Raw genomic sequence first — 238,798 nt, forward strand, 5'->3', positions numbered from 1 at the left:
ACATACTCTTATTTACCTTACATTTTTTTGTTTTCTAAAATTGCTTGTCTTAATGAACGCAGTGTGTATCATTAAGTCTTAAGGAGGGTTGATCTCACACAGCACGCGTTCTCTTGTACGGTATTTGAAGGTGCATAAAGGAAGGACAAAAAAAAAAATCCCCTTTCCATCAACAAACCTTAAAAAAAAAAAAAGATATTTTCATACAGTTCCCGAGCGTTAAGGCCACTGAACGCACGGACACTGACCGGCATTACTCCACACCTTGCTTAGAAGTGACCTGGACTTCTGGAGTCTCAGCGTCCCTTAATCGACCATGGCAGCTGGCTCAGCGAGCATAATGGATATCTTGCCACTTGGACACAATGGACATAAGAACCAATTTGACCTCTTGCATTATTCTGCTGTAGACCTATCAAGGAGCCATGTACAATGACGTCATAACGCGGTTCACACCCTCACGGCCTGCCTCCCAGGACGCAATCATTGAGGCAATAATGGCATCCGTGCAGTAAACCTCATCTTCCCGTGATTCAAAACGCCCGGGATAACAAGTTTTATCTCGTAAGCACGTAGGTATCTATAGACATTATGTACAAATTGAATATTATATATTTTATTTATTCATTATAATTCGTCACTGTCTCCCGCGTTGGCGAGGTATTACAAGGAAACAGACCAAAGAATGGCCCAACCCACCCATATACACATGTATATAAATACACGTCCACACACGCACATATACATACCTATACATTCCTATGAGTCCACGGGGAAAATGAAACACGAAGTTCCCAAATGCACTTTCGTGTAATAATCACATCATGGGGAGACACAAGAGAGAAATATAACAGTCAGTTGATATACATCGAAGAGACGAAGTTAGGACGCCATTTGGTAAACAATCGCATGTTTACCAAATGGTGTCCTAGCTTCGTCTCTTCGATGTATATCAACTGACTTATATTTCTCTCTTGTGTCTCCCCTGATGATGTGATTATTACACGAAAGTGCACTTGGGAACTTTTCGTGTTTCATTTTCCCCTTGGACTCGTAGGAATATCTTGATCACGCGCAAAATTGTGATCCTTTCCAATACCTACACATTTCAACGTATACATAAATATACATACACAATATATATATATATATATATATATATATATATATATATATATATATATATATATATATATATATACGCGAGGAATACGTGGGAAAGAATACTTCCCACGTATTCCTCGCGTGTCGTAGAAAGCGACTAGAGGGGACGGGAGCGGGGGGCCAGAAATCCTCCCCTCCTTGTATTAACTTTCTAAAATGGGAAACAGAACGCTACCTCGCAAACGCGGGAGACAGCGACAAAGTATAATAAAAAAAAAAAAAATATAATTCATACTTGCTACTTTTATTCATTTCCGTTGCCTCCCCGCCACAGATGAAATGAAACCCCCTCTCCCGCACGCGCGCGAGGAAGCACTAGGAAAAGGCCACATTCGTTCACACTCAGTCTCTAGCTGCCAAATGTAATGCACCGAAACCACAGATCCCTTTCCACATCCAGGCCCCACAAAACTTTCCATGGTTTACCCCAGACGCTTCACATGCCCTGGTTCAATCCACTGACAGCACGTCCACCCCAATATACCACATCGTTCCAATTCACTCTATTCCTTACATGTGTTTCACACTCCTGTATGTTCAGGCCCCGATCACTCAAAATCTTTTTCACTCCATCCTTCCACCTCCAATTTGGTCTCCCACTTCTTCTCGCTCCCTTCACCTCTAACACAAATATCCTCCGTCAATCTTTCCCATGCTTTAATGCATTGGCATTTTGACATAGCTGTGGCAGCTTACTTTGAGCCATATATACATTGAAAATCCTGACTAACCAGTGAACAACACTCATCCTTCTCTGAAGAATTAAACTCACTCCCATCCACTTTAGCTGCCTTGCCGCACTTCATACTCGGCAAGGCTTTCATTGCCATTTTTCTTTTCACCAAACCAATTGTCATGACTCTTATTTTGTCTACATCCATCCCAAACATCTCATCCTATTCTCCAACACATTTAGCAGTCCTTCAAAGTTCCCATTCCATCCTCTCTTCACCTCTTCTTTGGCGGCTGTTACTGCTTCTTCATCTTTTTAAACTCATTATTTTTCTCTTGCTCTCCCCACGCTATTCACCTTCCATAACATTTTCCTATTCTCCCAGCAGGTTTGCCAAGTTTCACTGTCCCCTTCCTTCAACTGCCCTCTTATTCAGTCCTTGCGTCTCCCTCTTGACCTCCTGCCACTTCCTTTTATACATCTCTCAGTCAATTGCACTCCCCTGCAATTATCGCCCATACACCTTTCTTTTATCTTCTTGCAGGAATTCAACTTCGTCATTCCACCACTCATTATCCTTTTTCACACACCTCCCTCCGCTCACCGTACACTTCTCCCAAACTTGCAAGCAGTGGTTTTCTATATACCTTCCATTCCCCAGTTCTGTTTACTCTCACCTTGTGCCACCATTTCCCACATCTCTCCTGGTATATTCTCACACAAGCCTCTCTTCTAAGATCACTCACTCTCCCCATCTATATCATTTTCTTTCCCTAATGGCTCCACCTTGAAGTGATTAGACATCCCACAAGCTTTCTCTCATGCATATTTACATCCAATTATTACTTTTGCACTTCAGTCAATTGGTATATAATCCAGTAATGGCTGCTCACCTTTAACCATACTCACCCATGTATACTTATCTTTTTCAGCACAATCCCAAAAGATTTTCATTTTTCTTCGCCCTCTTAGGTATGTCTTTGCTCCTCAGTTACACTCTTATCTCCTACACATTTGCCTAAAAGCTTAGCGAACTGATCGACTTTAAGTGGGTTGGTGCTTTGAATGACAGTAGGGGATAGGGAAGGTTTGGGGGGCTGAAATCCATCACGAACATCTCAATGTAGTTGAAAGTAGGACTGTTCTAGAAGCAAGTTGCCCTATCTATTTCCCAAAGTCATACAACTAGTCAAACTTCTGTATGCTGTCTGCACTCTCAATGTCAACATTTTTTCACTTATCCATCTCTATACTAAAAAAATATTTTTTCCATCAATTTTCCTCAACTTCATGCTATGGCCTCTGGCTTTTCTATATTTGCACTTTGGAAAAAATAATTTTTGACATAATCACACTGGATTAAAAATGTAAAGGTTGTGATCAAGCCACACAACTATTTTCTACTCCATGGCTGACAAATCTATGGCCTCTAACCTCTCTTTTTCGTGTGTGTGTGTGTGTGTGTGTGTGTGCAAAACTGAACCTTGCAATCTGACTTCCTTTGAAGTCATTATTCTCATGGATGTACCTTTAATTTGGCCTGTCCTATTTCATGGATATCTAGAGTAAGAAGTATACATACAACATACTTTAATTGTATTTGTATACATATACATAGTGAAAATCCTTTAGTAGTTCATGCAAACCAAAAGACCTAAAAGACTTTAAACAACATGAAAGATAATCTCAGTTACTTGAACTAGTTAACCAACACTACAGATTTATATCACGATGTGGAAGGCTGGCACAAGACGGGTCGTCTCGCGGTGCATCAGGTATGGTCATCATCACAACTTTCCTCACCCGCTTCATCCTCCCCGCCACTCTGGAAGGGCACACCACTTCACGACATGGATAATGACTAAAATCTCATCCCTATTGAGCATATCGTAATATTTTCCCACAAGATACCTGAACATATATATCCCTGGTGTCTGGACATCATAATTTCTTCTTACATACTGATCACGTTACTGAAAATTTGTGAGGAAGTAGCAGATGCCAACTCCTGAGAAGCCATCATCTCATCGCCAGCTGGTTGACATTCCACACCACATGTCCCCTCATCTCCTCCTCATCTCTATGGCACAGAGTGCAGTAATTTACTTAATGGTGATAACCTGCAGACTTCATAATCAATATCCTTCAGCAGGTATGGGTCTTGCATTCATGCTGGCACATCAAAACTGTACTACACTGACTACGCTTGGAAAAGCTTATGAAGTTCCTGTTTCTATATGAAAAAAACAAAAAACACCGGGAATATTTTTTCTTCCTTGAAGCTCAGAGCGTATGAACCACCACCGTTTGGGCAGAAACACTTCGTTAACCACAAGGTTTCCGAGTGATCTGACTCTCATATATGAAGAAAGCAGAACGATGTCTACTGGACTCATGATATGGTGTTCAACTCACACTGACAAAGCCACCAGCGCCCTCTGCAAGTGATGGTGTACCTCAGTCATTGTCTGTGACAAACAGCTAACTCAGTCTTGCTAGGGGTACAGCAGCACACAGGTGAGACGAGGCGGTGGTGGTGGCGGTCATCATCACTCTTTGTCCCACGAGAAAACGAGAGGCAGAGAGAGAAGCGGTTGACACGTCATAGGGTTGTCCATCCAGAAGGTCCACTTCCTCTTCAGCAGGTCAAACAGTCCTACACCGGCCAGATCATAATAAGTCATGAACCTCATTTATCTTTATATCAATAACTGTAAAAAATATAATTATATATGTAGGCATATATCGTTTTACATCTAATCTTAAACATGAATGCACCACACTCATATATATATATATATGGAGTGAGAAAGTATCATTGAATTCTAGGGAGAATAAAAAGATGTTTTGGAAGGAGGTACATAAAGTGCGTAAGACAAGGGAACAAATGGGAACATCAGTGAAGGGGGCTAATGGGGAGGTGATAACAAGTAGTGGTGATGTGAGAAGGAGATGGAGTGAGTATTTTGAAGGTTTGTTGAATGTGTTTGATAAGAGAGTGGCAGATATAGGGTGTTTTGGTCGAGGTGGTGTGCAAAGTGACAGGAATAGGGAGAATGATTTGGTAAACAGAGAAGAGGTAGTAAAAGCTTTGCAGAAGATGAAAGCCGGCAAGGCAGCGGGTTTGGATGGTATTGCAGTGGAATTTATCAAAAAAAAAAGGGGGTGACTGTATTGTTGACTAGTTCGTAAGGTTATTTACTGTATGTATGACTCATGATGAGGTGCCTGAGGATTGACCGAATGCTTGCATAGTGCCATTGTACAAAGGCAAAGGGGATAAGAGTGAGTGCTCAAATTACAAAGGTACAAGTTTCTCGAGAATTCCAGGGAAATTATATGGGAGGTTATTGATTGAGAGGGTGAAGGCATGTACAGAGCATCAGATTGGGGAAAAGCAGTGTGGTTTCAGAAGTGGTAGAGGATGTGTGGATCAGGTGTTTGAGGAATGTATGTGAGAAATACTTAGAAAAGCAAATGGATTTATAAGTAGCATTTATAGATCTGGAGAAGGAATATGATACGAGTTGATAGAGATGCTCTGAGGAAGGTATTAAGAATATATGGTGTGGGAGGTAAGTTGTTACAAGCAGTGAAAAGTTTTTATCGAGGATGTAAGGCATGTGTACGTGTAGGAAGAGAGGAAAGTGATTAGTTCTCAGTGAATGTTGGTTTGCGGCAGGGATGTGTGATGTCTCCATGGTTGTTTAATTTGTTTATGGATTGGGTTGTTAGGGAGGTGAATGCAAGAGTTTTGGAGACAGGGGCAAGTATGCAGTCTGTTGTGGACGAGAGAGTTTGGAAAGTGAGTCAGTTGTTGTTCGCTTACGATACAGCGCTGGTGGCTGATTCGGGTGAGAAACTACACAAGCTGGTGACTGAGTTTGGTAAAGTGTGTGAAAGAAGAAAGCTGAGAGTAAATGTGAATAAGAGCAAGGTTATTAGGTACAGTAGGGTTAATGGACAAGTCAATTGGGAGGTAAGTTTGAATGGAGAAAAACTGGAGGAAGTTAAGTGTTTTAGATAATCTGGAAGTGAATTTGGAAGTGGATGGAACCATGGTAGCGGAAGTAAATCATAGGGTGGGGGAGAGGGTGAAAGTTCTGGCAACGTTGAAGAATGTGTGGAAGTCGAGAACGTTATCTTTTAAAGCAAAGATGGGTATGTTTGAAGGAATAGTGGTTCCAACAATGATATATGGTTGCACGGCATGGGTTACAGATACAGATGTGTGGAGGAGGGTGGATGTGCTGGAAATGATATGTCTGAGGACAATAACTGGTGTGAGGTGGTTTGATCGAGTAAGTAATGAGAGAGTAATAGAGATGTGTGGTAATAAAGAGAGTGTGGTAGAGGGAGCAGAAGAGGGTGTTTTGAAATGGTTTGGTCACATGGAGAGAATGAGTGAGGAAAGATTGACAAAATGTGTGTCAGAGGTGGAGGGAATGAGGAGATGTGGGAGACAAAATTGGAGGTAAGAGGATGGAGTGAAGAAGATTTTGAGTGATCGAGGCCTGAACATGCAGGAGGGTGAAAGGCGTGCAAGGAATAGAGTGAACTGGAACGATATTGTAAACCGGGGTTGACTTGCTCTCAATGGATTGAGCCAAGGCATGCGAAACGTCTGGGGTAAACAAATGTGGCCTTTGTTATCTTTTCCTAGCGCTACCTCGCGCACATGCGGGGGGAGGGGGTTGTCATTTCATGTGTGGCGGGGTGGCGACGAGAATGAATGAAGGCAGCAAGTATGAATTATGCACATGTGTACAAATGCATATGTCTGGGTGTGTATATATATGTCTACATTGTGATGTATAGGTATGTATATGTGCTGTGTGTGGACGTGTATGTATATACATGTGTATGTGGGTGGGTTGGGCCATTCTTTCATCTGTTTCCTTTCGCTACCTCGCTGGCTCGGGAGACAGCGAAAAAGTATGATAAATATAAATAATAAATAAATGAATATATATATATATATATATATATATATATATATATATATATATATATATATATATATATATATATATATATATATATATATATCCCTGGGGATAGGGGAGAAAGAATACTTCCCACGCATTCTTCACGTGTCGTAGAAGGCGACTAAAGGGGATGGGAGCGGGGGGCCAGATAACCTAATAACCTTGCTCTTATTCACATTTACTCTCAACTTTCTTCTTTCACACACATTACCAAACTCAGTCACCAGCTTCTGCAGTTTCTCACATGAATCTGCCACCAGCGCTGTATCATCAGAGAACAACAACTGACTCACTTTCCAAGCTCTCTCATCCACAACAGACTGCATACTGGCCCCTCTTTCCAAAACTCGAGCATTCACCTCCCTAACAACCCCATCCATAAACAAATTAAACAACCATGGAGACATCACACACCCCTGCCGCAAACCTACATTAACTGAGAACCAATCACTTTCTTCTCTTCCTACACGTACACATGCCTTACATCCTCGATAAAAACTTTTCACCGCTTCTACCAACTTGCCTCCCACACCATATATTCTTAATACCTTCCACAGAGCATCTCTATCAACTCTATCATATGCCTTCTCCAGATCCATAAATGCTACATACAAATTCATTTGCTTTTCTAAGTATTTTTCACATACATTCTTCAAAGCAAACACCTGATCCACACATCCTCTACCAGTTCTGAAACCACACTGCTCTTCCCCAATCTGATGCTCTGTACATGCCTTCACCCTCTCAATCAATACTCTCCCATACAATTTACCAGGAATACTCAACAAACCTATACCTCTGTAATATGAGCACTCACTCTTATCCCCTTTGCCTTTGTACAATGGCACTATGCAAGCATTCCACCTATTCTCAGGCACCTCACCATGAATCATACATACATTAAATAACCTTACCAACCAATCAACAATGCAGTCACTCCCTTAATAAATTCCATTGCAATACCATCCAAACCTGCTGCCTTGCCGGCTTTAATCTTCCACAAAGCTTTTATTACCTCTTTTCTGTTTACCAAATCATTTTCATTAACCCTCTCACTTTGCACACCACCTCGACCAAAACACCCCATATCTGCCACTCTATCATCAAACAAATTCAACAAACCTGCAAAAGAGGGGCAAGTATGAAGTCTGTTGTGGATGAGAGAGCTTGGGAAGTGAGTCAGTTGTTGTTCGCTGATGATACAGCGCTGGTGGCTGATTCTTGTGAGAAACTGCAGAAGCTGGTGACTGAGTTTGGTAAAGTGTGTGAAAGAAAAAAGTTAAGAGTAAATGTGAATAAGAGCAAGGTTATTAGGTACAGTAGGGTTGAGGATCAAGTCAATTGGGAGGTAAGTTTGAATGGAGAAAAACTGGAGGCAGTAAAGTGTTTTAGATATCTGGGAGTGGATCTGGCAGTGGATGGAACCATGGAAGCGGTAGTGGATCATAGGGTGGGGGAGGGGGCGAAAATCCTGGGAGCCTTGACGAATGTGTGGAAGTCGAGAACATTATCTCGGAAAGCAAAAATGGGTATGTTTGAAGGAATAGTGGTTCCAACAATGTTGTATGGTTGCGAGGCGTGGGCTATGGATAGAGTTGTGCGCAGGAGGGTGGATGTGCTGGAAATGAGATGTTTGAGGACAATGTGTGGTGTGAGGTGGGTTGATCGAGTAAGTAACGTAAGGGTAAGAGAGATGTGAGGAAATAAAAAGAGCGTGGTTGAGAGAGCAGAAGAGGGTGTTTTGAAATGGTTTGGGCACATGGTCACATCGTCCAAATGCCTCTCTCTTCTCTTTCACTAATAATCTTACTTCTTCATCCCACCACTCACTACCCCTTCAAATGTGCCCACCTCCCATGCTTCTCATGCCACAAGCATCTTTTGTGCAAGCCATCACTGCTTCCCTAAATATATCCCATTCCTCCCCCACTCCCCTTACCTCCTTTGTTCTCACCTTTTTCCATTCTGTGCTCAGACTCCTTCCCAAGCTTACTTCCTCTCACCACTCTCTTCATCCCAACGTTCTCTCTTCTTTTCTGAAAACCTCTACAAATCTTCACCTTCGCCGCCACAAGATAATGATCAGACATGCCTCCAGTTGCACCTCTCAGCACATTAACATCCAAAAGTCTCTCTTTCGCGCGCCTATCAATTAACACACAATCCAATAACGCTCGCTGGCCATCTCTCCTACTTACATACGTTTACTTATGTATATCTCTCCTTTTAAACCAGGTATTCCCAATCACCAGTCCTTTTTCTGCACATAAATCTACAAGCTCTTCACCATTTCCATTTACAACACTGAACACCCCATGTATACCAATTATTCCCTCAACTGCCACATTACTCACCTTTGCGTTCAACTCACCCATCACTATAACCTGGTCTCGCGCATCAAAACCACTAACACACTCAACTCAGCTGCTCCCAAAACACTTGCCTCTCATGATCTTTCTTCTCATGCCAAGGTGCATATGCACCAATAATCACCCATCTCTCTCCATCAACTTTCAGTTTTACCCATATCAATTTAGAGTTTACTTTTTTATACTATCACATACTCCCACCACTCCTGTTTCAGGAGTAGTGCTAGTCCTTCCTTTGCTCTTGTCCTCTCACTAACCCCTGACTTTACTCCCAAGACATTCCCAAACCACTCTTCCCTATATCCTTGATTCATTTCACTCAGAGCCAAAACATCCAAGTTCCTTTCCTCAAACATCCTACATATCTCTCCTTTTTTCTCATCTTGGTTATATCCACACACATTTAGACATCCCAATCTAAGCCTTCGACTAGGATGAGCACTCCCTGCGTGACTCCTTCTTCTGTTTTCCCTTTTAGAAGTTAAAATACAAGGAGGGGAGGGTTTGCAGCCCCCCCGCTCCCGTCCCCTTTAGTCACCTTCTATGACACGTGAGGAATGCTTGGGAAGTATTCTTTCTCCCCTATCCCCAAGGATATATATATTCCTCACGTGTCATTGAAGGCGACTAAAGGGGACGGGAGTGGGGGGCTAGAAACCCTCTCCTCCTTGTATTTTAACTTTCTAAAAGGGGAAACAGAAGAAGGAGTCATGCGGGGAGTGCTCATCCTCCTCGAAGGCTCAGATTGGGGTGTCTAAACGTGTGTGGACGTAACCAAGATGAGAAAAAAGGAGAGATAGGTAGTATGTTTGAGGAAAGGAACCTGGATGTTTTGGCTCCGAGTGAAACGAAGCTCAAGGGTAAAGGGGAAGAGTGGTTTGGGAATGTCTTGGGAGTAAAGTCAGGGGTTAGTGAGAGGACAAGAGCAAGGGAAGGAGTAGCACTACTACAGAAACAGGAGTGGTGGGAGTATGTGACAGAGTGTAAGAAAGTAAATTCTAGATTGATATGGGTAAAACTGAAAGTTGATGGAGAGAGATGGGCGATTATTGGTGCATATGCACCTAGGCATGAGAAGAAAGATCATGAGAGGCAAGTGTTTTGGGAGCAGCTGAATGAAAGTGTTGGTGGTTTTGATGCATGAGACCGGGTTATAGGGATGGGTGATTTGAATGCAAAGGTGAGTATGTGGCAGTTGAGGGAATAATTGGTATACATGGGGTGTTCAGTGTTGTAAATGGAAATGGTGAAGAGCTTGTAGATTTATGTGCTGAAAAAGGCCTGGTGATTGGGAATACCTGGTTTAAAAAGAGAGATATACATAAGTATACGTATGTAAGTAGGAGAGATGGCCAGAGAACGTTATTGGATTACGTGTTATTGATAGGCGCGCGAAAGAGAGACTTTTGGATGTTAATGTGCTGAGAGGTGCAACTTTAAGGATGTCTGATCATTATCTTGTGGAGGCGAAGGTGAAGATTTGTAGAGGTTTTCAGAAAAGAAGAGAGAATGTTGGGGTGAAGAGAGTGGCGAGAGTAAGTGAGCTTGGGAAGGAGACTTGTGCAAGGAAGTACCAGGAGAGACTGAGTACAGCATGGAAAAAGGTGAGAACAAAGGAGGTAAGGGGAGTGGAGGAGGAATGGGATGTATTTAGGGAAGCAGTGATGGCTTGCGCAAAAGATGCTTGTGGCATGAGAAGCATGGGAGGTGGGCAGATTAGAAAGGGTAGTGAGTGGTGTGATGAAGAAACAAGATTATTAGTGAAAGAGAAGAGAGAGGCATTTGGATGATTTTTGCCGGGAAATAATGCAAATGAGTGGGAGATGTATAAAAGAAAGAGGCAGGAGGTCAAGAGAAAGGTGCAAGAGGTGAAAAAGAGGGCAAATGAGAGTTGGGGTGAGAGAGTATCATTAGATTTTAGGGAGAATAAAAAGATGTTTTGGAAGGAGTTAAATAAAGTGCATAAGACAAGGGAACAAATGGGAACTTCAGTGAAGGGGGCTAATAGGGAGGTGATAACAAGTAGGGGTGATGTGAGAAGGAGGTGGAGTGAGTATTTTGAAGTTTCGTTGAATGTGTTTGATGACAGAGTGGCAGATATAGGGTGTTTTGGTCGAGGTGGTGTGCAAAGTGAGAGGGTTAGGGAAAATGATTTGGTAAACAGAGAAGAGGTAGTAAAAGCTTTGCGGAAGATGAAAGCCGGTGAGGCAGCAGGTTTGGATGGTGTTGCAGTGGAATTATAAAAAAAAGGGGGTGACTGTGTTGTTGACTGGTTGGTAAGGTTATTCAATGTATGTATGATTCATGGTGAGGTGCCCGAGGATTGGCGGAATGCTTGCATAGTGCCATTGTACAAAGGAAAAGGGGACAAAGGCGAGTGCTCAAATTACAGAGGTATAAGTTTGTTGAGTATACCAGGTTCGACGTGCTGTCAATTGATTGAATCAGGGCATGTGAAGCGTCTGGGGTAAACCATGGAAAGTTCTGTGGGGCCTGGAGGTGGAAAGGGAGCTGTGGTTTCGGGCATTATTACATGACAGCTAGAGACTGAGTGTGAACGAATGGGGCCTTTGTTGTCTTTTCCTAGCGCTACCTCACACACATGAGGGGGGAGGGGGATGTTATTCCATGTGTGGCGAGGTGGCGATGGGAGTAAATAAAGGCAGACAGTATGAATTATGTACATGTGTATATATGTATATGTCTGTGTGTGTATATATATGTGTACACTGAGATGTATAGGTATGTATATTTGCGTGTGTGGACGTGTATGTATATACATGTGTATGCGGGTGGGTTGGGCTATTTCTTTTGTCTGTTTCCTTGCGCTACCCTGCAAACGCGGGAGACAGCGACAAAGCAAAATAAATATATAAATAAAGTTTGTTGAGTATTCCTGGTAAATTATATGGGAGGGTATTGATTGAGAGGGTGAAGGCATGTACAGAGCATCAGACTGGGGAAAAGCAGTGTGGTTCCAGAAGTGGTAGAGGATGTGTGGATCAGGTGTTTGCTTTGAAGAATGTATGTGAGAAATACTTAGAAAAGCAAATGGATTTGTATGTAGCATTTATGGATCTGGAGAAGGCATATGATAGAGTTGATAGAGATGCTTTGTGGAAGGTATTAAGAATATATGGTGTGGGAGGCAAGTTGTTAGAAGCAGTGAAAAGTTTTTATCGAGGATGTAAGGCATGTGTATGTGTAGGAAGAGAGGAAAGTGATTGGTTCTCAGTGAATGTAGGTTTGCGGCATGGGTGTGTGATGTCTCCATGGTTGTTTAATTTGTTTATGGATGGAGTTGTTAGGGAGGTGAATGCAAGAGTTTTGGAAAGGGGGCAAGTATGCAGTCTGTTGTGGATAAGAGAGCTTGGGAAGCGAGTCAGTTGTTCGCTGATGATGCAGTGCTGGTGGATGATTCAAATGAGAAACTGCAGTTGGTGACTGAATTTGGTAAAGTGTGTGAAAGAAGAAAGTTGAGAGTAAATGTGAAAAAGAGCAAGGTTATTAGGTTCAGTATGGTTGACGGACAAGTTAACTGGGAGGTAAGTTTGAATGAAGAAAAACCGGAGAATGTGAAATGTTTTAGATATCTGAAAGTGGATTTAGCAGCAGATGGAACCATGGAAGTGGAAGTGTCACAGCATAGGGGAGGGGGCAAACGTTCTGGGAGTATTGAAAAATGTGTGGAAGGCGAGAACCTTATCTCACAGGGCAAAAATGAGTATGTTTGAAGGAATCATGGCTCCATCAATGTTATATGGTTACGAGGCATGGACTATAGATAGGGTTGTGTGGAGGAGGGTGGATGTGTTGGAAATGAAATGTTTGAGCACAATATGTGGTGTGAGGTGGTTTGATCAAGTAAGTAATAAAAGGATTAAGAGAGATGTGTGGTAATAAAAAGTGTGGTTGAGAGAGCAGAAGGGGGTGTGTTGAAATGGTTTTGACACATGGAGAGAATGAGTGAGGAAAGATTGACAAAGAGGATGTATGTGTCAGAGGTGGCGGGAAGGAGGAGAAGCAGGAGACTTCAAATTGGAGGTGGAAGGATGGAGTGAAAAAGATTTTGAGTGATTGGTTAAAAGCTTTTCACTGCTTTTAGCAACTTATCTCCCACACCATGTACTCTTAAAACCTTCCACAAAGCATCTATATCCACCCTATCATATGCCTTCTCCAGGTAATTATTCCCAATAATTCCTACATACATCCTTAGCACCTTCTTTTCTTTTGAATAAAGGAACAATAATAGTTTTTGATACTCAGGCACAACCTTCTGTTTTCATGCTAAATTACATATCAGATGTATCCACTATCACACTTTCTCCTCCATACTTCAGCATTTCAGCAGTAATCCCATCCACTCCAGGTGTCTTTCCTACATTCAGCCTCATAATTGCCCTTCTTACCTCCCTTTTTGCTATAGGCCCCTGCATTTGCATTCTTTTCCTTCCGTTCTCCATACCCACGTATGTAACAACAGCTGCTTTCCCTTCTCCTGCATTCGTCAACTCTTCAAAATTCTCTTTCCATATACCTCTCAACTCCTCCTTTTGATTAAGCAACTCCCTTTCCTTAATTTTGCATTAAGATTTCCACTCTTACTTTCACCTTCCTTTTTCACCTCCTTCCAGTATAATTTTTTATCCCAAAACTTTTCACTCATCTTGCAAAATCTTCATCTACTCATTCTTTGCTTTCCTCTATCAGCTTCTTAACATTCTGCTTACACATCATATATTCTTCCCTTTTCCTTTGCTGAACTTCCACTTGTCATTCCTATCAAACAATCTACAATATACCTTTTTGTTCTCCTCCACAGCATTTCTAATTTCTTCTATTTACCATGCATTGCCCCTTTTATTCCAATATCTCATGACCTTGTATTCAGCTACTAATTCTACAACCTTTAACATTTTTCCCTAAACATCTTCAACACCTCATTCACACATGGAGTGCCTTCCTACAATCATTGCACTCCCATTTAAGCTTTTAGTTACCTTCCTTTCAGACTCCTTTCAGCATTTTTCCCAATTCATCTTATTGCTTGCTAACACCCTTACCTCTCCATTCTTTTTTAAACCATACCTCCACTTGTCCCTAATCTTCATCCCCACAAGAACTGAGAAATGGTTAGAGACTCCAAGAAATCCTCTCATGACTCTAGCAAATAGAACAACCTTTCTCAATCCTTTATCCACTACCAAAGAGTCAATCAAAGCCTTTTACTCTTCTCTTCCATCATTTCTCATCAATGTATATCTGTAGATCATCCTGTGTTGAAAAAAAGTGTTTGCAAGGAATAAACCCTTCTCAGCACAAATATCCACGAGATAACTTCCATTCTCATTTACTCCAGGCACTCCCCATTTACCAACTATCTTGCCAATTCCATCACATCCCACTTTCACATTCATATCACAATACAATCACGTTTCTCTCATTCTCAAAACCAGTTATACAGTCATCCAAATCTCTCCACAAAAGCTTCATGTCACCCTTACCTTGTAAAGTCTTCATGTTCACAAGAACATATACAAATACCCATGCATACTTCAAAATCCTAATCTTTCCTTTCACCCACACTATTCTTGATCCATTCCATTCATGCTCTGAAACACCCTCCCCCCATGCTCTTGGTGATAACAGAATTGCACATGATTCTTTCCCTCTTCCCTGATAGTTTTCACTCATTCCTGTCCATACCACACCTTCCACAACTTGCATTCATCATTTCCATTTCCACTCTATACATCCAGCCCGAGGATATGGATTTCTACAATCCCAGTACATCTAAGCTACAACTTTTGAAACCTCTCCACAAGCTCCCTCCTTTTACTGTTCCCAGTCATTCCAATCACATTCAGTGCCATCATCCTAAATCAGTTACAAAATTGTCAAAAAAGTCACAGCACACCTCAGGTGTAGCACACCTCAGGAGTCTGTCTAAATATGAAAGGATTTCCCTGATGGAGTTGGGCAATGCCCCCTCCTTTAGTTCCATTCCTTAGGGTTGTATTGACGGGTTACCACGAGAATGCAGGTTGAGACTTGGATACTCTGGTAAAATTAGATATTTCCTTGAGGTACTGAAACTTGACAACTTGCCGCAATTCTAAACTTTTTCACATTAGCACCACCTCCTACCTCACAATAATGGATAATGGCTAGGAACCTAAGCTAACAAAGGACATTTCTTCTCCCACAACTTTTCTTTGCTGCAGATAAGATCGTTTCAACAATGGATGCGTCAAGAGAGTCCCACCTGCCCTAGAGCTGTGACAGTAAACAGTCGTGATAAACCCTTCCACAAGAATATTCTAGGACCCATGTTGGAGAAGGAGTGAGCAATGCTGCAAGCACTACCCACCCAGTGTGGTGGTAACGAAGTGAGACTTGGTCAGGAAGAAGGGATGTTCCGGATGATGGGTGTCGGACAGGAGGTCAAGCAGGTGCTGACGCTTAGTGGGTGGGGTGCACTGCACTGCCCGTGCCTCACGCAGCAGAGAGCTCCACTTCAATTCATTCTCCACCACTGGCGCCTGCAGGTGTTGGTACCTAGGGAGGTGATATACAGGCTAGATGAAGGGGTGCATGTGGCAGACAGTACTTGGGGGATGGTGATAGTTTAGGTGAAGGAGTACCTGCTGCTGTTGGGGTGGTATGGATACATAAAGGAGTTTTTTTCATACTATTCGCCATTTCCCACATTAGTGAGGTAGCTTTAAGAACAGAAGACTGAACCTCTGAGGGAATATCCTCACTCAGCCCCCATCTCTGTTCCTTCTTTTGGAAAATCAAAAAAAGAGGGTAGGATTTCCAGCCCCCACTCCCTCCCCTTTTAGTTGCCTTCTACAACATGCAGGGAATATGTGGACGGTATTCTTTCTTCCCTATCCCCAGGGATAACATAGAGGAGGTACATGAGGTTTATAGATGGAAGGAGGTACCTGCAGGAATTATTATATAGGTGGGTGTAGGTGCATATGGCAGAGGCAATAAGAAGTTATCTGTTTCGGACAAGACACTACTTACAGAACACAGGCAATCTGAAGGTAAGTGCAGGAGAAATGATATTCATGTCAAGTGGACATGCCTCTTGCTATCCAAGAACAAGATGTGGGCATGTGTGAATAGTGTGAGGCATCAGGGAGTCTGGCTTATGGGAAAGTAGACAACCCCAGTCTGTCACATCAGCATGAGATTCACTGCATGTTCTGTCAGAGATGTTTACCATTTCTTTATACATCTTTCTAACACTCACTTTATCAATGACAGGTTCCCCACATGAAGAGTTAATCACGTGAAAACTATCACCAACACAGGCACACACAACATGGACTGTTAAGCCAAAGAATACACAAGTTTCAGGGTGTCAGTTTCCACCTCACATTCATTCCTATATAAGACAAGAAGCAAGAAAGTCAGCAACAGGCTTGAATGGTGCTCCCAGAAATTGTAAGACTTGTGGGGAGCAGAAATAAACTAAATGTTTATGTAATCAGGCGTTGACCCAAATATTGTAAAGCAATATAAGAAGATTAAGAAAGAGGCACAAAGACATACTAAGCAAGGCAAAGGAGAGTATGGAGTGAGTACTATTGCACAAAACAGTGACAGAGATCCTAAAAAAGTTTACAGATATATCAATAATAAGAAGCTAATAGGCATAGCAACAACTATGAGCAAGTCTTTTCATTTCTGTTTCAACACTAAAGCAGCAACATGAATTTTGAGACAGTGATAAGCAGCATACCCATAATACCAGAATTTATCATCACAGAGGACTACAAACACAGACAGATAGGTTGACATCTTATGAAAAAAGTCTAGGTCCTGATCGTTTCAATCCATTAGTACTTAGAAACATCAAAACAAAACTGCTAATCTATTAGCCTACATTTTCAATAATCTTTTCAGGTTGGAATAGTACAGCAGGACTGGAAACTGGCAGATGTTGCTCCTATATACAAAAGACAAGCTGTGAAATGCGTAGAAGTTACCATCCGATTAACCTCATTTCAATTATATGTTAACTTCTGGCGTCAATTATTACAGATGAAATCATTGCTTATCTCAAACAAAAAACATTGTCTGATCAACAATAAACAGTATGGTTTTTGAAAGTAATATTATGCCTTACATATCTCCTCAAATCTTATAAATCATCAGATATCTGAACTTCCAAAAAGCATTTGACAAAGTCCCCCACATTGACCTGATGCATAAAGTCTGGGCCTTGGGGATTATTCATTGCACTGGACACTGGACAGAAGCCTGGTTATGTGACAGGAGGCAAAAAGTGGTAATGAATGGTGAATCATGAATGCAGCCAACTATTACTAGTGGGGTTTCTCCAGGTGTCTATCCTGGGGCCTACACTTTTCATCACTTATATCAATGATATTGATGTAAGGCTGAATAATCTAAGTGTCCAAATTTGCGGATGACAGAAGTATTCGCATTGCCATATTATTTGAAGGTGATAATCTTAAGATATGAATGGCTGAATGGTAGAAAATGGCAAATGCCATTTAGTTTCAATAAATTTCAGCTGTTACAATTAGAAACCTAAAGAAATTTGATTTTGCACTTGTGTGAGGGAGCTACAGGTCACTGTCTCCAACAACTTCAAATTCTCCCAACTTTGTAAAAAAGTTCCATAAAAGCAAACAGGATGTCAGGAGTTATCAACAAACGTTTCATGCAAAAGTGTGAATGTGATATTGCTACTATATGTAAGCCTAGTTAGATCCCACCTCAAAAATGCACTTAAGGATATTCATAAATTGGTAGCGGTGCAGTGAAGAGCAACTGAATTAATTACTCCCTTATATAACAAACCATATGAGGAGAGACTGTGAGAGTTGAAAGTGTTCTCTAAGCAAGAGGTGACTCTGAGGAAAGTTAACAGAATACTTTAAATACTTCCAAGATTCAACAACGTTGATATTGAAAATTTCGACGCGGTCACACTAGTACTATCAATGAGAGGAAGTGGACTATATCTTAGAGGTCACATAGTCAATGTGGATTGCACATTACATTTCTATACTAACAAAATTACTGACATGAAGAATAAGCTCCCAGGACATGTTGCTCAGAGCAACAATGTCAATATCTTGAAAATTAGCCTTGAACATCACATGTCACTCTCCAGTATTGAACAATTCTTTTAATCAATCATCATTAAATGGTGGTATATTATGCGACCTTCTCAACCACTGTTCCCACCCTAACCATGGTGTGGTAACTTAACAGCGATTAACCTGCAATGCATACTTTAAAAGAACAAGAAAGAATTATTGTATCCTTCCACGTCAGAAAAAATATAGACATGGTAAGTCGCAAGGTTGGAGCTCAAGGTTTATCCTTACTTTTGTTTTCATAACGTGAAGGTATGCATGTCTCTGGTGATGGGATGTGTGACATATTCATGTTCACTGTACTTTCCAACTTTCCTATACAAAATTTCTTCATACATGTTAAGCCTGCAAGGTATTTTTTTACCTGTTTCTCTGTCAGTTGAAGTGAAGGCTGGGGAAAGAGCCTCCGCTTTGCCATCCCTTTCTTCTCCTGCATCTTTTTTTCAGTAATGTTAAAGCCTAACCACCTAGCCTGGACCTTGGGTCTGTGAGAACTGTGTATCAATGTAACTCTTTCGAGCATTCTACATCTTTGTCTCTATACGTATGTTTCTCTCTCACAGCCTCTGTTTCTCTACCTCTTCTCTTTTTCACCATGTAAGTCTTCAAATATCACATTCATTCTGTAGTTCAGGTGACATTCCAAATTTATCATCACTGTCCTTTTCATGGCTCAGCAATGGTTGCTTCCTCCTCTGCCTCACTTCATAAAATGAGAATTCAAGAATCTTAGCAATGAAAACCACTCATCCTGTATATGGTGTGAACATGTAGTTACTGTGTAACAGGTGGCCTCTACATACCGGTTTGTGTGAAGCAGATGGTTTCCAGTGTTGACTGGGAGGACAGAAAGCTGGCTGGCCCTCTCGCCATGTCCCGCAGCTCCAACCTCCAGGTTCTGGAAGCTGATGTCCCCATTAGGATTAAGGAAGGCAGCGTTGATAGCCATGCCATCTGCAACCCCAACACCCTCATCCCTCAGGATGTTGTGCACGTCCTCTAGGCTCTCAGCTGCCAGCAACGCACGACACAACAAGCAACAAACTGTAAAGTCATAGTAGTTTAGCTTTATGGTGTTTCTTTTTCTTTTACCTCCTGGTCTATACAGCTGAAGGGATTGGTGGTCATACATCTGTTTTATCCCTGGGGATAGGGGAGAAAGAATACTTCCCACGTATTCCCTGCGTGTCGTAGAAGGCGACTAAAAGGGGAGAGAGCGGGTGGCTGGAAATCCTCCCCTCTCTTTTTTTTTAATTTTCCAAAAGAAGGAACAGAGAAGGGGGCCAAGTGAGGATATTCCCTCAAAGGCCCAGTCCAGTTCTTAACGCTACCTCGCTGACGCGGGAAATGGCGAATAGAATGAAAGAAAGAAAGAAACATCTGTTTTGTGATGTAAATACTATATTTCATAAAAGATTTGAGAATTCTTTTTTTTATTACTGTGTTCATACAATATACATTACCTGCTGTGGACCAGATGAGTAAATCAACGGTAACCAAAACACTTCTAATACAGAGACTTAAGCAACAAATGTCTACACTTCCTTTCACGCTGATATTCAGCCCATGTGGATATTTTCAGTTTCTATAATCGATCGAGTAAGTAACGTAAGGGTAAGAGAGATGTGTGGAAATAAAAAGAGCATGGTTGAGAGAGCAGAAGAGGGTGTTTTGAAATGGTTTGGGCACATGGAGAGAATGAGTGAGGAAAGATTGACCAAGAGGATATATGTGTCGGAGGTGGAGGGAACGAGGAGAAGAGGGAGACCAAATTGGAGGTGGAAAGATGGGGTGAAAAAGATTTTGTGTGATCAGGGCCTGAACATGCAGGAGGGTGAAAGGAGGGCAAGGAATAGAGTGAATTGGAGCGATGTGGTATACCGGGGTTGACGTGCTGTCGGTGGGTTGGATCGGGGCGTGTGAGGCGTCTGGGGTAAACCATGGAAAGCTGTGTAGGTACGTATATTTGCCTGTGTGGACGTATGTATATACATGTGTATGGGGGTGGGTTGGGCCATTTCTTTCGTCTGTTTCCTTGCGCTACCTCGCAAACGCGGGAGACAGCGACAAAGAAAAAAAAAAAATAATCAGAAACTTTGTTTTAAGCATGAAAAAATATCAAAGGCATGCCCAAACTTATTTTGCAATGTGTTAAGAATCATAAAGTTTCTGTTGGCTACATATAGTTATTCTGACCATTATCCACTTAAAAGGATAAACTAAATTACTTGTTGACACTCTGGCCTCAGGGCTCTGGCCAGGATATTATCAAAACTTAGTTACTGTGGGTCATGGTTGTCACAAGTAATGGCCATTACATTTTGCACTTGTAGTATGAAGGTTCATAACTCTTGTTTCTATTTATCAACAGTAATATAGTCAGGTTGTGACAAGCACTAGTGTACTAGTAAGACATTCAAGGTAGTGGCTGGATATAAGATGGCTGGGGAAAATACTGTTAAGTACACAGAACCTACAATCTTAAGTAGTTAAAACTAGGCTTCACACCATTGCTGATTAAGTAGGCTTCACACCACTGCTGACTAAGTTTCATGTTAAATTCCTTTATCTTGAACCATATCTTGAAGGAAGACAATAGATTTTATGGACAATCTTTTGATACTAAACCTAATTCTGTATAATCAGTATTACATCCTGCAAATGTCTATATCTGTAAAGTCAAATTCTGTACTATGTAGCTTAACTCTGAATAATCTTAACTGTAACTCTTATTTTATATACAGTACAATTCTTCCTATGGACTCTAATGGTGTTTTTACTCATTATTACCTGATTTCACATAGTCTATGTACAATTCTAGTTCTTCCTAGGGATTCTTAGGTTTATTTGTTTCTGATCAGTGTTTACAGTCATAGTGCCCAGTGGTGAGTGTCTTATACGTCAAAATTTTATTGTCTTACGAACGATGGAAAAATAATTTTTCTTCTTTTGTTGTCTTAAACAGTCCATATCATGATACAATACATTGCTACTCTGACACATTGTATTTCTATCTATCAATCAACAAATAAATGAGAATTAACATTAAGGTAACAGTCATATGGTTTACAACTTCTTAAAACTTATTTATGCTGTCTGTATCAACCATGTCCTCCATCATTCTATTCCATTCACCCATCACTCTTATACAAAAATTTCTTCACATGTTTCTTAAGTTTCTTGCATAATTTCAAATCATGTCCTCTTCTACCCCAAGAACTCACGAGGAATTATTCACTGTTTATGTCACGTCACTGATATTCATAATCATAATGGTTGTGATCAAGTTACCCCTCACTTTTCTCTCTTCCAAGGTAAGCAAATTTAAAGCATCTAGCTTCTCCCTATAACTCAGCACTCTTAAGTCTGGTATCACCTTTGCTGCCTTCCTCTGAACCTTCTCTATAAACTCTTTGTGCTTATTTCAGAATCATGACCAAAGTTGAGATGTATATTCTGTTTTTGGCCTTATGAAGAATGTGAGCAGCTTGCTTAAATACTAGGTGTAATTACCTGTTTTCAATGTTTGGGGAGGGGGTTTTACACTCATGGAGCCCTACCTCTTGAATAATTCATTATCATTCAACTTCTTATACTAATGTATGGTGTCTGCATTGTCCGTGTCCTTGGTTACAGTTCCATTCAACCACTACTCATTCACTATAAAAGTACTTCTTTCCATATATCTTTAACAAATTTCCATCTTAATTCCATCTCATGCCCACTGGCTGCTCTACCCTACATCTCTCAAACAACTGTTCAGTGTCCAAATCATTTGTATATTGTAAAACTTAAAGTTTCTCTCTTCTAAGGCATGCACATTTAAGTCTTCGGTATTCCCTATAACTCAGCTCCCACAATGCTGATACCATCTTCATCTTCCTTTGGACATTATTAACTCTCTGTGCTACTTTATGTATAGTGACCAAACTTTGGAACCTTATTTTAGTTCTGGCCATACAAGAAAGCTATTCTGATTTTAGCTAGCATACAACTTGTCTCCATAACTATTCTCCTAATATGGGACTCTGGCTAAAGGTCAGGAACAATGTCAGCTCCCAAGTCCTTCTCACACACAGAATCCTGAAGCTTATTCCCTGCTTGATAAAAATCATGCAGAAACCTTCTTTCATTCAGTCCCATACTCAATACTTTAATTTTACTCAGACTCAATTTCATTAATTATATATCAGACCAAATTTGGAGTCCAAGTCCCCTTGAAAGGTGATGAAATTATTCATACTTTTTACTTCCCTAATAATCTTTGCATTACCTGTAAACAGATTCAAGGAGGGATGCATCCATCAAGGCAAGTCATTTTCATAGATCAAGAAAGGAATTGGTTCCGAAACAGATCCTTCTGGTACTCTTCTGGTCATCCTGACCCATTTGGATTGGACTGGAGTGGATTATAAAATTTAGGCTTATAAGCCCAGCACTGGAGCATCTAAGGCTGTTCAGCACTCTTAATTCAGTTTAGAATATTCTGTCTTAGAAATTCATTTTAACTCAAAAGATCCATTTCAGTGATGGCAGACCAAGAAGGGAAGAATGAAAAGGAGAGAAAATAGCCTACATGAGTTGGTGTGAGAGCTCAAGCTTGACCTTTGCAGCATGTTTTAACCTACTAGGGAAAAGAAAATCCCCGCTGCTATAGCTTAAGCCATCACTTCTCCACATGAACCTCACCACCACTTTAAGGTTCATGTAGATCAGGGGACTGACCCATTTGGAGAAGGTTCCTCTAACGTGCAATCTCTGTTCCCTTTCACTGGAATAATCCTCCTGTCAAATTGAGAAGTCTAAAACTCCCTTTATTCCTGCCTGGCTTTCAAGTATCTTAATCAGCCTACCATACAGTATGGCGCCAAATGCTTTCTGGCATTCCAGATGTAAACAGTCCACCTAGCCTCCCCTTTTGTCTAGTACTGAGCTCAATCCTAAGTAGAACTCTAAGAGGATTGTTACTCATGACCTTTTTTCCCTAAAGCTATGTTGTCTCACCCTTAAATAATTGTTCCTCTGAAGACACTCGTCCATTTGCTTTCAAATAATCTTTTCAGAACCTTTCACAACACTCTTGTTTGCAAGACCTGTCTATAGTTATGAGATTGCTTCTACTCTCCTTTCTTATAGATAAACATGAAATACATCACTTTATATTCCTGTAGCACTTTGCCCCTCTCTAGTGACATCTTGAACAATGTGTGTGTGTATGTGTGTGTGTGTTTTGTACTCCTAATTTTACACTTATGGGGCCCCATCTCTTGAAAATTTTCTAGTCATACAACCTCTTTAATTTGTGTATGCTGTCTGCATTAATCATGTCCTACGTTATCTCATTCCATTCATCCATCAGTCTTATACTATAAAAGTATTCCTTTCAATCTTATTTTACAAGTTTCTTGCCTTACTTCACAATATGTCCTTCGAATGCTCTATCCTTACATCTCTCGAAGAATTACAAACTGTGTATGTCATCTATATGGTTGTGATCAGGTCACTCCTCAATCTTCTCTTCCAAAGTGTGCCAATATAAAGCTTACACCTGCAGTCCTTTGAATCTTCTCTATTTGCTATTTATGCTTCTCGAGTGCAGTGTGTGTGCGTGTGTATTTCATAATGGTGTTACGGGAAGGTTTATACTTGCACTGTCTTTTCTCCTAACCTTGAACATAAACTACTTTAATATTGTGTACACACCCCATATTACAACAGGTACCCATTCATCGACCAACCCAAAGGGGGAGGATGAACATTTGGGTTGGCTGCATGACAGACTACCTTCAGCAGGATTCAAACCTGGGCCCCTGTGCATGTGTCCAAAATTGGCAAGGTCTTGCCTCATACCTTAAATGGTAAGAGACTGGTAAGGGTGGCATACAATAGCATTATAGAAATATTAATGGAAGCATTTACAGCAGAGCAGCTGTAGGGGTGGTAGTAACTATTGTCATTCTGGTCAAAATAACAGTAAGAGTAGTGGCACTAGTAGCAATACTAGAAGCAGAAGCTGCAGTAACTACAGAAACAGCAGCAGCAGCAATAATAACAGTCATGGTAGTAGGGAATTGTCGTAACTGTCTGTCTAGTTGTAATAACAGCAGCATCAGTGATCACAGTGATACAAATAGAGGTAGGAAGTCATTGTCGCAGTTACTGCAGTCATGCCAGCTGCATCAACACTACTACTTCTAGTGGTAGTAGTACCAAAACTAGAACAGCAAAAAGATAGCAGGATTGCCACTAGACATAGACCTGCTAGACCTCAGCAACACTTGGAAGCAATGTACTTGTCTTGCCCGAGAAGACCCTGAGTGGTGTGATGGCGTTGACGGAGAAGACGAGGCCATGTCTATTGTAGCCCATGCAGAAGCCCGGCAAGTAACCTGCATAGCAGAGGGCCGTGAAGTGCTCTTCCTTGGTTTGCCAGCGACCCTGTGGAGTTTCTTCCATGATGTGGGCTGAGACCAGGTAGATATTGCTAGTGAGCTCCTTCAAGGCATCCTCTGTGTGCCCCAGAAGTATCTGTGGCAGACACATGATAATTAGCATTCTCATGTCACATATGAAAGGAACAACAGGATCAAAGTCTTTAACAAATCAGAGTAATTTCTGCAAATATGTTGTTGTTTTGGATTTGACATTGTTATTATATGCAAGTTATCTACACCAACATTAACTCTCAAGTGAAAAAGAAAACATTTCTCTCATATATAACTATTCAATATTTTCCTTCTTGTTTCTAAAGATAAAAAAGATTCAAACAATACTAAACTGTGATTTTATGTCATAAGCCTCAATCATATACAAAGCTGTTCTCGAGTCTCAACCTTAAGAGAAATATGAATAAAAGGGCTAAAAGGATAGAAATATAGATAAAGAGAAACTAGGGTTAGATTTTTTAAGAGAGTGGAAAAGCTGCCTTTATTTAAGGGTCACGGTGTAGCTGTTAGACAAGCCATGAGAGGGTTGAGGGTAGAGTTCCAAGGGTTGGCAATGTGGGGAAAGAATATAATATCACAAAGGCTCATCCCCAAGTTGACAACTGCCACACAACAATCAAGTGGTGGAGTGGTGTGCAGTGTGTTAAGTCAAACTAATGGTGGGGATTTTTTTTTTTTTTTGTTTTGTCGCTGTCTCCAGCGTTTGTGAGGTAGCGCAAGGAAACAGACGAAAGAAATGGCCCAACCCACCCCCATACACATGTATATACATACGTCCACACACGCAAATATACATACCTACACAGCTTTCCATGGTTTACCCCAGACGCTTCACATGCCCTGATTCAATCCACTGACAGCATGTCAACCCCGGTATACCACATTGATCCAATTCACTCTATTCCTTGCCCTCCTTTCACCCTCCTGCATGTTCAGGCCCCGATCACACAAAATCTTTTTCACTCCATCTTTCCACCTCCAATTTGGTCTCCCACTTCTCCTCGTTCCCTCCACCTCCGACACATATATCCTCTTGGTCAATCTTTCCTCACTCATTCTCTCCATGTGCCCAAACCATTTCAAAACACCCTCTTCTGCTCTCTCAACCGCGCTCTTTTTATTTCCACACATCTCTCTTACCCTTACATTACTTACTCGATCAAACCACCTCACACCACACATTGTCCTCAAACATCTCATTTCCAGCACATCCATCCTCCTGCGCACAACTCTATCCATAGCCCACGCCTCGCAACCATACAACATTGTTGGAACCACTATTCTTCAAACATACCCATTTTTGCTTTCCGAGATAATGTTCTCGACTTCCACACATTCTTCAAGGCTCCCAGGATTTTCGCCCCCTCCCCCACCCTATGATCCACTTCCGCTTCCATGGTTCCATCCGCTGCCAGATCCACTCCCAGATATCTAAAACACTTTACTTCCTCCAGTTTTTCTCCATTCAAACTTACCTCCCAATTGACTTGACCCTCAACCCTACTGTACCTAATAACCTTGCTCTTATTCACATTTACTCTTAACTTTCTTCTTTCACACACTTTACCAAACTCAGTCACCAGCTTCTGCAGTTTCTCACATGAATCAGCCACCAGCGCTGTATCATCAGTGAACAACAACTGACTCACTTCCCAAGCTCTCTCATCCCCAACAGACTTCATACTTGCCCCTCTTTCCAAAACTCTTGCATTCACCTCCCTAACAACCCCATCCATAAACAAGTTAAACAACCATGGAGACATCACACACCCCTGCCGCAAACCTACATTCACTGAGAACCAATCACTTTCCTCTCTTCCTACACGTACACATGCCTTACATCCTCGATAAAAACTTTTCACTGCTTCTAACAACTTGCCTCCCACACCATATATTCTTAATACCTTCCTCAGAGCATCTCTATCAACTCTATCATATGCCTTCTCCAGATCCATAAATGCTACATACAAATCCATGTGCTTTTCTAAGTATTTCTCACATACATTCTTCAAAGCAAACACCTGATCCACACATCCTCTACCACTTCTGAAACCACACTGCTCTTCCCCAATCTGATGCTCTGTACATGCCTTCACCCTCTCAATCAATACCCTCCCATATAATTTACCAGGAATACTCAACAAACTTATACCTCTGTAATTTGAGCACTCACTCTTATCCCCTTTGCCTTTGTACAATGGCACTATGCACGCATTCCGCCAATCCTCAGGCACCTCACTATGAGTCATACATACATTAAATAACCTTACCAACCAGTCAATAATACAGTGGAAAGGTTTTGAAAACAGAAACTATATTATATCTAAAAGAGGAAAAGAGAACCAATACTGCAGTGTAAGGCAAGTGGGTGAAGTTATGAGGCCACATTAAGAGTTGATAAGTTGGATAGTCTAGGACTTGACTCTGTCTAGCAAGTATGCAGAGTTGATCAGAGCCATCCCAGATGTGATAGAAGTAATGAAGATGAATAAATCCTTTGTATTAAAAAAAAGCATCTGAACAGAACTCCCTGTATCTCACAGGCATATTCGGCTATACGGGTAATGTAGGGTTCCAAGACAGATTTGATGTTACAATGTTACCAAGCAAGTTTACTTTGTTGACTGGTGGAATCACAAAGCTATCAATGGAGACAGAAAAATTACGAGGGGTTTTAGAGAGAGGGAATATGAGGAAACTGTGTTGTAGAGGCATTAAATTTTATTAGGCTGTGACTGCCTTGCTTGGGAATCCTGTCCAAAATTTGAATCTGGTGAGGTAGTTGTGACAATGTGCAGGTTGAGCAAGAGGAGATAGTGTGGATCCTCCCTGTCAAGTCTGGTACAAAGTAGCTCAATGGTTGCAAAGGAGGAGATCTTCATGTGCTATTCTTTAGAATAAAATAAAGCTCATTTGGATAATCACCAACAATTGCCAAAACTATAAAAAAGAAACCTACATTGTATGTGTCATTATGCTACATTTGATGTCAAAGCCAATTCAGACTTAGAATGAAATTTAGTTGTCTTAAGAATCTTCTATTTCTAGCAATGTAGGTCCTATGGATGGCGGCTGGAGTCGCTGGATACAATTCTGAAAGGGACCACCTGAGGATCATCCCTGCCAAGTCCAATTCAAACTGGCCCATAGAATTTTAAATGAGACAAATGTTTCATGTCTACAAACAGACTATTTTCATAGTGAGAGCAGCTATACTATATGGTGAGTGGCTTAACCCTTCACAGTTTTTAAAAGGAACCACAGAGGCAATCCCTGTTCACTCTGGTTCAACTTGACTGAGTAGTTTTAGATGAGATGACTGAAATATGGAACTTTAACAGATGGGATGATGACAGACAATGGAGAAAAACTGACAGGGAAAGCTCCCATGGCCTTTGGTGAAGCGAGCTAAAAAGGATATCACCGTTAGACCTTGACTTGTAATAGCCTTACTGATGATCAGATAGACAACTCAAGATTCAAGATTTAAAAGGAAATGTGAACTGAAATTCACTCTTGAGTGACAGATGTAAAAGTTTCAGCAGGATAATAGATGGAAGAATTAAAACTATTACCCTTCTTTTGGATAGGCAGTGCCAGTACCTATTTTTCAGATTAAGGAAATTAATTTTAAAAGCAAAAGGGTAAAAGATGAACAAACACAGGTGTAAGGATTAATAAGAGGCAAGAGAGGGGTGTGGGAGTGTTAGGGGTTGTCCAAAGTGGAGTTGGAAGAGAAAAGAAAACCAGATCAAGCTGGTATGGCATTAGGAGTGACAGCTATAGTATCGCCAAAATGGGAAAGCAAAGGAGAGGATGTACAACAAAATTGTTAGAGATTGTTTTGGCCAAAAATGAGGAAGGCCTACCAGTGGAAGAAGAGGGGAGCTTATCACGCTTCCTTTGGGTAAAGGAACACTTTGCCTTACGGGAGACACATATGCAGGTTTTGGGCAAAGATGAAATTTGAATGAGAGTTGGAGGAAGGAAAATGCCAGATACATTGCCTGAATGGCCTCATATACGAATGGATGAACCATAGATTGGAGGAAGAGACAGCTTAGATGAAGGCGAGGATCCATGCCTCCACTCCTGCAAGAAGAGCAACTGCCATATGTTTAGGAGAGAAATAAGGCATCATCTGCAGAGAGACAGTCATCTTCCTAAGGAAAATCATAAAAATCTAGAGACCTGAAGGTGATACTGAAGTGCCGATATGATGTTTAGAGGGGCCAGCCAGAGGAGGAGGTGCAGCTTGTAAGGTGACATTTATGAATGTGTGGTCAGAGGAGTCAATCTCTGGGTGAGACTATGAGGCCATAACATGAAGGACTGGAAATGATATACAGATCCAGGAGTATTGGAATAGTTGTCATTACTGCCCACAATATGGGTAAAAAGAGTGATAATTTGCTCCACATTGATAAGAATGAAAAAGTGAGGGAATCAATCCCAACGATATATGTAAGGAAGTACCTTTATTCTTCCCACCCCCAGCATTCTGTAATAAATGATGTAATGTACAGCACCTGTCTCAACCCACTGCAATACATGGTATAATGTACAGCACCTGTCCCAACCTGCAGTTTTCAGTACATGGTACTGTCTACAACTGCCATAACCCACTGTAGTCCATGATACAGCCAACAGTGGTGTCCCACCTAAATGAACAAAAATTACAAAGTAACAGTCAAAACCCAATGTATCCACAGTACAATCTAATTGTTTTGACAAGGCAGTCCACAAAAGCTGTCCTGTTCCACTGTAGCACATGGTATAGTCCACTACAACTGTCCTGACCCACTGTAGTACATGATATAGTCCACTATAACTATCCTGACCCATAGTGATACATGATATAGTCCACTACAATTATCCTGACCCACAGTGGTATGTGATACAGTCTACTATAACTGTCCTGTCCCACTGAATTGAATCATTCATGTCCAGAAAGTGAAGCACCATACCAGACATCATCATTACCCCTATTTAATGAACTTTCATGTCATATATATATCACGAGTCATGAGAGACCTTTGGTTACATAGTGTAGTTCCATGTATGTAATTAAACCATCAAAATACGAAATATCAAACCATGTATAATCAAGGCCAAGCTATGCTCAAGAGCAAGAGTCACTTACCTCGCCTTCCATGTTGACAATAACAGAGGAGCAGCCGAAGAAGGATGTCACCTTCCCAGGGTCATCATTGCTGCTGTCATCGGTTTTGGCCTGAAAAATGAACCTTTCATACGTGGAGGCGATGTGCAGCACCATCAGCTGCAAGAGACATCCACTGTATTAGGATCGTCCTAGGATTGGTGAGAATAAGGAAAGACCTTGAACAAGGGATGTACTGTATGAAGAGGCATACTATACTAAGGTACATACTGTATATGCCGTTCTGGGGACAATGTACTGGATACATAACATACGGAGGAAAAAATCTCTCCAAGGACAAGTTTACTGGGAGTATAATATTATCAGGAGGCAATAATGCATGATGTATGTCAGTCCTTGAACAAAGCAAAACAGCGCCAGCTTTGGACCACAAGATCATGTGGTCCACAGGCACGAGAGGAAGGATGGTATAAACCACAATAAGGCATAAATCGAGGACATAATTTTTACAGTGACAGACTTGCTGGAGATAGCACTTCCGTGACTTGGGAAGGACCACCATATAACAGGAAGAGCAACGATAATACTTTTCTACTTTTCCCTGTCTCTTCTTCTTTCCCTTTCATTAACCTCCTTATATTTCAAATAAGGTCCAGTTTGATGAAGACTTGTCCATGGCTGGATCCTTCAACATGAAGAAGAATGGTGTACTCATAGGAGAGTACACTAAGCTGAAGGCTACACCCACAGGACATGGGTATTCCTACTGCATATACTACACAGAACTCAGGGTATGACCACTTATGATGACATGTAACACTTAAGCGTACACTGAAGGGGTATCTCTGGACATGACATAGTGGAAGGGTATCTCTGGGCACAATATAGTGGATGGGTGTCCCTAGAGAAGACATGGTGGATAGGGAGCTCTAGAGATGACACAGGAGAAGAGTATCCCTAGATATGACAGTGTAGGGGTACCCCTAGAGTGACACAGTGGAGAGGCATATCTAGAGATGATACAGTGGAAGGCTACCCCTAGAGATGACACAGTGGAGGGGTATCTCTTAGATACAACATATTGGTGGGGCAACTGCATAGATGATACAGTGGAAGGTACTCCTAGAGATGAAATAGTAGAGGGATGCCCCAAGATATGTTACAGTGGAGGGATACCCACCCCTAGAGATGACACAATGGAGGGGTACACCTAAAGATGACACAATGGAGGATATCCCTAGTGATGACACAGGTGAGGGGTACAGACGACAAGATCAAAGTGTACATCCAGACCTAACACAATGAAGGGGTACACTTGACCATGACGGAGTGGAGAGACACACACACACACACACACACACACACACACACACACATAGCTTTAAGGGGAACATCTGGGGATGATGTACCACATGAGACGACAGCAGAGGGGTATATCCGGAGACGAAACGATCGATGGGTATCTGTACATATGACCCAGTGGAGGGTTACACCTGGAAACAACACAGTTGAGGTTACCCCTTCAGATGAAACATGAGCGGTACAAAGAGAAGATGAAGGAATGGAGGGGTACACCCTGAGATAATACAGTGTAGGGGTATCCCTTGAGTGAAACAGTGGAGAGGCATATCTAGAGACGATACAATGGAAGGCTACCCCTAGAGATGACACAGTGGAGGGGTATCTCTAGATACAACACAATGATGGGGCAACTGCATAGATGATACAGTGGAAGGTACCCCTTGAGATGAAATAGTAGAGGGATGCCTCTAGATATGTTACAGTGGAGGGATACCCACCTCTAGAGATGACAATGGAGGGGTATACCTAAAGATGACACAATGGAGGGTATCCCTAGTGATGACACAGCTGAGGGGTACAAACGACAAGATCAAAGTGTAAATCCAGACCTAACACAATGAAGGGGTACACTTGACCATGACGGAGTGTAGACACACACACACACACACACACAACTGTAAGGGGAACATCTGGGGATGACGTACCACAAGAGACGAAAGCAGAGGGGTACATCTAGAGACGAAACGATCGATGGGTATCTGTAGATATGACCCAGCGGAGGGTTACACCTGGAAACAACACAGTTGAGGGTTACCCCTTCAGATGAAGAACAAGGGGTACAAAGAGAAGATGAAGGAATGGAGGGGTACACCCTGAGATGATACAGTGGAGGGGTACATCCTGGGATGAAACAGAGGAAAGGTACACCCTGGGATGATGCAGTGAAAAGGTACACCCTAGAATGATACAGTGAAAAGGTACACACAGGGATGATAGAAAGGAGGGATATACCAAGGAAAAACATACTTGAAGGGTACTCTTGGAGACAGCACATTGGAGAGGTATACCTGGACACAACATATAGGAGGGGCAAACCCTTGGGATCTACCCCACACTACAAAAGGAAGAGCAGATCATCATAAGAGAGACTCACGTGGTAGAAGGGGACAAGGGCTCCATCAGCAATCCCCTGCAACTCGCGCACATAGTGTGGGAAGTTCTCCTGCAAAGTAAACACAAATGAGGTTGGATGCACTTCCTCCCGACATACAAGCAATATTTGGAATTAGATAATAATAATGTTTTTTTTTTTTTAATAATTGATCGCCATTTCCTCACATTAGCGAGGTAGTACCAGGCACAGATGAAGAAAGGCCACATCCGTTCGCACTTTCCCATGGTTTATCAAGGGTGTTTTTCTTCTTCTGGATCAGTCCACTGACAGCATGTTGACCCCAGTATACCATATAGTTCCAATTCACTCCTTCCCATGCACATCCTTCACCCTCCTACATGTTTAAGCCCTGATCACTCAAAATCTTTTAAATTCCATCCTTCATCTCCAATTTGGCCTCCCGTTCTCATTGATCCTCGACTTCTGACACAAAATATCCTCCTGTCAATTTTTTCTCACTCATTCTCTCCATATATCCAAACCATTTCAGCACACCATCTTCTGCTCTTTCCACCACACTCTTAAATACCATTACTGTGACTTACATGATACTCATCAGGCGGGATTTTTTTCCATGTATTTTCAATATTTTACGAACTTCAAAAAAACCCCCAGCATATTCGGTAATGTTCAATTTCTAAGCAATCTGGAATTTTGAGGATGTATTACTAATAATTATTATCATCACTTGTCATCAATATTCAAAAAATAGAAAAATAATAATAAAGAATTCTATCACCGCATTCCCAGCACTTCGTATGAGGCAACTTAAGGGAGCGAGAGCAGGGGGTTGAAATTCCCCTCTTGCATTTTACTTTCTAAAAGAGGGAACAGAAAAAGAAGCCAAGCAGGGAGTAACCTTGAAGATTCAGGCTGGGGTGTCCAAATGTGTAACAAAGATGAGAAGACTGAATAGATAGGCAGTATCTTTGAGACAAGAAGCCTGGAAGATCTGGCTCTGAGTGAAACAAAAATTAAAGGTAAAGAAGAAGTATGGTTTGGAAAAGTCTAAGAAGTAAAGTCAGGGGCTGTTGAGAGGACAAGAGCTAAGGAAGGAGTAGTACAAACATACAATTTCTCCTTATCATACATAACACTTGACAAAACTCACACACCTTATTCTTCAAAACTAGATTTCCTGAGGTGAGCACACTGCGCAAGTTCTACCTTTTGGTAAGATGTTAGGAACAATAGATAGATGTGAAAGGTAGGAACATTTTAGCAGGAGCATCAGGAAGAAACATTATGCAGGAGCAATAGGTAGAAGTAGTCAGTAGGAACATAGGTAGGAGCCTCTGCAAACACAGTACTAGAGCTGCCTTTTGCCAGTGACCTGGAAAAAGCAGGGCACTAAAGGCTAAGAAGAGGCACTAGAGTTCATTAATTATGGAGACTATATAGCCATGGCCACCCCTTTGGGGAAATTCCAGTTAGGAACAAGTGTCAGAGATACAGACAGATATACAGAAGGATAGACAGACAGATAAATATACAGAAGAATAGACAGACAGATAGATGTACAACACAAAACTACAGGAGATCAAGAGGAAGGTGCAGGGATTGAAAAAGACGGCAAATGAGAGTTGGGGTGAATGTCAGCAAACTTTAGGGAGAACAAAAATTTATTTTGGAAGGAGTTAAATAATGCTCAAAAGAAAACAGAGCAAATAGGAACATTGCTGAAGAGTGCAAAAGGGATAGTGTTAACAGGCAGTGATGAATTGAAGAGAAGGTGGAGTGAGAAGTTTGAAGGACTCTTAAACGTGTTTGATGATGGAATGGCAGATTTAGGGTGTTTTGGTCTAGTGGTGTTCGATGTTAGAGAGTCATGGAGAGTGGTTTGACTGAGTAAGTAATGAAATGGAAAGAAAGATGCATGGTAATAAAAAGTGTGGCTGAGAGTAGAAAAGGGCATGCTGAAATGGTTTGGACATATGGAAAGAATTAGTGAGGAAAGGCTAACGAAGAGGTTATATGTGTCAGATGTGGAAGGAACATAGGGAATGGGGAGACAAAATTGAAGATGAAAATGAAAGGATGGAGTGAAAAAGATTTTGAGTAATCGGGACCTGAACAAGCAGGAGGGTGAAAGGCGTGCACAGGATAGAGTGAACTGGAACCATGTCGTATACTGAGATTGACATGCTGTCAATGTACTGAACCAGGGCATGTGAAGCATCTGGGGTAAGGCATGGAAAGGTCTGTGGGGGCTGGTTGTAGATAGAGAACTTCGGTTTTGGTGCGCAAAATGACAATAAAGTCTGAAAAAAATCACTAATAATACATCCTCAAATTTCAGATTGTTTAAAACCTGTATGTTACTAAATATTGTTTTTCTGAATTGTTTAGAATATTTAGAAAAAAAAAAAATCTTACCCATTAAATGTTTGTGAGGAATGGAATCGTGGAAGGTATGAAGCACCTTTGAGGTACGTGGTGTCTGGGGTGGTGAAACAATGCATTCCAAGATCACAGACGATAACTGGGCGATCCTGAAGGTGTATCAAGAACAATCCCTGGGATGTCTTAAATTCATGGACAATAACTGGGGTGCCAATGGATGATACCAGGAGTGTCTGGGGTGGTTTAAGGAGATACCTTAGTGTCCTGGGTCATCAAGGATGTTACATGGAGGGTGGTTGATTATGAACGCAAGGTGACTGGATGGTCAGGAACGATATCTGACTATTTTAAATCTAGCGGGGTAACGATATCTGGGGTGTTCTGATACCTACAGTCATGTAGTCACACAAACGACGATAACTGGGTAGATCTAAGAAGGTACACACCTGGAGCGTGGCCAACGTGGTATCGTACGAGATCTTTCCTTCTCCCGTGCTGTACTTGGTCAGGAGGCCTGTGTGACGGTTTTTGATGGAGGCCAGGAAGTCTGTGATACGGCTGCGGAAGGTCCGGCCCTGCGAATCATACTGAAGCCAATGAAAACTTTTCATTGCGTCATTTTACAGACTGGTTGACTCATTCATTCTCTCCTAGCCAAGCCTAGCTGGTCGACTCGTTCATTCACTCCTCGCCAAGCCTAGCTGGTCGACTCGTTCATTCACTCCTCGCCAAGCCTAGCTGGTCGACTCGTTCATTCACTCCTCGCCAAGCCTAGCTGGTCGACTCGTTCATTCACTCCTCGCCAAGCCTAGCTGGTCGACTCGTTCATTCACTCCTCGCCAAGCCTTGCAATATTTCCCCAACAAAAATAATGGAATTGTAAATGATATTATGAATCTCGTTCTGGTACCAGGCAGATATTACAAACAGTTTAGGTGTACCCATGTGCTACAGACAGAGTCATACAGTCGTGCTTTGTATGGGCACTGATATAGTAACCCTTCACGGATGATTTAGATACCTGGGAGTCAATGAGGCAGCGAATGGGACTAAGGAAGCTGAAGTGAGACACGGGTCTAAGGTCCGTGGAATAATGTGAAGTGTGTGGAAAGAGAGGTTATAGTCGACCGCAATGTAGCACTTTATGATCACGACGAAGAGACACTTGGGCACGATGAAATGACCCTTGAGCACGAAAAAGACCCTTCATCACGAAAGTTCGACCTTTAGGTGTGATGGTTTGACCTTTGACTTGATCCTTAGAGATCAGGTAAAAAGGGTCATGCCTAACAAGCCGACCATCATCCTCACGAGTTTAAAATGCTTAAGATATTCCAAGAATAGAAAAAAAATCACTGGTATGTCCCTTTAAATACGAAACAAACACGTTTAAGAACAGAAACTTACCAAAGAATTATATTTTTGACCGTTATTTCAGCTTCCTTAAAGGGGGGAGGGGGGGACCAATCTCAATTTTCTTTGTCAGCAGAGTGTCATATCTTGAACTCACCACATCATGACCCACTTCGTAGTAAGTTCCGCTGGTGTAGAGGATCGGGAGGGCATTGCGACGTTGTATCGAAGCGTCAGTCATGGCTGTGTCTGAATTCCACTGCGGGAAAATGGGAAGTTTAAGTTTCTCCTAGATGTAACAGTATGTCTGTATGACAGGTTACAGATATTCGTATTGCACATTTACACACATTATATAGACCTATACCAATCATATGCTATAACCTCTTGACCATGGATGTTGGACGAGGGGAGGCCGAAATGTGTGAACGATTATCTTAAATATGTTTGTGCCAAAATTCATCAAGATGGCTTAAAGGGTCAAACATTTACCAAGTGTGCAGGAAGCACATTAATGCGTGTGTGTGTGTGTGTGTATATATATATATATATATATATATATATATATATATATATATATATATATATATATATATATATATATATATATATTAGTCATGCTCGCCGTCATCCATTCCTGACACCAACCCGCCCCATAGGAAACCACATATGTACACGAAAGAAAAGAAAAAATTGATAATATATGTATTCTCCTCTCATCCATACCCTATCGCCACCCTCTGCGTCAACGAGGTAGAGCCAGGAAACAGACGAATAAAGCTACAACAGCTCACATCCATACACGAGCTGTCATGTGCAATGCACCGAAACCACAACTCTTGAAGCCACATTCAGGCCCCACAGACCTTTCTGTGATTTACCCCAGACGTTTCGCATGCCCTGGTGCAATCCACTGACAGCACGTCGACCCCAGTGCAACATATTGCTCCAATTAACTCTATTCCGTGCACGCCTTTCACCCCCCTGCACGTTGAAGCCCTGATCGATTAAAATCTTTTTCACTATCTCCAATTTCGTCTTCCTGTTCATTTTGTTCCCTCCACCTCTAACCCAATTATCTTCTCTGTCAATGTTTCCGCACTCATTCTGTCCGTATGTCCCAACCATTTCAACACAACCTCTTCTGCTTTCTCTACCACACTCTTTCTTTTACCACACATATCTCTTACCCTTTCATTACTTGCTAGGTCAAACCACCTCACACCACATTTTGTCCTCAAACATTTCATTTTTAACATCTACTCTCCTCCGCTCATGCCTCGCAATCATATAATATTGTCGGGACTACTGTTCTTTCAAACATACCCAATTTTGCTCTCCGAGATAACGTTCTCCCTTTCCACACATTCTTCATCACTTCCAGAACCTTCGCCCCCTCCCCCACCCTATGACTCATTTTCGCTTCCATGATTCCATTCGCTGCCAAGTCCACTCCCAGATAGTAAAAACACTTCAACTCCTCCAATTTTTCTCCATTTAAACTTACATCCCGACTAACATATCCCTCAATCCTGCTGAACCTAATAACTTTGCTTTTATTCACATTCACTCTCAACTTTCTCCTTTCACAGCACACACTCTTCCAAACTCAGTCACCAACTGCAATTTCTCGCTTGAGTCAGTCACCAGTGCTGCATCGTCAACAAACAATAACTGACTCACAGACTGCATATTCGCCCTTCTCTCTCTAAGACTTACATTTACCTCCCTCACCATCCCATCCATAAACACATTAAACAACCATGGTGACATCACACACCCTTGTGCAGACCAACCTTCACTGGAAACCATCCACTCTTCTCTCTTCCTACTCGCACACACGCCTTACTTGATAAAAACTTCTCAACGCTTCTGGCAGCTTACCTTCCAAACCATATATCATTAAGACCTTCCACAAAACGTATCTATCAACGCTACCATATGCTTTCTCCAGAACCATAAATGCCGCATACAAATTCATCTGTTCTTAATATTTTTCCACTCATTCTTTAAAGCAAACACCTGATCCACACATCCTCTACCACTTCTGAAACCACACTGCTCCTTCCCAGTCTGATGCTCTGTACATGCCTTCACCATCTCAATCAATACCCTTACCAGGTATACTCAATAAACTTATAAGTCTTTGGTTTGACACTCACGTTTATCCCCTCTACCTTTATACAATGGAACTATACATGCATTCCACCAATCCTCAGGCACCTCATGATCCATACACACGTACGCTGAACATCCTTACCAACCAATCAACAACAAAGTCACCCCCTTTCCAAGTAAATTCAACTGCAATACCATCCACTTCAGCCGTATTTCATCCTTCGCAAGGCTTTCACCACCTCTTCTCTCTTAACCAAAACACTCTCTCGAACTCTCACTTCGCATTTCACCTTGACTAAAACATCCTAAATCTATCACTCTATCATCAAATACATTCAACAATCCTTCAAAATACTCACTCCATCTCTTATTCACTTTATCTCTATCTGTTATCACTTCCCCTTTTGCTCTCTTCACCGATGTTCTCTTGCCTCCCCGAACATTATTTATCACCTTCCAAAACATCTCTATTTTCCCTAAAATTTAATGACCCTCTCATCCCAACCTTCGTTTTCCCTCTTTTTCAACCACTGCACTTTCCTCTTGACCTCCTACAGTTCTCTTTTACATATCTCCAAATCATTCACACTCCTTCCTTGTAAGTACCACTTCAATGCCTCCCTTTCGTCTTTCACTTGCAACTTTACTTCATCCCTCCACTCACTACCATTTGTAATCTGCCCACCTCCCACTTTTCGCATGCCACATGCATCTTTTGTACATACTATCACTGCTTCCATAAATCCCTCCAATTCCTCACCCACTCCCCTTGCTTCATTTGCTCTCACCGTTTGCCATTCTACACTCTCTCTCTCACAGTATTTCTTCACACATGTCTCCTTTCTAAGCTCACTTATTCGCACTACTCTTCTCTCCCAAACAGTGTTTCCTATTTTGAAAACCCCCACAAATCTTCATCTTCGCCTCTAAAAGAGTGATCAGATATCCCACGAGCTGCCCCTCTCAGCACATTTACATCCAAAAATCTCTGTTACACGCCTTAATAATGGCCGTTGACCATCTCTCCTCCTCACATCCGTATACTTGTATATCTGTCTTTTTAAATCAGGTATTCCCAATTACTAATATTTTTTCAGCACAGCTCCAAAAGCACTACCCCATTCCCATTAATAACACTGAATAAATCATAAAGATGGATGTCTCCTCAGACCAATTATCTCCTCTTTTAATTCATCTGATTATAAATTGTGTAAATAACAAAACACCTTATCAATGTTCAAAGAAAAATCTATCCATCACATGATATTGATAGCTTAGATTTTGTAAATAAATTCAAGAACATTAATTTGCCTGATCATAAACTCATTAGTTTTGATGTGAATTCCCTTTTCACTAAAACCCCCATTGATGAAACCATCACATACCTAAGGAGGAAATTTTCTGATCTCAGTCTTGCTTTGCCCTTGCCCGTAAAAACTTTCATTGACTTAATACAGCTTTGTGTTATCAACAATGTTTTTCAAGATAATGAAGGTAATCTTATAGAAAGCGATATGGTCTTGCAATGGGAAATCCACTTAATCCTATCATCAGTAACTTATTCATGGAATACTTCGAGATTGAAATTCTAACTTCAATCAATAATCACCCAAAAGTCTGGTCTAGATACGTGGATGATGTGTGGTCCTTATGGCCATCCTCCCAAGATTGTGATGTTTTCTTTAATGAATCAAATACCATTTACCTCACTATCACTTGCAAGGTGGAATGGGAAAAAGAAGGCAAACTGCCGTTTCTTGATGTGTTAACTACAGAATCTGACCATTAGTCCTAAAAGATCTACAGGAAACCTACCAACTCAGATATATATAAATTCTTTTCAGTACATGATTCTCCTGTAAATGTCTGTGGTTATTATGTCCTTGTTCTTAAGAGCACTATGGATATGTGATCCCATAAGCCTGGTTGACGAATGTAGTCATATAAGACGTTATCTTTAGGCAGTTCTGTTATCCTAAGTAGTTTGTGAACAAGGCTTACTGGAAAGCTGAGAAGACATTTGTCAACAAAAATGCAAAAAATTATGATTGATCTAAATGTTTAGCATTGCCCTATTCTCCCAACTTACCTAATGTAAGACAGGTACTAAAAACAGTGCTATTGATGTTGTCTTCCAGTACAACACACTATCAGTAAGACCTTAACTGAAAGTAGGCCAAATCATCCAACAATTGAGAGCGTTTATGTCGTCAAGCCTAAGGCATGTAAAGATGTATACATTGGCCAAACCGGAAAAACTGAAACAGATGTTACTGGCATCGTCACTCACAGTACAGAGGGATGACTACAAAAATACGATCGCTAAACACTGTCATGAAAACGATTACCTTGTAGACCTTCGAAATACAGTTATTATATATCCTTCTGCTGATTATGCCACACGCAACGTCATTAATCCGACTGCTAATAAGAACTTTAATTTGTCCCCAAGCAACTTTAAAGCCCATCATGTTAACAAAAATCATCATGAAAGAATCAACAAGATGAAAAAACAAGAAAAGATTGGTCCAAGACAGATCTAGTTACCCAAAACAACTCCCCTTAACCACAAGGCATCCCCCACTCTTCCTTAAACGGTCAACGTCGGCTAGCGTTGTGTTGTTTGATGGTAGGCGCCAGAAAGTACTTCTGTTGTGATGTTGGAATTTAAATAACTATTAATTATTGGCACCTGATGAGCTGGACTGTCTCCACAAACATTTTGCCACATGTTTGATCAACATTATCTATCTATATATATATTATATATTGGAAAGGATCACATTTTTGCGCGTGATGAGTCCACGGAGAAAATGAAACACGATAAGTTCCCAAGTGCACTTTCTTGTAATAATCACATCATCAGGAGATATACGAGAAAGAAATGTCAGTTGATACACGACGAAGAGACGTAGCGAGGGCGCCATTTGGTAAACAAGTGATTGTCCAAGACAGACGAGGGTATCATAAACATATTATGTGGACAAGAAGGGGAATTGTTTACAAATTTTATCAACAATAAAGCAATCCAATTTGTATAGACTTTCTCAAATATCAAGGTTATAATTCTTTGTATTTGATAATAGAAGATTCAATGATATTTCTCGTGGTACTGGAGTTAGCTAATAACTGAGATGGCATTATTCCAGTCAGTACAATGATCGTAGTTTTTAATGTGATTAAACAAGGCATTTGATTCTTGTCCTGTTCTTATACTATATTTATGTTGCTAACAGAAAGATTTCTACCAGTCTGCCCAGCATAAAACTTATTACAAAATCTACATGGTACTTTATAGATGCACCCAGAATTTTCTAGCGAGTTCCTGATTAAGATATTCTTTATAGTATTATTGGTGCTGAAGGCAACATTTACACTAAAGGATTTTAGAAATTTTGTTTCAAAGAATTCCATATAAAAATTACTTAGTACAGGATATCTTCCCATCTAATGCAATTTGGTTCAGGTAAGTAGATGATGTTCTTTGTGTTTGGCCAACAAATGAAAATTTACAAACATTTCTCCCCTTACTTAATTCAATACCTTCCATCAAATTTACTGTAGAAAATGAAAATAATAATGTTACCATTCTTAGACTGCATGATCCAGAGGCAAGGCAACAAGGTTAAGTTTAGCATATACAAAAAAATACCAATGTATGCTAATATATCCATTATTACTCATTTCAACATGACAGAGTTAAATTATCATTTCAATCTGTTTCTTAGGGCACTACGTATTTGCAGTCGAGAGTTTATTGATGATGAGTTTGAGAAGGTATATTCTTTTGGATCCATGTTACAGTACCCTAGATCTTTCATTGATAAATCATTTTAAAGGGTTAAACCCAAACCTCCCATTGACACCAAGAATCTTTTAGTCCTCCCTTTTAATAATGATTTTACTTCCCATGTTGCTTAAATCCTTTAATGTAAATGTTGCCTTTAGCAACAATAATACTATAAAGAATATCTTAATCAGGAACACACCAGAAAATTCTCCTGAATGCATCTATAAAGCGCCATGTAGAAATTGTGATAAGTTCTATGCTGGGCAGACTGGCAAGGGTCTTTCTGTTAGACTTAAACAGCATAAATATAGTATAAGAACAGGACAAGAATCAAATGTCTTGTTTAATCACGTTAAAAACTACGATCATTGTACTGACTGGAGTAATGCCATCTTAGTTATTAACTATTAACTAACCCCAATACCAAGAGAAATATCATTGGATCTTTTATTATTAAATACACAAAGAATTATAACCTTAATATTAGTAAAAGTCTATACAAATTGGATAGCTTTATTGTTGATGAAATTTGTAAAGAATTCCCCTTCTTGTCCACATAAAAAGTTTATGATATGCTCGTTGTCTATCTTGGACACGCACTTATTTACCAAATGGCGTCCTAGCTACGTCTCTTAGTTGTATATCAACTGACTTATATTTCTTTCTTTTATCTCCCTTGATGATGTGATTATTACACGAAAGTGCATTTGGGAACTTATCGTGCTTTATTTTCCCGTGGACTCAAAGGAATAAATAATATATATATATATATATATATATATATATATATATATATATATATATATATATATATATATACATATGATTTGGTAAACAGAGAAGAGGTAGTAAAAGCTTTGCGGAAGATGAAAGCCGGCAAGGCAGCAGGTTTGGATGGTATTGCAGTGGAATTTATTAAAAAAGGGGGTGACTGTATTATTGACTGGTTGGTAAGGTTATCTAATGTATGTATGACTCATGGTGAGGTGCCTGAGGATTGGCGGAATGCGTGCATAGTGCCATTGTACAAAGGCAAAGGGGATAAGGGTGGGTGCTCAAATTACAGAGGTATAAGTTTGTTGAGTATTCCTGGTAAATTATATGGGAGGGTATTGATTGAGAGGGTGAAGGCATGTACAGAGCATCAGATTGGGGAAGAGCAGTGTGGTTTCAGAAGTGGTAGAGGATGTGTGGATCAGGTGTTTGCTTTGAAGAATGTATGTGAGAAATACTTAGAAAAGCAAATGGATTTGTATGTAGCATTCATGGATCTGGAGAAGGCATATGATAGAGTTGATAGAGATGCTCTGTGGAAGGTATTAAGAATATATGGTGTGGGAGGCAAGTTGTTAGAAGCAGTGAAAAGTTTTTATCGAGGATGTAAGGCATGTGTACGTGTAGGAAGAGAGGAAAGTGATTGGTTCTCATTGAATGTAGGTTTGCGGCAGGGGTGTGTGATGTCTCCATGGTTGTTTAATTTGTTTATGGATGGGGTTGTTAGGGAGGTGAATGCAAGAGTTTTGGAAAGAGGGGCAAGTATGAAGTCTGTTGAGGATAAGAGAGCTTGGGAAGTGAGTCAGTTGTTGTTCGCTGATGATACAGCGCTGGTGGCTGATTCATGCGAGAAACTGCAGAAGCTGGTGACTAAGTTTGGTAAAGTGTGTGAAAGAAGAAAGTTAAGAGTAAATGTGAATAAGAGCAAGGTTATTAGGTACAGTAGGGTTGAGGGTCAAGTCAATTGGGAGGTAAGTTTGAATGGAGAAAAACTGGAGGAAGTAAAGTGTTTTAGATATCTGGGAGTGGATCTGGCAGCGGATGGAACCATGGAAGCGGAAGTGGATCATAGGGTGGGGGAGGGGGCGAAAATCCTGGGAGCCTTGAAGAATGTGTGGAAGTCGAGAACATTATCTCGGAAAGCAAAAATGGCTATGTTTGAAGGAATAGTGGTTCCAACAATGTTGTATGGTTGCGAGGCGTGGGCTATGGATAGAGTTGTGCGCAGGAGGATGGATGTGCTGGAAATGAGATGTTTGAGGACAATGTGTAGGTATGTATATTTGCGTGTGTGGACGTATGTATATAAATGTGTATGGGGGGGGGGGGTTGGGCCATTTCTTTCGTCTGTTTCCTTGCGCTACCTCGCAAACGCGGGAGACAGCGACAAAGTAAAAAAAAAAAAAAAAAAAAAAAAAAAATATATATATATATATCTTAAATTACCGGAAATCTAACAAAAAGTAAACAGAGCACCAAGGTTCCTGTCACAACACAGGACATTAGTATTAATTTTATGCCTCTGAGGTCATCTGAAGCTTAGAATGCCATAGTTGTTATGGAAAGCGATATCTAACCTGGAGGAGGCGTACCGTTGCCAGTTTAAGAGTAAGACGTGTTCCTGCTGCAGAAAGCTGGTGCTGGCCTGAATTTTTCAGAACAATTATTGTGATCATCTGACCTTGAGTGCAAGGGAAGGTTAGATCAGTGATAAGATTATTCTTACTCAGATCACGAGGAGCTGGGGGGAAATGTTACTTCAGTAACCTGTTATTCGTAAGGGATAGCCAACAAGTGGTCAAAGCAGAAATTTGAAACACACATACCGGGGAGCATATGACAGGACATAGTTGTGATGGATTTCGCCAACACTGGATGAATCATGGCGAAGTAATGGTCTTTCACAACAGGTCTCCCTCTCTGTGTGTGGATACGTGATAAACAAAATGATATTCTAAGACATGGCAAATACCGAATGCACCAACTTTTCGTCGATAAACAGCTATTCGTTTTCGTTAACTATCTGATGGGGAGAAAAGAGTGGTGAGAGTGAGCTTGGAGAGGAGACTTGTATGAGGATGTACCAGGGAAGGTTGTTTGTAGAACGGCAAAAGGTGAGATCAAATGACGTGAGGGGAGTGGGTGAGGAATGGAATGTACTTAGGAAAGCAGTGATGGCATGTGCAAAAGATGCATGTGGCATTAGAAAGGTGGGAGGTAAGGTAGTATGTAGTGGGAAGAAAAAGTAAAGATGCTAGTGAAAGAGAAAAGAGAGGCGTTTGGACGGTACTTACAAGGAGGGAGTGCAAATGACTGGGAGATATATAAAAGGCAGCGGCCAAGGGTCAAGAAGATGCAAGGGTTGAAAAAGAGGGCAAATAATAGTTGGGCTAGATAATAACTTTAGGGAGAATAAGAAATGTTTTGGAAACAGGTAAATAACGTGCGAAAGACAAAGAGAACAAATGGAAACATTGGTCAAGGGGGCAAGAGGGGAAGTGATAACAGGTAATGATGAAGTGAGAAAAAGATGGAGTGAGTATTTTGAAGGTATGTTGAATGTGTTTGATGATAAAGTGGCAGATGTAGGGTATTTTGGTCGGGGTGGTGTGCGAAATGAGAGGGTCAGAAAGAATGGTTTAGTTAAGAGTGAAGAGGTGGCGAAAGCCTTGTGGAGGATGAAATCCGGCAAGGCGGCGTGTTTGGATGGATTGAAGTCAAATTTACTAAGAAAGGGGGTGACTGTTGTTGACTGGTTGGTAAGGATATTCAATATATGTATGGACCATGGAGAAGTGCCTGAGGATTGGCGGAATGCATGTATAGTGCCAGTGTACAAAGGCAAAGGGGATAAAGGTGAGTGTTCAAACTAAAGAGGCATTAGTTTGTCGAGTATTCCTGGAAAATTGTATGAGAGGGTATTGACTGAGAGGGTGAAAGCATGTAAAGAGCATCAGATTGGGGAACAGCTGTGTGGTTTCAAAAGCGGTAGAGGATGTGTGGATCAGGTGTTTACTTTGAAGAATGTGTATGAGAAATACTTGAAAAATAGATGGATTTGCATGTAGCATTTATGGATCTGGGGAACCCATACGATAGGGTTGATAGAGATGCTTTTGTGGAAGGTCTTAAGAATGTATGGAGTGGGAGGTAAGCTGTCTGAAGCAGTGATAAGTCTTTATCAAGGATGTTAGGCATGTATAAGAGTTGGAAGAGAGGAGAGAGATTGGTTCCCAGTGAAGGTCGGTCTGTGGCAGGTGTGTGTGATGTCCTTGTGGTTGGTAAATTTGTTTATGGATGGGGTGGTTAGGGAGGTAAAAGCAAGAGTTTTGGAGAGAGGGGCGAGTATTCAATCAGCTGGGGATGAGAGGGCCTGGGATGTCGGTTGTTGTTCACCGATGATGCAGCACTGGTAGCTAATTGGAGAGGGAAAGTGCAGAAGTTGATGACTGAGTTTGGAAGTGTGTGAAAGGAGAAAGTTGAGAGTAAATGTGAATAAGAGCAAGGTTATTAGGTTAGCAGGGTTGAGGGATAAGTTTGTCGAGATGCAGGTCTGAAAGGAAAAAAATTGTTGGAAACGAAGTGTTTTAGATATCTGGGAGTGGACTTGGCAGCGAATGGACCCATGGAAGCGGAAGCGAGTGACATGGTGGGAGCAGAGGCAAAGGTTCTGGGAGCGATGAAGAATGTGTGGAAAGAGAGAACTTTATATTGGAGAGCAAAAATGGATATGTTAGAAGGAATTGTGCTTTCAACAATATTATATGGTTGCGAGGCATGGGCTATAGATAGGGTTGTACGGAGGAGGGTGGATTTGTTGGAAATGAATTTCTGAGGACATTGTGTGGTGTGGGGTGGTTTGATCGAGTAAGTAAAGAAAGGGTAAGAGAGATGCGTGGTAATAAAGAGAGTGTGGTTGAGAGTGTAGAAGAGGGTGTGTTGAAACGGCTTGGACGTATGGAGACAATGAGTGAGGAAAGATTGACAAAAGGATGTATGTGTTAGAGGCGAAGGAAACAAAGAGAAGTGGGAGACCAAATTAGAGGTGGAAGGATGGAGTTAAAAATTTTAGCAATCAGGGCCTGAACATACAGGAAAATGAGAGGAGTGCAAGGAATAGAGTAAACTGGAACGATGTGGTATACCGGGATCGACGTGCTGCCAATGGATTGAACCAGGGAATGTGAAGTGTCTGGGGTAAACCATGGAAAGGTCTGCGGGGCTTTTGTTTGCATATGACAGCTAGAGACTGAGTGTGAACGAATGTGGCTTTCTTTTTTTTTTTTTTTGTCTTTCTGGACGCTACCTCGCTGAAGCAGGGGGAAGCGATGCTGTTTCCTGAGAGGCGAGGTAGCGCCAGGAATGGATAAAGGCAAGCAAGTATGAATATGTGCATGTGTATAAATGTATATGTCTGTGCATGTTATATGTGCGTGTATGGGCTTTTATGTATATGTGTATATGAGTGGTTGGGCCATTCTTCGTGTTTCCTGACGCTACCTCGTTAACACGGGAAACGGTGATCAAGTAAATCATATATATATGTATGTAGCATTTATGGATCTGGAGAAGGCATATGATAGAGTTGATAGATATGCTCTGTGGAAGGTACTAAGAATATATGGTGTGGGAGGCAAGTTGTTAGAAGCAGTGAAAAGTTTTTATCGAGGATGTAAGGCATGTGTACGTGTAGGAAGAGAGGAAAGTGATTGGTTCTCAGTGAATGTAGGTTTGCGGCAGGGGTGTGTGATGTCTCCATGGTTGTTTAACTTGTTTATGGATGGGGTTGTTAGGGAGGTGAATGCAAGAGTTTTGGAAAGAGGGGGAAGTATGCAGTCTGTTGGGGATGAGAGAGCTTGGGAAGTGAGTCAGTTGTTGTTCGCTGATGATAAAGCGTTGGTGGCTGATTCATGTGAGAAACTGCAGAAGCTGGTGACTGAGTTTGGTAAAGTGTGTGAAAGAAGAAAGTTAAGAGTAAATGTGAATAAGAGTAAGGTTATTAGGTACAGTAGGGTTGAGGGTCAAGTCAATTGGGAGGTAAGTTTGAATGGAGAAAAACTGGAGGAAGTAAAGTGTTTTAGATATCTGGGAGTGGATCTGGCAGCGGATGGAACCATGGAAGCGGAAGTAAATCATAGGGTGGGGGAGGGGGCGAAAATCCTGGGAGCCTTGAAGAGTGTGTGGAAGTCGAGAACATTATCTCTGAAAGCAAAAATGGCTATGTTTGAAGGAATAGTGGTTCCAACAATATTGTATGGTTGCGAGGCGTGGGCTATGGATAGAGTTGTGCGCAGGAGGATGGATGTGCTGGAAATGAGATGTTTGAGGACAATATGTGGTGTGAGGTGGTTTGATCGAGTAAGTAATGTAAGGGTAAGAGAGATGTGTGGAAATAAAAAGAGCGTGGTTGAGAGAGCAGAAGAGGGTGTTTTGAAATGGTTTGGGCACATGGAGAGAATGAGTGAGGAAAGATTGACCAAGAGGATATACGTGTCGGAGGTGGAGGGAACGAGGAGAAGTGGGAGACCAAATTGGAGGTGGAAAGATGGAGTGAAAAAGATTGAGTGATCGGGGCCTGAACATGCAGGAGGGTGAAAGGCGGGCAAGAATAGAGTGAATTGGATCGATGTGGTATACCGGGGTCGACGTGCTGTCAATGGATTGAATCAGGGCATGTGAAGCGTCTGGGGTAAACCGTGGAAAGTTGTGTGGGGTCTGGATGTGGAAAGGGAGCTGTGGTTTCGGGCATTATTGCATGACAGCTGGAGACTGAGTGTGAGCGAATGGGGCCTTTGTTGTCTTTTTCTGGCCCTGCCTCGCGCACATGAGGGGGGAGGGGGATGTTATTCCGTGTGTAGCGGGGTGGCGATGGAGGTGAGTAGGGGCAGACAGTGTGAATTGTGTGCATGTGTGTCTATGTGAGTGTCTGTGTGTGTATATATGTGTGTACGTTGGGATGTGTGGGTGTGTATGTTTGCGTGTGTGTACGTGTGTGTGTGTGCATGTGTGTGGGGGTGGGTTGGGCCATTTCTTTCGTCTGTTTCCTTGCGCTACCTCGCAGGCGCGGGAGACAGCGACAAAGCAAAATAATATATATATATATATATATATATATATATATATATATATATATATATATATATATATATATATATATTCTTGCCTTCATACTATTCGCCATTTCCCGCGTTAGCGAGGTAGCGTTAAGAAAAGAGGACTGGACCTTTGAGGGAATATTCTCACCTGGCCCCCTTCTTTGTTCCTTCTTTTGGAAAGTTTAAAAAAAAAAAAAAAGAGGGAAGGATTTCCAGCCCCCCGTTCCCTTCCCTTTTAGTCGCCTTCTACGACACGCAGGGAATACGTGGGAAGTATTCTTTCTCCCCTATCCCTAGGGATACTATATATATATATATATATATATATATATATATATATATATATATATATATATATATATATATATATATTCACATTTACTCTTAACTTTCTTCTTCCACACACTTTACCAAACTCAGTCACCAGCTTCTGCAGTTTCTCACATGAATCAGCCACCAGCGCTGTATCATCAGCGAACAACAACTGACTCACTTCCCAAGCTCTCTCATCCCCAACAGACTTCATACTTGCCCCTCTTTCCAGGACTCTTGCATTTACCTCCCTAACAACCCCATCCATAAACAAATTAAACAACCATGGAGACATCACACACCCCTGCCGCAAACCTACATTCACTGAGAACCAATCACTTTCCTCTCTTCCTACACGTACACATGCCTTACATCCTCGATAAAAACTTTTCACTGCTTCTAACAACTTGCCTCCCACACCATATATTCTTAATACCTTCCACAGAGCATCTCTATCAACTCTATCATATGCCTTCTCCAGATCCATAAATGCTACATACAAATCCATTTGCTTTTCTAAGTATTTCTCACATACATTCTTCAAAGCAAACACCTGATCCACACATCCTCTACCACTTCTGAAACCGCACTGCTCTTCCCCAATCTGATGCTCTGTACATGCCTTCACCCTCTCAATCAATACCCTCCCATATAGTTTACCAGGAATACTCAACAAACTTATACCTCTGTAATTTGAGCACTCACTCTTATCCCCTTTGCCTTTGTACAATGGCACTATGCACGCATTCCGCCAATCCTCAGGCACCTCACCATGAGTCATACATACATTAAATAACCTTACCAACCAGTCAACAATACAGTCACCCCCTTTTTTAATAAATTCCACTGCAATACCATCCAAACCTGCTGCCTTGCCGGCTTTCATCTTCCGCAAAGCTTTTACTACCTCTTCTCTGTTTACCAAATCATTTTCCCTAACCCTCTCACTTTGCACACCACCTCGACCAAAACACCCTATATCTGCCACTCTGTCATCAGACACATTCAACAAACCTTCAAAATACTCATTCCATCTCCTTCTCCCATCACCACTACTTGTTATCACCTCCCCATTTACGCCCTTCACTGAAGTTCCCATTTGCTCCCTTGTCTTACGCACCCTATTTACCTCCTTCCAGAACATCTTTTTATTCTCCCTAAAATTTACTGATAGTCTCTCACCCCAACTCTCATTTGCCCTTTTTTTCACCTCTTGCACCTTTCTCTTGACCTCCTGTCTCTTTCTTTTATACTTCTCCCACTCAATTGCATTTTTTCCCTGCAAAAATCGTCCAAATGCCTCTCTCTTCTCTTTCACTAATACTCTTACTTCTTCATCCCACCACTCACTACCCTTTCTAAACAGCCCACCTCCCACTCTTCTCATGCCACAAGCATCTTTTGCGCAATCCATCACTGATTCCCTAAATACATCCCATTCCTCCCCCACTCCCCTTACTTCCATTGTTGAGGGTCAAGTCAATTGGGAGGTGAGTTTGAATGGAGAAAAACTGGAGGAAGTGAAGTGTTTTAGATATCTGGGAGTGGATCTGTCAGCGGATGGAACCATGGAAGCGGAAGTGGATCATAGGGTGGGGGAGGGGGCGAAAATTTTGGGAGCCTTGAAAAATGTGTGGAAGTCGAGAACATTATCTCGGAAAGCAAAAATGGGTATGTTTGAAGGAATAGTGGTTCCAACAATGTTGTATGGTTGCGAGGCGTGGGCTATGGATAGAGTTGTGCGCAGGAGGATGGATGTGCTGGAAATGAGATGTTTGAGGACAATGTGTGGTGTGAGGTGGTTTGATCGAGTAAGTAACGTAAGGGTAAGAGAGATGTGTGGAAATAAAAAGAGCGTGGTTGAGAGAGCAGAAGAGGGTGTTTTGAAATGGTTTGGGCACATGGAGAGAATGAGTGAGGAAAGATTGACCAAGAGGATATATGTGTCGGAGGTGGAGGGAACGAGGAGAAGAGGGAGACCAAATTGGAGGTGGAAAGATGGAGTGAAAAAGATTTTGTGTGATCGGGGCCTGAACATGCAGGAGGGTGAAAGGAGGGCAAGGAATAGAGTGAATTGGAGCGATGTGGTATACAGGGGTTGACGTGCTGTCGGTGGATTGAATCAGGGCATGTGAAGCGTCTGGGGTAAACCATGGAAAGCTGTGTAGGTATGTATATTTGCGTGTGTGGACGTGTGTATGTACGTGTGTATGGGGGTTGGGCCATTTCTTTCGTCTGTTTCCTCGCGCTACCTCGCAAACGCGGGAGACAGCGACAAAGTATAAAAAAAAAAAAAAAAAAAAAAAAAAAAAAAAATATATATATATATATATATATATATATATATATATATATATATATATATATATATATATATTGTGTGTGTGTGATTTGAATAAAATATCTTAATCGGTATCTTAAGATTTTCTTCTGTCAGGCGGGCTACTCCATATCCTCCTCTTACATGGAGACTAGAGGAACTATAGGCTAACTCTTCCCTAGAGCCCGTGTCAGCTCTTGGTAGCCTGTCTATCATCAGCGGTATTCACATCTTGTTAAACTACCGCTCCCTTACCAGATGGAGTCATGTGCATGGACATCTTTCACGCAGATGGCGCCAACAACTCCCTCCCTTAACACACCCCTCTTTTAGTACAAAAGGCCAACCTAACTAAACAATTTCGAAAAGAAATGGATGAAAACAAACAAATTTCTCAATATAGCGCTCCTAGCAATACTCATCGACCTAAATCACACTGGGAAGCAAGATAACGCACCAGAGCGGCAGAATATGAAGTCACACATTATCACGAAGTTCTTTATTAGATCCTATCAATACGAGATACGCTCAATACCATCGGCCTTGGACAGTCAGTACAGTTGTACTCTAACACCTTCCACATAACAAAGAACTACGCCTCGTCAAGGCTATAACCTAACCTACTCTTCCATACCAGCGTTCCTCGCCTCGAAATCATGCATGCTAAAGTTACAGTGGATACAAAACGATTCGTCACAAATTAGAAAAACCCCAACACTAAAAACACCGAAAACCAGCACAAACGACTGATAAAGAAACAATCGGCACAGAGGTATGGGAGACAACGCAAAGTATGGCCGGGACTTGAAGGCAACGTTGACATACGGCACAGACACATCGGGAGACCTGGCCACTTCCCACAGAGCCTCAAGCCACAAAGAGAGACCCCAGTCATCCACTGATATACGCAGTGAACAAAGCCTATATTAGCTACTCTCTTCCCCTACCCAAAACAAAAAATTAATAAAGCATAGAAAAATGAAATAAACACAAGACATTCACATGTTCACCTAATGGCGTCCTAGCTAAGTCTTTTCGTTGTACATCACAGGGATAAGAGATGTGCAGGCGAGATCTAACCAGTTCTGTGGAGGCATACAATCTTTCCAAGTTGTTGAAAGACTGAGCGGATGTTAGGGCTAAGCTGGAGGATCACGCTAATGAGGGAGTGTTGGGTAGCACTAGTGAATTACACTAGGGTTGTGAGGCAGATCATTATGTGGGTGTAGTGTTGGAACAGGACGTGAGAGGGTGACAAAGTGGTACTGTGGATGGAGGCAATTAGGGTAAAAGTGTGTGATCTGGCCACACTGAACTAAATTGCGATTTAAATAAAGTCATCTAGCTTTCTGTTAAATAGTGAACATCCTGGATGTGAACATTTCGTGAACTTTTGGAAATCTTATCAAATGTTTTGAATGATTTCATCGAGTTTTGAAAGAAAATTGACCCGTCTATTGCTTTGTTAAGGCCTGTCTACACGAGCGGGCCTGATCGGCGGGTTTGCCCGTTAACGAGCAAATTCTGGCGGGCCTGCCCGTGAATGTTGTCCACACGACCGAAGTGATGAACAGCCGGGCCTGCCCGACGATGTTGCCAGTAGCGGGTGGAGTGCGGTACGAGAACCATGGTGCCTAGCGTTGTCAAGAAAAAGATTTTATGCTCTATGATAATAGCTTTGTGTCTCGAGAAGAAAAAGAAGAAAAGGATATGGTGTAAAGACGTATCCTCACCATTCCCAGTGTTTTGGCTTGTGTCCAAGTTTGACAATGAAGGTCTTGGATTATCACTGTCATAGAGGAAAATCAGGTCATAGAAGCACCACAATTTAGGTACATAGATATCCTCACTCCCAGCTCCTGACTTCTGTGAATGCTTTACTTTCTTGCATTCACGCCGAAATTGGTTACGCAGCGTGTCTATTTTCTTTTTTATGTCATCCGTCGTAACGGAAGAACCATGCTCTCTCATCTCCGCAGCAATAGCCTTCACTGCTGTTATGCGTTTGTCTCTGTTCTTATAGCATTTCAGCTTCACATTCCATAAACATGGATTCTTACGATAAAGGTCAATCAAAGTACTAGTAAGTGCTTTAGACCAAAAAATTGTTGGTGGCTCACTAGAGTTATCCTGGGCTGCCATCGTTAAATGTTCACTGTGCTACTATGCCGTGGGAGTGGGATGTAGGCCCGCTGTGGGTTCACGATATTATCTTGCGTCTGGCAGGGTAGAAACTCCAGCTACCGGGCACCAGTTCAGTGATTTCGCTTGGCTGGCTTTCGGGCAATTTGATCGTTTGCCCGTCAAATATGCCCGTTAACGGGCAAGCCCGCCGATCAGGCCCGCTCGTGTAGACAGGCCTTTAGAGAGAGATTCTTCATTGACTATTTCTTAAGAAAATAACCAAGTAGATTTTTTGTTTCACTGACTTAAGTAAATATTCGTGTTTTAGATGTTCTCCAAGTGAGGTTAGGCGAGCTCTGTGTACTCTACTAAGGATGTTAGTTTTGCATGAGGGCAGTTTCGCCACATTACATATCCTTGACTAATGTAATTTTAGCAAGTTAAGGGACGATCCTTAAACCAAACATTACAAGGTATATTTGAACATTTCATCCACAGTAATGCTCTACCTCGGATACTTGAAAAGTATCATAACTTTACTTATTGTAAATAGCTCATTTGTTATATAACCTGAACCGTCATCCAAACATTATTGTTTAACGGCTGTACACTTCACTTACTGTGCAAATCATCAAAGCATTCATTCAGTGTTGCTCAATGCAAACTAAATTTTTTCACTTTGTAACCTATAATGTATTTCACTGAAGCCCAATCCCGAGATCTTTCATGCAATCTGTATCCTTTTGCGCCAACACCAACTGAATGGTTAGTTCCCAATAAACTCTCCTGTCTTGCGGCAAAAATCGAAATCAGTACCTGTAAACTAACACAGATTTTCTACATATCTGTCTCTGTCCATCATCGTTAGTACTTACAGAGCCCTTGGGTGTGCTGTCCGTGTTGTGAGGAGACGAAAGCACTTCTTTACATCTGTCCACCGAGATACTGACCCACGCTTCATTTGGCGGTGTTACCAACTTACCACTCCAAAAAAATGACAATTGTCTTCTAAAAGGAAGTACCATAACATACTAAGATTCTCTAATATTATGTAAATGACATCTATATAACTGTTAGTACTAAGGTAAACATTTATCTTAAAAAGTTATTGTTGTAGAATGATTTGAATAAATGCTTCATCATTACTCGGTTCCTCGGCATCGCCTGGGTGCAGAGGTGCCATGTCCTCATTTTCCTGTAGGTTTCCGGGTACACATATCACCTATGGCACTGCCCATCCTTCACTCCCTTTACAATTGATATTGAGAGCTGCTGCTGATGACAGGGTACCTCCTGATGAAGGCTATCGCTGATGACGGCACCTCCTGATGAGGGCTGCCGCTAATGACAGCTTGCTATGTATGGAAACTAGCTGCTTAGTTTTCTGCATGTTAAGCTGGGAAAGCACCCACCCTCCCACCACTGGCAGAGTGAGGTAGAGCCAAAAGGCTGCACTCAAAGTTTGAAAGAAGTGAACTAAGTGTTGCCATCTTTAATTGTCCTTAGTTCAGACCAGAAAACTGTTGCAGTGTAACTCATGCTTTAATAGGATCCTTTAGAATGCAATAAAACCCTCCACTGATTATGCAGCTTGTCCAGTCCTTATTCTTTCACTAGTATAAGAAAACGAAGTACCAGTTTTGATATAGACTCGATGTTCCTCAGAGAGGAAAGAGCTTCTATGGGTTCAGTGATTGGCAGCATAGATGGGACACTTTTCATCATATGTATATCTTTTTCATTTGTGTTCACAATTCCACCAAGAACGCTCGTCAGTCAAGGCAGGCGAAATATCTTCTCATCTCCTAGACTCGGACCTCGAGGTTCCTTAAGAAGCATAGCCTCCTCACATCTACCACCAACATCAAGTTCACAGACTTTCCTGTATGTAGCAGCATTATTAGGGTCAATGAGAATTAGTGCTTTTGGGAGTAATATCACTGCTCGTAATTACTGCAAGTTCGTCATCCGTGAGGTAAAGCGTTCTTCATTCAAAGGAAGTGCGATAACCTCTTCTCGTCATCCAGCGATAGACCTTTCTGATCTTTAGCTAAGGGCATCTCTAACCATTTCAGTAGCTCTACCATTCCTTTACTTTTCCGTTCTGCCAGTACTATAGCAGTCTCGGACGCAGACTAAGTAACTCAGGTTCCCGTTTCTTCTCTAACTACACAGTGGATGACTAAACATTCCCTCACCCCCTGATGCTCCTCTTACTAATCTTATGCCTCTCCGCGTAATATCTTTCGGATTGTTTGAAAAGCGCTTCTCTCTCTGGACATAAGCGAGGTTTACTGTTCTGATTGCATCCACCCTCTTGTAATGAAAGAGTGTGCCTCTGAACTTGTACCTGTGCTTGCTCTTCTGTTCCATTTGTGTTTTAAAAACCAAAACTGTTCCTTCTTTTTAACAAGCATCGAAACATCGCATCCCTAAGAAGGGTGACCGTTCTGACCCTCTAACTATCATCCTATTGTTTTGACATCTACCATTTCCAAAGTATTTGGATCCCTCCTCAACTCCCATATCCTGAGACACCTCGAAACTCTCAGTCTTCTCTCTGATCACCAGTATGGCTTCTGTAAGGCGAGATCCACTGGTGATATTCTTCTTATCTTAATGATGTTTGCTCATCGTCTCTGAAAGATTTTGGGGAGTCTTGTGTAGCTGCCCTTGACATATCCAAAGGTCTTGACAGGGTGCATCATTGGGATCTCATTACTAAGCTCCCCTCTTTCAGCATCCCTTCCACACTTTGCTCCTTCACATCTAGCTTCCTCTCTGGCCGATCTATCTCTATGGATGTTGATGGATCAGTCTCCTATGTTTTCCGTGACTTAGAGATAAACAGTCCGGAAGCGTATCCCAAAAATTCCTTGGAATGTGGAGATAATGTGCCAGAAACACACTATTAACCGACCTACTTGCACACACGAAAAAAAGAAAAACATCAACCGTTCATTTCCTTCCTCAAATCTCTTCCGTTCCTCCGTTTCCCTGTCCACTCAGCGTCATCTGCAGCAACCCAGACCAGCCATACATATGTTGGCGAGGTAACGCGTTCGTCTCTTGTTTCGTCCGCATCCCAGAGACCATGTAGAGGTTTCTGTATATCCCATGACAAGCGGATAATCTTAAGGTGAATATGACCATAGCAACTACTGGGACCCGGCTGGTGGCGTCACACAGGTGATCTTGACCAGGACTGGGACCTGGCTGGTGGCGTCACACAGGTGATCTTGACCAGGACTGGGACCTGGCTGGTGGCGTCACACAGGTCACCTTGACCAGGACTGGGACCTGGCTGGTGGCGTCACACAGGTCACCTTGGCCAGGACTGGGACCTGGCTGGTGGCGTCACACAGGTGATCTTGACCAGGACTGGGACCTGGCCGGTGGCGTCACACAGGTCACCTTGACCAGAACTGGGACCTGGCCGGTGGCGTCACACAGGTCACCTTGACCAGGACTGGGACCTGGCTGGTGGCGTCACACAGGTTACCTTGGCCAGGACTGGGACCTGGCTGGTGGCGTCACACAGGTCACCTTGGCCAGGACTGGGACCTGGCTGGTGGCGTCACACAGGTCACCTTGACCAGGACTGGGACCCGGCTGGTGGCGTCACATGAGTGACGGACAGTGTTATCTTCCTGACGCATCACTGCAGCAAACGTGTTATCGAAGCGACTCCTGAGAACTCTGCAGCTGGTGTTGTTACCAGCTACGCAAGATAACAGGCCACGCCCTCACCCTGACACCTGGCCCTTCACCTTGACACCTGGCCTTCACCTTGACACCTGGTCCTCACCCTGACACCTAGCCTTCACCCTGACACCTGGCCTCACCTTGACACCTGGCCTTCACCTTGACACCTGGTCCTCACCCTGACACCTGGTCCTCACCCTGACACCTGGCCTTCACCCTCATACCTGGCCCTCACACTGACACCTGGCCTTCACCTTGACACCTGGTCCTCACCCTGACACCTAGCCTTCACCCTGACACCTGGCCCTCACCCTCATACCTGGCCCTCACCCTGACACCTGGCCTTCACCCTGACACCAGGCCCTCACCTTCATACCTGGCCCTCAACTTGACACCTGGCCTTCACCCTGACACCTGGGCTTCACCCTCATACCTTCACGTTCGCGAGCTAACCTCGCTTGTTCAGTCTGCTCCTTCTGTACTTGCACTCACCCTGACACCTGGCCTTTACCCTGACCTTCATCCTCATACCTGGCCCTCACCCTGACCCCTTACCCTCACCGTCATACCTGGCCCTCACCCTCATACCTGGCCCCTCACCCTGACCCCTGGCCCTCATCCTTTTGTCCTATGGTTGTTAAAGAGTTGTCATGAGAGATAACGTTGGGGTTGCCACACCACATCTAACCTGCTCCTGTGTTGTCTTGTACGATGAATCACGCCATGACGGCTACGAGTACCTAGATGGTTGATATATACATCATAATGTAGCCGTGTGTGTTTGTGTTTATGTAGGTTTAGTACATGCCACGCAGTAGGACCGGGTTCAAATCCTTGCCACCTATTGGTAAATCATCTTTACATACATACATACATACATACATACATACATTACATACATACATTATATATATATATATATATATATATATATATATATATATATATATATATATATATATATATATATATATATATCTTTGGAATGGGGAGAACAAATGAACCAGGGAAAAACAGAAGAAAATGTGAAGAAAACTGTCTATGGCAAAAGGCTGTTGGATAAAAGAAGGACGGCGTGTGATGTGGTACCGAGGCAGAGCTGAAGAAACTGCGGCAGTAAAGAGAAATCAGAGACGAGGCCCCACTAAAGTACACCTCCTTGCTCTTAATACACTTAGCAGACTACCACACACACACACACACACACACACACACACACACACACACACACACATACTTTTATATACATCAGTCAGGTAATAGAGGAACCAATACTTTTTTCTTTTATTCACAATGAATCACTTATTTAAAATGATTTATTTATATCGTCATATTCCACACGAATTCGTGAACTCTGAGCTGACAAGTAGAATCGACAGTATCAAGAGCCATTACTTATTACTGGCTATTAACATAACATACACTCTGTATCTTAATACCCATGTATACACTATGTTCCTGAATACAATATTTGGTCAAGTCACAAGCTGGTGAATAACCTGTGGAAAGCTGTCCCCAGCAGACGTGGCAGACTCAACGTAAAAGAAATATGTCGCAGGAACAGCAGGTATAAAATACCTCCTCATAAAACGTCGTTTGAAGCAGACAGTTATAGTTGTTCAAGGGCAGCCAAAGTCGAAAACATCAGTTAGACCTGCAGGTGACTCATTCTCACAGGTGATGCCATTCTTCTCTCCAACCCTGAGGTAATTTCCCCTAAATCCTTCGCGTTTACAATATCATTTTCACTTGTAATGTCTGTAAGTCATCATCGTACATTATGTCACCTTCAGGACTCATCATCTCTGAGGTCGTCCTTTTTATTTTCATCACCCAGGGTGACCCTCCCTTCCCGCCAGCCACCTGCGGCAGCCACTGCCTCAGGGCATCGCTACCAGTGTGTTCCTCAGATCTCCACACCCATGGCCTCCTCACCCACAAGTTCCATAGCAACGACTCCTCCTCCTCGTCGCCAGCTCCGGCAGGCTGCTCTGCCCACCACGTACTGCCGGTCCACTGCGCGACTATTGTTATTTCTGCATTAACCTGTCCTCTAACAACCATCCAACCCCCTGAAAACCCCTGCACCAACAACCCCCTTCCCCCCAACCCGCCACGCCACACGCCTACACCACCACCATCGACCCAGCTGAACAAGCAGGTCCCAGATGTCAACACATGACCAGGAGTGTATAATGACAAGCTACGTTACTGTTGTCAACTCCTAATTTCAAGTTTCCATCAAGGGTTTCTGGTGTCAGGCTCTGCGAGACGATAGATGCGTAGTACATGGGTAGCATCAGAAGGCGAACACGCACGTAAACAGAAGCCACTGTCGGGGGGTGATGAACGATAACACAAGCCATGTTGCTGGCGGTTTATCCTCGAGTGATGCATCACCTCTGTAACTTGATCTTTGACTCAGCCACCTTAAGGTTCATCCCAGAGTGTCGCATCCTTGGAGTGGCCTGTTGTACGGAGGTGACAATGATAAAGGCCCAGGAGGGCGACACTTGTCCCTCCTCCCCTGAGGGTCTTCCCATAGAGGGAGACCCAAGCGATGAGCCGTGGGAGCGGACAGGTGTGAGTGATATCGCCGGGTATAAAGCGACCCAGCGAGTCCCTCCCCATAGTTTGTCTTGCAGCCTTGGTGAGTATCAAAACCGCCCAGTTCACGGAAGCTGTTCAGGTTACTAGTCATGGTCGTGGAGATTATACACACGGGAGGTGATGTTCTTGGCCTGCAGTAAGGCAAGGGTGTTGGGCCAATGAGGCTGCGAGTGCATGACTTCACTGCCTTTCCCAAACTTTGATCATAGTAACGCTACAAAAATGTGTTCTTTAACTCGTTAAGAATCAGACGGTCGAGACGTATTTGCCAGTTGTAATGGCGTTCAGGCAAAGTTTGAACACTGGGTCAGACCTAAGAGGGTTGGAAACCCTTTACGTTGTCTCTCTGGAAATTACGATTCCTTATCATGACACTATTGTTGATAATGTGACTTGATTCAGTGACTACTACAGTTGGAGAATTCTTAAAGTAGCCGAAGCACTCTTCTGGAACATCAACATTTACCAAATAAAGTTTAGCTACACGATCCTTCACAGTGGACCATAAAGTGTGAAGGAGCATAACGTTAGGATCAAGACCCCCGGGCAGGGAGGAATCAGGCAAGCTGGCAGGGCGCCACCTGCCCAAACAAGAGACTGGTTCGTCCTTGGCGAGGGCGAAAATGCGGCGCGTCGGCTGGGCAGACCTGCACACAACCGTCGGAAATCATATGACTGTGATCGAACTGTTCAGCATTCATTAGAGTGTGACGGTCAGCCGGTGCCTTCATTGGTATGGCCAACAGACCAGCAGCTCCTCCGGCACGGTCAGCCGGTGGCTACATTGGTATGGCCAACAGACCAGCAGCTCCTCCGACCAGACTTCATCTAAACCTCACCAGATGTGGGCCATACATACCCTGGTGGAATCTCGGTGTGGGTCATACATAACCTGGAAGTCTCGGTGTGGGTCATACATAACCTGGGAGTCTCGGTGTGGGTCATACCCTGGTGGAGTCTCGGTGTGGGTCATACATAACCTGGGAGTCTCGGTGTGGGTCATACATAACCTGGGAGTCTCGGTGTGGGTCATACCCTGGTGGAGTCTCGGTGTGGGTCATACATAACCTGGGAGTCTCGGTGTGGGTCATACATAACCTGGGAGTCTCGGTGTGGGTCATACATAACCTGGGAGTCTCGGTGTGGGCCATACCCTGGTGGAGTCTCGGTGTGGGCCATACCCTGGTGGAGTCTCGGTGTGGGCCATACCCTGGTGGAGTCTCGGTGTGGGCCATACCCTGGTGGAGTCTCGGTGTGGGCCATACCCTGGTGGAGTCTCGGTGTGGGCCATACCCTGGTGGAGTCTCGGTGTGGGCCATACCCTGGTGGAGTCTCGGTGTGGGCCATACCCTGGTGGAGTCTCGGTGTGGGGCCATATCCTAGTGGAGTCTCGGTGTGGGGCCATATCCTGGTGGAGTCTCGGTGTGGGGCCATATCCTGGTGGAGTCTCGGTGTGGGGCCATATCCTGGTGGAGTCTCGGTGTGGGGCCATATCCTGGTGGAGTCTCGGTGTGGGGCCATATCCTGGTGGAGTCTCGGTGTGGGGCCATATCCTGGTGGAGTCTCGGTGTGGGCCATACCCTGGTGGAGTCTCGGTGTGGGGCCATATCCTGGTGGAGTCTCGGTGTGGGGCCATATCCTGGTGGAGTCTCGGTGTGGGGCCATATCCTGGTGGAGTCTCGGTGTGGGCCATACCCTGGTGGAGTCTCGGTGTGGGCCATACCCTGGTGGAGTCTCGGTGTGGGCTATACCCTGGTGGAGTCTCGGTGTGGGCCATACCCTGGTGGAGTCTCGGTGTGGGCCATACCCATCACTGGAAGCGGGAGGGAGGCTGAGTCAGTGTCTAATATCGGATCATCGTCCTCAGTGTCCTGATTGTTAATGTTCATTACTGATATGTTTATACAAATCACTTCCACCTTGACCGTCCAGGGTTACCATTATATTACTACACCTGTCCTCCCTATCACCTTTCCTCTCAGACAACTGTCCTCCCAACAGCTGTCCTCACTAACATCTGTGTTTCATGCCTTTCTGACTCTCACATGTCTCTCCAGCCTGGTGAGCCACAGCAAGATCTATCAAGATGCTGAAACCCCTTATCTTGGCGACTGTGTTCTGCCTAGGCCTGGTGACCGCCGATCCAGGTCAGTAACTGGTGCCTCGACCTGGTGACACCTGCTACTGGTGAGTAGCTTGCGTCTGGACGTTCCTTCAGGTCAGTAAGTGGTGCCTCGACCTGGTAACCACTGCCTTAGGTCAGTAGCTGTGCCAGGACGTGGTGGCCGCTTCTCCAGGTCAGTAGCTTGTACTTGGATGTGGGAACCTGTTCACCGTTGCTCCAGGTTAGTAGTCTTGCCTGAGGTTCACCAGTGTCTCGTGTCCCCCGGGATCATCCACAGTTAAGTTACATCCAGATTATTCCGAAACACTTTACTTGTTCATTCCTGGCAGGTCACACTTAAGAGATAAGTCGTCGTGACGACGTAGTACTTAAACTATTAGACGTTCCCAGACTAGTCTATCGGGGTCGTGGGGCTACGTTATATACTTCCGAATTACTATTCTCCCGTAGACGAAATTCGTACCGCAGACTTGACGGGCAGCAACTGGCCTCCTAACTGCTCTTGTGCTTCCCCTCAGAGCCCAAGGATGATAGCCTGAACCACTACGTGGACCTGGTGCTCGATAACCTGCAGGTCCTCATCATCGAGAGCGGCCTCGACCCGATCCCTCTCCCCAACAACACAGTGTCCTTCAGTGATGTGGTGAGTCAGGCATTCAGTTATGGGGTCATGTCGGTTTTCCAGGTGAGGATGTGTCTGATTTCCAGTGAGGACCGATATTAATCATCCAGTGAAGATTCATGTTAATCATCCAGTGAAGACCCATATTAATCTTCCAGTGAGGACCCATGTTAATCTTCCAGACGACTAATGTTAAATCCTCCAGTGAGGACCCATGTTAACAATGATACTGCTAGGAACTACGCCAAGCTTCCAGCCAGAGGCTCTGCTGCAGTGGACCAGGTTTCCAGCCAGAGGCCCTGCTCCACTGGAACACGTCTCCAGCCAGAGACTCTGCTGGATGAAGTCAGGCTTCCAGCCAAAGGCTCTCCTGCAGTGGGTCACGCTTTCAGCAAAGACTCTTTCGATTCCAGTCTTGGGTCGAGATTGTCTCTTTGTCAGTGTAGCTGATAACGTCAGTCCTCACTCGTCTGTGTACACATGTTCCTCAGGGTGTGGACTGGCCTTGCAGTCCAACTCTCAGCTACGAACACGTACACAGCGCTTTCCTACGATGCATTTTACTTGGGCGATGAAGAAATGCATCGTGTTCTTTGTAAACTAACAAATTAAACTTTTTGATACGTAAACATTTCATGTTAAGAACACAAAGACCATGAACCTATAGTATTATGCATACGTCTTTTCTAGATACTTCATTGCTTTCCAAGACTTCCTCCCAAATGCCATCTCAAAACAAATAACCGTTTTACGTTACTGGTCATTATTCTCGGTAACCTTACTTATCTTCTTCACACTGTCTCCTGCATACCTGTAGCGACGTATTCCCCGGCAGGTGTTGGGAGTGACGTGGCACGGGGAGGCAGCAGTATACGACGGCTGGCTACTTGGCCTCGCCAACATTTACCGCTCCGACGACGCTGACTTCATCCACGCCCCCGATGGTCGTGTGGTCGGATTTGCATCCGGGATGGGCATAGGCAACATGGAGGTAGGCAGTGTCGGGCTCTCTGTCGTTGGGCTGAGGGAAGCGTAGCGTCATGTGTGACCTTGTCCCTGGGAGAGGCAAGTGTGTCTAATCATCCACATGCGCCACGAGTCTATATTTATCCACACATGCACCACGAGAGCACTGGACATTCTGTAATCTTTCAGAGTCAGCCCTGTGGTCTGCTGTCTGCTATTCTGTCCGTGAATCCACATCAAGTCTCTCAATAATGATATGCCTGTTAGTTTACCTCACACTATTTTCTTGCATGTATAAACCTAACCTAATATCTATAGATATGGCGAGTATTGCAATGTCCATCTAGATCACTGTTGTGTGATTCTACGACGAAACACAGATTAAGCGTGCCGTCTATTTCTACCAGCAGACACAGAAGTAAGAGTAAATTGTATTAAGAGACAGCATTCTCGCATCCAAACGATGACGAGCTCAAATGCATATTATTTTTCCTCCCTCAGGGCCACTACAAGTGCTTGGCGAAGTTCATGGATCTGGGGCCCATCGCCGACATCACCTTGAAAATCAAAGGCATCAAGATCTACTTCGAGGCAACGCTTGACCCCTCCACCTGTCGCTTCAAAGCCTCTGTCATGGAGGTCTTGTCCATTGGGTGAGTCTCACAGCGAAAGATCTGTAAACCAGCCGCACAAGACTTCTCATAACCAAGAGTTCACGTCCTCATGAGTCGGCTGTGTGAAGCCTTCGTTTATAAACAACAGCACTCTGCCAAACCGGTCAGCATCATCGTACATCAGTCAGTCAACGTCCTGGTAACTCTGGCATCTACCGCCCTGCGAGAGTCAGCCTCGATTCAAAAGCTTGGAAAAAGCTCTTGATCGGTAAATAGTATAGTGAAAACATTGTGGCACCGCTGTAGCACAAGCAGGACTTGAGTGGCAGAATGAGCCTTCGTCCCGGAGAACAGGGCTAACGTTAGCTCCATAGCATACTATACATCACATACAAACGATATTATCGACGAATTCCCCTACACTTCCAATGTCTTGATATCACAGCTGGTTTCTTTTTTTTTTCCCTCATAATTACCCATTTTAGGTTATATTTCGTCAGATGATGAATCATGTCATGGCAACCCCTGTGTTTGGTCATGCTGACGTGAGCTAGTGTTCCTCGTAGCAGTACCTCGCAGCCTCTGACTCTGCTCTTAATGTTTCAGGCACATCGGCGTCGACATCAGCGGGCTGGGTCTCCTGAACTGGATCGTGGAGCTGGTGTCTGAGATGGTGATCAACACCGTCCGTATCTTCATCAAGAACACAGTGGAGGGCATCGTGCAGGACATGACCAACGAGATCCTGAGTACCATTGATCTGGGTGTGCTTGGCCCCATCCTGGGGTGTGACATGACCAAAGGTTCCGCCACAGAGTCCCGAGGTCACTACCTCCAGGGTCACTAGAGTAACTGCGAGGGTGTGATGCCGGCTCCTCCTCCTCCCTCCTCCTCCTCCTGACTGTCTCTATCAATTTTATGATACCTTAAAATGTTTCTTTACTCATATCAATAAAATATCAGACACACATGTTCTCTATTCCTGCTCTTACTGTTACGACACACACACACAAACACACACACACTCATTTGCACACTAAGGGTGTGTGTGTGTGTGTGTGTGTGTGTGTGTGTGTGTGTGTGTGTGTGTGTGTGTGTTTTTCCATCTGACCCCCAACAGGGTAGGTCACAACAGTCCACGACATCACGTCCAAGGCTGGTACCGTCCTGCTCACGAGTCTCAGGATATTAGTGAAGATGAAAGGCATACAACCTCAATCAAGCGTTGGGAGCGGGAGGCACCATCTGCATGGGATCACACGATTCTGGCAACACCTTCACACTCACGAGCACTGAGGACCCATCATGGCTACAGGGTGTCTGCGTTCGATGATCATTTCTTCTATGGTGACACTGTATAATGTATCGCAGCCACATTACACAGTGTCACTCCACTTCCTTGAGAGGCGAGTGTTCGTTACAATGGTGACGAATCTTAGTGTTGAACCCTCTGAAATGCCAGAGGAAGCCTGGCTCTCGTGGGGGGCCGGGTGGGATAACAAGCCTTAATCCCCCTAACCCTAGTGTCTAGGTCCCTCAACACCGGCGGGTTGCCCTAGAGCATAGGGCCCACACCTCCTGCGTTGTAGGGAGGTTTAATCTCAAACAACAAAACAACTCTGAAATGTTCTTTAGTTGTTGATTGTTGTTTGCTTTACTACTGCTGTGTTGATATGGTTGATTCCCCAGGAATTAGCCAGCAGGAAGTTACATAGGAAGAGAAATCTTACCGAAGGTGACGTAGATAATAATCATTATTCACAAACAAAAGAAATTGTTATATGCACTGCAACTAAATGAAATTGAAATAGAAATTTTTGTTACTCCCTTTAAAAAGCCATACCATTTTTTATAATGCTATGTATAGTACATTTTCTTTGACGCTTAGTACATCTAAATGGTAGACATAACTTGTTTGAGAGACGCAAACACTTTACCAGCTATTTGGTTCTTATTTGCCCAAGTGATTACGAAAGCTGATTGTTAAAGGTGGACAACCAGTGTTATCACTTGAGCTAAGGAATCTTAGGGGCTTATTGTTCCCTTCTAGGAAATGACCATCTGCCGCATCAGTAATAATAATCTTTCAAGTCCTATTGCATTACTTTACATTACATACGTCGTGGGATTCTTTTGTGTGTGTGTGTGTGTGTGTGTGTGTGTGTGTGTGTGTGTGTGTGTGTGTGTGTGTGTGTGAGCAGCCAGAGGTCATGCAAAACAATATAAACGACGATGATTTTTAACAAAGTAACGAAGTGTGGAAATATGTGCATCACGGGCTTCACATACTCTCTCATTCTGGACAAACTCGTCACATTCCTCGGATACACCGGGCCTGCGTCATTACGGGTTAGCGTTACTGACCATGAGTCAGCATGGGCCTACACGGGGTCGGACATGTTACGGGCGGAGAGGAAGGTGGACGTGTTCGTCAACAGATACAAAGGTGTCCAGACGTCGCCAGGTGTCCCCGGGATCTGCAACAGCCCAGATCGGCACAACAACAAGGGTAAACGAGCGTCTTCAGCGACGGAAGGCTACAAGACCGAGACTCTTAAGGCATGGAAATACTCTCTTTATATCAATTCTAAAGTTACTGTATTTGCCTTAAAGTCGTTGCAAATAGTTTGGTCAACATCCCTGTACATTCTGGAGTTGCGATATATCATGTTGACAAATCTCTTTACGCACGCCCGGCCGCAAGATACGTGCCACTGTGTACATTATCTTGTTTACAAGCCGCCAGTGATGTTATCAGCTCTGGTACTGCACCATTTTTTTTTTCCTATCGGAAAGTGGTTGGGAAGGGGTACATAATGATGGAATGCGGGGACGCCTTACACGGTTTTGCTCTTGTGCTGAATATGAGGAAAATAGCCATACAAGGTCTTCTTCCTCCTGTATGTATGTATTAATCACATCTTTCATTATAGAGTGGCGGTTCGTTCGTTGCCTCAAAAGGACTGGCTACAACCCAGCTAATGTTGTTTCTTACACCTACGTTACTACAACCATGCAGTTTGGTTGTGACATTGTTGTAAAACATTGCTGTGGGAACGAAATTCTACAAAGTTCGGAAAATGTTGGTACAACCTTATTAAGTGTTGCTGTTATTGTTGTTGTATTATAACTTATCTTACGATCTTTTTGAAATATTGCAGAATTTTCGAACACTTGTACCGCGATTCCAGCAACTTTCTCGAGAAACTACAACACCTTTATACAACCTTCCTTTAACCTTTCCTGAATATCACGATACCTTCATAAACCATGTGTGAAGAATAAACAATTGTATTTCATTCATCTGATCGTTTTGGTAAAACATATACAAAGGCAAATTAGGTCGATAATCCAGGACCTGAGGAAGTTTCAAACCTAAAAATAAATAATGAAACAGTGGATCACTGAAATACGTAGAAAAACCACACACAACTTCGACTCGTTCCTTACACCGAGTTAATATACAGATTGTGTATGTTGATGTATTCAAATCCGACGTTGTATTGTCTTACACGGACCATATACGCACAGCGAGTGTGTATGGTCTTAGTCTTGAACACCTCAAGACGGTGTTGAAGATTACTCTAGTGGTTGTTATAACGGCAATGATGACCCTGACACTCAGTAGTGCCAGACTTAAAGCCCATATAACCAACTAAGCAACCACCGTGCTGGACTATATATATAGGCAGCAGCATTTACTGATACACAGCACATCGACAGATCAACATCATAAACCAAGCAGAAGTATAAGAACGGGAAGCCAGATATTTGATAAGAAACAAAAGCTTGGATTTGTTGCAAGAAGGCCTGAACCATTATGAGCCCCTAGTCTCTGAGGCCTGGTGTTTATAGAGGGAGTGTCATCCAAGCCAAAGGATCCCTCGTACATCAGCCTCAATTCAGCGTGTTCCGCTCAGTAAGCGTCTTTATAAACTCACGACCAGATTTATCACAACGTACCAGAACCCCTCAACAGGTGACCAGATCTGCCACCAAGAGACGATCCAGGTCCGGTAAGATCATCCTTAGAAAAAAAGAAAAAAGTTACCAGTTGAAAATTATAGATCCAGTTGGAGAATAATAGAAGAGTTAAAAGAGCGAATTAGATTTTTCACAGATATCTATTCTCTAGACTTTCCAGGAGATCCAAAGAGAAGATTCACCCTAGAAGTCATGTTGGCGAGTCGCACACAGTGTGTGGTGTGGTGTGTGTGTCTGTGTCAACCTCTTTGCCGCATCGAGGTGATCCTCGGCAACAACTGCTAAAACAAATTCCTCCCACGTCACAGACGGTGTCCTAACCTACAGTCGTAGACGTGGTCGTGTACACGAGAAGGTCTCGTGTCCCGTCCTCAGCCGCCACACATCAATAAAGGTGCGGACATCGTAAACAAAATATGCGAGGACACAGCATGCAGCCTCACACTATGGAACAGTCAGGTCCACAGAGGGAGCGGTTCGTGAGGCTGCACACACACTCAGACAGACGGGGTATACCAGCATCACAACACACACAATCATGTACACACCAATAATCTCATGTACACGAGACACAATCATGTACACACCAATGATCTCATGTGCACGAGACACAATCATGTACACACCAATGATCTCATGTGCACGAGACACAATCATGTACACACCAATGATCTCATGTGCACGAGACACAATCATGTACACACCAATGATCTCATGTGCACGAGACACAATCATGTACACACCAATGATCTCATGTGTACGAGACACAATCATGTACACACCAATAATCTCATGTGCACGAGACACAATCATGTACACACCAATGATCTCATGTGCACGAGACACAATCATGTACACACCAATGATCTCATGTACACGAGAGACAATCATGTACACACCAATGATCTCATGTGCACGAGACACAATCATGTACACATCAATAATCTCATGTGCGCGTTTGCACACAACTTCCACATTCACTAGAAACAGTTGCGTATATGGATATCTCGCTTACACGGGTAACAAATTATGTACACAGGAACTGTTATGTACACACGAAACACGTGTGGAGGACACAAGGAACGGTGGAGGACACAAGGAACGGTGGAGGACAGAGGGAACGGCGGGGTACACAAGGAACGACGGGGGACACAAGGAACGACGGGGGACACAAGGAACGGCGGGGGTCACAAGGAACGGCGGGGGACACAAGGAACGGCGGGGGTTACAAGGTACGGTGGGGACACAGGGAACAATTACGACCACAAGAAACTGCTACGTACATGGATATCTATGGTGAAGCAAGAAGCAATTTAGTACATAAGGACGCTGCCATGTACACCCGGAATGATCACGTACGCAAGAGGCACTTATGTACGCACGGATTGATCACGTGCGCAAGAGGCACTTATGTACGCACGGATTGATCACCTGCGCAAGAGGCGTTTATGTACGCACGGAATGATCACGTACGCAAGAGGTACTTATGTACGCACGGAGTGATCACGTACGCAAGAGGCGCTTATGTACGCACGGAGTGATCACGTACGCAAGAGGTACTTATGTAAGCACGGAGTGATCACGTACGCAAGAGGTACTTATGTACGCAAGAGGCACTTATGTACGCACGGAGTGATCACGTACGCAAGAGGCACTTATGTACGCACGGAGTAATCACGCACGCAAGAGGTACTTATGTACGCACGGAGTGATCACGTACGCAAGAGGCGCTTATGTACGCACGGAGTGATCACGTACGCAAGAGGTACTTATGTAAGCACGGAGTGATCACGTACGCAAGAGGCGCTTATGTACGCACGGAGTGATCACGTACGCAAGAGGCATTTATGTACACACGATTGATCACCTGCGCAAGAGGCGCTTATATACGCACGGAGTGATCACGTACGGAAGAGGTACTTATGTACGCACGGAGTGATCACGTACGCAAGAGGTACTTATGTACGCACGGAGTGATCACGTACGCAAGGAACGCTGTCACGTACGCCCAGAATGATCAAGTAAGCAAGGTACACTGTCCTTATGGAGAAAGGACAGAGTTCTGGTGAGCATAAAGGATCCGTAGCCGCGCCAAGTGGTGGCGCTGAGGGGAGGTAAGGGGTTGGGCTGTTGACACAGGTGGAGTGGGTAAGCTGAGGGGAAGGGGAAGGTGGAGGAGGGGAAGGAGGGATCAGTAATAGCCGACTTTCCCCGTTATCACCCCAGACGCCGGCTACGGGAGGAAGTCCTCCTCCACCCTCCTCCCAACTGCCGGACGTCCGTCACAGCGCGGGCATCCTGGGTCCAGGTATGTCCTCGACACCGTCCACCTCCCTCTGCTACCAGCGACTACCTCCCCTCCCTCCCCTTCCATATGACCTGCCACACTCTCAGTAACTGCATTCTTGACCTGGGGTCAACCACGGACGTCGTGTGACCCGGAGTGACCCGTAACGGATAAAGATACACATGACAGTCATGCAAACCACACTGCTTCATATGAGCCTCCAGACTCGCCTCGTCCTGTACTCGCATCAGACCTCAAACACAAAACTGATACAAAAATAAGACAAATTTTTACGGTGCACCCTCACCTATGTGAAGTATGTGTGAATCGATAATCACTCAGGAAGACAAGATGTGTTCTAAAAGGAGCGAAGAGACACTAGAATTTACAACATAAAACCTTCAACTAAAATATAACAAGTTCACGTTCACGATGATAGATTTCCAGCATCCTGTCCGCTGGATTTACCTTGGAATCTTCCGTAGATTCTAGGCCGATGTTACGGGCCGCCCGGCAGCCCTCGTGTGGCACAGGTCAAGTGAGGGACGGGACCTGCGCCCGTCAAAGCGGCGGACGCCTCCCTCACCCGCCAGGGACCAGAGCTATGGGCTGAGCTCCTACACATCCAGCGACGCGACGTTCAGACACCTGCTGACTGATTCCATGCCCGGTAAATCCTATACTCTAAAAGGACGAAGACAAACTATTATATAAATGCTGTCCCTGAACAACACCTCGTCTACCTGCATTTCTACCATCAATCAAACTTATAACTCGCCCTACACTCTTGTAAGAACGACAGTTCTGCTGGGTATAAAAGTCGGGGACGTTTTTGAGCAGCGACAAAATGCCATCTGTATATGACCGGATGAGATTATCTATTGTTGATGTCGCCAGTGCCAGGAACAAGGTGGACGCTGAAGAGCTGGCATGAGACGCGTGGATCCTTGGGCCCCTGATATGGGAGCACATGGGACCCGAGACACCCACACTGACGCAGTTTAGTAACGCACTTGCTGTTGAAGGTCGTTATTCAGCACGTCTGTAAAAACAGAGACAACACACTGCTTGGCTATCGACGTTATCAGTATACGATGTTAGGTCGCGTGAGCAGAGTCTTCAACATGAAATGAAGGCGATATATCAGAGAGACGTCTCGAGAGATCTACAGCAAACAGGCTTGCTCGGCTGCCCTGTAATGGAAACATGAGTGACAGTGGCTGCTCTCAACTAAAGTCCATCAAATTCAGTGGATATACGATGACGCTACGTGGTTCCCTGTTATTGGTGGGTCAAGCACGGAGAAAGGGAAAGTGTCCTGACTCGCTGAATCTACTTCAAACACTGAAAACAGGAAGAATCAAGGTTCCAGCTGGGCGATAACCAGCTGCTGCAACAGCGTGCCCAACATCCTTGTGTGTGGGTCTGACTGTTGAATATGTGTATGTATACACGGGGCAACTTTCACATGCGTTCTCAGAGTTGCGATAAACGTATCTGGGAAGACAAACATTTCTTCCTTTCCAGGTCGAGCAAAAATATCTGACCAGGCGATGAAGGTGCTCACGGAGCAGTTCCATAACTCACCCTGACTTAATGAAGAGCAGAAAACACATACAGTGTGTTGACCTGGAGGCCAGGTAATTACAATGTACAGTATGAGGGGCGTCTCCGATGTACTTTTGTAATGAAGACCTTCCGACGTCACATCCGGGCGGGAACATTCCTCTCGTTAGGGACGGAAGGCGGCCCACGCGTCCTGGAGAAAGTGCCGGCGTTGCTCATGTCAGTCATCGAGCTAATAACCCAGCATCTGTAACATGCAGAGTTCGACGTGATCTTCCTCGCCTTCAGCAAGACTTGAGTTCTGCTTTGTGCCGACACGCAGTAACGGCAGGTAGGAGGGTGGTGGAGCCGTTTCTGTGGAAACAATCATGGAGGAAACACATCACGTTTATTTACCCTCCCGAGGGCGGGTGAGGGTATATAATTGGTCCGTGCGGCTCCGCCCACGAGTTAGGCGTCGGCGTGTGTTAGTACGCGTCACTCGTCGAGCGCTGCGGCAGGTGTTCCGAACTTGGGCCAGACACACACCCCGAGGACACGGCGTCGTCTGCCCCGGGAGAACCATACCGTCACCGTCAGACCGATCGTCGTGCCCCGCGTCGCCTGGACGAAGCTCTGTCCAGCCACAGAGAGGATACAAGTGACGACGTGATGACATACTGAAACTATATTCTAAGGAAGACTGTGTCGTTGAGGACGATGGATGCTTTTGCCTTGACCGTTGTTATCCTGGTGTGTCTGCTTCCCACTGTGGCAGGCACCGACAACGTCACAAGCAACGCTGGAAGCACAGCGACCAACTGGCCGGAGGCACTACCCACGACCGCCATTCAGCCCCTTCATGACTCCCCCACCAACAAGATGGCCAGAGCCACAACGGAAAACGCCACCGAGGAGGGCGTCCATCGAGGTGCACCACCCTCCAGCGAGACTGTCAGACGGAGCATCGAGGAAGAGGAGTCGCACTTCTTCGAGGACGAAGAGTTGCACTCCGACGCGGAGAGACAGGCGGGTGGGGTGGCACCCTTCACGCTTAAGCAGATGGCGCTGGACAAGGCTCTGTCCATCCAGGGCCGCTCCACAGCTGACAGAGGTACGGAACATTTGTTTAGGGTCTTACCGACGACCGATTCGTCACCTGGTTGGCGTTAGCGACAGTGATTGCTAACAGCATGAGTAACCAAAGGTAGAATTCTGAGCCAGAGTAATTTCGAACTCGGAAAGTATTAGATAAGAGCTCTTCCCATACCATCACAGGGTCGACGCAGGCCGCTATGATCCTCATTAGCCGCAGGTCACCAGTGGAACTGATGATGGTGGAGATGGGTTACAATCAATGCCTTTTTTAAGTCTTTGTCGATCCAATGAAAATGGTCAGTGTAGATTAAGGTTTATTTATTGTCTTGAAAATTCGATACCGATATAAAATTGACATCAACAGAGCCATACGAACGATGTAGGCAATACATTTCGACTTTGCAGGGTAAATATATATATAAGGCATACATATATACATAACGGTCCAATCAATTATACAAAGATAGTTTTAACAGTCTGGAACCAAAATGTTTTTTGTTGGCTCTTGGATAATTAGTAACATAGTTAATAGGTCCAACCTTGAATCTTTATCCTGATTTTCAGTAAAATTTAAACCACTTCAAAATTCAAGAATGACACATGGGCAGTGAAAGGTAAATTGATAACAGGGATCACAGCAAGATAGACTTTGCAACAGCAGAGTCAGACTTGGGGAAGTACAAGGGTTTCTACCCGTGGAAGGCCTTGGGTATTATAAAAGTCGGCCATATATACGAACAGGTATGGATCATTACTAAATCACGTGATTATTACAATATGTTTGAGTGATTCTTAGTAATATGACGAAATTCTACTTTCTGAATTATCTGTCAGTGGCCGTCGGCAACATTCGACAGTTCAACCCCGTCCGCGGCTCAGATGGTGCCTGTGCAACATTAAAGAATTCACACATTCGATAGTGGGAGTTATAACGTGCTATCGCCGACAATCGCAGTTCCTGACGTGTGAAAGTGCTTTACTTCCTACCGTACGTCTTTTTTTTCTTTTTCTTTTTCTGCGTGTCGTTCTCCTGGCACACATTAGATCAGCCTCCCACAAGTTGACCAGAAATGCTCTCCTGTGCTTATCCAGGCGCTGATGTGTTCGTCTAGGTCGTTGTCGAGAGTTCGATGAAGGCAAACCCTCGTCCTCTTCCTCTTTCTGTGCAAATTCTGATCTTCTTCGTGGGCTCCAGTGGCCTACAGTAGCGTAGCGCCCCACATACGAGATCACCCCTCTAACAGCGCCCCACACCCCAGATCGCTCCTCCAGCAGCGCTGCGCCCCACACCCCAGATCGCTCCTCCAGCAGCGCTGCGCCCCACACCCCAGATCGCACCTAGTGTAGCGCTGCGCCTCACCCCCAAGGTCATCCCTCTCCGGCATGCCAGCGCAGAGGTCCGCGAACCCCGAGGGTGGAGACATCCTCCTGGGTAATTATAAAACACAAAACGACCCGTTTGGTGAACGGGACAGACGGGGATGGAGGGTAGGATGGCATGTGTCGTGGTGGGTGAAGTGACGGTGGCAGTGGGGCTCATGATGAGGCGTGGTGCCGAGGGGGCCTGATGGTGGTGAGGCGTGGTGCCAAGGGGGGCCTGATGGTGGTGAGGCGTGGTGCAGGCAAGACATGGTGGAATGGGGCATGGTTTTAGTGCAGCTTGGTGTTGATGGGCTTTGGTAGTGATGGGGCGTGGTGTTCAGGGGGTTGTGGTGACAGACCGTGGTAGTGATGGGGCTCATTGATGATGGGCCAGGGTGGGGTGTGATGCTGATGGGGCGTAGTGGTGACGAAGAGTACTGGTAATGGTCCTGAGGTTCATGGGTTATAATGATAGGACTACGCAAGAAAGACATAACAGAGACCTTATGGTTCAAGACGAGGTCATCCATGATACTTGGTCTGGATTGTGTAACAGACACAGGGTAGTTAAGCAGAATGCACCTCCCACCCACCTATCCCTCCGGCTCAACTGTTAGCAGGGAAAAAAATGATAAGATCCGACACGTAATATGCTGCAATAAACGGCTACACTGGGGCTGGGTTATGTAAGAGGAAAACTAAGATTTAGTGACATTTATCCAAGCAAGAATATCTCCTGATAATAGATATCACTGAAGTAATTGTCTAGTCTTGATCTGAAGGTACTAATGGTCTTTGCATTTATTATATCTACTGGTAGGTTAATTTAGTGCTCTACCACTCTACAGCTGGAAAAAAAATATGCCCACTTTGCTATTACGTTCCTTCTCTTTATCTTCATTCCGTTATTTCTGGTCACTAAGTCTTTGTCCAGGAAGTTTTCACAGAATTTGATTTCGGAGTCATCTAAATTTTTGAAAATTATCATGTCTCCTCGGGGTTTGTATTTTTAAGATAGAGAGAATGAATGTAGGTCTTCGAGTTTTTACTCACAAGAAGGTGAAGGAATTAGTCTGGTTGCTGCTCTCTGGATTTACTTTGGGTTGGTTCAACTCTGGACAGGTTTACTAACCAGACTGGAATAGTGCATTTCAAATGAGGCTTAACAAAGTCCTTAAAAAGGATGCGTGCCGTACACTTTTCTTGTAGTTTATATTTCTAGTTATGAATCAATGAATCCTAGGACCCTCCTGGCTTTCTAGTAAGCGATTAGATTCTTTTTTCCGTATTTTTCATAACTTGTAATCAATCTGTGGGTTTTTGTTACTTTGAATGGTGGTATACCAAGCATTTCTTTTCTCATATTCTATACCACAAGAGCCAAAGTACATTTCTTTGCACTTGTGAACGCAGAGATCCATTTGCCATGTCTCTGTCCATCTATTTCACAAGTTTTTCTACATCCCTTTCAAACTTCAGGCAAAGTCCCTTTTACTAAGCTGTACTTCCTAATTTCCCTAATTTCTTATACCGGTATTTCTGCTGGTTGTCCCATCACGCAGATGATGAAAAGTATGGGCCTTAGGACCGAACCTTGCATTACCCCACTCGTCACAAACCAGTTTAATGCTCCCCATTAAACATCACTCAATCCCCATTAAACATCACTCAAGCTTCCCTTCTGAGAGCTGGTCTGCTAGCCAAGCACAGACTCGATCTCCTGCGCCGTAACCTATGATTCTGCTTAGCCAGTCTATTACGTGACACTTTGTCGAGAACTTCACGAAACATACATGCATCAGAAGGGAATCTGAACGTACATCTATCATACACATATGACCAAAGAATTCAAGCAAGTTTGTTACACATGACCTTATATTCCCAACACCTTGTTGATGATCGGTCATCAATCCGTCGTACTCTAAGGACTTAACGAATTTCTACAGAGTTGTCTGTTCCAACAATTTTCCTAGAACTGAGGTTGTTTTCCAATACCTTCTTTTTATATATAGGTTTTGTTAAAGCCTCCTACAATTATTGCAGGTCATTCAGTATATTGTATTATCAAAAAAAAGTTTTATAGCTTTTTGTACTTTTCGAAAAGGGGATGGGGGAACTATAGACAAACCCCCCATAAATGATTTTGCATAATTTATGATGTATCAACCCAATGACTACGGTCGCCAGAAATATTATAAATAACCCCACACTCTTCCAAAAGTACAGTAAAACAACCATATTTTTTCCCCCCAAAGCCACACCAAAAACCGATTCTCTAAAACGCTTATCATTATCATTATCATCATTATTATCATTATCATTAAGGATGAAAAGAAAGGACTGTAGTCACGGGTGACGAGGTTCGCCCGCGAGTGCTTTATCTTATTTTCCAGTTACGTCAAGGCCGTCGCCACAGTCGACCCCGCCACATGACACAAATGTTATGGTTTCCTTACACTCATACGCACAAGCAATTTCAATTATCTATCGTACTGCAAATGGTTGATGTCTCGGTGTTTACCACACACATGGACATAGTCCGGACGCTTATCCCGACCAACACACAACCACCGATTGTGCTTCCCTCTATTGGTGATGCAAGGAAGCAGTCTCATCATAACCAAGGAATTATCATCGTCATCAGAATAAGCAATGACCAAAGTTATCTGTAATAACAAACATTTGAAACAAGATCTATTTTCAGGATTTAGCATCAACTGTCGTGAAATGTATGACGTTAATCAGAAATGTTTTGTAATGCTGAAAACATATTACACCATAAGGAGAAACTTGTTACGAAATACATCAGTCGTGTTCGACAAGCAACAGGATTTGATAAACGCCCAAATGTCAAAGAATTAGATTATTTTTAATTATTGTCACTCACGTTAATAATACGTTTCTTATAGAATAAAATGATCGTCCAATGATTGTAATCCCGTTGTGATACACTTAAATCCGGTACTCTTACTTATGAACACTGTCAATGATACATGAGAAATTATATCTAGAAAATCTAATTATTACCTAGAATCTGTGCTAGCATAGAGTTAACTCTCTTATTCTTCCCTTCTCTCCTCAACCCTGCACTTCGTTCCACACAGACTCGGTAACAACCAGTCATCCGTTTCCCAGTCTTGCTCAAAAAATAGAGATAATAATGATAATAGTCACAGCACTACACCATTATTATATATCACAATAGTATTATTACGCATACTTGTATCTCTACCCACTCCTGTTGCTTATCAAATACCTATTAACTAATTCTTACAAATTATTCGTTTCTCATGTCATTAAAGTATTACACTTAATGAATGCAAAGATGAACTGGTGTACAATATTTTGTAATAACATATTCCAAAAGTTTACAACTCCCAGATTATTTACGTCATCACTGATATCAGTGATGGGAAACCCTAGTTAGGGTGGACATTGTTTTGGTTGTTCACGGAAGGTGGAATTACAATTTGTGGTGGGGTAGTGTTCATCTGTTATCGTTTCTTGATTGTTCTTAATACCCAGGTCAACCCCCTCCACACAACTCCCCTTAACCACATAACACCCCCAACTTCTTTGACGGTCAGGCCAGTGAGTAGTCGAGAATGGCAAGGGAGAGAGAATTTTTGTGGTGGTGTTGGTATTTACAACAACAGCAAAAAACTATGAATTATTTGCACCTGATGAGACAAACTGTCTCCGTGAAACATGTAGTGCCCCCTGTTGCTGGCCTCTCCCTTCGTTATAACGAAAATCTTTTTTTAAAATATGAAAATGTCTAAAACTCAGCCTCACATTCCCCTGTGCTTATCTGCTGCCACGTAGCGTTGCTAGTTAATGACTTCTTATATTATTCCTTTGTCCTTGTCCATCCTAGCATGACGGGTCGTTGTTGTGGAGACTAAATGATAATGAGAGACACAAGTTGTGCGAGACCTTGCAGGGGACCCGACGAATGTTCTCCACTCCCCCATCACCCAAACACTAAGCATTCTCAACAAAACACATCCTTGATAACGTTCCATAAAACCCACTTGCGTCTACCATCACTGACGACTTCTGTAAGTACAGTGTCAACTACAATGACACCAACAGTAGTAGGGCTGTTGGTTCGAGAAATTACTCACCTCGACCGACCCGGTGATTCATGCGGCAGTCCGGGAGCCTGCAGTGTTGAGCAAACTGCAGCGCTGGGCCGGACCCGCATGCATTGCTGGTCGGCAGGCGGGTAATAAGACCGGACGCCTGCACGCATGGAGGTCCAATCTAGTCAGTACCGTTGACGGAGCGGCTCTCGCTCCATCTGCTGCCGTGCCTCAGGTTAGCAGATGGGTCACTAGCGGGAACCGATTTCTGTCCGGTTCTGACTACATGAAGGCTGTCCAAGTCAGGATTGGAGCGCTACCGACCCCAGCCAGGGCGTCCAGAGGCCGGCCCGAGATCAACGGCCTCTGTGACACCTGTCGTAAACCTGGGACACTTGGACACATCGCACAGATGTGTCCTCGTACCCATGGGGGTCGAGTCAGAAGGCATGACAACATCAATGCCTATTTGGCCGGACGGCTGAGGCAGAGGGGTTACCAGGTGGTCTGCGAGCCTCGCATTCCTATTGCGGGGTCCTTTCGGAAGCCGGACATCGTGGCTTCCAAAGGTACAGAGGCCTGGGTAATTGATACCCAGGTTTCTGGAGTCCACCTCGCGCTTTCAGCTGCACACCAGCATAAGTGCAGCTACTACGGCACCCCGGAAGTCCTACAGGGCGTACGGGACCTAACCGGTAAAGGCACCGTGCACTTAACATCTGCCACGGTCAACTGGCGAGGTGCATGGTGCCAAGAAAGCGCGAGTGCTCTCATTGGGTTAGGGCTGACACACCGGGACCTGGAGGTGTGCAGTGTCAAAGCCCTAACCTGGACGCATTCCCTCTACCGAATGTGGTCCAAGAGCACAGGGTAATAATCGGGCCTGCCTTGTCCATCTGGTGTCGGCCGCCGGGCAGGTTAAAGGTCATCTCCCCCTTGTTGGCTTAGGGTGTGCGGGACTAGGCTGTTCTCCCGTGGCTCCCGGGCAGGTACCAGTTCCTGAGAACGGGTTGTCGGGCGGGCGGTGGACGCCTTGGCGGGGTTGCCCATTGCTCCCGTCTGACAGGCCGTACTGGAAGGTTGAGCAGTGCTGGGAGGTCATTGTGCTTCGGTTCGGTAAGGTATTTATGGAACCATCATCTTACTGCCACCTCTCTACTTACTTCTACCTATGCTATCAGCGGTCTGATCTGAAATCTTCCTCTTATTGTGTCCATACGACCTTACTTCAATTAAACACTTCTTTCACTATCAACATGTAGTGTAGGTCGCCGCTTACCGACAAACACCCCTGTTGAGTAGATTTAACTCCAAAAGAGAAGCACAGCAATTAGAAAGTAGCTAGACCTTCCTGCACGTCCCAATCACTAATTGGGAATCTATGAAGAGAACCCATAGCGCCCGAAAGAATGACGACCATGCAGTACTGCCAACAGTAGGGCTGGCGACGCTAAGGTAGCGCCCGGAAGAATGACGACCATGCAGTACTGCCAACAGTAGGGCTAGCGACGCTAAGGCAGCGCCCGTAAGAATGACAACTGTGCAGTGCTGCCAACTGTTAAGTCCGTGATGCAGTATCACTGATTTTTAGTGCCATGTAGAGCAAGCTCTACTAAATACACCATACAGCAAACAGTGCATCTTGCTCTGGTATCCCTAAAGCAATGTTACTTGTTATCTTAGTACTTATGTAACAATGGCGACGGAATACTATAGTTTTAATAACAGAGGCACCGCTGACATAGCAATATCAGTTATTTAACTAAGGACAGAGTGTTGCCAGTTGCGGTGAAACAGCGCAGTACTTTAACGGCAGTACATCTGGGGTTAGTGCTAACATCAGAGTTACCCACAATGGAATAATATGAACTGCAGGTTACTATCATGGCACAAGCGAGGCAGCGTTACCAGCTGCATTATAAAGGAGAGAGAGAGAGAAAGAGAGAGAGAGGCAGCAGTGGTGCAAAATGCCTGTGACAAGCTTAACGAATCATTATATCCTGCCCTGTCCATGAGAGAGAGAGAGAGAGAGAGAGAGAGAGAGAGAGAGAGAGAATTAACAGCCATTACGGATTAGAAAACTTCTGGCGAGGACTTTCACAGTCTGAAGTGGTTGTGATGGTCGGGTTCTCGTCAGCAGCCCCGGGATACAGGATAATTTTTGCAGCAAGATCTGCTCAAGTATGTGTGCACTGCTACCCATCTTGTGGATGGTGGCGCGAAAGAGGATACAACGTCCACGAAGGGTCCAGGGACTGGTGGGCCTCAGTGATCAATACGTTATAGGTTATATAACGAGAAAAAATGTTAACCAAGATGGTGCTGCACTGAATATTTCATTCAACAATTTACACGGTAAGTTTACAACAGCTGAACAACAATGATTGAATTACGTATCAATCTATATAACAAATGAACTATTTATAGTAAGCAAAGTTATGATACTTTTTTAAGTATCCGAGGTAGAGCATTTTTGATGGATGAGATGTTTACATATATTTTGTTATGTTTCGTTAGGATCGTCTATCAACTCACTAATTCTCTGTTAAGCTGTGGGAATACCTCTGTTGGCAAACTTTACATCTGGTCTCTTCATTATCAACGGGCGAGCAAAGTCCCATAAATATCTATAGCGCAGCCTAAGTCAGGCGACAGCAACATCAGGGTGTCTATTACATTACGTTGGTAGATGGATTTGTTTATGTTGCTTTCACTTGTGTACGGGTCTAAAAAACTTTGTTCGAGTGGTGCATTGTCCATTCTGCTGATACATTACACTGCGTCGTGTTTCCTGTTTACTGGCGACGTTTTACTTTTATAAACAAATGATTGTATATATATATATATATATATATATATATATATATATATATATATATATATATATATATATATATTCGCCATTTCCCGAGGTAGCGTTAAAAACAGAGGACTGAGCCTTAGAGGGAATATCCTCACTTGGCCCCTTCTCTGCTCCTTTGGGAAAATTAAAAGAATCACCAGGGTTTGGATGAACAATTTGTGTTAAATTGGCTTACGTCTCAGTAATTACATAACCATGAACTGAATCTATAAAGAAAGGATAATATGCATGTAATATCTACACTGAGTTTCTCTTAAAAGCATAAAATCTAAAATATCCCTAGAGAAATGAATATACAAACCTAAAATAAAATGAATAATCGAGGAAGAATAAATCAAATCAATAATAACTAACAATTCTGCCTTATCTAAAATACAAAATGTAACGCATGATAAATTCAACAAAATTTAAGATGTCACGTATCAATGTATTTTAGATAAGGCAGAATTGTTAGTCATTATTGATTTAATTTATTCTTCCTCGATAATTCATTTTATTTCAGGTTTGTATATTCATTTCTCAAGGGATATTTTAGATTTTATGCTTTTAAGAGAAACTCAGTGTAGATATTACATGCATATTACATGTTAATCATTAATGTGTGTGTGTGTGTGTGTGTGTGTGTGTGTGTGTGATATTAGCGATGTGTTGTCAATGGACTGAACCAGGGCATGCGAAACCTCTGGGGTAAACCATGTAAAGGCCTGTGTGGCCTGGTTGTGGATGGGGAGCTGTGGTTTCGGTGCATTACACATGACAGCTAGAGACTGAGTGTGAGCATATGTGGCCTTTCTTCGTCTGTTCCCGGCGCTACCTCGCTAACGAGAGAAGCGGTGACCAAGTATAATATGAAATATACACAATGTAAATTGTGAATTTCTTACAAAAGTTAAGTACGAATGCTAACTACCTGGTTATTTTGTCTGCCACCATAATTTCTTGAGGTACATAAAGAATTTTCTGTAAAATATCGTATTGCCAATATTTTAGAATGATTCGACTGTCATATGGGATGTTATGTGGGTGTTGGCTGATATTTTGTGCCGTGTTTGGCAGGTTTAACGTACTGTGACGAGTTCATCGCCAGTCGTGAGTTCTACATCCACTCGCCAAGCTACCCCGAGAACTACCCCAACAAGTGAGTTGCCCCTCTCACCTACCCAGGTGTGAGCCCTTGTATGTAGGCTGATCGCCTACCAGCTTAGTTCCGTTACCTACTTGTTTAATCTAGACGATTCCCTTCTCCAACCTAGCTAACTCATTCTCTTTCAACTCCCACTTAACTTGCTCAACCTTCTGCTTTAGCGCAGTAGCCTATCGCCAACTTCCATATCTGTATGAATAGTTCATCCTGTACTTAGCATTTGCCAAACACACCTTTACCAATAAAAAAAATCTATAATCTATAATCCGGAAATATGCGAGAGAAAACTTACTTGTGACACGAGTGTGGCGAGGCTGACGCGGGTGGCCTGTCCACAGCACCGTCTGCAGGTACCAGATCTACCGTCGTCATCCAGATTACTGCGGGGTCGTGTTCACTGTCCTCCGCCTCGATCTAGCCACACGTCCAGTACCAGCTCAGGAATCTAGGGAGGTCCTAAAGGACGTAGGAGGCGCGATAGGCGTGGCAGCAAAGCGTGAATGTCCTGGGGACACACTACTCATCAACGGCGTGACTCACTGCGGCAGGTATCGACGCGGCAGGACCGGTGAGTGCTAGGCTGCAGTTTCCTCAAGCCAGTTAAGCTGAGAAATCATTATGATACAGCGAAATTACTATTAAATTATCTTACTGTATTTTGTGCTGAATTATTAATTAATTCTGGTATTCATTATGATACAACGAAATCACTATTGCATTATTTTACTGTATTTTGTCCTGAATTATTCATTGATTCTGGTATTCATAGAACCATCTGTCAAAGCACTAACATTTAATGAAGTACCTTCACGCCCCTTCCTCCCTATGTAGCTACTTTCCTCTTCCCGTCATCGCTCTTGACGGTGGAGTTCCGTAGCAGGGACGGCCACGGAGCGTCGGGGTTCCTGCTGCAGGGGAGGCAGGTGAAGACGTGCCGTCAGCCTAGAACGCTGGGTCTGCCGCTTATCTCCTCCCTCCTCTGTGACAAGTAGGTAACGCTCCCTCTACTTGCAAAATTTCCAAGATTAAAGAGAATCACGTCATGGAAAATTAGTTTTGAAATACCCACGGAGAACACAATCTTATATTTCTTCATTACTATAAGACTATTTCATATCAGTTTACAGTTCCCCGTGTAAGCGAAGTAATGTCAGGAACAGACGAAGAATGGTCTCATTTGGTTACATCCATTCTCAAGCCGTCATGTATAATACAACGAATCCAAAACCCTCAGTCAATAGCTATGGCCCCACAGACCTTTCCTTGGTTTCTTCTGACCGCCTCACTCGCCTTGCTTCACCCAACTGATAACCCGTCCCTCCTGCACATGTTGCTAAAATTCTAAGTATTCCTTGCACGTCTCGCATCCTCCTGAATGTTTAGGTCCTGGATAACTCAAAGCGTCTCACTCTAACTTTCCACACCCTCAGCCTCCACCTACTCTTTGTTCCCTCCACGTCTGGCACGTATCCTACAGATTTGAAATTAACTGTTATTGCATCTGGAAATCACACGAGATGTCAGTAGCGAAAATTGGCGAAATTTGTCTGAGGACATGTTCGCCGCCTCATTGGTGAAAAACAATTATGTCACTATTTTGTTTTTTCTTACTTAGGGGAGAACTATGGGAACCTTCAGAAGTAAGTTGTCTGTCACCAAATGCTATATGGTTATAAAAGAAGATAATCATGAACATTAGAAAATTAATGTTTTGCTGATGAAAGCATTTGAGCAGATAAACAAAACTATACATATCAATAATTTTCCTTTAGTTACAAGACTTTGGAGCCAACTTGACCATAACTGTTCACAAAATTCGAATCATACGAAGCATTAACAACAATCTGACTACAAGTGATATATAGTTGCTGCGGCCATTCTATTCTTCATTAAGGAGTCATATGAGAGACCGAACCGCAGAAATGGTATCGAGAATTCACATGAAACCCGAATAGAATGCAACGGTTACGGTGAAACATTGATACGATACTTTAAATTTTTCTTTGATGTGTGATTCTAGTACATTGCCAGATTTTCCAGTTATTCTTTCACTGCTGTATATCTAAAGTTACTAATAGATTCCATGATTCCTTTTTTACACTAATATTGATTGTTCATTTATACTTTTAACAAGGAAAGGTTTCAGTCTGACAGATAGCAGACGATAGAAGTAAAGAAGTATCCGGTAATTCCATTAGGGAAGTTGCTTCACTCCTACGACACTACCTAAAAGGCTTCGTATGTTGAATAGTGTCTGCCAAATAAGGTGAACAGTCATACCAATGTATGACGAGACTAGGAATAAATACATCAGAACTCTTCATCCGGAGTTTCATAATATAAACAACGCAAGTGTAGCAATACTTTATTTGCCGACTGCATCTGACCCGCCCCAGGGAATTGAGAAAGTAGAGTTGCTAAACAAATCTCTCGAAGTCCTTTGCAAAAGATATGATACTTGATCTGACTACTGGGAGCCTAGCTAGCGACTATGAACTGAAAGGACGCTCGGACCCACAGTTACCCAGTTTGAGGGCTTTCTTATATCAATGAAGTCCTGTGGTAGTGCCATAAGTACATCAATTGGAAATGATTTAACCCTGAAAACTTAGACTGTCAGTCCCTCGTTACTTTACCGTACAGTTAGTGTAAAATGATAGGAAAACTTTTGTCAAATCTTTTTGCCGAGTTATAGCAACGGGGACAGTTTTTCTGCAGTGAGTAACATTTCATAATGATAGGACAGTGTCTGTATTATCATGGCGGCTCATGTCACCATTGCTTCTTACCATCTCTCATGCACTGTTTGTACGTGGGCCACTTGCTGGGATGCAGACGGGTGGAGGGCAAGAGGTTCTTGTTGCAGTCGCCGGGATACCCAGCCAAGTACAGGCACAACCTGGAGTGCAGGTACTCTGTGGTCCGCCAAGACACCAGCGTCTGCGGCGTGCAGCTTACAGTGGAGTCCTTCAGCGTAGAGAACGGCAGCTGCATGTTTGACTACCTGGAGGTGCAGCGTCAGCGGCTCTGTGGCGTCCTTCAGCCAGGCTTCACGCGTAAGGTCCTCCCTTAGTTCTCTCCTAATGTGCGTGTGATCTTGAGACACCATGATCACTCCGCAACCTTGTGTACTCATTATTGTACATAACGATGGTCTGATTATATAGATTTCAAAGTTGACAGTTTGTATTTGAACACAAGACCATTTCTGGTGTGAGTCAAGGCTCGAATTTTTCTTTGTAGTAACAAATGAGATATCTATTGTCACGTATTTTTCAGGTTACTATGAGTTTGAGGGGAATGATCTGAGCATACGATATCGGACGGACGAGTCAACGACGAGTGACGGGTTCTCCATCGTGGGTCAACAGGTGGCGTGTGACGGGCCCCAGCCAAGACAGTCTGCGCTCAGCCAATCCGAGCCAGGGACAGTCGACGACAACCAATCATCTGCTCCGACTCAAACAACTACACAGGCACCTTCTACGTCACCAGAACCTGAGGTAACACTAAGCTCGTCCGAGAACCAATCAGATGTCGATATCAACTACATTCTGTCGCTCATTGGTCGACAGCCTATATCGATAGAAGGTGATCAGGCTACAGCAACTACCGACTTAGAGGAAGACTTCACCGAGTTAGACCCCGGACTCGTCACGGACGACGGCGCCAACGCCGATCAAAATGTTCCCGGTGATCCAGACTTTAACCCGTTCACGGGAACGGGACTACTGCCCACGTTGCCCACAATCCCCGGCAGCGTCCCACCGAATTTCCCGACGACCGTTAACTTCCCGGCGACCAGCAGCTTCCCGACGCCGGATGGCTCCCCGACCACGACCATCTTCCCAGTTCGTGTAAGCTGTGACAACATCACCACGGCTCCAGTCACCAGATTGTCAAGCCCCAACTACCCGTCCAACTACCAAGACAACACGGACTGTACTTACATCGTGGGACGCTTCTCCCTGTCCGTGTGTAAGGTAAGGTCAAGCCTTATTATGTATCACTTGCCGTACACGGTGAGGACGCTATATAGAGTTCCTGTCGAATCTATTTTGTACAAATACATGGTTTTGTACCTGCTGTCTTCTCAAAAGATTTATTCGCCAACAACTCTACCATATATCGATAAACCCTTTAGTTCCCAAAGTATTGGGAAATGCATTGTTCTTCGTGATATTAGGTTCTGAGGTTGTTGACCCCCCCTGACCCCTAACCGTGACCTATGACCTGGCCCCGCAGTTGCAGGTGAACTTCTTGGACGTGGACATCTCGCCCGGCACAAGCAGCGGCACGTGCACGAACGACTACCTCGACGTGGACGGCACCAAGTTCTGCGGCGCCTTCCAGAACCGTGTGGGTGAGTGAGTACACACGTTGACCGCTGGCAGGTACTGGGTCCTCATACCTCCGCATGTTGTGGGTCACCAGGTGCTGCTATCACTAGCTGTGGTCCCCCCCCTCCCCTAAAGGCCACGACACGATCTTAAAATAGCATCTCCTCGGTAACTATCACTGATTCACAGCTCTTATGATGCCTCACGCCTCCTCAAGAAATGGAAATGCTGCCACTCGCTTCTCCAGAGCGTGAACAGCAATATACCCGCCACTAACGATATGTGACATATGTGATTAGCGAGTGTACGGTGTTGTCCTTGGGTTTGGGTTACCTGGCTGTCATACAGACGGACCAGGGTTCGATTTCGGGGTATAGTGGTAAATACACATAGTTTACATCAAATATATTTATGTTACATGGTTATATATATATATATATATATATATATATATATATATATATATATATATATATATATATATATATATATATGCGTGTGCATGTGTGTTTCCCAGATGAATGTCAAAATTCTGTAGTCTTTACCTGTCTTCAGGTTTATAAGTCATGATATAACAGTTCCTAAAAATATCATATTCCCTACGTCCCCAGCAGGGTGTCCACACCTCCCCAGCAGGGTGTCCGTCCGCACGCCCCCAGCAGGGTGTCCGTCCGCACGCCCCCAGCAGGGTGTCCTAAGACCTAATTCAAGCGTCTGTCTTTTCAGTGTCCGTTAACTTCCCGGATCAGGTGGTGACGCTTACCTTCCACTCCGACGGTGACGGCGTCACGGGGCGAGGCTTCCTGGTGAGTGGTAGGGGTCATGTCTAGCGGCTGATGTCATGCGCCCTGTCACCAGTCCATGGCATCATGCCATGTCTTGTGTCGCCAGTGCACTAGCGGTGATATGCGCCGTGAGACCAGACAAGGATATGACATGCTTCGTGACATCAACGTATGAACAGTCATGAGCTGCTGTGACATTAGCCTGTGACCTGTTCTGTGTTACTGGCCCATGGCATGTCATGCGCCGTGTCACCAGTTCATGACACGGACAGAGCGATATCACATATCATCGTTACTGTCAACCGATGTCGTATCTTTTAGACGGCCATGACGACCATGCAATGTTACCAGCTGCTGTCATATCATGATGTATCACGAAACACCGTTATACCATGTTACCAAGTTCTGTCATAGTGTTACCAAAGTGTAGAGTGTTATCACAATCTGTCATACATTGTCAAGAGGTCCTGTCGAGTGTTACCAAGCTTTATCATACAGTGTTAACGAGCGCTGTCATGTAAAGTTACCCACAGCTGTCATACAGTAATGCTAAGCGCTGTCATACAGTATTACCAGGTTGTCATGCACTGTTACCATCTCTGTCATTCAGTATTACCAAGCTGTCATGCACTGTTACCATCTGTCACAGTATAACCAGGTTGTCATGCACTGTTACCATCTCTGTTATACAGTATTACCAGGCTGTCATGCACTGTTACCATCTCTGTCACAGTATTACCAGGCTGTCATGCACTGTTACCATATGTCAGTATTACAAAGCTGTCATGCACTGTTATCATATGTCATACAGTATTACCAGGCTGTCATGCACTGTTACCATCTCTGTCACAGTATTACCAGGCTGTCATGCACTGTTACCATATGTCAGTATTACAAAGCTGTCATGCACTGTTATCATATGTCATACAGCATTACCAGGCTGTCATGCACTGTTACCATCTGTCACAGTATTACCAGGCTGTCATGCACTGTTACCATATGTCACAGTATTAAAAAGCTGTCATGCACTGTTATCATATGTCATACAGTATTACCAGGCTGTCATGCACTGTTACCATCTCTGTCTCAGTATTACCAGGCTGTCATGCACTGTTACCATCTGTCACAGTATTACAAAGCTGTCATGCACTGTTACCATCTGTCACACAGTATTACTAGGTTGTCATGACTGTTACCATCTCTCACACAGTATTACCAGGCTGTCATGCACTGTTACCATGTCACACAGTATTACTAGGCTGTCATGCACTGTTACCATGTCACATAGTATTACCAGGCTGTCATGCACGATTACCATCTGTCACACAGTGTTACCAGGCTGTCATGCACGATTACCATCTGTCACACAGTGTTACCAGGCTGTCATTCATTGTTACCATCTCTGTCCCACAGTATTACCAGGTTGCCATGCACTGTTATCTCTGTCATACAGTATTACTTGGTTGTCATGCACTGTTACCATGTCACACAGTATTACCAGGTTGTCATGCACTGTTACCATCTGCCATACAGTATTACCAGGCTGTCATGCACTATTACCATCTCTGTCATACAGTATTACTCGTCTCATGCACTGTTACCATCTGTCACACAGTATTACCAGGCTGTCATGCACTATTACCATCTCTGTCATACAGTATTACTCGTCTCATGCACTGTTACCATCTGTCACACAGTATTACCAGGTTGTCATGCACTGTTGGCAGCTCCTGTCAACCTATCTTACGTCGGTGTATGATAAACACCTGTATTCACCTGCAGGCGGAGGTAACGCAGGTGACCACAGGCTGTGGAACCATCGGGCCCATCCTGCCACCCATCCCCCCCGGCTGCGACTCCGTCAGGCAGGAGGCTGCCTTCCTGCTCCTCAGCCCTGGCTACCCGGCTCGCTACCCGCCCTCCACCGACTGCACCACAACCATTCTCAAGTACTCCCCCGACGTCACTAGGTAGGTCATCAGGGAGGAGGGTCATAATACGAGGTCAACAGGAGGAGGTCATGTGGCGAGTCGCCAGATGGGTCAGTGAGAGGTCACCAGGAGGCAAAGGGAGGTCGTCAGAGAGAGAAGAGGTCGTCAGAGAGAGAGAGAGGGACGCAGGACAGTAAATCGTAAACACCTTCCCACACAGCACTCCCTCCAGCACAACAGTTGGTGAGGGAACTTGGAGAGAGTTCCCATATGGTATGTAATGTAGATCTCAGAGGAAGTGTGAACGACTACATCGCGTTAGTATGTTGATTACTCGCTTAGTAAACTGGGGACGAGGCTGACATTTCAAAAGAAGTTGTGATTGTCTGTTAAGAGTTTTGATTACGTGTTTCTAGTATCTGAACAGGTTCACTAACTGGTAGTTCTTATCGATGAAGTACTGTTGTTCCTTGATTGAAAGGTACTGACAAAGTCTCACATTGCTAGCCAACTTCTGTTGATAGTTTATTCCGATATCAGAATAGTGTCCTGAAAATTCTATTCTTTTTTTTTCAGAAAATCATGATAGTTTTCCGATTTTTTCCTCGTGAGGCTTCTTTGTCTTTGATCAAGTTTGGTCACCATTTCTGAACAACATATTCTAACCGACGTCTGACTAGGGCATTGGAAAGACTGAAAAACAAACCTTGTTTTTCTTTTGTTTCATTCATACTTCATGCTTTTAAATCTTGCATTTTGTTTCTTTCGTCATATACAGTTAGGTACTGCGTTGCTGGTCTAAAATCGTTACTGTTTACCAATCTTAGGTTTCTTTCTCCTTGTATGCACGATGATGGCTTACCGGGCATTATATACCTGTACAGCAGATTTTCTCCAAATTGCATTACTTTGCATTTGTCTACACTGTTGATCACTTTTCCTCTCTCTCCACTTCTTCTGTCATTTTACATTCCTTTGAATCTCTGACCAAGCTTTACTTATTTTCATGTCAAATCAACTTCAGAAAATCAACAAGCTAGTCCTCCTCCTGACTGTGGATCTTGTGTAGATAATGAACCGTGTGGGTCCCAGGACCAAGTCTTGTGGTACCTCGCTCGTTACTCAGAGCCAGTCTGATGCCTCCCGGTTCCACACCACTTCTGGCGTTACCGGACTCAGTGTTGCGTATGGTTACACCGCGAGATAAAGGTTACCTTCGGCGACGTTGTATTATCGTCAATGGACTAATAGGAGAAGCTTCTCGCCTCAGAGGAGTCCATCATTTCCCAGCTACTGACAGTAGTATAGCGCAGCCTTGAACTTTCAGGAAACGCGTAAAAGCGGCCTGAGGTTATGTGATTAAGACAGCTCGTTGTTTACTATCCACTACCCATGCTATTCGCTCTTATCCAAGCGGGGTTCCACTTCCTATGTCGTTGGCTCTTACGTAAATAACCGTCTTCTGTGGTACTTTGTCGAAAGACTAGGAATTTTGAGTATTTCAGAAGAGTTATTACATAAGCTGGATTTATCATACATGATTTTTGTACGAGATCATTGTTGATCATTAGTTTATTGTCCTTTGTATCCAGATTTTAGCCCTGATTATCGTTTTCAACATCTTATCTAAAATTAGATTAAGACTGATGGGGAGACGGTAGAGGGAGCGAGGGAAGGGTGACCTCGGAAGCAGTGAACAGCTTCTACACCAAAACATAAGAATACAAAAATATCCAAACAGCAACAGAGCATTGGGTCTTAACGATGCTGTTGTGGAAGATATCAGAAACTCATGGATTTATGTAGTAACAGCAGAATGCTATCGAGATGTTAGATACTGCGGTGTGAAAATGTGTAACGAGAGATTAACAGATGATGGTGGTGATTTCATGCATGTATTCATGTCACAGACACCCGGTTCCGTAAATGGAACAGACAGTTTCGTCCCTAGAACAGCCGGTACCATACATAGAACAGCCGGTACCGTACACAGATCAGTCGTCACCGTGACTACAATAACCAGCACCTTAAATAGATCAACAAGCACCGTACTTAGAGCAACCAGTTGTGTTGATGTCATCGTCCACTATATACATGTCTATATAAAGTTTAGGAGAGATTAGTGTCCACAGATGAATCTCTGCTGTGTCTTGAATTTCACTTCACTCTGCTCTAAAGTGTCCTAGTTTATACTCTGCTCTGCTCTATTCTAAAGTGCCCTTGGAGTACACTACTTCACTCAGTTCTTCTTTAAGTGTCCCTGGTTTATAGACAGTACCTTGGCAGTTCATCCTCTACTTATCGGTTCCATATTCTAGTGCCGTGAACCAGATGGGGCCGCGCGTCTCAGTTCCGAGAGAAGAGGAAAGCCAAATTTTCTCAGCTAATAACAACAAGAACTTTTCATTAATGATAGCTTCAGCCTTGCCAAATGATCCCATCTCACCCACCATACAGCCATCTACCATCAACTCCTCTTAGCAATCGCTCAACAATTCTAAACACTAATCCTTCCCTATGAAGTATTTTCCTCAACCATCAGCTTGGCTCACCATATCAAACAACCACACCCTCCTCGAAATATTCAATGCTAATCATTCCAACCCTAGTTAACGACCCTTGCCGAGGGGTAACAACCAGAACACTGGTTCACGAGCGTTTCCCCGCAGCCTGGTGTTAGAACTGGTGGACTTCGAGATGGCGACGACCACCGGCTGCAGCGAAGACTACCTGGAGGTGGCGGGCCAGCGGCTGTGTGGTACCCTCTCCGGCAGCACACGTAGGTCTCCTCCTGTCGTTACTAATGCAATCTAATCTCGGTTTTGTCTCAACTTCTCCTTTCTGTTAATAATCTTCTTCCTACACAAGTTTGAAACGTGCATCTCTTCTATTCTATAGTGAGATTTATATTTTTTTTTCATTGCACTAAATCATCATATAGTGATAAAACAGAAATCATTTACCACGTCTCTCGTTTGCTTCATATAAATCCTAACACTGACCGCATATGAGCAATCAGTCATGCTCAGAGTTTCTGCCGCTACGCTACCCCAGCGTCATGATATTCACATGGAAACAACACGTAAGTAAACAATTTCTGAGGTAATATATACTGGGAAATGGAGGACAGGAGTCAGGAATCGGGACATTGTGATGGAAGGTGCTGCAAAATCCGTAATGAAGGACAAGGAACTCTGTACCTTTGATCTCAAATGCAGATGGAAAAAAGGGAGAGTATGGCCAAGATAAAGATGTCAAAAAGCGAAGGAGCTTTGATATTTGTAGTGACGAGGAGACAAGTACAACCTCGATTCAACGGACGCTGTCCGCCAATCCCGAGCAAGCAAGTAGACCGTATTAAAACCAAAGCTCAGGTGTCAGTCCTGTTGCTGCTGCTCCTCCACTACAGCCCTCTACCAGCGAGAGACCGCTGGATGCATCACCACAACCCTCTCCTAATAACAAGCCTCGAGTGCATCATTGTTCTCAGACTCGGTGTAAGAGTTATTCTGGGTCACCACATCGATCACGGCAATATAAACTCAAACACATATGGTAAGTAAAGATATTCTAAATGACATTATTCACCATGTTCACTAAATGTTCGTGTATTTTTGACCATAAAGTAAGGTAATTATTGTGTACATCATAAAAACGGATTTAGCGGACAATTGGCAATAGCGGACCTCTCCCATATGTCTGTTAAATCTAGGTTGTACTGCACAAGTGAAACTAAAGCCAGCAAGCAATTTTATGAAATAAAGAGAACAAACGACGAATATAGCAAGATTAAAGAAAGAGAAAGACAGTCTGAAGAAAATGTTAAGGATCAGGATACAACCAAGAGCTCTCTCGCAAATAAAGCTAATAATGAGGTAATAAGTAGCTAATAAGAGTAAAGGATTCAGAGGGCAGAGTTGAGGAGGGTGCTATAAAGATACGTGAGCGAATGACAGGTTCAAAAGTGTCTTCACAGTAGAAGACGCTCTGTCCCAAACACCAGGGAGATGGAACGGAAGGACGTTTCTGAAAAGCATCGAAATATCTTGAAATAGAAGACAATAACCTACATCCTGAAGAGTCGTGGCCCATACAGGGGTTGTGGTCTGATTTCTGATGAAGATGTTTGCAGATATGATTAAATCAATTGAAATATTCACGATGGTGCTTAAGAAAGAAATGTAAAGCGCCGACGAAATCGGTCAGCCTGCCGAGGATGGTCTGTCAACTATTGGAAAAGATAATCAGAATGAAGGTGAATGACTACTTGCAAAGGTGAAACTACCGAAGTGAGAGAGAACACCATTTCGGGAAATGGAAATCATGTGTAACAATCCTCTTAGCTTTCCGTGGCAGAATTAACTCTTATTTCAAACAATAGGCAAATCTGGATAAATTGTCTGTATTTGGACTGCAGGAGAGCCTTTGACAATGTGCCACATAGCAAGCTCACAAAAAAGCTAGGCCTTCAAGCGAGAATAATGGGCAGATTTCCTAGTTACATAGAAGAGCATCTTGGTGGATGGAAACAAAGGACGCGCGTCAGAAGAGCCTTGAAATGAGGTCGCCAGTGCAGTGCCACAGGGCTCTGCTCTGGCACCATTGATCACCTTGATCTATGTGAATGAAATGCCAGAGGGATTGGCCACCAACCCTAACATGTTTGCAGATAAGGCCAAAGTCATAAAGAAGGTAAAATCTAGGTGGACTGCACCTCAACCCGAGTAAATGCAGAAGACTGCAGGATAAGACACAGTGAAGGATGATCTCGATATGAACATGATCTTGTAGAAAGTACGCTCCAAGAATCTGTTCCCAGAGTCCAATCTTGGGAGAACAGCAAAAAAAAAAAAAAAAAAAGAACCCTCTTCTGGCAAATATTAGAATGGTATTCATATACATGGGTAAGGCACAGCAAGCTTCTCGCACCCCACATTAGACCAAACGAAGAATTGCTCTTTCAAATCTGGTTATTACACTTAAAAAGAAAAAGAAGTGATAGAAAGGTTCAGACAAAGCTGTACGGATTGAACGACCAGAGGTCATAACCTGAAACTAAACGAGAAACTTCATTCGAAGACGTTTTGAATAGATATTTGCAATCCTTCGGAAAAGACTGATTCAAGTTCAGTGTGTGTGTGTGTGTGTGTGTGTGTGTGTGTGTGTGTGTGTGTAAAGATTCGCAGAGACTAAGCCTGCTGTGGGTACTTGTCAACGAGAAGCCAGTTCCCGGGAGTACCAGTTAGTATAGGTCGAGTGTGTGCTCTCTGTACCATTATCATTTGCCCAAGGCGACCCGTGAGTATCTCTGTAGTGAACATGGCTGTTGTGTAAAGTGGAATGATTTCTCTCACTCCATAAAAATCTAACAGTGATGGTGTTCACTATTTATGTAATTTACATGAATATATTCACCTAAATCAAGTACTTTTACAGAATAAGAATGGTCAGTGAATGGAATAAACAGAACTATCACACAGTGGACGGAGAACTCCCTCATCGTAAATTACAAATAGGTAATGACTCAAATGTATGTTAGGTTCAGTCAGTCTACACTGCAGTCTCCCACAAGAGCAACGCACACTACCAAAGAAAACGAGGAGAATATGGTTAACTATCCTATTTTGTGACTCTGGAGCATTTCCCAGTGCAAAGACGGAGCAGGGACTTGTCTGCAAATTCGTAGAACACATTTTAGCTTACATTCTCCGCACGAACGATTATATTATTTCGTATCATGACTATGTTCTTAGTCTTGGTGGAAGTTAACTAAGAAAAGGGGCATTAAAACTATGGCATCTGCAGAGCTTTTCAGTCCAACCACACCTGTGAACCAATAAACCTGACATGTATATCTGTCTTCAGGAACTTTCCCATTCGTGGGCAACTCACTGACCATCAAGTTCCACTCGGACTCTGGCCTCTCCGGAGGGCGTGGTTACCGGGTCAAGGTAGGGCAGAGCACTTCCTCCGTCGTGCCTGGAGGATGTGGAGGCTTCGTGACCACGACCACCGCCTCCCTCCAGTCCCCCAACTACCCGAACCAATACCCACCCGACATCGACTGCCGCTACATCGTCACCAGGTTATCCGCTGACGTCTGTCAGCTGAAGCTAAAGGTGAGTGAGCTGGGACGGTGAGGGTTTTGGTGACCTGGGATGGTATAGACATAGCGATGGGATGATAGTCAAATGGTTAACAAGTGATGGGTAGGAGGAAGGGGGATGTTGGAGTGAGATGGGGAGTGAGATAATCTAGTGTGATGACCTGTCGTGGGGGAGTGAAGAAAGAGGGCAAATTGTGACACTAATGTATCATGATGGTTTAGCGATACCCAGTGTATATATTTCGATGTTCTAAATTACGTCTCAAGAATGTTCTGGAGTCTCGACAGCCACAGAGAAGCCAGCCAGAGTTCGAGTTGTGAGTTTAATGGTTGTCGTTCCCTGTAGGTACTGGACATGGACGTGGAGAGCAGCGTCGGGTGTGGGCGAGACTACCTGCAGGTGGGCATGCAGGAGCGGCTGTGTGGGCAGAGGAACCCGGGCGAGATACGTGAGTATCCACACCGTATCTTCTTCCTTTATCCACATATTCTGCTCACCTCATACCCGAATGTTAAACTCTTCAACCCTCTCCACATACACACAAAACAGCTATCCTTATACTTTTGCGTTAGACGATATGACACAATGGACGAAGGATTTTGACAAATCCCCTTGGGGCTTGCCTCATATTGGTAGGCCTGCTTTACTTACATATATGTTTCTCTATGTGTGTAAGTTACCAGTAGACAATACAGAGTTTATCGCTTTTAAATAGTTAAAATACTTTGCTATTTTCTATTTCGAGACTAATTACTCCACCATGATTATCAAGAAACGAGTCTTGCATTGCTGCTTACTAACCTCGGTCAAGACAAAGGTCGCGGTGTTTCACTTTGAAATCCATCCGACACATCTGTAAAGTTAATGCATTTGTTGGGAGTAAATAATCTATCATCCTGCACTATCCTCCTCTAACTCTCATGTCTCATAATACCCGCTTAAGTGAAATATCTGATTCGCAGTCTGATAGAACAGATGCGCATGCGCAAGGACTGCACAAATGCTGTGCGCAATGCACAAAAATTCCTTAGTGATCAACCGCTTATTGAGTTCAGTGCGATATAAATGTTGAATATTATGATTCCATCCTTTTTGTTCGTGTGGGATCTTCCTTCTCATAACAGAGACGCTGTTGGAAGCTGTTGATAGACTTTGACGCAGGCAGAGGCTCGGGAATGAAGAGTTATGGCTTTCGCTCGACGAATGGCGGTCTGCTGGTGACGCCTAGCCATACCATATCGTTATAGCAGTTGACGCCTAGCTATACCATATCGTTCTAACACGTGACGCCTAGCTATACCATATCGTTATAACGGGTGACACCTAGGTATACCATACCGTTATAACAGGTGACGCCTAGCTATACCATATCGTTATAACAGGTGACACCTAGGTATATCATATCGTTATAATAGGTGACGCCTAGCTATATCATATCGTTATACCTATTATAATCCGCTATACTCTTTAAGATTAAAACTCTCACCTTTCCTCTTCGCATCCATGTTGTCGAATTTTAGAGTTCTGAAAAGTGTACTGAACACGAAAGCGTTTCATGCAGATTTGATTGATTCGTGAGGTGCATGGTCACACACACCGAATGGTATAATGCATTGATAATGACAGTGAATGTCGTCAATGGCCAACAGCATTACAGATGAAGTCATCACTCGAACACATAATAAGGATATACTGGTTGTCATTTATTTCGCGTACTCCCGGATATTTCGCATCCTAATTACGCCAAATATCTGAGGCGTCATGGCAGGTCTGGTTCGCGGAGGTCGGTTATTTCGCTCGACACCGCCCTGCCTCCCTCATATTGCTGACTGCTATATACTGCTACCCACACTGACCAGCACGTTCTATTCTCCTTCCTCATAGACCAAAGCAATATCATAATGACCTTATAGAAGTTGATGTTTGAGGGAATTTCATGTTTTGGGTGTCACTACACTGGCACAGTCGTGGTTGTGATACATGACCACAGTCAAGGAAAGACCTATTAGTCTTGGAGGTTTGTGACACATCCAGTGTACTTTCCTTCATTGTATTTCTTAAATCAAGGGATAAGGCTGAATATGACATTGATCAATTCAAAACTTTCATAAATCACGTCACATAACACTGTATACAAATCAAAATCTGTTGACATATATTTTCCATCACTCAGTCTTAAAATCCCCTCATGATGTAAACATTGTCTTATCAGAAAGTTGACGATCGTTAACTGAAACTGTTCTGACTCTCTCTCTCCCTCCTCACCAGGCAAGTATCACTTCAGCGACGGCCAACTTGACCTTTTCTTCCACTCAGACGGCTTCGGGTCAGGTCGAGGGTTCAGCATCGAAGTCACTCAGGTGACCTGTGGCTACTTCAGGCCCGTGCACCCAACACACCCGTCTTATAGACCGCATCACCACCACCACCGCCACCACAGACCACACCACAACCATAGACCCGTGTTCGTCAAGCCGATCAAGCCTGTCCTGAAACCTAATTTTAGAATTTGGAGGAAATTCAACCCATTCTCCCGACCCCAGGCACAGAGGCCATCACTACACGGGTCATTACACTGGTCCCCACATCACCGACACTAGTCACAGTCCTCCAGGTGCAGGATACGCGTCCCCAAGTACAAGTTACGGGCATCCACACACGAGCTACTTGCCTCCCGCGCCACACTGCACGACTCACAGCTCCTACCTGCCGCCGCCACCACCCATAACTCCCAGACCTACCACCACACCTCGACCGATTTTCCCTTCCACATCTTTCCCCACCTTCCCTCCTACCCTGCCCACAATCCTCCCAACTGTCCCCACCTTCCCCACCACCCAGACTCCCTTCCCTACCGTCACCTCAGTCTTCTCCCCGCCACTCTTCCCCACTCCTTTGCCAGAGCTCCGCTTTTCCCCGTCCCTCAACGCCAGCGCCCCCGGAGTTGGTGATGTCAGCCCCAGTCGGGACGTGAACTCCGCCGGCGGGCGGAGGCAACCCAAGACTTCGGAGAGGTCCTGCCGGCAGGAGGTCACAGGCCAGAGGTTCACCATCCAGAGCCCCGGGTACCCTGGTCCCTACTACACCAGCATGAGCTGCCACTACGCCATCATCAGGTAGGTCCTCGCCTCGTCCAGCGACGCGCGGGAACCGCCTTGACCACGGCCACAGTCTACTGTGTTGTCATCCCAAGACAAAGCGGAATACGAGTATCTGTAGCATGTTATTGGAACCCCTAGATTTCTTTAATTTTCTTCTCTAGAGCAGTAACATGATGTCCGAAAATGCACTTGCTTACCCTGGCTCTCTAGTTCTGTAACTTAAGCCCGAGGTTACGATAACCTACCCGTAGTGAACGATAGTTTAATTTAGATAATAGTCCCTGAATTGATAACACGTAGAGCCCGACAACGGCCAGTGATTACGATAACAACCCCTGATTACGAAAGCTACCTTTGCTTGCATTCATGATCGCATTGAGTTCGATAATAACCTGCGATTACTATTATTACTCCTGGAGCAGAACCACTCAAGCTTTGGAACAGATCTTATCTCTGCGAGTCTTTGGAGTTCGATAAATCTACTCTTGGCGGAAGATGATTCAAACCCTGGAGTGCTGTACATGAGCTACTCTAGGATAATGACGTACACCCTTGAGTATGATAATATCTGGACTATTATATTATCATAAAATCAGTCTCATAGATCACTACAATCTAGTATAATGGAGAACAGTGGCAACCCCCGCGTTGGCCTAAGGTACAATAACTATCATTTGTAAATATAACAACACTAACGTTGCAGTGACTTCCACCACTGAGAACATAACCCTTAAACTGTGATAACCTAACTCCTAGAGCATTATAACCTAAACCCTCGGGTACAGTAATTCATCCTCCACAATACGATACCCTCTGGGAAAGTGCACAAGATTATGAAGCTGTGGATGGGTATTGCTTGTGTCGTTTGCTGACGGTACCGAGGATAATCGTGGTGGCCTACGTCCTCACAGTCTGCTCCCTGTGAAATACTAGAAGATGGACTAGTATATCGCTCTCCTGACGGTGGGAATGTCCAGCCATCATTCCCATGATACCGGGAATATCCAGCCATCATTCCCCTGATACCGGGAATATCCAGCCATCATTCCCTGACACCGTGAATATCCAGCCATCATTCCCTGATACCGGGAATATCCAGCCATCATTCCCTGATACCGGGAATATCCAGCCATTATTCCCCTGACACTGAGAATATCCAGCCATCATTCCCCTGACACTGAGAATATCCAGCAATCATTCTCCTGACACCGGGAATATCGAACTGAAAACAGTCGGTCCATGTCAATACGAACTACTTTCTCGGGATTGGCGGAGAGCGTCTGTTGTTTCCAAAGTCCTTTGAATCGAGGTTTGACTGCACTTAAATCCTCCTAGCTTATGATAAATTTGTCTCATACGACAATTTAACTCACAGGAAGTTAATCCCCAGAGAAAGATAACCTTTGAAATACGAGAAACCTATCAATAAGGTAGCTTAAGTCTCTGGAAGCAATAAAATAATCTTTACGGCACATCTTACACAATTTGATAGTTTGCGATGTACGATAACCTCACTCCCGCGAGTGAGAAAGCCTCTCGAGTACGGTCGTTCAACCCACTGCTTACGGTAACATACCCTTTGAGTATTATAACATAGCCTCTGTTTTACTACAAGTTGACTACTTGATTACCAGGACTAGACTTCACGAGAATGACATATCAACGCTTTGCGTTCAGTGGCAGCTCCTGGAGGATAACAATACTCGTGTTTGTTCGTCCATCCAACAGTGTTTACTGGTGATACCGTCCGCTGCTGTGAATGACAAAGTTTCTAGCTACACCTGTGTACACTAGGGCGCCATAAATCCTTACAAGATAACTCATAGAGACCGTTCATCACTTTTAGATACGATAACTCAGATGCATGATACCTTAAACCAACAAGACGTAATCGTAATCCAAAGGCACAATAACTTGATGCAGTAGTGCGATAGATTAACCTTATCGTACGGTACTTCAACTTTTTGAATACGACAACACCCAATATGACACAGCGTTCCTTAAAGAGCAACAAGCTGGTCGCTACACGATGAAGAGATGCCTCACGACCTATCTCGTCTCACAGGGAGGCTACGGACGTGTGCGGTGTGGAGCTCCTGATGGACCAGTTCGACGTGGAAGAGACGCCCGGCTGCGTCGAGGCTCGCCTGGTAGTGGCCCAACGTCGCTACTGCGGCTCCATCGCTCCGGGCTCCCACAGTGAGTAAAATAAGCGATCAACTCGTTTACGTCTGGTGACTGTGAACACTAGTCTGTTCTTGACATTTATGTAGACTTTTTTAAGTAGAGATTTGTCTATCATTCTCTCTCTAACTCTGTCTTGTTTTCAGCCACTCAAATTTTTCAATTAGCGACCTCTCTTTACGATCATACCTTGCTCTATCAATAACCGGATGCCTTTTAGACGTCAAACGGAAAAAAAGAATAAATGTTCCTACAATTCCTAACCAGGCATTTTGATTGCCTCTCTTTTGATGGGCCTTCTATTCATGTACTTTATCATGGAGCCCAAGTGCCTCATGCTCAAGAATCGGAAAGACATAATGAAGCCAGCAGAGGCACTGGTGGAGGCTCAAGATCATTTGCTTCTTTTTGAATGTGTAGAGAAAATGCAGATTAATAAGTTCAAGATAAGTGTAGACCATATAGATACAAAGGATGATTAACTGATTAATGAGTAGACAGATTCACGAATAGATATAGCAACAGGCGTATGATAGACAAATTATAGGATAAAAAGGTATTCTACTTCATAAAAAAAGGCAGATAGACATCTTCTCTGGTGGATAGTTAAGTAGGTGTACATGTGAAGGGATAGACAACTATACCGCTAGTATGATGCCTCACTCTCCCCGTCCCTTCCCCCTTCTACTCCAGGTGTGGTGCCCTTCCCGCCAGACGGCTCCATCCTCATGGAGTTCGTGGCGGGGCGCTTCCGCAGCGGCGCCGGCTTCAGCCTAAGAGGTCGTCAGATCCCCTGCTCTGTGGGGCCCTTGGCAGCGGCCGCCGTCTCGGGAGAGACGAGCCCGGGCTCCCTACGCCAGGATCCAGAAGGAGCAACTGAGGAGGAGACGTCGTCGCTCCGCCTGGCGGATCAGCCTGAAGAAGCGGAGTGGCTGGACCAGTGGGCGGGCAGGGAGGACATCGTCTTGCCCTGGGTCGGTCCCGGGGGCCGCCAAGACTCTCCTAGACTGGATAAACGTGGGTGGAACCCCCTGTAAGACGGATGTTTAAGCCGTCGATCTGTAGACACTGGTTCCTAGTAAGATATTGTGGCAGATTCCCTGAGCTGAAAGCTCTTCAGAAGAGACGAGGTTTGGAAGGAGAACGTTGGTCAGGCTATGTATAGCCCAGTGTGTTTATAATGTCAAATATTTCCTTCGTTTAAAAGACTGTGGAACTAAGTATACAAGACTTTTGTATAAAGTTAATGCAAGCCTTATGTATGTAAACTAAGTGGCAAATGTTACATGTTGATCCTGTTATTCGTTATATATATATATATATATATATATATATATATATATATATATATATATATATATATATATATATGACATGTGTTTTATTTGATAATATGTATTCCCATATGAATTATTATGGTGCCAAATAAGGCAGGATGACTAATGAAGTGTAGTTTTGTGGGTCATTTGTCGTAGATTTTTTTAGTAAAATATATATGTACATATATACTATAATAGTTTCCGTTTCCTATATGAACATGTTTACAATTATATTTCAAACGAAATGTATACAGTATTTGGGTGTTGGCAACTGACAGCGAAAGAGGAGAATGTCTGGCAGTGTTATATGAAGGACTGGCTGAACGACTGGTCAACATACGAGAAGCATATGGCGCTTTGCAGACAGCGAAACAGTAAAAGTTGAAAGGAATTTGAGAAAGGTGCTGAACAAGTCAGAAGGGATGGGGTGTATAGATATGCTTATTTGAGGAAACCCTCCGCTCCCCAAGAATGAAAGGTCTACCGAAAGTTAAACAGGATATACCAGCGAGGCCCATATCATCTAGTATAGGGAGCGCAATATGCAGTGGCCAAGCGGTTGACCAGTCCACTATCTAACGCTTTAAGATCCATTAATGGTGCACACCTAAGAACAAAAATCGACGCGAAAGCATTAAGAATGGCGACGGATAGCATTAGGATGAGGTCGCTACCGGTATCAAAAAAACGGACTTTGTGAAGAGTACAGTGATCACAGGGGACCTGTCCAGAGGTTCTCTCCATATCGTTGTTTTCCCCCTGCTTGTATATGGAGACTTGGCAGACAGACAGCTACAACAGTATCACGAGCATCACAGTCGCGTGCCCTTTCGTCCGGTATTCTTCCCAGCTCCACGTCTTCGTCCCCCCTACATTCCGTTGCCTCCATTCTCTTCGCTGGTGTTGCCCAGCGTATGACACCGTCACGGGTGTTGGTCACCTCGCCTATGCATGTGTGGGCCGCTTCGCAAGGACTAAATCAACGTATATGGGGACAACTCAAAAATTGACTTGATAAATGGTCGATGAAATCCACTCAGAGCAAACAGAACGTACGAACGCTATCTAAGTGCAAAGAAACGAAGTGCGAAAGGAACCCGGATATAGACATTGTACCTAACCTCTTGTCATACCTTAGGAAGAAATGGTGGAGATAAACTCTCTGCTGACAAATATTACAACTGCATTCATGTACACAGATATAGGAATGATCAGCAACCAGACGTTCAAAATTGCAATTTTGTTATCATTTGAATAGGATTTCAAGAGTCACAGACCGGGGGAGGACGTGCGATGGTTGTGGCCGAGCTATACCAAGAATCGAGGCAGTTAGACTTAAGTATTTAGATATTAGACATAGAAATTAGAGTTATTTACAGCAGGACAGTCCGGAAACTATGAACCAGATCGTAAACCACCAGCAGTTAAAGGGAGTTGGTCAAGTACAATATTCCTGGGATTCGTTCTCGCCCATCTTGAGGTTCAGCCATCATGATAATATTCTAGTCAGATCTACTTCAGTCTGGAATTACTTATGACGAGTCTTTTAGTGGCCCAGAGTCTTTTATTGGCCCTAAGATCAGCATGTTTCAGGGCCCTTCCACCTTTTAAACTCCCCACTCAACCACGAGCTCTTGGCTAACCTGTGGTCAAACCCCCGAAAAAAAAAAAACATTGAAATTTTAGGGTGTCTCGGGCAGCAATTTTTGTTTTTTGAAGGCTGTCATAGACCGGTCGGGGACTGGTACCCCCCCCCCCCCCCCATAAAGGTTGGGATCCTACGGTCGGAGGGTATAGGAAGAGCCAGCCCTGCTGATGACAACTTTAGCCTAACAACCTCCAAACAACTTACTACTCTAAACTATGCAACAACTGCTTCACACACCAACGTAACAGAATAGTTATAGCAAGACATTACTGGCGGAGTTACTGTGGTGAAAGACTGTGCATACAACGGGAGATGAGGAGGAGGATAACGGATTTAAAGTAATAATCATAGATGAACAACTCAATACGTAAATGGAGGTCGGGGAAGGTATACACAATGGGGAATGACAGACGGTAAACATAGAGACATAGCAAAACTCACAACATGCCATAGATATGGGCTTGTAACGTGATTAGGTTATGACACAAAAGGTCATACCACCAATAGCATGCAACCTGACCCTTCCCCCGACGAGTGGACTTGGAACTCTCCAACTCTACACAAGTCAGTGTCCCGTGCTTGTACAGGCATATCTACTACACCCACCCACCTCCGCCAGACATGGATGGCATCAGTTTCTGGGCTTTCACTCGCGTTATATTCCCATGCGAATGTCCCAGGCGCTCGGGGATAATAATGGTTTTCTCTGCTATAAATACAGGCACCACTCAGAACTTCCTGGGGAAGAGGAGACTACTCAAAAGCACACTACTGGGTTCACACAGTGGGAGGTGACCTCCGAGGGGAGTACTGGGGTAAGGAGACACGATCAGGCAGCCTCGGTGACCACTGGACGCCACTCATGGAAGTGGGGTTGTTCCTGACAAACGTCTACCTCTAACGCTAGGTTCTTCTAGCCTTATAAAACGACCACACCTTGGTCAGTATCTCTATAGCTAATCACTCAAGCCCTGCTTAACGACCCTTCCCAGAAGCTAACAAGCGAAGTGTGGGTCAACGAGCGTCTCACCGAAGCCTGGTGGACTTCGAGCTGGCGACGACCACCGGCTGCAGTGATGACTACCTGGAGGTGGAGGGCCAGCGGCTGTGTGGTACCCTCTCCGGCAGCACACGTAGGTCTCTCTTCCTCTATATCAGGGTGCCATTTGGTTTTGCTTTATCTTACTCCTAGTTTGAGTACGTTAACCTCAGTGTTTCTCCGTTTACCTCTGCTAAGTAAAACATACACTGTTGTTGTATTGATCATACTCTCTTTATTTCACTTCATCTATTAGAGATAGAATGTGGGAGAAATTAGTTTAACACGTCTTTCATGGCAGTCATAAAAGTCTTACCAGTGGCTGAATACTAGATGTCACCCCCTGACAAGGATTTCTGCTAATACGCTTATTCGACAATGACTTGCATTCACTAGGTACTGACGAGAGAGAGAGAGAGAGAGAGAGAGAGAGAGAGAGAGAGAGAGAGAGAGGTGGGGGGGGGGGGGGATACTTTTGGGTACCAACGAGATCTTGCCATATGGCACGGCTGGCTAGGGTGAGGTGCTCACCGAAGGAATTTCTAGTTACGAAGGACGAGTTCTGAAGTGGTTAAGTTCCTGAGCGAGAAACATTCACGGGTCGTCCAGGGCCGAGGGTATGGGTTCGCATCCCACCTGCGGCACTCTGTCCACAGCCAGCTATCATAGTGAGATGGATAGTTTTCAAGACCATGATATCTCGATCTACAATTGTAGCATGAAAAAAAAAAAAAGAACCTGATCTAGGTGGGTGTCGTTTCAATGTATGTCGTCTTAGATATGGGAATCTGTGTTCCACTATCTCTCTCTTATCAGAACAAGACTACATTATGTTACGTCATCCATTCTAATAGGTTAAACTCTGCGAGGTGTGTTTTCTAAACACGTAACAAGAACAGAAAGAATAGAGACATAGGCTTTCGGCGTATTTTAGCACAATTATACTTCTTACGTGTAAGCTTTATAACAAGCGCACACTAGGTTAGGCTCAGGCTAGGCTTGCGTTCGAAGCTGGGTCAGCATACAATCAAAGAAAAGGAAGAGCTATGGATAACTATGATTAACTGTTACGAGATGACAATCTTAGGTTGGTACACTTCCATATGCTCAGAAATATGATTGGACACATCAAAGCACCATGTAACTAACAACTAGCGCTCCGTTTTCAGGTCCATTGATGTCTCTCTGAGTCTAAGCCACAAAGATGTTTTGCAGTGCACCCAACATACGTATGACCGTTTAAGGTTGAACATTCTTTCATATTTTCTTTGTAATTTCATAATCATTCTTATGCAATCGTTTCAAATATGTGTAACATTTCTCCAACATCTTTTCACCAATTCCACTCACAAGTATTCTCTGGTGGCCATATTTAACTGTAGCCATCCCCAGCATCACCAGCTATTTACAATATCATTTAATCATATCAAACAAATTTCCAGCATTATTTAGCCATCTTCAGCTATTTTCAACAACATATAATCATTTTCAACTATGTCAAGCATCTTATTACCATAACCATCTATTTCCAATGTCGTTAACTATTTCTATTTTCAACATTCTTTTCCTACTTCCAACTATTCCTACTCTAACTATCTCTATCCATTCACAACATCATACCATCTCAAAAGAAAAATCAACCATGGACAACTATTCCTAAATATCCTTCAACTCATATTACCTATCCCAGAGGTCCAACAAACTCCTACTATCAGGAACACACTCTGACCTCCAACATCTTAGATGTTCACCAACTCACATTTGTCCTCCCTTCAGCCAAGGTAACAAGGCACCTCCTCCTCTTTGGATGATTTTTCTCTTCAATGCACGCACTCCTTCACTACACCTTTCTCTTCGTATGCCATCTTCACTATGAGTCAAGGTAACCTAAGTGACAGATAATAGTGTAGCAATTTTTCTTTTTCGGATGCAAATTTATCTTCACTACAGTTGAAACTCTCTCTTGAGCAATACCTCGAACTCTAGAGGTGCTACTACTACCAATCTACTAATCCTCCCTACAATGGTAACTTTATATTGACATAATCCATGTCAATCCTTAGAGAAATCACTCATTCTTAGAAACTTTACAGCAATTGCCGTTCCGCCAGTGTTGATGGAACAGTTACTAACTTAACGCAAATGGCTCATCTAAGATATGAGAAAGGGCTCGGCATAAGAAGGAGTAAATTAACCTTAAATTTACACTACCCGATCACGATGTTTTCCACACTTCATTCAACAAACCCAAGAAACAGATCCTCTGCGAATCCCCGCCCTTCGAGGGCTTCACACCCACCACATGTGCAACGGTTGGCTGCTGTGCGAGAAGCCGCAGCCAGAGAGGAGAGACAGAGGGCCCAGAGGTGGTCAGAGCGACGTCGGGCTATACGTAGAGCCTAGAGACTAGAACGACGCAGGGCACGTGAGGCTGCAATTAGAGAGGAACAACAAGGTAGCGGCCAGTGCGTAGCAGCATACCTGCCTGTTCAGATCCCAGAGACGATCGCCTCCACTGCCCAGGCTCAAGACGTGGCTCCCACTCTTCAGGCCAATATCCAAGTGTTGCAAAAATGTCTGAGCCCGACCCATGCACCTGTGATACCCTCACCTGGCCAAAATCATACCCATACCAACATACGACTTCCATCAGTCACATATACAACCGTGGACCTGCTTGGTCCCCTCGATGAGGACATTGTCACGTCCGGAGTGTTGCAAAAATGTCTGAGCCCCACCCATGCACCTGTGATACCCTCACCTGGCCAAGACCTCCTTGGTCCCCTCGATGAGGAGATTGTCACGTCCGGAGTGCTGCAAAAATGTCTGAGCCCCACCCATGCACCTGTGATACCCTCACCTGGCCAACATCATACCAATACCAACATCCGACTTCCATCAGGCACATATACAACCGTGGACCTGCTTGGTCCCCTCGATGAGGACATTGTCACGTCTGGAGTGTTGCAAAAGTGTCTGAGCCCCACTCAGGCACCTGTGATACCCTCACCTGGCCAACATCATACCCATACCGACACCCGACTTCCATCAGGCACATATACAACGGTGGACCTGCTTGGTCCCCTTGATGAGGAGATTGTCACGTCCGGAGTGCTCCAAAAATGTCTGAGCCCCACCCATGCACCTGTGATACCCTCACCTGGCCAAGACCTCCTTGGTCCCCTCGATGAGGAGATTGTCACGTCTGGAGTGCTGCAAAAATGTCTGAGCCCCACCCATGCACCTGTGATACCCTCACCTGGCCAACATCATACCCATACCGACACCCGACATCCATCAGGCACATATACAACGGTGGACCTGCTTGGTCCCCTTGATGAGGAGATTGTCACGTCCGGAGTGTTGCAAAAATGTCTGAGCCCCACCCAGGCTCCTGTGATACCCTCACCTGGCCAAGACCTGCTTGGTCCCCTCGATGAGGAGATTGTCACGTCCGGAGTGTTGCAAAAATGTCTGAGCCCCACCCAGGCACCTGTGATACCCTTACCTGGCCAAGGTCAAGGCATGATGCACTGAACATGCACCTCTTGAACTGTTGAGGTCCTACTTCTACTTGTCTACTAATCCGCCCTATATGGGGAACTTTTTATTAACGTAATCCATGTTAATCCTTAGAGAAATCACACTTATTATGTCTTAATATGTGTAACATTTCTCCAACATCTTTTCACCAATTCCACTCATAAGTGTTCTCTGGTGGCCATATTTAACTGTAGCCATCCCCAGCATCACCAGCTATTTACAATATCATTTAAACATCTCAAACAAATTTCCAGCATTATCTAGCCATCTTCAGTTATTTTCGACAACATCTAACCATTTCCAACAATATCAAGCATCTTCTTACCATATCCATCTATTTCCATTACCCATAACTATTTCTATTTTCAACATTCTTTTCCTACTTCCAACTATTCCTACTCTAACTATCTCTATCCATTCACAACATCATACCATCTCAAAAGAAAAATCAACCATGGACAACTATTCCTAAATATCCTTCAACTCATATTACCTATCCCAGAGGTCCAACAAACTCCTACTATCAGGAACACACTCTGACCTCCAACATCTTAGATGTTCACCAACTCACATTTGTCCTCCCTTCAGCCAAGGTAACAAGGCACCTCCTCCTCTTTGGATGATTTTTCTCTTCAATGCACGCACTCCTTCACTACACCTTTCTCTTCGTATGCCATCTTCACTATGAGTCAAGGTAACCTAAGTGACAGATAATAGTGTAGCAATTTTTCTTTTTCGGATGCAAATTTATCTTCACTACAGTTGAAACTCTCTCTTGAGCAATACCTCGAACTCTAGAGGTGCTACTACTACCAATCTACTAATCCTCCCTACAATGGTAACTTTATATTGACATAATCCATGTCAATCCTTAGAGAAATCACTCATTCTTAGAAACTTTACAGCAATTGCCGTTCCGCCAGTGTTGATGGAACAGTTACTAACTTAACGCAAATGGCTCATCTAAGATATGAGAAAGGGCTCGGCATAAGAAGGAGTAAATTAACCTTAAATTTACACTACCCGATCACGATGTTTTCCACACTTCATTCAACAAACCCAAGAAACAGATCCTCTGCGAATCCCCGCCCTTCGAGGGCTTCACACCCACCACATGTGCAACGGTTGGCTGCTGTGCGAGAAGCCGCAGCCAGAGAGGAGAGACAGAGGGCCCAGAGGTGGTCAGAGCGACGTCGGGCTATACGTAGAGCCTAGAGACTAGAACGACGCAGGGCACGTGAGGCTGCAATTAGAGAGGAACAACAAGGTAGCGGCCAGTGCGTAGCAGCATACCTGCCTGTTCAGATCCCAGAGACGATCGCCTCCACTGCCCAGGCTCAAGACGTGGCTCCCACTCTTCAGGCCAATATCCAAGTGTTGCAAAAATGTCTGAGCCCGACCCATGCACCTGTGATACCCTCACCTGGCCAAAATCATACCCATACCAACATACGACTTCCATCAGTCACATATACAACCGTGGACCTGCTTGGTCCCCTCGATGAGGACATTGTCACGTCCGGAGTGTTGCAAAAATGTCTGAGCCCCACCCATGCACCTGTGATACCCTCACCTGGCCAAGACCTCCTTGGTCCCCTCGATGAGGAGATTGTCACGTCCGGAGTGCTGCAAAAATGTCTGAGCCCCACCCATGCACCTGTGATACCCTCACCTGGCCAACATCATACCAATACCAACATCCGACTTCCATCAGGCACATATACAACCGTGGACCTGCTTGGTCCCCTCGATGAGGACACTGTCACGTCTGGAGTGTTGCAAAAGTGTCTGAGCCCCACTCAGGCACCTGTGATACCCTCACCTGGCCAACATCATACCCATACCGACACCCGACTTCCATCAGGCACATATACAACGGTGGACCTGCTTGGTCCCCTTGATGAGGAGATTGTCACGTCCGGAGTGCTCCAAAAATGTCTGAGCCCCACCCATGCACCTGTGATACCCTCACCTGGCCAAGACCTCCTTGGTCCCCTCGATGAGGAGATTGTCACGTCTGGAGTGCTGCAAAAATGTCTGAGCCCCACCCATGCACCTGTGATACCCTCACCTGGCCAACATCATACCCATACCGACACCCGACATCCATCAGGCACATATACAACGGTGGACCTGCTTGGTCCCCTTGATGAGGAGATTGTCACGTCCGGAGTGTTGCAAAAATGTCTGAGCCCCACCCAGGCTCCTGTGATACCCTCACCTGGCCAAGACCTGCTTGGTCCCCTCGATGAGGAGATTGTCACGTCCGGAGTGTTGCAAAAATGTCTGAGCCCCACCCAGGCACCTGTGATACCCTTACCTGGCCAAGGTCAAGGCATGATGCACTGAACATGCACCTCTTGAACTGTTGAGGTCCTACTTCTACTTGTCTACTAATCCGCCCTATATGGGGAACTTTTTATTAACGTAATCCATGTTAATCCTTAGAGAAATCACACTTATTATGTCTTAATATGTGTAACATTTCTCCAACATCTTTTCACCAATTCCACTCATAAGTGTTCTCTGGTGGCCATATTTAACTGTAGCCATCCCCAGCATCACCAGCTATTTACAATATCATTTAAACATCTCAAACAAATTTCCAGCATTATCTAGCCATCTTCAGTTATTTTCGACAACATCTAACCATTTCCAACAATATCAAGCATCTTCTTACCATATCCATCTATTTCCATTACCCATAACTATTTCTATTTTCAACATTCTTTTCCTACTTCCAACTATTCCTACTCTAACTATCTCTATCCATTCACAACATCATACCATCTCAAAAGAAAAATCAACCATGGACAACTATTCCTAAATATCCTTCAACTCATATTACCTATCCCAGAGGTCCAACAAACTCCTACTATCAGGAACACACTCTGACCTCCAACATCTTAGATGTTCACCAACTCACATTTGTCCTCCCTTCAGCCAAGGTAACAAGGCACCTCCTCCTCTTTGGATGATTTTTCTCTTCAATGCACGCACTCCTTCACTACACCTTTCTCTTCGTATGCCATCTTCACTATGAGTCAAGGTAACCTAAGTGACAGATAATAGTGTAGCAATTTTTCTTTTTCGGATGCAAATTTATCTTCACTACAGTTGAAACTCTCTCTTGAGCAATACCTCGAACTCTAGAGGTGCTACTACTACCAATCTACTAATCCTCCCTACAATGGTAACTTTATATTGACATAATCCATGTCAATCCTTAGAGAAATCACTCATTCTTAGAAACTTTACAGCAATTGCCGTTCCGCCAGTGTTGATGGAACAGTTACTAACTTAACGCAAATGGCTCATCTAAGATATGAGAAAGGGCTCGGCATAAGAAGGAGTAAATTAACCTTAAATTTACACTACCCGATCACGATGTTTTCCACACTTCATTCAACAAACCCAAGAAACAGATCCTCTGCGAATCCCCGCCCTTCGAGGGCTTCACACCCACCACATGTGCAACGGTTGGCTGCTGTGCGAGAAGCCGCAGCCAGAGAGGAGAGACAGAGGGCCCAGAGGTGGTCAGAGCGACGTCGGGCTATACGTAGAGCCTAGAGACTAGAACGACGCAGGGCACGTGAGGCTGCAATTAGAGAGGAACAACAAGGTAGCGGCCAGTGCGTAGCAGCATACCTGCCTGTTCAGATCCCAGAGACGATCGCCTCCACTGCCCAGGCTCAAGACGTGGCTCCCACTCTTCAGGCCAATATCCAAGTGTTGCAAAAATGTCTGAGCCCGACCCATGCACCTGTGATACCCTCACCTGGCCAAAATCATACCCATACCAACATACGTCTTCCATCAGTCACATATACAACCGTGGACCTGCTTGGTCCCCTCGATGAGGACATTGTCACGTCCGGAGTGTTGCAAAAATGTCTGAGCCCCATCCATGCACCTGTGATACCCTCACCTGGCCGAGACCTCCTTGGTCCCCTCGATGAGGAGATTGTCACGTCCGGAGTGCTGCAAAAATGTCTGAGCCCCACCCATGCACCTGTGATACCCTCACCTGGCCAACATCATACCAATACCAACATCCGACTTCCATCAGGCACATATACAACCGTGGACCTGCTTGGTCCCCTCGATGAGGACATTGTCACGTCTGGAGTGTTGCAAAAGTGTCTGAGCCCCACTCAGGCACCTGTGATACCCTCACCTGGCCAGCATCATACCCATACCGACACCCGACTTCCATCAGGCACATATACAACGGTGGACCTGCTTGGTCCCCTTGATGAGGAGATTGTCACGTCCGGAGTGCTCCAAAAATGTCTGAGCCCCACCCAGGCACCTGTGATATCCTCATCTGGCCAAGACCTCCTTGGTCCCCTCGATGAGGAGATTGTCACGTCTGGAGTGCTGTAAAAATGTCTGAGCCCCACCCATGCACCTGTGATACCCTCACCTGGCCAACATCATACCCATACCGACACCCGACATCCATCAGGCACATATACAACGGTGGACCTGCTTGGTCCCCTTGATGAGGAGATTGTCACGTCCGGAGTGTTGCAAAAATGTCTGAGCCCCACCCAGGCTCCTGTGATACCCTCATCTGGCCAAGACCTGCTTGGTCCCCTCGATGAGGAGATTGTCACGTCCGGAGTGTTGCAAAAATGTCTGAGCCCCACCCAGGCACCTGTGACACCCTTACCTGGCCAAGGTCAAGGCATGATGCACTGAACATGCACCTCTTGAACTGTTGAGGTCCTACTTCTACTTGTCTACTAATCCGCCCCATATGGGGAACTTTTTATTAACGTAATCCATGTCAATCCTTAGAGAAATCACACTTATTATGTCTTAATATGTGTAACATTTCTCCAACATCTTTTCACCAATTCCACTCGTAAGTGTTCTCTGGTGGCCATATTTAACTGTAGCCATCCCCAGTATCACCAGCTATTTACAATATCATTTAACCATCTCAAACAAATTTCCAGCATTATCTAGCCATCTTCAGTTATTTTCGACAACATCTAACCATTTCCAACAATATCAAGCATCTTCTTACCATATCCATCTATTTCCATTACCCATAACTATTTCTATTTTCAACATTCTTTTCCTACTTCCAACTATTCCTACTCTAACTATCTCTATCCATTCACATCATCATACCATCTCAAAAGAGAAATCAACCATGGACAACTATCCATAAATATCCTTCAACTCATATTACCTATCCCAGAGGTCCAACAAACTCCTACTATCAGGAACACACTCTGACCTCCAACATCTTAGATGTTCACCAACTCACATTTGTCCTCCCTTCAGCCAAGGTAACAAGGCACCTCCTCCTCTTTGGATGATTTTTCTCTTCAATGCACGCACTCCTTCACTACACTTTTCTCTTCGTATGCCATCTTCACTATGAGTCAAGGTAACCTAAGTGACAGATAATAGTGTAGCAATTTTTCTTTTTCGGATGCAAATTTATCTTCACTACAGTTGAAACTCTCTCTTGAGCAATACCTCGAACTCTAGAGGTGCTACTACTACTAATCTACTAATCCTCCCTACAATGGTAACTTTTTATTGACATAATCCATGTCAATCCTTAGAGAAATCACTCATTCTTAGAAACTTTACAGCAATTGCCGTTCCGCCAGTGTTGATGAAACAGTTGCTAACTTAAAGCAAATGGCTCATCTAAGATATGGGAAAGGGCTCGGCATAAGAAGGAGTAAATTAACCTTAAATTTACACTACCCGATCACGATGTTTTCCACACTTCATTCAACAAACCCAAGAAACAGATCCTCTGCGAATCCCAGCCCTTCGAGGGCTTCACACCCACCACATGTGCAACGGTTGGCTGCTGTGCGAGAAGCCGCAGCCAGAGAGGAGAGACAGAGGGCCCAGAGGTGGTCAGAGCGACGTCGGGCTATACGTAGAGCCTAGAACGACGCAGGGCACGTGTGGCTGCAATTAGATAGGAACAACAAGGTAGCGGCCAGTGCGTAGCATCATACCCTGCCTGTTCAGATACCAGAGACGATCGCCTCCACTGCCCAGGCTCAAGACGTGGCTCCCACTCTTCAGGCCAATATCTAAGTGTTGCAAAAATGTCCAAGCCCCACTTAGGTACCTGTGATACCCTCACCTGGCCAAGATCATACGATATGTTCCACACTTCATTCAACATACCCAAGAAACAGATCCTCTGCGAATCCCCGCCCTTTCAGGGCTTCCCACCCACCACATGTGCAACGGTTGGTTGCTGTGCGAGAAGCCACAGCCAGAGAGGAGAGACAGATGGCCCAGAGGTGGTCAGAGCGACGTCGGGCTATACGTAAAGCCTAGAGACTAGAACGACGCAGGGCACATGAAGCTGCAATTAGAGAGGAACAACAAGGTAGCGGCCAGTGCGTAGCAGCATACCTGCCTGTTCAGATCCCAGAGACGATCGCCTCCACTGCCCAGGCTCAAGACGTGGCTCCCACTCTTCAGGCCAATATCTAAGTACCTGAAGAAAATTTGTTGTAACTCAGCTTAACCCAAACCAGTGCCTATACTGCTCTAAAAGAATACAGGTACCTTTAGGCGAGATACAGCGACTACCTTAAGATACCCTCACCTGGCCAAGATCAAACCCACGTAGACACCCCACTTCCATCAGGCACATAGACATACGTGGACCTGCTTGGTCCCCTCGATGAGGAGATTGCCACGTCCGGAGTGCTGCAAAAATGTCTGAGCCCCATTCAGGCACCTGTGATACCCTCACCTGGCCAAGACCTCTTTGGTCCCCTCGATGAGGAGATTGTCACGTCCGGAGTGTTGCAAAAATGTCTGAGCCCCACCCATGCACCTGTGATACCCTCACCTGGCCAAGACCTCCTTGGTCCCCTCGATGAGGAGATTGTCACGTCCGGAGTGCTGCAAAAATGTTTGCGCCCCACCCATGCACCTGTGATACCCTCACCTGGCCAACATCATACCCATACCAACATCCGACTTCCATCAGGCACATATACAACCGTGGGCCTGCTTGGCCCCCTCGATGAGGACATTGTCACGTCTGGAGTGTTGCAAAAATGTCTGAGTCCCACCCAGGCACCTGTGATACCATTACCTGGCCAAGACCTGCTTGGTCCCCTCGATGAGGAGATCGTCACATCCGGAGTGTTACAAAAATGTCTGAGCCCCACCCAGGCACCTGTGATACTCTTACCTGGCCAAGGTCAAGGCACATGAATGATGCACTGAACATTGGACTTTTTACCGAAAAGGTCTCCTACAACCGGACCCAGTACAATCACAATTGACCTGCTATGTCCCTCAGACATTGTGCTTGATATGGAAGTATTCCAAACATGCCATGTCATCGGCTCTGCTAACCTGTGAGTTCGAGGACAGCAGCAGTATCTATGAGTACCTTCAAGCCTTGGTTCAAGATTACTTTCACGTCTACCATGAAGGCTTGCTGAATGAAGACCAACAAGTAGCGTTCCGTTTTCGGGTCCATTTATGCCTATCTGAGCCTAAGCAACAACGATGATATGCAGTACACCCTACCTACGAATGAAAATTTTAAGGTTCAACATTCTTTCATTTTTTCTTTGTAATTTCATATATATTCTTAAGCAATCGTTTCAAATTTGTGTTACAATTCTCCTACATCCTTTCACCAATTCCACCAATAAGTATTTTCTGGTGGCCATATTTAACTGTAGCTATTCCCAACATCACCAGCTATTTACAATATCATTTAACCATCTCAAACTTACAACATTATCTAGCCATCTGATTTTCAAAAACATCTAACCATTTCCAACAATGTCAAGCATCTTTTTACCATATCCATCTAATTCCATTATCATTAACAATTTCTATTTTCAACATTTTTTTCCTAGTTCCAACAATTGCTACTATAACTACCTCTATCCATTCACATCATACCATCTCAAAGGAAAATCAACCATGAACAACTATCCATAAATATCCTTCACCTCAAATTACCCATCTCAGAGGTCCAACACACTCCAACTATCATGAACGCTCTTTGACCTCCACCATCTTACCTTAGATGTTCACCAACCCACTTTTGTCCTCCCTTCAGCCAAGGTAACAAGCCACCTCTCCCCTCTGTATGCGTAACGTGTTACAAGCTGTAAACCATGGTCTTATATTACGTTATACACTACTGACTGAGCAATATAATGAAACTAAGTATAAGAACAATTGCATTACGAAAGTAGCGCAGTTAGTTCACTTGGCGTATTCATGAATTATGATGTATGCAATATACAGTAACATTTACGATAATAAGCCTAAAGAGTTAATGCTAATAAACTTACCCATAAGATGACCACAGGCTGCCACACGTAAATCCATAACCTAAAAGAACTACCAGACAAACGGTGCGTAGGAAACACAACTCGTACAACTACCGGGGCCGGAGTGAGTGGGCAAAGCCGGCCAGACGGAGGGAGGGTAAGCTCAACAACACCGACGTTGCCAGATCATCGTCGATGATGTTGTACAGTTTACACACCAACGTCTCGGTAATAACAAACACATAAATCACAACTGCGTAAAGTACAAATTTATATAATCATAAGAAATTAAAGAGACAATGATATTTGATGTTACATAACGAAATATTAACTTAAAATCACTCGTCCCGAGATCAAACGACCGTGCACGGGTATATATTGTCACACGAATGGGAAGGGGGAGGGGTTGAAACCGCTGCCTCCCATTATAGTATCCATGCTAACTTTTTCCTGGCTGTAGAATATTTCTCGGTGCAAAACTTGTATCATGAATGTTTACAAGACAACCTCAGTTCTTTTAGAAGAGTAGACGGTCAGAATTCAGACAAGCCAGGTCTTACAGAGTCTCTGTCACAGTTAACCAACAAATGGAAATTAGAATATTGGCAGCTCCAAAGCCTTTCAATCTAACAACACCTCTGAACCAATAAACCTGACACCTGTTGTCACAAACTTTCCCATTTACGTACAACTTTCTTACCATCAAGGTCCACTCGGAAATTTCCGAGGAGGAATGTTTTACGTGTAAGTCCTTATAATATCTACATCCAGAGAGTGTCGTGAAGACACATAGAAATATACAAATATCTTGAAAGAACAAGCACTCTGACTTATATGAGTATGACTGGCATTGATGATATATATATATATATATATATATATATATATATATATATATATATATATATATATATATATATGTTTATATGTTTACCAAATGACGTCCTAGCTTCGTCTCTTCGATGTATATCAACTGACTTATTATTTCACGAAAGTGCACTTGGGAACTTATCATGTTTCATTTTCCCCGTTGATTCATAGGAATATATATATATATATATATATATATATATATATATATATATATATATATATATATATATATATATTTATATATACATATATATTTTTTTTTCTGTTATTATTTTGCTTTGTCGCTGTCTCCCGCGTTTGCGAGGTAGCGCAAGGAAACAGACGAAAGAAATGTCCCAACCCACCCCCATACACATGTATGTACATACACGTCCACACACGCAAATATACATACCTATACATCTCAATGTACACATATATATACACACACAGACACATACATATATACCCATGCACACAATTCACACTGTCTGCCTTTATTCATTCCCATCGCCACCTCGCCACACATGGCACTATGCATGCATTCCGCCAATCCACAGGCACCTCACCATGAGTCATACATACATTAAATATTCTTACCTACCAGTCAACAATACAGTCACCACCTTTTTTAATAAATTCCACTGCAATACCATCCAAACCAGCTACCTTGCCGGCTTTCATTCCGCAAAGCTTTTACTACCACTTCTCTGTTTACCAAATCATTCTCCCTAACCCTCTCACTTCGCACACCACCTCGACCAAAACACGCTATATCTGCCACTCTATCATCAAACACATTCAACAAACCTTCAAAATACTCACTCCATCTCCTTCTCACATCACCACTACTTGTTATTACCTCCTTATTAGCCCCTTTCGCCGATGTTCCCATTTGTTCTCTTGTCTTACGTACTTTATTTACCTCCTTCCAAAACATCTTTTTATTCTCCCTAAAATCTAATGATACTCTCTCAACCCAACTCTCATATGCCCTCTTTTTCACCTCTTGCACAGAGATATAAGTTTGTTGAGTATTCCTGGGAGGGTATATTGATTGAGAGGGTGAAAGCATGTACAGAGCATCAGATTGGGGAAGAGCAGTGTGGTTTCAGAAGTGGTAGAGGATGTGTGGATCAGGTGTTTGCTTTGAAGAATGGATGAGAAATAGAAAAGCAAATGGATTTGTATATAGCATTTATGGATCTGGAGAAGGCATATGATAGAATTGATAGAGGTGCTCTGTGGAAGGTATTAAAAATATATGGTGTGGGAGGCAAATTGTTAGAAGCAGTGAAAAGTTTTTACCGAGGATGCAAGGCGTTTGTACGAATAGGAAGAGAGGAAAGTGAGTGGTTCTCAGTGAATGTCGGTTTGCGGCTGGGGTGCGTGATGTCTCCAAGGTTGTTTAATTTGTTTTTGGATGGGGTTGTTAGGGAGGTGAATGCAAGAGTTTTGGAGAGAGGGGCAAACATGCAGTCTGTTGTGGGTGAGAGCGCTTGGGAAATGAGTCAGTTGTTGTTCGCTGATGATACAGCGCTGGTGGCTGATTCGGGTGAGAAACTGCAGACGCTGGTGACTGAGTTTGGTAAAGTGTGTGAAAGAAGAAAGCTGAGAGTAAATGTGAATAAGAGCAAGGTTATTAGGTACAGTAGGGTTGAGGGACAAGTCAATTGGGAGGTAAGTTTGAATGGAGAAAAACTGGAGGAAGTGAAGTGTTTTAGATATCTAGGAGTGGATCTGGCAGCGGATGGAACCATGGAAGCAGAAGTGAGTCACAGTGTGGGGGGAAGGGGGCGAAAGTTCTGGGAGCGTTGCAAAATGTGCGGAAGGCGAGAACATTATCTCGGAAAGCAAAAATGGGTATGTTTGAAGGAATAGTTGTTCCAACGATGTTATATGGTTGCGAGGCGTGGGCTATAGATAGAGTTGTGCGGAGGAGGATGGATGTGTTGGAAATGAGATGTTTGAGGACAATATGTGGTGTGAGGTGGTTTGATCGAGTAAGTAATGAAAGGGAAAGAGAGATGTGTGGTAATAAAAATAGTGTGGTTAAGAGAGCAGAAGAGGTTGTTTTGAAATGGTTTGGTCACATGGAGAGAATGAGTGAGGAAATATTGACAAAGAGGATATATGTGTCAGAGGTGGAGGGAACTTGGAGAAGTAGACCAAATTGGAGATGGAAGGATGGAGTGAAAAATCGATCGGGGCCTGAACATGCAGAAGGGTGAAAGGCGTGCAAGGAATAGAGTGAATTGGAACGATGTGGTATACCGGGATCGACGTGCTGTCAATGGATTGAACCAGGACATGTGAAGCGTCTGGGGTAAACCATGGAAAGTTTTGTGGAGCCTGGATGTGGAAAGGGAGCTGTGGTTTCGGTGCATTATACATGACAGCTAGAGACTGAGTGTGAACGAATGTGGCCTTTATCTTTTCCTAGCGCTACCTCTCGCACATGCAGGGGGAGGGGGTTGTCATTTCATGTGTGGCGGGGTGGCGACAGGAATGAATTAAGGCAGCAAGTATGAATCATGTACATGTGTATATATGTATATGTCTGTGTATGTATATGTATGTATACGTTGAGATGTATAGGTATGTATATGTGCGTGTGTAGACGTGTATTTATATGCATGTGTATGTGGGTGGGTTGGGCCATTCTTTCGTATGTTTCCTTGCGCTACCTCGCTAACGCGGGAGACCGACAAAGTATAATAAAAATAAAATGAATAAATATAAATATATATATATATATATATATATATATATATATATATATATATATATATATATCATCCCTAACTAATGATATTATAGTCTGAGTTCTCATTAAGCCAGCAGCGAGAATATATTGATGGTCGTTTTTTCAGCACAGTCAGATATTTTCCTGGCACTCACGATGAATATCTGACGCGTCACGGCGGGTCAGTTAATTCATTTCGCAAAGTCATTTATTTCACTTGACACCGCACTGCCCTTTTCACACTGCTCACTGCTACACGATAGTTTCTAACGTGACCCACTCTCTCGACCCTCCTTCGTCATAACCTAAATCAGCGGAATGATCGCAAATGTTGATGTTTGAAGAAATTACATGATGCAGACGCCACAGCACTGGCGCACTCATGAGTGTGTCATGTCACTATAGCCAAGGCCGAACTCTAACTAGTCATGAAGGTTTATTACACAATGAGGTGACTTTCGTTATAATCATTTAAGACAAGAGAAAACACTGAATATGTGTGTATATCTAGTAAACATTTATCATTATCATAAAACATGTAACCATCACGTTGTTTACGAAACATCATGATATAATAATGTGTTTACACACATCATCCAACACTGTCGTATTCTGAATTTCCTCTCTGGATGTAAACATCGTCTTATTATGAAAAAGTTACGACCCTTGACTGAACTTTAGTCTCTCTCTCTCCTCCTCACCAGGCAAGTACCACTTCAACAACTTCCAGCTTGACCTTTTCTTCCTCTGACGGGTTGGGGTCAGGTCGAGGGTTGAACATCGAGGTCACTCGGCCTCTTTTTGTGTGGCCATTTCGGGCCTGTTTACCCAACGTACCTGTTTTATAGACCGCATCATCACCACTACCACCACCACACAAGTACCATCACCAGAGATAAAGGTATCAGTTGTGCCTTCAGTGATGAAAATATCAGGAGTGTAGAGAGGGTGTACAAGTGTTTCCAGTGATAAAGGTACCAGGTGTGTAAAGAGGGTATACCAGTAATAAAGATACCAGGTGTGTTTCCAGTGATAAAGATATCAGGTGTGTTTCCAGTGATAAGATATCAGCAGTAAATCATACGTTTATTGTTATTTACAGATACTATGTACACACATTATCCAATATTTACATACAGCTAAGATCATCATGCCATTCAAGAAGATAAATATAAATTAAGATATTGTTCCATTATCTGGCCAAATATGTGTCCCTCTGGTTGTCATGTTGATTTCCTTGACAGTACCAACTAAGGAGCCTTGAGTTCCTCGCTTCACTCTCTATGTTTGTTCTGCTGGCGCAACATATTTGACCGACAGCTACTTCGAACAAAACAATTCAGAGTTAAAAATGCCTTTGGAAGTTTAGTTTACCAATTGAGAAGGGAATGTTATGATAATATTTATCATGTACACTACAATCATATCGTTTACAACATAGGTAATGTTCAACATGATACAACTTAGACTTCCCGCCCGACACACTCACACTCCTCGCCAGCGTAAGGTGTTACTACCATGCAAAGTCTTTACTCACTCCCACTGCAGTCAACTGGTTCATGTCCCCGTCAGGTTGAGGAGCTGAAAAACTGCCTGACGTTCCTATTTTGTCTGGTACCGCGGCTCAAAAGGTGCATATCATCAGTTCTTTGTCATTTTTCTATTCTGTGGGTCACTCAGTAGGTGGAGGTCCCTTCTTGTGTTATGATCAAGAATCCTCAGCGAGTGTGACGATCGCGGGCGTGGGCCGCCTCGTGATGCCGCTGTTGTGGGCCGCTGAACTGGAAATCAAGAGGCTCGCCACAGCCACTGGTTGTCCGTGTCTGTTCCACCTGCACCTGTTGGCTTACTATGGGCTGTGGAGGTGATCCCGGGGTCTCGTCCTGTATGGTACAGCGTCTGCGCTGTGTCGTAGTCGCCGTTGATGATGTCTTGGATGCTGGTGGGGAGAGGGGCCGACCCGGGCGTCTGCTGTTGCTTTCGCAGATCGTTGACGACGCCGCCCTGATCTCTTCCACTACGCTGGCGGTGTTGTACATGAGCTAAGGTCACCTGAAGTGACGGTTGCCTCCCTATCTGGGAGAGCCGCTGGCTGTGCTGCAGGAGGAGAGGCAAGGGTATGCCGGGCAGGAATGGGACAACGAGTTGTTTAGTTTGTCCACTGGTGGACTGAGGGTGTCTGGCTGACTGCGGTCTGTCTGATGCCTTCAGCAGCGCTGCCTGTTGGACCTTAAGGAAACTGTTGTTGACGTTGTCGTGATGAATGTTATTCCCGGGATTGTGCTGTTGGCTCTGACTTACCGCTGGCTTCGTCACTCCCCCTGCATTACCGTGCTGTAACGACCCCTGGTCTCCGAGAGTGACGGAAACCAATTTTGACGGGCGGAACCCACTAATGACAGCTGAGGAATGCCCTTCCTGAGCAACATTGTTGGGTCTCGTAGTCTGGTACACATCAGGAGGACTGGGCTGGAACTTGATGTCGCGGGTATCCGATGGACGGGAGTCAGTCCTTATAACTTTGGAGAGAAAATCGTCACCGTTGTTAATGATTGGAAAGTCGTTGCTCTGCCGCAGGGATGTGTTGGCGGGTTCACGCTTTTCCTGAGGTCTGCCCGTCACCAGGTTGTTGTCGAACCCAGGGTCGCGTCCGTGGCTCTGGTGCAACGTGATGGGCACCGTCGGGGTTGGGGAGGGCAGTGGGGGCTCTGGGACGCTCTGAGGCACCAGCCAAGGCGTCACCACCTGACCCGACACACCGCTATTGTCAGAGTTGCTGCCTCCCGGGGAGGAAGGACTCTGACTTTTGCCATACTTAACATTGAGGACTGTCTGAACCACGGCGTCTCGGAAGGCCGAGTTGCCAGGCACTCTGACGTTGCCGAGGCGACCTGTGCGCTCGTCGCTGCCGAAGTGATCGATGATGAGGACATCGCCGTCGTCCACCATGGAAAACTCCTTGGCGGCCGCCTGGAACTTACCCTGGAGGGAGTGGAATCCATCCGGCGCGGGGTTGCCCGGCAGGAACCAGGGAGGGAACTTGTACAGCCACGAGTTAGGCGGCGAGTTGGCTGAAGAAGGCGACTGACGCGACACTGTGGAGGAGGAGGAGGAAAGACGTACATTATACAGCAGTAGGTGGCTGGTGTGTCTAGCATGAACAGAAGTGAAAACATGAATGTTTGTGAAGACAAGTTTGCGGTTTATATCTATGAATATCTATGGCAGCGTTGAATACTTGAGTTTCATTTCTTTTTACAATGTATCTGATGCTCTTGTCCCACAGAGTCAGCATTGGAGTATGATTCCTGTCCGTGACAGTCACCTGTCTACACGGAACCACTCCCTTACTCTGGTCATCAGCGTCCCGTGACACAGATGCAATGACAATGTCCCGTGACACAGCTGCGACATCAATGTCCCGTGACACAGCTGCGACATCAATGTCCCATGACACAGGTGTGTTATCAATGCTCCGTGATATCGATGTGTTATCAATGTCCCGTGGCACAGATGCGATATTAGTATCCCGTGACACAGATGTGTCATTATTGTCCCATGACATTGATGCTTCATTAACGTCCCGTGACACAGATGTGTTATCAGCTGAAGTAGCTGCAACTGCACTTGTCAGACGAAATTCTCATTTCATCAGGTTTTTGTACTTTATGATCCAACACATGACAACCATTTACACACTGTCGTCCCATTTTCTGATATCGTTCCTCCATTTCTAAACCAACCATCACAAAAAGTCCCCTGACTGTCCTGGTCATATCCTGTCAGGCTAATTATTTATCCTAATCTGATCTTTATCACTCAGTAATCAAGCACAGACGTCTCCAACACTTTAAAAAGAAAAGTAATAGATTGTGTTTACATGCTTATGAGTAGGTCTTTTCTGTTTCCTCTTTTCTGTTTCGTGGGTACGCAGCTATTTTTTTTTTGGTGGGGGGATTGATATGTTGTACAGCGCGTCTGTTGTCACTGGAAACAAACTAAGAGGAAGGGAGAGGAGGGACAGTGGGTTACAAGACGTGGGAGGAGAGACCAATTAGGTAACTTGACAATTTATCGCAGTTCGTGTTACCATCCGTTAGGTGGCAGCACCAGCCGGTGTTTCACTACGAAAGTACGTTACTCTCTCTCTCTCTCTCTCTCTCTCTCTTTGCATCCCATGTGGTTCGATCAGCTCGCTCACTTACTGTTTTGTAAGTGTTAAACGTGATCGTGGTTGAACTGGTGAACTAATGATAAGCTGTGTCATTATATCTCTTAACTCGCTTACTTGAATGTAGTGATATTGTCCCTGTGGGTTGGTCAGGCTTTTGTGTGGTTATTGGGCCCATATTCTTTTTATTATTGGACACAAATCTTTTTAAATTTACAAGAATGTGATAAGACTGTAGGAAATTATCGCAAAAAAAAGTTATCTATCATTGAACTGAATAGTTTATCTAAAGACTTGATTAAGATCGGAATAATTTTTTTCCTGAAAAAAGATAGTTTGATAGAAGGATTAAGTCTTAGTCCACATTTTCAAAAAAAATATATGTAGGTCTAAAAATCACAAACTGAAAATTAAAGTGTCATGTCTTCAGTGACAAGTGGAGTAATGATTTGCATTTTCCTTTGTGATAAATAAAACTGGTGTGGTTGTAACAATCAGTAAATAGAAAAATGAATTCATATCTGACATTCCCGAGCAGTCTTACTGTATCATCCACCAACAGGATGTTTTTGCAGTGAGATTTTCTGATGGGGAAAGTGTGATGAATGTTGTATGTTGTGTGATTTTTTTCTTATCAGTTATCATTCCTCGACTCACCATCATCAGTGGCAACATTTCCCGAGAGAGAGAGAGAGAGAGAGAGAGAGAGAGAGAGAGAGAGAGAGAGAGAGAGAGAGAGAGAGAGAGAGAGAGACCCTCTCTCACGAACCTGATATCTTTATCACCGACCCTCACTGAATCCGAGATTTGGCTTGCTCAAGTGATGTCACAGAATAGTGAACCATTTGAATCTAATGTTACGGGGTAGAGGGACGTTGGTGTCTGACGTGTATGGTGAGGAGAAAGCCTCTGAGGGAATAATAAACATTTTTGTGGAGTAGGTCTGATGCCTTGTTACATCAGACTCTCCTTCTATAAAGTCCTTATAGCCGACTAAGGCATCGATTCATAGTTCCGTATAGAAAGATGCAGTGGAGCATTCAGTCTTCTGTAGGGGGATTTCATGAAAAGATTCAGAGATTATCGTAAGCTTTTGAATGGTGAATAAAAACGTTTCAGACACCAATTGAACTGTCATCAGAAAACTAAAGTGAAATGTATCACACAGAGCTCCGCTGATCTGTTATAATTTGAGTTATTTATGTGAGATGTGTACTGGATGAGTTTCTTACATTTATGGGTAGTATTTCGCATATTCAGTTTCACTGTATTATCGATCACGTTAATAACTAAGTTTATTCGCCCTACTGTATCAGGGTGCAGCTCTCATCACACATTTGTTCGTACATGTTGTCTCTCTGGACCCATCACTACAGCAGGTGTGGCTTAGTGAGGTCAGGCACCAGTAATAGATATATATGTTTACACTGAGGAGATATATAACGGATCCCATCTTAACATATATAGATTGTACTGCCTACATTCTTACCCACAGTTATAACAGCGAAATATAATCCCATGTCGTCTGTCACTACTGATAGGAAAGGAAAACGTACGGACACGGATTTCCGTCGAGCACTACGGGAGTCCTACAGGTTATAAAGCCTACATAATGATGGAATCACCTGGACACTTTGCCAACGGAGGAACTACAAAGACACTCGCCCCTGACGCTACAACTCCACATTATGGGACCCGGCCAGTCACGGCTTCATTGTAATAAGACATTAGTGGTGGCAAAACTTAGGGGTATATTAGAAGGTAAATTTCCTACTCGTAAAGATCAAGTGTCGAGTGTGCCTGATGAATGTGGTTTGGTGGTCTCAGTTATACCACACAATTAACCATAAGTCTGGACCATAGAGTTCCAGGTCGAGGATCTATATGGCTTCCTTCAGTCAAGTCTGCCTGCTCACTTGTTGACCCCACACACCCTCTAGCGTTACCCAAGGTTCTTCTCGGCGTAGTTCGCCGCCACACGTACCGCTGGTATCCGCTGCTGCAACGAGATCGCGAGGTGAGGCTGGGTGGTTGGCGGCGTCCTTGTCGTCGGCAGCGGCCAGGAGATCCCTCCGTGACCTGCGGCCGTGGGAACTGGCGACGACGGAGAGGACACAGAGCAGCAGCGCCGGCCTCATAGTGGTCGTCTGCAAATTGAGAGATACGGAGATTAATCTCTTTCAAAACCGTTCATGACATTAAGTAATCTGGTCTAGAACGAAGAGTGAGGAAAAGTGTCAGTGCTGAACATTAGGTGTGGGAGTGAGGTGGGGGTCCTCCCTGCCTCACCACAACTAGCAGGCTATACAGAGGCGGCGCACAGCACCTGAACACATACTATTGTACGACGTGTCTCACTGTGTTCCAACGTGTCCTGCTGTGTCGTGACGTGTCCTAGTGTGCTGAGACGTGTCCTGCTGTGTCGTGATGTGTCCTAGTGTGCTGAGACGTGTCCTGCTGTGTCGTGATGTGTCCTAGTGTGCTGAGACGTGTCCTGCTGTGTCGTGACGTGTCCTAGTATGCTTAGACGTGTCCTGCTGTGTCGTGATGTGTCCTAGTGTGCTGAGACGTGTCCTGCTGTGTCGTGATGTGTCCTAGTGTGCTGAAACGTGTCCTGCTGTGTCATGACGTGTCATAGTGTGCTGAAATGTGTCCTTCTGTGCTGAGACGTATCCTGCTGTGTTGTGACGTGTACTGCTGTATTGTGACGTTCCTTGCTGTGTTATGAAGTATTTTGCTGTGTTGCAGCGAGTCTTGCTGTGTTGTAACGTGTCCTGCTGTGACCGTTGTGACGTTCCCTGCTGTTTTGTGACGTGTCCTGCTGTACTGCTACTTGCTCCACTGTGTCTGAAGGTGTGTCCATCATATCTGAAGGTGTTGCTGCCGTGCTCAGCACCAGACACGCCACACGACCCAGAACCAGAAGCCTCTTATCGTAATGGTACTTTCATACGTGCCGTTCACTGAGGAGTGTGTCGCTAGATATGTCGTGAGGCACTCCACACTGTGACGCTCATACATCGCTTCCATATATACTGCAGCTGCCTATCCGGATGGCCCTTATTCCCCTAAATATCTTCAACTGAACTTTGCATGAGCACCTTACTGGTGTTAAGGTTTGTGCTATGTTATAAATAGGCGAGTTATAGATAGAAAGTCTGTCAGCTGGGTGTTTTGAAGAAGCCTCTCAGCTGGGTGTTTTGAAGAAGTCTCTCAGCTGGATGTTCTGAGGAAGCCTCTCAGCTGGGTGTTCTGAGGAAGCCTCTCAGCTGGGTGTTCTGAGGAAGCCTCTCAGCTGGGTGTTCTGAGGAAGCCTCTCAGCTGGGTGTTCTGAGGAAGCCTCTCAGCTGGGTGTTCTGAGGAAGCCTCTCAGCTGGGTGTTCTCTGGATGACAATATGTGTCCTTTCTACTCCAGCCACGTCTTCCTCCGCCCCTTCATGTAACTTTGACTAGAGGATCAGCCGACATCAGCCTCTCTCGCAGCATCGGTCTGCAGCAGTAACAGCAGCGTCAGCAGCAGATGTTCAGCACGACCTGCCCCGCTCACTTCAGCCGCACTCACAGCACCGGTCTGCTGCTGCAGCAGCAGCAGGAAGCCACACACAAGATCACAGTCTGGACCATTACGTCAGGGAGAAAGCTTCAAACATCACAATTATCTGTTACAAGAAGCGTGGTATGTCATCTCCGTCCTTCTCTATCTCCCTTCCATTGGTTCTCTATGAATCTCTGCCTCACTCTGTCTGTCTGTCTGTCTGTCTGCCTCTCTCTCTTTCTCTCTATCTTTCTTTGTCTGTCTCGGTGAGAGAACACACACACAAAAAAGAAGCAGACTTCGAGTAACATGAGATTGTTCGAGCTGACAGGGTAACGTTAGACAGTGGAGCGCCAACATATGTACAGAGCAAATGAAAAGAAAGGCAAGTTATATAGAGACACGTCTTGAAAACGTGAACTTGTTACAACAGATGTTCCAGCCTTTCAGATAATCAACATAGTGACGTAACAAACTACTGCTTTACATGTCTAGGATGACTCTTCCTCCACGTTAGCTAGAGTGGAATAAGAAACCTTCCAGTAAGGATTTAATAGTCTAATGGCTAACCCTATAAGTAGGTCAGAGATATGGCAAATGCACAAACTCACTTACTAACTCGCTAATTCATATCTTACAATACACACTCAGGACTCCTTTTATTGGGCTCCTGCAGATTCAAGGCTGCGCTCCCAACCGGAGCAGGGAATAGGCGATTCCTCTGGAGTGAGTTGTTGGAGGAATCTGTGTACTGCTTGTCGACCACTGAAGATGATACGACCTCGCAGTAAACCATATGAAGACGGAGGGTGATAACACCAACTCACTATAGTGATTATATGTATATATGTATATGTGTGTGTGTGTGTGTGTGTGTGTGTGTGACAAAAATTGACAAGGTTCAAAGGTCTTGCTATCATATGTGCTCGAGAGTCGTTTCCATACTTTCTTGCTCAGTTTATATTTGCAGGTCAGGTGGGACGCAACACGCCGCTTCGTCCTACATGTATGAAATCATCGTTGTCATGTACAAGACTGGCCGCTTCAGTATTCGCTTCGCTCATATCCCCCGCAGCGATCTCCCTCTCCCTATTATGGACAGGTCTATCTATCGTGTGAAGAACGAGCGACGCTTTGTTTAGTTTCCTCCATTACGTTTGACCTGGATGTGGCCGCCAGTAGTGGTGGTCCGGGCCATCAGTCAGGAAAAACAAGAGGCAATTCCTGGTGCCACTGTGTTGGCCGGTGCTGTACGCTACAGAGGAGAATATCTGGATATCCCTTCTGCAGCTGGTGCACGTGTAGCGAGGATTGCTACAGTATTGTTCTCGGGGAAGGAGATGAAAGGGAAAGGAGATAGAACAGAGATGCTACACGATGTGTTTGTTTTTGTATTCTGAGAGAGAGAGAGAGAGAGAGAGAGAGAGAGAGAGAGAGAGAGAGAGAGAGAGAGAGGTGAAGAAAGGTGTTGTTTTTGAGTCGTGCAAACGCGATAGCCGCTCCAGATAAGACCGGAGACGTGAGAGAGACGTCGGAGGCCGTCCTAAGAAAAAATGCTATAGCCATGTGATGCTCCGGAGTGGTTGGGTAGATGACTTAGGGTGTGGCGGTGGTGGTAATGGGAGGTGGACCCGCGAGTGGGTGTTGTGTGTGTGATAGGGATTCCAATAGGTTGGTTGGTGGTGGAGAGTGGGTGGAGTGGAGGGGGCGTAGCGGGAGAGGTGTTACCTTATTGTCACTAGCCAGGCTGGGCCTCCGGCAGGAATATAAAGTAAAAGTTTGCTTTGCAGATTTTAGCAGAGGTATGAAGAATTACCATACCGGCGAGAGATGAGGACACAGCGTAGGGTTCACAAAGAAGAAATGTGTATGGGAAGGAATGGAATTTGAGAGTAGTTTGTGCACGTAAGTATACCTGGCTCAACTGACATATAGCTAGAGAGTGGAGGAATGCCACACCCTGTAAGTAGGGACTCCACGCCACACTTGATAACTTCACACGGACCACCTCTGGTGAGACACGGACCCATTCCTCTGTGTGTGTGTGTGTGTGTGAGGATGGGTGTGTGTGGGTGGGTGTGTGAGGCTCACGTACTCAAGCGCTCAGACACTTGTATACGTCACCCGTAATGTCTATACTCTTTCTGTGACGTAGCCCACCTCTCACTATTACACACACTCACACAGTCTCCCTGAAGAGTTGTGCGGGTCCGGATAGGCTAATATCTTTCCTCCTTACTTACGGTAACACAAGACATCCCACAAGACACTGTAGGTCAAGTGTAGTCACACACACCTCCACTCCGATACCCAACATGAGACTGTCAGTAGAGCTAACGTTTCTCTTGTTGTGATCCTGAGCAGCTACATAGACAAGAAACTAATTGCATTTCTCATGCTGTTCTTAGTAACGCTGAATCATACCCAACTAGTGAGGCATCCTTCCGCTAGAGGCGGTGATGGTGATTGAGATCTTAGCAGCACCGTCGCATCCCGCTCCTCCTCCCAGGGATGACCACGATTCCCTCGCCGGTGGCCCACCAGCTTCTCCCCCCCCCCCCCAATGAACGATGAGAGAGAGAGAGAGAGAGAGAGAGAGAGAGAGAGAGAGAGAGAGAGAGAGAGAGAGAGAGAGAGGGAAAGTATAAAATATCATTGTTTTCTCGTCCTGGTCAGGCGAGGTGATCGTCTCCGGCGAGTGAGCCAACATCCGCCATCATCTTTTGCTCATGAATCACCCAAAATAGCTAGCACCTCTCTCGCTCTCTTCCTCCTCCCACTACCCCGCTCGTCTCCCTCCTCCTCCTCCTCCACACCATGACGCAACCACAGCTGCTCTGGTCACTCACGACCAGTTTTATCATCACTTTCATTACTCGATTACAGATCAAATAAAAATATTACGGCCGGACTAACATGCACTGACGAACTGGAGCAAGACAGCTGGCCTGACACAAACGCCTCTCCTCCGCCCAACTCCACCAACCTTTCCCTGACGCGGCCGACGGCTCGGCTCGGCTCGCCGTGGGTGTAGACGAACTCAGAGCGACGACTTAAAGAGGCCAATGAAGCTGGCCAGGCCAGCGTCCCTCACACGTTAGATGGTGCCTGGGTAAAGTTCCTGGAGAGGAGCGAGGAGCCCCAGCACAACTGTGGTGCACACGCATCAGAAGTGGAACAACCGGATCACAAGAGATGACGAGAGATGGGTACGCCACGACGAGAGATGGTTACGTCACGACGAGAGATGGGTACGCCACGACGAGAGATCGGTACGCCACGACGAGAGATGGGTATGCTACGACGAGAGATGGGTACGTCACGACGAGAGATGGGTACGCCACGACGAGAGATCGGTAAGCCACGACGAGAGATCGGTAGGCCACGACGAGAGATCGGTACGCCACGACGAGAGATCGGTACGCCACGACGAGAAATGGGTATGCTACGACGTGAGATGGGTACGTCACGACGAGAGATGGGTACGCCACGACGAGAGATCGGTAAGCCACGACGAGAGATGGGTACGCCACGACGATAGATGGTTACGCCACGACGAGAGATCGGTAGGCCACGACGAGAGATCGGTATGCCACGACGAGAGATCGGTACGCCACGACGAGAGATCGGTAAGCTACGACGAGAGATCGGTAGGCCACGACGAGAGATCGGTATGCTACGACGAGAGATGGGTACGCCACGACGAGAAATGGGTACGTCACGACGAGAGATCGGCACGTCACGACGAGAGGTCGGGACGCCACGACGAGAGATCGGCAAGTCACGACGAGAGATCGGTATGCTATAACGAGAGATCGGTACGCCACGACGACAGATCGGGACGCCAAGACAAGATGTTTTCGGCAATGCCCAGGTCAGCTTTCAACATCAGGAAGTACAGCCTCACGACACAACACCAGCAGCACGAGAGATGAGCAACACCAGCTGACGATGTTTCCTCACAATACATCTCTCGTCTTAACTGTTTTTAACTCTACTATAGCTCGACCAATGAGCAACTACTTGAGACTCGTGACTTTTGAATTTCGTAAGTAAGAATTATTTCTCTTGAGGCTTGTCAGTTTCATCATCATTGTCTTGATCGTCTTCATCAGTGTCATCATCATCGTCATCATTATTATCAGCAGTAACAGAACGTCAGAAGATGACTTGTGACATCAGGTATGACATGAGTCAAGGATGTTATGCCTTGTGTTTCATTTGTACGAAAGATATCTCACTTGCATTTGAACCGAAAACGGAAATTAAATCCATTCAATCATTACCTTGTGTGTGTGTGTGTGTGTGTGTGTGTGTGTGTGTGTATGTGTGTGTGTGTGATTTCTGTCACAGATTATCATTTGTTTATTTCCGGGGAGAGGGTTTTACACTCGTGGTTGCCCCGTCTCTTAGCCTTGTACTCATGCCATTTCTTTGAAACACGACATCAAGTGGGAGATGAGGTTAGGAATTTATAAAACGTAGCTAAAGCCACGAACACAGTACCAGTGTCTGTATGGAGCTAGAAAAGAGAATCAGAAAGCAAATGGATGTCTACTTTAAGAGGAGAAATTTCGTAAGTGAAAGACTACATGGTTTTATCAGAAGGAGAGGACATGATGTAAGAGGAGAGGACAGGATGCAGGAGGAGAGGACATGATGTAAGAGGAGAGGACATGATGTAAGAGGAGAGGACATGATGTAAGAGGAGAGGACATGATGTAAGAGGAGAGGACAGGATGCAGGAGGAGAGGACATGATGTAAGAGGAGAGGACATGATATATGAGGAGTAGACATTATGCAGGAGGAGAGGACATGATATATGAGGAGTAGACATTATGCAGGAGGAGAGGAAATGATGCAGGAGGAGAGGACATGATATATGAGGAGTAGACATTATGCAGGAGGAGAGGAAATGATGCAGGAGGAGAGGAAATGATGCAGGAGGAGAGGACATGATGTAAGAGGAGAGGACATGATATATGAGGAGTAGACATTATGCAGGAGGAGAGGAAATGATGCAGGAGGAGAGGACATGATGTAAGAGGAGAGGACATGATGTAAGAGGAGAGGACATGATGTAAGAGGAGAGGACAGGATGCAGGAGGAGAGGACATGATGTAAGAGGAGAGGACATGATATAAGAGGAGAGGACATGATGTAAGAGGAGAGGACAGGATGCAGGAGGAGAGGACATGATATATGAGGAGTAGACATTATGCAGGAGGAGAGGACATGATATAAGAGGAGAGGACAGGATGCAGGAGGAGAGGACATGATGCAGGAGGAGAGGAAATGATGCAGGAGGAGAGGACATGATATATGAGGAGTAGACATTATGCAGGAGGAGAGGACATGATGTAAGAGGAGAGGACATGATATATGAGGAGTAGACATTATGCAGGAGGAGAGGACATGATATATGAGGAGTAGACATTATGCAGGAGGAGAGGACATGATGTAAGAGGAGAGGACATGATATATGAGGAGTAGACATTATGCAGGAGGAGAGGACATGATATATGAGGAGTAGACATTATGCAGGAGGAGAGGACATGATGTAAGAGGAGAGGACATGATATATGAGGAGTAGACATTATGCAGGAGGAGAGGACATGATATATGAGGAGTAGACATTATGCAGGAGGAGAGGACATGATGTAAGAGGAGAGGACATGATGTAAGAGGAGAGGACATGATATATGAGGAGTAGACATTATGCAGGAGGAGAGGAAATGATGCAGGAGGAGAGGAAATGATGCAGGAGGAGAGGACATGATGTAAGAGGAGAGGACATGATGTAAGAGGAGAGGACATGATGTAAGAGGAGAGGACATGATATATGAGGAGTAGACATTATGCAGGAGGAGAGGACATGATATATGAGGAGTAGACATTATGCAGGAGGAGAGGACATGATGTAAGAGGAGAGGACATGATATATGAGGAGTAGACATTATGCAGGAGGAGAGGACATGATATATGAGGAGTAGACATTATGCAGGAGGAGAGGACATGATGTAAGAGGAGAGGACATGATATAAGAGGAGAGGACATGATATAAGAGGAGAGGACAGGATGCAGGAGGAGAGGACATGATATATGAGGAGTAGACATTATGCAGGAGGAGAGGAAATGATGCAGGAGGAGAGGACATGATATATGAGGAGTAGACATTATGCAGGAGGAGAGGACATGATGTAAGAGGAGAGGACATGATATATGAGGAGTAGACATTATGCAGGAGGAGAGGACATGATATAAGAGGAGAGGACATGATATAAGAGGAGAGGACAGGATGCAGGAGGAGAGGAAATGATGCAGGAGGAGAGGACATGATATATGAGGAGTAGACATTATGCAGGAGGAGAGGAAATGATGCAGGAGGAGAGGACATGATATATGAGGAGTAGACATTATGCAGGAGGAGAGGACATGATATAAGAGGAGAGGACAGGATGCAGGAGGAGAGGACATGATGTAAGAGGAGAGGACATGATGTAAGAGGAGAGGACATGATATATGAGGAGTAGACATTATGCAGGAGGAGAGGACATGATATAAGAGGAGAGGACATGATATATGAGGAGTAGACATTATGCAGGAGGAGAGGAAATGATGCAGGAGGAGAGGACATGATGTAAGAGGAGAGGACATGATATATGAGGAGTAGACATTATGCAGGAGGAGAGGAAATGATGCAGGAGGAGAGGACATGATGTAAGAGGAGAGGACATGATATATGAGGAGTAGACATTATGCAGGAGGAGAGGACATGATATATGAGGAGTAGACATTATGCAGGAGGAGAGGACATGATATAAGAGGAGAGGACAGGATGCAGGAGGAGAGGAAATGATGCAGGAGGAGAGGACATGATATAAGAGGAGAGGACATGATATATGAGGAGTAGACATTATGCAGGAGGAGAGGAAATGATGCAGGAGGAGAGGACATGATATAAGAGGAGAGGACATGATATAAGAGGAGAGGACATGATATAAGAGGAGAGGACAGGATGCAGGAGGAGAGGACATGATATAAGAGGAGAGGACATGATGTAAGAGGAGAGGACATGATATAAGAGGAGAGGACAGGATGCAGGAGGAGAGGAAATGATGCAGGAGGAGAGGACATGATATAAGAGGAGAGGACATGATGTAAGAGGAGAGGACAGGATGCAGGAGGAGAGGACATGATGTAAGAGGAGAGGACATGATATAAGAGGAGAGGACATGATATATGAGGAGTAGACATTATGCAGGAGGAGAGGACATGATGTAAGAGGAGAGGACAGGATGCAGGAGGAGAGGAAATGATGCAGGAGGAGAGGAAATGATGCAGGAGGAGAGGATATGATGTAAGAGGAGAGGACATGATATATGAGGAGTAGACATTATGCAGGAGGAGAGGACATGATATATGAGGAGTAGACATTATGCAGGAGGAGAGGACATGATGTAAGAGGAGAGGACATGATATAAGAGGAGAGGACATGATATATGAGGAGTAGACATTATGCAGGAGGAGAGGACATGATGTAAGAGGAGAGGACAGGATGCAGGAGGAGAGGACATGATATATGAGGAGTAGACATTATGCAGGAGGAGAGGACATGATATAAGAGGAGAGGACAGGATGCAGGAGGAGAGGACATGATATATGAGGAGTAGACATTATGCAGGAGGAGAGGACATGATATATGAGGAGTAGACATTATGCAGGAGGAGAGGAAATGATGCAGGAGGAGAGGACATGATGTAAGAGGAGAGGACATGATATAAGAGGAGAGGACAGGTTGCAGGAGGAGAGGACATGATGCAGGAGGAGAGGACATGATGTAAGAGGAGAGGACATGATATAAGAGGAGAGGACAGGATGCAGGAGGAGAGGACATGATGTAAGAGGAGAGGACATGATGTAGGAAGAGAGGACTGAATGCAGGAGGAGATGACAGGATGCAGGAGGAGAGGAGAGGATGCAGGACGGGAGGGTAAGTGCAGGAGACATAGAGAGAGAGAGAGAGAGAGAGAGAGAGAGAGAGAGAGAGAGAGAGAGAGAGGGGGGGGGTTGGAACATCACTTACCTACCTGGGGTATGACAAAGACCTTGTGTGACCTCTGATCCTTCTGTGCCACCGCTCACAGGATGAGCAGAGACGTCACAATAAATCGGCCGGTGATGGGGGCAAAAACTGACGGAGCGACCTTCCTCTGGCTCAGAGGGTTGGAGAAACTAGGAGTGTGTGGAGGGGGCTACCAACCTTGCCTCACTGGTACCTTCTTCCACCACCGCTACCTACCAACAACATACAACACGTACAATATGTAAGGCCATGGGACCGCCGTGGTGTAACAGTTAGCGTTCCTGGCTGTGAGGCATTTACGGGCCACCCAAGGGACGAGTGCATAGGTTCGATTCCTAGTTGCGGCAGACGGTCCACGATCAACCCAACTGTTCATCCGCCCCTAGTGGTTGGTCGATAAAATGGGTACCTGGCTCAGGTTAGGATATATATATATATATATATATATATATATATATATATATATATATATATATATATATATATCCCTAGGGATAGGGGAGAAAGACTTCCCACGTATTCCCTGCGCGTCGTAGAAGGCGACTAAAAGGGGAGGGAGCAGGGGGCTGGAGATCCTCCCTTCTCGTTCTTAATTTTCCAAAAGAAGGAACAGAGAATGGCAAAGGCTCAGTCCTCTGTTCTTAACGCTAACTCGCTAATGCGGGAAATGGTGAATAGTGTATATATATATATATATATATATATATATATATATATATATATATATATATATATATATAATTAATGAGATGGCCTTGATTAGGGCCCTAGTTCCCAGTGCCATCTCAGCTGATATTAAAAGAAGAGTTGCAACACCAGAATAACTCTCTCAATGGAATGCGACTCTAAATCTAATTCAAACATAATCTGAAATGTCTCCGAATGTATAGTGGCAATACTGTGGATTTCTAAGGAGAATCTGGGAGCAGAAACGTCATTTGATCGTACAAACACCAAGCAAAACTCGGTCTCGTTTCTTCACGTTCCTTCTGTCTATGTCCCGACTTATGTGACTTGACGGAATCCACTCGACTGATCCACTTGTCCCTCGAAGCACCAAGGTATGACTGCAAGATTTCTCAAGACGATAGGGAGAGAGAGAGAGAGAGAGAGAGAGAGAGAGAGAGAGAGAGAGAGAGAGAGAAGTTTATCTGCTGCATAACTGGCGAGTGACGGCCGTCGGAGGATCGACCAGCGGAAGATGTTGACTCAACCCTCCAATGCTCATTCGCTTTCCAGATCACAAGAGTGAATCTTTTATCATTTATATTTTCTCATCGTCGGAGTGGAGTCAGCTTTGCTTCTATTCAAGTGCGATCAGCTGGTCACTGTTGGCTCAAACGGAAGCTTAATCACTTTCTCATTACAGTCGAAACTCACAATGAATCTCTAGATTTACTTCGTTCTTATAACAAAGTGGATGAATTTCCTCCGCATCCATTGTGTCTCTAATTACGAGCCTTTAATCTCTATGTTTATCTCGCTGACTCTACGTCTCCCCTTCCCTTTTGTTCCTCATCACTTGTTACGTCATACGGTGTTGTCTCTCTCTCTCTCTCTCTCTCTCTCTCTCTCTCTCTCTGGACGTTGCCCTCGGTGTTGCTGTCTCATCAACAGTGACAAAACTCATTTCATCTTTTTTTTTTTAAATAGATCATTTGGTACACTCCAGATGTGTTGCCACCTCAGGTGTGTCACCAGATGAGGAGAGTTAATGAGTGAGTGTCAGGTGTGTCATGGACTGAGTTATGCAGGTGTGACCTCGTCCTGAGCACTGTCCTCACACACCTGCACCCACCTATGATCACAGAAGGTGTGTTACTACTATAGTGTGTTCCAGAGTCTTACACTCGTGCTGCCTCGTCCCCTCTTAACCTCGTACCTGTGTAACATGTTTTTACTCCTATAAGCACACACACACACACACACACACACACACACACACACCATCCCAATCCAGATACCCATCCAACGACCAGCCCTGAGAGGAGAAAATGAACAGATGGGTTTGCTATGGGCCGACTGCCGAGCCCAGAATTCGAACCCAGGCGGACCGTATGCGTGACACATGCACAGATACATACGTACATTCCCCCCTCCCCCCCCAGTAATGTATCCACGCCACTCCACTGGTCACCATGACCTCCCTTAAGCACCGCATCAAATCCTCCACATCTCCAGGTTTGGCCACGCGAGTCTGGCAACACACTCGTCTGTGGCCTCTGTATCTCTGCTTCATACGGGGGTCGTGCCAGCCACGCCTAGTGTGTGCTGCTGCTGATGGTTCGCCTCCTGCAGGTGACCCGGTCGACGTGCGCCACCGCCGTAGCGGAGGACGTGAGTCGTGTACAAGGGACACTGCCAACGGCGGGAAGTCTCCCTCACGGCACAAGACAGCACTTCCCCTCCTCTCTACCCTCTCGTCCTTGAACTCATCCAGCGCTTGCCCACCTGCTGAGCTCAGGTCGACCCGAGTTCAGGACTAAAGAGTTGGAAAGGTCAGGTGAGCGGGTCATGGATCAGCGAGTCACTTGCTACTAAATTCAAGGTGGGTCATGGTGAACCACGGGTCACATGGCTACCTGGGTCAAGACGGGTCAAGTTTGAGATTTCGTCAGTCAAAAACTTCCGCTCATGTTTTGAGAATCGAATATTTTCTTTTTTCTTTGCTTTGACGAGTTGTTTTCAGCTCGTAAAAAAAAATTATGGTCATAGCACGATCAAATATCCACAGTGTCTTACCACTGCAACGAGAGCCTCAGATGAAGGCAGCCACAGTGTAGTTAAGAACGAAGTTAGAGATGATATATGACCGAGGCACACGCAGCTGGGGATGGTATGCTTGACTGGCGACGCTGGAAGAAAACGGTTCCTCCTGTACCCAGTAAGGCAGTGTGTGTGTGTGTGTGTGTGTGTTGTGTGGGTGGGTGTGTGGGTGTGTGTGTGTGTGTGTGTGTGTGTGTGTGTGTGTCTGTGTGTGGGTGGGTGGGTGTGTGTGTGTGTGTGTGTGTGTGTGTGGGTGGGTGGGTGGGTAGGTGTGGATGTGTGTGTATGTGTGTGTGTGCGTGTGTGTGTGTGTGTGTGGTACAGCAGCAGTAGTGAATCACAGGGTCACTTCAGAAGTTCAGTACACTGAACGCCAGCGATATCATACGGCCACAGCGGGCATGGCTAGCGACACCACCCGAATCACAGGATCACTTCGTCTCGCTACGAGATTTTCGTTTTTTTTTTTTATTTTTGAAACGCTCGTTTTTGTTGATTTATTTGATTAGAAAAGCGATGTGTTTAGACATCAAAGCCTAACTATCATCGTAATTTAGGACACTACGTTGTCAGATGCTTGCTGAATTAGCGGGTCACGGGTCAGTGTGTCGTGGGTCAAGGCTGGTGACCCGTAGCCGACTTCAGTCAACGCTAGGCTGAGTGAACGCCGCCCCAGTGAACGCCGCCACCAGTCGGCGTTGAGCCAAAAGAGTGCCAAGTCAGCGCTGGACGTGCGTCAATAATATACTGAGCAGGTTCACAGCTGTGGCTAACCAACGCAAATGCTGAGTCAGAATTTTCTCTTTCTCTCTCCCTCAGCGTTCCCGAGCCTCCCTCAGGCCCTCCGAGCGGGGCGATGAGCCGAGGGTCGTGGCCAGCGGGAGCCCCAGACCTGGCTGGCCACACCAGCTAGGCCAAATCTAGGCACAAGGCCCGGGAGGATGTGGCAGTCTTCGTCACACTGGGAACACTGCATCACCTCCTCCCCCTCAGTGTAGCGTCTAACATTGCATCACCTCCTCACCCTCAGTGTAGCGTCTAACACTGCATCACCTCTCACCCTCAGTGTAGCGTCTAATACTTGCATCACCTCCTCACACTCAGTGTAGCATCTAACACTGTATCACCTCCTCACCCTCAGTGTAGCGTCTAATATTGCATCACCTCCTCACCCTCAGTGTAGCATCTAACACTGCATCACCTCCTCACCTTCAGTCTAGCGTCTAACATTGCATCACCTCCTCACTCTCAGTGTAGCATCTAACACTGTATCACCTCCTCCCCCACAGTGTAGCGTCTAACATTGCATCACCTCCTCACTCTCAGTGTAGCATCTAACACTGTATCACCTCCTCCCCCTCAGTGTAGCGTCTAACACTACACCACCTCCTGACGAAGTAAAGAGCTTTGCTATTGCCCTTAAAAGATGGAGAACAGAAAACATGACCTGTGAAATCTTGGCTTTGGGAATGTTCTAAATACCATTATTCATCATACGTATGATGTTACCAGCGGGTATGTCATGTTCGTCTGTGTTACATACATAACACCGTAACCAAGGGTCCGTAACGCCGATCTTGTCACACAGGGAGTGACGCCCTTGGATGCACTCACCATCAGGGTGAGGACGGGTTCATTCAATGATAAGACCCCTCACCTCAACGACCAGGAGCATGTCACCACACAGCAACGCGTCGCTCGTGCCCGCTACTCTCACATCACAACTGTTTCCCGTTATTATCCGCCGGTCGCATACACCCTCCCTAACCGTAACAGTTACGTTAATCAGAGCTTAAAAGGCGATGTGTTGTACATCACACAACCGTCACACTCCACACAATAAGACCACGTCTGTATTTATATATATATATATATATATATATATATATATATATATATATATATATATATATATATATATATATACGTGTGTGTGTGTGTGTGTGTGTTTACACTTATCTTTCTTTATGCATAGCGGATGTATATGATCGTCCATCCATGATAACAGTAACCATGATTCATACAAATGGTGTGGATATTAACCTAAATACAGTAAACTACACGAAAGAAAATCTATTTGTCTCCAACTGTTTTTCCTGTGCAGTACACAGAGGACATCAACGTTGTCTTCCTCAACTCATAAATATAGTCGAAGAACAGGACAAGAATCAAATGCCTTGTTTAATCACGTTAAAAACTATGATCATTGTATTGACTGGAGTAATGCCATCTCATTTACTGACTCTAACTATATTACCACGAGAAATATCATTGAATCTTCCATTATCAAATACACAAAGTATTGTAATCTTAATATTAGTGAAGGTCTATACAAATTGGATAACTTTATTATTAATAAAATTAGTACACAATTCACCTTCTTGTCCACATAATAAGTTTATGATACGCTCGTTGTCTGTCTTAGACAATCACATGTTTACCAAATGGCGTCCTAGCTACGTCTCTACGTTGTATATCAACTGACCGCTATATTTCTCTCTTGTGTCTCCTCTGATGATGTGATTATTACACGAAAGTGCTCTTTTGAACTTATCTTGTTTCATTTTCCCCGTGGACTCATAGGAATATACTTGATCGCGCGCAAAATTGTGATCCTTTCCCATATATATATATATATATATATATATATATATATATATATATATATATATATATATATATATATATATATATATGTGTGTGTGTGTGTGTGTGTGTGTGTGTGCAAGCTGTTATCTTACTGGCCATCATCTAATGGGAGCCATGTCAACAGACAATATCAAAAGTGGCAACACACATCTCAGAAACAATTATACAACGATGAACCAAGCCATTAACAACACTAACTGGACCTCAAAACCTTCACCTGAGGCAGGTTGACCAACCCTCGCCATGATTCTAGAGCAGTTACTCACGGTGGCGCTGCCACCCACTCGATTTTGGGTGGGAACCTATGATGGAATGACACCTTTCGTTTGACGGCAGAGCGTGTCGTTCACACACACACACACACACACACACACACACAGACTGCGTGTCTGCAGGACAAATCCCAGACGTGACTGCGCTATCTGGTGGGAAAACATCGCTCGAACCTTTGTCCATAGACTGAGTTCCAGTCGGGCAGGTGAGGGATACGCAATGGTCTGTTTTGTTTGCTGTGATGTTCCCTGAATTATATATGCGACATCGCGGTTGCAAAGGTCGTCCCATGGGCCTCCTATGGCCAGAGCTCCACTTCCCCCCCCTCTCCCCTCCCTTCCCCACCCCATCTTCTCAGTTTGGGCGTCAGCTGGGAAGATCACCGTAGCCTTCTCAACACCGAGTCATCCCGGAGCACAAGGAGCCGCCAGTCCTGACCTGAGGACACACATCTGTGGGCTGGAGGGTTTACCACCGCTCTCGTGAGTGAGTAATCTCACCTTGAAGAAAACTGAGATGAAGACCATATGCAGGTTTTATAGGACATGTATATGGCATGTTTGGCGCATGACCTCGTCTGGTGACGGTCAGACAGACGGTAAGGTCAAGTAAGAAATGTGACCATGAAAGGCAAGGGGTCGGATGACCAATGGTAAGGTCATGGTCATGTCAGATCATACATTACCTCGTTAAACTTGCACATGTTGACAATTCTTTTGATTGTGGAGGGGATCTGGTTTATACCTGGCGAGACATGTCGAGATCATTATCAAAAGCCATTTTTTTTTATTATTTATGTTCAGATACTTGTATGTCGTCCTTCATCTGTCCACAGAATCGTCACAGAATCTAGCATCATTAAACACAGCTATCATGATGCTCCCATCATAAGTCTCGCCACATATAAAGTTTGGTACTTTCATGTCATAAGAATTGTCGACGTGTGAAAGTTTATGAGCTGATCCATGACCTGACCCTTGTCTTCGGTGACCCCCGAGTCTTGCCTTTAGTGGACACATTTCTCGCTTGACCTTCCCGCCAGACCTTAACCTGACGAGGTCATGCGTCTTACATGTCATATATGCAAGTCTGCATAACCTATAAACGTTCCTTGAAGATGTGAATACTCACGGATGCGCCCAGATCTCCTCGTTTCATTATATATATATATATTATTCCCTGGGGATAGGGGAGAAAGAATACTTCCCACGTATTCCCTGCGTGTCGTAGAAGGCGACTAAAAGGGGAGGGAGCGGGGGGCTGGAAATCCTCCCCTCTCATTTTTTTTAATTTTCCAAAAGAAGGAACAGAGAATTGGGCCAGGTGAGGGTATTCCCTCAAAGGCCCAGGCCTCTGTTCTTAACGCTACCTCGCTAATGCGGGAAATGGCGAATAGTTTGAAAGAAAAGATATATATATATATATATATATATATATATATATATATATATATATATATATATATATATATATATAAAAGAACAAAGTGCATATGAACGCGAACCTTCATAGAACATACAAACCTCCAACAGCCAGGATCGAACCCGGGACCCCTGTGCAACAGGCGGGAGCGCTACAGATAAGCTATGATCGCTCCTAATAAGGAAATGACTCTTCGAATACTATGTACTCGAATACGCTTCGTCTCACGTTGGTGAGCAACAGGGTCTACACCGGTTATTTCCCATCAGGCTCACACAGCCAGCAGATAGCTAGGGGCGATCATATATCAGTCGTAATAGTAGTAGTAGTGGCAATAGTAGTAGCAATAGTTAACAGAGGTAGCAATAGTAGTAAAGTATCATTATCATTATTATCATTATTATTATTATCATTATTATTATTATTAGGAGCAGTAGTAGTAGTAATGATGATAATGAAGGAAAAGGTGATAGTGATGATGCTAACCCTGGTTACATCAGGGAACACATTCATGAGTTAGAAGTGCACCAGACGCGCCGATGACTGGACGTAGCCTCCGTGGGACGGGAGGACCGTCAGAGATAGTGGTGAGGACCAGCGTTGCACGACAGGTGGCTACTGGGAGTGCCGCAGGGCGGTTCACGATCCGGAAGTAACCACCTCCATTTTACAGATGCTGTTTGTGGTCGATACTGTATCTATCTTTTTTTTTTTTTAATTAGTGACAGAGTGTGTTGTTGTGTGATAGATCATGAAGGCCAACAGTTAGTGGTAGAAGTGGGGAAGATCTGGTAACCAGACCAGACCTAGACCAGATCAGACCATTGTGAGGTGCATCACGTTCTCTAGTCGCCGTTAGCTGTCGACATTTACCAATGGTAACAACGCTCGCTTTCAAGACTTTGTTCGACGATGTGTACACCAGACACAGAGACCATCCCTCTCTATAGAAAATATTGTTATTAATGCGATCATTTACGCCTGTCTGATTCCGTCAAAATGGTACTTCATGATGATGTATTTACCAGAAGATAATCACCAAAGTAACAGTAGAAAAATATGTATGAAGACTAGTGACATACTTGCTTGTCTCTTCTGCCTTCGTATGCGTATAGGTATTCAAGATATAGATCTATAATCAACAAATGTATATCAATAAAAGTTTACATCGGTAAAGAATTTGTATGAACAAGCAAGTCCGCAATGCATAATTCATTAACAAAAGAAAATATAATTTTAAATATATATTTATTTACAATTAGTATTTACTCAGTAATTTCGTTCACAAGGTATAACATTGTCCCTGTAAACTAATTCATAAAGAAGTGACATTATCGTTGTAAATTGTCATTAATTTACAAAATCATACCCAACCATTTTCAATATTGTTTACTAGTCATAGATAATGCTGTGTGGGTGTGAGTCTTGGGCCCTAAATGCAAAAGACGGGAAGTTGTGCGTTGTAAACATAATGTTAAGGACAATTTAGAATGTAAGGTGAGTTGAACGTGGAGGGAATGATAGTGTAAGACAGATGTGTGGCAGTAAACGCGTTCTTATTGAAAGGACCGACCCAGATGTGCTGATGTGGTTCGAACATATGGAAAAGATAAACAAATCAAGACTGACTACGATCGTCTACGTGTCAGAAGTAGAGGCAATAAGGGGGGTAAGGGAGACTGAGGAGGATTTGGAAGTATGGAGTGGTGGAGACATTGGTGTATTGGGGTCTGAACATTCAAGAGAGGGAGAAGCGTGCGTTGGATAGAAAGACTCGGATAGATGTGATATATGGAGAGCGACGTGCTTTTAGTGGGCTTATCCGTGGCATACAAAGTGTTCAGAAAAAATGCCACGGAGAATAAGCTGTCTGTGAGGCGTAGCTGTGGATGATATGATCATATTTCGGTACATTATTCATGAGGGTGGAGGTGTGCAAATGAGACCATTGTTTCTTTGTTCCTTGCCTCGCAGGTACCTGGAAAGGTAATAGCAGATATACACACAAAGCAAGAACAACTCCACACCTTAGGAGATGACCTACGGGCAGCGTGGGGGGCGTGCCGCGGTTTCGATCCAATAATTACACTGTCAACGCGCAGAGGATATCCAGAAGCGCATAGCGGAGGACGACTTCCAAGTAAATCGCATACACATCCTGAAGAAGCCGTTGACGCTACACTGGGGTCGCGTGGCAGTTCGTGCACTAGGTTATAACTACGCAAACCTCGCAGGCGTGGAACTCATTCCAAAACAAAAGGACTTTTTAAACCTAGACATTAACTGATCAGTGTTCGCAGGATATGGCAAGGATAACAGGACGACAAAACTTGCTATGCTGTTACCACCTACAATTCCTGTAGGATTCGACATCAACGCAGGCCTCAAGGCATTACTGCAGGTAGAGTTTACATGAACATAGACACCATGTAGTAATGATGTACTCCAGCAAGCTCAAGAATGGCCCCATGTCCACGTTCCTCTGCATCATGGGGTGCTAAGAATCTCTGGATTCCGCCTGACTCTACTGCCAACGTGGTGGAGGGCTTAGACAGTAGTTGTAGCGGCCCCTTCCACGACATTTCCCTATCTAATAGACCTTCTTCTTTTTCCATTCACCATACCAACAGTAGTAGCGTTCTCTCTAGTAACCTCTCTTCTGTTGAACGCCATCAGTCTTGTACCTCTCCTAATATCTTACTTCTCTCTGAGAACCAATTGTATAATGATGTTCTCTCTAGTCCTTTTCATATCCAGTTATATTCTCCACTCCGGTTCAGAGGTGGTGTCTGTTGCTTATTCCAACATCAACACACCTATTGCAAGCCTCGAAGACCCTGAGTCCCCAAACTATGACACAATCTTGCTCCCGTTGCCTCATCTGATTACGCTCTCATAAATGTATATATTGTAACGGTACCTCCCCCTCCAGCAGCCCCTTCTACACGTAAATATTGGCACCTCAACAAAGCTGAATGGAATAATTTGCTAACTTTTTTTTCTGATTCGGATATTTTTTTTGTCTTTTGAGTGGTGGCGCTTCAGTTTCCGCCAAACGCATAGCAGAAGGTACTGTGGCAGGTGTCCAAGGTTCTACCGCTCCTGTTCTGAGGCCATTCTGACAAGGGATCAGGCATATCGGCCTTGGATTAATATGTCCTTCCTCCGACTCCCATCTAGCATGTATCAGTGTCCGTAATCGCTGCAAGCACGTTATCCGTGAGATAAAATGTTCCTTTTCCATCGGAAGTGCGATGACCTCTCCTCATCATCTACTGATAGATCTTTAGCTAAGGGCATCATTAACAACTTCTGTCGCTCTAACTTTCCCTCACTTTTCCGTTCTGACGGAACTATAGCTGTCTTTCCCGTAGACAAAGCAACTCTTTGGTTCCCCGTTTCTCCTTTGACTCCAGCTAAGATGGCTTTAATATCTTTTCACCCCCTGATGCTCCTTTTACGAATTACAAACCACTTCCGCAAGAAAGGGAGCAATACGTAGAAACATGGAATTCCATCCCCCAAGTCTAGTTTGTTTAAAATAACAACGCCTAAGTTGACTGAGGCAATGAAACGACGAATGAAAACGTTGACCAAGTCGGTAAACGCAGAGGTGGGAGACCTGAACTTCAAGATGATCATCAGGGATCATGAGTCGGGATATTCCTGTGGGATGTCAAAACCCATAAGCCTGGACACCTGCTGAGACCGACCATATCTCAGATTCCCACGCACACATACAGACTCACCAGACGCCTTAGCGACGTTATCTTACCCCATGTTCCTACAAGATATTCCCTCAGGTCTGCCGGGGTGTTTATCATTGTGCAAAGCTTCGAGACCACATAACAACACTGGCCTCTAGTGATCGTGAGATTCTTTGCTAATATGCCACTAGACAGGGACAGTTAACATCACCATTGACTATGTCATCTTTAACTAGTGAATACCACCGTCTAAGATCCTCACGAAATTACACGGGATACTGAAAATATGTACAGTTGAGGCACCGTTCTGTTGTCCTGACGGTGAGGTGCATCCTCAGGCTGATAACGTAGCACTGGGGTCCATTTGGGTGTCCTGCTCACGCAGACATTGATGCCCCACGTAGACTCACGTAGAGTATTATAGAGTATTTGATCCAGTATCTACCTCGCGGTTCACTGATGACACCTTTGTGTGCACAGAGAGTAGGAACATCACAGAACAGCTGAAATAGAAGATGCAATAAGTATAAGGCCTCCAGTTTACCGTAGAGAGAAGCACTAACTAAACGACCTCCCTCCTGGACGGCCAGTGTAACACGTAACGTCACCTCGTGATTAATGTGTATAGGAAACTGACGGACGCGCGGGCCGGCATCTGAGCGGTGGAGTGCAACGTGCTGACACCTGTCAGGAAAGTGCTGCACGGGCAACTTGAAAATATGCTCTTCGTGGCCTCTCCCGGACCGAGAACCTCTAAGGATAAGGCAGGTACTGGCCAATAATAGCTCCTCCAACACCAATTTCTGGGGAACCTTCTTACACCGGTACACGTCACCAACACAGGTGGAGAAGCATAACCGTCTCAACACATTCGACGAGAAAGTTAGCAGGGAAACTGGCTAGAACGCGTCCTCCTTACCGACAACGATCACAGGCTTGAGAATCACTATTACAGAAGACCCAGGTGAGCCAACCTCAGCCTGTGTAACAACACCAACGCTTCACCAGACAATCTAAGAAAGAAAAAGAAATATGGCTTGACCAACACCACAGTGTGACTGGGAACGCTTGCGACATCGGACAAACTCGATGTATTCGACCTGGAGCGACAGGACGCCTCATCAACCACCTTGAAAGGTGTATCCTGGCAGTACCACTGGCTATATAGCGTTCAACCACTGCGGAAGACATGAAAGGCAACAAGGCGCACCCACGAGTATTAGAAGCTGTGGAGGTATGAGAGTTCCAGCCATCAATACAAAGTCGAACGTGGAGGCCACAGTGCTACTATGTGGTTGGTCAGCCAGCGAGGCGGCGTGTGAGACCCAGTCCGCCAGCCCCGTGTAACGTCACCCACAGCACCGACCCATCCCCAGGAGAATTAGGCTACCGAGTGAGGTCACACCACCTGACCCTTGACGTGTCCACCACAACCCTGCCCTTACTAAATTCCTCTCCCCATACCTGACCCATCTCATCAACCGGTGGCCAACATTGCACCCCGAGCCCTACCTGCCCACGATGTAGACCTGTGGTTTTAGTGTTTTGTATTATAAAGTATTTTGCTTTTCACCTGAACGTGTCTGATGTGTAGGCGAAACGTTGTGTGAAATGTTGAATCCCAGAAAGCTAGAGGAAAACGTGAAATGATGCGAACATAAGAGGTGAGGACACTGCTAGAGGCCTACAGGCCCCCCATGCTAGGCAGGTCTTGAGTGAGTCTGTCCACCCCACAATCAACCGCCTGAACCCATAAACACATCATCCAAACCTTCGTTTAAAGCTACCTAAAGACTTAGCTACCACTACTGTACTTGGCAGCTTGTTCAATAAATCCACTACCCTATTCCTGAACCAATATTTACCCACATTAGGCCTGAATCTATTTTTTTTTTCTCATTCAAATCCATTATTTCTTGTCCTATCCGGTGGCGCCATTCTGAGAACTTTATTCATGTTACTTTTATAAATGCCCTTCACCCATTTAGATACTTCAGTCATTTCTACTTTAGCCCTCCTCTTCATAAGTGAGTGTAAATTCATTTTTTCATCTTTGTTCATAAGTGAGATTCTAATTCCAGGGATCATTGTCGTCATTCGCCTTTGTGTTCTCTTAACAATCTATATCAACTGCACAGTATGGAGCTCAAAACTGTAGCGCATAATCCAAATGTGGTCTCATCAACGCAAGATAAAGTTGCAATAATACTCTAGGAGTTTTATTGCTAACAATCCCACCAATGAACCCTAACATCCTATTAGCCTTATTTACACTCTTTAATACGTTGTTGCCGCGGCTCAAGATCCGTGCTCAACCCTAAATCTTTTTAGCATTCTGTTTTGCCCGTAGAAGTATCGCCCATCCTCCTGAAATTATGAAAAGCCAGAGACACGCAGAAAATGTATGCAAGAGGGTAAACTCTCTCTCTCTCTCTCTCTCTCTCTCTCTCTCTCTCTCTCTCTCTCTCTCTCTCTCTCTCTCTCTCTCCGAGGAACGTGCAACTGCATACCTGAGGAACATGGACCAGTGGACCCAAGGAACGTGGAAGTGTCGTTCTGAGGAACGCGGAACGGTTGACCATACAGGATAAGGTGAGGCGTAGGTGACCAACCCTTTTACCTGACCGCAGGATGAAGGTCGTCAGGTCTATTACTAAACAGCTGTGACGCTTTCCTAATCTTATCAACGTCTGTGTTTACTTTACTGGAAAGTTTTCTCCCATCATTGTGTCATGAGTGACTGTGATAGCTATTAGGAACACACACACACACACACACACACACACACACACACACACACACCCTATGACCATTTCCAACATTCTATAATCACTTCCAGCACTTTAGGACTACTTCTAACACCCCTATAACGACTACAACCTCCCTTAACACACTTCCATCACTTTCATTACCACCATAATTTCCCTCAAAGAGCATCACAACCTTTGCAAGCCTCCACAGTAAACCTTGGCAGTTTTCCCCCACTATGAAGTAAACAACTGAGTACACCCGCCTCTCATCACGGGCCCACTGTAGCCCATGGTAGAGCGAGACCTCAGCCTGTCTCTCACCATTACCTCAGGACCTGAGAACCACCAGAGGCGCTGCACTACTAAGCCAAGGCGTGGGTGACGCCACCTAGGGAGGGTCCTGTGTGTTGTATGTTGGGTGAGGGTGGAGAAGGTGAGGGATCTGTGTTCATCTTGTCGTCTCACGGTCTTCAGGTGCACGGGTTCGTATCCGCTATACCAACATCACATATGGACCAGTGTCATCAATCCATGGTGGTGAGTGTATGAACCAGTGTCATCATCACCCTCACAGTGAGTAAATGACCTATCCTCATCATCCATCATACCTGGATATAGGTAAATGGACCAGCTTAATCGTTACTCATGGCGGTGAGTAACTGGGCCAGGCAAGCATCATCTGTGAAGGGTAAGGTAACGGGGCTGAGGGAGTGTGTGGCGTTGCCTGAGCTATAGGAACCGTCTCAGCGGCAGTGTGAACAGCTAGCTCCTGACGCCAGTAACCTCCATCTGGATCACTCAGGTAATGCTCAAACGAATACGAAGGAATCCAAACACCGACAGACCACATGGGTCCAGACGAGGCTCTTTGTGACGGTGGAGGAGAATAGAAGCTCATAGATCCGTGTGGTAAGAGGGAAAAGATCTATAGATGTTTCCAAAGGGAAAACTTGCATATCTTTCATGTAACTAGGTAGACGCAAATAATGTCATTCGTGGATTTGACGCAATAAACACACACACACACAATATATATATATATATATATATATATATATATATATATATATATATATATATATATATATATATATATATATATATATAAAGTTGCTGTAGATTCGTCAGTCGTTCACCTCATGCTTAACATCGTTTGTTAAATGGTGTTTCTCTATGATATGATGGTTTACAGTTCTGTCCTTAACGACGATTTCCATAAGTTTACCAGCTACAGACATTCAGCAGACTGGACGATTATCTACATTTTTTGAATGACGGTGTTGCACTGGCAAACTTCCATTCCTCTGGAACTTTCCCCAAGCAAGAAACTTATTGAAAAGTTGAGTCGAGGGTGTAATCGTCTCATTTTTCACCTATTTCATTGTCTTCGGATGAAATTTATCAGGGCCTGCCATTTTGTTTACTTTCATTGCATTGCATTTAGCGCTGATAGCATATTTTTAGCATCTATGTCAACATGTTGGAAAACGTTTTCCTCTTTCAGCAATGGAACTGGATTGAGTAGACGAGTTATATCCTCGATTGTACATAAAAATGCAAAAAAAAAAATCATTTCGAATCTGTGCCATAGCTTCGTTGTCTTGAACCAAGTCACCATTTTCCGTAATGAACCAAATAACTGGGTTAGAAAACGATATTACAAATAAATCACATAAAAGACAAGAACACTAAGAATTCAAGTGACGGTGATAAAAATTCCATATGACATCGGACACTCTGGGGTTGACACAGTCAACCCCAGTAGGTCCTGGGTACGTCAGGCTGTTGAGACACAGCGGTAGCGGAGACAGGTGACCCAGGACCCTCCCTACTGTGAACGTATTTTGCACATGCCGGCACCAGAGACCACTGCTGTGCTGGACACCATGATGGGCACATGACTGCCCGCACTACAGCCAGAGAGGATCTCATATCACACCCGTCGAATTACACACATCATTATACCTCTAACATACTACATCCATCATATTAATCCACCGTACTGCACCCACCATACGAGTGCAACACCCACTGGACTACACTCATCATATCGTATCAACGACTCCTGACATCACACTCTCTGCGTCTTACTCTTCCCCTCACACAGCCATACATCAACACCATCCCATCCCGCTCGGCACATCACGTCGCGCTACAGAGCCATCACTAACAAGATGATGCCAGGTGAGGAGTACTAGGTCGAGGGCCTGGTGAGCAGACTGCGTGAAAGCCGCGCCCCGTGAGTCGTCGTGGCCCTCCAACGCCCTCATCTGAGGCCGCGGCTCCTCGTGTGATAAGAGATCACGAGAAGGTCTCTTGTGAGTCGTAATCTAAAATTCTCATGACGTGGCCGATGGTTACAGTCATATCTGATGGATTTATCGTCAGTAAGCACAAGTCTTTTCCCGTGAATTATATATTTCCAGGGTTTTCCAGTTTGACCCCATGTTCTGCCAGAGGTCAACCCTTTCTTAAAATCAATGAATGTACCAGATTTCCCAACATTAGTTTGAGCCGATGCTATTTATAAATGAATCACTCTTGCCCGGCATCCACCTGCTCCAAACTCTCTCTCTCTCTCTTTCTCTCCAGGCCTGAAGGATATCCAGTTATTGTTGTTTCCACAGAGTTGCATGACGCACCTGGCCGGCACGGATAAAGACAGGGGCAGCTGGGGAAGTAGGACTCGAGATGTAAGACGCAGTACTACAGGGGAATCGCTGAGAACTGAAAACTTGAGAAACGATGAAGTGAGAGTTCTCGTGGAGGACGGGGCGGTGATAGCTGCTATGGAGGACAGGGCAGTCCAACGATGGTCCACATAAGAAAGCAGCACAGTGGGCGAGGAGGCACGTGCACCGACACGAAGTATTACGTGAATTAATCGTTAGGATGACTTAAGAACGTAGGAGATAACGCACGAAATAAGACATGACTGATTAGACAAGATTTGCAAAGATAATTGCTGTACAACGCAGGAGAAAGGAGAGTAAGACAAAAGCGACCAAAGAAAAAAGAAAAGAAATCTATACACCTGAGTAGAGAAACTCAGAAACCATATCAAATGTGAAAAGATCATGGGAGAGATGTAGGTCAGAGGGCAGCGGGAGGGGCCGTGAGTCGCTGGTGAGATCGTCTGGGAACAGTGCAAAGAGGATGGTCATGTAAAGCTATCTATGAACGTACAACAACACGAGCCTCTGTCATGACAGACTGCCGCTGGACGAGGACATCAGTCACCTTGATCTAGATGCCTCACGAGATCAGAGACGTGAAGGCTTCAGTCCACGTCACGGCATGGCCAGTCACTGGGGGGAGGTGGAAAGCGGTTGTTCCTTCTTGCCTCCTTCTCTCTACCTTCCCTCCTCCTGTCTCCTCTCACAGTCCTTGCCAACTTCTGCTGGGATATATGAATTCATGTGGAGCGAGGCCATCTAATCTCTTCTGTCCATTACCGCAGGAATCCTTGCTTTGGAATCACACAAGAGATTATTAGGACAGAAAAACGCCACCACACGACCAAGACCATTCACATCTAAACGACACTATCACTTCAGCTGGCCACTACACACTCTAAAAGGACCATATACATCTTCCAATATTCACTTGATGAATAAGTTGATTATTCGTTTATCTCCTGATTTGTAGTTTACGGTTTCAGTGTCAGATGTGTTAAGGAATTCCCTTATCTTGTTGGATGTGTCTGTTATCCCCTGATGCCCACAGGGACGCTAGGGTCCCCTTCGAGTGTCCCAGATGAACGTGAGTATCCTCTATGCGTCGCCAGTGTCACTAGATGTCTCCATATTTGTCTGGGTGCCTCGATTGCCCCAGATGCTCTTCCCTTTTTCCAGGAGTCACCAGGTGTCATGAAGTGTCCTCAAGTGTGTCACCAGGTGTCATGAAGTGTCCTCAAGTGTGTCACCAGGTGTCATGAAGTGTCCTCAAGTGTGTCACCAGGTGTCATCAAGTGTCCTCAAGTGTGTCACAAGGTGTCATGAAGTGTCCACAAGTGTCTCCAGGTGTCCTCAAGTGCCACCATTGTCCCTAGGTGGTTCTCAGTGTCCCCAGTTATGACGTGTGGTCGGGCAACAGGTAATCGACCAGCAGCTCCCAGGGCTGGACGGCCGGCCCGGGTGAGGGGTGCCAGGCTCACCTTCACATGGTTTCTCCCGCGACTGTGATGGAGGAGGAGGAGGGACCTGCTGTTCTGGTGCTGGCTGGACCTCCCTCCTCACACACACACACACACACACACACACACACACACATGATGCGCTCTGACAACAAGATTCGAACCTTTACCACTTGTGTGGGGACTGGGTACGTACGCTGACGACTAGTCGTCATATATGTGTGTGTGTGTGTGTGTGTGTGTGTGTGTGTGTGTGTGTGAAAGACAGGAAGAGAAAGCTTAGACAATAAACAACATAATTACAGTGTCTTTCAAGAGTGACCAGCGAGAACGTGACCGGGGCGATCGGAAAGCCACTCCCTCCTAGCCTGACGACACACCAGCATCACAGGGATCTTACCACACACGGCCAACCTCGAGGAACACCCTAGTAGGTACGAACGTGAGCTCCTCCTGTAGTGTGGGGCTCAGACGTGGAGCTGGGGACACTAGGACGACCAGGCGGGGGAGGTGTGAGTGAGTGAGGGAAGGACTCTCCCATGCAGAGCCAGGCTGTCCGCCCAGGCTGTCCGCTCCTGAAGGGACTCAAGATGACATTCTCAATGAAGGCGCTGCGGCGACCGATCTGTGGAGGTTCGTCGCCTCTCAGGCTACAGACGGACATATGCATGGACGAAGATGAGTATGTGAGGGAAGAGAAAAGAGAGAAATGATTAGAGATGGTTAACAGGAAGGATCAGGGAAGGTAAGGGAATAGGTAAAGTTAAGGACAGGTTCAGAGTCAGGGCGTAGAGGAGGAGGAGAAGGAAGCGGACCCAGTCCCTGGTCAAGAGGGAGTGTGTTATTGTTTTACACTCAACCGACGCTCACGTCTCCCTAGAGCAGCGAGTTATGGCCATTCTTCCCTCCTGGGACCACAAGCTGTGGCCACTCTTTCCTCCTGTGACATTTATGAGAGAGGTCGTGGGGTGTGTGACCTTGCTAGTTGCTGATTGTGTGCAGCTGTCCGCCCTGTAGGGCCACGGGTCAGCTGGTGCCAGGCGGGGGCGCACCACCTGACCAAGAGAAAACGAGATATTGGTCTTTAAGACCATCTGGTATGCAACACCGGGCGGTTCAAACCAGGATAAATATTTTTCACTTCTTCCCTCGGGTCGTGCTTGTCATGTCTTCGACTACGGCTATGATGATAATGATGATGATGACGATGATGATGATGATGATGATGATGATGAGCCTCACGTGTGAGAGAGAGAGAGAGAGAGAGAGAGAGAGAGAGAGAGAGAGAGAGAGAGAGAGAGAGAGAGAGAGAGAGAGAGAGTGGTACAGACCTGCCAGTCCCCCTCCCACTGGCCTCACGGTCACCCGTCGTCGTGCCAGCTGCCCACACAGCAGTCGTCAGGGTCGACGCCGATGACAGCCGCGGTACAAGGACGCGTCACGCGTCACCCGTCGTACCTCCGCCGCCGGAAACGTCACCCTGACACCGCCAGAGATTACTGTCTTTTTCCATAATGAGCCAAGCTGCCGGCAGGTGGCTGGCGGTGATCCTCTGCCGCCTCCAGCTGCTGACTGACGTATGCACGACGTCTCCTGCATGCTTCACCCCTCCTCTGCCACTGCCCAGCCTCACACAACACTCCTTGTACACATCATTGAGGAGCCTGATATACTGTGTGGTGATGGCGACTGTGCGTGACTTGACTATCATATGAACTCTTACGTTATAAGCAGATTGCTGTTTTTCCTGCAATGTGATCCACACACACACACACACACACACAAGATACACACACACACACATACACAAAACGTACACAGAACTAGTCATATACAACCCTGTATATTATGAATAACATTTGTATATATCCATCTTACTGACACAGTGTGTGTGTGATGATGTAAAGGTGTCCTTATGTCCCCGTGTGTGAGTGGTGTGTGAGTCTGGTTCATAAGCGACCGCTAACGCTACACCCAGGTAACTACACCAGGCACCTGTGACGCTACACCCAGATAACTGCACCAGGCACCTGTGACGCTACACCCAGGTAACTGCATTGACGCTACATCCAGATAACTACACCAGGCACCCGTGACGCTACACGCGGGTAACAGCACCGACGCTGCACCCAGGTAACTACACCAGGCACCTGTGACGCTACATCGGGTGACCTCAGAAAGGTTAAGGTCACCTAGATCTCCACGAGAGAAACGAGAATGACGCCAGCATTTCTGACTTGTTATTACCACTGAACTCCCACACGTACGGACGCATCAGTGGCCAGACGACGACCAACAGGTTAACATGGGACGTAACAGAAAAGTTACTTTATGTTTATTTCTTTTTTTTCAGTTGATACCCAAGGTCCTGAGGGCCTGCCTCCTGAGGTCCTGAGGGACCGCCTCCTGAGGTCCTGAGGGCCCGCCTCCTGAGGTCCTGAGGGACCGTCTTCTGAGGTTCTGAGGGCCCGCCTCCTGAGGTCCTGAGGGACCGTCATCTGAGGTTCTGAGGGCCCACCATCTGAGGTCCTGAGGGCCCTCCTACGGATCTCCTAGGGTCCTCCTCCCTCCTGATCGCTTGAGAGCGAGCCCCATTCATCATTAAACACCCCCTGCCCCCTTCCCGTCTCCCCACGGGTCACGTGCGACCTCCCGTGTGTCATAATCATTCACCAAAGGTAATTAAGCAACACGGTTACCTCACCTCACCCTGCGTCTCTGGCGGCGGTGCGCCGCCAGCGTTCGCATATGGCGAATGGATTATCAACTGGATACCTCCAGCCACACAGGCCAGAGAACAGAATAATGAATCCGTCGTAAGCGATGTGGGTACTGGGGTTATCATCATCTGTGCCAGCCATTACGTACCCTTATCAGCGATAGTTGATAACTGTTTGACGTGATATCATCATAAATTCCAAAGTTAATGAGAGACAGATGTACCGTACAATATAATTTCCCTTCTGCATGTGTTTCGTAACTTACGTTTTCGAGGTAAGAGATAAATAGTTTACGTAATTTGACCTGACGGAGGGCGTCCCTTTAGATTTCATTATCACGCAACAGAATTTACGTAACATTCATGACTCTCATGGTGCCAGCGAGTAGGTTCTTCAATCATGCAGAGATGTCACGAAAACGAAAATACTTCCAAGAATATACTGATAAGATTTTACACTGAGATCATTTTCGAATCACGACTCGGACAGTGAAATGTTGCCTAACATCATATATTTACGGTGAAAAGCTTTATATACTTTGGCCTCAGAATGTTGTATGAAATGTTATCAAAAATTGTATATAATCTCTCATGACATAAGAACTTTGGCTCTGTGGAGGTATGAGAGAAAGATGCCCCCGCCCGCCCGCTCGGACATACAGGTACGACCTGGGTACGAGGATCCGCGGTACGACCTGGGTACGAGGATCCGCCCGCCAGGACACACACGTACGACCTGGGTACTAAGACCCACCCGCCCAGACACACAGGTGCTATCTGGGTGCTAGTGTGGCCAGTGAACACGAGGCCTTCCTTTGTGACCTTTACTGGTCCTCGTGAATATATATATATATATATATATATATATATATATATATATATATATATATATATATATATATATATATATATATATCAAAGGATGTAATAGTCAGGTGGGGAAACCCATACAGAAAAACAGAGTTCATCCAGCAATATGACACACACACACACACACACACACACACACACACACGCACACTCAAAAACAAACACACACACACACACACACACACACACACACACACACACGCTGGGGTAGACAGGGAATTAAGCGAAGCTCTAGATAGAAAAAGAAATTCACTGTTGGATAGGGAGCAATGAAGGAAAATCACGGGCTGTTTTGTGAGAGGTTTAGAAAGGTGTAGGTTGTACAGGGTCGGTGCTTGTTAAGCTGAAGGGCAGATTTCCCGAGAAAGTCAGAAACCCGGAGGTTGACAGTTCGACACTGAAAAATCGAGTTGAAGAGTAAGTGTCACCAAAGTTAGAAATATTATATTAAAGCAGGAGGTGGTTGACAGACCTAAATCACTGATTACTTTTTGCTTGGAAGAGAATCATGGAGCACATCAACCAAAAAAAAGGGGGAAAAAGAATGGATGCTAACTGATGGATTATTGAAGGCTATAGAACTGCCAGACGTAACATCTGTGATGAATAGAAAGAAGAATCAGCGGTTATAATCAAGACACAAAGGGACGATCACTTACCGTTGTTTCGTGTGGATTCGTCTATCCAGAAGGCAAGAAACTTAAAAGACAAGGAGGATCTCAGTGGAGGTATTCATGAAACGTGATACACAGAAGGAAGAAAAGGAAGAGAGTGAAGAATACAGACAGAAGACAAAAAACGGGAAACACCAAATGAGGCAAGAGGAGGGAACAGCTCCGCCAGCACCACAGAGAAGTCAGGAATGTTCGTTGATGGTAACGTCAGACTGAAGATAAGAGAGTGAGGGGTGACTTGATCACAACCTCCCTCACGCATTTAGACCAGCTGGGTGACGTAGGTAGTGAACAGTTCTTCGAGAGATGCAAGGATAGAACAACCAGAGGACATCAAATGAAATGTAACAAAGATGTGAAAAAAGACAGTGGATGAATGGATCATCCGAGTTGTGACACAGTGAATGCGGAAGTCACACAGAAATTCAAACAGCTGTATGGTAGTTGAAAAAGAATCAAGATATGTGTCCCAACAAGTATTAAGCTCCTTCCCCTTTGAGGACGAATAAGTGATTAGAGTCTCTGAAGCGCAGCGGTGACCTTTGTGACCCACTAGATTTACAGGCCAGAGTTCGAATCCCATACAGGCTAGCCGCCTCACACCTCTTCATCCTCCCCTCCGGCGCTGGTCGATATTTGGGCACCTATAAGACATGGTATAAGTAAAAGGTTAAAGATATGGGGCAACACAAGTGTAACACACACTTGTAATCACAACCACAATTTAACCTCACTTGACCTGACGTCAGAGGTAGTGTGCGTGGGTGTTCGTAGTGGTGCTGGATGGTCGTAAAGTTTTGAACTTTCATAGGATGATGTAGAAATAAATGTCCACAGTTGTTTCCTCCAGCACACTAGCACCAGCCTGTGCTCCAGCAAGAGACACATCTCCCAAGCGGTTCTCGTCTCGCCCCATCACCTCCACCTAAACACCAGCGGCTCGTGTCTCACCTCATTACCATCATGTTAACCATCACCACACACCAGCACCCTCACACCACCAGTCCTGTCATTAAGTCACCAGCAGACCACTAATTACCTATTCCAGGACTTCCGTGTGGCCTTCTTGGTGGTGGTGTTGTGGTTTACCTCAGCCACCGACCGGCAGAGGGCCGAGTTATGGCGCGCGGGGCGGCTACCGCTCCTCCCTCAACACCTGGCGTTCCTTGGCCGCAAGGCTCCTAGGGCTCCGGGAGTAGCACGTAAACACCTGACGATTTTAATTCCATATACTTAGTAAGTCCACTTCCTGGGTTGTGCTGGTGTCTCCCAGCCTTGATAGCTGTGGAGTTGTGGAGAAATACTTATAAGAGACGGAGCAAGCCTGGCTATACCCCTAGTGTCAAGATAACTCTTACTTCTGTTTATTAGCAACTTTCAGGTAATATTATCTTCCTAGACAATATATTTCCACGAGATTGGTCGATGCGGTGTGAGTCAAGTCACCCCTGATACCACCGGAATCATGGTAGCGTCCACTCAAAGTTTATACCTCGGTAGATTCACATGGGGTTGTTGGTCGTGTAGACCCTGCCTGGCACCAGCGGCTAGTGGGGTCAACTGATGGTAATGTCGTCCTCATTGTTTGTCTCATGCGTAACCATACCAACTGTTCACATCTGTCTACCACTACTTCACGATCCTTGCCGTCTCTTGAGAGGTTTTATAATATTTTTTTCATCATGAGTTCCATCGGCAGCTGGTTGTTCTTCAAAGCCCACAGACTCGAGCTTTAAGATAATCTTCGTTCCAGAAGAAACCTTTACATCTGCCACACCAGGATGTGGCTGAGTTGCTCTAGATGTTTGTATATACGAGAAGTCGTGGATGTTGTTCCCTTCTCCTGCGGTACAGCCTCTCCAGGTGTTGACGTGGACACTTCGCCTGCAACTGACTCATCGTCACTCCCCAGCTGTGAGGCTCGTCTCTATGTGTTGGCAGCTGGGTCGCCGCGCCTGAGGCGGTCGCCAGCAGCCTTACGCTCAGCAGACCGCCGCCGAGGGCGATATCTTTCTTGACCGCCAGTGATAAACTTGCCGGAGGTGGAATGTCTGAACACAGATTATCAAAGCCACAAACTGTGGGCCCCCAAGGGCTCTCTACTTCCTTGTACCTCTGTGAAACATGATCCTTCGTTGTTGCAGCATGAAGAACCTGGAACTGTGTGAAGGCTGGCTAGTCCCTCACTATGACTTGCCTCTCACCCTTGTCTCGTAGACTCAATGTAGAGTGACGTGTCGGCAAGATATTGGGGAAATGGCTTCAGTGTGTAGCATTTTTGTTGAGCAAATGTAGGTCTGACTCACGGTCGTCTGTGGAAAGCCCGCGGCGTGAACCAAGAAGGTGGTAAACAACACAGCATCCCACAGCAACACCCACACGGTAAACAAGCCTGTGGAACGCTGCCGTCTGGCCAGCTCACAACATGACCCCTTTCCTTCAACCCCCTCCCTTTCCCTTACTCACCAGCGACAAGTGCAACCCCACAGGAACTTGTGGACTTAATACGTATTCATTGTAACTTGAATTATAACATAAGATCACCGATGTTATGTAATACGGAAAACAATGGAAATACTACAAGGAAATTGACACCACTAGACAAGATAGAGTTCAGTCAATATTGTAATGCATAAAAAAGCAGTTATCAAACTATTTACAATAGTGAAACTATAATCACAAGTCTGGAGTCAAGATGTATCGTCTTAACCACACTGTGGTGTTGACCAGAACACAAAACTCTCAAAACACCTAAAAGACGGATCATTATCAAATAAAATAGAGATTATCAATCAAATACATTTTAAGGAATGGATTATGATAATCACTACTCAAACACATCATACCAAGCTTTAGAACGTTGTAATCACCACTAACTCAAAATTTCTCCAGCGACTAAGAGACTCGAGTGTCGATCAGAGGCCTAGCGACCACCTCATCACCTCACGGAACCCTTCAAACCATCATCATCACTCAAGCTCATAGATGTTTCCATAGATCGTAACCGTCTTCACGAACACAAGTGAGGGAAAGCAAATCTAGAAATTAATATCACCTTAGCTCTTTGAGTGCTTGAAGGCAACCAGTTGGCGTTGTCTTGTGGGAACTGACGCCAGACGAGGCAGGAATTCACACAACACACACACACACACGAATTTCAGCCAACGTAAAGCCATATGATCTATGTAGAACACTAGATGAAGCGTGAGACGAGAATAGCAAAGTTAATAAGAGATTAATGAATTATTGTGATTTAATACCTTTATATCATCATCGTTCATACAAAAAGCAAAGAAATTAAAAACTAAACATTTCGCAACGAGTGATGAAGCTATAAAGGATTTGATATATGTTAGAAATTGAAATCTGGTGTCTATAACGACGCTTGAAAATTTGACGATTCTTCCCATCAAGGAAAATACACATCAACAAGTTAATCCATCAGTGAAATACAGGTGCTAGAGGAAGAAAATGAGTAGATACATGCGTATGTGACTGTCAACAATGCCTCAATGTACTCTTGCTATGAGCAAGTCTGGCGCCCTGAAACTTTAAATAGAGACGAGATGTGGAATCTCGTGACAACAAGTTAGCAGTGTCAAAATAAAGCTCTCATTTTTTTCATAGGAGCAGCATTATAGTAGAAACATTACAAAGACACTCGTCAGTCCTTGACAAAGGCTACGCATCCCACAAGTTATCAACAAACGTTTGCATTAGATCCTCCCAGCTGTAGTTCTCTCTCTCCCGAGGTCCAGAGGACTGAGGACAGTAAGGTATGGACCGTCAGTGGTCACTTGTGAACTACTAGTAACCCGCCAACTTCGTCGTCCTCGCAGTGGACTTTCCCCATCCGGGACCTCGACCTTGCCGCTAGCGGCGGTGGCTGCGGCCGAGTCAACTAATGGCTGGTAGTTACAGTGTGTCGCTTGGGGCGTCCTCCGGCGTCTCCCTGGGGCGCCACCTCCTCCAGGCGTCCACCACCTTCCAGGTGTTCACTTCCTCCCCACTGCTTGTATCATACTTCCACGGGGTGTGGTCATGTCCTCCCTCACACATTCTCATCCTTCTGTATCCCTGGGATCATGATGACTCCCCCAGAGAGAGAGAGAGAGAGAGAGAGAGAGAGAGAGAGAGAGAGAGAGAGAGAGGTGGAGCGAGGGGAGGGACCTAGAGAGGGACAGTGGAAGGCACCTTCCACCCCAGAGAAATGCACACAACCCAGAAGGTCATGGAGGGCTACCAGCGCAGCTCAGGTCCGGCAAGCAATTATCCATCTCGTCCACTTCCATTGTTGGTGCCAAACAGTTCCAGCTGCTGCTGACCTTACCTTTATCTGCATTGCCATAAGGTACGTTGTGTATGCGTGTGTCACTACGCCTCTCCTGCCTATCCTTAAGTGAATATACAACCCCAGCGCCCCTTTTATGGGGCTCCGGCAGCTGTAAGGCTGCACTACACAAAGAAGCTGGATACTGATGAAACTTCATTGGAGGGAGAAAATCCTTGATGCGGTTGTGCTTCTTTTCGCACAATCATCAGGATACATATCAAACACTTCTACCATCGCCAGCCGGAGAATCGAACCCAGGCTACCGAGAACCTCAGGTCAGCATACTGCTGACCTGGGTTCGACTCTCGAGCGCGCAGTGGTAAAATTGTTTAGAGTGATTCACATCTAAACATTACATGTTCTGTTCTTAACGCTACCTTGCTTACGCGGGAAATGGCAAATATGTATATATATATATAAGGATACATCTTGGCCGAAGATGACTTTTTACTCTTGATGTAGCCACATTCCGGCAAATTCCAGTAACACACACACACACACACACACACACACACACACACACACACATAAAACCCCCTCATATTCTGCACACACAATCCATCAGCTCCACCCTAATCTACGCCTCGCTTACGGAGATGTCCATCCTATTAAGAGCAAATGTAGCAAAGTTGCAAAGCACATAAAAAAGAGCACTCATAGCAATCACTAACCTAACCTAACCTAACCTAACCACAAGCGCTCAGCTCCTACATACTGAAATTTAGATCCTCTTTATAAAGTCCTTCCTTGATATGCTCAACACTCATTGCCTTGCAACATCAGCGAACGCGTCTCATCCAAACCACTGCCTAACCAACCTCCAACCCACAACTCGAAATGAAAGGCTTATCCCTGGCTCACAGTTCAGCATCCTATACTCACAGATTCTCTCATTCCCAACACATCCAAGTGACCCGACGAGCACCAAACACCCTCCCAAACCAGTCGAAAAGCACCAGTCCACCAGACACACCCACCCGTCCAGTGACCTACACTCACACACACCTCCAGACTTACAGAAGACACACTTGCCTATCTCATCTCTGGGCGTCACCCCATCCCACCAATGTTACCACCACCGATTGAACTCACCCAAAACCCCTCTCGTGTCCAAGATGCAACTCCCACACTGAAGACACTGGACACGTACTCCTTCATAGTCGTTCACTCACCTCACACAGACAGACGCACATAGCATCACCACACTCCTTGATCCATGGTAATGTCCGACGGAGCGCCTGGGGAGGCTACATAGAAGGGGTTCCTGAGTCTGGAAGTTGCACTAGCACTTATCATAGAGCCCGTTCATACTTGAGGTGTTTACATCATAAACCAGAGGAAGGTTTCGCTTGGTTGTTGGCCACTGAACTCAAGGTCAGCATTTTTAAGAGCCTAAGAATTTCTCCTCCCAGGCCTGGCCTGGCCTCTCTCTCTCTCTCTCTCTCTCTCTCTCTCTCTCTCTCTATATATATATATATATATATATATATATATATCCCCTGTACCTGCATGTAATGCTCGGCAGTGAGGCTTTCCAAGAGCTCGTGGTGGAGGGTTGCACCTGCTGGCCCCAGCAGAGCATAACGTAGGTCTTAAAAATCAGCGAGAGTGAAAGTTGAACCGCCTTCTCAGGCAGTGACATCTGAGGCTGAGCGCCGCCCGGGAACCCTGTGGAAATACCAACGTGTTGTGTGGCGCCTGGGTCGAGGTCAGGACCCGCTGGACGCTCAGGCTACCCCAGGGTCATGCTGGATGGAACACTGTGACCCTGCCTGACACGCGAAGTCTTATCTGGTATCAGAACTTCTCTGTCAACGTCATATTACTTCGCTGACCGCCATACGGACCCTGGCAGACCTACTGAGAAAACATACAGTCCTTACTTCGTCTTCACGACGTGTTAAGGACATTATTCCTACGAACAGAGTTCGGAAATATAGTATTCGTCCCGCTCTGTTGCCTCATATAAGCACATAATAATCTTGCCTGCTCGCAGGTTTTCAAATGATCAGCGCAACTAAAACACAAGAGAGGCAAGACACCGCCTCTCTCCTGTTTCGTATACCTCCGGCCACAGGCGTCCATCTGTGTCAGCTCAGACATACCCTTCTCTATATCAAGTCCTTTATGAGCAGACTGAATAACCCCGGCCTCGCAAGTCCTACCAGCAGGTAACTCAGCGTGGTAAGCACTGCCGGTACCTATTAACACGTTAGCCTCGATGACCACTGCTAGTGATGTTAGGCGTGAGAAGTATTGCCAGCAGCCAGCCAGGCGTGATGTATATGACCCCAGTCGTGTGGTAAATACTATAAGATGACGCTCATTAAACCAGTGTGGCGTGAGCTCCAGGCCGGAAGGTCAAGAGGAAGCCACAGACTCCGAACTCTTATCCCGACGGATCGTGAGGTACACCTGGTGAAGAAGGTACACTGCCTCGCCACCAGGTAGGTCTCCCCCTGTCCCAGGGGACGACCAGACTAAGTCCCCCTCCCCCCAGTCAGAAATCACTCGGATGCTTTAAAAGAAACGATCGATGAAAAATAAAAGCTCCGTCATTTCATAAGTACATCTGTTGGGGGATTTAAAGTATCATGTGCTCTGTGGTAGAGAGATGTATTGTGCTGGACGGTCTTGTTGTGGGCTGACACAGTTTATACACTGCCTCGCTCTATCCACGATTGTTATAACTTTTAAACTACCATCAACTTCTTTCTTTTTTTATCCTTCATAATTCCCCGCCACCTAAGCAGCTCTGTATCTTTCAGCTTTTCTGGATATCCATAACTTCTCAGAGGTCGGGATTCTCCAGCAGCTTCTTCACCCTCAACCACCAGACATTTTTCTTCCTCTTATCTGTTACAACTGTTTGTCTTTAGGATGTTGAACCGTCGACTGACGAGGCTTGGATGGTGAGAGCGGTGCATCTTGAGAGTGAGGGAGAGTGAGGGTATCCAGTTATGGGGAGGGGGAGGGTCAGAGCTGAGTGGGAGAACTGGACTGAAACAGTACAGGTCAGGGGAAATGCAATAAGGTCCGATGAAGACCATTTATGTGCGTCGTGCGCAGCTGTGGTGTATACGATTACATGAGACTGGTATTCCCAGGGTCAGTAGGTGGTGCAGGTGGCCGGGCGAGACCAGGTAGGGGTCTGTCTGTGGCCAAGTGAGGTCAGGTAGGGGTCAGCAAGTGGTAAAGGTGGCTAGATGAGGCCAGATGAGGGCCAGTGCGTGGTGAGGGAGGCCAAATGAGGTCAGGTGGGGGGTCAGCAGGTGGTACGAGTGATAAAGTAAGGTCAGGAGAGGGACGGCAGATGGTGAAGGTGAGTAGGTAGGGGTCAGGACGTGGTGAGGGTGGCCAGGCAGAAGCCATTATGTGATTAGGGTGGCCAGGTAGGGGCGACACTGGCCAGGTCTAAATAGATACGCGGTAAGGGTAACCATGTGAGTCCAGGTGTGTGGTGAGAGTGGCCAGGTGAAGCCATACCGAGGCCAGGTACTGGTGAGAGTGGCCAGGTAAAGCCAGTTAAGACCAGTGGGCGGTGGGGGTGGGCAGATGAGGCCAGGTAGAGGGCAGCACGTGGTGAGGGTGGGCAGGTGAGGCCAGGTAGAGGGCAGCACGTGGTGAGGGCGGCCAGGTACGGGCCAAAGGGTAATCCAGAAGCAGCATATCACTACCCTGAGTGGACGGCTGGTGAAGACTGCTCGGATGTGTGACGAGGCAATTACTGAGGCAACCCGCGCCAGAGGAGCGTTACTGATCAGTAATGTTTACTGTCAAGAGGTACAAGTTGTACTTAGTGGTGGGATTATCTACGGAAGGAATACCAGACTCATCTTAGCACGCACACCACAGCTGTCGTTTGGATGATGAAGTCCTTCTCGCGCCTCATGCGTGCGAGGCCTCTGTCTCTCCCTCCCTCCCTCCCTCTCTCCTGAATAACGAGGTGAGGCAAGAGAGCAGCACCTCCTCACCCTCTTCCACTCTCAAGGTGCATCACGATGCCTCACTTTCATCCTCCCAACCTCGTCAGTCGAAACTGTAGAATTCTGAAGGTCAACGGTTGCAGAAGATAAGAGAAAGAGATAAGAAACACTGATGACAGTGTAGCATCCCTACGCCATTATTGTGGAGGGGCGGCTCTTGGAGTATTCTAAAATACGAGAATATATGTACAGACACCATGCAATATGAAGACTTTCTTCATCACACTTTGCTGTTTCCCACGTGAGCGAAGTACCGCCAACAACAGACGGAGAGCGGTCTTATATCCTCACATCCACACTGTAGCTTTCACATATAATGCATCGATACCAGAACATCCCCTATGCATAGCCAACGACTTCCCGTTCCTTGGTTTCCCTTGACCACTTCATACACCGTAGTTCAGCCAAATGACAGCACGTCGCCTCCTCTATACCTCATCGCTCCAGTTCACTTTATCCCATGCACACCTATCACCTACATGAATATTCAGGACCAGACTAAGAGAGCCTCTCCCACTCCATCCTTACGTCTCCTTCTTGGTCTCCCCCTCCCATTTGCCCCCTCTACTGCTGACACGTATATCCTCCTAGTATGTATCTCTTCACTCATCCTCTCCGCATGTCCGGATCATTTCAGCACACTCTGGTCAGGTCTCTCACTCACACTCCGCTCGCCACCACACCTCTCTTTTTCGCCGTCGTTCCTCACACAATCAGCTTTCTTCAAACCTCACACTGTCCTAAAGTATTTCATTTCCAACACGCCAAAACCCACTCCGTTCTCTTGCATTCAATAACTAAGACCGACACCCATACATCACCATCGGGACTAGTGCGACATCAACCATATATTATATATATATATATATATATATATATATATATATATATATATATATATAGGGGAGAAATAATACTTCCCACGTATTCCCTGCGTGTCGTAGAAGGCGACTAAAAGGGGAGGGAGCGGGGGGGCTGGAAATCCTCCCCTCTTGTTTTCTTTTTCTTAATTTTCCAAAAGAAGGAACAGAGAAGGGGGCCAGGTGAGGATATTCCCTCAGAGGCTCAGTCCTCTGTTCTTAACGCTACCTTGCTAACGCGGGAAATGGCGAATAGTTTGAAAGATATATATATATATATATATATATATATATATATATATATATATATATATATATATATATATATATATATATATATGAAGTCTGTTGGGGATGAGAGAGCTTGGGAAGTGAGTCAGTTGTTGTTCGCTGATGATACAGCGCTGGTGGCGGATTCATGTGAGAAACTGCAGAAGCTGGTGACGGAGTTTGGTAAAGTGTGTGGAAGAAGAAAGTTAAGAGTAAATGTGAATAAGAGCAAGGTTATTAGGTACAGTAGGGTTGAGGGTCAAGTAAATTGGGAGGTGAGTTTGAATGGTGAAAAACTGGAGGAAGTGAAGTGTTTTAGATATCTGGGAGTGGATCTGTCAGCGGATGGAACCATGGAAGCGGAAGTGGATCATAGGGTGGGGGAGGGGGCGAAAATTTTGGGAGCCTTGAAAAATGTGTGGAAGTCGAGAACATTATCCCGGAAAGCAAAAATGGGTATGTTTGAAGGAATAGTGGTTCCAACAATGTTGTATGGTTGCGAGGCGTGGGCTATGGATAGAGTTGTGCGCAGGAGGATGGATGTGCTGGAAATGAGATGTTTGAGGACAATGTGTGGTGTGAGGTGGTTTGATCGAGTAAGTAACGTAAGGGTAAGAGAGATGTGTGGAAATAAAAAGAGCGTGGTTGAGAGAGCAGAAGAGGGTGTTTTGAAATGGTTTGGGCACATGGAGAGAATGAGTGAGGAAAGATTGACCAAGAGGATATATGTGTCGGAAGTGGAGGGAACGAGGAGAAGAGGGAGACCAAATTGGAGGTGGAAAGATGGAGTGAAAAGGATTTTGTGTGATCGGGGCCTGAACATGCAGGAGGGTGAAAGGAGGGCAAGGAATAGAGTGAATTGGAGCGATGTGGTATACAGGGGTTGACGTGCTGTCAGTGGATTGAATCAAGGCATGTGAAGCGTCCGGGGTAAACCATGGAAAGCTGTGTAGGTATGTATATTTCCGTGTGTGGACGTGTGTATGTACATGTGTATGGGGGGGGTTGGGCCATTTCTTTCGTCTGTTTCCTTGCGCTACCTCGCAAACGCGGGAGACAGCGACAAAGTCTAAAAAAAAAAAAAAAAAAAAAATATATATATATATATATATATATATATATATATATATATATATCGCCAGGTCATGCAGACAGTGGTGAGGAAGAAGTACCAGACCCGTTGTGTGTCAGCCTGGAGGCGACGTGGACGATGTTATACGACTCGCGCAGCCTAGCCTCCGCCTCCACAGCTGGCAGCCTCAGCTGTTGCTTCTGCTGTTTGTTTGGCTCCATCACCTGACTCACGGTCACCAGCCGATGATTCAAGCCTCAGCCAACGGGAATACTAGATCTGTTTCGTAACAAGTGAATGAACATATTTTCTCCTCTTGTTCATGAATGTATAGACACCGGACTCTTATTTTTCGATCATGCGGAGTAACTTAAATGAGCCAAAGTCAAGGGTGGTGGATCAGATCATAGATTAACCCTCTCTATTTTTTTTTTCCTATAGGTGTCTTAATACGTTAAGTGTCTCGTTTCATAGAGACTGTAAGGAATGGCAGCCTAAGATATACGTTTTTGAGTTTTTGACTTCTAAACCCCCCCAGGAAAATCCTTTAAAACACCTCAAAGAAAATCACGGTGTGTGGGCAAACTGAAACAAACTACACACGCCTTCCAGATTTAAAGACAAAACATCAATGATTCAAAACTTTGATCGTTGGGAAGAAGAAGGAAAAAAAATGTTTTCCTTCGACGGAAGCAAGTCATAAGTAGTATACATCATGGCTGGGAACCGCGCGTGTTGATACACATAATAGTGGGGAGGGTGAGGGTAAGAGAGTGGAGACGTGGTAATGAGGGAAGTCTGTTGCTGATACAAGATAACTCTTTACACTTTCATCAGATTACGTGACAATGTTGTACATGCACTTGTCTGATTTTTTAAAAAGAATCTCTCTCTCTCTCTCTCTCTCTCTCTCTCTCTCTCTCTCTCTCTCTCTCTCTCTCTCTCTCTCTTCTCTCTCTCTCTCTCTCTCTCTCTCTCTCTCTCTCTCTCAATGAATCCACATTCACTGTCACATTGACGCACACGCTCATTTTCACTCACACTCAGCACGTTTCTCCCCTGTGTGTGTGTGTCTGTGTGTGTGTGTGTGTGTATGAGTGTGTGTATATATACGTGTGTGTGTGTGTGTGTGTGTGTGTGTGTGTGTGTGTCTGTATTTTTCTATATGAATGAACACTGCGAGGAGGGAGTCTTACACTCGTGGGGTCCCACCTCTTGAACTTTCTCTTTCATTAAAAACCTCTTAAACTTATGTATGCTGTCTGTGTTCTCAGTTTCACCATTTAGTTTATCCTCTTCATCCACCAACCTTAAGGAAATACTCCATTACATCTTCTCTTGCAAGTTTCTTGCTCAATTTCATGTCATGTTCTCTGGTTTCTCCAGCCTTGCACCTGTCAAAGAATTGTGCGGTGTTGACTACATTAAACTGATTTAAAAACTTAAACGTAGCGATCAAGTTACCCCTTACTCTTCTCTTTTTTCATGGTGGGCAAATATAGGGCCACTAACCTTTCTCTATAACTCGGCTTTCTTATTTATGGTACCGTCTATGTTGACTTCCTCTTGACCTTCTCTGTTAGTTTTATGTGCTTCCTTAGGTTTGGTGACCAGACTTGAGACGCATAATCTAGTTCTGGCCTTTTGTAAGACGTGAAGAGCTTGCTGAATATCTCATCATCCATATATCTGAATGCTCTCCTCATATCTGCCGGCAGACAGGATGTTTCCTTCACTATTCTCCAAAGGTAACAATTTGGGAACACTGTCTACGTCTTCTTGTTTAGCGATGCATTCTTCCTTGCTTCATACTTCCCACATCATTTTGGTATCATCTGCAAACACATTCAAGGGACGAGCGCAATCCTTTTCGATAAGTCACTCATTCATGTCCTCGCATATCCTTACTTCACCCTTTACACTTCTTCTCTTACAATTCCTTTGCCTGATCAGCTGCTCTTGAACTGACAACACACTCCACATGAATATGTGCAAATGTTGTGGATTTTCTCTTGTCTTGTCCACAATATTGTTCTCAAAGTTTCTCTGTCCCTTCTCTTCTGCTAGACTAGTTTCTCGCTCTCGCATGCCTTACAGATGCTGGCTGGCTGGACTGCCGCCTTTGTCTTCGTCACAGCGCATCTCGAAGCTCTCTTGCGTTTCACTGAACCTGTATTCCTCTTTTTTCTTAATCCACATAATCTCTCACCAAAACCCTGGAACCCTGGCTACTAAAGTCCAGTTCCCAATTTATGCCACTACAGACTTTGTGTGTGTGTGTTAGAGGGTTTAGATAAGTCTACATATGACTGTGTGCATAATCATATTTGTACAATTTTACGTATACATCTAACGAAGTAGCAAGTTGTTTCCCAGAGGTGTATAATCTCGAATTTACCTCCTCCCACCTCACTACTCCTACCTCCTGTCTCACTCCTCCCACCACCTACACCTTCCACCTCACGTCTCCCAAGCCACTCCCCGGGGACAGCGCCCCTAGCGTGGCCTATGCTCCCTCCCACACCTGACCTGGGGCAGTATGAAGAGTTCCCCAGGCTGGAAACGTACGTAACCCTGGGGAGGTGTGGGTGGAGAGGCTCTGCTGGATATACCAAGGGGAAAGTTTGCGAGTTGCTCATCTTGTAAACAAAGGTTAAGACATTCGCTTTGGCTTTGTATACACGACGATGGGGTCCATTGTGTTGTTACCACGTCAAAGGCTTTCTTGGTGGATAAAACGTTTCGTCACCTTGTTTGTCTGTACTGAATACCTGCAGAGATACGACTCATTATAAACATAAACTAAAGATTGAGCGGGGGATGCGTAACGCAATTTCTGAACGCATCTTGAGCGCTACGGTACGACCCTTCAGCGCTACGGCATGGCCTATGGGAATTACAGTACGACCCTTGTTGATCACTAAAGTACGACCCTTGAGCACTACGGTAAGAACCCTTGATTACCATGGTACGACCCTTGTGCACTACTGTGAGAACCTTAAGACTACGATACGAAGCCCGGAGCAGCAAAGTACGACGACCTTGAGCACATACGTCAAGACCCTTCAGCACCACGATGCGACCCTTAAGCACTACGTTACGAACCTTCAGAACTACAAGGCGGCCCTTAAGCACTACATTACCAACCTTTGAGCGCTACGGTACGACCCTTGAGCACTACCGTGCGACCCTTCAGAGCTTGGGTACGACCCTTGAAACTACCATACGACCACTGAGCACGACGATGTGTGACCTTTGAGCACGATGGCCTGGCCTTTGACCTGCTTCTTAAAGATCAGGTCAAAGGCAAGGCAATGAAACTCAAATGTCGTGCTTCAGGGCCGTACCATCGTGCTCAAGGTACGTACCGTCTTGCTTCAGGGCCGTACCGTCGGGCTCAAGGAACGTACCGTCTTGTTTCAAGGTCGTACCGTCGTGCTCAAGGTACGTACCGTCTTGCTCCAGGGTCGTACCGTCGGGCTCAAGGAACGTACCGTCTTGCTTCGGGGCCGTACCGTCGGGCTCAAGGAACGTACCGTCTTGCTTCGGGGCCGTACCGTCGGGCTCAAGGAACGTACCGTCTTGCTTCAGGGTCGTACCGTCGTGCTCGTACTGGAGGTGGTAATGTTACAGCTAAGGAAACGTGAAGTGGGGCTCGAACCAGTATCTCAGGGTTACTGAGGACGACGCCTGCAGCACCTGGTCCACTCCCGTGCTGGCCTGGTGGTGGTGGTGGACGAGCTGGGCGGACACACCAACAACTCCCTCGCTCCTGACACATCCCTCACCCCTGGCAGGTGACCTTACGTCCACCAGACTGTACACTACAGAAATAATATATTATGAACGAACTATTAGGGTACACCTTCAAACTAAGGTTCATATATGTGTGTGTGTTTTATTAGGCTCCATTCACCAAGAAATTCCTCTTCTAAGTAGAGACAATATAAAAAAATTGGACTATATTCAGGCCGCCAAAGTCAAGTCATAACCGCCACCCGTAAAAATCTGTAACGCCCTCAGGTGTGAAAGATAGTTCAGAGACCAAATACATTGTGGGTATGACCCACGATCAGGGAAGAAGTGGAAAACTTGATATTAAAAAAGGGTTGGTTGTAAATGTTTGGGAACATATTTTAGAAAGCAAATAGTGCTAAAGTTTCTCCCTGTAGGGAAAGAAGCAAACATTACAGTAGCTCATCCTCGAGTTCCCAATGGCTACACAGTAGAAACCAGAATGATACCTATAGAAGAAAGGGGAAAGAAACAATACTGGGGAGCAGGGCGAATGGCTCAAGTCTTGAGGTCAAATTGAAAGACTTATGAAGTTGGATGGCACTAACCTCGACTCTTAGATAACTATGTAGATCTAGATCCTCCCTGGATGTGAAAGTTTCCTATACAGAGACGAATCAGTTCCTGTGGAACTGGAGCAACTATTCGAAAGAGAAAAGGTTTCGGCACCTCGACATGACTCCCACTTTCTTAGAGACAGACATAGCTTTTGGTAAAGTGGGATCTCCAAAGTTCATTAGAAGTTGTGGGACTTCTTAGCATGTTATTTTTGTTCTAAGTCATAAAAGGGAACAGAAAAGTTGCGAGTTTTATAAATAGAAAAAAAAAAGAATTGGGAAGAAAGTGAAATCTAGAGGCATTAGACCTAACTGGGTCACGTCAGCTCCACTGCCAGCTCATGTCGAGATCTGAGGTTTATAAACACATTTGTGACGACACGAGGCCTAGATTGAGCAAGAGAAGATGTAGCGGACATCAAGAAAGTGGAGGAGTTGAGAGGTCAGGGTCTGAGTACATTTGCTTATCTTTTCAAGAAAGGAGATCGTTGATGATAAGAAATGTAAACATATGCAAGCAATACAGTGGGTCTCCATACTGCCACTCGTCATAATGTTCATAATGGGGGAAAGAATCACTAGAGGCATCGAGGAACCACCAGAAGCATCTGCACTCCACCCTTTATAAACCAAAGTTCACCTCACTCTTGAAAACACCACTTCACCCTCGAGAAACGCACCATCGCTTCACCCTCGACAAATGCATCTCCACTGCGATCCGCTGTGGGTCAGATTGGATTCATACTTATCACACGCGACACCAATGGGCTTTGACCTGACCTATAAAGCTTACAGACTAGGATAAAAAAAAGATGCTGATTTTTGGAAAGGTCTAAAGAAAAGAGAATCAAAAACGGTATCTTTCCTTTTTACGAAAGAAAACAAAAACAGGAAGGCGAGTGTAGGAGATACATCGTTGTTGACAAGGAATGAAGGGAAAGGCTGATCTCTCAACACACACGGAAACAGACCGGTCAGAGAGGAAGCTACGCGCGAGAAAACAATAGTGGACGCGGGGAGGATAGTCATAAGAAAGTAGCTTAGAGATCAGACCCCAGTACCCTACGTCCGGTCAACAGTTTTAGATGTATCATGGGTTACAACACACGATCCTCCCCTCTCCTTTCCCCAAATCTCTCAGAGAGAGTGACCAGATATTTGATAAGACTGGGAAGGATATTGAATGAAGGTTTCGCACCGCGAAAAGCCACACGGATGACCAGAGAAAATACTTTGAGGTTCAAGATGGAGAAGGGAATGGAAGACGACTTCGGAAAGGTAAAGTCAGAGCAACAAAACAATAGCTGGGAGGGGGACCTGGAACGGTCTCCCCTCCCCCTTTTTTCTTTTGAGGAGGACATGATGTACCACTGCTGTTTCCAAGATAACTTTTACCTTTCAAACAGAAGAGGAAAAGACGAGCATACACAGGTGCCGGTGAGGGAGCTTAGTCCTCACTCGTGTTTCGAAGTCGTCGACTGTGGCGACAGAGGAGAAAAAGAGAACCAAAATTAGTCAAGTTTGTCATCAGGAGAGACGACTATTAGTGTCGTCGGGTCTGAGATAGTTTTAGCTGAAGACCAGAGAGACCTATTAGGTTGCCACACTTCCAGTGGAGAAAGGGACGCATCACTTCACTATGATATCTGAGATGATATCGAGCGGAGACGAGAACTGAATGCGAGGCAGAATAGGTGGTTTTCCAGACCTGATCTGTCAGCTGCCTCGCCCGATTCGCCTCTGAATAGGAACGACTGAATCACGAGTTGAATGAAGCTGGGATCAATGCCTCCATCCCCATAGCAATACCCTCTTTTCAGCAGATATAGAAGCATCACCAGATTCATCTCGTCTGAATTAAGAAACAGGAAAATGATGGTAGGTGGGAAAACGTATCACGTCAACGTCTGGACATTTAAGATCCACGAGACGTGCAACATGCGTGTTGGTGGTGGAATAAACACAGACTCCGTCTCTGAAGCGGAATCTTCAATAAATATTAAGACTGGAGATGCGAGACGAATAACGAAGTGTGAAAGCAAAATTAACGCACCTATGGCTGTCAGAAGGTAAAGACAGTATGTAGCCAGGCTGTTGCCTTTTGTGTTGGTAGATACTTTTCTACATGAAAAGTATATAATGTTTTTCTACCTTTAATATATACTTGTTTCTTCTCTAACCACACTGATGTATAATATCCATGTCTCTTCCACTATCACAAATAGGCCTCGAATGGACCAGGGGGTCTGTTACTGTTTGAATTCTTTTGTGTGGCCAGGGATCTTTTTATCAATGCCTTTTTTTTTTTTTTAATCTGTGAGAGGAAGCGAGCCAGAGACGAAGGAAGAATGACAAGTTTCAGCAAACAGCGTCTCTGGCTGATGGTTGTCAAACTATTGAAGTAAACATAGCCAGCGGAGGTGATGAACTATGATAGGATATATGGGCAATGGAGAGGTAGAGCTGTGTGAGGGAACTGGGAGTCGGAAATGACTGTGGGTGGGAGCTGGGAGTCGGGAAGGACTGTGGGAGGGATCCGGGAGTCGGTAAGGACTGTGGGAGGGATCCGGGAGTCGGTAAGGATTGTGAGAGAGAACTGGGAAGGACTGTGGGTGGGGGGAGGACTGTGAAAGTGGAGAAGAACTGTAAGGGGAAGAACTGGAGACGGCCCGTCCCATCTGTGGGAACGTGAGGAAACAGAAAATGTGAAAAACATTAGTACGGACAACCTCAGTGTAGAGTGAGGGAGTAACAATAACTTAAGCATCTGAAATAATGAATAACACACTAGTGAAGGGTGATGACAGGTGGCAGAGGACGAGTGGCGTGTGTGCTCGACAAAGAGGGAGCGACAACCACAGGAGGGAGTCACGATAGATCATCCAGGAATGTGGCAGAGAATAGACCACTACAAGAACGACCCCATGCCACCCATTAGCATCATTACCAGTAATTGTTACGATGGAAATTAACCTCTAATTCTCCTCCTATAACTTTCTACCTCCATAAAGCAGCTCCAGGCCTCACGTTCGGGGAGGCTCGGAGGAACGGAGGGATGAGAAGGTGTAGCCGAAGCTGGTGAGAACGTGTGTTGTGCCGGAGGTAAAGTGTGTGGCCCAAGATCTGTGGCCAGAAGTCTATGGCCCGACAACAGTGGTCCCTGCCACTCCTTCCGCTGCTTGACTTTAGGATTAAACAGTACTGTAAAATGCAAAAAAACTTCCGCCGCCATGAAGAAAGGTAGATGTATAGAAATTAATTATACATGTGTCAGCTTTCACTCTCGTGCGTGTGTGTGTGTGTATACGTATGTATGAGTGCATACATGTGTCATTTGTTCTCCTTAAAGTCTTCCGTATCGTGTCTGTCATTAGAGGGAAAGTATGCATGTCTAATTCTCTTCCTTAGCAACGGAGTTTTAAACTTCTTCACACATACATGATACGAGTCCTTATCAGTCCATATATACAGTACTACTTTCACCATTACCTTGATTCATTATCCCATTCATTATTTTCACTTAATAGTTGCAGAACAAACATATATTAAGTACTCGTTAAGTGCATCTACTGAGGTAATCCATCCTCTAGCTCACTGCACACATTCATTCTCTTTCATCCATTAACTTCACCCTAACTGTCCAGCCATCAGCCTCGACCATCACTTCGTCGTTACCCAAGATTAAAGTGATGTTTAAAGAATCATATATTGTCCCCCGTCACCAAGCAGGGTCCCAGACTGACTTTCTGCTCCCTTTGTAGAAGCAATTTTTCTGTGTATATTTCACATGAGTATGGCAGGTCTCTCTCCCTTCGTCACGTACATATACACATCTTACACTAATTTACTCACCAGCAGACGTTCATGGTAAAAGGGTTATGAGAAGTTAGGGTGGTAGGTGGGTGGGTGGCCATGCTGGTGGTAGAGGACATGGGGGAGAGGACCTCAGGATAAGTTAGGAGGAAGACTGGCGCGGGTGGTGAGGCAGAGACGAGCGTCCAAGTAGTAGGTATACACTTGTTGAGCGATGTTGTCCATGAATAATGTGAATATGAATGCATGGATGCCAGAGACGGTTGTGACGTACAAGGTGACGTCCAAGACTGGTGTTCATAATATATATATATATATATATATATAAAGGAAGGATGTCCAGTGGTGGGACGCCCGTCCAGCGAGGTTGTACACTGCATCATAACCGTAAAGATCTGGTGGGGTCTGGGAGCCAGCTGGTCCTCGGCCAACACATAGGTTATCGCACCACGCCGCCCCAGAGGACAGACCATCATATGGGTTATCGCACCACGCCACCCCAGAGGACAGACCACTATGTGGGTTATCGCGGCAGATATCGTCAAGATAGTGAGGACGGTGGAGTAAGGAGTGCGACAGGCACCACACAGTAGATAACATAGTAAACAATGGGCCGCTCCCCCGGCATGCGGTAGTTCAGACCTGGGTACAAACGTCCCATCACCCACTGCTACACCGTCAGGCACTAGGGTTCTGCTACACCGTCAAGGTACTGGGGTTCTGCTGGGTGTTTCAACATGGTCAAGTTGTGGCGCATTTCTCTCTCCGTATTGTCAAGTCTCCGTGTGAAGGTGGATGACTGTAATTACCCATTTGTATAGTACAGGGCGGGAGTCCTACGCCCGCTGGGCCCCATATCTTTACAAACTTTCTATACTATTGCACAACTTTCTTAAACTTTCGTTTCCCGTCAGCTTTCAAAGTTGCATCACACCATCTTCCATCCATCCACTAAATACAAAAGTCAATTTCTTTTGACACTTTCTCGACTGATGTCATGAGATGACCTCTTTATGTCCTATCGCTGCAGCTTCTCTATCCACTGTTGACATCAAACTGGCTTATGAACTTGAGGGCTGTGATCAAGTCACCCTATACTCTTTGGTCTTCCATGGTGAACACGCTTCTGGCCTCTAACCTCTCAGCATAGAAAACAAACTTTGTTTTCTATGCTGGACCTCCGCCATGAACCTCCTCACAATAACGGAATTCCTTCATTATAAGAACATCTCGAGAGAGCGAATGTACCCCTGCTGCTTTGTGTATCACTCCGGTCATTCCTCCAGTATCTTCCTCTCACATTTGCTCTGGTTCATTGAAAATCTTTTTGAGGGATTGCCAGAAATCAAGTCCGGTTATGCAGATCCCTCACACAGTTGCTCCCTCCATTGTGCATTCTTGGAATCCATTAACATTTACTGTCCCTAATTAAGAGAGCCATTCCACCCACTCTGATTTCCTCATCCATGTGTGACATTACATCTCGATAATTACCTACAGTATGGGAGGAGGGTTCTACACTCGTGGGGCCGCCACCTCTTAGTGAATTACTTTTAGATTTTTTTCCGATTTGATAAGGGATAGCACGTAGTGCTCACCGCAGAGAAATTCAGAGTTACGAAGAGTCATGCGAGTTACATGTCTTGTGTGTGAAATGAAGTGTATTTGTGTGCGTGTCTCTGTGGATGGAATACCAGGAATCCACATTTTCTGGAGACACTTAGAAAAGGCAGCAGCCTGAGCCAGAGAGTGGAACTCGACAGCCACTAATGTGCTGGTCCACTGCTACCTAAGCGAGAGTACCTCCCTGGCAGGGCGAGATGGGGGGGGGGGGGGGAAGGTTGCCACCTGCTGCTCAGCCGTGCCATATTTCTCGGGTCAAAAGGTCAAAGTTCAAGGTTATGGGGTCAGGTAGGTACAACTGGAAGTGGATGACCACCTCGATGATAACGTCGAAGTTCACATAGTAACGTCATGGGGTGGTCACTCGTCTGAACCTCTCGGGAGATTTTCTCATATTAATAATCATTCATATTATGAGCTCTTGCCTCAGATCAGCTGACAGGTCCCATGTGTGTGTGTGTGTGTGTGTGTGTGTGTGTAACATTTACTCATTTGTACTGTCCGGGGAGGGAGCTATACATTTGTGAGGCCACACATCTTAAACATTCTTAGACAATTCTTTTTTTTATCATCTCTATGATGCATTAACCACACTGTCAATTTGTTCCACTTATTCACCATTCTTATGATACGAAAGGTTCTTCTTATCTTTGCTTCTGTTTGTGCACTTTTATGTGTGTGTGTGGTGGGCGGATGGGGGTGTCATCTAGCGGGTCACGAACCCTGAACGACCAGTCATGTCTTACTCATATGCTGCTCTGCCAGCGAGAGTAACTCGTATGACAAAGTATCTTAATACTATATGATCGTTAATATCTTTAACCAATACCTTTAAATCTCGTTTTCTTTACCATTTCAACACACCAAGAATTTCTTGTACGATTAATTCGTAATGTGTCTTCAAGCTACAGCACCAGGGTTACAAGTGGTGCTTTGTTAAGTGTATAATTCATTTATAAAACGAATTATGAAGGCACCAGGGTTACGAGTGGTGCTCTGTTAAGTATGTAATCTATTCATAGAACGAATTATGAACCTGACAGCAAATCACAAAGTCCACAGCGTCTGTAACACACAATTCCACAAATTCTCTTCACTATGAACGTGTCCAATGTATTGTGAAAAGTTTCCCTAGTTTCTATACACAACGTTCACCGGGCGGCCTGTGTCACATAAACTGGGCCAAAAGTGTATAATTTACGGTGTTAATAACGAGTTTTCAAAGAGGTTCAGACAGGTGACCACCACATTACATGACAGTGTGAACTTCGCCTTTATCACCCGCAAAGTGATGGAACCCACTTCCACTTCTACTCATTTGACTCCGCGACCTTGACTATTGACCTTTTGACCCGAGGAATATTAAACCCAGCTGAGGTAAATGAAAGTCAAGTGTTGGGACAGAGTATGAACCTTACCTTAACTATCCATTACAGAGCCGTACAACTGACAGGAACGGGGACAGACAGACAGACACACACACACAGCACAAGGTTGAAGATGCTGACACTGTTCATTAACAGTTAAGAACATTTTGAACACAAGAGTAGCGATAAAGTTAGATCCACGACTGTCTAGAAAGACATTGAATTATTTATAATTATCCGCCGTGCTGATGGTAACTGGACTACATAGTCACGTCTGTTGCAGCAAGACATCCTCTAAGTCCAGCTGACGTCACTGCCTAACGCACCGAATTGGTAGTTACGATTAGCGACTGCGCCGACATCCAGCGTACAAACCAGGTGCGTCACGGGCCAGGTGGAGCTGAAGCTTTCCCAGTTGATGTCGGTCGTCAATACAAAAAATGTACTCGTTTACATACGACATGTTATAAACTTCTATGGATCTTTACGTCTAAAGGATGTCAGTACGACCCTTGAGCACGACGGTACGACCATCGAAAGTTGTGAGGCCTCTCCCTCCCCCAAACATGATTATTCACGCCTTAAGGACGAAAAGTACGACTACCATTTACGACGGTTACGACCCTTGGATACAGTGGCATGACATCTGACACGACCCTTTCAAGACGAAGGTCCAGCCATCTTGACCATGGATCGTACCGTCGCTATCAAGAAGTTTAACATCGGATTTCTCGCGCTGATGCCTCGACTATTAATCCATTACTCAAGTCTTGTTGATCATTACTCAAGTCTTGATCATCACTCCATCATTACTCCATCATTACTCAAGCCTTGTTGATCATTACTCATGTCTTATCATTACTCCATCATTACTCAAGTCTTGTTGATCATTGCTCCATCTTTCTGACCATAACTTCAGAAAAAGAAAAAACTGGCATAACCCCTCCCTCGTCCGTCCACCTCCCCCCCCCCCTCTCCTCTCACACACACACACACACGTAGAAAAAAAAAAAAAAAAAGAGGGTTACGTCAGCCAACAAAGGGAACTTGACAACCTCCAAAGTTGGTCTGGTACATGGCTCGTGAAATTCAACCCCAGTAAATGCAACGTCATGAGCAAGGTTCACGCTGGAAGGCCTCCTCCTACGAAGACCCATCCACAAAGATACAAGCCGAGGGAACCTTGTGAGCGAAGTATGATACTGGGACAGTCGATATCAGCCACATCCTATCGCCAGAGTCGCACGTCAGGATAATGATAAAGGAGACAGTCATGGACCCATCATGTCTCACACTCACTGTTGTCGAGGAAGTGGTAGACTTAAAGAACAGTTAGTTTATCAGATTATCAGATATATATATAACGTGACTCATTTAGCAGACATAATGACAGGTCAGCATTCACGGGACGTCCAGAGTCAAGCGCATAGATTCGAATCCTGGTTGCGGCAGTCTGTCCACAGTCAACCCAGCTGTTCATCAATCCCTAGAGGTTGGTCGACAAAATGGGCACCTGGCTCAGGCTAGAGTGTATATATAAGCGTTAATGGGATGGCCTTGATTAGTGCCTCTGCTGCCCGTGCCGTCTCAGCTATATAAAAAAAAAAAAAAAAAAAGAGCGAGAGAGGGAGGGAGCGTCATGGGTGACCCAGTTCGGGGCAAGACTTAATAAGGAGGTTTGGGATGACTTGTAGAATGTACCAGTTCCATGTATGTTGGCACTGCTGCAGCTCCTCCTCCACCAGCAGTCAGGGTCATGACAGCCTCCTCCTCACCACCCAGGGTCATGACAGCCTCCTCCTCACCACCCAGGGTCATGACAGCCTCCTCCTCACCACCCAGGGTCATGACAGCCTCCTCCTCCCCCACCCAGGGTCATGGCAGCCTCTCCCTCATCACCCACACACAAGACGAAAGCAGCATCGTCAGTTCATGCCAGGCCAGCAGCACTGTGCACTGTATTACCTGCCCCAGGAAGTGGAGGGTACCACTCACTCCCGTAATATATGACAACTTATTCTTCGAAAACATTATGATGATCATGACGGCATCACCACCAATACAGGAGGTCACGCGCATTGTTTAAGACAAGGCGAATCAATCTGTTCAGTTAACGTTAACAAAAAAGAAAAGTATCATTCAGCAGGTCACCACATCACAGGTCAACATATATTTGTTTTGTTTCTCACAAGACAACGGACACAACCCGCGACATATATATCGATTTTGCTGTTTACGTCCAGCACAGAGTCGCCTCCCTGGCTCACTACTGGTTGTCCTGTTGATGTCACCAGAAAGAGGATTTTGTCTTTTGAAAAAGACGATTGCTTTTTCGAGCGAGTTCATCCGGTACGAGTTTACAATAGCTCATATAGACCGAATTAGCAAGACTAACAACTTTATGTTGGGAGACAACTGCCCGCAGTAGGACTCGGTCTGCCGCTTCCAAAACTGTAGGAACGCACGGTTGTATCTCTCGGACTTCTCTGTCACCCATAGGTTTAGGCGAGCTAATCAAACACCTTGTACTAAGAGAAACATCTCTTCTGAGGGAGGCTCCCTCCGTATGCCAACCCGAGCCGTAGGTGGAACCCCGCCGCCTGAGGGAAGGCTCGCCTGGCGGTAGTACTCACGTGTTGAGTGGTGCCGAGGGTAGCGGGTCCGTGGCTCTCACCACCACTGCAAGAGTCGCACTGACAGCTGCAGCAGCCTCCCACGCTGCCAGCTCCAGCAGATCCCCAGGCAAACCCCGCCCCTTCCCCGCCCTCCTGCGGCACCACCACCAGGAAGTGCCGCAGGTAAGTGCCTTCTTCGTACGCCAATCCCTAGAGGTGTAACTAGTAGCCAGCATCGAGACATTAACACGAAGACTTCGGTATCCAGGCATGCCAAAGGTATTAAAAAGTCGCACGTAACGAAACCTCTCAGGCCCTCCCTCCCTACTGATCACGACCTTAGAAAACACAGAATAGCGACGGACACCCTAGTATCCAAGGGACGCGATCCCGAGGCCTCTGCAAGGTGTGGGTGCATGCATTATGTTGGGGAAAGTTTGCTTGAAGGATTGATGGCTAGAGGGAAACCGTGGTAATTGTATAACATCTCCGAGGTATACACTCTTCGGCCATGTCACCACAGGGTCGCACATCCTCAAGGCTTCCGGGTGGTGTTGGAGGAGAGACCGAAAATCGAAGGATATTCTCCCGTCAGCCTCACTGATGGCAGCTCCAGTGGTCTCTCCTTGCTAATAGAAAGACACAGTTTTCATGAAGAGATTTACCCGACCGACCGTGACTTTTGTGCTGGTCAGGTTTCCCCTCAGTGTTTGCAACACAAGTACACGTAAAAACTAATTTCACAGAATGTTTAATCTGGCCAACACAACTTTGCACAACACTCGAGATCTTTGTGATGCTCGTGTGTCGCCTGTATGACTAGCGGGGAAGGTCATGCAACACACTGTATTCCTTATTTCATTTCTAATCAACTTTGATAAACATAAACGTTAGTTTATGAACTTGTCTTTGAAAGCATGATTGTTCTTTTATCATGTAATTAGAGTTGCACAATCTCTTCGTGCTTTAGTGCATTTCGTAAACTGATTAGATAGCAAGACGATTTTATTGAACTAGTTACTGTCAAGTCATGTCGGTGGATGATGGTGTTAGCCTTCACCAAGGGCAATCAAACACTCGTTACAAATGTACTGTATTATATATATCAAAGCCAGAGAGACGTCCACTACACCCATGACAGCAAGGGTGTAGTGGTCCGTCTCTGTGTCCCGGTGCATCACCACACAGCACAAACAAACATGTCACGTGTCTTATGCACTGAAGGATATAAAAATAAGAAACTTGTCCCGGAGTATGGCCTCCAACTCCTCCCGGGAAAACTTCATTATAATTTCTCTTAGAGCCCTCGCTTGGACCGAACTAAACCTTAAATCTATGAGGTACAAAGTTGAACACTCCTTGAGCAAAATTCTGGTGTGTAGCGGAAAAGTGAAGTGACCGTCTCGCGCAGCACCCTGTCCGCTCCCGTCTCCTTGTGGCTTCCTCCCTCCTCGTTGCATCTCCTATCCTTCGGCCTCATGTCCGCCGCTCCGTCTCTGTCTCACTGGGAGTCCTGCTCTATTTCTCTTCCTCACTCTGCAGTTCACGTTTCTCTCCGTCGTCCCGTCATTTCTGGCTTCCTGGAACCCTCTCAGTCGGTCGAGGCACAGAGGAACACAGTCGTCGCCCCTTTGTTCCAACGTGCCTCGCTCCTCTCATGGCCTTCTCTAATTCATGATAAACACTGCAAGGCACCAACACTTAACCCCTCTTTTCATTTATTCATAAACTGGCCCTACCAACCTACGACAGGCGTTCACACTGTTCCCACTTACTAACTCCAAGACGGGATTCACCCCCCGAGAGCAGAACACTCAAGAGATGGACAGGGAATGGTTCCTTCTCCCCCCCAAACCCATCCCTACACCCACTTATCTAATAGTAATGGTGCCGAAGCGTCACCTCTCCCGTCCTGGTGTGGTCGCCAGTCCCCGGTGCAACAAGCCACACCTGGTGCATCACAAAAGCCAGTAGAACTGGTCATGGCAAAAAAACTCGGGAGGGCGGAGGACGTGACCCCCATGTGACTGCGGCGTCAGTGAATCAATGTTATTATCTGAAGTTTAAAGATGATATATGTGGTAATCATCTGCTTTTGATTGTCATTAATGTGATCAGTTAAAACTATTATTATTATTACGGCAAACTGGGCTAGGGAGATGCATTTGTTACTTCGCCATAACACCACCAAAGACTAGGCTCCCGACACTGCCCAACAGCTGAAGGACCTTCCAGCTCAAAGGCCAAAACACAAAAGCTGAAAGCATCAGTTCTGTGGCTTAGCTGCAACCCTTGGCCTGGATGTGTGGCCTTGGCTAAAAGCACCAAGATGCTGCCGTCGCCCCCAGCCACCAGGCGTGAGGAAGGTAGTGCAACACTGCTGTAGCAAGGTCATGCGGGGGTTTCCTGCCACTCTCTCGTGTCCGTCCACCTCAAGAATATAAGAATGAATCAGTCTGCAGGAGACACTAGTGTCCACCAGTTAATTTGTCCCATCTTGCCCTTTCTGTATCCGAGAGTCAGTCTGTGTCCAAGAGTTAGCCTGGGTACAAGATTTAGCCCATGTATGTTTCCATGTCCAGGGACTGATCCATATAAAGGCTATTCGAACAGAAGCGTCAACACATGTTGAAGATTCAACTCGACTAAAAGTAGACTTGTAACAATGGGAACTTGTGTCCAAGAGCTGATCTGTATCAAAGTTAATCCGAACTGTAGCGTTAACACTACTAGATTCAGCCAGTGCTAAGGAGTCAGCCCTTGTCTAGAAGTCAGCCCGTGTCCAGTGATTTATATCGAAACTAATATGAAGTGGTGTCATTTGTTTAAGATTCATCCAATGTCCAAAAGTCGGCCCGGGTCCAAAGCCTATCCCATGTCTAAGATTTAGCTCATGCCCTGAAGTTGATCCATAATATCAGTTCGAACCTAAACGTTAACTCGTGTTGAAGGTTTAGCCTGTTCAAAAGTCAGCAAGTGTCTAATAGTCAACCTATGTCCAAGAGTCAAACCGTGTCCTCGATATCCATTTTCCTAGAATTATCCTGTTAGAAAAAAACTGTCCAAGAATTAGTCCCAGTACAACAGCTGTTCCATATCAAATTGAATTCGAACCGAAGTATCAACATTTGTTAGAAAATTCATAGCCTCCAAAAGTCATCCTGTGTACCAAAATTCACCCTGTTTCCAAGTGTCATCCCGTGTCTGAGTCAGTATCAGTCCAAACACAAGCCTATGTCGAAGTGAATACGCACTGAAGAGGCAGCCCATGTTGAAGGTTTAGTCAGTGTCCAGGAACGGATCTATATCAAAGACTCGAACCATGACGTTGTGTTCAAGATTTATCCTCTGTACGAGAGTCAGCCTGTGTCCAGAAGTCAGTCAGTGTATAATAGTCAGCATTTGCTAAGTGTTAGCCTGTGTCCAGGAGTTAGGCTAAGCCCAAGACTTGATCTATCAATATCTATTAAGACTCTGTAAGCTGACGTGGATCTAGAATTCATCCAGTGTCCAAAAGTCAGCCTGTGTCCAAGAGCTGATCGATGTTGAAATTTAATTCGAACTTAGAGGTAAAAAAAGTGTTCAAGATTCATCTATCAGAGTCAGTCTGTGTCCAAGATTCAGCTTGTGTCCAAGGTATATCCCAAGTCCAGAAGCTAAGCCGTATAAGAATTGATGCAACGACACCAGGCGTCTACTTCAAAGATCTATCCTGTGTCCAAAAGTCAAGCTTGTGTCACGAGATTGATATGTTCAAAAGAAGGATTGTGTCCAAGCGTCATCCAATGTCCAAGAGTCATCAGTTTATAAGAAGGACTGTGTCCAAGAGTCATTCAATGTCCAAAAGTCATCCGTTTATGAGAATTAGCCAGTGTTCAAGAAATCAGCCCGAGTCAAAGAGTCATATTTAAAGTCTAAGGATCAACCCATGTCCAAGTTTTAGCCCATATCCAGGAGGTGATCTCAAAATTAAATCGAACCAAAGCGTTAACTTTTGTTCAAGAATTCTTCTTTATCCAAAGAGTCAACCTGTTTTAAAGTAACCCGTGTCTACGTGATAACCTTTGTGAAATAGTTAACCTATGCCCAACAGTTAACCTACGTCAGAGATTTAACCCCCATACAAAAGCCGATCTATGTAGAAAATCAGTTGAAACTAAGCATTAGCAAGTGTTAAGGACTCGTTCTGCACGAACGAGTCGGCCCACGTCCAAAGGTCTAACCAAACCAAAATGAAGCATTAATATGTGCTCAAGATTCATTTGTCCAAAATCAACCTGTATGCAAGATTCAGTTGTGTACCAAGAGTCAGGATGTGGTCCAGACAATAGCACACGTCTCTGGTTCAGCCTCTTTCCAAGAGTCAGCCAGTGTTTCCAAGAAACATCCTGTGCACAAGGTTTAGCTCATGTCCAGGGTCTGAGACATTTCAAAATTAATCCGAACTACAGCGTTAACTCGTGAAGGTCAGCCTAGGTAAGACAGTCAGTCTGTGTCCAAGAGTCACACCTTGTCAAAGATTCAATCAATGCCCACGAATCATCCCATGTTCAAGAGTCAGCACGTGTCCAAGGTTTAGCTAATGTCCAGGTGGTGATCCATATCAAAATTACTCCAACCAAAGCCTTAACTTGTGGTTCAAGATTAATCCTCTGTCGAAAAGTCAACCTTTCTTTCAAAGTAATCAGGTATTCTAAAAAGCGAGTGTGTCTACGAGTCAGACGGTGGCAGAGTTATCTGTCCAAGAGATGAATATCAAAATTCAAGCGAAGAGTTAACATTTGTTCAAGATTCATCCCCTGGTCAGCCTGCTTCCAAGAGTGTGTGTACCAAGAATCGGCCAGTTTCCAAGAGTCAATTTGTGTTCGAGTCGGAATTAGTCTACGTCAGAGAAAATGTTCAAGAGTTAGCCCGTGACCAAGGTTTAGCCAGTTTCAAGGGCTGATCCAAATGAAGAATCAATCCAAACCCAAGAGTTAACTTCTGTCCAAGAAATACCTTTTCCAAAAATCAGCCTCGGTCTGAGAATTAGCTTGTGTCAAGAGTCAGCCTGTGTTCAAATGATAGCCTTTACCTCGAGGTCAGCCTCTGTCCAAATGTCAGCCAGTATCCAAGAGTCATCATGTGCACAAGGTTTAGCCCAAGACTAAGGACTGAGCCATTTTGAAAAAATTCAAACTAAAACGTTAACTTCTGTGAAAGTCTGCCCGTGTCCGAAAGTTGATCCGCGTCAAAGAATGAATAAACGCCCAAAAGTTAACTTGTATCCAAGGTTTGGCCCAGGTCCTGAGGCTTATGTATATCAAATTCAAACCCAAGCGTGAACTTGTGTTCAACATTTTATCCTCCGTCCAGATGTCAGTACGTGTCCAAGAGTCGACTTGTGTTCAGGAGATCGTACGTGTCCAAGTATTATCCTAGATCAAATAATGAATCACTTTCAAAGGATTTGCCTGTGTCCAAGGTTTAACCCATTTCCAGAAGCTGATCCACATGAAAATTAATTCAAACCCAAGTGTTAACCTGTGCTGAAGATTTATAGTTTGTCCAGAAGTCTGCCTTTGTCTTACAAGTTCAGCCCCCCCAAGGGTCGAAACATTTCAAAATTTATCAGAACCAAAGAGTTAACATTGTGCGAGAGAATCGATCAGTGTCCCAAAGTCAGCCTCTTTACAGAGAGTTTACCAAGTATAAGTATGTCAAAGCGCAAATCTATGCTGACAGGTTAACCTCTGTCCATGGTTGATCAAATGTCCAGATCGACAGAAAAAAAATTGGACTCCAAGCTGCTTGTACCGAGTTCAAGATGTATTCCGTACAGAGAATTCAAGATGTATTCTAAATCAAAATTCAGCTTCTATCAGAGTCAGGTTCTGTTTTAAGAGTCTACCAGTGTCCAAGAGTCAGCACGTGTCCACAATTTACCCTTTGCTTATGAGAATGTCCATGAGGTAGCTTGTGTCCAAATGCCATCATATGTCTCCTAGTCAGCTCGTGTCCAAGAGTCAGAATACCTCCAAGAGCCAGCCAGTGTCCAAAAGTCAATGTGTCCATGAGTGATCCTGTGTCCAAGGTGTAACCTTTGTTCAGGGGCTGAGCCATTTCAAGATCAGTCTGAACTAAAACATTAACTTGTGCGAATTAGTCAGCGTGTATCAAAGTCGGTCAGCGTCAGAGAGTCACCCTGTTTACAAAGTCAGCCTGTACCCATGAAATTTTCCCTGTCAAAGAACAAGTCTGTTCCCAAGAATTTACTTGTGTCCAAAGTTTAGCCCATGTCCACAGGCTGATCCACATCAAACTGAATTCTTAACCAAGCGATAACTTGTGCTTAAAATTTATCCCATGACCAAGAGCCAGCTCGAGTCGAAGGTTTAGCCAATGTCTAGGAACTGATTAACACAAATCAATTTGGACAAGCGTTAAACTTGTGTTCAACAATTGTCCTCTGTCCAAAAGTCGGCCTCTGTCAGAAAGTCATCCTGTGTTCAAGGTTCAGAGTGATAGCCGAGGTCGATGACCGTGGCCAAATATCATCCTGTGTCCATATGTTACCATATGTCTAGGAGTCACCCGGTGTACAAGAGTCTGACCGAAGCCAAGTGTCAGCCCGGATTCATGAGAGCCCGTGCTAAGGAGCGACTCTGTGTACAAGTGTCAGCTTGTGCCGTATGAGTCTGTCCACTCTAAGAGTCAGCCTACGTCAAAGACAAGATCTACGTCCAAGAGTTAACTTAAGTCCAAGGTTCGGCTCGTGTTTAGTGGCTGATCTATACCAGAATTAATTCAAACCCAAGCATCAACTTGTGATCAAGATTTGTCTCGTGTCCATGAACCAGCCTGTGCCCAGGAAATAGTCCAAGATTCAGTCACTGTCCAAAACTCAAGTGTCCAAAAGTCAGTAAGTATCGAAGTATTGGCTCAAGTCAACGAGTAAATCTGTGCCAAAGAGTGACGCCTAGTCCAAATGTTGCCATATATCCAAGAGTCAGCCGAGGTCAAAAAGAGTCGGCCCGAGTGAAAGTTATGATTTGTCAGAGTTAGCATACGACAGAGCTAGTCTTTGCTCAAAAGTCAGCCCATGCTCAAGATTTAACCCATGTCCAAGAGCTGATCCATTATCAAAATTCATTTTCGAGCGTCAGCCTGTGTCCGAGACTTCCATCGTCCAAGGTTCAGCCACTGTCCACGAGCATTATGGGGGCTAATATTAGATCATCACTCCAACCAGCATCTTCCTAGCCACGCAGTGTCCAAGAGTATCATGGGAGTTACAACTGGAGCATCTCGCTAGTCAGCCAGTGTCCAGCAATGCAATGGGTGTTACAACTGGGGCATCGCCATAGCCAGCCAGTCCAAAAGTACCATGGGAATTACGTCTGGAACATCACCGTAGCAACCAGTACCCAAGAGGACAAAACTACAAATGGAGCATCCCCCTAGCCAGCCAGTGTCCAAGAGTACCATGGGAATTATGACTGGAGCATCTCCCTAGCCAGCTAGTGTCTAAGAGTACACTGGAGACTACAACAGGAGCATCTTCCAAGCCAGCCAGTATCCAAGAGCACCATGGGAGTTTCAACTGGAGCATTTCCTTGGCTAGTCAGTGTCCAAGAGTACCATGAGGAATACAACTGAAGCATCATCCTAGCCAGTCAGTGTTCGAAAGTAACGTGGGGACTACAAATGAAGCAACTTCCTAGCTAGTCAAGTGTCCAAGAGTACCATGGGGACCACAACTGAAGCATCATCCTAGCCAGACAGTGTCCAAGAGTGTCATGGGAACTGCAACTGAAACATCTCCCTAGCCAGCTAGTGTCCAAGAGTACCATGGGAGTTAAAAATGGAGCAACACCCAAGCCAGTCAGTGTCCAAAAGTATCATGTGGACTACAACTGGAGCATCTTCCTAGCCAGCCAGTGCCCAAGAATATTATGGGAGTTACAACTGGAGCGTCTCCCTAGCTAGCCAGTCTCCGAGATTTTACTAAAGTGGGGGTTACAACTGGAGCATCTCTGTAGCCAACCAGTGTCCAAGAGTACCATGACGACTACAACTGGAGCATGTTCGTAGCCAGCGAATGTCCGAGAGTACCATGGGAATTGCAACTGGAGCATCTTCCTAGCTAGCCAGTGTCCAAGATTACCATGGGAGTTACAATTAGAGCACCTTCTTAGCCAGTCAATGTCCAAGGGTACCATGGGGACTACAACTGAAGCATCATCCTAGCCAGACAGTGTCCAAGAGTACCATGGGAATTGCAACTGGAGCATATTCCGAGCCAGCCAGTGTCCAAGTAGCATGAGAGTTACAGCTGAAGCATCTGGCCAACCAGTCCAAGAGTAGCACGAGAACTACAAAGGGAGCACCTCCCTAGCCAGCCAATGTCGAAGACCACCATGGGAGTTACAACTGGAGCATCTTCCTAGCTAGCCAGCATCCAAGAGTATCATGGAAGTTACAACTGGAGTATCTCCCTAGCCAGCCAGTGTCCATGATTACCATGGAGAGTACAATTGGAGCATCTTCCTAGCCAGCCAGTAGAAAAGAGCACCATGGGAGTTTCAAATGGAGCATTTTCCTAGCCAGCCAGTGTCAGAGTACAATGGGGGGTTACAACTGGAGCATCTTCCTAAACAGACAGTGTCCAAGAATACAATAGGGCTACAATTTGAGCACCCCTAGCCATCTAGTGTCCAAAAGTACCATGGGAATTACGACGAGCATCTCCCTAGCCAGCTGGTGTTTAAGAGTCCAGTGGCGACTACAAGGGGATCTTCCAAGCCAGCCAGTAGCCAAGAGCACCATGGGACTTTCAAATGGAGCATTTCCTAGTCTGCCAGTGTCCATGATTACAGCTGGAGCGTCTTCCTAACTAGCCTGTGCAAGAGTACTATGGGGACTACAACTGGAGCATCTTCCAAGCCAGCTAGTGTCTAAGAGTACCATGGAAATTGTAACTGGAGCATCTCCATAGCCAGTCAGTGTCCAAAAGTACCATGGGAACTACAACTTGGGCATCATTCTGTCCGGACTGTGTCCAAGAGTACCATGAGGACTACAACGGAATCATCCTAGCCAGCCAGTATCCAAGAGCACCATAGAAGTTACAACTGGAGCATCTTCCTAGCCAGCCAGTGTCCAATAATATAATTGGAGTTATAACTGGAGAGTCTCCCTAGCTAGCCAGTCTCCAAGAGTACCATGGGGACTACAACTGGAGCATCCTCCTAGCTAGCCAGTAGAAAAGAGCACCATGGGAGTTTCAAATGGAGCAGTTTCCTAGCCAGCCAGTGTCAAAGAGTACAATGGGGGGTTACAACTGGAGCATCTTCCTAAACAGACAGTGTCCAAGAATACAATAGGGCTACAATTTGAGCACCCCTAGCCATCTAGTGTCCAAGAGTACCATGGGAATTACGACTGAGCATCTCCCTAGCCAGCTGGTGTTTAAGAGTCCAGTGGCGACTACAAGGGGATCTTCCAAGCCAGCCAGTAGCCAAGAGCACCATGGGACTTTCAAATGGAGCATTTCCTAGTTTGCCAGTGTCCATGATTACAGCTGGAGCGTCTTCCTAACTAGCCTGTGCAAGAGTACTATGGGGACTACAACTGGAGTATCTTCCTAGCCAGCTAGTGTCTAAGAGTACTAAGAGTACCATGGAAATTGCAACTGGAGCATCTTCCTAGCCAGCCAGTGTCCAAGAGCACCATGGGAGGTACAACTAGAGCATCTTCCTAGCAAGCCAGTCCAAAAGTACCATGGGAGATAGAACCTGAGCATCTTCCTCGCCAGCCAGTTTCAAAGAATACTATGGGAAATAGAACTGGAGCATCTCCCTAGTCAGCCAGTGTCCAGTAATACAATGGGGGTTACAAGTGGAGCATCCCCATAGCCAGCCAGTCCAAGAGTACCATGGGAATTACGTCTGGAACATCACCGTAGCAACCAGTATCCAAGAGGACAAAGAACTACAAATAGAGCATCCCCCTAGCCAGCCAGTGTCCAAGAGTACCATGGGAATTATGACTGGAGCATCTCCCTAGCCAGCTAGTGTCGAAGAGTACACTTGAAACTACAACAGGAGCATCCTCCAAGCCAGACAGTATCCAAGAGCACCATGGGAGTTTCAACTGGAGCATCTTCCTAGCCACAAAGTGTCCAAGAGTACCATAGGAGTTAAAAATGGAGCATCTCCCTAGCTAGTCAGTGTCCAAGAGTACCATGAGGACTACAACCGAAGCATCATCCTAGCCAGTCAGTGTTCGAAAGTAACATGGGGACTACAAATGAAGCAACTTCCTAGCTAGTCAGTGTCGAAGAGTACCATGGGGACCACAACTGAAGCATCATCCTAGCCAGACAGTGTCCAAGAGTATTACTGGAATTGCAACATCTCCCTAGCCAACCAGCGTCCAAGAGCACCACGAGTTTCAACTGGAGCATCTTCCTAGCCAGCCAGTGTCCAAGAATATCATGGGAGTTACATTGGAGCATCTCTCTAGCCAGCCACTGTCCAAGAGTACGATGGGGGGTTACAACTGGAGCATCTCCATTGCCAGTCAGTGTCTAAAAGTACCATGGGAACTACAACTGAAGTATTATTCTGTCCGGACAGTGTCCAAGAGTACCATGAGGACTACAACTGAATCATCCTAGCCAGCCAGTATCCAAGAGCACCATAGGAGTTTCAATTGGAGCATCTTCCTAGCCAGCCAGTGTTCAAGAATATCATGGGAGTTACAACTGGATCATATTCCTAGCCAGTGTCCAAGAGTACCATGGGATATAAAGCAACAATCTTCCTAGCCAGCCAGTGTTCAAGAGTACCATGGGAGGTATAATCGGGGCATCTTCCTAGCCAGCCAGTCCAAAAGTACCATGGGAGATAGAACTTGAGCATCTTCCTCGCCAGATGGTATGCAAGAGTACCATGGTGACTACAACTTGAGCATCTCCGTAGCCACCTAGTGTCCAAGAGTACCATGGTAACTCCAACTGGAGCATCTTCCTAGCCAGCCAGTGTCCAGAGTATCACGGAGAATACAACTGAAGTATTTCCCTAGCCAGCCAGTGTCCAAGAGCGCAATGGGGGTTACAACTGGAGCACCCTCCTAGCCAGCCAGTTTCCCCTAGTTGTAACACCCATGATACTCAAGCATCTTCCTAGCCAGCCAGTGTCCAAGAGTACCAACTAGATCTTCTTCCTAGCCAGCCAGTGTCCAAGAGTGTCATTACTACAACCGGAGCTTCTTCCTAGCCAGCCAGTGTCCAAGAGTACCAACTAGATCTTCTTCCTAGCCAACCAGTGTCCAAGAGTACCATGGGAGTTACAAATATAGCATCCTCCTAGCCAACCAGTGTCCAAAAGTGTCATGGGAGATAGAACTTGAGCATCTTCCTAGCCAGTCAGTGTCCAAGAGTGCAATGGGGGTTACAACTGGAGCATCATCCTAGGCAGCCAGTGTCTAAGAGTATCATGGGGGGCTACAAATCGAGCATCTCCCTAGCTAAAAATAAAGTTAATACATTAAAATAGACGGACTTAAGTTAATTTAAAAACTAGAACTTAATACATTAGATTAAAATTATCGCTTATCATAAGGTACGTTTCCAAGAAACACAAAATATACTTTCATCTCGGTATAAAATTTACAGACAGACTTCTACAAAGACTAAGACAAAGGGAGGCTTCCAGTAGTGCGATACATCATCTGCCTTTCGCCTCCTCCGCCAGTAGTGATGGTAGAAGTCCTCCATATCACAGAACCTTAATGCTAGTGTTAGTATTGTCGAGTGGGAGGAGTGCGCGGCCAGCCAGCAGGCATCGGTACATCTGCTCTCAAGCAGATGTAGCAAAACGCTGATAGATCAAAGTTCCGGTCGGGTACCAGCGCCGGCAGACCTCAGCACTAGTTGCTGGCTGCACTGTTGCGAGTGTGCTTGGAATTTACGTCGTCCAGCTTCTGGATGCTCGAGATATTGACCAGCTAGCCCGGAGCACTGCCTTGGGACAGTACCACTTGACGTCATGGTCAATATTGCACGCGTCTGTCTGGACGGACATTTACAATTTTTTTTTTAATCTTTTTTCATTTTTCTCTTTTTATACGAGGGTTTGTAGCCGCCCACTCCTCCCCAATAGATGAACCTCGTCACTCCGGTCGAGCAATGGATACATCAAGCTGGTGAGCAAGCAAGACCATAGCCTCTCATGTTTCCCTACATCACAATCTTAAGACACTGTGTTGTCTAGTTGCTGGGGAATGAGACCCCCAAAGGGGAAGCTTCGTGGCTGGAAAACATGGAGTTAGGATGAGGGTTAATGGCGCCTGGCCTTCTTCTGGAGGATGAGTTGCCTGAGGGAGGAGGCCTCTTCCCTCAGGGTGGCCACCTGGGCACGCAGGATGGAGTTCTCCTTCTCCAGGTAGGAGGCGCGCATCGCAACCTGAGGACAAAACACACAGTCAAGTGACGTCAGGCCGCCTAGGCTTGGCCTGTCCTTCAGCCCAATTCTCTATCAAAGATCACAGTACCACCACAGTATAATGATTACACGATCAAGGATGCAACTGATTATTACAGTCATGCAATCAATGAAGTTATATATATCAGGTGTCAAGAGAAACTACACATACAGGCAAGTGAAGGTGTTCAGAACTGCTCTACTGATACAATCCTTACCCTAATCCGCTCTAATGTACACCCAGACTTCAGAGAAAGCCTTCTCCACTGATCTAATCCATACCCATGTACACCCAGACGTCAGAGGACCTCCCCTCCTGGTGAAGCATAGGACTTCTCATCAACGCTCCTTGCCAGAGTTCCCGACCGTCACGACCACTCTGCCAGCACGCTTGGCCTCTCTCTCTACCTCCGAACCCTCCCACTACACAGACGTACACCACCTACAACCCCCTCACGATCCTCTCTCCAACAATCTTGTTTCTATAATTTCTGATCAGGGACGTCCATTCCTATTTCGGAATGGATCAAAATCTGTTCCTCGAAGAGTTGAGCCACATTACTTAAAAGGAAAGTGTGAAGATGAAGACGACTTCAACTGACGAATCATTTTGTTCCATAACCAAAAAACACAACTTTTACAGTTTAATTTTTCCTCTTCTTTCTCGACTTCATCAAACTACAGTCAAGTCTATCTGATGAAGCCGCTCTTTGGAGCTCCCATTTTCCCCCCTCTAAATCAGCTTTGGACGAATCAGATTCCAACCCTATGCACCCATCTCATCCTTGTCAACCTATGCCATTTCCTATATCCTACTCCAGTCTGCTACACCCTTTGCGACCTCTGTAATCCCTTTGCGCTATCGCTCACAGGATGAACATGGGGTGCACAATATATCTACCGGGGACACTGGCACAAATCAATCTCCCTGATCCAGGTGAACGAGGCGTATGGCTCAGATGGCATAGCTCCTGGCGTTCCAAAAGATTGCCTCTAAGCAGCGCCAATCCTTGCTCGCTTATTTCGCTTTTAAAAATCCAGACTCCTTTGCACATGAAAGCACGCCTTGGTGCATCCCATCCCTAAGAAAGGAGACCGGTCTAACCTCTCTAATTATTGCCCCATTGCTCTCAATTTGCAGTCTCCAAACTCTCACTCGTAGACTCTCACTTTCTCAAACTCTGAATACATGCCCTTCTTTCAGATCACCAGTATGGATGTCGTGGAGTTACGTCAACTGGTGGTCTAGTCTCCCGCGTCACTCGCCTCTGGTCCTCCTGTCTTAGGGATTTCGGCGAAACTTTTGCCGGAACTCTCGACATTTTAAAACAATTGACGGTGTGACAAGCTTTTGCTTTCTAAACATCTTTTCTTTCCGCTCTCTCTCTCTCTCTCTCTCTCTCTCTCTCTCTCTCTCTCTCTCTCTCTCTCTCTCATCTCAGTCGTCGTCAATGGAGCAACTTCCTCCTCCTATCCTGTCTACAGTGACATTCCTCAGGGTTTTGTCCCATCATCTACTCTCTTCCCTCTATAGATTATTTACTTAACGCTATTCAGTCTTATGCCAGTTCCACTATGTACTTCAACTCTCTTTTCCTTCCCTCTTCCCTTTTACACTTTGTTTCTCGCAGTGATCAAATTCTCTCTCACTTCGGACCTATGCAGCATTTCGGAGCGGGAAAGCAGTAACCTGGCGATATATGATAGTGGTGAAACGAAATTTTTCCTTGCATTTCAATCATTTATTTCCCTCTGTTGAATTTCAAAAACCACCACAATTTAAGCCTGTAATGATAGACATACTGTGCATTACCATTATCTTCTACTGTCCTGGAAAACCCCCACATGATTGACATCAAGACGGCTTCCCAAAAGCTGGTTGTGTTGTACATGTGACGCAATTATAGTTCTTGCGATGAACAGTTTCATACCTACAGGAGTCATAGTCGTCCAAGCCTTCAATATCACTCGCACGTCTGGGGCGGCGGCTCATCCTCTACCTTTCTAACTAGATTGGGATCAGAAGCCTCCCGTCTAAGTCCTCCTGGCCTCGCCTCCCTTCTACCTTCCCTTACGCCTCGGCGCTACTGACGTCTTTGTTCTGTAGGTAACATTTTGGATATTTAGCCAGCGACCCGTCTGTATGCGTCCCCACCCGCCAAGTTCTAGACCCGTGGCACGTGTGTGGCAGTCTCTCTCCTCACAGATTGGCGTGGAGAGCGACCACTCGAGGATGTCTCTTCCTCCTCCCCATTGAACATCTAAGCTATGGAACTCTCCCCCTCCTCTCGTCTTCCCCTCTTCATACAAGCTCTCTACCTCAAATAGTGTACAAACCTTAGCGTAGCCATGATTAATTGCTTTTTTTTCATTTCACCCGAAATGGCCTTGATTAGGGGCCATGTCGGTCGCTATAAAGAAATATATCCTCGCCCATGTACACCCAAGACGACCTCCGACACTGACCTGATCCTCTCGCATCTTCCTGGCATCACGCGACTTCTTGGCGGCTAAGTTATTTCTCTTGCGTCGTTCGAAGTACTTCTCGTCCTTCAGCGTGTCGGGGATAGGCTTTTTCTCTCCTCTGGGCTTTCGCGGCGCAGCAGAGGCCAGGGCTCGAGCCAACACGTTCTGGCTGTCCACCAATTCTGTGGAAATAGATTTATTCATTGTAAAGGCTTTTGATCGTATGGCAAAATGATGAATCTATCAGTGTGATAACCATTATTAGTTACATGTCTGGGACGACTGCAACACAAGGGAAAGAGTCTGGGACGACAGAAAACAAGAGACAAGGAGAATAAGAGCGCCCTACACACCATCTAAGCAGGTGTGTTATTAAATGACGGGTTATATGCTACTAAACATTTCAAACCTATGATGTAACCCAGCCAGGACCAGTCAGTGATGACTGGCTCCTCTACACACCTGGAACGGCTTAAGGAACTTAAATTTCGGGGACAGGAACTGCGTCTGGACGACAGTGATTTGTCCAAATTGTGAAGTAAACCCTGAACGTGTGTCTTGCTGTGTAGGGTGCATGCATGTGGATGTGTATATCTAGGGCAGGTTTGTGACTATAGGTGTAAGGGAGTGGGCGTGTATGATTAACAGTGTCTTACAGGGACTGTTCTAACACTCGTGTTGCCCCGTCTCTTACCCTTGTGAGTAAGGATCATGTCTTTATTCATGTGTGTGTACACACACACGCCTAAATCAGGTACCTATTCAATGACCAGGGCAGAGGGGAGGATGAACACCTAGGGTGCGTATAGGCAGACTGCCGTTATACAGTGTTGAAGATAATGAGTAAAGAAAAAAATGAGAGGAGACAAATAGCTTCATTACGGAAATATTTAATATAGCACATATCCTGAGAGGCAGCGTTACCACTTAAGCTCTGGACCCACCACGGGAGACACTGGCTAGAAGCTGGCATCGCCTCAGGAGGGCATAGTTTATGTGAAGTGGTTTCCTTTCTTTATCGTCACATTTCCTCTGCTCGTCCAGGGATAGTGACTCTCGACATCCAGCCCGTCAACAACAATCACAACCCCTCGATTTGTCTTACTTCAACTGCCATGCATCAGTCCTTAAGAGACAGGGCTCCTGCAACCCACAACAGGGAGTGGGCTCTTGCAGACCACCATAGCCTCACTAACATTTAGGTGACATGGTGTACAGCCCATGTGCATCTTCCTCACTGTGTTCTTTGACCTGTCCGGGTTATCCCGCTAGCCAGTGGCCTCCCCTGTGCTGGTCATACCTCTAGTAATGGAGTCCTGTACTACAGCGACCCACACACTCTCTCCGCCTCTTATGAACCCACTGTTAGATTCCTCCCTCCCATCATTATCCCTATTTTCACCTATTTCCTTCTCCGCATTACCCCGTCCAACACTTCGCCTTTATCTCTATCTCTCACCCAACTTCCCTCGCATCTCGTCACCATCTCTCTCACCCTCGCCACTGTAACCTCCAGTGTTAGAATAAGGTGGTTAATGGCGACCTGCAGCATCACAGCATCTTGACCCTCAACCACAGGACTCGCCAGACCTGAGCTAGATCTCAAGGTTTTCGTCTTTCCTCAGACAAGACTTGCTACTCAGCCAAACCCCACAGCTTTCTCTGTCCGACCTATCGTCTGTACCGTGTCTTAGACGTTCAAAGATTTCGACAGGTTACCTTTTCGCAAAGAGATATAAAAGACATTGTATTCTAATGCATAGAAAACCCTTAGATTTGTTAGGGTGTTGCTGCTAGAAAGAGATGAGAAGCAGATACAGGTAGACAATACTTACTCTCAGGAGGGAGGTTCGGGAACGGAAGGAGAGGTGGTGTGGGCTGCGGCCGTGCCAACGAGTTGAGAAGGGCGCGAGCAGCCAGCGCCACTTGGTGCTGCTGTTGCTGCTGCTGTTCAACTTGCTGCTGCACCTGCTTCTCCACCTGTTGTAGCCTCTCGCTCATCTCGTCCGAGACCTCGCCCTCGTCTGGTCGCTCCTCCGACACAACCTACACGGTGGAGAACACCCGAGGGTTAGGTTAGTAAAGACAAGGGAGTTTAACTTTAGAAAATATATTTTCATTCAGCATTTTTTAAAGCTAGCACTGACTCCGCGCTGCTGCACATTAACCTTTTAATGTCCCCGTTAACGCTGTCGTTCATACATTTTATTTCTAGCGTTTTTCTCAGCATATCCGAATTCATGAAATATTTGTTTAAACGATTTTTGAAGGATCTAGATGGCAACCGCTCAAGCACTAAGCTCCATGACTTAATGGTCAGATATCACACTGCCAGGGAAGCAGCACTGCCCTTCCTGACTGACGAGTGCTGAGGGAATGTCTGGAACCACCTTACACCCTCGTTGTCAGAACCACGAGTTCTACTTTGTGATTACTATTTGTGTCTTAAGGGAAGAAAGTCTTACACTCTTGTTACCCCTTGTTACTCGTGTTACCCCTTGGCAAGGCTTAACCTTGTATATATGTACCATGTCTTAACACACACACACACACACACCTAGCTTGTATCAGGTGGTAACAAGTTGCCAGTATGATCTTTATACATCTCAACAAACATCATCGTTCATAATAACAATGAAATTTATTTTTCCATTATTTTTTCTTTTATTCTCAGACTTATCAAGAACGTAACTGGGGTTTTCACTTGATATCTAACATCACGTCATCAATATAATCATCTCCCTACAACGTGTAGAATGTGTTGACCATATTCTGGTCGTCTTTGTACTTCACCAGATCCATTGTATGCTAAGGTATCGTCATGTTTGAGTGACCAGAGCACTGTTGCGCATGTTATATTCAAAAACCTATCCTGACTTACCTAACTTGACCTCTCTAACACACACATACTAGCCCGTCACACGACTTCTAACCTGAGTCGGTGTGATACATTTGAATTTCACAGCTTCCCTCGCATAATTTTCTTTTTTTTTTTTACTACAACAGATGCACCAGTTACATCAACATGCAATAAAAATACTCCGCCTACAACAGATGCACCAGATACATCAACATGCAATACGTCATCAGAACTTGGCAGCCACGAAAGCTTATATACTGGCGTCGCTGCAGTCCTCCTAAGAGTTCTCATTTGAGCGACTTGAAAGTTGATCCTTAGAACTACGTCTGATACCATATCAGAATAGACTACGGGCATGGCATTGTGGTTATTCTCCTTCCTCATACTATTGCTCCATATTAGTCCCAGAGCAACAGATTTGTCCCTTAGTTTCTCCACTATCCCACAGAATCACCTATACTGTTAACCTAATCACTGAACCTCCTCTCCTTAACCACACCAGCTTCGTCTCTTACCTCCGGAAAATCTCTACGATTGTTAATGGCCCGAAATATGCCATTAAATGTCTTCGCGATGGCTGCCGTACACATTACTCCTTTGCTCAAGTCTCTCGATTCTTATCAGCCTTTATGCCAAACTCTGCATCGTTTGATATATTTCCTTTCCCTGTGTTTATCATCTATTCACCTGGCAGTAGTTTCGTCAATAGTCAACCTGTTGTCACTTACCCGACCAACAACATACTGGCTTTACAAGAAGCTGTTCCCCTTACTCATCTCCTCGTAAAAGTGAGTAAGAGTGAGTCAGTGAGAGTCGTCCTCCATGCCTCACACGACCCGGTCGTCGCCCTCCCTCACCTGCTGCTCGTCGATGCGTAGGTCGAGGTTGCCCCAGCGGTCGTCGTCCCTCTCCTCCTCTTTCCCACGACCGATGGGATAGCGGTGGTCGTACGTCTCAACCCGGGGGTCGTCGTACGTGTAGTGCCGCTGTTCTAACGCGCCTTGTTCTTGGTCGCGGTAGTACCGCGACTGGTCGTCACGACTGGGGTCATACTGGAGTCGCGGGTCGGCCAAGAACCCGGGCGGGTCGGGGGGTGGGAGGTGGAGGCGGGGCTTGAGGGGAGGGGGCAGGTGATGAGTAGCAGGGGGTGGAGGAGGAGGAGGAGGAAGATGAGGGCGACGAGGAGGAGGAGGAGGAAGATGAGGGCGACGAGGAGGAGGAGGAAGTGGTAGAGCGAATACGGAGTGTTGAGGGCGGGCCTCTGGGTTCCCCAGGCTGCTGCCTTCGCTCACCCCTGCTGAGGGAAACAGAGTTGCAGTAATTGCGCTTTAACAATTCATTTACAATTACCATTATTTTGGAATTACAATTATAGTCATTACAATCATAGCAATTACATTACAAGTACCACAACAAAATTATGATTGCAATCAATTAGTTTCCCAAATTTGGAAGAAAATTTTGCAAAAAACAAAACTGCATTGTAATGTTATCCTTTATTTACAAATATCAAAATATTTTGAAAAAAAAAAACATTACCTTTTATTAGAAGTTGCAGCAGATGGTAACTAAAAAAACTGCTTGGTAGTTTTTCAAATAATTCACCATTATAATTCACCAATAACATAGATGGGAAAGAAGCGACACCAAATTGAGCTCTGTCAGCAGCGAAAAAAAAAAAAAATTCCTGCAATGTTGACAACTGGGTCTGATGGAGCAGCCGTAGCAGAACAGCCAGTCACCTGGTGGTCTCTTGTAAGATTCTTCAGTAGAAGCAAAGTTTGAGACGCTTCATTCCAGTATAACAATCATATGGGAGTGACAGTTCCTTCCACTTCATCATATTGCTTCAACACAAGACTCACTGACACTGTGCTTTCCTCTGATCCCCCGGGGGTTGATTCCGGAATTTTGTTGAACATTTTGGTATGAAGGAGAAAAGTCTGTGTTTTTGATTCAAGTAATAATCCTTCAGCTAGATTATTACTTGTTACTTTCTTTATCCATTGGTGATGTCGACCCCTCCTGAGCTACTTCCAATTCTTCAAGCATTTCCTCGACATACACTCGCACTTGGTCCTTCTGCTCTTGTAATGAAAGCCAATCCAGTTTGAGCCCAGGATCCAAAAAAGCCGCTACTTGAACCTCTCTCATTTCCAGGAATAAGGAGGTAAACAACTCTGTTTTAGAACATTACCCTAGACTCAGGATGGGAACAAAAGATGAATGTCGGACGAGACTGCGTGAAGAGGACCGGTGATTACCAATAGAGTATCACAAGGCTTGCTCCTTGGTCCCTAAACCGTTGCTCTTCTTGATCTATGCGATTTGCCCACAAGGAATGGACTCGTGACTGTACATCCGTGTCGATAATGCCAAGGTCGCGAAAGAAACAAAATGAGGATTGCATCCGCTTACCAGGGGACAGAAACTGCTAAACTAATCTGATAAATGGCTGATGAAATTCAACCTTAGTACATGTAAAGTATTGAAGATGGGACAGGGAAAGAAGACCTCGATAAGAATATCATCTGGCAGGAAACAAGTCGTAGGAATTTTTTACATGTGCGAGGGACTTGGGAGTCTCCATTATGTCTAACCTGTCGCCAGACTTCCACCTCAGGAGCATTGTGAAGGAAACAAAGTATCTATTGGGAAATGGTAAAAAGAATAAGTATTCAAAAGTACTGATAAGGAAATGTTCAGCAAATCATAACAGCTAAAAGTAGAACATGCCTGTTTAGTCTGGCAACATCAGTAACGAAAAAAGAAGAAATAAATAGAGAAAGGCAATAAATATACCAGTAACAGAAGAACAAGTTACAGTAAGAGTCTAAAGGCCAAAACAATTTGCCTACTATGAAAATGTTGACTAGATCAGAGCGTTCAAATTTCTGAACTAATTCAACGAAGTGTGTAAAGTTTCTTCGAAAGAAGCAAAATAGAATCGGAGGACAATAAAACGAGAAACTTGTTAAAAGAGATGCAAAAAAGGTCTTTCATAGTATCGGACCAACGGTAAAAAAAAAAATTAAGCTGTACACTCCAACCGTATACAAAAGTTTATAAATGGCATGACAAAAACTCAAGCTGGGTTCCCACTTGCGTTGATAGTCCTTCACGTACTACAGATTGTGTGTGTGTGTGTGTGTGTGTGTGTGTGTGTGTGTGCGCGCGCGCGCGCGCACAATTACAACAGATGCAAACAAAAGCCAGCAGACAGACTCTTCAGCAGATGCACATGCTAAAGCCCCACACCCCGACACACGAGACGACCCACAGGTGATTGGACGTGTGGTGGCCTCAACACGAGACGTACACAACACTACCTCCTGTATTACCACACGCACTTACCCACCTGCCGCACCCACCAGCTGGATCAGGTTAATCACAGGCCACAGTCGTGTTTACAGTCGAGTACCGATCGACTCTACTGATCGACCAGGTCACGCAATGTACACGACTCGAACCCCGGGGGCTCCGCTCTTAATTCCCAGTTCAGTAATGCACTATTACACCTCCAAGTGACCCTAATTCACTGGTCTTTGTTTACTGCATATTCGTTATTCTACTCATTTATAGTATTACTGTTATCCATTATTTCTGATGGGTTGGTGAAGGGGTAAATGTGTGGGCGTTAGAGAGATGGGATGATTTGCAATGTGTGTGTGTGGGTTGGGCGTGGGAGGAGATATGGCTGCTGTTTGCAGAGGGCGCTGTTCTGGTGGTAGGCTCGAGGGAGAGACTGCCGAAGCTGGTGGAGAGTGATCGTGTGTAGAGAAAGTTAATGCGAATAAAAGTGAGGTTATAGGCTTCAGCGGGGGAGCGAGACTGGTAGGTCTTTGGGAGAGAAACACGAGGGTATGCGGTGAAGGCAAAGAAATGTTGGGGGAAGGGAGGGAGGGACGGACGCACGGGACTGGTGGAGAATAAGGGGGAAAGGGGTTTAAGGGAAGGGAATTTTCAGTTCCACGACGACAGTTACCTTTCCAGCAAAACTTCCAGCCCTTCCACCTTCTCTCAGCAAACTAATTACATTCTCCTCATCTTCCGCTGTCCTATACTCGTCTATTGCTCTGCCAAACTACTCTTCTTCCTTCCCCTCTCCTCCATTTTTTTCCTATGATTATCAAAGCCTTAACCTCTTGTCATATTCCCAGGTATAACGTGCGTGTTCGTTTCAGCGTTGTCCCTGCTAAAGAGCCTGGCTGAAGGAACACTCGCCTCACTCGTTATGCTGTCTGAATGGTAATCAAGTTGCTCAGTTCGCAGGGAAGGGTGAGGAGGGACAAGGGAGGGGTGAAGGGGGTATGGGAGGGAGGTAAGAGTGGAGGGTCTGAACACTAAGCAACGCCACCAGTTAAAAAGAGACCCATTGATCGTAGTGGTGTACCACCTGCCCCACCTGGCATAGCCCCGCCACCACCTCCTCCCATCCCTTCCCCGCAGTTGCTCCCCCACCCACCACAACAACCTCGTACATTTTTCACGGCGATGATCCAGGAGCCTGGGAGCTGGCCACGTGCTGCTCTCCCCCGTACTGTCTGTTGCCCTGACGTGATAACAGTACCCACCCTACACCTGCGGTGCACCAGCATAGTGCACGTTTGTAGTATATTAGGACGGTGCATGAACACACTCCACTAGCATGGTACACTGGACTTATACAGTACACCAACACGGTGCACCAACAAGGTACACTAGCATGATACAACAGCACGGTGCACCAACACTGTACATTAGCATGGTACACGGGCACGGTGCACCAACACTGTGCACTAGCATAGTACACCAACACGGCACACCAGGTATCAGTCTTTTTTGGTATCCGAAAGTCGCCAGCAGAGGAAGGAGTCCCCTTAAGCGTCGCCCCAGTGGAAGCTAACACTACACGGCAGTGCGTCTCCAGCCACAGAGGATGTGTGTGTGTACTCGTTAACCTTCCGTACGATAGCCTATGAGGAGCTTTAGCCAACGAGGCAGGTTAACGTGTATCGTCTATCCTGATTGTTTCGTAATACTGTCATTTCTGGTGGCACACATCCTGCAAAGTTGTCTATACCAAAGGTCACTGAGGAAAGTCTACCAACACGTGTTCAGCAGCCAGCCTCCTCTCTGCCCAACAGCTTTGTCGTGGTCAACTGCTTATAAGCAGTGTTACAACCTGCATATGTGCACTTCGCCAATGTCCGTACCTAATTACATTAGTGTGGAATTCAGCTATACTCGCCATGTCCGGACTTATGTTCCTACAGTATAGCCCATCTCGAAATTCATGAATGAACACGGAGGTACAAGCGTATGAAATTCTTCCAACCATCCGTTGACTCTGTTCATCCACCACTCGTACTATCATACTTCTGTGCATCTTTTCTTATACGTTTCTTAATTATCTCAACATCCAAGCTTTTTAAGACATCTTAGGCTCATCTTAATGGCGTTATAACGTCCTCCGCTATTTGGAACTCTTATTCAGTTAGTCTTACATCCTTACAACATCCTCTACATCTTTCCCTCCGACTTTCTTAGCCTGATTAGCTTCTCTGATAATTCACTCAAATTTATGGAAGAGTTTTGGATTTTCTCCAAACGCAATATTCTCTTCATAATTGCGCATTTCCTCTTCCTCTCGTTCTGTTCCTGGCTCTTTTATACCTCAAATGCTGGCCTGCTAGTCTGCCTGTATGATCCGTTCTTCCCTCTGCACTTCTTAACGTATTTGAAGTTAGATGTGACCACGTTCTCCCTACTTCACTAAGTTCCACAGAACTTTTTACTACAAAGTTCAGGTTCCTGAACTTCATTCTCCTCTTAGAAATCTTGTTTCATAGTATCGCTTTTCTCCTTGTTTGCCAAAATAAACTTGAGCAATACGTGGTCACTTTCGCTAGCTGGTGTATCATAAATGATAATCTCAATACAGACTGTACATTAGTTCCTCTCATCCTGTTATACTGACATGATGGTACGGGGTATTTCTTTATATACACACAACTCGTGTCTCCATGACTGCAACAATGAGATCCCAAATTCCCCCAGACTCTCCCAGTATTCCGAGCAGCCAATCTTACACTATTTCATGCGTCAGTCTTGGGACTGCAGTAGAATTTCTTGAGATAGGAGGATGACAGTGATGTAGGCTGGTCAGTCAAGTTGACCAGTGTCTATATGGCCCACAGTGAGGCGTTTATCGAGTGACAGAATGCATTTAGTCACCTCATGTGATACAGACAAGGGTGACCAGGTGTATGGTTAAGTGGTTAAGAGAGGATTGCGGTAAACACAGAGCTTCCGACTGGCTTAAATGTGGCTTAAGTATGGGTAGAGAATGTGTGGACCAGGTGCTTTCTTTAAAGAACTTGCATGACAAAATGCTGGAGGGAAGAGAGAGCTCCGTATAAAGTATTCATGACCTAGGGAGAAAGCAAGACTGGGACGAAAGATATGCTTTTTTGGAAAGACCTGCAAATTCACGAGTTAGATCAAACTTATGAAACGCAGTGATGAGTTGTTACCAGGATATTTAAGGTATGTAGGCGTGTGAGAGGGGAGGATGACGAGCGGTTCTCTGTAACGGAGGGTCTTCATCAAGAATGTATGATGTCACCATGGCTGTTTAATCTGCTTATGGACTCTTGGGTGAGGGAGGTGAACGTAAAGGTTTTATAGTGACGAACAGATCTACGGGATACTGGGCGCTGGAGGGCAGGGGAGGTGAATATTTTCCTCTTTGCAGATTTTTCGATTGTGATGAAGGACTTGAGAGAAAACCCAGAGGATGGCGAGAGTTAGAAGGAAATAAGATATGTGAACAAAGCACGATAAGATGCAGAAGGAAGGGGAAACCATGATGGTTTGCGATCATTTCTAAATGAGGATCTAGAGTTCTTCAGATACTTGAAAGTGGAAAGTATTGGAAACAATGCCTGAGAATATTGTGGCGCAAGGAGGATCGATTTTGCCAGGAATGGTACTGTAAGAGCAGAGTGCAGTAATAAGTGCAGTCTGATTGAGGAGAAGTGACTAGTCTGAAGTAGAACATAGAGAGAGAGAGAGAGAGAGAGAGAGAGAGAGAGAGAGAGAGAGAGAGAGAGAGAGAGAGAGAGAGAGAGAAATAAAAAAAGGCCTAGAGGTACTTCAGCCTGAGCATTGAGGAAGGCGAAATGTCTGCTCAGGACAGAATGAACTGGAGGGAGTGGTATACGGGGGTCGACATGTCAACGGGATTAATTAGTGTGGATTAAGCGGTGAATATACACCATAGGCTGCAAGACTGCTTTGGATGGTAGGATCCAGTTACGGTACATTATACATGGCAGCTAGAGAGCTGGAGACAGCATGCGTTCCAGCGAGACCACTGCCTACACACACACACACACACACACACACACACACACACACACACGATAATTTTACGTGAACAAAAGAACGACATTTCCATTGTGGTGTGCACCTGTGTGTTGATCGCTGCCTGGCGACCCTGGTGTATCGTGTCATAACTCAGGGTTGCGTGGCGTAACCAGCGCCACCGGACAGACATGTTGGTGTGTGTGTTAAGTGTTGTGGGAGAGGGGAAGGGGGGGAGTGCGTGAGTAATGGGTTAATGGATTTTGGTACAAGCGAAGAGGAATCTGTGGTACGGAGGAACTAATGGAAATTGTTGCAAAGGATAAAGCCAGATGGGAGGGAGGGAGTCGCATGGAGAGTGAAGAGTCCGCGTGGGATTCCAGGAAGAGCAGCAGTAGGAAGAACTGAAAGGGAGAGAGAGGGAGTTTTAGAAGATACTTATGCATAGTAGATGCTCAGAACTGCTACATACAAACCATACCTGAAGATAGGACAGCCATGAGCGACCTACACATTAGCCACCCTTTAACGACTCGCGTACCCATCACTCAGGTGAGATTCAAAGTAAACTCGTTAGAGAACTCTTCTCCATCTGACAACGTTATCAAAGTTCCATCTGTGAAAAACTTCAGCCAAAATACAATGGAAGCGTTCTCGGGTATCTCCTACAGTCACTTCCAGGTACACAACAAAATTCCAGACATCTGGAAACTTGTTGGCATAGTGCCCGTCCTAAAAAATCAAAGAGTCGAACGACCCACAAGTCACTGCTGTCTTCAGTATCCTATCTCCTTAAAAATACTAATCCAAAACAAAATCAATCAAAACATCCCACTCAGCTACACAATATAGTTTTCAACCCAATCATGCCGCTACCACGCTGCAGGGAAACCTCTTGTAGCATCCTGGATGGCTTCAATCAACGACGACATCTCTGCTCCTGCACAGCATTAGTAGGATACCTATCAACTAAAGTATCCACACTGTCCCCTGGACGCATACAAAAAAGAAAAGAATCAGTTCTTCGAAATAATGACAAAGAAATGGTCGAACAAAGAACAATTCGCAATGGCTACGCCTCCAAAAAATCCTCCAAGGTCTACAGTCTACTTCCACCATAGTAGTTCTCTCTCCAGTCATCTTCACTCTTCGCAACTTTCTTCCCATCATCTCGCAGTACAACTCCCTGATACTTACCAAAAACAAAAAACACGAAGCGCATCACCACGCAAAGTCTGGCTCGTCTAAAACAATGCATGAATCTTTATAGGAATGCACCGTCACCCACTTTAAACCCCTGACAGACACGAATCCAATCTGCGCCCTCCCTGCTCCCCAGATAATTTCCACTCCACAGAACGCCAGCCATACTGGGCATGACGTACACCACGTTCACTCCCCACACTACAAACATCATACAAATACCATAAGAACATTAGGCTCCCTCAACACTTACGAGTAACAAATCTGAACTTGGAAAATGAATCCCTCGTTATTCTCCACCAACATTTCATCCACTCCACCTTTAAACCACTACACCTCACCGGCTTTGGTCATCTACCCCATCAAAATATAACAAAGCTACCAACCACACGAACAAATAAACTTTGAACAATCACCGACTGCCTAGCAACCACAAACATTCAACAACACAACGAAACTGTCTCGCGTCAGTATCCTGTACTCTCATTTCTCAGCAAGAGCTCTAGATTCTTACCATCCACACTATTTCATCACGACGTACAGAAATAAAACTTGGCCAATGTTTCACACTTCAACATATTCTTACAGATCTTCCTCCTTCCCCATACGAAACAACACTGACTCACCGAATTGATCCGACAATCACAACAGCTGCCCACCCAACCCCGTCAAACTCCACTCCAATAGACTTGCACCCATCTAAAACTACGATCCCCAAGCATGTACTAGCTATTCTTTCTAGTCTGCAATCGTCACATAACCGATCTCTTTAGCACCATAAACACAGTCACGACCTCGCATGCCCACGAAGCGGCTTTCACACTGGACACACCCCTTTACTGTATCGTGCTCATCTTGCATAAACACGAACACACATCACACCTCGTGACATGTGGGCCCCACCAAGTGGATGAGGCAAACTTCCTAAGCGTTCCCGACAGAAGGTGATCTTAAGGCCGGAGGGTAAAGGTATTGTATGCATGATGTAATATATATGATATGCATCTATAAGAAGGGATAACGTTTTAACTTCTCTAGCTATAGCCTCATTTCTCTCTCCTGCTTCGCAAAGTGTTCGACAAATTCCCAAATTCATTTTCTGCATAACTTACGAGATTACCAACAAAACTCCATTGTACAGTCAGCCGATGATTAACTCTGCTGTGTGACAACCCTCTGGTCCTCCACTCTGATGAGACTAAATATCTTTTACGGCCCTCGAAGTCTTTATAGCATTTTGAAGAGTGTAAAGTCTTTTGCACGTAAAAAAAATCTCAATTCTTTAGCCTTTCTGTTGAGGTTCATAATTTTCTTTCTCGTCGTACCATCTTGGCGGCAGTTGACGTTCCATTGTGGTCGTCGTTGATGGAGCGACTTATTAATCCTGTCAATAGTGGTGTTCCTCATGGGTCTGTCCCACTGCCTACCCTACATCTCGTCTTCTTACATGCTGCTCCTTCCACCTCTAAACTGTAATCAGTCACTCACTCACACTGATGGTTTTCCCTCTGTATATTTTAACTCATTCCATCTTTCTCGATCTGATATTTGTTCTTTTTCTCGCACTGAACTTATTTCCTTTCGGGACACAAACGCAGTTATTAACATCTATACGAATCTCTTCTATTTCCAGTTATTGAATTTCAAAATTATTCGGCTTACCAATAAACTCGTTTGGCACAGGAATAACCTCTACTCTTACTTTACATAATGATCATCGCAAAATGAAATTCCTAACAGCTGGGAATGCTGCATAGGTGATGCGTACATTTTCCTTGACATCAGTCTTTTCCATATCTTCGGCGGTCTCATTCGCCCAGTGTGGAGTACCGCTCGCTACCCGGGGTGGCTGGCAGTCTTCCCATTCTCTCAACCAGTGATATCAGAAGCCTTATGCTTTATCAACCTTCCAGGTATCACTTGCCTGCACCCATCCCTTCCACCATGATGATATTCTTGCATCCATTCTACAGATGTTATTTCATCCACTCCCCTCATGCCTGGTGTATCCGTATCCCAGTCCCTCAAATCCTGGACTTACGACACATGTCTGACACTTGCTTCCCACAGTTTCCACGAAGACATCAGCCACACGAGGACTGGCCGTTATGAAGTCTCCTTCCCTCATATGGCGAAGCTATGGAATTCTGTTCAGTCTTCTGTTTTTCACTCATCTTATAACCTTTCACACCTCAAGAGTCCGTTGTACAAACACCAAAGGTGAAATTAATCCTTACGGCATTTTTTCAGTTCATCAACTTTTCATAGAAATGTCTTACGAAATGCATCTGCCTGGGTCTTGTCTGGTATTATTAGAAACAGACAAATTTACATCAGAAATACAATCTATATGCATTAAACATGTATACGATTTATTGTACTTAATCGCAGTTTCCCGCGTTAGCGAGGTTGCGTAAGGAAAAAGAAGAAACACCCATCCACTCATATACGTACACGGACTTGTAGGATTGTATTATAGAATCTAGGCTCATAAGCCAAGCAATGGAGCTTCTAAGGCTATTCAGTGCTCTTAATACATTAGAATATTCTATTTTAGAAATTTTTTGATAAAAGTACAAATAAAAAAATTATATATATATATATATATATATATATATATATATATATATATATATATATATATCACGTACAGGAAAAAGCATCGCCACCCCCTGTGTCGGCGAGGTACCGCCAGAAAACATTAAAGAAATGCCACATATCCTCACACTCGTTCTCCAGCAGTCGTGTGTACTGCACCAAAACCACAGCTCCCTATCCACATCTATGACCTACAGACCTTTCCGTGTTTTACCCAAGACGTTTCACATTACTAGAGTCCAGTCCACTGAAAATGTCGATCCCATTATGCTACATCGTTCCAATTCATTATTACGTGCACGCCTTTCACCCTTCTGCATGATGTTCAGTTCCCAATCGCTCAATCATCCACTCCATCCTTCCACCTCCAATTCAGTCTCCCGTTTCTTGACACGCATATCCCCTTTGTCAACCTTTCCTCATTCACACACACTACATGTCCAAACCATTTCAACGCGCCCTCTTCTGCTCTCAACCACACTATCACCACACATCACTTACTCTCATTACTTTATCAAAACATCTCGCTACACTGTCCTCAAACATTTCCAACACCACCATCCTCCTCCATACAACTATTTACAGCCCATGCCTCTTAACCATATAGCATTGTTGGAACTACTATTCCTTCAAACATACCCATTTTTGCTCTCTAAGATAACGTTCTCTCTTTTTACTCATTGTTCATCGCTCCCAGAACCTTCGCCCCTTCCCCCGCTTCCATGGTTCCATTCGCTGCCAAGCCCACTCCCAGATATTTAATGCACTTCACTTCCAATTTTTCTCTATTCAAACTTGCATCCCAACCAACTTATCCCTCAATAATGCTGAACCTAATAACCTTGCTCTTATTCACTTACTCTCAACTTTCTCCTTTCACACACTTTTCCAAACTCGCAAACTTTTGCAGTTTCACTAATCAGCCATCAGCGTTGTATCATCGGCGACCAACAACATGTCTCGCTTCCCAGGCCCTCTCATCCCCAACAGAGTGCATACTCTTCCATTTACCTCCCTAACCAACCTCATCCATAAATCAAACCTCCATGGTAACATAAAACACCCCTGCCGCAGACCGATCTTCACTGGGAAACAATCACTCTCCTCCTACTCGTACATATGCCTTACATACTTGAGAAACTTCTCTGCTCTAGCAACTTACCTCCCACAATATATATATTCAAGACCTTCCACAAAGCATCAATCAACCCCATCATGTGCATACAAATTGATCTCTTTGTAAGAGTTTCTCATACATTCTCATACACCTGATCCATACATTCTCTAACACTCCTGAAATCACACTGCTCCCCATTCTATACAATTTTCTAGGTATACTCAACCTTATGCCTCTAGTTTGAACATTCGCCTTTAACCCCTTTCCCTTTGTACAATGGCACTATACATGCATTCCGCCAATCATCAGACACTTCACCACGATCTATAGATGTATATTTTTAAATGTTTATTGACTACGGTTTACAAAGATACACGATACACAAAGATAAGAACATAAGCTCCGGTGCACTAAAATGCACAACCGTAGTCCAACAAAAGGTCTCAAACTAATTTACAAGGTAAACATATAAAATCAATATGTAGGCTTGATCCCACGTATTCCCTGCGTGTCGTAAAAGGCGACTAAAAGGGGAGGGAGCGTAGGGCTGGAACTCCTCCCCGTCTCTTTTAATTTTCCAAAAGAACGGACAGAGAAAATGTCAAGTGAGGATATTTCCTCAAGGCTAAGTCCTCAGTTCTTAATGCTACCTCGCTAACGCGGGAAATGGCAAACATGTGAAAAAAGAATATCGCGGACGATCTTACAGGCAACGTCATTAGTACATCTCCAAAATAAATCATTTATGCAATTCATATCGTATGCCTCACCAACCAAACAACAACATAGTCACCCCCCTTAAATTCAAACTGCAATACTCCCGCAGGAGCTGGAAACCATCCTTTTATACATCAATTTCTAAAAGACGAAGCAGGAGGAGGAGTTAAGCGAGGAGTGCTCATCCTCCTTGAAGGCTCAGGCTGGGGCGTCACTGTGTGGATGTAACAAAGATGAGAAGAAATAGATCCAATGTCCGAGGAAAGAAACCTGGATGTTCTGGCCGAGTGAAAAGAAGCTGAAGGGTAAAGGGGAAGAATGGTTTGGAAACTTCTTGGGATTAAAGTCAGGGGTTGGCGAAAGGACAATAGCTAAGGATGGATTAGCACTACTCCTGAAGCAGGAATTGTGGAGTGATAGATTATAAGCAAGTAAGTTCTAAGCCGATGTAGGTAAAACGAAGTGGATAGCGAGGAATGGGTCATTATTGGTGCTTATGCACCTGGACACGAGATGAAAGATCATGAGTGTTTTGGGAGCAGCCGAGGGAGTGTCAGCAGTTTTGGTGCACGACACAGTATTAATGATGGGCGATTTGATTGCTTAAGCGAATAATGCGGTAGTTGAGAGTATAACTGGTGCACATGGGATATTCAATGTTGTGAAGAGCCTGTGGATTCGAGTGCTAAAAAAAAAGTTAGGCGATTGGGAATACTTGGTTAAAAAAGTACTTAAGTATATGTATGAGAGCAGAAGAGACAAAGGGCATTATTAGATTACGTATTAATTGATAGGCGTGTAAGAGATGCTTTTGGATGCAGATGTGCCGAGGGGCAGCTGGGGAATGTTTGATCACTATTTTGTGGAAGCGTAGGTGCAGATTTGTAGAAGTTTTCAAAAAAGAGGAGACAATGTCGGGGAGAAGCGAGTGGCGAGAGTGAGCGAGCTTGGAAAGGAGACTTCTGTGAAGAAATACCAGGAAAGATCGAGTAGAATGGCAAAAGGTGGGAACAAATTCATTGAGGAGAGTGGGAGGAATGGGATTATTTAGGGGAGCAGTGATGGCATGTACAACTGATGCATGTGACATGAGAAAGGTGGGTGGGGGGCAGATTTGAAAGGGTAGAGTGGCGGGATGAGTAAGTTGTTAGTGAAACAAAAGGGGCGTTTGGACGGTACTTATAAGTTAATGCAAATGAAAAATAGAAATAGAAAATAAAAAATGCATAAAAGAGAAAGCAGGAGGTCAAGAGGATATGCAGGTGTTAGAAAATATTGTAAATGAGATTTGGGATGAGAAAGCATCATTAGACTTCATGATGAATAAAAAATACATGTTTTAGAAGGAAGTAAATGCGCGAAAGATAAATGAAAACATCGGTGAAGGGAGCAAGGGGAGGAAGTGATAACAGGAAGTGATGGAACGAGGAGAAAATGTTGAGAGTATTTTGAATAACTGTTGAATGTGTGATAAAGTGGCAAATGTAGGGAGTTTTGATCGGGCTGGTGTGCGAAGTGAGAGTCAGGGAGATTGGTTTGGTGAAGAGAGAAAGGGTGGTGAAAGCCTTGCGGAAGAAGAAATCCGGCAAGGCGGCGGGAGTGAACGGATGATATATATATATACACACACACACGCGTGCGCGCACGCGATTAAAAAGACCTTTGGTGAGGCTGCATAATCGTTAACTGAAGGAAAGTGCAGTCTCGTGAAAGAACTCCTTGCTTCAGAGGAGCCAGTTATGTCTCTGCTGCCAACTGTAACACAGCCTTGCACTACGGGAGCTCCTGGAGATGGAGCCTTGGTTAGCTAGCACCAGAGCTCTTTCAAATAGGAGTCCAAGGGAGGATTATGTGCATACATCACAATGGCCTCAAACATGAATTATTCGAACAGCTGGGTAAACTAACAAGTATGCTGTGCTGCCCATACATAGATGGGCCAGTGTACCCTGCGCCGAAATTGTTAGGACATACGGAGAGGAGTAACGAGAGACCGTCCGAGAGGTACGTGCCATAAAAATGCAGAAGACAAAAAGGAGGAAAAGAAAGGACGAGATGGAAGGATGGAGTGAAAGACAGTTATCGGGGCCTTAACACGCAGGAGGGTGCTCTACGTGGAAGGGATAGAGTAAACTGGAGCGATGTGGTATACACTGGGCGACGTACTTTCTGCGGACTGAACCAGTGCATATGTAGCGATTAGGTGAAACATAGAAAGTTCTGTGGTGCTTGGTTTGGAAGCGAGTATTTGGTTTCCTTACATTATACAAGACATCTAGAGTAGAGTGACCAAATGAAACCGTTTTTACTATGTTCTAGGTGCTTCTTCATTGTGTGGGAAACGGCGAACGTAGAAAAATAGAGTGGAGGAGTACATCTGCCTAGCTTTCCTCAACTCGCGATCCACCAGCCTGTGATGCCCAGGCCAGTGATCCAGCAGTGCCAACCGACCAATCTGTTGTTGGTAGTAACCACGGGCGTGGCGCAACACTGCGGACTCACACCACCATTCATTATTCAACAGGTCCTGATGAGCGGCCACCAAGTTTAAAAACCCCCGAGTGATTGTGTCACCCACTCAAATATTCCCGGTCGGGGTCCACCGGCACGAACCACAGGCCACAACATCTCTCTCCCTCTCTGACCCCCTCCTCACACACACACACGTCACGACCAGCCAGCTAGCCAGCACAGGCTCGCCCCTCACAGAACGGACACGAAACGTGCTACACCACAGCTCTTACCTGCGCTTGGCGGAGGTCGTGTGACGTCTGCGGTGTGACGCTCAGCCCAGCGACCTTCCGTGACGAGAAGTTGAGAGTCGGAGGAATTAGCACGGGGGTAGAGACGTAGGGTGACGGTGTGACGACGGGTGGGGATTGTGTGACGGGGTCAAGTGTGACGCCGTGACTGTGGCTGGCCTGCCCTGTCCTCCCGCTGCTCCCCGCCGTCGCACAATCAATACTGACAAAAGCGCACCAAACATTTGACGACAATTTGTTCCCGACCAGCGAGCGATCACGGCTCAGCGTGACTCATGCCACCCACACCCACACACATTTTCCATCCCTCAACACCCATCCCTCTCCTCCTCTTGCACCCTTCCCACCGTCCTCCTCCCATCGTTACACTTTCCTCTCCCATCACCGTCTGATACACCACTAACGAAAAACTTATATATTGACCTCCGAAAATTAAGATTTGCACATGGTAGATACAATGTCAAAGTAATTATCTAAATCAACGACATCTCAGCAAATCAGTTGGTGGTCTCGGACGATCTCTCTCCCACAATACCGAAAGAAGTTGACCGACAAACCTCTCTCCTGACCATCCTAATCTTCATCAAATCTTTGCAGAAGACATTAAACGACAAAGTCATGGACCACTGGGAGATAAAAAGATTGCACTTCCCACTACAATACCCTTATCCTTACTTCATTTCCAGGAAAAGTGTTAGAACCGATGTTTCGAGAAAAAGTTATATTGCTGCAATGAATGACAAGATCCATTAATACAAGATCCATTGGCAACAGATTGAGATTCTGAGAATGAAAAACGGCGTTTAACGAGTCTGGTTGGATTCTTTGCCCATAAATCCAGTAACTAGGACTACGGAATACCTTGTGATGCTCTACTAAGACTTCCGTGAACCTTTCGACAAAGTGCAATATAAGATATAGCTAAATCTAATCTAATGGCGAAGAAGACTACACGTATGTGCGAAACTAGCAGACTGGGTCTCAGAGAGGAGAACGAGTAGCACTGCCAACTATCTGAGTGGTTTAATCAGACGGTCTGGGTACTGCAAGGCTTACACTTAGGAGCTTCGCTTTTTATCACGTACATTAACGACTTGGACTCGCCAGGAGTTTCCAAATTTGCCGATGTCTCAAAATGAGGAAATACAGCCCAGTCAAACTGATGATTCAAAGGGATTTAGACAATGTTGGAGTGGTCAGAAATAGAAAAGAGTTCAAAGTTGACATGTAGAAAGTAATTCATTTTGGCGCTAAAAATATAAATCACGATTACAAAATGTTCGGTACGTTATTATTAGAAGTGGAAGAAAGTGATTATCAGAAACAACCTAAATTACAGAGTGTTCAATTGAATATAACCAACCCAGAAGAATATGATGTATACATATTAGCCATAAAGACAAAAATATAGACCACAAGTATAACGAGAACAATGTAACCAAAGCAAAGTCGTCATTAACCCTCAGGTATCTTAACATCCTTCGTATGTACTCCCATCACCATCATCCCCTCCCAGCCCTTCGTATGTACTCCCATCACCATCATCCCCTCCCAGCCCTTCGTATGTACTCCCATCACCATCATTCCCTCCCAGCCCTTCGTATGTACTCCCATCCCCATCCCATCCTATCACCGTTGAACCCAACCATGTCAGTCAGAAAATCAACGATTCGAAAAATACGTGATGGATGTATCAAGAGGCGAAAGATTTGGCAACATGCAAGGAGACGCCTGCAGGAAATTTGAAGTAACGTCCATGCAGGAAAAAAAAAAATGTCAGCAAGAAAGAATTCCAAGGAGCAAATATCCCTCAAGAATTCTTACAATATATAAGGAAGAAAACGGAAAGACTATAGGCCCTTCTCTTTATAACGATAATACCTTTGCAGACAATAATGTAAATGAATTCCACTAACAGTCGTTGCTGACTATCGTATGTGTTAACGCCATCGTCACGAAGCTAATCTTCAGGGATAGTTCACAGAAAATTCTCACATTCAGAGCAGTGATGAACCGAAACGTCCTGATTATCTTGTACCTATAATAATCAGAAGTCGACAAGTATTTATTTTCTTGTTCAACAGATCGGTGTATGGCAAAGGGTCAAATTACTTGTTTCTCAACTGTTAATAGCAGTTTACAAGATGGAGACAGAAAATACTCTTCAAATTATAGCCTTAGCCGTAGTACTTTGGCGTTGGCTGAAAAGTTGTATTAATACATGAATAGATAAAGGTTAAGGTTTCAAAAATCTCTGAAAACAAACAATTCAAAAAGGCAACTTTGAGTTCCGTCATACACGATCAAGCTGAACTAAGTCTAAGATAAAACTGGGCCATCTTTCAGAACGCTTCCGTTAAAGTACGACGTAAAAGATTGTTGCGTTAAATTCAACCGTACGCCAAACGAAATGGAATCAGCGAATGGGTAGCAAGAGAGACACGAAACTATATGTGGTATTACACAGGGAAACACCAGACTGGTACTTCATGGTAAACGTAGAAGTATCTTTAGATCTTAATATGTTTATATCTAGACGCAGGACGAAAGAAAATTTGATACACGATACGAATTTTTAAAAATTTCCCCCACCCTAAAAAAAAAGAGAAAATGCTTCAAAGACATACAGACAATTTGATGCAATGGTCAGAATTCCATGTAAAGCGGACTTCAGTGTTGAATACAAAACGATATTGATTAGATACAAATAATTCTTTTCAACTATCAGAATTTTATCAAAAGTGCGTAGAGGTAACTGGCAATGACCTGGGATATGTTAAACAATGCAAAGCTGAAAATCCTAAAACAAAATGTTAAAAGTCAGGAGTTAAAAATGTTCACACACAAAAAAAATACAACGACCTTGTCAGACCTTAATTAGAATACAGAGTTCACCTCTGGTCACCAGACTTTACTGACGATGAAAAAGTATAACGAATACAAAGATCAGCAGGAAGGTTTAATTCAGTCGCTCAAAGCTTACCTAAAAATGAAAAAATATGTCATTCTTAAAGGAACAAGTGTTGGTTGCAAGAACGAACAAATATTCAGATTAGTCATTTCAGTGATATACCCCGCTGTATTTCTTCACGTTAAGACCGATAGAGAAACAGTGACCAATTATACCAGTATGAAGGTGGAGAACATGTAGTACAGTAAACTTGGGGGAAAAGTTCTTACAACTGTAGACAATATAACATACGACACATTGTTATCGCGAACACAACCGAGACATTTCAAGTGATCGCTACAGATAGAATCAAGTTATAAGTAGCTATAATGAATCCATCTGCATCCCTGCTGCATTTGCTTTTATTCAGTTCATAATTCAACCAAATCCTCCAATTTGCGTTGCTCGGACTAATGATACCTTTACTATGACGCCAGCAACGCTGCGCCCACGAGAGAGAATCTAGAACCCTACGTACTTTGCCAACGTGTATTTCATATTCCTTCTCAAACGCTAAATTAACCTCCGAAACGTTTTAAACTATATTCTTTACAGACTCACAACTACCCTTTAAAAAAGCTTATATATGTGGGGGAGGGGTTGATTATTGCACCCACACCCACCTTGAACTATATAGTATACAATGTATATAGAGATTCATATAACACTACAATCATTCTAACTCTCGAGGTGCATAAAAAAGAGAAAGATGTTTTGTGGACGTGTACTGAAATGTATTGGTTATTTACACAGGTGACAAGTCAAAGAACCATGTCCGTTGCACCACCTTCCTATAACACAAAGTGTACAATAACCGTATCAATTTGCTTTATCGAACAGAATTCCCTTGATCATTGCTATCACTTACGTTCAGTATCGCAAGTTTAAAGACTCGGAAAAAAAAAAAAGGCAAGTCTAATTAGAAATTCACATCTGTAAAACATTAAACGTTGCGAGAATTTTCCCGTGTTTGCGATTTATCCCAGGATTTTAATATAAAGATACGTCATTTTGATAAGGACACACCATGTTCTCACACAACTAGTTCGCAGTTTTGCATAATTATTTTGGCGCGTTCGAGATTACGCTCCACTCTTTCCCCTGCACTAAATTGTGGGTACGCGCCCGATACCTTAACCTAAATTCTGATCAAACACACAGGAAAATTACAGGAATCAAAAGATTAGCATAAAGCCTAACCTTTCCATCGCACATACCTGATAAGATGGTTCTAACATTGCATAATAATCAAAGATTCCACAAATACGTAATCTTAAAAATCGTACTATTTAATATAGATCAAAAACTGAAGAGGCATATTTCCCCTTTATCCCTAGATTCCTTGTTGACCAAATTATCTTAAATGGATGAAAGACTCAAAAATACTTCCTCTGACATTGATCACGATGGAAACAAAATTAGGAACGAAAATTCTTTCCAGTCACAGCCTAGCATGCCCACTTCCTTTGGTTTTGGCGTTTGGTTGTCTGAAGTTTCAGGGGAACTTCTCCGTCACTGCAGATGTGGTCCAGGACTCATATATCCAGATTAATGATGTTATACGTATGAATGGAAAGTAAGATTATGAAATATGACACTTATGCAAACAAGGCATACAAAACTGCAAATTACCTACGTCTGTCCTTACTTGCATCTCCATTTTCTATGCGGAAGACTATATGTCGTTTTCTTTTTCGCATAAATTGATAAGATACATTAGTGCGAGAAGTGCACGTTGTAAATGTACACGTGTAGGCTCGTCCATAAATAACATTCAAAAAATTATCGCTTTATGTTGCGGAAGAACGACTCGAGTTATGCCACGAACATACTGCATTAAGATCTTATGCTTTTAAACTGGTCATAACTTTGTCAGGTTTATCGTTTCCCGCGGGTGCTACTCTCAAAAAAAATTAGGAATACGCTTGGATACCAGAATCAATGGATTTCTACTAAATGTATTTGATTCGAGATTCTTTCATTAACAGTAAGCTTTGGAGGCTTGTTTGCGTGAAGGGATCAATGTAGTGTTACATTCTCCAGCGTAGTATTACGTCCTATTGCACTTTATTTCTCCCGATAGGATGTGCCATTATATTGTCGACATATCAAAGCAAGTATCACACCATCGTGCTTTACTTACGGATATTTGGGGAATCTAATATTGAGGTTTGGTTGGGTGTAGCGCGAGCCACAGCGAAGACGTCTACATCAGAACTACTTTAAAAGACAGGAACGACCTTGGTCGTCCCACAGAAACTGGTTCGTCTTTTGAAAACATTTGACATTTTTACCAACACATTTCCAGAGCTAAAGTCAGTTTAGAATTGTTAGTAAGGAACAGTTTCTTAACGAACTTCAAGAAGTGGAAGGGTACATTTTGTTACCCTTGCCCTACGGGAATTTGCACCCCAGTGTGTTTATTCCAAGGACAAAAAAAAAAAAAAAAATCGTATCCTTTACCAAAATAGTAAAACCTTTCGGTCAGGATTTGTCATATTAACTGGTAATTCAAGTTAGGTATTCGTGAGGAGTTCTCATCCACTCTGCCAAAGTTGTGTTGATGGCAGTGGAAAGCGTAAAGTCTGTCATCTTCCCCAAGAGAAATAAAGTAAATTTCCATACGACTCTGTCAAGTAGCTGTACAATATATCTACATAAATATTAAAATTTGAACAGTTTAGCATCCTAGTTTTTTTTTTTTTCCTTTTACATATGAATAATATTTCATATTCACTTAAATTCTTCCAATAGTCACTTATCCAACATCATAAATTTAAGAGAATGAAACCACGTCCACGGTTATTAGTAAACATTTAAATCTCGTGGGAAAAAAAAAAAAAAGTCCCTAACCTTGAATGGCCAAGGTTAGGGACGACTTAACAGGTCAACCAGTCTCAAAAGCAGTTGAAATGGTTAAGAAAAAAAAACTTCAGTGATATAGCATATCTAATGTTTATTTTCAAACGTCTAAGAATAGCAATTTTCAGATTCAAAGAAGGGTAAATTGACGTTCATGCCCTACACCCGTCAACAGCTGAAGGGTTTGTGGACGTGTAACCACCAGCTTAATATAGTTTACCTTTCATTGTTTAGCGTAAAGCAAATTCCTATATTGAACTAAACTAAATTCTACATAGGAACAAAATTAATTTTTCGTGATCCGAGAGTAATGGTGTATATATATATACACCATTTCCCGCGTTGGAGATGTAGCGTTAAAAACAAATGACTGATCCGAAGAGGAGAATATCCTCATTTGGAAACGTAAAAACTGGAAGAGGATTTCCAGTCCCCCGCTCCCGCCCCGTTTAGTCGCCTTTCACGAAACGGAATACGTAGGAAATATTCTCCCCCCCATATCCCCGATTATATATATATATATATATATATATATATATATATATATATATATATATATATATATATATATTAGTTGGTTTAAAGCCTATCCAAGGATCATTAAGGCCCGGAAGGTCAAACTACATCGAAGAACCGGAAAATCCGTAAATTCAGGTGTTAAGGATATGCCTTGCCACAGCTTGAGCTGACAGCCACACAATGATGGACGATCACGTGACCTTGAGCTGGTGTGTGTCAGCCTCACCACGGGTTCTCACAGCCTCCCTACAGGTTCCGCCCTTATGTTATGAGTTTTATAATCCCAAGATGTACTGGTAGTCGTGATATAAGAAGATTATTAATGGACTCTTCTCATTTCCCGATCATACGTTGGAAATGTCCAGTTATGTATGGATTTCGTCGCTGGATGTTATCCAGCGTTGCGTGGCGAGGTCCTCAAGAACGTTCTGGAAGCAAGTGGAAATCTGGTCTGTGCTTGTGGTGCTCAAGGACCCGGGACGAAGGAGCCCGAGGGTTGCCAACTAACAATATTACAACGCCGGTCCGAGCGATCACAGTCGGATATACATGGCCATGAAAATGACCTTTGTTGACCGTGGTGACCGCTCCCAACTAAGAGGCCTAATGACCTCACTCTAGAGGTGCAATTTGCGTGTCGAGGTCACCCCCAAGCAGAACACAGGTCAGCTACTTCCGCACATTATCGCGCATGTATGCCTTCATTATCCCCTCCTGCGAATACCGATGGATACCCGAGTTTCCCCAGTTTTCTTAACGTCTTTACATCTACGGCATCGAACCCACGTCTACCTTAGCGTAAAGCACGGGTGAGAAGGTGGTTGCATGCACGGAGAGGGGTCCTCCCCCGCTAGCCTCCCAGCGATGACGACTCCCACTCCTTCAACCACTCACTGGGCCTCCTCCCTCCTACCACTTTCGGCGTCTGCCGCGTCGAGTGTCAGAGGGACTAATTTACTGGTTGATAACGTTAATGTATCTTTCCCTCCACGCCAGTGCAAATAACCTCAGCGCCGCTTTAATTTACCATCAAGTGAAGCTCAGATTCGGCTAAGACTCGATAGGATAATGGTCATTTTCTGTTGGAACTCGAAAATATACGTGTCCTTAAATCAATACATGTTAGGTTAACACGGTGTAAGAGGCCCTCAACGATACATTGGTAATGGATCATTGGTCGAAAAAACTACAGCGTGTAATTCAAACTGTTTATCAGCTAAGCTTGCTACAAACAGATCAAACTTGAATTTTGTAATAATAAAGTTCCATATGCATCAGCCAAGATGACATGGATGTTATACGACGAATCTTTTATTGGGCAAGTGGGGCAAATCGAATGAAAATGAATCCCAGCAGGGTATTACCTAGCCACCTCACTAGCCAGCACCAGACAGACCAGTGACAGTCTTCAAGTCTCCAGGATTTGAGGGATTTTGTCATGTTGTCCCTTTGTGGTAGACACAACATGGGAGGATCATGTACACAGAAAATATATAGCGAGTAGGGCTGTGTCCTTCACTGGGTGACGGAGTCATAGGCTAAAGAGACGTTTCGAGATTGTGGAGACTGCAGACTTAAAGACGGTCAACGCTAGGTGACCTGAGCCGCCCCTTTGTGTCAGCTGAGCAAATACGAATCTCTGGAGGATTCGGACATTCCTCAAGTTACCAAACCGATCAACGAAACTTCCGGGCAATGTGTATAGACAGAAGCTTGTGAACGAAATGACAACTTATGAAATCATAACTGACCAGAACTTACACGCGAAATTGACATTCGCCAACAAACCTGGGATAGCAGTAGATTACACCACATTGCAGTTACATGTACTGAAAACTACAGTGCAGGAACCACTTGGAGCTCTGAACGGGAGATTGCGTTAAAAGTTCGAGATATGCATAGTTTAGGTGTCCTTCTACAATGAGGAAGTCAACATGTGAACTGATTAAGAGGAAAATGGTCTTTGTCGGGAATATCAAAGGCCTTCAAGGCGTAGAGATGAATACAGATTCATAGGAGATAAGGGAGAAAGAATACTTTCCACGCATTCCCAGTGTGTCGTAGGCGGCGACTAAAAGGGGAGGGAGCGGGGGGGGCTAAAAATCCTTCCATCCAGTTCTTAATTTTCCAAAAGTAACAGAGAAGGGGGCCTAATGAGGATACTCCCTCCAAGTCTCAGTCCTCTGTTCTTAACGCTACCTCGCTAACGCGGGAAATGCGAATATGTATGAAAAAATAAACTCACGTCTCCAGGGGGGAGAAAAATATCCGGAAGACATCAACAGACAATAGCATACAAGCAGTTGAGACAGGAAGGCTATACAGGATGCGAATTATACAAAAACACTCCACAGTAGGGAGTACCCCGCAGGGTAAGAGAACGAAGAATACCTTCGCTTCAGTCACCCCTGGTCATGCACCACCCGAAACATTGGGCCGACCACTGGTAACTACTACTGCGTAAGCGACAGTTGTTACCTCATGTGCAGTTAAAGGGCACCGCCACCAGTTCAGGTGCTGCCATGGTAAAAAGAAAATGAATTCAACCACTAATTACATTCCTCGGTGCTGTAGAAATTGACAGTGGGGGAGCAACGATTTGGACACCGCTCCTGAAGGAGAGAGACAGCGACCAACGATGTCCACAATGCCTCACTGAAGGAGACCCATATTAAGGTTTATTGTGTCCCCAGGTCACAAGCGAGGCAGCTGCTGGCGTGGCGGGCACAGACGGTCTGTATTGCTGCTCAAGCGACACTTCCTCAACACGTATTCTTAACAGAAATTAAGAAGTAAAGCATTTAATGTTCGTCCATATCGTGCTCAGGAATGGTCCAGAGTGTTGATGGATAAGATCCTTGTGGTCCTGTGCGAGGAGAGAGTTCTACACTTGTGGACCTCGTATCTTGAACTTCCCTATCTTACAACTTCTAAAAAGTCCTTAATCCGTTTTATATTCGTGTTTAATAACCTACTCCATCGATCGCACACACACACACACACACACAAAACCTATCAAGGGAATTGTGAATCCGTGTGTCCACATGACCTGGACTCTGGCGGTCAGCATGTCGCGGGGTTCGAGTGCGTCTGACCCTGGTTGAGTAAGGTCACGATGTCCATTCTGGGCCACTTAAAAAAAAAAGATCGAACCTGGGGTAGGTCAGTTTTCTTACACCGTTCTCAACATAGACTGACATGCTTGTCAGACGCAAAAAGTACATTACTCATGGAAATGTAACCACGTTATTTGTTACTTAAGCTGAAAATCTTTGGTAAATAAAAACTAGGGAGGGTGGCCAACGTGCCCCACGGGGGTGGCCAACTTGCCCCACGGGGGAGACTATCCACGTTCACTAATGATCAATACAGCATCAGACACGCCAACATACTGTGTTGACCCTTTGAGCACGACGGTACGACCCGAGAAGACGAAGGTGAGACCTGGGAAGACGACAGTGCGACCACAGTGTAGTATTATCCTGGCTTTTGACCTGTCCCATGTGCGTGTGTACATAGGGTTGTGTGCACACGTGTGTATATTTTCTCGCCTTTTAAGAGCGTGTTATTAATTCTGTATAACACTTTGCAGTGCATGGTACGCATGATTAAGTATGCATGCCTATACGAGCATACTTCAGCTTGTATACTGCATGCCCGAGTGTATGGAACAGTGTGTAGAGTGTTCATGTCAGCCTATCTGTTCATTCTATATTTTTTTGTTCCGTTCCTGCGTCTCAACGCTCTTTTAAACCCCTTTGGGATGACTTTAAACTGTCAAATGTCATACTCGATCAATGTCAAACAGCAAACGATAGAAAACGATCGTCGATGTTATCCTCGTATGCATCATATGATAAATATTACCCCAGGTCCACTACACCAAAAAGTTACCCCAGTGACAGGCAAAGTGATCGTAAGAACGGGAATGACAGGGTAGTCAGTGGTGGCAGAGTGCAGACATACGCGTTAAACACTTGACAACACAATTACGACAGAAAACACAAACTGCAATGGTGTTTACTTTGAAGGTTCCAGCAGTCACTGACAGATCCTCATTGTAAATGAAAAACAACATAAGAGGAGGGAGGGGAGTTTGGTTAAAGAGAGGGAGGAAAACATTTTGATGCGAAAGTCAAGTCGTAACTGCATTGGAAAGCAGAAGTAGCGAGTATCTGCAAATCAAAATGTTTGGGAAGAAAGAAATAGGAGTACATCTTCAGCATCACCTCCGCCATGACAAGTTCATCCTCAGCAGCTTGGAACATACCCACACACACTGCTGGTTAACCACACCCACACATGCTCAGCCTGTAAAGTTAGCCACACCCTTGCACTCTTCCCTAATACCTTTTACATCAATTTCTTCTGACGATGTATACATCCCCGAGACAATGTGTAGGTCTTGCGTGATGTACAACCTTACAGAGACGCGAGGCAGGAGGGACGAGAGGAGGACAAGTAGCCATGTGTGCACAGATGCTATAAGACGACAAGCGTCAAAGAGAGGGAAGGGTTCTTTAGAAACAAGGCAGCGAAACGACTCAACGAGGCATCACTGTCACAGACCCGCGCCTCACTAACACCCGGTGATGTCAAGTCCCATAAGCAGATATCAAGAAATCCAGCAACGTACCAGGAACACCAGCCAGGTTAAGGTAGATTACACTCATCTAAGGCACACTCAAGCTTAGCTCAGTCCAGGGTAAATTTATTGCCATTCTGTCCATAGCGTTCGCGGACCTCGGGTGTTGCAAGTGTCATGTTTATAGAGGAAGCAGGACCCACCTGAGCCGCCGTCTGAGTTGAAGGCGGTCTGGTGGTGCAGCTTCTTGGACAGGTTGAGGACCTCCTGCTGCTCCCTCAACACCAGCAACCGGTTCAGGAAACTCTCCTGGCCCCCCACCTTCACTCTCGCCGACATAGTATCTCGCTCTCCCTCTGGTCGAAGTTGCAGTGGAAAGAAAATAGCCTCACTCGCGCTGCTGGACGTGGCAGCTCCACCTCCACACTCGTGACACGTCTCCGACGACTGGAAGTGTTGGTGTTGGTCCAGCCACCCAGGTCGACCCTCCTCCCTCCACCACAACCCCCCCACTACCAACCCCCTTCCCCCCACACCCGTCAACCACCGTCACTACCTGGACAAGAGGTCATTTGCCGGACCAGCAAACGTTGGTAATTCGTTGCAAAACCTAATCTTCACCTGTATAGCACTTGAGGAACAGTGGGCAGAGAGCGTGTGTCGTGTGCGTCCCTCGCTCATGTTTGCTACATTCTCTTAAATGACGTGTAGATTATATTGCAATCTGGCCGAAGACATGTGCATCTATAACGAAATGAATTGGGAAAAAAAGAGCGGTGTCGGGGTTCAGGAAATAGGTCACGTGACGGTACATAACCTTAATACCAATCAAAGAGGTCATGTGACCTCTCCGACCAATCCCCGGGACTCTTGGCGGTCAAATAATGAGGAAAGGTTGACCTCATCTCACCTCAGGTCACGCCCCCGACCGCCAATTGTTACCTTAATCGTCCAGGTTGGAAGATCCCGTCCAGGACTCTCTATATTTACCGCGTCCGGCCAGTTTTATTGATCGTCTACAGCAGCAGCAGCAGTTTGTGGTAGTTACGAGAGGCGTCGTAACGACCCACCTGGGGTTACTGACGCACCACACTTTTAAGCCAACGGACACGCAGGCCGGAACGCACGCCACACATCGCTTAAAGCAAATTATTATGCAAACACACGTGCATACACAAGACAAACAGTAAACTAGAGTGTGATTACAATAGCTCGATACACAATTCATGTGGGTAAACGTGGGAATTGGCGAGGAGGGATGGTGGTCACTCCGGCCGGAGGCTTCAAACGCCAAATATTACAACTGTGTATTTACGAAAACTGATCCAGTGTCGGAGTTCATGTTGTTTATCCTCACATTTGCTACAGTTTGTTGAGAACGTCTTTTCTTTTTTATGAATCTTTAACTAATGTGCTCAGCGTTAATTGGCTCACGTACGTGCATGAACGTATTTGTGTGGATGTGTGTGTGTGTGTGTGTGTGTGCTTCCATGTGCACGCTTGAGGGTACGTAGGATGTGAATGTGTTTATTATTTTGATGTATTATAATCAACGCATTAATGCCTGTAATTATACGCTGCATCATGCCATATGCATAGTAAGCCCCAGGTATACATGTGTATCTATACGTGTACGTACGGAAGTTCTCGTACAGGAATAAGAGCTGTCGACAACGCTGTGCGAGGCAACGCTAATTAAGTTCTCATAAAATTTCTGCGCGATCATGGAACACCAGAGTCTTACTGATTGATTATTCACATTCAATAATAAACTTCGTCTTGAATAAGCTTTTAAACAACTGAGCATGAGATGAGGCTGGGGATCGCTGAGTGTGACACGGGTGTGTGGTGTGGTGTGTGGTAGGTGTCGTCTGTCTGCCTCACTGCGACTCGGAGGTTGAGCGAGGCTGCTGGCGAGCCGAGCCGGGCGGTCATCACGGATCTCAACCATAGGCGTGGAAAGGTGGGAGGGGGAAGCAAAATGCCTACACCCTTCCCCCAATTACCCAGGGGAAATCATCAGAAAAAATATGATAATATTCTCAATATAATAAATGAAGAAACAGGGGAAGAGAGATGTGGTATATTTTTCCTTCTGTTACATCCAGCGCAAATTTGCAGTGGAAACTCTTCACATACATTCACGTTGTTAAGTCACTTGTCACCAGTAATGATCGTCACCAGATGTTTGCCTCCTGCCGACCATCAGAACACCCTCCCCCCCTCCCCCCCCTCACCTACACACACACACACACACACACACACAACTTGCCTCAGAGCAGAGCTGGACATTCATTTACCGCACTAATTATCTTTTTTTTTTTGTTCGAATGTTTAAGGTACTTATGGAGTATACAAGCAGAGATTCTTCCCATCTCACAACTAATACGCAGCAACAAGTAATTCATAACATTCTTTTTATTTTGAATTGAATTCTACAGTTGAGATCGCTACGCGATATCCCTACTTGATAGCGAAATTTTGGAGCATGTTCTCGTAAGTAGGTGCTTACACACACACACACACACACACATATATATATATATATATATATATATATATATATATATATATATATATATATATATATATATATATATATTCCTATGAGTCCACGGGGAAAATGAAACACGAGAAGTTCCCAAGTGCACTTTCGTGTAATAATCACATCATCAGGGGAGACACAAGAGAGAAATATAACAGTCAGTTGATATACATCAAAGAGACGAAGCTAGGACGCCATTTGGTAAACATGTGATTGTCCAAAACATGTTTTGGACATATATATATGGGGTTTTAGGCAGGTAAATGCATGAGTTTTGGAGAGAGGGGCAAGTATGCAGTCTGTTGTCGATGAGAGGGCTTGGGAAGTGAGTCAGTTGTTGCTCGCTGATGATATATCACTGGTGGCTGAATCGGATGAGAAACTGCAGAAGCTGGTGACTGGGTTTGGTAAAGTGTGTGAAAGAAAAAAGCTGAGAGTAAATGTGAATAAGAGCAAGGTTATTATGTTCAGTGGGGTGGAGGGACAAGTCAACTGGTAGGTAAGTTTGAATGGAGAAAAACTGGAGGAAGTGTTTTAGACATTTGGGAGTGGATTTAGCAGCGGATGGAACCATGGAAGCGGAAGTGAGTCACAAGATGGGGGAGGGGGGCGTTGAAGAATGTGTGGAAGGGGAGAACGTTATCTCGGAGAGCAAAATTGGGTATGTTTGAAGGAATAGTGGTTAGATAGGGTTGTGCGGAGGGGGTTGGATGTGTTGGAAATGAGATGTTTAAGGACAATATGTGGTGCGAGGTGGTTTGATCGAGTAGATTATGAAAGGGTAAGGGAGATGTGTGGCAATAAAAAGAGTGTGGTTGAGAGAGCAGAAGAGGGTGTATTGGTGTGGTTTGGTGACATGGAGAGAATGAGTGAGGAAATATTGACAAGATATATGTGTCAGAGGTGGAGGGAACGAGAAGTGGGAGACCAAATTGAAGGTGGAAGGATGGGGAAACCAGAGATGGAAGGGTGGAGTGAAATAGGTTTTTAGGGTAACAAAGATTGAGAACACTCAGGATGGTAACAGAAGTACATGGAATAGAATTTATTAGATCAGTATGGTATGCAGGGAGCAACGCGCTGTCATTGAGTTGAGGGTCATGTGACGCAGTCTTGATAAACCATAGAATAATTGTCCTTGGGCTTGGCTATGGATGGTTGACTCAGGTTTCCGTGCATCGTACATGATAACTGGAATATCCTTTAAACTTACTTACATTCCTGTCCTTTGATCTCCATCTATGGGGTTTCCACAATTCTCTATTTCATTTTAGCGGGTATAGAGCTATAGCTGTCCCATAGAACTGAGTACCGAGCATACTTCGGTGAGTTTACCCTAGGAGTATTTTTGTTTTGCTGTGCAAGTGTTGAACGTTTGATGGCTAGGCTGCCAGTGATTGTTGTGAGTGTTGTTTTCTGTGAGTTGCAGCTTCGTTCTATTTATTCTTGTCAGGGTGAATGACAAGACAGGTGAGGTATGTTTTTGGGTGGAGCAGAGGAATTGTTTTTACAGGTTATTACAAGATTCCTTTTGTCCAAAATTCGTACGATGTGCTCTGAGGGAGTTTAGTTTAACTATGGCGCTATGCTGGTGCTGTCGCGTCATGACATATATGGTTGAAGTTTTGCTGAGTGGGAGCCGTTTACCACCATTTAGGGTGATGGAAGGGCACGGGTTGAACTTTTGTCTTTCAGAGGTTAAGATGATTGTGGATTTCTGCAATGATGCAGACATTCTGTTTTGAGTAAGCCAGTGGTTAATGCACTGTTGCTCGAATATTGTGTAGTGTCAGTGTGTTGTCCTGTGATTGTGTGGTCATCTGCATGTGAAAGGTCTTTCACAACATGGGTCTGCAGGTCATGCAAGAAGATAATATTACTTTGACAACCAGCAAAGAAGCCTGAGTAACGATATTACTGTGACAACCTGCCTTGAAACTACTGATCACTTTTTAAATTTTTAAATCTTTTGTATGAGGATGAGTTAGGGGACAATATGCGCTGCTTTATCTATTGCTACTCCCACTGTGCAGCTGGGGATCATGGTTGACCGAAGTCATCCGGGATGTATTGCGTGAGGTTTGAGTGGGATATTCTGTTGATTCTCTTGTGGATCTGATAATCGATATCTTTCTGACGATAGCAACGATATAGGGCGATAAGAAGAGGGGTGTGTTAGTTTGGAGTGCTTTAGGTTGTGTGTACTGAGCTGGCAAGTTACCAATGTGTTTAGGATATTGCTGTGTTGTTATCTAAGTCCCTTGATTGCATCTGGGCCAAAGTATTTTGTCTGGGAGACTGATAATACCCGTGGCAGGTAGCTCTTTACAAAGACCTCTTGAGTTGTGAGTGTAAGCGAGGAGTGAATGGCCAAACCGTTTCTGGTTGGTTTTCATGTAGTTTTCCGTGAGTGTCATATTTATGGGCGTGACTGGTTTGTGGACAACTTTTTGTGGAGTATTTTACGAGGGTCTTTGGTGTGATCTTTGGGCGAGGGGATGTTGTTAGTTTAGGCTAGAAATGCTTCATTTGCGGGCTAGGATGAATTTTTTTTTGAGATGATAGATGCTTGTTCTTTGGTTTATTGTTATGGAAATTTTGACAGTTTGCCGTTTGCTTTTAACGATTTGGTTGGCGATTCTGTTTGGATTAGATGTTGTATGATCTCATTTAGTGGGGAGTGCTTTTTTTCCTGAGCATGTTTCTTGGTTAATATCTGCAACTTAAAGGGGGCTTACCTGAAGTCTTCACCTTTCATTAAGGTGTGAGCCCAGGCTGTTGGTCGATTAAACTTATAAGCTGCAGCCTCAGGCTTACACTGCCACCAGTTAAATGGTCCTGGTACGCTCTGTAGGTACTACTTGTCCAGTGCACTAAAATCTCTCTACTGTGTGTCCCATCATGTTTCTGACGGTAGCTGGTAAGGTGGTGAAATGTTAGGCCCCGGATGTTTAAGGTGTTCTCTCTTTTCGTGCAAGACACACCTTTGGATTTCATAAGTAGTATTTTACAAAGACATCCTAGCCAGTAGATGTTATTTTCGAATGTAAGTGGGAAGCTATACTTTCCAGGATTTTATGGGTAAAGTACCTCAGGAGTACAGCCTCACATTTCAGTCATTCCCGGTATTTAGATCTTTCACAACTTTAATATGAGCTATAAAAGATCTCTGACCAATTTCTTGTTCCGCAATTTCGCCTGCCTTGTAGGGTGATGGGATGCAATGATATTCAATTTGCGAATTAGCTCTTTGAACATCAACATTGGCATTTCTTCTCGACTTCGATGACCCCAGGATCCAGCCTGCCATCCTTCCGCACGAGGTAACCGTTGTTTTGTTGTAATATCTGAATGTTAAGTCATTAGACATTACTATTCCGAGGTATTTCTCATTCAAGTGGTATATTCCTCACGCCCTCGGTGTACACGGTAAAGCAGGCGATGATGGTCATAGCAACTGTCGTTTAGTTTTATTCTCATTGACAATATTTCAGGTGTTTTTACTGTTTGAGGAATTTCGGGCATAAAAATAACAGTAAATGGATTGGACTGGATTTTAGAATTCAGGTTTACAAGTCAAGTACTGAAGCACCTAAGGCTATTCAGCGCTCTTAATACAGTTTAGAACATTCTGTCTTAGAAATTCATTTCAACTCAAATGGCTAACTCCAATTTTGATAGAGCGAGAACGTAAATAGGAGAGAAAGTAGCCTACTTGTGTTCGTCTGAGAGCTTAGGCTTGACCTTTGCAGCATGATTAAACCTTCCTGGGAAGAGAAAAACTCCGATGCCATAGCTCAAACCATCATTGAACAGTAAATGAAAAGGATGACTGAGGAAAGGTTGACAAAGAGGATATATGTCTCAGAAGGGGGGAAGGAAAACGAGACTAAACTAGAGATAGAAGGATGGAGTGAAAGAGATTTTGTTGAGTGATGGGGCTTAAACATGCAGAAGGGTGAACGGCGTGTATGGGATTGACTAAACTTGAACGATGTGGTTTCCTGGGGTTGACGTGCTTTCAGTTGACTGGACCAGGGCATGTGAAACGTCGGGTAAACCATGGAGAGGCCTGTGGGGTCTGGTTGTGGATAGGGGCTGGTTTCAATTCATTAAACATGACAACTCTAGCATCGATGTCATCGTATATGGTCTGTTCCTGAAGTTACATCGTTGATGCGGGAAACGGCTGTCATGTATATAAAAAAAAAAAAAAAGTTGCAAACCTTCTTCTCTAGACTTTCGCTGAGTACATCGTCACTGAGTAAAAGTATGGTGTATACATCTTCCCTTCCTAAACCCATCTTATTATTCACAAATAAAAGGGTACACTAATCCTTTTAACATGTTAGCGTCCTACCAACTACAGTGTGCTGCAGACTGTAATTTGCTTTCATTCTTTGAATCATTAATTCTCTTTTCTTTATGAACCAGATTACTTTTAGATACCTATTTCTTAATACCACACGGGTGTCTCATAACCCTTTGCAGCAATGCTTTAAGTGTATCCGTTACCTTCAAGCAGCCATGACATGAAGAGGCAGTGCACTAGTCCTTTGGACATTTTCTATTTCTAGCGCAGGCTTCCACCCTCCATTGTGCAATGATGTTCGCCAGTAAAACTTTTTGTAAAGTGCTTATTGGTGTACTTTACAATATTTCAAGCTTGTAACCATAATTTGGGAGAGTAATATTTTCTTTCCATAATTTCCCCTCTGTGCTTATGTCGCATCCTCAGTAAAATTGGCGAGACTTGTTTTAGTGTACTGCTGTAATTCATGATAATTAGGCTCTTGTAACACAACACTATACTTGTTTAATCCTTTGTTTCAATGCCCATGGCCAGTGTCTGGCTGTTGCTTTAGATCAACACTACACTTGTTCAATCTTGTTTCAATGCATGCCCCCCCCCCCCACAATGTGTGCATATGACCAGTGTCTGGTCGTTACTTTTGACGAACTTCACAATGCCTGCGCAGTGTGAATCAAACCCTGACTCTGATTGGCAGCAACTATACGCAGGTTTCTGGTTGCTCTCCCCAGAGGCAGAGGTATATTGGGGGGCAGACAAACAGCACCCTGTAACATAACTCCTGCTGCCTCTTTTACCCAGCTAAGACCAGGTGCTGTACAGCAACTGCAAATGGGGCAACAATCTACTTTCTTTTCACCATACCATCACCGCCCAACGTCCAACATATCACACCCAGTGCAACTCCTTTGAGTATGTAATATCACACTGCAATAAAATGTAGTCTTATTGAATCGGTGTAATACAAAATACTGTTTATTGTATCAACCCCTCATTTTATGCAGTGATTATATTCTGTAAAAACCTCATAGAGAAACCGCATTAACCATACAGAAAAATGGAATGTGTGCAGCAGCTTCATTGTCAGCACTGGCAGACACTCCTGTTATCTTGTCATTATGTAGATTCTAGCACTGAATAAAAATATCTATCGTTTACTTGCTATAAATGGCTCTGGTCTATCTACATTATCTTCTTTACATACATGCTCAAATCTTCATAGCTTTACACCCGAACTAAAGGTTGCCAAGGCTGCTTTTCTTCTTTGTCTCATGCTCTAGGTATGACAAAAGCATTTTCTCCTCCATATGTGGACTTTTAACCCTTGAGGTACCTTGGCAAACAGTGGGGTAGAGTGGACCATAACACTTCAAATTTTCTCTGCATTCTCCTTAATGTTGTGGATTGTAGATTCCCTAGGTTGTAAGCATGACTGTGTTGATGGTACCCCATCACCAGGTCATACGAAATTTAGCCTCATTTCTAAGGTGAGAGAGGTTCTCTTCCATCTAACTGCTGGGTCCGGGGTAGACGATGCCACATCAGTAAACAGAAACACAGCAAATTGCATGAAAATCATTAGCAGGTATACCCAAATCGCAAAAGTAGCAAAGATCCACACAAAATGGTGCAAACTATGAGACTTACCCCCTGATGAGACCTTGCCCTGCTCCACCCAGGACTTACGATAAGTTTTGGCGTACCTTTTATTGTACACACCTGCATAGTAGTGAATTTTGACTTCATAAAGAGGGACTGGTTGAAGTAAGTTCCTCACTTAATAGCATAATCGTATATAGTAATACCAAATAAAGCAGACTGGATGTACTTATAGTATGTAGCATAACAGGACACTACATGAGGATGTATTTCTTTTCTAAAATTGCTAACATCCAAACTAAATGCTAGCAAAATTCTATAACCATTTTAACATACCTAAACACTTTACACTATCAAATAGAATAAGATTTATAAAATTCAAAACTGATGGCATAAGCACAAAATTCCAGTAAAATTTCAATATTCCATTTTTCTCAGTTTATCAACCTTATTATTATCAAAATCCAATTTCACCATTTTTAAGCTTAAACATGTCAAATTTTTGTTATATTACACTTATTGAGCTTACTTAGGGTTTTCTGTTGCTGAAAACATGACAACTGTATTAACAACTAAAATCCTTGACCTTTTTTTATCACATTCTTTTTTAGTTTTAAGTAAAACAGCAACCAAATTTACACAGAATGCAGTTGGTGTCATACATAAAAAGTAAATTAGTTTTCAAAAAATCTATCCTATGAAAAACGAGTAGTGTTGCTCTTCTGTGCCAGGTCGCAAATTGTGTATGGAATGGGATAATGTTATTACTGAGGGATGTTGTATTGAAAAGAGTCAATCTAATGATAGCACGTCGACCCCGGTATACCACATCATTCCAATTCACTCTATTCCTTGCACGCCTTTCACCCTCCTGCATGTTCAGGCCCAGATCTCTCAAAATCTTTTTCACTCCATCCTTCCACCTCCAATTTGGTCTCCCACTTCTCTCATTCCCTCCACCTCTGACACATATATCCTCTTTATCAATCTTTCCTCACTCATTCCCTCTATTGCTCCTTCCATTTTGCCAAAAGGTAGGGCTAATGCAAAATGCTCATTGGAGAAAAAAAAACAGATACAAAGAATGAGTTGTGTGTTAAGTGTTGTCAAGAGTTATATGTGACAAGGAGAGATTGTGTGTTGGTGGACAGAATACCAACAGTCCATGTATGGGTCAGGCAGACAGAAAGGAGAGTTAAGTCAAAGGAGTGCAACCTGACAACCAATGGCTCGCTATGCAGCCATCACTAACCCTCCCAATACCCACGCCGGTAATATCAGTAATAACAAGTTCTTTTATTTCTTATTTTTTTTTTATTTCACTTTGTCGCTGTCTCCTGCGTCAGCGAGGTAGTGCAAGGAAACAGACGAAAGAATGGCCCAACCCACCCACATACACGTCCACACACGCAAATATACATACCTACACATCTCAACGTATACATATATATACACACACAGACATATACATACATACACGTGTACATAATTCATAGTCTGCCTTTATTCATTCCCATCGCCACCCCGCCACACATGAAATAACAACCCCCTCCCCCTGCACGAAGTTGCGCTAGGAAAATACAACAAAGACCACATTTGTTCACACTCAGTCTCTAGCTGTCATGCATAATGCACCAAAACCACAGCTCCCTTTCCACATCCAGGTGCTACAGAACTTTCCATGGTTTACCCCAGACACTTCACATGCCCTGGTTCAATCCACTGACAGCATGTCAACCCCAGTATACCACATCATTCCAATTCACTCTAATCCTTGCACGCCTTTCATCCTCCTGCATGTTCAGGCCCCGATCACTCAGAATCTTTTTCACTCCATCTTTCCACCTCCAATTGGGTCTCCCACTTCTCATTCCCTCCACCTCTGACACATATATCCTCTTGGTCAATCTTTCCTCACTCATTTTCTCCATGTGACCAAACCATTTCAAAACACCCTCTTCTGCTCTCTCAACCACACTCTTCTTATTACCACACATCTCTCTTACCCTTCCATTACTTACTCGATCAAACCACCTCACACCACAAATTGTCCTCAAACATCTCATTTCCAGCATATCCACCCTCCTCCGCACAACTCTATAGCCCATGCCTCACAACCATATAATATTGTTGGAACAACTATTCCTTCAAACATACCCTTTTTGCTTTCGGAGATAATGTTCTCGACTTCCACACATTCTTCAACGCTCTCAGAACTTTCGTCCCCTCCCCCACCCTATGATTCACTTCTGCTTCCATGGTTCCATCTGCTGCCAAATCCACTCCCAGATATCTAAAACGCTTCACTTCCTCCAGCTTTTCTCTATTCAGACTTACCTCCCGATTGACTTGTCCCTCAACCCTACTGTACCTAATAACCTTGTTCTTATTCACATTTACTCTCAGCTTTCTTCTTTCACACACTTTACCAGACTCAGTCACCAGCTTCTGCAGTTTCTCACCCGAATCAGCCACCAGCACTGTACCATCAGCAAACAACAATTGACTCATTTCCCAAGCTCTCTCATCCATAACGGACTGCATACTCACCCCTCTTTCCAAAACTCTTTCATTCACCTCCCTAACAGCCTCATCCATATAAACAAATTAAACAACCAGGGAGACATCACACATCCCTGCCACAAACCAACATTCACTGAGAACCAATCACTTTCCTCTCTTCCTACACGTAAACATGCCTCACATCCTCAGTAAAAACATTTCACTGCTTCTGACAACTTGCCTCCCACACCATCTATTCTTAATACTTTCCACAGAGCATCTCTATCAACTCTATCATATGCCTTCTCCAGATCCATAAATGCTACATACAAATCCATTTGCTTTTCTAAGTATTTCTCACATACATTCTTCAAAGCAAACACCTGATCCACACATCCTCTACAACTTCTGAAACCACACTGCTCTTCCCCAATCTGATGCTTTGTACATGCCTTCACCCTCTCAATCAATACCCTCCCATATAATTTCCCAGGAATACTCAACAAACTTATACCTCTGTAATTTGAGCACTCACTTTTATCCCTTTTGCCTTTGTACAATGGCACTATGCAAGCATTCCGCCAATCATCAGGCACCTCACCATGAGTCATACATACATTAAATACCCTTACCAACCAGTCAACAATACAGTCGCCCCCTTTTTTAATAAATTCCACTGCAATACCATCCAAACCCGCTGCCTTGCCGGCTTTCATCTTTCGCAAAGCTTTTACTACCTCTTCTCTATCTATGGAGACTCTGACAGGTTCTAAATAAATCAATGCTACATGGTTCTATAAAATGAACAGTACT

General features: G+C 44.7%; 5 protein-coding genes across 9 annotated transcripts; 2 read left to right on the plus strand and 3 right to left on the minus strand.

The window, feature by feature from the left end:
- Nucleotides 1-3,410: 3,410 nt before the first annotated feature.
- Nucleotides 3,411-117,038, minus strand: LOC139761104 (beta-alanyl-dopamine/carcinine hydrolase-like). 5 transcript variants are annotated; one of them, XM_071685028.1, is made up of 9 exons: nucleotides 116,948-117,038; nucleotides 36,241-36,342; nucleotides 35,177-35,305; nucleotides 32,367-32,435; nucleotides 29,933-30,070; nucleotides 24,637-24,871; nucleotides 19,147-19,387; nucleotides 15,568-15,755; nucleotides 3,411-4,493 (listed from the first exon to the last, which is right to left on the minus strand). In XM_071685028.1, exons 2-9 carry the CDS (start codon nucleotides 36,322-36,324, stop codon nucleotides 4,387-4,389), a joined length of 1,191 nt encoding a protein of 396 aa, XP_071541129.1. In that variant the 5' UTR covers nucleotides 36,325-36,342; nucleotides 116,948-117,038; the 3' UTR covers nucleotides 3,411-4,386. The 5 variants fall into 5 exon arrangements, with proteins under 5 accessions (XP_071541129.1, XP_071541125.1, XP_071541105.1 ...); XM_071685024.1 differs by lacking the exon at nucleotides 116,948-117,038 and adding an exon at nucleotides 82,919-83,057; XM_071685004.1 differs by lacking the exon at nucleotides 116,948-117,038 and adding an exon at nucleotides 54,492-54,656.
- On the minus strand, nucleotides 60,146-61,765 carry LOC139761101 (uncharacterized). Its single transcript, XM_071684988.1, has 2 exons — nucleotides 61,060-61,765; nucleotides 60,146-60,823 (listed from the first exon to the last, which is right to left on the minus strand). The coding sequence occupies exons 1-2, from the start codon at nucleotides 61,594-61,596 to the stop codon at nucleotides 60,767-60,769; spliced, it is 594 nt and encodes a 197-aa protein (XP_071541089.1). The 5' UTR covers nucleotides 61,597-61,765; the 3' UTR covers nucleotides 60,146-60,766.
- On the plus strand, nucleotides 61,989-65,226 carry LOC139761096 (uncharacterized). Its single transcript, XM_071684975.1, has 5 exons — nucleotides 61,989-62,078; nucleotides 62,575-62,699; nucleotides 63,514-63,669; nucleotides 64,146-64,297; nucleotides 64,865-65,226. The coding sequence occupies exons 1-5, from the start codon at nucleotides 62,018-62,020 to the stop codon at nucleotides 65,103-65,105; spliced, it is 735 nt and encodes a 244-aa protein (XP_071541076.1). The 5' UTR covers nucleotides 61,989-62,017; the 3' UTR covers nucleotides 65,106-65,226.
- LOC139761112 (uncharacterized) lies at nucleotides 72,160-102,501 on the plus strand. The gene is given in 16 exon segments (XM_071685038.1): nucleotides 72,160-73,188; nucleotides 82,539-82,620; nucleotides 82,965-83,194; nucleotides 83,458-83,614; nucleotides 85,462-85,682; nucleotides 85,906-86,609; nucleotides 86,872-86,989; nucleotides 87,693-87,772; nucleotides 89,534-89,721; nucleotides 92,352-92,461; nucleotides 95,548-95,801; nucleotides 96,135-96,237; nucleotides 98,058-98,320; nucleotides 98,322-98,905; nucleotides 100,956-101,089; nucleotides 101,768-102,501. Coding segments are annotated over 16 exon segments (3,966 nt in total). The 5' UTR covers nucleotides 72,160-72,794; the 3' UTR covers nucleotides 102,112-102,501.
- A 4,559-nt stretch (nucleotides 117,039-121,597) lies between the features above and the next one.
- LOC139761119 (uncharacterized) lies at nucleotides 121,598-227,491 on the minus strand. Its single transcript, XM_071685050.1, has 6 exons — nucleotides 227,231-227,491; nucleotides 201,225-201,661; nucleotides 199,343-199,553; nucleotides 197,508-197,689; nucleotides 126,680-126,842; nucleotides 121,598-123,619 (listed from the first exon to the last, which is right to left on the minus strand). Exons 1-6 carry the CDS (start codon nucleotides 227,364-227,366, stop codon nucleotides 122,313-122,315), a joined length of 2,436 nt encoding a protein of 811 aa, XP_071541151.1. The 5' UTR covers nucleotides 227,367-227,491; the 3' UTR covers nucleotides 121,598-122,312.
- Between the last annotated feature and the right edge of the window lie 11,307 nt (nucleotides 227,492-238,798).

The sequence above is a fragment of the Panulirus ornatus genome, chromosome 3 (genome assembly GCF_036320965.1).
Source record: "Panulirus ornatus isolate Po-2019 chromosome 3, ASM3632096v1, whole genome shotgun sequence".
NCBI lineage: Eukaryota > Metazoa > Arthropoda > Malacostraca > Decapoda > Palinuridae > Panulirus > Panulirus ornatus.

Excerpts from the sequence above, each read along its gene's own strand:
- LOC139761096 (XM_071684975.1), top strand. The coding sequence starts at position 62,018 with ATGCTGAAACCCCTTATCTTGGCGACTGTGTTCTGCCTAGGCCTGGTG. Across the intron at positions 62,079-62,574 it reads CCTGGTGACCGCCGATCCAG|AGCCCAAGGATGATAGCCTG; the intron begins GTCAGTAACTGG and ends GCTTCCCCTCAG. Across the intron at positions 63,670-64,145 it reads TGGGCATAGGCAACATGGAG|GGCCACTACAAGTGCTTGGC; the intron begins GTAGGCAGTGTC and ends TTCCTCCCTCAG.
- LOC139761101 (XM_071684988.1), bottom strand. The coding sequence starts at position 61,596 with ATGGCCCCACACCGAGACTCCACCAGGATATGGCCCCACACCGAGACT. Across the intron at positions 60,824-61,059 it reads GCCCACACCGAGACTCCCAG|GTTATGTATGACCCACACCG; the intron begins GTTATGTATGAC and ends CGAGACTTCCAG.
- LOC139761119 (XM_071685050.1), bottom strand. The coding sequence starts at position 227,366 with ATGTCGGCGAGAGTGAAGGTGGGGGGCCAGGAGAGTTTCCTGAACCGG. Across the intron at positions 201,662-227,230 it reads CAACTCAGACGGCGGCTCAG|GGGTGAGCGAAGGCAGCAGC; the intron begins GTGGGTCCTGCT and ends TTCCCTCAGCAG. Across the intron at positions 197,690-199,342 it reads CCCGAACCTCCCTCCTGAGA|AATTGGTGGACAGCCAGAAC; the intron begins GTAAGTATTGTC and ends CTATTTCCACAG.
- LOC139761104 (XM_071685004.1), bottom strand. The coding sequence starts at position 54,641 with ATGGTACTTCCTTTTAGAAGACAATTGTCATTTTTTTGGAGTGGTAAG. Across the intron at positions 24,872-29,932 it reads TTGTCAACATGGAAGGCGAG|ATACTTCTGGGGCACACAGA; the intron begins GTAAGTGACTCT and ends TGTCTGCCACAG. Across the intron at positions 4,494-15,567 it reads CTTCGTTACCACCACACTGG|GACTGTTTGACCTGCTGAAG; the intron begins GTGGGTAGTGCT and ends TGGCCGGTGTAG.